Here is a 230035-nt window from a genome sequence, read left to right as displayed (position 1 = left end):
TGTAGAAAGACGAACTCTGTTCTTGAGTAAGGAAATAATGGATGGAGAGCCACGTCTTCCTTCCGTTGCTCCACCCAAAGGAAAGCATTGAGAAGAGGAACCAGCGCCGGGGTGGCCTTGGGGCCCAGCAGGTTCAGCCGCCACGTGGGATACCTGTGAGTGCCTGGGATCCAGTCCTGCCTCTGTTCCCACCCAGCTCTCTCCCAGTGCACAGGGAGGCAGCAGATGATGGCCCAAGGGCTTGAATGCACACCCGCGTGGGAGACCTGATGGGGTTCCTGGCTTCGGTCCGGCTTGGCCCTGGCTGCTGCAGGCATTTGCAGAATAAACCAGAAGATGGGAGAGCTCCCTCTCTGTATCTCTCTGTCACTCTGCCTTTCAAATAAACATGATGAATAAATAAATACTTTTTAAAAGACTGACTTATCTGAAAGAGTTACAGAGAGAGGTAGAGGTAAAGAGAGAGAGAGGTCTTCCATCCACTGGTTCACGCCCCAGATGACCACAATGGCTGGAGCTGAGCTGAGCTGAAGCCAGGAGCCAGGAGCTTCTTCTGGGTCCACCACATGGGTGCAGGGACCCGAGGACGTGGGCCATCTTCCACTGCTTTCCCAGGCCACAGCAGAGAGCTGGAACGAAACAGCAGCCGAGACTAGAACCGGCGCCCGTATGGAATGCTGGTGCTTCAGGCGGAGGCTTTAACCTGCTGTGCCACAGCGCCGGCCCCAGTAAATGCTTTTTTAAAAGAAGCCATCACTGCCAGTGGAATTCCAACACCCTTCCTTCTTCTGGACCTGCTTTGTGCACCTCACTTGTGCCAGCTCCCTGCAGGTCTGAGTGACAGGGGTGGCCCACCCTGGGGGAGTGAGACACTGAACCAATACCTGAGTGTGACATAGGGGTTTTGTCCATGGTCGTGATCATGTCTACCTGTGTAGTCTCTCCTGTCACCACGTGCGATGGCTGTGTCATCCCGTGTGGTCACTCCTGTCACCACATCCTCATGGCTGTGTCAGTCTGCATGGTCACACCTGTCACCACGTCCTCATGGCTGTGTCAGCCCACGTGGTCACTCCTGTCACCACGTCCTCATAGCTGTGTCAGCCCGCGTGGTCACTCCTGTCACCACGTCCTCATGGCTGTGTCAGCCCACGTGGTCACTCCTGTCACCACGTCCTCATAGCTGTGTCAGCCCGCGTGGTCACTCCTGTCACCACGTCCTCATGGCTGTGTCAGCCCACGTGGTCACTCCTATCACCACATCGTCATGGCTGTGTCAGTCTGCATGGTCACACCTGTCACCACATGCTGATGGCTGTGTCAGCCTGTGTGGTCACTCCTGTCACCACATCCTCATGGCTGTGTCAGCCCACATGGTCACTCCTGTCACCACGTGCTGATGGCTGTGTCATCCCGTGTGGTCACTCCTGTCACCACATCCTCATGGCTGTGTCAGTCTGCATGGTCACACCTGTCACCACATGCTGATGGCTGTGTCAGCCCGTGTGGTCTCTCCTGTCACCACGTGCTGATGGCTGTGTCAGCCCGCGTGGTCTCTCCTGTCACCACGTGCTGATGGCTGTGTCAGCCCGCGTGGTCTCTCCTGTCACCACGTGCTGATGGCTGTGTCATCCCGTGTGGTCACTCCTGTCACCACATCCTCATGGCTGTGTCAGTCTGCATGGTCACACCTGTCACCACGTCCTCATGGCTGTGTCAGCCCACATGGTCACTCCTGTCACCACGTGCTGATGGCTGTGTCATCCCGTGTGGTCACTCCTATCATCACATCGTCATGGCTGTGTCAGCCCGCGTGGTCACTCCTGTCACCACATCCTCATGGTTGTGTCAGCCCTCATGGTCACTCCTGTCACCACGTCCTCATGGCTGTGTCAGCCCGCGTGGTCACTCCTGTCACCACGTCCTCATGGCTGTGTCATCCCGTGTGGTCACTCCTATCATCACATCGTCATGGCTGTGTCAGCCCGTGTGGTCACTCCTGTCACCACGTCCTCATGGCTGTGTCAGCCCACATGGTCACTCCTGTCACCACGTGCTGATGGCTGTGTCATCCCGTGTGGTCACTCCTGTCACCACATCGTCATGGCTGTGTCAGTCTGCATGGTCACACCTGTCACCACATGCTGATGGCTGTGTCAGCCCGTGTGGTCTCTCCTGTCACCACGTGCTGATGGCTGTGTCAGCCCGCGTGGTCTCTCCTGTCACCACGTGCTGATGGCTGTGTCATCCCGTGTGGTCACTTCTGTCACCACATCGTCATGGCTGTGTCAGTCTGCATGGTCACACCTGTCACCACATCCTCATGGCTGTGTCAGCCCACATGGTCACTCCTGTCACCATGTGCTGATGGCTGTGTCATCCCGTGTGGTCACTCCTATCATCACATCGTCATGGCTGTGTCAGCCCGCATGGTCACTCCTGTCACCACGTGCTGATGGCTGTGTCATCCCGTGTGGTCACTCCTGTCACCACATCCTCATGGCTGTGTCAGTCTGCATGGTCACACCTGTCACCACATGCTGATGGCTGTGTCAGCCCGTGTGGTCTCTCCTGTCACCACGTGCTGATGGCTGTGTCATCCCGTGTGGTCACTCCTGTCACCACATCCTCATGGCTGTGTCAGTCTGCATGGTCACACCTGTCACCACATGCTGATGGCTGTGTCAGCCCGCGTGGTCACTCCTGTCACCACATCCTCATGGTTGTGTCAGCCCTCATGGTCACTCCTGTCACCACGTCCTCATGGCTGTGTCAGCCCGCGTGGTCACTCCTGTCACCACGTCCTCATGGTTGTGTCAGCCCTCATGGTCACTCCTGTCACCACGTCCTCATGGCTGTGTCAGCCCGCGTGGTCACTCCTGTCACCACGTCCTCATGGCTGTGTCATCCCGTGTGGTCACTCCTATCATCACATCGTCATGGCTGTGTCAGCCCGTGTGGTCACTCCTGTCACCACATCCTCATGGCTGTGTCAGCCCACATGGTCACTCCTGTCACCACGTGCTGATGGCTGTGTCATCCCGTGTGGTCACTCCTGTCACCACATCCTCATGGCTGTGTCAGTCTGCATGGTCACACCTGTCACCACATGCTGATGGCTGTGTCAGCCCGTGTGGTCTCTCCTGTCACCACGTGCTGATGGCTGTGTCAGCCCGCGTGGTCTCTCCTGTCACCACGTGCTGATGGCTGTGTCAGCCCGCGTGGTCTCTCCTGTCACCACGTGCTGATGGCTGTGTCATCCCGTGTGGTCACTTCTGTCACCACATCGTCATGGCTGTGTCAGTCTGCATGGTCACACCTGTCACCACATCCTCATGGCTGTGTCAGCCCACATGGTCACTCCTATCACCACATCGTCATGGCTGTGTCAGTCTGCATGGTCACTTCTGTCACCACATGCTGATGGCTGTCAGCATGCATGGTCACTCCTGTCACCACGTCCTCATGGCTGTGTCAGCCCGCGTGGTCACTCCTGTCACAGGATCACGTCCACCATGTCCACCTGCACAGTCACACCTGTCCCACCAGTGTGTCTTTCTTGCCCCTGCGAGCGAAGCTTCTCTAAGCACAGGATCCAGGCCTCTCCCTGAGTGATGATCCAGGGAAGCTCTGAATGCATGGAAACTGTTTACAATAACAGCAAACGGAACCGGGAGAGGCCGTGGTGACCCCGGGGGAGGCCGTGGTGACATCTGGGAGAGGCCGTGGTGACCCTGGGAGAGACTATGATGACACCCGGGAGAGGCCATGGAGACCCTGGGAGAGACTATGATGACACCCGGGAGAGGCCATGGTGACATCCGGGAGAGGCCGTGGTGACATCCAGGAGAGGCCGTGGTGACATCCGGGAGAGGCCGTGGTGACATCCGGGAGAGGCCGTGGTGACCCCGGGAGAGGCCATGGTGACCCTGGGAGAGGCCGTGGTGACATCTGGGGGAGGCCGTGGTGACCCCGGGAGAGACCGAGGTGACCCCGGGAGAGGCCGTGGTGACCCCGGGAGAGGCCGTGGTGACATCTGGGGGAGGCCGTGGTGACATCTGGGGGAGGCCATGGTGACCCCGGGAGAGGCCGTGGTGACCCCGGGAGAGGCCGTGGTGACATCCGGGAGAGGCCGTGGTGACCCTGGGAGAGGCCGTGGTGACCCTGGGAGAGACTATGATGACACCCGGGAGAGGCCGTGGTGACCCTGGGAGAGGCCATGGTGACATCCGGGAGAGGCCGTGGTGACATCCAGGAGAGGCCGTGGTGACCCCGGGAGAGGCTATGATGACACCCGGGAGAGGCCGTGGTGACCCCGGGAGAGGCCATGGTGACATCCGGGAAAGGCCGTGGAGACCCCTGGAGAGGCCATGGTGACCCCGGGAGCGGCCATGGTGACATCCGGGAGAGGCCGTGGAGACCCCGGGAGAGGCCATGGTGACCCCGGGAGAGGCCATGGTGACATCCGGGAGAGGCCGTGGAGACCCCTGGAGAGGCCATGGTGACCCCGGGAGAGGCCATGGTGACATCCGGGAGAGGCCGTGGAGACCCCGGGAGAGGCCATGGTGACCCCGGGAGCGGCCATGGTGACATCCGGGAGAGGCCGTGGAGACCCCGGGAGAGGCCATGGTGACCCCGGGAGAGGCCATGGTGACATCCGGGAGAGGCCATGGTGACCCCAGGAGAGGCCATGGTGACCCCGGGAGAGGCCATGGTGACATCCGGGAAAGGCCGTGGTGACATCTGGGAGAGGCCATGGTGACCCCGGGAGAGGCCATGGTGACATCCGGGAGAGGCCATGGTGACCCCAGGAGAGGCCATGGTGACCCCGGGAGAGGCCATGGTGACATCCGGGAAAGGCCGTGGTGACATCTGGGAGAGGCCATGGTGATCCCGGGAGAGGCCATGGTGACATCCGGGAGAGGCCATGGTGACCCCGGGAGAGGCCGAGGTGACCCCGGGAGAGGCTGTGGTGACATCTGGGAGAGGCCATGGTGACCCCGGGAGAGGCCGTGGTGACCCCGGGAGAGGCCATGGTGAACCCAGGAGAGGCCATGGTGAACCCGGGAGAGGCTATGATGACACCCGGGAGAGGCCGTGGTGACCCCGGGAGAGGCCGTGGTGACCCCGGGAGAGGCCGTGGTGAAGCCGGGAGAGGCCGAGGTGACCCCGGGGGAGGCCGTGGTGACCCCGGGAGAGGCCATGGTGACCTTGGGGGAGGCCGTGGTGACATCCGGGAGAGGCCGTGGTGACCCCGGGAGAGGCCATGGTGACCCCGGGAGAGGCCGTGGTGACATCTGGGGGAGGCTGTGGTGACCCCAGGAGAGACCGAGGTGACCCCGGGAGAGGCCGAGGTGACCCTGGGAGAGGCCATGGTGACCCCGGGAGAGGCCGTGGTGACCCCGGGGGAGGCCGTGGTGACCCCAGGAGAGGCCGTGGTGAACCCGGGGGAGGCCGTGGTGACATCTGGGGGAGGCCGTGGTGACCCCGGGAGAGACCGAGGTGACCCCGGGAGAGGCCGTGGTGACCGCGGGGGAGGCCGTGGTGGCGTGCGTGTGCACTTGGACACGCAGAAGTGGGCAGGGCTGCCTCAGCTCGCGCCCTTGCTCTCCACTGCTTGGTGAAGAGCTTTTCTCCGAGACACTTTGAGAATCTGCTCCGACGGACCCAGCGTTCTTACAGACAGGCCCCGGCCCTTCCTGGCATATCTGTCTGCACTGATGCCGCAGGAACTGTAAGTGCTGGGCTCCATGGCTTACAAGCAAGAGGAGGAACTCCGGATGGTTTCAGTCCACAGCCACACGGATGCCTGCAGTGTTGGCAGATAAGTCTGTAAGAAACTGCTAACAAATCGGAATTATTCAGCTTGGAGGAGGGGAAGAGGGCTGCAGTGGTTACCATCACCTCTCGTCTCTATTTTTAGCTCCTGCTCCCCCGTTTGGGAGGGTTGGGAGTTTGGAGGCCTGCCGGGAAGTTCATCTCCCAGAGCCCCACCGCCTGGGCACTCGCGCCGCCTGGGCTGTTCCTGCGCACCGTCAGGGCCGGCTTCCCCTGCTCTGCCGTGAGCAGCGCCACCCAGGGGACGTCAGCGTTGCCTCTGCACTGCACTGGAGACGTCACTGAGCGTCCTCAGCTCTGCACGAGTCAGGGCCGGGTGACCTAAGATCAGGTCTGAGTGACCACGTCTCACCTCCGCCCTGAACACAGCGCTGTCATTCACGTGGCAGAACATTCAGAATATGGCCACGGCCACACAGCAATGAACCTCAGCCACACTGTGGGCCCCTCCCCTCCCCGGGGGCGCTGTCAGCGATGGCGATGGAGGCCAGCCTGCAGCCCAACACCCTGCAAGGCACAGATGCTCACACAGGGGATGAGCTGGGTCCCAAGGGCCCCGGTGCCGAGGCTGAGAGCCTGGTGCGCTGTGTAGACCAGGCTGCTGCCTCCTGGGGGAAGGGCTACATTGCTCCACCAGCAGGTCCCCCACTCCCCCCGACTGCACCCTGATCTATCAGGACCCTCTTGCCTCTGCCCACAACAGTCTGTTCAGCAGTGGACACAGCACCCGAGTGAAACCAGGCGCAGCCTCCCTGGGAGCTTTGCCAGAACCTTCTCAACACTGGGGTCACTGGGACCTTGAGTGGTCAGGAGCCCCCGTCTCCCCTGGGAACACCACTGAGAAACAGCCGAAGACGCAGTGCTGGGCAGAATGGGAGAAGGATGGGCAGGCGCCCCTGGGGCCCGAAGTCTGGGTCTGCCTGAGCCAGACTCGCCTCCCGGCACACGCTGGCAGAAGAGCCAAGCCCTGTGCCGGTCACGCGGCTTTAAGCCAAGGTGCTGGCCCTGTCCGAAATAAGTGCTCTAGCACGGGGCCGGTCGTTGGAGTGAACACAGCTTCCGTCTGCTCAAACCCACAGCAGACCGGCTGGGAAGGGCACACGCTTCTCTCTCCCCTCCTTTTTCAATGCAGGCGTGTCTAGTGAACGAGGGGCCTGTCTGCTTAACTTCTGCCCGCCTAGTTGTTCTGTGCCAGGGAGAGCGCTTTGACTCCCCGGGAGCTCGCAGCACTTTAGAACGGCCTGTGTGGGGATGCTGCGGCTTCCTCCGCAGCACACCCGCAGGTGCCGCAGGTGCACCACCAAAGGCCAAAGGTCAAACTCCACAGGGTGCCATGACCCCTCCCGTCGTGTCTCTGGGCAGCTGTGCTTGGAGTGACAAGAGGGTCTGAGGACAAAAACTGTCCCTCTGTGCCTTGTATGTTTTCTACCTTTTATGGTTTTGAAAGTTAGGCAAGTTGGAAAATTCAGAAAAATCAAGGAAAGTTCAAATCACCCAAGTCCAGCACCCGAGAGACAACTCTCCAAGGCCCCGTCTCTGCTTTCTGTCCTCATTCCTGCTCACAAGTCCCTGGCAAGGCAGACACTCTGCCCAGCCGACTCTGTAGCATCGCGTGTCTCAGACGAGGACCAGGGAGCAGGAAGGCACAGTCAGCTGACTTAGCTGGCTTAGCCCAGTGCCGCCCCCGGTGACGGCTGGCTCTGCACAGTCACCATCAGCTGTGCACACAGCTTTATCAACACGAAGTGGACAGTGTCCAGTGTCATGAGACGCTCCCCAGGAGTATTTCTAATGCGACGTAATGGTCCAGGCATGCTGCTCTGCTCTGTGCTCTGTCAAATCTAATGCTGGACACTTTGACAGCTCCAAGCTTTGCATGTTACAAATACGGCTGCTGTGAGCGTGCCTGGGCCTGGCATTCTTCCATCTCCAATGTACTTCCTCAGGAGAGATTTTCAGAACAGGACAGCAGGGCTGGGTGGAAGACCCTCGTCTAATTCTACAGGAAAAACTGCCCTCGCTGCAGTCCGAGTTCCTCACCCCAGAGCTCGGGGAGTGCTTTCAAATGCCTGCTGACATTCGGATTTTTTGGCACTTTCATTTTCATCCCTTGGGAAGAACCTGTCTTGAATACTCTCAAGCACAGCCAGGGGTCATCCCCTCCGGACAGCAGCCCACAGCACTTCTCCCCCAAGGTGGCCCCAGCCCCTCCCACCCACAGGGACAGAGCGTGGCATGACACGTGCCAACGGAGCCTCTGCTGAGAAGTACCCACCAGCAGCCATGTCGGAGGGACACACGTATACCACGTGTGTACACACACGTGCCACGATGCCCAAGTCAGAAATGAAGTGAGTGCAGGGCGTGGGGACCAGCCCACAGCCGAGTGCGCACGCCTGCCCAGGGCTGTCCACACGGAGGCTCTGCAGAGTGGCCCCAGGACAGCAGCGCCACTGGCACTGGTGAGTGGGCTTCCCTGGCGACGTGAGGTCCACACAGTGGGAGCACGTGGAGGACCTGCTCACGGCCTCAGCTGTGGGGAGCCATTGCACGGCGCCCTAAAGATGGCGCCGGCTCCTTTCCCCCGGAAGGACTGGCGAGAAACAAACATCTCCTAATAAGGAGATGTTTGAGCTCCCTTCCGGCTTCCGCGTTGCTGTACCAATCAATGCTTGCCACTTGGCCGCTTTTGATTGGTGCGCGGATGGCTATAAGAGGGAGGGGAGAAAAAAGGGCGCGAGATTCAAAGTCTGAAAGAGGTTCCTGAATAAACTGCTGGAAGAAGAGCTCGGGTCGTGTCTTCCTTGCTGGTCGAGGGACGCGACAACTGGTGGCCCGTACGGGGAACATCTCGAACGCGAACTCAGAACTTCCTGCAGTCAGGGCAGCGCTGGTAAGTCCCCCGGGAAAATAAGGTGGGGATCCGCGATAAGAGCGGGCAGTCCTGCGATAAAAGCGGGAGGGTAGTTCTGCGATTAAAGCAGAGGAAGTTCTGCGACAAAAGCAGAAGGAGCTCTGACCCGTGGCCAGGGAAGGAGCGCAATTTTTTGACGATGGGTAATTCACAGTCCCGTCAAATTTTTCTGGCGCTGAATGCGCTGCTTCGGGAAAACGGTTTGAAACTTAAGCCTAGTACGTTGCATAGGTTTTTACGTAACTGCGATACCATTGCACCCTGGTATGGGGTTTCGGGAAGCCTTACTATCCCTTCATGGGACAAACTAGGCAGGGATTTGGATTTTGCATTTGAACAGGGTAATCTTGAAGGGGGAGTGAGACCAATATGGAAGTTAGTGCGAGCATGCCTCGAGGATGAGCAGTGTAGTGAAGCTATTCTGAGCGGTCAAGCTGCCTTGGAGGAGCTTCAGGAAGAGCGCTCTGAGAGAGCTGCCAGTAAAAAAGGGAAAACTTTGAAGGAGAGTCGGAAAAGAACTAGGAAAAAACTGTACCCCGATCTTTCCGAGTTGCGCAGCCCCTCCTTAGTAAGTAGTTCTAGTGCAGAAAGTAGCTCAGAAAGCAGCAGTGAGTCTGAAGAGTGTGGCGATAACAAAGAGTCTGGTATAAAGCAAGTACGGGAATTAAATCGGCAAATGAGGAAATTGCAATTAAAAGGAAAAAAGGAACTTAAGCATGGTACTTTCAAGGGGAACTTAGGGGAGGAGCCTGAAGCCTCTCCTCCTCAGTATGAGCCTGTATCCGCGCAAGAAAGAGGGCGGACTTTCTGTCCGGGAGTCTGGAAACAGGTTGGTGCGGAGTTGTTAAGTGCCTATCCTGTCTTCCAAGATCCGCAAGGGCAGAGGTACGAGGAACCCCTCGACATAAAGATAATCAAATCACTAGCGGAGTCAGTAAGAGCCTATGGCATCAGCGGCTCGTTCACGCTGGCTCAAGTAGAAAATCTTCAAAGATACTGCATGACTCCAAATGACTGGAGCGGGTTGGCTCGTGCCGCATTGTCACCAGGACAATACTTAGACTTCAGAGCTTTCCTGATTGACTTTGCCAATGAACAAGCGGCAGAAAATGCAGCGGCAGGGAATCAGCATTGGGACAGAGATATGCTGCTAGGCATAGGGAGATTCGCTAACCAGCAGACAGGTTACCCACATGCAGTGTATGAACAAGTTAACAAGATAGCCATCAAGGCTTGGAAGTCTATACCCAACAGAGGAGAGGTAAGTGGGAATTTGACAAAGATTACACAGGGACCCACCGAGCCGTTTTCAGACTTTGCAGCGCGCATGGTGGAAGCTGCGGGTAGGATTTTTGGAGATCCAGATCGCGCCATGCCGCTGATAGAACAGTTGGTTTTTGAGCAGTGCACTAAGGAATGCAGAGCCGCTATAACACCATGGAAGAGCAAAGGGCTTCAGGTATGGATAAAACAATGCAGGGAAATAGGAGGGCCGCTATCCAACACTGGCCTTGCTGCAGCAGTCCTTCAAATCACGAAGGGCAATAGGGGATCAGGGAACGCTGGAGCATGTTTCAGCTGTGGAAAAATGGGACATATGAAGCGGCAATGTCCGCAAAGGGGAAGAGGCAAAGAACAAAGACAGGAAGGACCAGGAATTTGTCCAAAATGCAGGAAGGGAAAGCACTGGGCCAACGAATGCCGCTCGGTAAAGGACATTGATGGCAACGTCCTTGTTTCTGGCAATGGTGGGGCGCGTCCAAAAAACGGGCAGCGGGGCCCTCGTCCCCAGGGCCCGCAAATATATGGGGCATTCGAGAGTCAGCATCAGGGCGCCCATCAGGACCAGCAGCAGGGGAGGCAAAGTCAGTGGCCCAGCTTCAGACATCCCAGAGACCACGGAGAGCCACTGCAGGCTCTGCAGGCCTGGACCTGTGCCACCACCAGACTCATACTGACACCAAAAATGGGAGTGCAAGCCATTGAGTCAGACTTTCAGGGACCCCTAGAGGAAGGGACAGTGGGATTGTTGTTGGGACGTTCATCCTCTACCTTGAAAGGTCTCATAATTCATCCAGGAGTCATAGATTCGGATTATACTGGCATGGTGAAAATCATGGTTGAGTCCCCTAGAGGTATAACAGCTATTAATCCAGGAGACAGGATTGCACAACTTGTAATCCTTCCTAGCAAGCATTTGCAGTTCAGTGCATCAAAGAAACAACGAGGAAGTGAAGGCTTTGGGTCCACAGGCGTAGATTGTACCTTCTTGTCTTTAGAACTAGACCAGAGACCAACCTTAAAGATAAAAATAAATGGAAAGGACATTCTCGGCCTACTAGACACAGGTGCAGACCGTAGTATCATCGCCTCCAAGGATTGGCCTCCAAAGTGGCCTAAGCAGGCATCCTCACAATCCCTTCGGGGACTGGGATATTCAGAAACTCCTGAGATGAGCGCAGTAATGCTGCGCTGGGAGGATGCAGAGGGACATTCAGGCACGGTGCAACCTTATGTTTTGGATTTACCTATCTCTTTATGGGGCCGAGACCTTTTGAAAGACATGAACTATAAATTAAGTAATGAATACTCCCGTGTTTCTCAAAAATTGATGAAGGATATGGGACACCATCCGAATTATGGAATAGGAAAATTCTTACAAGGAAGAAATGAGCCCACTGAAGTAGTGCAGAGGCCTTCTCGCCAAGGGCTGGGTTTTTCATAGGGGCCGCTGAGGAAGGTATTCCCATTACTTGGAAGCACGAGGACCCAGTGTGGGTTCCTCAGTGGCCTCTGTCCTCAGACAAATTGGTCGCAGCGCAGCAATTGATTCAAGAACAATTGAATTTAGGACACATTAGACCCTCTGTATCGCCTTGGAATACTCCTATTTTTGTAATAAAAAAGAAATCCGGGAAGTGGCGGTTGCTACATGACTTGAGAGTTATTAATATGCAGATGCAGGTCATGGGGCCGGTGCAACGTGGGCTGCCTCTTCTATCTGCACTTCCACAGGGATGGCCCATAATAATAATAGATATTAAAGACTGTTTCTTCTCCATACCCCTACATACAAAGGATTGTGAAAGGTTTGCCTTTACCTTGCCGGCGTGCAATCATGAGCAGCCTGACCAGAGGTATGAATGGGTTGTGCTTCCACAGGGCATGGCTAACAGCCCCACAATGTGTCAGCTATTCGTGGGTCAAGCGATTGGGCCTTTACGTAAGAGATTTTCTTCCCTAAAATGCATCCATTACATGGATGACATCCTCTTAGCAGCAAAAGACGAATTCGTATTAGATGATGGCTTTGCATATTTGATTCAGTTGTTAGAAAGTAAGAAGTTATTTATTGCCCCTGAAAAGGTTCAAAAAGGAAGCATTGCAACTTATCTGGGATCCTGCATAACTAGTACTCAAATTGTTCCTCAAAAGGTGGAATTGCGCAAAGATAGTTTAAAGACTTTAAATGATTTTCAGAGATTATTAGGAGATATAAATTGGGTTAGGGGTTATTTGAATCTTCCCAATTATGAACTTAAGCCACTTTATGTCATTTTGCGTGGTGATTCGGCATTGGACTCACCGCGGTGCTTAACTCCGGAGGCCAGGGAGGCCCTAGAGAAGGTAGAAAAGAAATTACAGGAGGCATTCTTATGCAGAATGAATGAAAATCTGCCATTGTCATTATGCATTCTCCCAACGCTTAGCCAACCTACAGGGCTAGTATGGCAGGAAGGTCCGCTTTTATGGATACATCCAAGGAGCTCTCCAGCCAAGTCTATTGAGTATTATCCGGCAGCGGTGGCAAAGCTAGCACTGGAAGGTTTGCAACAATGTTTACAATATTTTGGAAAATTGCCGTGTGAAGTGATTGTTCCTTATGATGCCAAACAAGTCAACGTCCTATGTGCTCTTTTAGATGATTGGGCAGTGTTTCGCTGTGGGTTCCCAGGCTTTATAGACAATCATTTACCAAAAAGTCCATTGTTACAATTCTTTAAAGAACATCCGGTAGTATTTCCAAAAATTACAGCCGCTGAGCCATTACTAGGTGCTCCAAATATATTTACGGATGGGTCAAAAACAGGCTGTGGGGTTTATATGGTAGAGGGTAATGACCCGGTATTTCATCAGTTTCAGCCAGGCTCACCTCAAGTTGTGGAGTTAAAAATAGTTATTGAGGTCCTTAAGCAGTGCTCTTTTGCCTTTAATTTGTTGTCAGATTCCTTATATGTGGTGAACGCATTAAAGATATTGGAAACCGCAGGGCCGATTAAACCTTCTAGCCCAATTGCATCCCTATTACATATAGCCCAGCAGTTGCTTTGGTCACGGAAAAATCCCTTTTTTGCTCAGCATATTAGAGCCCACACAGGCATGCCTGGTCCTTTATGTGAAGGCAATGCGCGAGTAGATCTGTGTACTAGACAGGAATTCATCTTTTTTACCACTTCCGCAGAGGCTGCTAAAGCTTTCCATCAATCTTTTCATGTCAACGCGCGCGCTTTGCAGCAGAAATTTCATCTTTCCCGCGCAGATGCCAGACAGATTGTACTTGATTGCGCTGACTGTGCTGTTACTCGTGCACAACCTAGTGTTGGCGTAAACCCTAGAGGGTTACTGCCTGGGAGAGTATGGCAGATGGATGTGACCCATGTATCGGAATTTGGGAAATTGAAATATGTTCATGTCTCAGTGGACACGTGCTCAGGCATTATGTATGCCTCTCCCCTCAGTGGTGAATCTACACGTCAAGTGATCGCTCATTGTCTGGATGCATGGGCCGCCTGGGGGAAACCCCAGGTGCTAAAAACTGATAATGGCCCGGCCTATACATCTCAAACCTTTACCACCTATTGCCAAAAAATGGAGGTTCAACTTGTCCATGGATTGCCATACAATCCTCAGGGCCAGGGCATAATTGAGCGAGCACACCGCACACTGAAAGAATATCTTTTAAAACAAAAAGGGGGAGTTGGCTATAGCCGCACCCCGAGAGAGAGAATTGCCTTAGTCTTATTTACAATTAATTTTTTAAATTTGGATGTGCATGGGCACTCAGCCGCGGACAGGCATCAGCAACAAGGAAACCCAAGTAGAGGGTTGGTAAAATGGAAAGATCTCTTGACGGGCCAGTGGCGTGGCCCTGATCCCGTGCTGGCATGGGCACGAGGTGCTGTTTGTGTTTTTCCACAGGATCAACATGACCCGGTGTGGGTTCCGGAGCGAGCGGTCAGGCGGGTCTGCCATGAGGAGAATCCTGCTGTTGCTTTTGATACTTCTGCCTCAAATGCAGCGGACACTGGCGGAGCAGAGATGGGGGATTCTATCAGTATTCCCAAAGCCGATGCCAAATTGGTCCACGGAATTTGACTACACCTTGGAGCAACTGCGCCTTGCCGTGGTCACCATCAACTCCACGCGTGTGGATGTCTCCTTCGCATCTGGACTGTCATCCCAGATCCAGCTGTCTCCAGCCTGAAGGAGTGGGTGGGACTTGGAGCTTTGACGGGGTTGCTGTTACTTGTTGTGTTATTTTGCCTGTGGTGTTTGTGCAGGATGAGGACAGCTCATTGGCGGGAATTGGCCATGATAGCTCAAGCCTTTTATGCCCTTGAGGCTGGACAACTGCCGCAAGCATGGCTGGCCTTCCTTGAATGCTAGGCATGGGTGCAGGGTGCGAGGCAAAGCACTGCAGAGAGAACGAGCCATTACGTTCTCTGGAAGGCAAGTCTGTCTGCATGTGGGTTGGCATCCCAGATCCCACCCCCGCGAAAAGGATGCTGTTCCAGGTGGATGCCTGGCAGTGGGGGACAGACCCCTACCTTCTCCTGTAATCCTTAGATGCCTAGTTCTAAAACAAAAAGGGGGAACTGTGGGGAGCCATTGCACGGCGCCCTAAAGATGGCGCCGGCTCCTTTCCCCCGGAAGGACTGGCGAGAAACAAACATCTCCTAATAAGGAGATGTTTGAGCTCCCTTCCGGCTTCCGCGTTGCTGTACCAATCAATGCTTGCCACTTGGCCGCTTTTGATTGGTGCGCGGATGGCTATAAGAGGGAGGGGAGAAAAAAGGGCGCGAGATTCAAAGTCTGAAAGAGGTTCCTGAATAAACTGCTGGAAGAAGAGTTCGGGTCGTGTCTTCCTTGCTGGTCGAGGGACGCGACACTCAGCATGTCCTTGGTGCTCCCCAGAGGCCATGGCTAGGGTCCTCCCAGTCCCACAAGAGAACAGGGACCGAAGTTACTCAGACGCATGTCGCATGCCAAGAGCGGGGACTCCTGCTGCGCTGTGGGTTTATGCTCATTGCCAGCAGATGCTGGAGGCCTGGCCACAGATGGAAGTGTTCTCCAGAACTGCGGGGAGTCCTGTACTTAGCTCCAGGCCTGTAGGGCTACGGCAGCCCGGAAGCCACGGTGTGGGACTCGTGCCGCGCAGAGGGCCTCCTGGCAGCCTGGGAGTCCAGGTTTGCTGCAGGAGGAGAAACAAGACCTACGTATCGACTGGAGCATGGTGAGGGTGGCCTTGTGCAGGAGGAGGAGGAAAGCCCGGCATGGAAACGGTCCCATTGCAAGGGCCGCTCCCCTGAGACGCACACGCCCCTAGGAGCAACCATCTGGCGCTCACGTCGGCTGAACGGGAAGCCCAGGAGAGCGCCACTCAGGGGAGTGGCAGTCAGCCACAGCGGACAGGGAGTGAGGGAGCAGGTCGCGTCCCAGGGGCTGGGCTGCACTGGAGGGTCCCGGGTAGACGCAGTGCTGTTTGCACAGCTTATAGGAGGCAGGAGAGTACTGAGGACTTCCAGGCCGGGGACGAAGGCCGAGATGCCTCTCAGGTGCAAAGAGCCGACAATTCCAGCAGCAGGCAGGACCAGGAAAGGGGCAGTGGAGGCCAATGGGCCTGCCCGTCCCTGGGCTGCTCTGGGTTTAGATTTAGCTTCCTGCAGCACAGGCGAGGGTGGCCTCGGGCTGCGTGGCACTTGGGAGCGGCTGCCGCTCTCACTGGCTCTTTGCATTCTGCAGAGTCGGCAAGCAGGGTGGGGTGGGGGCTCTTGTTTTTGGAAGAATTGAAAACTGGTCCTGAAGGCCGGCGCCGCGGCTCACTAGGCTAATCTTCCGTCTGCGGCGCCGGCACACCAGGTTCTAGACCAGATTCTGTCCCGGTTGCCCCTCTTCCAGGCCAGCCCTCTGCTGTGGCCCGGGAGTGCAGTGGAGGATGGCCCAAGTGCTTGGGCCCTGCACCCCATGGGAGACCATGGGAGACCTTTCTCTCTGTCTCTCTCTCTCACTGTCCACTCTGCCTGTCAAAATAGATAAATAAATAAATAAATAAATAAATAAATAAATAAATAAATAAATAAAAGAAAAGAAAAGAAAACTGGTCCCGAAAGATGGAACCCACGGGCGGGCGCCATCCTTGCTGTGTAGCTGCACTCGGGGCCTGCCTGCTTGGAGGTCACCGTCCCATCAGTCGGCACACAGCCGGCATCACTGCTTTCCCTTCCACGGCTCCCCAGCGCCTGCTGTGGGGTGCGTGAGCCGGCTGAAGGTGCCCCGTCCACCCGCCCACTGAGCCACTGAACTGCGTGGGCGACAGAGGGACTCCACTCTGCACCCTGAGGCATCGCTGGGGCGGAAACAGCCCCAGTGGCGTTTAGTGCAGTAGGCTGTACGTGTTAACCAACCCAAGCACCCACAGTTGCCATCGAGTTAGCCTGGGGGGCAGGGTGAGCGCTAGGTTCACGGGCGCCCAGCTCCGTGTTCCAGGGTGGTGTACGTTGAATGAGCCGCAGCTGCTGGCTACAACCTCACAGACACCTTGAGTCGGGCAGGGCAGGAGGTGGTCACAGCGGTGCAAGTGACTCCAGACGCCGGGCTCAGGAAGTTCAGGGCAGGAAGCCCCTCCTTGCCAAGCCGGTAAGTGTGCAGCTGTCGGCTCCGGCAGCAGCCGTCGACGGGGAGCACTAAGCAGAGGGCTCACCACACGCAGGGTTTGTCTGAACCCAGTCACAACCCTTTAATTTACACCGGCTCCAGGAGCACACCTGTTTCAGATGTGAGGGAAAGGACTAGGCGCCGTGGGCAGCAGCTGGGAGGTGGCCGGCAGCAAGCCCCTCCCTGTCTGGCTCCAAGTCGGATGAGGAAATAGATCGGGAGCGGGAGAACTGAAGGGCAGGGTTAAAAGAAAGGACCAAAGGCGGAAACTCAAAGGGAGACGCGTCTTCCCTGTGCCGGGAAACTCTTGATCTGTCAAAGCAGACCAGCGCGGACCAGGAGGAGGTCGGGCTGGCCGAGAGCAGCCCTGGCGGGAGGGCGGCTCTGTGGGCATCGCAGGATGACGGGAAGATGGGTGATGCTGAGACCAGTGTTTTCTGGGGGCTGTGGGGGGCTGGGACAGCCAAGGGGTACAGCATTTCCTTAGGGGTGGCGGAAATTTTTTTAAAGATTTATTTTTATTTATTTGAAAAACAGAGTGACAGAGAGAGGAAGAGACAGAGAGAGAGGTCTTCCATCCGCTGGTTCACCCCCCAGGTGACCGTAAGGGCCGGAGCTGTGCCTATCCAAAGCCAGGAGTCAGGAGCCTCTTCCGGGTCTCCCACATGGGTACAGGGGCCCAAGGACTTGGGCCATCTTGTACTGCTTTCCCAGGCCATAGCAGAGAGCTGGATCGGAAGAGGAGCAGCCAGGACTAGAACCAGTGCCCATATGGGATGCCAGCACTTCAAGCCAGGGCATTAACCCACTGCGCCACAGTGCCAGCTCTGGAAATTTTTTAAAAAGATTTACTTATGTATTTGAAAGTCAGAGTTATACACAGAGAGAAGGAGAGACAGAGAGAAGGAGAGACAGAGAGAGAGAGGTCTTCTATCCACTGATTCACTCCCCAAATGGCTGCAATGGCCAGAGCTGAGCTGATCCGAAGCCAGGAGCCAGGAGCTTCCTCCGTGTCTCCAACACGGGTGCAGGAGCCCAAGGACTTGGGCTGTCTCCACTGGTTTCCCAGGCCATAGCAGAGAGCTGGATCAGAAGTGGAGCAGCCAGAACTCAAACCAATGCCCACATGGGATGCCGGTGGGTGGCAGGGACCCTGCTGCCTCCAGGTGTGCCTTAGCAGGAAGTTGGAACAGAGCTGGGACTGAATCGTGCCACTTACCCACCCCTCGCAGTGTCCGATGACAGTGGAAAACTGGAGGAAAAAATCATTGTCAAGTGATAGAGTTCAGGTAAAGTGTGGTATTTTCCACAGGAGGAACTCTGTTTAAAACGGGAGGCCCGCGCCACGGCTCACTTGGCTGATCCTCTACCTGCGGCGCCGGCACCCCAGGTTCTAGTCCCGGTTGGGGCGCAGGTTCTGTCCCAGTTGTCCCTCTTCCAGGCCAGCTCTCTGCTGTGGCCCGGGAAGGCAGTGGAGGATGGCCCAGGTGCTTGGGTCCTGCACCCCATGGGAGGCCAGGAGGAAGCACCTGGCTCCTGGCTTCGGATTGGCGTAGTGGCCATTTTGGGGGTGAACCAACGGAAAAAGTAAGACCTTTCTCTCTGTCTCTCTCTCTCTCACTGTCTAACTCTGCCTGTCCAAAAAAAAAAAAAATGATATCAGAGACTTGAAAACGCTATTTTCTGGGTGGCAGAAGTCTAGTATATTACTTGTACTAAGATGCTGTTTTTATAAACAAATATATATATAAAACTCAAGTGTTTTGCTAATGCTGACAAAGTTTAGATGATGGAAATGGAGTTCAAGTGGTTATGTTCTTGTTTGTGTTTTTCACACAAAAGTTTACAAGTATTACAGGAATTCTGAAATCTCTGCTCCTTCTGACAGAAGCCGCTCAAACGAACAGGTGCACAGCCCAGGCCTGCGACGACGTCATTCAGAACAGGCAGTAAAGGCTGCTCCTGTCAGGATTCCGCGCGTTCCAGCCCCGCCCCCAGGCTGTCGGCCCCACGCTGTGATCCTGGCAGGGCTGGGACCCAGGACGGTGGCTGCCAGGAGGTCCCACATCCCTGGCACCCGCATCCTTGTTTCAACAACCATCAGACAGAAGTCCAGGGAAAAGAGCAGTAAATGTAGTAAAAGGAGCGGGACACGCGTGGCTGGAGAATGAAGGGGCTGGAGCAATGAGGAGGAAGTGGAGATGGACTCCAAGAGGCTCAGCCCTGGCTGCGGCTCACCGAGAGCCCGGCCGAGCCGCGTGGCCAGAGAGGGAGACCTGGCTGGGACCGCCCGCAGCGGCGCGGCCCCGTCCTTGTCTGCAGACGAGCGCCTTGTGTGGGAAGCTGCACTGCCTGGAACGAGGGAGATTATTACACATTTTGGAAGTGCCTGCAACCATGATAATAATCGGTTTGTTTACTCTGGGCCACCTGTGTCCTAGCATCAACTCATTCAGTGATGAGAACACGCGGAGGAGGGGGTGCCGCCATTCTCCCTGCCTGCAGTTGGGCCGCAGATCCGGGCTCTGCACAGCCAGGCCAGCAAGTCCTGCTGCACCGACCCAAGAAGGCGGTGTCAGCCCCGCCCTGGGACCCCACCAGACCACCCGGCGACCTGCAGATGCGTAATCTGGGCAGACCGGCCACTTCTGATGCCCGGCTGATGCCGTGTCCATTTTGTTAAGTTAACTCCTCCCCCAACATCGGAGCAGACCGCAGGGGTGGGAGGCAGACCTGCTGGACAGCAGGGGCGGAACCCCAGCACCTGATCATACGCAGAGCAGTGGCTGCATGGGTGACCCCAGCGATGCCGTTGGCTCACGAGGAGACCCGAGCAAGCAGGGTCGAGATTCTCCGTTGCTCTAATGCCCGAGGTCCAGCACTCGACGAAGTTTGTTGAGCTCACACTTCGGGAGGTTCAGGCCTGGTGCCAGCGTGGGCTCGGCTCCAGCGAGGACTGTGTTGATGGCTGCACGGTGGCCCCACCACCTCTCAACATGGCCACTCTGCGGACCTCTTGGAGGGTCACTCAAACCAGAGCACTCAGGAAAACGCTGGGGAAAGCTGACATGAGAGAACGTGGTGGAGGCACCTAGAACATGCTACACGTGGATTCCACGGCACCAGCCTGGAGACTGTGGATCAGGGAGAAAAACCCAGTGCACAGACTGCTGAGGCCTAGAGAGTGCCGTGACGGGCGTGCAGGGTCATCTGGGCAGGGCATTGTGGGAGACAGGCCGGTAGCCCTGCAGCGGGAAGGGAGGTGACAGCAACCCAGGGACCGGGCGCGATGAGGGACTAAAGGGGGCAGCCAGGGTGGACCTGGGGTGAACATTCCCTCCCTGTGTGGGACTGGGATGAGGGAATTGCCCAAGAAACCCCCAGACACCCCCCCCCCCCCCCGTCTAGGTGTGTGGCCGGCCTGGGCCCAGAGCCCCCTGCAAGCTTCCCATGAGTTCTGTGTTTATTTTCCGAGAAGCGGTTTCCATGAGAGCTTCTGCGTGTAAAGGATTCCAGCCCACTTCTACCTCCCGCAGCCTGAGCCCCCGCAACAGTGATCCCTGCGGGAGGCGGGCCGCGGCCTCGGGGCGCCCACCTCCACGAGAAGTCCACGGAGAAAACCTCCTCCCAGGGCCTGGCGCGGCGCCGAAGCCTAGAGAACCGTGCGTGTCGTGCCTGCAGCCCTGACCCAGGCCGGCGCCCCTGGGACGCGCCTGGTCCTCCGACTGCACACGCACAGCCCCGTCCACGCGGGCGTCCCCGGCCGCCTCCCGCGGCTTTGGTGAACCCCAAAGGCCCGCGGTCTGCTCCTTTGCCACACAGCCTGCGGGCGGCGGGCGTGGACGGGAGGCGGCGGTGGCTCTGCAATGGCCAGAGTGCGAGCGTGTGTGTGACACTGACCACTTGTGCGCGCGCCGTGCCCAGGGTCCGCCAGGCCATCTGCCAAAGACCGGCGCTGGCTCCCGGCTCCCGCCGCCTGGGGCTCCTCGGGACCCGCCACTGGGCGCGAGGGGGCGCCGCGCCGCCGCGGGCCTGGACGCACCGGGCCGGGCCGGGGGCGGTGCGCGGGGCGGCGCCGGACTCGGGGCTGCGGCTCCAGAGACGCCGCGCTCCGTCCTGAGGAGGCCGCCGCGGGGCCCCGACTCCGAGGTAAAGTTGGGCGCACCGCGAGGCCGAGGGTCTCCACCGGGGGTCCCAAGGCAGGACCAAGGCCGGGGGAAGTGTCCGCCCGGCGCCCCGGCAGGAGCCGGGCGGGGGGATCGGGGGTCTGCACAGGAGGGACCAGGACGTAGCCCGGCAGGGGCGCACACGCCTGTCCGGGGTCGGCGAGCTCTCATGGAGGTCCTGCCCCCCGTCCGTCCGCGGGGACCCGGGTGAGCAGGAGGCGGCGAGCGGCGTCCCCAGCCCGCAGAGGACCAGGGCTGCCCGGGGCTCCCCAGCGCCTGTCCCGGCTCGGAGGGTGGGCGCGCGCCAGGAGGGGCGGGTTGTGGGCGAGTCCCGGGCGCACAGGGTCCTCCCCTGTGCCCTGATGCGCTGCGGGGCGGGGTGCGGTGACCGCCCGCCGCCTACCTGCGCTCACGGGCGCGCGCACGGCCGCCTTCCCGCCGGCCTCGGGGCGGACCTGGATTTGGGGAGGGGGCCGGGCTTCGGCGTGGACCCGAGTGTTCGCTGCGCCCTCGTCCGCCCGGCCCTAGGTCGGGGCGGGGACGCTGGTCCCGGGGTGCGAGGAGGACCGGAAGCTGGGGAGGTCCCGGCGCTGGCGGACGGCGCGGGGTCCGCAGGGGAAGTGGGGTTCCCTCTGCGCCCCTAACGGTGTCCCAGGCCGTCAAGTCCCAAAGGAGCCCGGGGCGTCCTTGAGCGCGCGCGCCTTTGGGCTCCCGCGGTTTTGGGGTGACCCGCAGGCCCGCCCCCATGGTCCGGTCTTCGGAGCCCGGCGCAGAACTCGTTCTGTCCACCTAGCCCTTGTATCTAGGAAGCCGCCCCCGCCGCCGCCCGCCTGGAGTGCGTGTGCCCGGCCGGGGGGTCAAGAATGGATTTTGACCCAGCCGGGAACTCGCGGGGACCCGCAGTGAGCCCCGCGGCCGTCCGGGGCTCCCCCGACCCCTCTCCCCAAGTCGCCCGGGTGCGCACCGGCTTCGACGACCAGGGGCTCCCTCCCGCGGGGAGGACACAGCTCGGCGCCTCCCAAGGGCAGGGCGGGCGCGTGTTGCACTCCCCGCAGGACCTTTGTTGAATTTAAGAAACAAATCGGGTGTTTCTGCGAGCTTGGGAAGGAAGGGAGCAAAGCGAGGTTCTGCCTGGGTGAGGGTGAGGGCGGCAGCTGTCGCTCTGCGGGGCCGGCAGAGCCCTGCGGTCGGTGCCCCGTCGGGGTCGGAGCCGAGCCTCCCACCCGCGGCGGGCCGGGGGAGGCCTTGTGGTGGGCAGCACGCGCACCGTCAGCTGGCGCGCTCGGATCTACCGCCCAGGCAAAACCAGGGCGCTGATGCGGGGCGGGGCGGGGGCGTCAGGAGCCGAGGCGGTGCGAGGTTCTCCCGCACGGTGGTCCTGGGCCGGCCTTCCCAAAGCGGCTCCCCGCAGGCGCCGGCAGGGCAGCGCGCGCAGGGCCGTTTGGAGGGGAGCGGGAGGCTCTGTGGCTTGTGCAGCTTGCGCGGATGTGCGGGGGTGGGAGACGGGGAGCAGATGGGGCGCCGTGGGTGGGTGCTGGGGGCAGGGCAGCCCTTACAGTGAGGGCGGGGTGGGGAGGCTGCGGGGGTCTGCATACCTGTGGGGTAACACAGACTCAGGCCTAAGGCTCTGTCCAGGGAGGTCCTTCAGCCATGAGGCCAGGCCAGGGCTGCAGGGAGGAGGGTGCTGGCTCAGCTGTGCTCCACAGAGACGTCTGTCCCTCACCTCTGACCTCATGGTGAGAGTCCCAACCCACCCTGACGAGAGCGGGGCCTGCCCCCACAGCTGGTGATCTGCACCCTGGAGCTTCTGAGGCCCTGGGGATCCTTTCTGAAGTCAAGGAAACATGACCTTGTCTATTGGAAGATTTTAGAGGTCCACCTTCTTGGAGGCAAGCTGGCCCCTGGCTCCTTTGCCGGGGGCCGGCGCCCCAGCTGGCATCGCGCCCGTGGGTGGGCAGTGCACACCTGGTTGTCAGAGCCCTGTTGCTGAGACCCCAGGACAGACACGCGGACACTGGCCACAGCCCCTGCAGCTGGGGGCATGCATCGTACCTGGGTGCAGGCGCTGCGTCTCCAAACTCGGGTCATAAAAACGAGGGCTCAGGGCGCTGGCATTTGGCCCAGAAGTGAAGATACCCGTGCCCCACACCGTAGTTCCTCGGTTCAATTCCCATCTCCAGCTCCCGAGTCCGGCTTCCTGCTAATGTGACCCTAGGAAGGGCCGCTGGCTCAGGTCGTTGGATTCCTGCCACCCTCGTGGGAGGCCTAGGTCAGGTCCCTGCCTCCCGCTTCAGCCTGGCCCAGGCCAGTCTTGGTCTTTGAGGGCATTTGGGGAGTGAACCTGGAGATGAGGCTGTCTTTCTGTCGCTCAGGTAAATAAATACCTTTTTAAAAGTGAAATCAGTAATAGATTCACTAAAAAAAAGCCCACTCAATATTCTAATTTGTGGGTTTAGAAAAGGCTAATCGAAATGCAGAAATAGTGCCGATCTTTACCGCGTTGCCGTGCTCCGTTCAGGAAGCCGGGACGTGCGGCAGAACTTCCAGCCGCTCTGTGCACCTGTGAGGCTCCCGGGCCCGGCTCTGCGGCTTCCGGAGCAGCGGGGAGCTCCACCCCCCATCACTGTGGCCTCTCTCGCTCGCTCTCTCTCTCTCTTTTTTTTTTTTTTTTGACAGGCAGAATTAGACAGTGAGAGAGAGAGAGACAGAGAGAAAGGTCTTTCTTCCGTTGGTTCACCCCCCCAAATGGCTGCTACGGCCGGCGCGCTGCGCTGATCTGAAGCCAGGAGCCAGGTGCTTCCTCCTGGTCTCCCATGGGGTGCAGGGCCCGAGGACCTGGGCCATCCTCCACTGCACTCCCTGGCCACAGCAGAGAGCTGGCCTGGAAGAGGGGCAACCAGGACAGAATCTGGTGCCCCGACCGGGACTAGAACCTGGGGTGCCGGCGCCGCAGGCGGAGGACTAGCCAAGTGAGCCGCGGCGCCGGCCACTGTGGCATCTCTTAAGCTAGCTCCTCCCTGGCCCCCCAGGACAGCCCACCCACACTTCCCAGCCAGGCCCCTGCTCAGCACGGGAGTGGGGGACCTCAGGCTGCAGGCAGAGCCCCGGTGGCACGTCCTCCTGGGGACTTCTAAGCTCTCAGGTACTCAGAGTGGAGCTTGAACATGGGTTACACTTGGGTGGTGTTGGGCACAGGAAACCAAAGGCCTCGTCCCTCGCAGCGATGTGACCGTGGTGGCAGTGTGGCGGCAGGTACCTGGCCTCAGAGGATCCGTGCTGGTGGGCAAGGCCATGGCCAGACCCCCGCTCCAGGCACAGGGGCTGCAGGGGCTCCAGTCCACCTGGGGGTTATCAAGTGGTCCCTTGCCCTTGCCACCCTCACCACGGGCCCGTTAGCTGTGGCTCCCTTGGGCCGAGGTAGGGCCTGGGAGTGTGGCCGTGGACACCCGCCCTGGTGATCCTCCTGGTCGGGAAGCTCTGGGCGGCTGACACGGTGGCGGCTGGCGTCTCAGTGGTGAGCGTCACAGCTGGGCGTCTCCGGTGTTCTGCCTCCACGCATGGAGGCCCAGCTCCCTGTCTCAGAACTCTGCTCGGAAGTGTTCAGAAGCACTCGGCTGGGGCACCAGGTGGACGTGGCTCACGTGGAGGGACCCGGGGAGGGGACACAGGCAGGGGCAGCGAGCGAAGCCACTGTGGCTGGAGCACTGGGCCCTGTGCTGGGCAGGCGCCCGGCTGCTCCCCCAGCCCCAGGACTCCTCTCACCCTCCTTTCCCAGCTCAAGGGTGCGGCCCCGGGCAGCCCCCCTGCTGGAGCAGGTCCCTAAGGGGGGGTCTTTGCGGGCAGGTCAGTGGGAGGAAGATCCTTACCAAGCTGGGCCGCCCGCTGTGAGCCGCCCTCCGGCGGGGATGGCGCCGGCCGGCCGCCTCGGGCTTCACGGCGTCAGTCACGCTGGAGAGGAGAACGTGACAGCTCCTGGCGGAACAAATCTTCCCAATTTAGTTTTCTTTTGTTTCCTGTTGGGAGAACGACCTTGTGGTGAGGGAGATGGGAAACGTGTGCCAGTGGCTCCTTTGTCGCTTGCCAGACTGGAAACGGATCCCCCGCGGGGGGCGGGCGGGAGCAGCTGCAGGCGGGCAGGCGGCGGGCACGCAGCACCTGGACTCCGAGAGCCGCGCTTCTCAGAGGCCTGAGGGCCGGCAGCCTCCTGTGGCTTCAGCGAGGCCGCAGGGGCGGCGCCCCCCGTGGGTCGGTGTGGGGAGCCCCGGCCAGCAGGAGGCCGGGTCCCTGCTGCCTGGGACCCCAGCCTTTGTGTCCTTTCTCAGGGTGGGGGTCTCCCCTTCCGCCGGGTGCCTGCCATGCTCCTGTGGGCGGGGTCCCCATGCTGCTACCCTCTCCGCAGTGCCCCCCCCAGCCCTGCTCCTCTGTCCCCCCCCCGCCCGGTGCCCCGGGCAGCTTCACTCTGTGTCTTCTCGCCCTCCATGAGAACAGGCCTCCCTGAGGGTTCATCCTCGCCACGCCAGAGGGTGCTGCCCAGGGCCCCTCCAACGAGGCTGCGGCCATGCAGGGACCACCACGTGGGCCCTTCCAGGACTCAGCGGGCACACGGTTGGTCTGTGAAGTGAGGGACCTGTAGCGCCAACAGCCCCAGAGCCAGTCACCTGCCCAGCCTGCAGGTCGGCCACACGGGGCTGGTGTCTTCCCTGGATCCGAGTGTCGTCTCCCGTCACAGCAGGGCCAGTGAGGAGCCAGCGTGGACATGGGAGCGTCCGTCGTGTGTCCGGGAACCGCAAGCACAGTCCCCAGCGCCCCTCGCTGCTTGCTGTCACAGGAGACTCGGAAATGCAAAGCGGAGAGAAGTGGGGCTTGAGGCTGCCTTGCTCCAGGCCCCCACCGGCCAGAGGTGCCGGCTGCTGGCGCCCGGTGCTGTTCTGCCTGCACACGGCCGAGGGCTGCTGGCGCCCGGTGCTGCTCTGCCTGCACACGGCCATCGGTACCTGGGGTCTTCTTTCACCTTGCACTGAGTGACACGGGGCTTTGTCGGCGGCGGTGTGAGCCGTGCCTCTGCGTGCTGTTCCCAGCCCGGTTCTGGATGCTTCCATCACAGGCATCTCCGCTGAGACAGGGGAGGTTGCGGTGCGGGAGCTGGTCTGACCGTCCACGCAGATGCACCTGCACTGCGGGCCTCAGAGGGCAGCCGGGGGCCTTGGCTGCGAGGGTGGCGCCCCTGGGCGGTGTGAGGAGTAGGCGTGGTCTGGTGCTACCTGTGGACACGGACGCCTGCCTCTTGCCGGCTCTCAAGTCCACAGGCCACACATGTGCCCGAGTCCCCCAGAGGGAGCCTGAGACTTCCAGCCACCGTCTGTATTGACCACGGTGACTCCCTGGTGGGCCTCGGTTGGCAGGTGCACCATCCAGCTGCTGTCTGCCGTCCTGGTGGCCACGGGGGCCTTTTGTGCTGCAGCACCGAGGCCTCCCACATGCATGGCCACGTCACGTGACCACACCTGTTCTTAGCCACCGCACAACCCTTACACGGCTGTAGGTTCCACAGTAACTTAAATTCAGACGTCTCTGGACAGTCTGTATGGCCTGGACTCTGGGAAAAGTCATCTGTTAGAGTTAAATACCTCTCCCCACCAGAGCCACCTGTGGGGGAGGGGGAAGCACTGTGGGCTCCACAGGCACACACGGGGGGCACGGCTGGCTGCTCTGTGCCTGGCTGTGGCAAAGCAGGCCGGCCAGCCCTGCCCGGGGAGTTTGTCCTCGTGCCCCTGGGGGTGGTGGCATCAGGGGAGCCCAGAGCTGCTGTGCCCACGGAGCTCCACGGAGGGTGCTGTGTGGGCCTGGGCGGGGCTGTTGTGTCTCGGCATACCGTGTGTTAGGTGGTGGACGGCCTCACGCCGGCGTGGGCCCTGAGTGGTGAGGTTTGCCCCGGGAGTCTTGGGCGCCCCCGTGAGCACCGTGAGGCCCCAAGGAGAGGTGGTGCAGAGCCGGGGGCTGTTAGGAAATGCCAGGAGGCAGCTCGGACGCGAGGGCCCTGTCGTCCTGCCGCGCGTGGACCTGCTCACGAGCAGGACTTCCCTCCCCGCCTTTCCCTGGGAGCTGAGATCTGGGGGGTCTCAGGTTCCAGCCAGCACACAGCTTCCTCGTCACCTTCCCTGTCAGATGCTAGAACTCGGGCACTGCACCTGCACCCCTGAGCTGGGAAGAAGCCGGGGAGCAGGAAGCCAGCCTGGGCAGTCGGTCTCTGGGGGCTCAAGGCCCGCGCCGTGCACCCCTCAGCCATGCTGGAGAGGTGGGTGGGGCTCTCTGCCTCCTGTGTGTTTTCCTCCCACACGAGAGCTACCCTGCCCATCACTCACGCTCCTCCAGGAAGACGCTTGTGTCGCTGGAGAGACACTGAGGCACCTAAGCAGCGAGCGGGATCTCGGCGTCGGCGCTGGCACCGCCTGCAGCACCAGCGTCCACCTGGAGTGCTGGCTCCTGCTGCTCAGGGGAGACCGGCATGCAGCTCCTGGCTCTGGCCTGGCCCAGCCCGGGCTGCTGTGGCCACCTGGGGAGTGAACCAGCGGATGGAAGACCTCTCTCTCTCGCTCGCTCTCATTCTTGCTTGCTCTGCCTCCCTGCATCTCTTCTCCCTCTGCCAGTCTGTATTCCTCTGCGGGACCAGGGGACCAGCACCTGTCCCAGAGCCCAGTTTGCTCTCTGAGAAGCGAGAAGCCCTGCACACACCTGTGTGCCCAGCCCTGTACACACCTGTGTGCCCAGCCCTGCAGCCCTGCCCACCCCACTCGCAGGAGTGGTGCTCACGCCCACTGGAGACATTGCCTACCCAGGAGAAAGCCAGCCACAAACTGCCGCCTCCCCTTCCTCCGTCTCCCTGTGTCCCTGTGGCCTAGACCCTCCCACCGGCTCAGGGCTCCAGCGTCCTGGGGCTGAGGGTCACTGGGCTGTGGCCAGTGCTGCCCTTGCTGTGTGTGGTCCCACAGGTCTGGTCTCTGTCCACCAGAGTTCACAGTCCCTGGGCCTGAGTCTGGTGCAGGTGAGGCAGCCCCTCTGGGGAGGGGGCCCTGGGTGGTGCTGCTGTGGGCAGAGTCTTTTGTCCTCTGCATTGCTGATGTTGTAAAAAACAGAGGAACTTGGAAATAGCCAAGAGAAAAGCGAGGCGGGGAGAGGGACAGAGAGAGACGCTTCGGAAAGCAGCCTTGGCAGTGAGAGGCTGGGCCGAGGACCCGGGTGGTGAAGGCTGTCCTGCTGGGCCCTCTGAACAGCAGCAGCCGTGTGCTGTGGACACTGGCAAGGGACACCGGGGACCCTGGTCCTGGCAAGGGACACCGGGCACTCTGGTCCTGGCATGGGACATCAGGCACCCTGGTCCCAGCATAGGACACCAGGCACTCTGGTCTCGACGTGGGACACCGGGCACCCTGGCCCCACAGAACAGCTGCCCAGAGGCTGCTGGGCTATGGCTGCCAGGCTGGGGTCCAGCTGTGAGGCCGGGGTCTGGCTGTGAGGCTGCTGGGGTCTGGCTGCCAGGCTGGCTATGGTTGTGAGGTTGGGTCCGGCTGTGAGGTCAGGGTCCGGCTGTGAGGCTGCTGGGGTCAGGCTGTGAGGTCAGGGTCCAGCTGTGAGGCTGGGGTATAGCTATGAAGCTGGGATCCGGCTGTGAGGCTGGGTTCTGGCTGTGAGGCTGAGTTCTGGCTGTGAGGTTGGGGTCCGGCTGTGAGGTTGGGTTCTGGCTATGAGGTTGGGGTCCAGCTGTGAGGTTGAGGTCTGGCTGTGAGGCTGAGGTCTGGCTGTGAGGCTGGGTTCTGGCTGTGAGACTGTTGGGATCTGGCTGTGAGGTTGGGTCCGGCTGTGAGGCTGGGGTCCGGCTGTGAGGTTGGGGTCCAGCTGTGAGGTTGGGGTCCAGCTGTGAGGTTGGGGTCTGGCTGTGAGGCTGAGGTCCGACTGTGAGGCTGGGTTCTGGCTGTGAGACTGTTGGGATCTGGCTGTGAGGTTGGGGTCTGGCTGTGAGGCTGGGGTACAGCTGTGAGGCTGGGTTCTGGCTGTGAGGTTGGGATCCGGCTGTGAGGTTGGGTCCGGCTGTGAGGTTGGGGTCCGGCTGTGAGGCTGGGTTCTGGCTGTGAGACTGTTGGGATCTGGCTGTGAGGCTGGGTTCTGGCTGTGAGGTTGGGGTCCAGCTGTGAGGTTGGGGTCCGGCTGTGAGGTTGGGGTCCGGCTGTGAGGCTGAGGTCCGACTGTGAGGCTGGGGTCTGGCTGTGAGACTGTTGGGATCTGGCTGTGAGACTGTTGGGATCTGGCTGTGAGGTTGGGTCCGGCTGTGAGGCTGGGGTCCGGCTGTGAGGTTGGGGTCTGGCTGTGAGGCTGGGTTCTGGCTGTGAGACTGTTGGGATCTGGCTGTGAGGCTGGGTTCTGGCTGTGAGGTTGGGGTCCAGCTGTGAGGTTGGGGTCCGGCTGTGAGGTTGGGGTCCGGCTGTGAGGCTGAGGTTCGACTGTGAGGCTGGGGTCTGGCTGTGAGACTGTTGGGATCTGGCTGTGAGACTGTTGGGATCTGGCTGTGAGGTTGGGTCCGGCTGTGAGGCTGGGGTCCGGCTGTGAGGTTGGGGTCTGGCTGTGAGGCTGGGGTCTGGCTGTGAGGCTGAGGTCTGACTGTGAGGCTGGGGTCTGGTGGTGAGGCCAGCGTATGGCTGTGAGGCTGGGGTACAGCCTGGTAGCCGTACTCTGCAGCCTCACAGCCGTAGCCCAGCCTGGCGGCCGGACCCCAGAGCATCTCCATGGGGAAAGACCAGGCTCTACCACAGATGTGCTGGGCCAGGTGGATCCACTCTCACGCGTGCAGCAGACAGGAAGCAGTCACTCAGCCCAGGAGCCAGGAGGACCAGGCCCAGCGTGGACGTGGGCCACACCTGGAACTAGACCCCCAGCGGCTGTCCTCACTGTCGCCAGCAGTCACACTGTTTTCTGAAACAATGAAAGACTAGGAAATCACAGGAAATAGAAGACATTTGTAAAATGAAACTTAGACCTGAATATATAACAATTAAAAATCTAGGTGATGTTAATTGTAGAGGGATGACAGAAGGCAAAAATCCAACATACTCAACATATCCCCGAAAACTAGAATTAAGCCCTCAGTTTGCTAAAGAAATCCACAACAAGCCTAAGCTAGCATCAGCGTGAGTGCTGGCAGATGTGAGGATTAAGGCAAGGGGTCTATTGTCGCTCCCCCTCTTCGTGGAGGAATGACACAGGACCCTGAGCTGTTCTTTCGTCTGCTCGGCCCTCCCCGGGTTTGCTGCTGGTTCTTCCCAGGTTGGCTACCGTCCCTTCCACCTCCGTGGAAGGGCGGTTCCCCCTGCCACTTTCCCCACTTCCGTGGGGGAGCGGCACACCGCCGGCCAGCTCTCTCGGGGGCTGCTCAGGTGTTCCTTCAGATGTTCCTGGTGCATGTTGTCTCTCTCCTCCTTTATAGTCCTCTTCCACCAATCCCAACTCTGCTACCCACACGCCAAGTACGCTGCTCTCCTCCAATCAGGAGCAGGTCCTGCTGTTTATTGGTTGAACTGGAGGCAGCTGTGTAGAAGCTGTTTCCTCCTCTCCCAGCGCCATATTGTGGGAGAGCAGATGCATAGAATAAGTCTTAATTCCAGTAACTTAGTCTAGTCCGAGTTGCTCCCAGTTGCTCCCCACAGTCTATTCTGGATTTTTTTTTAGAGATTTATTTATTTATTTATTTGACAGAATTACAGAAAGAGATGAGGTGTCCATCTTTTAAAAGATTTTATTTATTTTGGAGGCAGAGTTACAGACAAAGAGAGGGAGAAACAGAGAGAGAGGTCTTCCATCGGCTGGTTCACTCCCCAAATGGCCACAATGGCCAGAGCTGGGCCAGGCTGAAGCCAGGAGCCAGGAACCTCTTCCTGGTCTCCCATGTGGGTGTAGGGGCCCAAGCACTTGGGCCATCTTCTATTGCTTTCCCAGGCCACAGCAGAGAGCTGGATTGGAAGAGGAGCAGCGGGGACATGAGCTGGCGCCTGTATGGGATGCCAGCACTGCAGGTGGCGGCCTTACCCACTGTACCATGGTGCCGGCCCCGAGGTATCCATTCTTATCACTGCTGTTGAACACATAACTGGAAATTAAATAGGACAAGAAAAGGAAATGAAGAGACGTAACAATCGCTGTGTGGCACACGATGTGAGTGTGCAGAATTCCCAGTGCCCAAAAGTCCTCCTGCTGTAGTCACTGAGGGCATCAAGTTGTCCCCATAAACCCTCCTGTGTCCGTAGGAAAACCTGCAGAAAACACAGGGCCATTTGCAGCCCTTCCAAAGGTTAAATACGTACAAGCGACTCACCGCAGGCCAAACACCACGAACTGAAATGTCGATGACAGATGTACCCTTGAAAGACAGACTGCGTTCATGTACCAGGAGACTACATAGTTCTCTGAGTAATAGATTTAAGCAAATTCAATCAAAATCCCAACAAGGACTTTTGTGAATTACATGGAAACCATCTTGAAACCGAGACTGCAGTGGGAGGAGCAGCCCCAGAAACACGGCCGTGTGCTGGCGGCGGCCGGAGAGATGTGTAAGCAAGGGAGCGGGACGCCGTATGGACCCGCTGAGTCTGGCAGAGCTGCCAGGCGAGTTCAGTGGAGGAACCTGAGCTGCTTTTCTGCAGATGCGGCTGGAGCAACAGACGGGAGAAAATGTGTCCCTAAACCTGGACTTTGACGGAAGCAACTGACAGCTGGCCACATGCTGACGGGAGGGCTAAAGCCGTAAGACTTCCGGGAAGAGAAGAGAATCATTCATCTGGGGTCAGACTGGACACCAGCAGCACGGTCGCTCGGGGCAGGTGTGTGCAGGGCTGGAGCAGGAGGGGAGCTGACTGGAGAGGTGAGCAGGCTGCCGGGTGCCAGGTCAGGTCAGGCAGGAGCTGGCATGGCGGGGCTCAGGTCCGTGGCAGAGGTGAACAGATTGGTGGTTCCCGGGGTCAGGTGGGAGGGTGGCAGGCAGGAGCCAGTGTGGCGGGGGCTCAGGTCCCTGCAGTGTCCCCAGAAGGGCCCCGGGGAAGCTCTAGGACACCACCATCAGGCCCTGGGGGGGAGGGGCTCAGGGCCTCTCGTTCCTGACAACTGCATGTGGGCCACAAGCATCTCTAAGAAGCGCATCGGGCGGAAGGCGTGCGTGAGGCTGTCGCAGCTCTGGACCAACCGCCTCCCTGACTGATCTCTGCGTGGGCCACTGGCTTCCTGAATTCCTCAGTGAAAATTCACATACGAGCAATAGGGTGACGTGGTCTGGGTGAGGGTCCCCGTGTGTGACTGTGGTCTGGGTGAGGGTCCCCATGTGTAACTGTGGTCTGGGTGAGGGTCCCCCTGTGACTGTGGTCTGGGTGAGGGTCCCCATGTGTGACTGTGGTCTGGGTGAGGGTCGCCCTGTGACTGTGGTCTGGGTGAGGGTCCCCATGTGTGACTGTAGCCTGGGTGCAGGGTCCCCATGTGTGACTGTTGTCTGTGTGCAGGGTCCCCAGGTGTGACTGTTGTCTGGGTGCTGGTGTGAACAGGGCAGCCCCTGGTTCCCCCCAGCTGTTGGCAGGGTGGCCGCAGGTGTGTCCCAGGAGCTGTGAGGTTTTGCTGGCTCAGGGTGAGCTCCCCAGTGCCCTGCTGATGTGTTCTCGTGCTTTGTTTCCCTGCTCCCTGAGGGTGGTTCTGTCTCGGAAAACTGCGCCCCCTCTCCTGTGCGGTGGCGTCAGTGGAAAACTGCGCCCCCCTCTCCTGTGCGGTGGCGTCAGTGCCCACGCGTGTTTCACTGCTCAGCCGCTAGGCTGCCAGGCCAGGGTCTCGCTGCTGCTCAGCGCCTGGTCGGGACAGAGGCGAGGTCCCGAGTGCTCGGGCTGCCGTCTGGTTTCCGGGGGTCTTTCGTGTTCTCTTGTGAAATCCGTGCCTGTTTCCTGTGAACCTTGTTCCCGCGTGGCGTGTGCTGCTGGTAGGAGACTGTGGCTTGCCGGGGCCTCGCCCTCGGGCCTCCTGGGTCCCAGGCACTCGCTCTCACCTCACAGTGCCCAGCGTGGAATACGGGGGTGTCCTCCCTGCTCCTGACGTGGGTGGTGGGGCCGGCTATGCTCCTGATGGATGGGAGAGTGGCTTGACGTGTAGATGAGGTGGACCCACTCCCTGGGTCCCTCAGAGGCACTCTGCACCGTGAAGATGACTCATCTGTCACTAGTGTGATGGACATCTGTCATCTGTCACTGGTGTGATGACATCTGTCATCTGTCACTGTGATGTGTGATGACATCTGCCATCTGTCACTGTGTGTGATGACATCTGCCGTCTGTCACTGTGGTGGACATCTGTCATCTGTCACTGGTGTGATGACATCTGTCATCTGTCACTGTGATGTGTGATGACATCTGCCGTCTGTCACTGTGGTGTGGTGGACATCTGTCATCTGTCACTGGTGTGATGACATCTGTCATCTGTCACTGTGTGTGATGACATCTGCCGTCTGTCACTGTGTGTGATGACATCTGCCGTCTGTCACTGTGGTGTGGTGGACATCTGTCATCTGTCACTGGTGTGATGACATCTGTCATCTGTCACTGTGTGTGATGACATCTGCCGTCTGTCACTGTGTGTGATGACATCTGCCGTCTGTCACTGTGGTGTGGTGGACATCTGTCATCTGTCACTGGTGTGATGACATCTGTCATCTGTCACTGTGTGTGATGACATCTGCCGTCTGTCACTGTGGTGTGGTGGACATCTGTCATCTGTCACTGGTGTGATGACATCTGCCATCTGTCACTGTGTGTGATGACATCTGCCGTCTGTCACTGGTGTGATGGACATCTGCCGTCTGTCACTGGTGTGATGACATCTGCCGTCTGTCACTGGTGTGTGATGGACATCTGTCGTCTGTCACTGGTGTGATGACACCTGCCGTCTGTCACTGGTATGATGGACATCTGCCGTCTGTCACTGTGTGTGATGGATATCTGTCGTCTGTCACTGGTGTGATGACATCTGCCGTCTGTCACTGTGTGTGATGACACCTGCCGTCTGTCACTGGTGTGATGACATCTGCCGTCTGTCACTGGTGTGATGACATCTGCCGTCTGTCACTGGTGTGTGATGGACATCTGTCATCTGTCACTGGTGTGATGTCATCTTTCATCTGTCACTGGTGTGATGACATCTGCCGTCTGTCACTGTGGTGTGATGTCATCTGTCATCTGTCACTGGTGTGATGACATCTGTCATCTGTCACTGGTGTGATGACATCTGCCGTCTGTCTGTCACTGTGTGTGATGGACATCGTGAGGCCCACTCTGCCGTCTGGAGTTAACCCCACGTTTCTAAGAGGCGGTGGGTTCTGTTTGATAAACTCTGCCTGGAGAGCCTGCACTGACATCTGTGAGTGACACTGGGCGTTGTTTTCTTGTGCTTAATCTGACCCGGATGTTGGTGAATCTCCTTCATGAGAGAAGTTGGGCAGCTTTCTTTCCACCAGAGCTCTGACGTGGTTTGTGCCGCCTCAGCCGCTCCCCGAGGCGCGGGAGGCTTTCCCGGGAGCCCGGCGGGGGCCTGGGCGGGGCCTGGGCAGGACCTGGTCTCTTGTCCCGTCTGCAGTGGCTCAACTTGGGGGTTGTGATTCTCCGCGAGATTACCCACTGCGGCAAGGCTGCCTGCATCTGCACAGTGGACTGCAAGTGTCTCTGCAATATTTAAAATCCCCTCTGTTTAAAAAGTTAAATCTCTTGATATTATAATGTGTTTAATAAAACGAAAAAGAAATTTGGGTGATTCGAAAGTGCCATCACCCCAGAATTGTAAGCATTGCTATTTTCAAAGCCACAGAGTCCACGAGGGAGCAGCTGACTGGACACCCACAGGTGCCTTTGCGTCCTCCAGTGCTGGTGGCCGGAGAACTCCAACCGGGCCGTAGCCAAGATGCCACTGGGGCGCTGTGTCCCTCCCAAGTGCCTGGGGTCCAGGCCTGCCCCCTCTGCTTCCCTGCTAGTGCACCTGGGAGACAGCAGTGAGGTCCCTGCACCCACATGGGAGACCTGGATCAAGCCTGGCCCAGTCCTGGCTGTTGTGGCCATTTGGGGAGTGACCAGCAGATGGAATCAATCAATCAATCTCTGTCTCTGTCTCTGTCTCTGTCTGTCTCTCTCTCTTTTGCCCTCACCCTCGCTCTTTCAAGTAAAATGAAAGTAAATGGAGCATTTTTTAGAAAGCTTTCATTTAATGCATATAAATTTCATAAGTACAGCTTTTGGATTATAGCGGTTCTTCCCTCCATAACCACCCTCCCACCTGCAAACCATCCAACCTCCTACTCCCATTCTTCATTAAGATTCATTTTTAAAGTATCTTCATATGCAGAAAATCAACTCTGTCCTAAGTAAAGACTTCAACAGTTTGCACCCACACAGACACACAAAGTATAAAGTACCGTGTGAAAACTAATTTTATCGTTAATTCTCATAATACAACACATTAAGGACAGAAGTTCTACATGGGGAGAAGGTGCACAGTGACTCCTGCTGTTAATTTAGCAATTGACACTCTTATTTATGATGTCAAGGATCACCAGAGGCTCTTGTCACGAGCTGCCAAGGCTGTGGAAGCCTCTTGAGTTCACAAACTCCGATCTTATTTAGACGAGGCCATAATCCAAGTGGAAGTTCTCTCCTCCCTTTAGAGAAAGTTGCCTCCTGCTTTGATGGCCCGTTCTTTCCACTGGGATCTCACTCACAGAGATCTTTCATTCAGGTCATTTTTTACCACAGTGTCTTGGCTTTCCATGCCTGAAATGCTCTCATTGGCTTTTTAGCCAGATCCAACTGCCTTAAGGGCTGATTCTGAGGCCAGAGTGCTGTTTAGGACATCTGCCATTCTATGAGTCTGCTGTGTATCCTGCTTCCCATGTTGGATGGTTCTCTCCTTTTTACTTCTATCAATTATTATTAGCAGACACTGGTCTTATTTGTGTGCTCTCTTTGACACTTATTCATACCTTTCTGATCAGTTATGAACTTAAACTGACCACTTTAACTAGTAAGATGGCATAGGTACCTGCCAACTTAATGGGATTTGGAGTCCCATGGCAAGTTTTTAGCTTTCCCCTTAGGGGTAAGTCCAAGTGAGCATGGGCCAAACTTTACATCTTCTCCCTCTCTTATTCCCACTCTTATTTTTTACAGGGATCAACTTTCAGTTGGATTTAAACACCTAAGATTAATTCTGTGTTAAGTAAAGAGTTCAACCAATGGTATTAAGTAGAACAAGAAAATACTAAAAAGAATAAAATAGTAAGCTGTTCCTCAACAGTCAAGACAAGGGCTGATCAAGTCATTGTTTCTCATAGTGTCCATTTCATTTCTACAGGTTTCCTTTTAGGTGCTCAGTTAGTTGTCACCGATCAGGGAGAACATATGATATTTGTCCCTTTGGGACTGGCTTATTTCACTCAGCATGATGTATTCCAGATTCTTCCATTTTGTTGCAAATGACCAGATTTCTTTCTTCTTTTTTTTTACTGCTGTATAGTATTCTATAGAGTACATATCCCATAATTTCTTTATCCAGTCTTCTGCTGATGGGCATTTAAGTTGATTCCAGGTCTTAGCTATTGTGAATTGAGCTGCAATAAACAAGGGGGTACAGGTCATTCTTTTAATTACTGATTTAAATTCCTTTGGGTGAATTCCAAGGAGTGGGATGGCTGGGTCGAACGGTAGGGTTATCTTCAGGTTTCTGAGGAATCTCCAGACTGACTTCCATAGTGGCTTCACCAGTTTGCATTCCCACCAACAGTGGGTTAGTGTCCCTTTTTCCCCACATCCTCTCCAGCATCTATTGTTGGTAGATTTCTGAATGTGAGCCATTCTAACCGGGGTGAGGTGAACCTCATTGTGGTTTTGATTTGCGTTTCCCTGATTGCTAGTGATCCTGAACATTTTCCATGTGTCTGCTGGCCATTTGGATTCCTCTGTTGAAAAATGTCTGTCTAGGTCCTTTCCCATCTCTTACGTGGGTTGTGTGTTTTGTTGTCGTGGAGCTTCTTGATCTCTTTGTAGACTCTGGTCGTTAACCCTTTATCAATTGCAGAGTTTGCAAATAATTTCTCCCATTCTGTCTGTTGCTTCTTCCCTTTCCTGACTTTCTTTTGCTGTACAGAAACGGCTCAATCTGATGTGATCCTGGTTGTTAATTTTGGATTTGGCTGCCTGTGCCTCTGTAGTCTTTTCCAAGGAGTCTTTGCCTGTGCTGATATCTTGCAGGGTTTCTCTGATGTTCTCCAATAATTTGATGGTGTCGGGTCATAGATTTAGATCTCTAATCCATGTGGAGTGTATTTGTGTGTGTGGTGTAAGGTAGGGGTCTTGCTTCATGCTTCTGCACGTGGAAATCCAGTTTTCCCAGCACCATTTGTTGAAGAGACTGTCCTTGCTCCAGGAATTGGCTTTAGTTCCTTGATCAAATATAAACTGGTTTTAGATGTTTGGATTGATTTCTGATGTTTCCATTCTGTTCCATTGGTCTATCTGTCTGTTTTTGTACCAGTACCTGGTTATTTTGATTATAGCTGCCCTGTAATATGTTTGAAATTTGGTGTTGTGATGCCTCTGGCTTTTTGTTTACAAGATAGTGTTAGCTATTTGAGGTCTCCTGTGCCTCCATATGAAGTTCTGCATCATTTTTTCTAGATCTGAGAAGAATGTCTGTCGCTCCCCCTCTTCGCGGAGGAATGACACAGGACCCTGAGCTGTTCTTTTATCTGCTCAGCCCTCCCCGGGTTTGCTGCTGGTTCTTCCCGGGTTGGCTACCATCCCTTCCACCTCCGTGGAAGGGCGGTTCCCCCTGCCACTTTCCCCACTTCCGTGGGGGAGCGGCACACCGCCGGCTGGCTCTCTCGGGGGCTGCACAGGTGTTCCTCTTAGATGTTCCTGGTGCATGTTGTCTCTCTCTTCCTTTATAGTCCTCTTCCACCAATCCCAACTCTGCTACCCACACGCCGAGTACACTGCTCTCCTCCAATCAGGAGCAGGATCAGCTCCTGCAGGTCATCACTCAAGTTGGTGAGAGGCAGCTGCATAGAAGTTGTTACTCCCTTCTCAGCGCCATATTGTGGGAGAGCAGATGCATAGAATAAGTCTTAATTCCAGTAACAGTCTAGTCCGAGTTGCTCCCCACAAATGTCTTTGGTATTTTAATTGGTATTGCACTGAATCTGTAAATTGCTTTTGGAAGAATGGACATTTTGATGATATTCTTCCAATCCATGACCATGGAAAATTTTTCCATTTTTGGTATCTTTTCTTCTATGTCTTTCTTTAATGATTCATAATTCTCATCATAGCAATCTTTGACTTGCTTGGTTAAGTTTATTCCAAGGTTTTTCATTTTTTTTGTAGCTATTATGAACGGTATTGATCTTAGAAGTTCTTTCTCAGCTGTGGCATTGTGTATACAAAAGTGGTTGATTTTTGTGTACTGATTTTTTTGAAGATTTATTTATTCATCTGAAAGAGTTACACAGAGAGAGAGAGAGGGAGGGAGGGAGAGGGAGAGGGAGAGGGAGAGAGAGAGAGAGAGAAAGTCTTCCATCCACTGGTTCACTCTCCAATTGGCCACAATGGCCAGAGCTGTGCCAATTGGAAGCCAGGAACCAGGAGCTTCCTCTGGGTCTCCCACGCAGGTGCAGGGGCCCAAGGATTTTGGCCATCTTCTACTGATTTCCTAGGCCACAGCAGAGAGCTGGATCAGAAGTGGAGCAGCTAGGACTCAAACTGGCGCCCATAGGGGAAGCCGGCACTGCAGGTGGCAGCTTTACCCCCTATACCACAGAGCCAGCCCCTGTGTATTGATTTTATATCCTGCTACTTTACCAGACTCTTCTATGAGTTCCAGTAGTCTCTTAGTGGAGTTCTTCGGATCCCCTAAATAAAGAATCATGTCGTCTGCAAATAGGGATAGTTTGATTTCTTCCTTCCAAATTAGTATCCCTTTGATTTCTTTTTCTTGCCTAATGGCTCTGACTAAAACTTCCAGTATAATATTGAATAGCAGTGGTGAGAGTGGGCATCCCTGTCTGGTACCAGATCTCAGTGGAAATGCTTCCAACTTTTCCCCATTCAATAGGATGCTGGCCGTGGGTTTTTCATAAATTGCTTTGATTGTATTGAGAAATGTTCCTTCTATACCCAATTTGCTTAGAGTTTTCATCATGAAAGGGTGTTGAATTTTATCAAATGCTTTCTCGGCATCTATTGAGGTAATCATATGGTTTTTCTTCTGCAGTCTGTTAATGTGGTGTATCACATTGATTGTCTTGCGCACATTAAACCATCCCTGCATACCAGGGATGAATCCCACTTGGTCTGGGTGGATGATCTTTCTGATGTGTTGTTGCATTCTATTGGCCAGATTTTGTTGAGGATTTTTGCATCTATGTTCATCAGGGATATTGGTCTGTAATTCTCTTTCAATGCTGCATCTTTTTCCGGCTTAGGAATTAAGGTGATGCTGGCTTCATAGAAAGAATTTGGGAGGATTCCCTCTCTTTTAATTGTTCTGAATAGTTTGAGAAGAATTGGAGTTAGTTCTTTAAATGTCTAGTAGAATTCAGCAGTGAATCCACCTGGTCCTGGGCTTTTCTTTGTTGGGAGGGTCTTTATTACTGATTCAATTTCTGACCCGGTTATGGGTCTGTTTAGGTTTTCTATGTCTTCATGGCTCAATTTAGGTAGGTTGCATGTGTCCAGGAGTCCATCCATTTCTGATAGGTTTCCTAGTTTGTTGTCATACAGCTCTTTGTAGTAATTTCTGATGATTCTTTTTATTTCTGTGGTATCTGTTGTTATATTTCCCTTTTCATCTCTAATTTTATTGATTTGGGTCTTCTCTCTCCTTTTTTTGGTTAGTTGGGCCAATGGGGTGTCAAGTTTGTTTATTTTTTCAAAAAACCAGTTCTTTATTTTGTTGATCTTTTGTATTTTTTGGATTCAATTTTGTTGATTTCTTCTCTGATTTTAATTGATAGCTCATTTATTTGGTGCCTTTCCAATTTCTTGATGTGGGCACGTATTGCTATAAACTTTCCTCTTAACACTGCTTTTGTTGTATCCCATAAGATTCGATGTTGTGTTGTCATCTTCATTTGTTTCTAGAAATCTTTATTTCTCTCTTGGTTTCTTCTATGACCCACTGTTCATGCAGGAGCGTGTTGTTCAGTCTCCATGTGTTTGCACACGCTCTAGGGATTCCTGGGTTGCTGATTTCCAGCTTCATTCCACTGTGGTCTAAGAAGATGCATGGTTTGATTTTAATTCTTTTGAATTTGCTGAGACTTGCTTTATGGCCTAGTGTGTGGTCAATCCTAGAGAAAGTTCCATGCACTGCTGAGAAGAATGTGTATTCTATAACTGTAGAAGGGAAAGCTCTGTAGATATCTGTTAGGTCCATTTGGTCTATAGTGTCGACTGAATCTGCTGTTTCCTTGCTGATTTTCTGTCTGGTTGATCTGTCCATTGCTGAAAGTGGAGTACTGAAGTCTCCCAATACTATTGTATTGGCGTCTAAGTCTCCCTTTAAGTCCCTTAACATATGTTTTAAATAGCCAAGTGTCCTGTAATTAGGTGCATATGTGTTTATAATAGTTATAAACTGGGCCGGTGCCGTGGCTCAATAGGCTAATCCTCCGCCTAGCAGCGCTGGCGAACTGGGTTCTAGTCCCGGTCAGGGCACTGGATTCTGTCCCGGTTGCCCCTCTTCCAGGCCAGCTCTCTGCTGTGGCCCGGGAGTGCAATGGAGGATGGCCCAAATCTCTGGGCCCTGAACCTGCATGGGAGACCAGGATAAGCACCTGGCTCCTGGCTTCGGATCAGCGCAATGCGCCGGCCGCAGCGCGCCGGCCGCGGCAGCCATTGGAGGGTGAACCAACAGCAAAAGGAAGACCTTTCTCTCTGTCTCTCTCTCTCTCTGTCCACTCTGCCTGTCAAAAATAAAAAAAAAATTTTAAAAAAGAAAAAAATAGTTATAAACTATTGAATTGATCCCTTAATCATTATATTGTACCCTTCTTTGTCTCTTTTAACAGTTTTTGTGTTAAAGTTTATTTTGTCTGCTATTAAGATGGCTACGTCAGCTCTTGGTTTCTGTTGGCATGGAATATCTTTTTCCAACCTTTCACTTTAGCCTGTCTGTGTCTTTGTTGGTAAGATGTGCTTCTTGTAGGCAGCAAATAGATGGGTTTGGTTTTTAATCCATTCAGCCAGTCTGTGCCTTTTAACTGGGGAGTTGAGGCCATTTGCATTCAAGGTGAATACTGATAAATAGTAACTCTGCCCTGCCATTTTCCCAAAAATATTCCTAATTTATACTTTGAAATTCCTGTGATCTTTTACTGAGATATTTTCTTCCTTTACCTTCTTTCATATTGATGACCGTGTTTCTGTGTTCCTGCGTGCAACACATCCTTAAGCATTTTTTGCAGGGCTGGACGAGTGGTGACAAATTCTTTCAATTTCTGTTTGCTATGGAAAGACTTTACTTCACCTTCGTTCACAAATGAGAGCTTTGCAGGATATAATATTCTGGGATGACAGTTTTTTCTCTTAGTACTTGGGCTATATCTCGCCATTCACTCCTAGCCTGCAGGGTTTCTGATGAGAAGTCAGCTGTGAGTCTAATTGGAGATCCTCTGAGAGTAATCTGACGTTTCTCTCTTGCACATTTTAGAATTTTCTCTTTGTTTCACTGTGGTGAGTTTGATTACAATGTGTCATGGCGAGGATCTCTTCTGGTCATGTCTATTGGGAGTTCTGTGTGCTTCCTGTAGTTGGATGTCCCTTTCTTTATCCAAACCTGGGAAGTTTTCTGCTACTATTTCACTAAAAATGCCTCCTAATCCTTTCTCTCTCTCCATGCCTTCAGGAACTCCTAGAACGTGTATGTTTATATATATATATTATCCTGTAGATTCCAAACAGTGTTTTTTTAGATTTCTAATTTCCTCTTCTTGTCTTTGGTTTGACTGTATACTTTCCTGTGCTCTGTCTTCTAAGTCCGACATTCTCTCTTCTGCCTCACTGATTCTGTTTTTAAGGCTCTCTACTGCATTTTTTATTCTATTGAATTCTTCATTTCATTTTAATTCCTCTTTGAAGTCTCAGTTGAATGGGAGAACTTTCCTTTCATGTCCTGCATGGACTTCAGTAGCTGCGTTTGCTTTTGATTACTTCTATGTAATGTTATGCTCAATTTTTTGAGTTCCATTTCTTGTGTCTCTTCGTCTTCATGATCCAGTACTGAGGTGTCGAGTTCTTCTGGGTGTCAGGCTGTCTTCCTTATGCTTGTTTCCTGGATTGGTGTTTGTTGTTTGGCGTTTGTAGAGATACCGTTGGCTTGTTGTTGCTTTTTCCGCTGTGGTGACTTTCATTGTTCTATGACTGTGGGTAAGTGGACTGTCTGCTTTCAGTGACTCTCTAGAGGCTGGTAGTGGGTGTGGCCAGAGAGCGCTGTTCCGTTCTCCAGGGTTAAGGGTGTGCCTAAACTGGCACACCCACATTCAGCGTGGTAAATCTTCTCTCTTTTTTAATCGGAAGGGAGGTTTACTCTGCTCAGCTGAGTTCTCAGTGGAGACCAGTGCCTGAGCGCTAGCCCCAGTGGGTATGATATTCGTCCATTCTGTGCCAGGGGCCGCAGTCCTCAGTGTAAGTTCAGATTCCCCAGCACTGTCCCTCACCAGGTAACCAGGAACCCCCAGGCTTGTGGCGTCTCCCCCTGAGACTGCCCAACGTCCCAGCCACCGTGAGTCCTCCCACACAGCCTCAGTTTTTTTCGCAGTCCCGGTTCAGAAGCTTCACACAGTCACAAGCTCCCTGCCCCTGTTATGTCCCCCAGAGTCAGGAGTCTCCGCCCTGCTGATTGCTGGGCGCAGACACGAGCTGGCACAGCTGTTGTGTACATCACAATGTCACCCGCTCTATCGGCCTGTCACAGCTTACCTTTGTAGAGTTATCGAAGACAGAGAATCGGGTACATCCCATCCTTTTTTTTATTTCTCCTCTAGTTTGGCTGGTACACTTTCCCCCACCAGGCTCCAAGCCTGGCTCCCTTTCGGCTCTTCCTGCTGCTTTTCCACCCCTGGCTTGGGCTGCTGCGGTCTGGTCTCACCTCACTTTCCAGCGCTGGTGCGTAGGCTCTCGGCTGTTGGAGTCCCAATGAAGCGCCTATTAGCTAAGCAAACGATTGCCAACATGAGAGGCAGCCTCCGGTCTGAGAGTTATGGGAGCCCCTGCGACCCGGGAGGGAGGAGGGGGCGAAGGCAGGTCCAGCATCTGTGTCTCAGGGACCCCTGTGAAAAACCAGGGTGTGAATTCCTCCCTGAGTTTAGAGCACACGCACACACATTGCACACGCTGACACATGCTCACACACAGTGCACACATTCCACACACAGGCACTCACAATACACATGCTGACACATGCTCACACACAGTGCACACATTCCACACACAGGCACTCACTATACACACGCTGACACATGCTCACACGCAGTGCACACATTCCACACACAGGCACTCACTATACACACGCTGACACATGCTCACACGCAGTGCACACATTCCACACACAGGCACTCACGCACACACAATATACACGCTGACATGAATGCTCACACACAGTACACATGATCCACACATATGCACTCATTCACTCTACACACACCTCACTCACATGCACACATGTACACGCATGCACACGTGTGAGGGGATGGCTTGCATGTGCTAGTGTGTACGCTCATGCTCCACATATGCACATTCTGGCACACACACACACAGGGCGTTGCCTCCCGTGGCCCCTCGGAGACGTGGGCTCTTGCTGTGGCTCCAGGTGCTGCTGGCCGTGTGTGACCTTGGCTGTGGCCCAGCGAGGTGGGGCTGCAGCAGAATGAGGCACAGAGCAGCCCGGCCCCAGCCTCTCACAGGTTTGCCTCACGTGAGAGCTGCTTCCGTCTGCCACAGTGGCTCAGGGACTCGAGCCGGAGTCCTGGGAGACACGGCAGGGTACCTTTCCATGCCAGGGACGCGGAAGGTCCCTTATTCCACATGCTACAGGCTCCGGGCTCCCCCACAGCAGACGAGGGCCAGAGACCCCATCAGCGCGGCCGCCCGTCTCTCGCACCCCGTCCTGTTCTGGATCTCGCGGAACCCTCCCTGTGCCTCTTCTCCTGGCTTCCTGCTGCCCCCTGCTGACTCTGCAGGGCCTTCTGGGAGATGCCGCTCGGAGCGAGAGCATCTGTCAATGATGATTTGTTTCTCATTCAGATTCTGGGATTTCTTTATATTATTTTTTCTCATGTTATTTATTTATTTGAGGGGCAGACAGCACCCATCTGCTGGTTCAATCCCCAAAATACCTGCACCAGCCAGGGCTGGGCCAGCTGGAGCCGGGAGCCTGGAACTCAGTGTGGGTGTCTGACGTGGGTGGCAGGGACCCAGCCGGTTGAGCCGTCACCACTGCCTCCCAGGGTCTGCGTCGGCAGGAAGCTGGAGCAGGGGACGTGGGCACCTCGCTCGGTCGGCCCTCGCCTGCTGCTGTTTTGTGTCTGTTACGTACTCTGTAACCTGTTGTCCAGAGCTCCCAGGAGCCTGCCGGTACTTACTTCTCTGTGGTTCAGTTTCCATTTGTAAATTCACTTTCCTGTTACCCGAGACGTCAGGAACGCAGGTGCTCGTGCCCCACGAGAATCTCAGCCGTGAGCCAGCGCCGAGCAGCAAGCCGCTGCGAGGTCTGATGGAGCTGTTCCCGGACAGGGCTGCTCCGCAGGGGTCCGGGATTCTCCGGGCACGGAGCACCCTGCTTCCCGCAGCCTCCTGCCCCCTCCTCTCCTGGGGCGGTGCCGGGCGAGGGCTGCGGGCATGAGGCTCCGCCTAGGGCTGTATCTGGCACCAGGAGGGAGGAGGCTGGAAGCCCCAGGGTTATGGAGTGGCGGGACTTGGGACTTGGGATGTACAGATCTGGTGGATTTCAAAGCTGCCGCTGAGGCTGCTGCTTCCTGCCCACGGGAGCTCCCCCCGCTCCACGCGCTGATGTCTGCCTCCCTACCGGAGGAGCTGACGTCCTGTAACGCGTGTGCACGCCGGGACACACGATTCGGGCCTGAGCCCCAGGCGAGCTGCAGCTCCACCTGGATCTGGCTGGAAGAGCCATGAGCCTGTTCCTGTCCCAGGAATGGGAGGAAGGAAAGGTGGGAGTGGCCGAGGGAGGCCTCCTAGAGCTCGGGGCTCCAGGGAGGAGCGGCCACCTTGCGTGCTAGAGCACAGGCCTGCTGTCGCAGTCCCAGTGTGGGGCCTTCAGCCCGCTGTGGACTGCAAGGCCGAGGCGCACCTGTCGCACCTGTTGGAGGCAGGGCAGAGGGGCCGCAGCAGCCTGGGGCCCCGTAGGGATGCTGGCTTCCCCTGCTGAGACCGCCTGCGGCTGCTGGCTGCTGTCTCTCTCCCCTGCAGCCCTGCTTCTGCCCTGCCCGTGTGCGGGGTGGGAGGGGCTCTGAGATAAGGATGAGCAAATGGAGGCACAGGCCACCCCCCCCTTCCCCGCGGCACACTTGCTTCCGAGGTCACAGTGAGCCAATCCCTGTCCCCACAGCCCCCCCCCCCCACACACACACGTGCTGTTTCCCCCATCTGTTTGATGACAGCCGTCCTCACGGGCGGGCAATGCCATCCAGCCGTGGGTCAGTGACTTGTGGCCATTTCTGAATCGGGTTGTCTTTTTCTGAGTAACCCTAAGAGTTCCTGTGTAATCTGGAGTAGACCCTCACCTGTCTCGAAACCGTTAATCCCACTCGCTAGAACTTGTGAACTGTGTTCGAGTCACCATTGCGTCGTCTCGCTAGTGTCCTCCGAGGCACAGAAGGGCTTTGGTGTCAGTTCAGAAAACCCTGGCTCTACGCCTGCTTCTGGAGTTCAGCTCTCGCGGTAACGTCTGGTGCGCTCTGAGGCCCCTTCTGCCCATGCTGTGCCCAGCACCACTTGCTGCTGTCTCCCCCGGGGGGGCCTCGGCCGCCCAGTGACAGGGTTTGTTCCGTGGACTCGGGTCTTCCCCAGCCAGCACCCGCTCTGCTCGCCGTGGCTGTGGACTTGGTGGGACCAAGGCTGAGTCCTCCAGTTTGTTCTTTTTCCTGATGTTTTGGCTCCCTTGTACTTCCAATTGGCTTTCAGGATCAACCGTCAATTTCCAGAAAACACACTTGGGGTTTTTGTGTGGTTGGATTACTGACCAATCTGGGAAACGTTGCCATATCAACATATTAAATCTTCCAGTATGGAACGTGAGCTGTCTTCCCATTTAGGTCTTCCAAAATTCCTCCCAGCAGGATTTTGTACTTCTCACTTTCTCAAATGCAGTCCTGAGTGTTCCATTTCATGTTTAGGTTGTTTATTGCTGGTTTTCAAGTCTTGCTGTTGCGTCTTGCAGCTTTGCCGACCTCGCTGTAATAGTTTTCTGTGTGTGGCTCCTTTCATGCGTTCCATATATAAGGTCAAATCACCTGCAGGCAGAATTTCACTTCCTCATTCCAGTCTAGTCGCCTCTTACGAGAATTTCCCTTTCTTGTCTAATTTCCCAGACCAAGGCAGCGTAAAGCGGAAGTGACGAGAGCAACGCTCCCGTCTCCCTGATCTCTCAGGGAAGGCTCTGGACTTTCACCGCCGACCTGAGGGCGGCATGGGGTCCACAGGTGGCCTGCATCACATGGGGGAAGCCCCGGTCACTGAGCGTCACACACGTGGGTCAGGGTTCGAGTCCACGGATCCCTCTTCTACACTGCTGAAGTGTGTTCCTCCGTGCTCTGCACACGTGTGTCACGCTGGTTAGCTCGTGCTTGCCGGATCAGCCTTCCGTCCCTGTGATAAACGCCTGTGACACGTGACTGCATGTGCCACTTCGTCTGCCGCCGGATGGGGCTCGCTGGGGTTGCGCTGAGGCCTCTGCGTCCGTATAGACGAGGGACAGCTGCTGGTGTTTTGTCGGTGTTCTGCACTGTACTGACGAGCGACCTCTGCCATCTTCTCTTCTGTGGAGTCTCGTGTCTTCCAAGAGAACGAGTTCGGAAGTGTTCCCTCCTCATCTACGTTTGGTGCAACTTTGAGGAGTATGGTATGGATTCTTCTAGATATTTAGTAGAATTTGCCAGTGAAGCCATTCTGTCTTGGAGTGTTCTGTTTCAGAGTGGTTTTAGTCATTGATTCAATCTCTATCTTTCTTTTTTTTCTTTTTCTTTTTCTTTTTTAAAGGAGTATTTATTTATTTGAAACTCAGAGTTCATCCAGTGGTTCACTCCCCACATGGCTGTAATGGCTGGGGTGGGCCAGGCCAGAGCCAGGAGCTTCTTCCGGGTCTCCCACGTGGGTGCAGATCCCAAGGACTTGGGCCATCTTCTGCTGCTCTCTCAGGCCATAGCAGAGAGCTGGAACGGAAGTGGAGCAGCCAGGATACAAACCAACGCCCATATGGGATGCCGGCACTGCAGATGGCGGCTTTACCTGCTACGCCACAGTGCCGGCCCCAATCTCTCTCTTTCCTCCAGGTCTATTCAGATTTTCTGTTTCTCTTTGAGAAGAGTTCTGGTACTTTATGTGTTTTTAGAACATTTATTCGTATATATGCTGTATAACATACGGCTGTTTGTATCTTTCTCATCATAATTCCGTTCTTTGTCTTTCAGAATTTTCATCTGAGAATCTGTTTTCTTAGGTGTTGTCTGGCCACTCCAGGTCTTTTTCAATCATTTTATTTCCGGTGGATTTTTCTTCAGATATGTGCAGTCTTCTACAGACAGCATGGCCTTGGGTTCACTGTGGAATGGAACCCGTTTGCATGTAAGGTGATGGCGGGTTAGGAAGGGCCTCTGCCAGTTTGCTGTTTCTTTTTTGCCTTTTAAAGCCGGAGGGGGAGAGGGAGAGGGACACTCCCACTGCTTCAAACGCCAACAGCTGGGGCGGGGCCAGGCCAGGCTCCTGGTCGGGCCCCTTGGGAACAGCAGGAACCCACGTGCTTGCGTCATCACGGCTGCTCCCGGCGAGCGCATTAGCAGGAAGCTGGAACTGGGATTATAGCGGGGACCCCAGCCCAGGCACCGTAGGGGACACGGGCGCCCCGAGTGGTGCCTTAGCCGCGGCGCCAAAACCCTGGCTCATTACATTTTCTTCGTGTCTTACATCTTTTTTTACGTTTTAGTTCTTCCTTTTCGTTCCCCCTGCGTGCGTCTGGAGCCGGGTCTCTGGGGCCGCTGCCTCTGGTTCCGCAGCCCACTCCTGAGAGCGTCACACACGTGGGTCAGGGTGTGATTGACCCACACTGACCCTTGCACAGAGGCCAGGTCGCCCCTGAGCGCGCGCATAGGTATGGAGAGAAGAGGCGGTGGCCGGCGCGGCGCACGTCCTCGGCCTGCTCCCGCGCCTCCGTCTCCGGCCGCGGCTCCCGCGTGGCCAAGGTTCTAACAGGTGCTCACTTTTTTTTGCAGGCCCGGTCTCCGGACCCTGGCCCGGCGCTGCGACCTCGGCGGACCGCCCTTCAGTGGACGCGTGAGGCCATGGCGCTGCTTCGGGGACCCGCGGCGTCCCGGGACGGAGGAGGCACGAGCCGCGCGCGACACGTCATCATCAACGTGGGTGGCTGCCGTGTGCGCCTGGCCTGGGCGGCTCTGGCGCGCTGTCCACTCGCGCGCCTTGCGCGCCTGCGGGACTGCCATGGCCACGACGAGCTGCTACGTGTGTGTGATGACTACGACGCGAGCCGCGACGAGTTCTTCTTCGATCGCAGCGCGTGCGCCTTCCGCGCCATCGTGGCGCTGCTGCGCGCCGGCAAGCTGCGGCTGCTGCGCGGCCCGTGCGCGCTCGCCTTCCGCGACGAGCTGGCCTACTGGGGCATCGACGAGGCGCGCCTGGAGCGCTGCTGCCTGCGCCGCCTGCGCCGCCGTGAGGAAGAGGCGGCCGAGGCCCGCGCGGAGCCCGCGGCGCACAGCGCGCAGCAGAGCCCGGCGTGCGCCCTGCAGCCCGGGCGGCTGGAGCGCGGCCGGCAGCGCCTGCGCGACGTGGTGGACAACCCGCGCTCGGGCCCGGCGGGCAAGCTCTTCGCCTGTGTCTCGGTGGCCTTCGTGGCCGTCACGGCCGTGGGCCTGTGCCTGAGCACCATGCCGGACATCCGCGCGGAGGAGGAGCGGGTGAGCCCAGCGGCGAAGGGGCGTGGTGAGGGTGCGGGGCCAGGGGAGGGCACGCGGGTTCCAGGCGGCGAGGAGGACACGGCGGCGTGGCAGGGCTCGGGTGGGTACACGGGTTCCGGGCCGCCTTTCACTCACTCTGCAGTAGTGGCCCGAACGCGGTCTTGCTGCCGCGGACATCGGGGGAGCCGCAGATTGTTTCCAGACCCTAGGCCCTGTCCACCTGCCAGCAGCTCGTCGGGCCTTGGTGGTTTACGGAGCTGTCCATGGGGTCTGGAGAGTCGGGCCCACCCGAGGCGGGTCGTGGCTGCCTCCGCCCTCTCGCGTGTCCTGCCTGCCGGCCTGGGAGGCTGTTTGGGGTTTGCGGGCTTGCAGGAGGGGCGGGCCGCAGGCGCCCCGGGGCGTTCAGGGTAGGTGGATCAGAGGGGAGCCTGCGGCGGTGTCCGCAGGGGCTGAGCGTGGCCCTCAGACATGGGGCTGCCCCAGGAAGGCTCTGCCCGGGCTGCTGACGCCCCCCTGCAGCTGCTGGGGGCGCAGCCCAGAGAGCGGAGCGGACTGAGGCTTTGAAAGATGGCTCTGCAGAAATGAGACCGATTGTAAGGGTCGGGAGGGTTACGTCCTAGCGGGCTTCCCCCTGTCATGTGCCCAGTGGCTGAGCTGCCCGGAGCAGCCCATGTTCCTGGTAAAGGGTGGCCACATGTGGGTTAGGGCCTCCAGCCCGCCGGGTCATGCAGCGGCCTCCCCAGGTCTCCCCGGGTGCAAGCGTGGTGGCCTTGGCTTCAGAGGGACCTGGTGAAAAAACTCTGGGCTTTTTGGCTCGTGGTGCAGAAGGGCGCTGTCTGCACACACACCTCTGGAGGAAATGCACAGGTACCAGGACGCTGGCAGGCCCAGCGCAGAGACCGGACAGCGGCAGCTGGAAGCAGGGAGCTCTGGAAGACAGGAAGGCACTCTGCCTTACACCCAACTGTGTAGGTGTCAGCGCCACTCCTGGTGTAGCTGTCAGTCAGGGTGACTTGGTGTCAGGTGTCAGCGTGAATCCTGGTGTCGGGTGTCAGTCAGCGCCACTCCTGGTATCGGCTGTCAGTGTGAATCCTCATGTCAGGTGTCAGCAGGACTCCTGGTGTCAGTCAGTGTGAATCCTGGTGTCAGCTGTCAGCGCCACTCCTGGTATGAGGTATCAGTCAGCACCACTCCTGGAATGAGGTGTCAGCAGGACTCCTGGTGTCAGTCAGTGTGAATCCTGGTGTGAGGTGTCAGTACGACTCCTGGTGTCAGTGTGAATCCTGGTGTGAGGTGTCACTCAGTACCACTCCTGGTGTGAGGTGTAAGTACCACTCCTGGTGTGAGGTGTCAGCGCCACTCCTGGTGTGAGGTGTCAGTCAGCGTCACTCCTGGTGTGAGGTGTCAGCAGGACTCCTGGTGTCAGTCAGTGTGTATCCTGATGTCAGCTGTCAGCACCACTCCTGGTGTGAGGTGTCAGTCAGCATCACTCCTGGTGTGAGGTGTCAGCAGGACTCCTGGTGTCAGTCAGCGTCACTCCTGGTGTGAGGTGTCAGTCAGCGCCACTCCTGGTGTGAGGTATCAGTGCCACTCCTGGTGTCAGGTGTCAGCAGGGCTCGTGGTGTCGGGCTGACACTGCGCCGGGCCTGGTGAAAGCGTAGTCTCTGCTCCTGTGTCCGCTTGCTGGGGACGTTTGTCAGGAGCCTGGTGCTTGTGGAACGGTAGCAGGTGCTGAGCAGACACGTGAGTCCCGAGAGCAGCCCCTGGGGAGTTTCTCGGCACACAGCACTCCCCGGCACGGGTGCAGTGGGCGGCAGCAGCCCCTAGCAGCGCACACGTGCCTGGGGCAGACCCTAGCCGAGTCTGGCCAGGGCAGCTTCTGGGCCTCCCAGGTGTGCTAGCAAGGGAGGCAGATGGTGCGGCGTTTGGCTTTAGTCTCTGCCACGCTGTCCCTCCTCACCGAGCGCCCTTTCCTGTGCGCCCAAGTGAGGGGTGCCCGGGAGCACCTGCGCTGCCACAGCAGCTGCCACATAAGGAGGAACCAAACACCGAGAACAGGCATGCTCCAGGCAGTGAGAACTCCCCCACAGCTCCGCAGCACTGTCAAGCTGCGTCCCTGGGGCTCGGATGGAGGTGTCGGCCGGGCTGTCTCCCTCGGAGACGTGGGAAGGACCCATTTCTGCCCTGGAGCCTGCCCCTTGCCCTCCCAAACTCGTGGCTCTGGCCTCTGCTTCATCTCAGACTCTGCCTGGGGTCTGAGATGGGGTCTCCCACCCAGGCAACCCAGGACAGCCCCCACCTCGGGTCCTCAGCCACACCTGTAAATCCCCTGTGTGCACGTTCAAGGGGGGGTGGGCGAGAACATGTGAGTCTCAGGGGATCTCTAGGGGTCTCCAAGGGGGACTCTAGGGCAACTCCAGGGGGTCTCTGAGGGCAACTTAGGTGCCTCTGGGGGGTCTCTAAGGGCATCTAGGCCATCTTTAGGGGTGTCTCTGGGTGTCTCTGGGGAATCTGAGGGGTCTCTGGGGATCTCTGGGGGTCTCTGGGGTCTCAGGGGTCTCTGGGGTCTCTGGGGCCTCTAGGGGCAGTTTCCTGCTGACCACAGGCGCAGACACTCAGGGACGTGCAGTGTCCTGGCTGACACCAGGTCCCGTCTGCTGCAGAGGAGCCTGCAGCCTGAGGCCGGGAGGCCGGGCAGCCCCAGGATGCCAGAGGAGGGACAGCGTGGGCAGCGGGACTGGACCCCAGCGCATGGCACACAGCCCGCCCCCACTGCTCTTCACGGCCGTCCCCGGGCACCACGTTTCCCACGCCGTGTGGCCCTAGCCTCACACTGAGCCGACAGAGGAGCCCCCACCTTGTGGGAGCCGTGACTGCCTCAGCTGCGGTCGTCACGGGAAGGACTGCAGTTTCTCCATGAGCTGGTGACGTGTGCGCTGCCTGCTGTAGTGGGCAGGCCAGGAGCCCCCGGGGCCCAGGACGTGGGGGGCAGGAGTCACCTGCTGGGCCAGTTCCCGGGGGTGTGCCGTGACCCCCAGATGCCTTGACCCTCAGATGTGCTGTGATCCCCCATGTGCCATGAACCCCACAGGATGCTTTGTGCCATGACCCCCAGATGTGCTGTGACCCCCAGATGTGCCATGAGCCCCACAGGATGCTTTGTGCCATGACCCCCAGATGTGCTGTGACCCCCAGATGTGCTGTGACCCCCAGATGTGCCGTGAGCCCCACAGGATGCTTTGTGCTGTGACCCCCCATGTGCTGTGCCCACCCCCAGGGTACACCCAGCACCCACTGTACTGCTTCTCACTCAGCTGCCCTGTTATCCAGAGGAAACCCTCTGTGGCTTCCTGAACCCCCCGGTCAGGCCTGAGGGTGATTTGCGGTCCCTGCAGAGGCAGAGATCAGCTCCCGAACTCTGGACATGTGTGGTCACAGAGCGTTATCCCAAATTCTCTGGGCCCGAAACATTGATTCTAACCCTAACCCGCCTGGTGTGGCCCTGCCTGTGTGGGCTGTCCTGGGGAGATGCCCGCGGCAGTGGTCATCACTGTAGATGGCCAGCGCAACCACACTGCACTGGAAGCTGAGCCAGGAAGTGGGTGTTGCCCCCGGGCCCGGCAGGAAGGGACTTCTCCAGGCCTCCCTTCCTCGGCATCCTGCGGCCTTCGTGGCCCCCGTGTCCACAGCCTCATCCAGGGGACAGGAGGTGGCCCCCTCCCTATGCTGCTGCCTGGCACGAGCGGCTGATTCAGAGCCAGGCGCCACAAGAACAGGCGGCCCTGACCGCTGCGGGATCTGGAGTGACCTGGGCGGCCGTGGGCACGTGCAGTGCTGTTGGGGTCTGATGGGCTCTGGCTGCGGACACTGCAGGCTGGATGGCCAGCCAGGTGCCTGAAGTCCCTTTTGAGCGTGCACAGCTGCTGGGAGAGACGGGGACACGCGCTTGGCTTGGCGCCGGGACAGACTGTGCTGCCCGCCGGGAGCAGCTGCCATCCCGCCTGTCGCGCGGAGGCTGCTGCTTGGCTGTTGATGTCGATTTTTTCCGTTAAACTCCAGGCAGTGTAATTAGTTATGGATCTCGGCTGCGGACTTGCTCAGAACATTTCTGCGCTGGGCACCCGCCTCTGCCCAGGCCGCAGCTCCACTCTTTCTGAGCGGCACTGGCCTGGACTCCATGGAGACCATGAGCCGACACGTGTGCGGGCACAGGGTCCGAGGGCTGGGACGCATGCACGGGCGGGCGCAGGGTCCGAGGCTGGGACGCATGCACAGTCAGGCACAGGGTCCGAGGGCTGGGACGCATGCACGGGCAGGCGCAGGGTCTGTGGATCTGGGACGCGTGCACAGTCAGGCACAGGGTCCGAGGCTGGGGCGCATGCATGGGTAAGCACGGGGTCTGCGGAGCTCGAACGCCAGCAGGCAAAGGCTCTGAACTGAAGGGACAGGGCCCACGCAGGCCATGAAGTCCCAGAAGCCCAGGAGCGGATGATTGTGTCAGCCGGCCGGAGCCCCTATGATGCAGAGGTAGCCGCCTGTGTCCCCTCGAGCCCTTGGCCCTTGGGAAGTCTGCAGCTGTCCCCGGTTGGCCACTCCCTCCTGCACAACCCAGACACGCCCACACCCCAGACCCTGCCCCTGGACCCTTGAGCTCCAGTCTCGCCCTGTCTGGTCCCCACGCTGTGGCTGGGCCTGACAGATGGGAAACCGGGCTTCCACCGTAGACAGAGCTGCGTCTTATTAGCAACCCAGCCCCTCAGGCGTCTGTGGGAGCCGGTGGGCCTGGCAATGGTGGCCACACACCCCCAGGGCGGAGGAGAAGGGACTCCCTTGGGCAGAGAGGGCTCCAGTCTGACAGCAGCCAGGCCTCAGTCTGCCCCTCAGGCCAGCGTGGATCGCGAGAGCTACTGAGCCTGCGCTGGGTCAGGGCAGGGAGGGCTGGGCATGTGGCGCTCATGGACCCCTCTGCAGGGGAGGAGAGGCCCTTCCTCCAGGTAACAGGAGCCGTCTGTCTACAGAAAGCTGATACCCACTCTGTGGAGGGGCCTGGGGCCAGCGGTCCGCAGTGCAGACGTGGGGGGCGCAGGGTCCCCGCCCCACCCCAGGGGGAAGGCTGCCCTGGTCCTGCTGAGCGGCTCCCGGCCTCCGCTGCCTCTCTGAACTGAGAGCGCCCAGGCCCAGCGGCCCACTCTGAGCCCCATGAACAGCCCAGGCTGCAGCCTTGGGCCCTGCCAGCTCTGCCAAGGGGCTAGAATAGAGGTGGAGGCGGGGGCGCAGAAGACAGGAGAGCAGGCTTCCCCCGCACTCAGCTGCTTCCCCCTGCCCCTCTCTGCCGAGCACATCCACTCCCCTGCCCTGACCCACCTGCTCCCCCAACCCACCTGGCCCCCAACCCACCTGCCCTCCCATCCTGGACCCCCTGCCCCCACCCCGGATCCACCTGCCCTTCCTCCCTGGACCCACCTGCCCCCTCCTCCCTGGGTCCCCTTGCCCCCACCCTGGACCCACCTGCCTTCCCTCTCTGGACCCACCTGGCCTCTCAACCTACCTGGCCCCTCTCTTCCTAGACCCAACTGACCCCCTCCCCCTGGGCCCACCTGCCCCCTCATGTACCTGCCCCCCCGAACCCACCTGCATGCAACCCACTTGCCCCCCCACCTGGAGCCAGCTAGCCCCCCATCCTACCTGCCCCCGCTCCCCCTGGACCCACCTGCCCCCTCCAGCCCAGTGCTTGTGGTGAGGAGGTGGCTCCCAGTTTAGGTTCTGATAGGTGGGGCTGGGGGCCCACCAGGTTCTGCGGGGAGGGGTGGGCCTCGTCTTGCACTTGACTTCGACTCTGGCAGCCGCTGTGTCCCCTCCCTGTAGCTGCCTGCAGGGAGGAGTGGGGACCTGGGTGTTCACTGGGAGTAGGCGTCTCCCCCGCCATGTACCACCCCCTGCCCAGCGTTTCCCTAAGTAGACTCATCTCTGTGACACCTACGCTGCATGTTTAAGGAAACCAAGTTCATCCAAGCATAAATTCGCCAGGCACCACCCGTTTGGGGGAACAGATGCGAGAAGTTGGATTTCAGGGGGCGGGGGTGGTAGCACAGTGGTTACGATGCTGCACAGGCTGCCTGCACCCGTACCAGAGTGCCTGGGTTCAAGTCCCACTCCCAGCTCCAGCCTGCTGCTAATGCACACCCTGGGAGGCAGCAGTGATGGCTCAAGGACTTGGGTTCCTGCCACCCACACGGGAGGCCGGATGGGGCTCCTGGCTCCTGGCTTCTGCCTGGCCCATCCCCAACCATAGCAGTCATTTGGGGAGTGAACCAGGAGATAGAAGCCCGCTCGCTCTTTCCCTCCCTCCCCCTCCCTTCTCCCCCTCTCCCTCCCTCCCTCTCCTCCCTCTCGATGCCTTTCAAATAAATTCAAACAATAAGTAAAACCTTTTTAAAAAAGAGAAATTGGAATTCAGTTGATTTTAGGTTCTACTTATGTCGCTCCCCGTCTTCGTGGGGGAACGACACAGGACCCTGCGCTGTTCTTTTGTCTGCTCGGCCCTCCCCGGGTTTGCTGCTGGTTCTTCCCGGGTTGGCTACTATCCCCTCCACCTCCGTGGAAGGGCAGTTCCCCCTGGCCACATTCCCCACTTCCGCAGGGGAGCGGCACACCGCCGGCCGGCTCTCTCGGGGGCTGCACAGGTGTTCCTTCAGATAGGTGTTCCTTCAGATAGATGTTCCCCTTAGATGTTCCTCGTGCATGCCATCTCTCTCCTCCTTTATAGTCCTCCTCTGCCAATCCCAACTCGGCTGCCCACACGCCGAGTACGCTGCTCTCCAATCAGGAGCAAGTCCTACAGTTTATTGGCTGAACTGGAGGCAGCTGCGTAGAAGCTGTTTCCTCCTCTCCCAGCGCCATATTGTGGGAGAGCAGATGCATAGAATAAGTCTTAATTCCAGTAACTCAGTCCAGTCCAGGTTGCTCCCCACATACTTATGCTAGAAATACTAAAGTATTACATAGAGTTTTTTTAGTAAAAGAACCGAATCATTGTAATTCACCAAACTAGCTATTCCCAAAGAGGAGCTTGCGCTCGGTATTTGACCCGAAATACCGACATGTCAGCCTCTGTCTTGGGCAGAAGGTGAGTCAGCGAGGCCCACACTGCCATCCGCCAGGGCTCCGCGCGCAGGCACGGCTCCCGGTGACACTCATGAGCTCTGTAGGACTTGGCTAGAGCATTTCAATAAATAAGCTTGTTGTCCCTGGGAGGCTGTGTCAGCTCAGTGTGGTACAGACCCGGAGGAAGCTCCTGTCCCGGGCCTGGCCCTGACGTGTCCGTCACACCCTGGGTCTCCTCCCCCCGCAGCCTGGACCCCACGCCAGTCTTCCAGGGCTGCCACTTGCAGGCGCGCACTTTCTGCACACAGTTGGGATAAGGAGCAGTTCCTGCAGAACGGCCAGCTGACAGCTGCAGCCGGGAGTCCTGCCCTTGCCCCCCGGTGAACGTCCTGGCCCACAGACCACCCGCAGGGGCTTGGTCTGGGTGCTGGCTGGGCCGGGGGCCCCAGGACGCTGCTTTGGCCGGCGCGGGAATCCTAAGGGGAAATCACCTGTGTGTCTGGGGCCACCTGCGACTTCTGAAGTTGCCATTTGGTCGCGTTTGCCACCACTGCTGCTTCTGAGAATTTCCTTGTCTCCTGGGCTTCGCTGGGCGGCCGCCTCGTGCTGGACGCTGCCTGCCTTGCAGGCCTCGCCTGGGCGGCTGCACGGTGCCCCCTTGACTCTGCTTCGTGGCCTCAGTGCCCCACGGTTTCTCCTCACATCCCTGCGACCACAGTGCCGTGGGTGGTGCTGAACCCACGCCTTTTGCTCTGGGGAGACCCCTCGAGGGAGTGAGCACAGCTGTAAGAGAGGTGATTAGAAAGGGAGAGGGTGCGTGGTGTGCTGCCCTTTCTGCCAGGAACGCTGGCCCTGCCGGGGCTCGCTGCTGTCCCCAAGCCGTGCTCCCAGGTGCTGGCCCCCAGAGGCTGAAGTAGGGTGTGTTTGGGGATGCCCCGGGGTGGCCCCTTGTGCACAGGACATCCTCGCAGGGGTGCCTGACCCACTCACAGCGTAGGCCCCCAAGGTTGGAAGGCCAGGTGCCCGTGGTGTGGAGCAGCACCCCAAACTGGGTCTGCTCACCCAGCGTGCAGAAAGAGGGTCCCTGGCTGCAGGCAGTGGAACGAAGTCAGTGTCTGCCGCAAAGCACCAGCCGGAGCAGAGCGGGGGGTGGGGGTGGGGGTGGGGGTGGGGCTCAGTCCCAGGCGCTCAACCGCTGGCTCCACCACTGAGCCACTCAATCTTCTCGGCAACTTCAGTAACAGACATTTAATGGAAAGTCTATTCTGGTCACTGTCATAGCAGAAATAAGAAGTGCCCAGGACTGATCTTAGCAAGGAGGGCTCAGTGACCGCTGGGAGCGCGGGAGTGAATGAGGAAGCCAAGTCCGCGGGTCTCACAAAACCACACGTAGAATGGTGGGAAGGAGGGCCCGCCCCAATCTGCTGTTTGGTAAACTTCCCCAGGTTGGATCTGAAGCAGCAAACACATGGTGTGGCTGTGACTTGGACTGACTCACAGACCAGGGAGCCTGGTGCTGAGGAGGCTGGTGGGTGGGGAGGCCGGTGCTAGGGAGGCTGGTGCCTGGGGAGGCCGGTGCTGGGGGAGGCTGGTGGGTGGGGGAGGCTGGTGGGTGGGGAGGCTGGTGGTGGGGGAGGCTGGTGCCTGGGGAGGCCGGTGTGTGGGGGAGGCTGGTGCTGGGGGAGGCTGGTGCCTGGGGGAGGCTGGTGCCTGGGGAGGCTGGTGGGTGGGGGAGGCTGGTGCTAGGGGAGGCTGGTGCCTGGGGGAGGCTGGTGGGTGGGGGAGGCTGTTGGGTGGGGGAGGCTGGTGGGTGGGGGAGGCTGGTGTGTGGGGAGGCTGGTGCCTGGGGAGGCCGGTGCTAGGGAGGCTGGTGTGTGGGGGAGGCTGGTGCAGGGGAGGCTGGTGTGTGGGGGAGGCTGGTGCAGGGGAGGCTGGTGGGTGGGGGAGGCTGGTGCAGGGGAGGCTGGTGCCTGGGGGAGGCTGGTGCTGGGGGAGGCTGGTGGGTGGGAGAGGCTGGTGTGTGGGGGAGGCTGGTGCCTGGGGAGGCCGGTGTGTGGGGGAGGCTGGTGCTGGGGGAGGCTGGTGCCTGGGGAGGCTGGTGCCTGGGGAGGCTGGTGGGTGGGGGAGGCTGGTGCCTGGGGGAGGCTGGTGCTAGGGGAGGCTGGTGTGTGGGGGAGGCTGGTGGGTGGGGAGGCCGGCACATGGGGAGGCTGGTGGGTGGGGAGGCTGGCACATGGGGAGGCTGGTGGGTGGGGAGGCTCACCCAGGCAGGAAGACTCCCTGCAGCACCCACCCCCCCATTCACAGCTCTGCAGCCACCACACATGCCCACAGCTGTTGGCAAAGCAGAGCTCCCGGCCAAGTCCAGGCCAGCGTGGGTCAGGGAGAATGAGGCTCCCCGGGGACATTAGAGTAGCAACTGCCCCGTCTCTGGTGTCTGCAAATACACAACAGACAGGGACATAAGGAACAGTCCAGCAAACATCCGGACTTAGTAACACCAGCTATTGCAGCATACGCTGTAAGTGAAAGCAAACACACACATATAGTAACACCAGATTGTGGAACCTAACCTGGTAAGCACATGCACACTTGGTAACAGGGATGTGCCCACACCGGGAGTACAAAGGTGGCAGCAGCAGTAGAGGAGTGTAGCGACTCAGAGTGTGGGATGAACCATGGCAGCAGGTGGTGCTGGCTCTGAGTAACTTCAGTGAGCCCCAGCCACGTGGGACGCTTTAGTGGTACATTGTTTCCATACAGTTAATAAAAGGGAATGCAGATGAGCATATTTTTCATCCAGGAACCGAAGAATCTTTTTAGGTTTGTAATAAAGCCAGAAATGAAAGGAAACATTTGACAACATCAAAAAGGACTAATAAAAGCCCTCCCTAGGTTTAAACAAACTATAATCTCAGAATAAAATAGCAGCTTTTATGAAAAAGCCAGGGCCAGTGTTGGGGCGTAGCGAGTAAGCCGCCACCTGTGATGCTGGCATCCCGTACGGGTACCAATTCGTGTCCCAGCTGCTCCACTTCCAATCCAGCTTCCTGCCAGTGCACAGGGAGGCAAGCAGGCAGTGAAGGAGCTGGGTCCCTGCGCCCACGTGGGACATGTGGCTCCAGGTTCCTGGCTCCTGGGTTCAGCTTAGCCCAGCCCTGGCTGGTGTGGACATTTCGGGAGTGAACCAGCAGACGGAGGATCTCTCTTACTGTTGTGCTTTCAAATAAATGAAAGTAACTTTTTAAAAAAATATGTTTATGATGCAAGAAATGCACAAACAATGTGACACTATTTGAATTATCCCGTTAGCAAAGGCTCAGCTCCGTGGCCACACCCGGTGCTTATGAGGCCCTGGACCAGGGCCCTCCCTGTGGGGTTGGGAAGCGTGGGCATGTCTCACCGACGTTGGCTGATGTCGGACGTGTGTGTCAGCCTGGCTGTGCAGTTCTGAGGTTTAGCTGGGCGATTGCTGGGCCAGGAGGAGAGCAGAGCAGTGAGTCGTTCACCGCTCCCGGGAACGCTGTGCTCAGGTCCCTCCCGGCCCGGCTGCACTGCCCACTGTGGCCAGAGAGCCTTCTCGATAAACCTTAGCCCCGCTCAGTTCATTACAGTTCGCAAGGAGACGCCTTGTGGCCACAGGTGGGGTCTGCGCCGTGAGGGGTGGGCCTGCCAGGGTGCCCCCAAAGCGGGGCGTGGCCTTTGCATTGCTCACACGCGGGGAGCAGGGCCTCTGCCTGACCGTGCCTGTGTTTTCATGAGAAAAAGGAAGCTGTGTGTGCGAAGCCCCCACTCGCTGCATCCAAGCTGGCCTGGCCTGCCTCGCCCTGGATCTACCCTGTCACTCTTCTGGGCAACCCTGCTCCCTGGCTCTGGGCAGAGCCCCTGAACCCTGCATCAGGCCCGGCTCTGAATTCTGCACGTGCAGAGAGGGACCCGCAGCCCTGCGCACTCCCAGGGGCCCCTCGGGGAGTTGCTCTGGCTTTGGCATTGGGCGTTCAGCAGTGTGGCCAGCCAGATCTCCTCAGGGACCATGCTGTCCCAGCTGTGCTGTGTCCGGCATTTGGCAATACCAAGGCGGAGCAACCTGCTCTGCTAACGCAGGTGATACCTGCACGTCTGGTTACACCTGTCTCGTCCCCTTAAACCCAGCCAGAGAGATGTGCATGGGAGGGAAAGTGTGACTCTACAGGGAGAGTGCACGGTGGACACACGCCGGACGCCAAGTTTCCCCACCCCCAGCTCTGGAGGCTGCAGGTGCCGGGAGCTGCGGGGAACCTGAGGCTGACATGCCCCAGCTCCCGCTCATCAGCCCCGCCAGCCCTGGCTCCTGCCTCAGCCCAGCAGACGTGACACCGAAAATCGGGACCCCACGGCCCCAGTTTGGGGCACCAGGCCCAGCAGAGAGGGCTGCCGTGTGCCAGGCTGCAGCAGGATTTGTGGACCACAACCATTCCTGCCATCGAAGACAACTCAGAAGGCAGACGTGGGGCAGTGGGCGGGGCCAGGACAGAGACCCACAGTGGGGCTCACGTTCCGGGGGCAAAAACGCAGCCCAGAGCCAGGGAAGAGAGCGCCGGGCACTGCCAAGGCCCCTCCCCGTGGGACCTCTCAGTGGGTGCGGGCCCCAATGCCCCACACACCAAATGGAAATGACGCACATCATGCTCCTCTGGGGGAATATTCTAGAAGCTTCCAGGGTGAGAGGCAAGAAATGATGTTCCATGGCAGGGATTGGGGGTGGGAAGAATGGCCTTGGCCAAAAGCCAGGACATACAGCGGAGCGATGTCTTCGAAATTCCGGGTGAAGCTGCTTTCCACCTGTGCCTCTGCGTTGAACCAGGCTTGCAGCCAACGTGGAGCTAGAACAAGCGTGCTCCAGCCCAGACGCGTGAGCCCTGGAGACAGCTGCCCCTGCGCGCTCAGAGCCTGGAGGCCTCGGGCCGGCGGTCTCCTGGGAAAGAGTCCACCAAGCACCTGAGGCTTTTGAGCACTGAGGGGCTGCGCTGTGGCTCCTCGAAGCTGGCGACCTGGGAGTGAAGTGAGCACTTGAGGGGCACAGAGCGTCGCACGGGAAGGAGCAGCACGTGCAGCGCCCGGCTCGCAGACATGCTCATGCTCTGTGCAGCCTCCTCCCCGGAGGACAGCCACGTGCCAGGCAGCGAGGAGAGGACCCCACCCCCGCCCCCAGCCCAGCCCAGCGCAGGGCGGCAGACTCGTGTGAATGGCCCCAGTGGAGGCAGCTCAGATGTATCTCTGCAGACACACGGGCACACTGTGGCCCCACCCACACGCAGAAGGGGCACTGCTGACAGCAAAACAGGGCTGGGTCTCGGGGATGTGATGTGGGGAAAGCCAGACGGGTCCTGGACAGGAGCCACTGGAGGGGCTGTGGAGGCCAGAGCCGCGCCTGGCAGCCTGGGGCGGGAGGGACTGGCTGTGCTCACCGGCCACGGCCCCCACCTGTCCTTTCCCAACCTCCCACCCACTCCCATGTGTAAGGGTTAGTTACAGACCAAACCTGAGCCCCACCTGCCTCCCTGCCGTCAGCCACTGCTCAGCTGCTCCCTGGGGGGACCAAAGAGCACTTGATCCCCCTCGGGTCCAGACAGCACAGCTGTCACCATGTCTTTGGGGGCGGGTTCAGCAGGACAGGAAGTGCTTGTGGACCAAGCAGTCCCACACAGAGGGGCCAAGGGATTCCCAGCCACGGAGTAGCACCGTAGCACCGTCAGATCCATGCCCTGGGCAGGTGCTGGCCTGGGGGCGATGGAGGGTCGGGCAGGGCCAGGGAGGCCAGCTCAGGAATCCTAGGAATCCCGTCTCCCCCTCCCTCTCCCTCCTGGTGCCCCGCCCCTCCTGGTGGACAGGGAAGCCTCCTGGCTGATCCCCGCATGCATTGGGGAAGCCTCGCTGAGCGCTCTCCCTGGAGCCTGGACAGCGGACCCCATCTCAGTGCCCCAGGAGGCACAGGCTGCCTCCCGGGCTTCAGCGCCTGCTGGGCCTGTGCTGGCCCCTGCAGCTCCCTCCCAGCGTAGCACAAACCCGCACGGCCAGAGCACTTCCCCAGGCTGTGGCCTCGGCTCCCCACACTGCCCCACGCGGTCCAGTGGGTGCTCACACCCTGAGCTCTCCATTACCGAGACCTCCCACTACTTCCTTCTCCCCCTGCTGAAGTGGGAGTTGCTCTTCCGGCACCTTCTGCGGGTGCTGCTTTCGTAGCCACCACCGGGGCCCAAAGCCCTGCAAACCAGAGCTCTTCCCGCCGCTGGGAAGGGTGGCCCACGCTCTGTCCAGGAAGAGTTGGCCTGAGTCCCTCACAAGCCCCCACCCACGGCCAGGTCATGGGGCAGTGGGTGGAGCACAGGTCCCAGAGCTCAGAGCCCACCTCCGAGGACCCACAGAGGCAGCTCAGCCTGTGGTCCAAGGAAAGAAACCATGGAGCCTCCAGAGTGGGCGAGTCTGGCTGAGCCCGGAGTGGCCAGGTAGGCCAGCGTGTCCACTTGGGACTTGGACTGAAAGCTGTAGGACCTCCTCCCTCCAGGCTGCTTGCTGACCTGAGGTGCCCCCTGCCTCCCTGCAGGGCCCGCAGACCTGGTGGCCCCAGGCTGGCTGGTTCCGACCCTGCCGGGCCCCTGCCCTGGACGCGCGTGGGAGAGGCACGGGCAGGCACTCGGCCACCGCGTCCCTCACTGTGCCCTCTCAGTGCCGTGCCCGCCTTCCTCAGGCTGTGCCGGTCCCCAGAGCCAGGCCCTGGACACAGAGCTCAGGAGGGGCCGCTGTTGAGCTGTGTCCGGGGGGTGTCTGTGATGGAGACCGGTGCTGGTCTGCATTGTTTGAAAGCCCGTCTCACAGCCATGCCAGCTCTGCTGTGGTGTGGCGTCACTGTCATGTTGCATCGGGGTCATCTAACGTGTGTCCTGTGTGCACTGTAGTTCAGTTGAGAAATCCAATCATGGCTTCTGCCTTTATATTACCTTTCTTAGGTGCACTTAATGTGACTGGTACAGTGGGACTTGTAGCAGCCATCTTACTCTGTTTTGCACATCCTGAGCAAACCATCTACTGATTCACTCCCCAGCTGCCCACAGCAGCCTGGGCTGGGAGCCCCACCCAGGTCTCCACATGGGGGGCAGGGACCCAAGCACGTGAGCGTCACCTGCTGCCTCCCAGGGCGTGCATGGGCAGGAGGCTGGAATTGGAAGTGGAGCTGGGGCTGGAACAGAATTTGCGGCGAGGCATCCCACATGGAGAAGTGCTTGCTAATGGTGCTGTTTTCACCACTGGCTTTTTCAGTGTACCTGTAGGGTCTTGTTCATGGTTCCTCCAGGGTTGATCGTGTAGAACGTATCGGGATCTGTGTCAGGGTCACTCTCTGGGAGTCCTGCGAGATGCACAAGTGGCCCGCCCACGTGGGTGCGTAGCCTGCCCCTCCTGGTGCTGCTGCTGCTGCTGCTGCACACAGCGTGCCAGAGGGTGCTGGGCACCCGGGCGCACCGTCGGCGTCCTCGCTCTCCCACCCCACGCTGAGCACCTCACAGAGGTCATGGAAAGTGGCACTGAGAGAGGTTTATGGAGAAAAATCTGAAATCCATGTCTTCAAAAAGGTCAAGGAAATGCATATTTCGAAAAAACTATGCATGGATTTCAAATTCTGCTGCACCAAAATAGGCTTTAATTCTGTTCTGCACGGACTTTGTGAAGCACCCCCTATCCGTTGCAGCCCAACCATGTATGTGCACACGTTCTCTCCACACAACCTCCAAGAACACACATGCGTGTCACCGCCACAGCCGCATGGCGGACGCGCACGGCGGCTCCATGGGGGCTCTGCGGCCAGCAGCTGTCCTCCTGCTGCTTCTGCCTCTGCAGGCTGAGGGGTGGCCCTCCCGGTCTCTCTGCCGGGCCTGGGGCCGCCTTCTCCTGTTCATCTGACTTGGAGGTCACAGAGCTCCGTCAGCTGGAGAGGTCGCTATTCTGTCCCGGCCACCCGCCTGCCGAGGCGCTGGTCACCCCTCCTCCTCATCTGTCCCCCAGCTCACGTCATTGTTGAATTCTCTCCCGGTGTGCTGATTCTCTGCCTGTTCAGATCCGTTAAGCTCTTCTAGTGAGTTTACTTCTCTCTGACAGAGCTTTGCAGCCCCGGGATCTCCACGTTTTGAGAGCTGTGGCCCTGCGCTGATGAGCTCCGTTCCCCTTCAGTCTCCGGGGACGCACTCATAGCGGCTACTTGGAGGTCGTGTGTTAAGTCACCACCTGCCTCCCCTTTCCTTGGGGCCTTGTGGTGCGTGCTTGGAAACTGGACACTGCAGACACTGCATCCCGCAACCCGGGGCACCCCGTCCTGGGCAGCCTGTCTGCTTGTTCTTAGTGACAGGCCGGGTCCCTGTGGAGCAGCTGGTGCTGCCCTCCCCTGCCAGCAGAGCTCAGGCCCTGCGAGGCGCGGGGAGGGCCGGGCTGCTCCCCTACCCTGGCCACACCCAGCTGTCCACTGCACGCGGAGCCGCCGGTGCTCGGGTGGTTTCGGCAGTGTCCCGGGCCTTGGGTTTCTCTGCAAACCGGCTGTGGGGTGGCTCCGCCTCCGTGGTTTCAGGGTCTGTGCCTGAGGCCTGTCCCCCAGCTCCGAGTCCCAGGCTGCCTCCCGCAAGCACTCCTGCCTGCGGCCGGGGCGGGGCTGCGTCAGCTCCACAGGTGGCCCGTTCCCTGCGCTGCCTGAGTGGCCTGCTGTCAGCTCTCCTGCCCTGCTGCAGCGGAGTCTGTCCCCGCGGAGAGCTCGTTCGCTCTCTCTTGCTCGCTCTCGCTCACTCGCTCGCTCTCTGCTTGTTCTCTCACTTCTTGTCCCCCGCACCAGAGCACAGGCTCTGAGACAGTGGCAGCATCACTCTGACTGCCCCCTGCCCCCGGGGACTGCTGGGCATGGGGTGACAGCCCCTGAGACCCCAGGGCCTGGCCCCTCCTGGCCTGAATCACTCAGCACCCATCTTCTCCCTGTCCTGCCCAGGAGTGGGGGCTGGGTGGGAGGAGGGACCAGCCGCCCCCACCAACACAGCCCCACACTGGGGTCGCCGAGGGCAGCGTCCGCGCTGCCGGGAGCCTCGTGCTTGGCCCTGTGTCATCTGCTGCCTGCCAGACCCGTCTCCAGAGGCCGGGCTCCAGGTTTGCCCGCGATTCCCACTCCACGCCCACCCCAGCCGGGCCAGTCCCGGTCGCACTACAGGGAAACTGGGCTCCGGGTCCCTGTGCCCAGGCCGCCTGTGCCCCAACCGGTGTCCCCCTCCTCCCCAGGGCGAGTGCTCCCCCAAGTGCCGCAACCTCTTCGTGCTGGAGACGGTGTGTGTGGCCTGGTTCTCCTTCGAGTTCCTGCTGCGCTCCCTGCAGGCTGAGAGCAAGTGCGCCTTCCTGCGGACACCGCTCAACGTGCTGGACCTGCTGGCCATCCTGCCCTTCTACGTGTCGCTGCTCGTGGGGCTGGCGGCGGGCGCGGGCCCCGGCGGCAGCAAGCTGCAGGAGCGCGCGGGGCTGGCGCTGCGGCTGCTGCGCGCGCTGCGCGTGCTCTCCGTGGTGCGCCTGGCGCGCCACTCGCTGGGGCTGCGCTCGCTCGGCCTCACCGTGCGCCGCTGCGCACGCGAGGGCGGCCTGCTGCTGCTGTTCCTCGGGGTGGCCACGGCGCTCTTCGCGCCGCTCGTGCACCTGGCCGAGCGTGAGCTGGGCGCGCGCCGCGACTTCCCCAGTGTGCCCGCCAGCTACTGGTGGGCCGTCACCTCCATGACCACCGTGGGCTACGGCGACATGGTGCCGCGCAGCCTGCCGGGCCAGCTCGTGGCGCTCAGCGGCATCCTCAGCGGCATCCTGCTCATGGCCCTGCCGGCCACCGCCATCTTCCACACCTTCTCGCGCTCCTACGCGGAGCTCAGGGCGCAGCAGCGGCGCGGGAGCAGCGTGCAGAGCCCCACCAGCGCCGGCCCGGCTGCGGGGCCCCCGTGAGCACCGAGCCCCCGCCACCCTCGGCCGCGAGGAGGGGCGGCGCGGAGGCCTCCCTCCAGCCGGGCCACCTGACCCCTCCCACGCCCCCGGCTGAGGGAGACGCAGGCAGGAAGGAGCCCAGCGGGCATGGTCAACACAACAGGCCCAGCTGCTCGACCTGGCCCGCGACCTAAGCAGGCGCAGGAAGCCCATGGGGCGCTGAGACCCCTGCACTGCAACCCAAGAAAAGCCCTGGGTCTCCCACAGCACTGAGTTCCACGGTGCAGCCTGGGGTCCACCCTAGAGCACAGGGCTCCTGGGCCACACAAGGGCTTCCTGTGACCTGGGGGGGGTGCTCCTGTCCCACCAGGCTCCCCGCACTCAAAGCCCCAGGGCATGCCTGCACACAGCATGGACCCCAGCTGCACCTGTCAGCCTGCGCCTCACGGACGGGGCAAGGCCCCCAGGAGGCAGGGCAATGGCCGTGACCAGGTCTTGACCAAGCACAGCATCCCTGCTGTTCCTCCTGCCCCACCCCCATGTGGCCACAGTCCTGGAACAAGGAGGTGTCGACCATCCCCTCGGGAGGCCCAGGAACCGTGGCCCCGTCACCCAGCACTCCGCTCCCAGAGTCACGTGACCTGTGCCCTGGCCTCTGACCCCCACAACCCCAAGCCCAGGCCCACACCTCCCCCGCCGCCCCTGCGCCTGCAGCTCCAGGTCGGTTTTCAGTGCTGGGGTCAGAAGCCCTGCCCCATCTCACCAGGGAGACTGCACCCATGCTCCCAGGGCCCAGTCCCCCACATTTGGAGGGGCTGCAGCAGCAAGGGCTGTAAACAGGCAGCCATCGGGGCCCCAAAGGAGAACCCTCAGCACCCAGCTGCACCCCTCAAGGCCTCCCCGCCAGGGCCCAGGGCCTGCCGGATGCCCTCAGGCCACACCGGGCTGGAGACTGCGTTGTGTAGTCCAGGCCTCGGGCACACTCGCAGCAGTTACCACCACAGACAGCTCCGCTTTTAAAAATAAACATTTTTAAAGCATCCAGCAGGCCGCAGAGCTGAGCCAGCGCCTCAAACATTCAGGAGTCTCCTCTGGGAAGGCAGGAGCGGCGGCTGCGGACGCCTCCCACCGCCACAGCAGGGGCAGCGGGCAGGGCTGGGGCCTGGCCTGAGTCAGAGCAGGTGCGACCCACGGGGGCCGCACCTGGTGCCAGGTACCCGCGCAGCGGCTCCCAGCTCAGCCAGACAGCAGAGCACGCACGGGGCCGACACGCCCAGAGAACAGGGCTGCGGACAGCAGCAGCATGATGGCAGCTGGGACAGCACGCCGGGTGGAGCCAGCTCCTGACTCCAGCTCTCCTGGTACCCAGCCTCCAGGCCCACCTGCCCGGCATAGCCGTGGCCTGGGATGGGAGCGAGGGGCGAGGCCGGAGCTTTAAGCCAGAGTGTGGTAGACACTTGCTTTTGTCGTCCCCTCAGACACATGCACACCCAGCCCCTGGGGTAACGCCCACTCTGCTGTCCTCTGCGGCGAGCCCCTGCCCAGTGCCCACCCTGACACCACCACACCCAGCTGACCACCTGTGGGCACTTCGAGGCCCACCCTCCCGCACGTGGGGAGCACAGGGCCAGCCGGCGCCTGCAGCCCAGCTAGGCAGCCTCGTCCTCCCTGATGGCCTCAGAGGGCCTTGGCACTGGCCGGGTGTGCTGCGTGGGGCACCGGCTTCTGGGGGTGGCGGGCGAAAGCGTAGGCCTGGCCCAGGATGGCCAGGTCCACCAGCACCTGCAGGAGGCCGCAGACGGAGAACTGCAGGGGCGCAGCCTTGAGCAGGAAGTAGGCGGTCTTGAAGGTGTCGCCGCTCGTCCACATGAGCACCATCTTGATGCTGCAGACACACAAAGGGCAGTCAGTGGTGGGACGTGGGGGACGCGCCCACCCTTGCCCCTCTGGCCCCACGGGGTCTCAGGGCTGAGCCCTGAGGTCAGGCACGGCAGCACGGCTGCAGGGAGTAGCCGGGACAGGCATCAGAGCAGCCCACGGCCTCCTGGCTGGTCAGCGCTGTGAAGAGGGCTGCCCCTGCCCCTCGACCTGACCTGGGGTGTCGGCCAAGGGCTGCCAGGAAGGCCGCTGCCACCCACGAGCTGTGCGGCAGCGCCCGGGGCCCAGCCTCCCCCCTCCTGTCCCTGGTGATGGTGCAAAGCCCCCTTCAGAGGCAGCAGCTGCACCTATCGGCCCCGTCCTCCTCCTGGGCTCAGCACAACCGTGTCAGGCGGAGATCAGTCCCGAGCGCCGGGCAGCCCAGGGGGAGGCTGCTGACCACGGACAGGCAGGTGCCCTTGGAGTGCAAACCCTCACCACGCACAGGGCCAGGGAGTCGTCCGTGCCCACACCAAGGACACGGCCACCTCCTGGAGCCCCAGAAGGGAGCCTGCCCTGGGCTCACACAGCTGAGCATGGAGCCCGCGGTGCAAGGGGCCCGCCAGCACCTGGACACGGACCCCTCACCCGCAGGCTGCCCGGGCTGCCCACAGCCTGCTCCCTCCGCCCGCTGGAAGGCCCTACACCTGGATGTCCCCAGAGCAACAGCTTATAAGCAGGGTGGGCACCGGCACGGCAGTCCCCATGGTGCCGGGACACATCCCACATCAGAGTGCCCGGATTCAGGGCCCCGCTCCGGCTCCCTGCCTCAGTGATGGCACAGACAGCTGGCTCCCTGCCACCCGCCGGGCACCCCTGGACTGAGCTCTGGGCTCCTGGCTGTTGTGGGCATTCAAGAAGTCAACCGATAGATGGACAGTCTCGGGTTTCTCTCTGCCTTTCAAATAAAATCAACGTGCGTTCACAGAAATACCCCAGATCCGCAGAATGAATGCCTGTCTGCTCTGCCCACTGCCTGACAGTGCAGTGGCGCTTCTCTCCGGGCAGGCACTGACCCAGGGAGCCCACATGGGGCCGCCAAGGGCCAAGCCGCCCTAAGTCAGCTGCTGCCCAGGCTCCGGCTCTCGGTGGATGAGGGCCAAGCCCCACAGCTGCATGGAGACCAGCAAGGGCCAGCGCCTGGTGTGGGCACGTCACAGCACAGCCGGGCACCGCAGTCGGGCAGCTGAGGAGGTGCAGAGGGGCCGCCTAGGCTCGCACGGAGTGGGTGGAAGGAACCAGCGGGAAGAAGGTCAGAGCCGGGGTCAGCCAGCGGGTGGGGCTGCAGCACCCCGAGTCACAGGACTGTGCTGGGTCTCCGGGACCAGCTCCACCACCAGCAAAGGCAGAGCCCAGGGCTTCGAGAGAGGGGGGCTGAGGAGGGCCCCTCTGCTGTCCACTGCGCTCGACCCCTGGGGCTGCCTGTGGCCTTGAGTCCCTCCTCTGGCTTCAGGGTTACAGCACAGCCACCAGGGGAGACTTTTCACGCAGGTCAGTGGTGCGACGTGCCCCTCAGTGTCCCCCCATTCTGTCTGGGGTGCTTCTCCCACCTGAGGTCTCTCCCACACACAAGGCAACAACAGTTCTCAGGTGTGACACCTCCCCTGCACCTGCTGTGGAGCCACTGTGAACACCTGGGCACCGACCAAGTCCTCTGACCTCTGCTGTCACCACCCGGCACGCTCCCCATCCACAGAAGTGCAGTGGACCCAAGACCCAGGCGGGACGCACAAGCTGACCCCTGCTGCCCACCCTGGGCTTGGGCAGGACTCAGGCCTGGGGCTGCTGCCCCTTCACAAGATGCCCACTGTGGGGGCCGACACCTGGTCGTGGATGCGGCAGATGCCCCGGCACCGCTCGGTGACCCGCACAACTCCACGAAAGCAGTCCAGCTCTCCTGACCGTCTCCACGCAGGACTGCTGGACTTCCTCAGTGTCACTGCTTGGGCAACGACGCTAGGCTTGGACTTGCGAGGGAGGCCCCCAGCCAGCGAGCAGGAGTGCAGTTTGCCTCACTCCACCCTCAGAACTTGTCTTGAGTTAGCTGGGAACCTTCGGTGTGAACCCAGGTTCTGGCTTCCCTTGGAGAACATCTTGGGAGAGAAGCCGTGACTGCAATCTAACAGACAAGGGCTGTCTGGGTAACAGGTGCTCAGGCTGTTTCCCCTTGGGTCAGTGCTGGCAGCTGGGGGCCTTCAAGGCGCTGGCCCTGGCCCAGCTCCTCCAGGCTCAAGTCCAAGGGCATGCAGTTGGGCACAGTGCCCCCCATTTTTTAAAAAGATGTATTTGAATGAAATTTTTTTTTATTTGACAGGTAGAGTTATAGACAGTAAGAGAGAGAGAGAGAGAGAGAGAGAGAGAAAGGTCTTCCTTCCGTTGGTTCACTCCCCAAATGGCCACTACGGCCGGCGCTGCACTGATCTGAAGTCAGGAGCCAGGTGCTTCCTCCTGGTCTCCCATGGGGTGCAGGGCCCAAGCACCTGGGCCATCCTCCACTGCACTCCCGGGCCACAGCAGAGAGCTGGACTGGAAGAGGGGCAACCGGGACTAGAGCCCGGTATCCATATGGGATGCCGGCACCACAGGCGGAGGATTAACCAAGTGAGCCATGGTGCCGGCCCCTTAAAGATGTATTTGAAAGAGAGAGGGAGGGAGTATCTTCCACTGCTGGTTCACTCCCCAAATGGCTGCAGTGGCCACGGCTGGGCCAGGCCAAAGCCAAGAGCCCAAGCACATGAGACGTCTTCCACTGCTTTCCCAGGTGCATCAGTAGGGAGCTGGAGCGAAGTGGAGCAGCCGGCACTGTAGGCAGTGTCTTTACTGGATACACCACAGCACTGGTCCCTCCCCCTTTTTTAAAGAAAGTAACTTTTTTTAAGCCGTTGCCTTAATTTTTAAAATTATTTTCATCAACTTGAAAGAGTGACAGATCTCGCACCCGCTGGTTCACTCCCCAAGTTCTCCACAGCTGGGGCCGGACCACGCCCAAGCCAAGGCCTGAAACTCCACTTGGGTCTCCCACATGGGTGGCGGGGGCCATCCCTGCTGCCCCCCAGGGTGCATTAGCAGGAGGCTGGAGCAGAACTCCAACGCGGAATGCAAGCATCGCAAGCGCTGGCTTAACCCGCGGCAGCACAGCGCCGCTGGCACGCCGGCACGCGGCACACGGGCACACCGGCACACCGTGCGGCTGCAGAATCCGCCCGGCCCGCTCCTGACGCTGGTTAATCCGTGTCTCCGTCGTCTCAGCCGTGCGGCTTTAGTGCTGGCCCTTGCAGATCCTTCCAAAGAACCAGCTCTGCGGGGACTGCGTGCTCTGTGCTCACGTCATCCGTTCCTCCCGGGCTCCGCACTTGAGTCCCGCAGGAGGTGAGGCCGGGGCCGCCTTTCCGCTGTCAGCGTGTCGACTCTAGTTTAAATCGCGGCAGGCCCCCTCCAGCACTGCTTTAACCGCATCCACAGCTCCGTGCTGCTTTCACTCAGTTCAAACACTGACTCAAGGTCCGTTCAGAGGTCTGTTGTGTGGCTGCGCCGCTTCTCTGGGAGATTCTCCTTTCATGATCGATCGCCTCCTTAATTACACTTCAGTCACACGTGCTTTGATGACGTCAGCTTCCTGAAATAACCAGAATCCAGCCGGTTCTGCTGCAGGCAGTGCTGCCGCCATCTGAATGGGAGAGCTCGTGGGGGGGGGGGGGGGGCCTGTGACGGACGCCCCTGCGCCCCGGGCACTGGCCAGGGCTGCAGCCCACACCTGCGCAGGCTGGGCCGCTGCTCCGGGGCCAGCCCGCGAGCAGCAGGAGGAGAGACCCTGCCGTGCTGTTCCCACAGAGGACCCGCCCCCTGTGCCGTCAAGCTCCTCCCTTTCCAAAGCTGTGCTTTCTCCACCTGACCTGTCCTGCACGGTGGCACCAACTCAGGACCTCGGCACCACGCAGCAGGACACGAGCCTCGGGGGCCAGCGAGCCCAGAGGGCCAGCGTCGCCCTCAGCGTCAGACCCCCCGGGGCCCCAGGGTGAAGATGCAGGATGGGGAAGCTGCTCAGCCCCACCCGGCACACAGCATCACGGGGCCCGTGCAGCAGGGCCAGGCAGCGCTGGGGAGGCTGTGGGCAGCTGGGCAGAGCCCCCAGCACGGCGTCCCACGTCCCAGTGTCCCAGCCTCCTGCACTCAGCTCCTCTCTCGCAGAAGCGGCCACCCGGCCTGCTCTCCTGCTCTGGTTTTCGACACTCCCAGGAGAGCACGGGCGGCCTCTCGGCTCTCACACTGCTCCCGGGACAGGAGACCCCAGCACCCAGCGCCTTGGAAGCGTCCTGTGTGGACACTGGGGCCCCGGCCAGCCCCTCAGTCTGCTCCCGCGCACCGAGCTCTGCGAGCCAAGGACCTGGCGCTTCCGCCTGGGCCACGCGTGACCCACGCCGTAGCCTCGGGCAGTCGAGCAGTCACTTCCCCTCAGCATCCTCTGGCCCTAGGCCTCCCTGGAAAACCACATGATGCAGAGCGCACGCACCACTCACGGCCACGGCTGCTCTCCCCGCGGGGCAGCGGGGGCTGCAGCCAGTCTGTGGGGCTCACTCACATTTGGGGACGTGGCTCCTCTCAGAACTGCTCCATGGAATGAGCTAGAAAAAACCCGCAAAACATCTCCACAGAGCTGGCAAACACCAGCGCCCTAAACCTGAAGGAAGGCTTTGGGTTCCCATCTGAAAATCGGGAAAAGACAGATGGCCTGCGGCCTGAACCCGCAGGCGACAGGATCAGGCGAGGCGGCACAAGAAATGAAACAGGAAGTCCACAGCGGGCTTCGTCCCAATCAACCCTGTGCCACGAGGGACGCCACCGAGAAAGTGGAAAGCTGCCCACAAGAGGGGAGGAAGTCTAAGTCCCACGGGGGCTTCAGGGAGTTCGTGGAGACGCCCACCGAGCTGGGGTCCGTGGAGACGCCACGTCTGGGCCCACGGAGACGCCCACACTGTGTCCGGTGTCCAGGCAGATGTCTGCGCTGTGCCGAGTGGAGCCCAGTCCTCTCCTGCCCATGCCCTCCTGCAGGGGCCCTCGCCCTGTGGCCACTGCCCGAGTAGTGTCCCCGCTGGGCTTCACCGAGAACCGGGAACAGCTTTCTCCCACAGCGTCCCCTCCCAGCCTCTCGGCCGCTGAACGTCACTGGTCCGCCTTGCGGCGCCCACTGCACACACAGACACAGACAGCCTGGGCAGGCACTTGGAGACTCCCGGAAGAGGGGATCTGACAGACGCACAGGGAGCGCGTCCCTGGGCTCTGGGAAGACCGCTCACTGCACCAAGATAAGCGCGGCTCCGCTTTCCCACGGGCTTCGTGTTTGATGAGGCTCCGGCTCCAGGACACACAGAACACTCATGACTCAGCCAGAGAACCCGCAGCCCAGGCAGCAGCGGCGGGGCGGTGGGCGCCCGGACAGTCCTCCATGTCACAGGGAGGGCGGCTGACACCAGCAAGGGCGTACAGGTGGGTGCAAAATGTGTCTCCCGTGTGACAGGAGCAGGCCGCGTGGCTGGCGTGTCTCCTGGTGACGCAAGTGGGCCGCGTGGCTGGTGTGTCTCCCATGTGACGGAAGTGGACCGCGTGGCTGGCATGTCTCCCGGTGATGGAAGTGGGCCGTCTGACTGGTGTGTCTCCCATGTGACGGGAGCGGGCTGCGTGGTTGGCGTGTCTCCCGGTGATGGAAGTGGGCCGTGTGACTGGTGTGTCTCCCGGTGATGGAAGCGGGCCACGTGGCTGGTGTGTCTCCCGGTGATGAAGCGGGCTGTGTGGCTAGTGTGTCTCCCGTGTGACAGGAGCGGGCCGTGTGGCTGGCGTGTCTCCCGTGTGACGGAAGTGGGCCGTGTGGCTGGCGTGTCTCCCCTGTGACGGAAGTGGGCCGTGTGACTGGCGTGTCTCCCGTGTGACAGGAGTGGGCCGTGTGGCTGGCATGTCTCCTGTGTGACAGGAGCGGGCCGCGTGGCTGGTGTGTCTCCCGTGTGATGGAAGTGGGCCGTGTGGCTGGCGTGTCTCCCCTGTGACGGAAGTGGGCCGTGTGGCTGGCGTGTCTCCCATGTGACAGGAGCGGGCCACATGGCTGTTGTGTCTCCCGTGTGACGGAAGTGGGCCACGTGGCTGGCGTGTCTCCTGTGTGACGGAAGTGGACCGTGTGGCTGGCGTGTCTCCTGGTGATGGAAGTGGGCCGCGTGGCTGGCATGTCTCCAGGTGATGGAAGCGGGCTGAAGTCACAGGACCGTGCACACACGGAGCCCGCTCGCTGCCTGTGGGGCTCTGTGCATGTCGGGGCCCAGCAGAGCAACCCTGAATGCTCACCCTGGAGGGCCCAGCCCGAAATGCAGCCACTGACCTGGCGCGCGTGCTCCTGGGCCACAGCGTGCGCAGACCTGGGGGTCTGAGGCTTCCCGGAGCCTGCTCCCCAGGTCAGCCCTGGACGTGGCTGTGATGGCCCGGGAGCCCCCCTGAGGAAGACACCACCCGTGTTTAGCTGTGTTCAGCACAGCTGGGCGCATGGTCCAGCCTGGCCTCCCACTCAGCCCACGGCCGTTCAAACAGCTTCTGTGATGCAGCAGGGTGCACCTGCCTCCTCCTCCCCCGTGCGCTCACGCCACTCCCTCCCTGAAGATCTCGCCTTTCCCGTGGCTTTCCCGGGGCCACTCCCCTTCCACACGCACCTGCGGGCTGGCGTGTGCCGTGGGCCTCCCCCCTGCCCCTGCCCCTGTGCTGACCACCTGCAGGCTGGCGTGTGTCATGGGCCTCCCTCCTGCCCCAGGCCTGTGCTGACCACCTGCAGGCTGGTGTGTGTCGTGGGCCTCCCCCCTGCCCAGGCCTGTGCTGACCACCTGCAGGCTGGCGTGTGTCATGGGCCTCCCTCCTGCCCAGGCCTGTGCTGACCAGGACTGCAGGCTGGCGTGTGTCGTTGGCCTCCCTCCTGCCCAGGCCTGTGCTGACCAGGACTGCAGGCTGGCATGTGTCGTGGGCCTCCCTCCTGCCCAGGCCTGCGCTGACCAGGACTGCAGGCTGGCGTGTGTCGTGGGCCTCCCTCCTGCCCAGGCCTGTGCTGACCGCCTGCAGGCTGGCGTGTGTCGTGGGCCTCCCTCCTGCCCAGGCCTGCGCTGACCAGGACCTGCAAGCTGGCGTGTGTCGTGGGCCTCCCTCCTGCCCAGGCCTGTGCTGACCGCCTGCAGGCTGGCGTGTGTCGTGGGCCTCCCTCCTGCCCAGGCCTGTGCTGACCAGGACTGCAGGCTAGCGTGTGTCATGGGCCTCCCCCCTGCCCAGGCCTGTGCTGACCGCCTGCAGGCTGGCGTGTGTCGTGGGCCTCCCTCCTGCCCAGGCCTGTGCTGACCGCCTGCAGGCTGGCGTGTGTCGTGGGCCTCCCCCCTGCCCAGGCCTGCGCTGACCAGGACCTGCGGGACGCGGGCTCGCTGTGCTCACAGGGCGCTACCACTCACTTTGCAAAAGGGAAAGAACTCAGAAATGTCTCGGCAGGTGCTCCAGGGCATCGAAGGTGGGCATGCGCACCTGCGCACCTTCAGTGTGGCAGCCTGTGTGGACACACGTGCACACCACCGCACACGCGGACAAGGGGGACAGGGCCTCCTGGGCGGGGATGGCTCCGTCACTCAGGGATCCAGGACTCCCGGCCCTGGTACAGCCCAGGGACTTGCTCTTTAACACAGAGCAGAGCCGCGGGGCCCGGGCAGAGCTGGGCAGCGCCCCCGCTTCCCAGCCTGGGCCGGGGTTCTCAGGACAGCCAGGCCCACCACGCTGCACTCACAGGCTCACAGGACCGCTTGCTGCAAACTCCCGGTTGGGGTGCCTAAACCTCACTTAAAATGTGACCCTGGGGGCATAAGCCAGGACTACCTAAAACCTGTCAAACTCAAGGCAGAAGCACCAACCCCACCCATCGGGGCATTCCTGGGCTCGGCTGGGCAGGAAGCCGAGACGCCCACCCGGCTCTGACAGGCAGCCCCCAATCTGAGCAGTAATAAGGGGCCCAGGTGGGGCAGGATCCCACTGAAGGGGACAGGTGGGGGCTGGGACACCCCGAAGCAGCGGGAGCCCCCCACGTGAGCAGGCTGCAAACCGAGGCCAGCCCTGCCCCCTGCCCCTGCCCCAGCTGTCAGCCTGCCTCTGGCCAGCACCTCCATGTGTCCACTGCTCCCTCACTCCCCGGCACCTTCAACCACAGGAGAGCGGCCAGGCCTTCTGAAGGATGTGGGGCACCACAACCTGCGCAGGACCAGAGCACACGCTGGACGTGAGCGGCAGCAGCCACGCCTCAGGTCCCACCCCGCGGGCTGCACACCACGTCCCTGACCCCCACGCGGGCACACGCTGGGCGTGAGCGGCAGCAGCCACGCCTCAGGTCCCACCCCGCGGGCTGCACGCCAGGTCCCTGACCCCCACGCGGGCACACGCTGGGCGTGAGCGGCAGCAGCCACGCCTCAGGTCCCACCCCGCGGGCTGCACGCCAGGTCCCTGACCCCCACACGGGCACGCGCTGGGCGTGAGCGGCAGCAGCCACGCCTCAGGTCCCACCCTGCGGGCTGCACACCACGTCCCTGACCCCCACGCGGGCACACGCTGGGCATGAGTGGCAGCAGCCACGCCTCAGGTTCCACCCGCGGGCTGCACACCGGGTCCCTGACCCCAACGCGGGCACACGCTGGGCATGAGTGGCAGCAGCCACGCCTCAGGTCCCACCCCGCAGGCTGCACGCCAGGTCCCTGACCCCCACACGGGTACGCGCTGGGCGTGAGCAGCAGCAGCCACGCCTCAGGTTCCACCCGCGGGCTGCACGCCAGGTCCCTGACCCCCACGCGGGCAGGCGCCGGGTCCTCCTGCCTGTGGCCTCCTCCATGTGACAGCCCTCAGGGTCTCAGAAGCTGCTGGCACCGTGACCTAGGCCCACCCTAGAACACAGCCCGGACGCCAGGCCCTCCGCATGGCTCCTGTTCGTCAGGTTTTGTCACACAGGAATGAAACGAGAACCTGACATTCTGCTGTGTGCCCTCAGCCTGGGGCCTGGGCTGGGCGGGGCGGGAACCAAGGCTGAGAGCCGGACAGAGATGGATCTTCAGAGGGACGCAACGCTGCTTCAGGGGACACCAGGAACAGCGAAGATGACCTCAGGTGACCCCAGAGGGGCCCTTCCCTGCCCCCAGGTCCCACCCTCGGAACACAGCCCCGGGATGGCAGGTCCCCTGGCAGGGAGGGGGCGACATCCCGGCAGCCACCAGCAGCCTCGTCTGAGCTGTGCACCTGAGCCAGCATGACCAGGCGCTCCCAGGGAGGCCCCCAGGTTCAACAAGGCCAGTACAAGGGTCACGAGCGGGAAACACCACACCCGGGCCAGGTCACCTCACCCTGCCCAGTGAACCCCACACCCCACGCAGAGGTAAGGACGGCCCCGGCACCCGTCAGCTCAGCTGCCCGGGCCCTACTATGACACTGTTCTTAGGGAGGTCTCCAGGGAAGACGGGGATCAGAGAAGTCGGCGCCATGGCCTCCCCAGGACCGTCTCTCAGTGCTCTAACCCCCCACCACTCACAGGAGAGGGGAGCCCAGGCCGGGCACACCTGGGGACAGTCACAGAGCCCCCCTGGCCCGTCCCCTGGGCTCAGGCTACGTCCTCACAGCCCTGGGCAGTGCAGCCCACCCAGAACCACCCGCCCAGGACAAGAGGTCGGGGCCTGCGTCTGTCGGCCACCACGATCACCGAGCGCGGGCTCAGCCTGGCCCTACCTCATGCCCTCGGTGGAGCGGTGCCGGTGGTTTCGGTAGAGCTGCGGCACGCCCAGCATGGCCTCGGTCAGCACGGCCAGGAAGCCCAGCGTCTCCACGAAGAGCGTCGAGTCGATGGACAGGTAGGTGACGTAGGCGGCCACGCCGGCAAAGGCCAGGACACACTGCACGTAGTCCCCAAAGCTGCTCCAGTGCCAGAAGTGCCGGGGATCGAAGTCTAGGCGAGAGGAAGGGGGGTCAGAGAGGGGAGGGGAGCAGGTGAGCTGGGGCCCCTGCTCTTCCCATAGCCAGGCAAACATGGCTCTGCCGCTGCGGAGGGACAGTACCTGCCCCCTTTGCTGCCCTGAGACCGGCACTAAGAGCCGCACGCCGGGGTGCGGCAGGTCCTGGCACTGTGGTTACCACGCCAGGTGGGACACCGCCTCCCATAAGGGAGAGCCTGGTCTGAGCGCTGGCTCTGCTCCCAGTTCCAGCTCCTGCTGACGCACATGCTGGGTGTCCCCGGCCAGCCAGGTGGACACTCGATGGAGCTCCGGCTGCCAGCTCTGACCAGTCCACATGCAGCCTTGCAGGGTGAGTCAGCAGATGGGAGATCGCTCTGTCTCTGCCTCTTTCAAACGAATAAATAACATCTTTTTAATTCAGGAAAAAAGAACAAATTGACACATGACTTCATAAAAATGTAAAACTTCTGCTTGTCAAGAGATACCATTGAGAAGAACAAGCCACAGACTGCAAGAAAAATTCTTCAAATCTCACATCTGTTTAGGGCTGTTTACCCTAAACCCTCAACCAACAACACAGTTCAAGAGTTGGCAATGGGTCCAACGCTGTGGTGTAACAGGTAAAACCGCCTGCAGTGCCGGCATCCCACATGGCACCAGTTCAAGACCCAGCTGCTCCACTTCCCATCTAGCTCTCTGCTGTGGCCTTGGAAAGCAGTAGAAGCTGGCCCAATTCCTTGGGCCCCTGCACCCACGTGGGAGACCTGGAAGAAGCTCCTGGCTCCAGATTGGCACAGCTTTGGCTGTTGCAGCTAATTAGGGAGTGAACCAGCGGACAGACGATCTCTCTCTCTCTCTCTCTCTCTGCCTCGCCTTCTCTCTCTGAGTAACTTGACTTTCAAATAAATATTTAAAAAAAAAATAGTTGGCAGAAAATTTGAGTTTTTCAACAAGGACAGGACCAGGATCACTAAGTCCAGGGAACATACGGCTCCCACAGCACACAGCCCAAGGCCACGAGGAGTCCACGGCTGGGACAGGACCCTGGCCACACCTCACAGAAGACACTGCCTCCTGCAGGACACACAGACCACGGCCACCAGGAGTCCACGGCAGGGACAGGACCCTGGCCACACCTCACAGCTGCACCCCGGAGCCTGAGTTTTCTGTGTGAGGCGCCACTCCCTCACTTCCACACCACACCCAGCTGGGGCACAGCCGGCGGCCATCAGAGGCTCAGGGACACTCAGAGGCTGGGGGACACAGGGCCCCCCAGCTTCTGCAGCTTCGCCGTCCACCCTAATGACCGGGACTCATGGACAATCCTCGGAGGTGCGCCAGGCAGGGGTGTGTCAGCAAGGCTGAACTGGTCCCGGCTGGTTTTCCCTCGTCCCGAGACTTCCCCACACACCCAGAAGGGCCCTCCTGCACGGACAGCCCCGTGTCCTACGGACGAGGGTCTGCAAACAGCACCCGAGGTGTTGCTGGCTCCAAACCTCTGGCCGTGGCCTTCCTGGACTGTGCCAAGCATGGCCTGAACAGGAACGTGCCCAGTGCACTCATGGCCTCCCAGCCTCCTGTCCGTAAACAGGGATCGGGCTTCCCGTGAGGTCCACTGGCAAAGGACGCGCAAGGCTTCAGTGCAGCTTCGGGCTGGCGTTTCCAGTGACTCAGCTCCCACACACGGGTGCTTCTAATCCCAGCCAGCAGCTTCACCCAGGAATACACGCGGCAAATCTCTGAACGTCTGCCTTGCCCACATGAGGGTGACAGCGGGGCACCCACGGAGCCCAGCACTCACAGGGCCTCCACATCATGCCTGTGCCACGCGTGGCCCTTGGCCTGTCACACACAGCCCGGTCAGTTCCGTCATCCGCCTGTTTTCCAGGCTATAGGATGTGCAGGGCTGGGCCAGGGACCCACATCAACTTGGCGCTGGGAAGCCACACGGGTGCCATCTGTGTGGGAAGACAGCTCTGCTCATCCCCAGCCTGCTGCTCCCAGGCCCTCCCCACAAGGGAGGAGATGCCCCTGGGGCTGCCCATCAGACCCCCCCATCGCCGTGACTGTGCTAAAGGGGCCCTCCCTGTGCAAACAGGGGATGTGAACGGGCACTGCCCAGTCTCAACTCACTCATTCTCTCACAGCACGAGCATCACAGTTCAAAGCAAGGAATAAGTGGTCAGTGTCTGCCAGCAAGGCACCTGCTGTCCAGCTGCGGGGCCGGCCGGGGAGGTGCCTCCTCCCCCACGTCACCTGCCCTGCTGTCCAGCTGCGGGCCACCCAGGAGGTGCCTCCTCCCCCACGTCACCTGCCCTGCTGTCCAGCTGCGGGGCCGCCCAGGAGGCGCCTCCTCCCCGTCACCTGCCCTGCTGTCCAGCTGCGGGCCACCCAGGAGGCGCCTCCTCCCCCACGTCACCTGCCCTGCTGTCCAGCTGTGGGGCCGGCAGGGGAGGTGCCCCCTCCCCCACGTACCTGCCCTGCTGTCCAGCTACGGGGCTGGCCGGGGAGGTGCCTCCTCCCCCACGTCACCTGCCCTGCTGTCCAGCTGCGGGCCACCCAGGAGGTGCCTCCTCCCCGTCACCTGCCCTGCTGTCCAGCTGCGGGGCTGCCCAGGAGGTGCCTCCTCCCCGTCACCTGCCCTGCTGTCCAGCTGCGGGGCTGCCCAGGAGGTGCCTCCTCCCCGTCACCTGGGCCGGCACCTCCAAGGCCTCAGAAATCAGACTCTGCCAGGGAAGGCCGTGTGCACAGGCAGCACCTGCCTCTGCACAGCCCCAGCTCTGCCCAGCAGGTATTCCAGGAAAAGCACCCAGCAGTCAGATGTGGGAAACTGAGGACCACAGAACAGAGTGGCCCCAGCCCAGGCCTCAGGTCTCTCGAGGCCAGAGCAGCCGGTTCACCGGGGAGGGCGATGCAGCAAGACGGGGTCCACGACAGGATCACAGAAGGCAGCCTAGCCTGGCCATGCTGTGCCAGGAGGCTGCGGCAGCCCGTGAGCGCCCTCGTGTGGCCTGCCCCATCCGGCTCAGGTGAAGTCCTCCAGAGAATGAACCAGTTCCTGCAGAAACCAGTTTCCCCTGCCTGGGGCAGGGGCTGCAGGCCGGGAGCCCTTGTGAGTTGGGATGGACTCACCCCAGACCTGACACAGGGACACCCCCAGCGTGCCTGGCGAGCAGGAGATCCTGTCCCTGGAGCCGGCCTCACACCCGGGGGCACTCACACCAATCACCAACGAGAAGCAAGCAGCTGGGCCTGCGGAGGAGGGGCCACAGCGCAGCCTGGCTTGGGCGTGCGTCCCTGGGAAATCGCAGAAGCATCCTGTGAACTCCCGCCTGGTGCCCACCCCAGGTGCCGGAGCTGGTGCCGGGGCTCCTTCTCTGAGTCTCAGGCTCCCGGGGAGGCTCTGCTCACCCGACGCTCGGGGGATGGCCCAGGAGTCAGGACCTCGTCGTGGCTTTGTTGTGAGTTTCTCTCCAGTGCACCCCCAGATGCACGCACTAGGATGCAGGCTCGGGGCTGGTGTGGTGCAGTGGGTAACCACGGCTCAGGATGCCCGCAGCCCTTCAGAGAGCCTGGTGTGAGTCCCAGCTCCCCTGCTTCTGGAGCGGCTTCCTGGCCAGGTGTCTCGGGGCGGCAGTGGTGCCGCACGGGAGACTTGGGAGTTCCTGGCTCCTGGGTGTTGCGGCCACGTGGGGAAGGAGCCCGCAGATGGGAGATCCAGAGTCAGCGTGGTGCTGTGAGCAGGTGGGTCACTTGGGGGCTGTGGGTGTGCACGAGGGGATGGGGGATTCGGGGGCTGGCGTGGGAAGGTGCCCTCTGCTCTGTGGGCGTGGCCCCAGTTGAAGTGTGGCCACAGGTGGCTTTGCTGCCGGTGTGGGCGTGTGGCCCTCCAGGACAGGCTGCGCTGTCTATGCTGGGGCCGCAGGAGCAACACAGCAAACAGGGAGGCAAGAGAACAGGACGGCATCTGCACAAAGGGCCCCTGTGCGGGGGAGCCGAGAATTCAACAAGAAAGCCTGTGCAGGCGGGAAAGACCGGAACGTCCCTCCAAAGGCATCGCCAGGAAGCTCCGGCGAGCAGGCGTGGGCACGCCCCGAGCTCCTTTTGGACACAGGTTTGACAGGAGCAGGGATCTCCACCCGCAGAACTCACGGCCCAGCACGTGGTGCGCCAGTATCTGAGCGTGGCTGAGTGTGGGGCTCACACGCACCCCAAAGACTGAGCACAAGGATGGAGAAAATCCTACAAACGATGTCGCTGGCTCCTGCAGAAGCAGCATGTAGCATTTCACCCAACTCTTCCCGTTATTTTTATTTATTTATTTATTTAAACACTACAGCCTCTTTTTTAGGATTTTTATTTATTTATTTGAAAGGCAGAGTTACAGAGAGGCAGAGAGAGAGAGAGACAGAGACAGAGACACTGATCTTCCATCTGCTGGTTCACTCCCTAAATGGCCACGACGGCCGGAGCTGGGCCGATCCAAAGCCAGGAGCTTCTTCCCAGTCTCCCATTGGTGCAGGGGCCCAGTGATTTAGGCTGTCTTCAGCTGCTTTCCCAGGCGCATTAGCAGGGAGCTGGACTGGAAGTGCAGCAGCCGGGACTTGAACTGGCGCTCATACGGGATGTTGGTGCTGCGGGCGGCGGCTTTCCCACTACGCCAGTGCTGGCCCCGACACTACAGTGCTATTTAAAGTACCTGCTGACTTACTTGAGGGGCAGGGTGACACAGAAATAGACAGCGAGCTCCCACTGGCTAGTTCACTCCCCCAAAGCCCACAGTGGCAGGGCCATGTGGGTGGCAGGGACCCAAGCACCTCAGCCACACTGCTGCCTCCCGGGGTCACGTGAGCAGGAAGGGAGCCTGGACAGAGCCAGGTCAAACCCAGGCACTGTGTCTGGGACGTGGGGTCCCAGCTGCGTCTCCACTGCCGGGCAGGCGCCTGCCCTGGTTCCACTATTTTTAACACGTCCCTAGGAAACCTGAGAGCGCGGTGGCTGAGCCCCGGCTCGCATTCCACTTCCAGGGGGCAGCGGACTCTGCCCAGGCCGTCTGACATTCAGACCACTCGGACACGTGCTGAGGACTCCAAGGCCGGACGCCAGGCTCGGAAAACTCAGCCAAGCCCAGAGCTCCCCAGGCTCAAAGGCCACACCTGAGGCAGTCACGGCACCTGGGCCCCGGCCTGGGCACACCGACTGCCCGGCAGCAGGAGCACAGGACGCCCTGGCTCTTGGGGGTCAGCCGGGGCAAAGGACACCAGGGTGGGGGGAGGAGCAGACAGCGCATTGGCCTCTGCGGCCCTGCTCCCCGACCCGTGAGACAGCCCCCACTCGGGGCAGCCAGGACGGGGCTTCCTCGCCAGGGCCAGTGCAGGAGCGGCGGCCGGCCCCTTCCCCTCTGCCTGCTCCCCTCCCCCACTGTGTCACCACCGATCCTGCCTCAGCGCACTCCCAGGGTCCAAGGGGGTGGGGCAGCCTGCACTGGGAGCAGGGTGCTGCCCCAAGAGGCTGCCCCTGCCCAGGCTCGGGAGGAAGGGGCCTCAGAGCAGAGCGCTCCACAGCGCCCTCTATGGGTCTGACTGCCTAGAGCTGCGCGTGCTCAGTAAGAGGACGCTGAGGATGAGCAGGAGGAGGGAAGCAGAGCAAAGCCTCACTGAGCCACAGCCCTGCCCAGAGGTGGGGCACACGTCCCACGGCACCCCCAAAGCCAACACCACCATGGGCAGGCAGCTGGTGGAAGCCAGACCGACAGCACTGACCTCCACAGGCTCCACAGGGACCAGGAGGGTCAAGGCCGGCCAGAGCCACCCGGTGGGGACGGCACCTGGGCAGCCAAACGCAGAAGCGCACGAGCCACACGCTGCTGCAACAGTCACCTGGAGTGTCCAGTTCACAGCAACAGAGCCAGCAGGGACGCCCACGCGGCAGGCGGGACACAGGCTGGGCCGAGAAAGAGCAGGCAGCGGCACCTCGCCAGAGACCCGCCCGAGCAGAGCCGAAGTTACACACTCGGGCGGGGACTCAGCAAAGACGACGCAGCCCAAGGAACAGAGAAGGCAGAACGCACCTCAGAGACGCCAGTGCCAGGCGTACGCTCGGTGCCCCTACCAAGACGAGAGATGCAGGGGAGTATCCCCTAATCCTGGCGGAAAACCTCCAGGCTAGATGAAAACATTAACCCAGGGCCGGCGCTGTGGCGTAGCGGGTAAGGCCACCACCTACAGTGCCCGCATCCCATATGGGCGCCTGTTCGAGTCTCAGCTATTCCACTTCCAATCCAGCGCTCTGCTATGGCCTGGGAAAGCAGTAGAAGGTGGCCCAAGCGCTTAGACCCCTGCACCCACATGGGAGACCTAGAAGAAGCCCCTGGCTCCTGGCTTCGAATCGGCACAGCTTTGGCCACTGTGGCCATTTGGGGAGTGACTCAGTAGATAGAAGACCTTTCTCTCTCCCTCCCTCTCTCTCTCTCTCTCTCTGCCTCTCTGTAACCCTGCCTTTCAAAAAAAAAAGGAAATATGGGGCTGGCACTGTGGCATAGGTGGTAAAGCCGCCACCTGCAGTGCTGCCATCCCATATGCGCACCAGTATGAGTCCTGGCTACTTCACTTCCGATCCAGCTCTCTACTGTGGCCTGGGAAAGCAAGAGAGGGTGGCCCAAGTTCTTGGGCCCCTGCACCCACGTGAGAGCCCCAAAACAAACTCCTGGCTCCAGGCTTTGGATCGGCGTAGTTCCGGCCAACTGCGGAGTGAACCAGCGGATGGAAGACCTCTCTCTCTCTCTCTCTCTCTCTCACTCACTCTCTCTGCCTCTCCTTCTCTGTGTAACTTTCAAATAAATAAATAAATCTTTTTAAAGAAGTAAGTAAATAAAAATTAACCCATACTCCCGAGGATCTCAACACACTGGAGGTGCGGTAGACAGAGTCCCACACGCTGGCATCACACCCAAGCACTGATGCCAAAGAGAACGGCAGGTCTGGGAAGCACCACAGAAAAGCGGCTTCCTGCTCGCGAGGAAACCCCAGCAAGACGCAGCTGCCGCGGCGGGGTCCAGCAGCCCCAGAGGCACCAAGTGCTGAAAACTGACGGTGGCTCGCGCTGCTCAGCTTCCTCTAGAACAAGGGCGGAGCAGGGCCAGCGTCGTGGCGCTGATGGGAGCATCCCATGTTGGTGCACACCCTGGCTCTCCCCGCTCCCAGCCCAGCTTCCCCTAGTGCACCAAGCACACGGGCCCTGGGAGTCCCACACCGAGCTGCAGGCTCCCGGCTGCCACCGGCCCAGTCCTGGCTGTCGTGGCTATTTCGGGAGGGAAGCAGCTGGTGGAAGACACTCACTCATTCCCTCTTTGTCTGTCTCTGTAGCTCTGCCTTCCAAATAAACAAACACCTCTTCTTCTAAAAGGGCACAGTGGAGAAGCCACCACGCAAACACGCGCTGAGAGTGTTGCTGGCAGGCAGATCCGCCTTACAGGAAACACAGGAACGCCAGACAAGACCCAAACCCACGCGAGCAGCCACGGGGGCAGGTGAAGGGACTGTGCACACCCCGTCCACTTCCTACCTCACTCAGAAAGCAGCTACAGTATAGAACACCACAGATGGTTATTCTGGGCACTCCAATGACTGCCTGACAGTGACAGCACAAGTCGGATGGCTGGGCCAAGGGCACTGCCGAGGGCGGCTCAGAGCCACAGAAAGGAGCCAAGAGACCCAGGACGGGGCGGGCATCGGGTGCCACCTGGGACACTGCAGCCCCCACTGGAGGGTCTGGGTTGAGTCCCGGCTCTGCTCCCAATTCCAGCTTCCTGCTCGTGCACGCCTGGGGGCAGCAGTGACGGCTCAGCTGCTGGGGCCCCGACACCCACCTGGGAGGCCAGGATGGAGCTCCGGCTGCCAGTCCAGGCCTGGCCCTGCCCCAGCTGTTGCAGGCTTGTGGGGAACAAGCCAGCATGCGGGAACTCACTCTCTCTCTCTCCCAAATAAGGAAAGTTAGTAGGTAAACGTTTCAGAAAGAGAACGGTGAGCACGAGTAATATGGGGACTCCACAAATGTGTGTGTGCTGCTTCCTGCTCTTCTTTGAGACATCAAATTCACATCAAGTAACAGAACACTACTGTGTCAGTTTGTAACGCAGGTAGACGCAGTGTGTGTAACGATCACACCACAAGGAGGAAGTGCAGCCCTGTGGGAGCCGCTTCGCTGTCTCCCTGGAATTCCGCATATATATGGAACATACAGGGCGGGCGCTGTGGTGTAGCGGGCAAAGCCACTGCCTGTGGTGCCAACATCCCAGGTGGGCACTGGTTCCAGTCCCAGCTGTTCCACTTCTGATCCAGCTCCCTGCTAATGCACCTGGGAAAGCAGTGGAGGATAGCCAAAGGACTTGGACCCCTGCACCCACATGAGAGACCTGGACAAAGCCCCTGGCCCCTGGTTCCTGGCTCCTGGCTTTGGTGTAGCCCAGCTCTGGTCATTGAGCCCATCTGGGTAGTAAACCAGTGGATGGGAAGACCTCTCTGTCTCTCACTCTGACTTTCAAATAAGTAAGTCTTTTAAAAAAAAAATCTGATTATGAAGTTAGTATAAATTAAGGTGCACACTGTAAGCCTTATAGCAACTCAATAACTCCAAAAATGTAGTTTAAAAAAATCATTTGGCACAGTGGTTAAGACACTTGGGATGCCCACATCCCACATCAGAGTGCCTGAGTTTGAGTCCCGGCTCCTCTTCTAATTCCAGCTTCCTGCTCACGCACCCTGGGAGGCAGCAGGTTTAGGTACTTGGGTCCCTGCCACCCACACGGGAGACCCAGATGGAGCTCTGGGCTCCTGACTTCCACCAGGCCCAGCTCTGGCTTTGCAGGCATTTGTGGAATGAACTAGTGGATGGAAGATCTCTTTCCCTCTATCTTTTTGTCTCTATGCCTTTAAAATAAATGAAAAGGAAAGAATTGATTAAAATAATATAATCTAAAATATCATTAAGCGAATTAAAATATTATACTGTAAAGTATTCACTTAAAACCAGAGGAAGCTGCAAAGAAGCTGGGGACAAAAAAAAAAAAAAAAAAAAAAAAGACATCATATATATAGAAAACAAAAACCAAAATTCAGACATAAATCCAAGACAACATTGTGTGAATTAAATAAACAGTCAAATCAAAGGGCAGAATAAATTCTGAAAACACTCTTCACACAATGCCTACAAAAGACACTTTAGATCCAAAGATATAAAGATGTCCAAATTTAACAAAATGGAGAAAGATAAATACCACAGACCACCACCACGGGATATCTGCAGTGCCTACCTTAATATCAGAAACTTAAAACAAAAAAGCATTACTAGGAGTCAAGAGAGACACTTTATAATGTTGAAAGGCCAATTCAGCAATAAATGTATTAATTACAAACATATACGCACCTAACAACAGTGTTCCAAAACACAAGAAGCAAAAACTGGTAAGTGAAAGAGAAAAGGATCCAAACACAGCTGGGGGCTCAACACCCCTTTCAGTGATGAACCCACGAGCTGCCCAGGCCTGGCAGGCCCCCTCCACGACCCCGCGACCCATGTGGAACCACCCCCCCCAACACGCGTGAAACCACCTCCCAACACGTGTGGAACCACCTCCCCACACATGGAACCTTCTCCCTTCCACAACACATGAAGAACTGCCTCCCCCCACCACACACAAGGAACCACCTCCCCCAACACACATGGAACCACCTCCCCCAACACACAAGGAACCACCTCCTGCCCACCACACACAAGGAACCACCTCCCCACACATGGAACCACCTCCCCCAACACACAAGGAACCACCTCCCCCAACACATGTGGAACCACCTCCTGCCCACCACACACAAGGAACCACCTCCCCAACACACATGGAACCGTCTCCCCTCCACAACACATGAAGAACTGCCTCCCCACCACCACACATGTGGAACCACCTCCCCCTCCACCACACACAAGGAACCACCTCCCCGCAACATGTGTGAAACCACCTCCCCCAACACACGTGGAACCACCACCCCCAACATGTGTGGAACCACCTCCCAACACGCGTGGAACCACCTCCCCTCCATAACATGTGAAGAACCGCCGCCCCCCTCCATGTGCGAGGAACCTCCTCAGCACGCACGCTGGGCCACAAAGCCAGCCTCAACACACACATGGGAATCAACAGAGAATTAAGCTATAACTCCAGGGAATTAAGCTAGAAATCAGTAACAGATTCACAAATTTGTGGAGTTAAAAAACACACTTCTAAATAATCAATGCATCAAGGGAACTGGGAAACATTCAAGACAAACAAAAATGAAAAGACACAACCAGAACCGACGGGCACCGCCACCGCGCTGCTGAGAGGCAAATGATGACGGCAAACATCTAAAAAAGATTTCAAATCAATGATCTAACCTTCCACCTCAAGAAGCTGGGGGGGAGGGGGGAAACTAAGCCCAAAGCAAGCAAAAGAAAAGAAATAATAACTGTAGAGCAGAATTAAGTAAACTAGAGAACAGAAAAACACTTAATAATCAACAGTCATCTCTTGGGAAAAAATCAATTAAGACTGACAGCCCCTGAGCTGGACCGGGCGGGTGGGGGGGCTGACAGGAGGGTCCTTGCTAGCGCCTTGCCCAGGTGAGAATGGGTGCAGGGGCACCAGCAGAAAGCATGGCCAGTAAAGCAGGCAACGCCAGTCAGACGGGACCAACTGAGGGCAAGGAGGAGACAGAACAGACTCTCGACAGAAACCAACGCAGCAGCTTGAAGAGCTCCCACAAAGGAAAGCCAGGCCAGGATAACTGTAGGTACCTAAAGCACTGATAGCCATCCTTCAAATTCTTTAAAAACAGACAACGAGGGAGCACCTCCCAATCTGCCTCAGGAGGCCAGCATTATCCAGGCACTAAACCAGGCAAAGTTATCACGAGAAAACACAGTGCAGGCCCACACCGGCACGTGGGCACCAAAGCCTGAACACGATGCTCCAAACACGGCCCTGTGACACCCAGGAAGTGTCACCAGCGTGGCCAAATAGGGCGCACCCAGGACTGCAGGCTGGCTCGACCCACAGAACCGTCGACGGAGCACCGCCGTGGCGGACAGAAGCTGAAAGCCACAGGATCGCCTCGACAGACCCAGAGAGCAGCGGGCAAACTCCAGCGCACGTTCACGGTGAACACCCCCGACGAGGACACACGAAAGGCCACAACGGGGACGCTGGCGCTGCGGGCCCACTGCTGCAACGCGGAGCTGCCGCGCCGGCTGCCAGTGTGGGCGCACAGCCCCCTCTCGCACGCAGGGCATCACGGGGAGAAGGGGCAGAACTCTACCTGCAGGTCACGCGCTCGTACGTGGCAGATCCTGTCTGCCAAACAGCTGTTGGAGCCAACAAATGAATTCAGCAAAGCTACAACACAAGGTCCACAAGTGCAAATCAACTTTATTTCTACTAAACTAGAATGCACAATTCAAGATGAAAAACAAAGCGATAACGTTTATGGCAGCGTCCAAAAGAACGGAACACTCGGGAACGAACTTGAGGAAGGAAGTCTGGAATCTGTAGCCACAGAGTTCTCTGCTTCCTTCCCGGCTCAGCGTCAGCCCCTCCCTCCCTCCTTGCCTCCCTCCCTCTCTCTCTCTCTCTCTCTCTCTCTCACACACACACACACACACACACACACAGAGAACAGGCAGGCTTCTGGAACTACACCATGCAGAGCTATGGGCTGTTAGTCAGCTGCACACACAGCCATGCTGGGTGAGTCGGCTCGGGTGCAGGCACGGGGTGAGGGTGGGGGTGGGGGTGGGGGTGGGGTGGGAGGGATGGCCTCATGCAGCCTGGTACATACCGAGATAGGACCACCTTGGGGGGGCTTTGGTTTCTTCATCCTTACTATCTGCAGCTACATTTAAAAAGACAAAACAGAGAAAGACACAGAAAGAAAAGACAAGAAACAGACGGGTATTAACAGTGCAAACAACTGTGTTTCCCCTTTTGGCATTTCTTTAAAAGCAGAGAGACCCCAAGATTTCAGTTCCTGTGCAGTACAAAATCCACTTCTGGACTATTATTTCTGCCCTCTTCCAATACCATAACAAAGTGCATGGGGGCAATGTAGGACCTAAAACCGTCACCACATTTTCAGTGAATGCTCAGGGCACGGGCAGCACAGGCATGGGTGTGCAGCTGTGGCTGCAGCACGGTCTCCCAGGTCCCTTCCAAAGGTCACTCAATTCAACAGGCGCACGGTGGGCACGGGGCAACCTCTGCCCAGGCTGCTGCCGCTCCCCAGGAGGCAGGTGCTGGGCCGCCAAGTGGGGAGACCACGTGGGGAGAGAGGTTTTACAAACCCACAGCCCCTCCCTGCCCTGCCTCCTCCTGGGTCACCAGGGACCCCACTCAGCCTCCCCTCCCCTTGCTGTGACCGCTGGGCCTCTGCTCACAAGCAACACGGCCATGAGGAGACGCCCGAGGGGCCCGGCCTCAGCAGCCCCCACTTTCCAGCCCCAGACTTTCACTTTTTCTGTTTTCACCTCCAGGCTTGACCATGCGACACCAGCAAGCAGAGTGGTGCAGCACGCCGGAACATGCCAGAACATTCTGGCACACATCGGGGCCGGGGGAAGGTCCAGGCGTGGGAGAGACCACTGCGAGAATGCCGACGGCCACGCTGCAAGCTAGACAGCCGGGCAGGACAGACAGGAGAAGCCCCGCAGCCAGCGAGGGAAGCGAGAATGTTTCTAGCAATCACCCACTTCTGCAAATCACCAGACGCAGCCTCCAGGCCATGAATCCAGGGTCCAGGCGTGGCCCCAGCAGCCTCACCAGGCCTGAGGCTTCTCAGAACCTGCCATACCCACAGGAGGGGTCTGTGTCCTCCCCACCCCCCCTTTTTTTTTTAAAGATTTTGTTTGAGAGGCAGGGTTACAGAAAGATGAGAGACACAGAGAAAATCTTCCATCTGCTGGTTCACTCCCCAGATGGCCACAACGGCTAGCGCTGGGTCAATCTGAAGCCAGGAGCTTCTCCTGGGTCTCCCATGTGGGTGCAGGGGCCCAAGCACTTGGGCCATCTTCCACTGCTTTCCCAGGCCATCAGCAATCAGCAGAGAGCTGGACTGGAAGAGCAGTAGCCAGGCCGCGAACTGGCACCCATATGGGATGCAGGTGCTGCAGGCGGAGTCTTAGCCCACTGCGCCACAGCACTGGCCCCGTGTCCTTTCCCCTTGATGACAGGCGAGCTGCCGTGGCTCCAGTCTGCAGAGGTAGGCGTGGAAGAAACACAGCTTCCAGCCACGATGCTCCTAAAAGGGCCCTGGAGTCCAGCTGCTGTGTCATGAGCAAGCCCTGGCCACTGGAGGAGGCCACATGTGGGTGTCACAGCGACAGCCTTGGCACCCTCACTCCACTGGGCACACGCATGCGATGTGAGTCCCATGACTCCTGCGATGTTGGCGCCCTCACACTTCTGGGCACACAGGTGTAACATGAGCCCTGTGACTCCTGGGGTCTTGGGAAACAAACAGGACTGGGCTCAGGTGGGCAGGGACCCACTCCAAGGCTGAACAGGGCCGGGTCACCACAAGGCTTGAGGTTGAGTCAAACATGCCGGTGTGCACGTATGAAAGGTCTCACATCCCCAGAAACCCCCAGAAAAGGCCATCACCAACCTCCATGTGCACACCACCATGCAGACTGCGGCCGGCCTCCCAGGGCCACATCCCAGACACACGGCTCCCAGGAGAAAGGACTAACCCTGGGCACAGGCAGGAGGTGCAGACACAACACAGGGCCTCTTCTAAGTGTATTTATATCTGTCGATCTGTCGGCACACAGACGATTCACTCCCAGATGCCGTAATGGCCAGGACTGGGCGGGAGCCAGGAATGGGATCTAGGGAGTGGCAGGAACCCACGCACTGGAACCACCACCCCTCCCTCGAGGGCGCATGAGCAGGAAGCTGGGGCAGGAGTGGAGCCAGGACTCCACCCAGGGCCCCGGCGGGGGTGTGGGGGTCTGCACTATGGCACCATCGTGAAGCCCCTTGTGGCGCCACAATCAAGGGGAACCCTTGCACCTCCACAAGGACAGCAGCAGTCACGCAAACTACTCCACACACTTTACAGCCACACTCAAGACTGCGGACACAAACACGGTCCTCATCGCGAAATCAGTGGGACAGACTTCAGAGCCAAGCAAGCACGGGAAAGGCCTGTCTGCTCCCTGCTCTTCCTGTACAGGCCGAGCCAAGGGGCAGCCTGACACCAAGGCAAGAAGTCCCTCCGCATGGGGCACGCACCTGTGGCCCCACAGAAGGAACGCTTCTGGCCATGAGCCCGGCTGCCCGCATCCAGTAGAGGCACCTGACAATGTGAGATCACTACAAAAGAGCCCAGATCTGACCAGATCCCAGGACCAACCATCTGCTACTGAGATCTGATCAGGCCTGGGACCGAGGATCCGCCATGGAGAGAGCGCCACCCGGGATCAGGCCTGGGACCGAGGATCCGCCATGGGCGGAGAGCGCCACCCGGGATCTGACAGGCCCAGGATCTGCCAAGGGCAGAGAGAGCCACCCAGGATCTGACAGGCCCAGGATCTGCCAAGGGCAGAGAGAGCCACCCGGGATCTGACAGGCCCAGGATCTGCCAAGGGCAGAGAGAGCCACCCGGGATCTGACAGGCCCAGGATCTGCCAAAGGCAGAGAGAGCAGAGGGATCAGGTCTGGAACCAAGGCTCTGCCACGCGCAGATAGCCACACAGGATCTGGTCAGACCTGGAGACCAGGGATCCACCACAAATATAAAGACAGCACAGAGCGCACTGGGCGGCCAGCCTGAGGGCTCACCCAGGGCCTCACCCAGAGCATCCCTGGGCTCCTGTGGCCGTGCAAGCCCCAGCCAGCAGCCTGGGTTAGGAAAAACTGTTTCCAGCAGGTTGGTGCAGCCAGCATCACACAACTCAGAAGGAGTCAAGGGAGAATCCACAGGTCAGAATCAAAACTAACAAATACACTTCATCCAGCAGTGTCACATGTGTCTGCCCAGATCCAAGGAGACACAGTAGCCAGGAAAACTAGAAAACAGAGAACCAGACACTGGCACAAACTGCGTATCTGAGAATACACACTGCTCGCATCTCTGGGTGACTGGTTTCTTGGCTCGTGTGTGTGTCCGCCGTGAGAGGCAGAGAGACAGACAGACCGCTCCCACTTGCTGGGTCACCCTCCAAATGCCCACAGGAGCCAGGAGCTCAGCCCAGGTCTCTCGTATGAGTAGCAGGAAGGAACCCACGACCTCGCCATCCCCGCTGCCTCCCAGCGTCTGCACCCCAGGAAGCCGGGCTCAGGAGGAGGCAGGGCTTGACTCTGGGTAGCACGTGGGCACCTGCACTGCAGGCCTGGCCCCCGCCTGTGCTCCTGTGCCCCCAGGTCCTCATGCTTTAGAGATGTGAGGGGAATTCAGAAGGCCATGGGACAATGGAACTGGGAGGTAAGCAGGAACCTAGGCCCAGGTCTTCACAGTCCACATTTGCCGTGAGGGCATGGAGGCCCCACACACACTCTGAACCATCTGCAGACACGCACGTCTGGGGTGTGCTCCACGCTGCAGGAAGCAGACGCGATACAACTACTCAGGGCTTCCCTGGTCTACTCTCCATGCCCGCCCAGGACCCGGGCAGTCCCGGGGTGGGGGGCTGGGTACGCAGGAGACCCCAGCCGCACCCATGCGCACTGGCACAAGGGCTGGAGAGCCTCCGTGAATGAGGTTTTCTAAAGCTGGATTCTAATTTTGAATATTATGCAAATTTTATCATAGGAGACTGATGGTAAAGACAGACAGAAAACCTTGGGAAATAACCCCAGAATATTAAAATGGTCACCCCTGAAAGCGGGAAGCTATTTTTCTGCCTTTTTAAGATTTTATTTATTTATCTGAGAGGTAGAGTTACAGACAGTGAAGGGAGAGACAGAGAGAGAGAGGTCTTCTATCTGCTGGTTCACTCCCCAGTGGCCACAACGGCCAGAGCTGGGCCAATCTGAAGCCAGAAGCCAGGAGCTTCTTCCAGGTCTCCCACACAAGAGGGCCCAAGCATTTGGGCCATCTTCTATTTCAGGCCACAGCAGAGAGCTGGATTGGAAGTGGAACAGCCAGGACTAGAACCAGCGCCCATACAGGATGCCAGCACTGCAGGCGGAGGCTTAACCTACTGCGCCACAGCGCCTGCCCCACTATCCTGCTTTTACTTTAAGTCCTGCTGTCCTCCCCACAGCACCTACACGAGCACACACAGATCTTTATAATCAGATGACAAACCATATTTAAGTTTTTAAGTCACCTGTATTTCTCCAATGCCATTTGTGCTTCTTTAACATTAACTTTTTTAAGATTTTTAAGATTTTTTAAGATTTTTTTTACTTATTTATTTGCCAGGTAGAGTTACATACAGTGAGAGGCTAAGACAGAGAAAGAGAGAGAGGTCTTCCATCCACTGGTTCACTCCCCAAATGGCCACAATGGCCAGAGCTGCGCCGATCCGAAGCCAGGAGCCAGGTGCTTCTTCCTGGTCTCCCAAGCAGGTGCAGGGGCCCAAGGACTTGGGCCATCTTCTACTGCCTTCCCAGGCCACAGCAGAGAGCTGGACTGGAAGAGGAGCAGCCGGGACTAGAACCAGCGCCCACACGGGATGCCGGCACCACAGGCAAAGGATTAGCTGTGCCAAGGCGCCAGCCCCAATATTAACTTTCAAACTGAACTGGTGACCTTCAATTGGAAAATCCCTACAAAGACAGCTGGAAAATGTCTGTTTCGTTTTCTCATCTGAGCATCCAAAGAGAACCCGGAGCATCTTTGCATTCATGGTCAGTTTGCCAGGGGCGTGGGTGAGGCTAGGAGCCACACAGGGAGAGACGCCAGCCGCCTCCCTGGCATCACCGCATCTCCACGGCCACAGCAAACCCAGAGCTTCCAGCCAGAATTTCTGGTTCTCTCACACCCTCCCCACCCCAAGAGCTGAGAGGAAACAAACCACACGTTTCATCTCAGCAACCTTAGCAACGTGCCAGGGCCTGCGTTCACACAGGGGGAGCGAGCCCACGTGGCTGAGTCAGACTCGAACATGAAAAGTGCAGACGGCCCAAGTCACATGGGGTCTGGATGGGGGCTGGCGGGGACCTGAGCCGTGGAGGCTCATGGGGGACTCACGGTCCAGTGAGGCCCACACAGGTCACACAGGGCCGTCCCCCCACCCAAACAACCCAGCCCCAAGCACTTCTGCAGAGTCCCGCTGCCACAGGACCGGGTGTGGACACCCAGGCGCTGTTATCCTGCCCACCAGAGCGAGGCCCCGTCAGAGACCCAGACTCCCACTCAGTCTGCGCTGACAGAGCAGAACCACTCCTGTGTGGGCTGCCGTGGAGCCACACGCTTCTGCCGAGAAAGGTCGAGGCGGATTCGGCTCTGCCGTGCACCGACCCTGACGCAGGCGCTGGCACACGTCTGGGTGGGCACCGGCTCCCCGTGCCTGCTGCTAGAAGTCCACACAGAGGGGACGGTGTGCGCGGGCCCAGAGGTGCCTGCCCTGTGGTCCCACAAACCAGAGCCCACAGCTCTCTCAGACAGGAGTGCAAAAGCTGGTCTCACGCTGGCAGCCCCAGGGCAGGAGAGACACCAACCGATGCCCCGATGCCCAGGTCGCCCTGAGCAGAAACGTGAAACCACAGCTCCACCCTGACACACGCGGCTCCAGGCAGGGTCAGTGGTGTCGTCGGCACCAGCCTGGTGTAATTTCAAACCCAAATCACAGCCAGAGAACAGATACTCACAGAGGAGAACAGGATGGGAGGAGAAGGGGGAGAACGAAGCCAGCAGCAAGCGGGCCCGGCAGTCACCTGCACGGCTAAACAACCCCACCTGGCGCAGTCTGCCGCCACAGCCAGAGGCCAACCCGCCTTCTACAAGGACACGCGGAGCGGGTGCACGGGAAGGAAGGAACGCTCCTCTCCGGGGCTGGGGGGGGGGGGGGGGGGCTGAGGCTCAAACAGCAGCACCACAGCACGGAGCACCTGCCAGGCTTCCCACTCCTGGCAGCCCCACAGCGAGTACGGCCTGGGGCAAGGCCTCCCTCAACAGCACTGCACCTGCACACACAGGTGTGTGTGCCCTGTGGCCAGGGCGAGGGCCGAGACTGCCGTGGCCAGAGGTCTGATGGAGAGCTCTACACCTCTGCACCCGGGACAGCACACAGAACGCCAGGTTGGGAGTGGCGCTCGCAAAAAGAGTTACTTTGTCTTGTCTGAGCTACCAAAAGTCGAGGAGTGGCACGTGCGAAGCATGTGCTAAGAGTGTAGCTGGTCCTGCCAGCCACAGCAGCACAGGGCATGCAGACCCTGTGTGTTCTAAGCATGCGGTCGGTCCTGCTAGCCACAGCAGCACAGGGCATGCAGACCCTGTGTGTTCTAAGCATGCGGTCGGTCCTGCTAGCCACAGCAGCACAGGGCATGCAGACCCTGTATGTTCTAAGCATGCGGTCGGTCCTGCCAGCCACAGCAGCAGCAGGCCCTGTGTGTGTTCTAAGCGTGTGCTAAGCGTGTAGTTGGGCCTGCCAGCCACACAGCACAGGCCATGCAGACCCTGTGTGTGCTCTCCAGGAAGCCCATGACGGTGTGACTCTGGATGCACACGGGACAAGGTACGGGAGAGACCCCAGCCCACGAAGGAGAGCGCTGTCTGCTGGGCCCTGCTCTGGTAGAGGAACTGAGACCACAGCGAGGAGGCAGAGCCCAGCGCCACCGCACCTCGGCTCCAGAGAAACTGCTTCATCGCAGCACCTAACACACTGGAAACGCCGCTCCCAGGGCAGACAACAGCACCGTGTGGGCGAAGCAGAGCCGCTGGGACAGCACCAGGGGCCGCGGCTGCTGCCTCGCCAGTGCAGGAGACAAGCTGTGCCTGTCACTCAGTAACTGCAGAAGCTGACCTTCATTTCCAACCGCGTTAATCACCAACCTGCAAAGGAGCGGCGTTTGATGTTCAGCTCGTTCGCCACGCGGACTTCAGTACAGAGTTTCAGCATCAGCAGCATGGTCAGGATCATGATGATGCTTTGCCACAGGAGGGGGGACTCAAAACGCCGTCCGAACCTGGGTGGGGGCGAGAAGCCGCAGGTCAGGAAGGGCAGCCCAGCACCAGCCGCTGGTCTCCTGGACCCAGTGTGGGATGGGCCAGGGTGGGGAGGGGCCGTGAGACCCCAGACAGCAGAACCCAGGACCCTCAGCTGGGAAGGGTCCAGACACCAAATGCCACATCCTCCCTCCCCCGGAATCACCCCAGCCTCAGGACGCCCATCCAGAGGCCAGCCCAGGTGTCCCAGGCCCTGCCCGTGCAGGCCCAGCCACCCACCAGGCACAACGCCCAGTTTCTTTTTTTTTTTTTTTTTTTGACAGGCAGAGTGGACAGTGAGAGAGACAGAGAGAAAGGTCTTCCTTTGCCGTTGGTTCACCCTCCAATGGCTGCCGCGGCTGGCGCACCGCACTGATCCAATGACAGGAGCCAGGTGCTTCTCCTGGTCTCCCATGGGGTGCAGGGCCCAAGCACTTGGGCCATCCTCCACTGCACTCCCGGGCCACAGCAGAGAGCTGGCCTGGAAGAGGGGCAACCGGGACAGAATCCGGCGCCCCGACCGGGACTAGAACCCGGTGTGCCGGCGCCGCAAGGCGGAGGACTAGCCTAGTGAGCCGCGGCACCAGCCACGACGCCCAGTTTCTAGTTCACAGCACCGCTGCCTCCTGCCACAAATTCCCACCCCTCCCAAAGAAGAGCCGGCAGCTGAGGGGCTCAAGGTCCCTGGCCCACACAGGCTCCCAGGTCTCCCTGCTCACTTTCGTACCCAGTGCTGAGCACCCCACCACCTGCCCATCAGCCTCTGGAGAACCACACTCCCATCCCAGCAGGACCTGGAGGCCCACAGCGTCCACCTCCCGGGAGAGGCCTGGCCATGTGTCCTCGCAGGCACAACCCGCACCCCAGCCTGCCGTCCTGGAAGAGCCCTGGAGAGTCAGCTCAGGGCTTCTCGGGTCGGAGTTACTTGCACGATTTGCACTGGCTGCCAACACCGAAGTCAGGAGTGCACCTAGCAGTCTATCTCCCAAATCTCACAAACCACAGGACGCAAGCGGCAGCCGCCCCTACCCCACCTCTAGCTGGGAGCTCCTGATGGCAGCGGGGCCGAGTCGGAGAAGCCCCTGGCCCGCCCAGCCACGCCGAGCCCCCACGCCAGGAGCCTGGCCCAGGGAAGGAACTGTGCCAAAACGCTGCAGGAACTGAGGCCCAGACGGCGCAGGAAGCTGTGGGCAAGACCCGTGCAGGCTGGACTGCTCCAGCATTGCCACGAGCCAGCCCCCAGTCCCTGCCAGAGCAAACTGTCTCCCCTAGAGGGCCTCTGGGCTGGACGGCGGCCGCCGCAGCTCCTGGGGTGTCCTCCATGGAGACGTGCCCACCGCTGTGCCCAGCAGAGGAGCTGCTTGGACGGGCAGCTGCCAGGTGGGGGTCTCACAGCAAGAAGGAACGAGAGACTCCCTTTGGGGTGCAGAGCCAGGGCGGACCAGCACGCTGCCCCTAACTGGCTCCCGAGGCTGAGCCCCTGCCCCAGCACTGTCCCCTGGGAGCTCCTGCACCCTGCAGACAGCAGCTGCCCCGGGCACAGAAGCGAGGGAGCTGGCAGGAAGGCAGACCAAGTCATCTCAGTGCAGGTGGAGGCAAAGCCAGGGCCCGGCAAGCAGGCATCTGAGCCCAGGGACGCGCCAGCAGGGCCCTGCGGCCTCCTCGGAGCCCCGCCCAGCAGAGCTTCCAAGAGGAAGCTGAGACAAGGCTGAGGCACCAGCGGGCGGAGCAAACGCCTGCCGGGAGGATGCAGCTGTGACCCCAGGGCTTGTGGGCAGAGGCCCAGGCCAGGGCGCTGCGGGCATTCGCTCCCGTCCCAGGGGTCTCAGCTGCCACCCTGGCCCAGGCCCTCACCTGTGACCCATCACCATCACACCTGCAGCAGTCAAAGGACCCAGAGCCGAGCCCACAGCCACTTCCAGGCAGACGGCGCCGGGGAACGTGAGGGCCGCAGGGGGCCGGCAGCACAAGGACGTGGGTGCCCCTGCCCCCCGCCCCCCTCACCCCTGCGTCCCTTCTGACAACGAGGACATCTCTGGGACCGGCCACTTCCAGCAATCACAAAAACCACAGGGAAGGGACAACGACGGTTTGCACCACACCCCAGATCCCCAATCTCCGAAAGCCCATCTGGGGGAAGGAGGAGCCGTACGACAGGAGGCGAGAGGCCCAGAGGTGAGCTTTCGGCAACTCCAGGATCAAAACACGGTTTGAGAGAGCTCAGTTTCCCAAGGACACACACAGGGACAGGCTTAACCCCAGCAGTAACTTCTGAAGGCTAATTAAAAGAGAAAGTGGCCATTTCTTTACCTACCGAGTTGATTTCAGCTTTTTTTCCTTGAACAACCACCAGAGCCCCCAAGGCCGTCAGGAGAGCACTCTTGCTCCCCACTGCCAGGATGTGGGTGCACACACCCCTCCGACACAGGACAGGCCAGCGCCAGCCCCAGGGGCCTCACGCTTGCCCAGAGGGAAGACACCACCCAGGGACAGCAACTGACCACGTCTGAGAACACACCCGGTTTCAACGTCAGAGAGAGGCTCCAGTGGGAGAGAGGTGTGCACTCGCCTGTACAACACAGCAGCTGTCAACCTCGACAGTGACACGTCAACACCTGACGAGTTTCTCACACCTGGCACCTGCAGCCGGCACACAGGCCGCAGCAGCCAGGACTGGAGAGCCCCGCAGGTGAGGGTGCCTCACCACCCACGTGCAGCCCAGCTCTCTCCCCTTCTCCCCCACATCGGCACAGCCTGCAAACATCAACTACAAGGATCACAGGCCCTCTCCCAGCCTCTGACACCACAGTCGCCAGCCTTGTCCAAACGCACCTCCCAGAGTGCGATCACACAGGGTTCAGAACCCCGGGGTCCACCATCCACTCAGTCCCTTCCTGCAAGGCGGGAGCCCTGCAGGGCCGCACCCCAGGGGCAAGATGCTTCCCCAAGGGTCTGCAGCTCCGACTGACCTGGGTGAGCAGGTTTTAATTATTTTTACTTCATGCTCTTGCACAAAGATACATATTCTAAGTGCTGACACAAAAAAAGTGCAAACAACGATAAAGTTAATTTAGAAGGTGAAAATGTGGCCGGTACCGCGGCTCACTAGGCTAATCCTCCGCCTTGCAGCGCCGGCACACCGGGTTCTAGTCCCGGTCGGGGCACCGGATTCTGTCCCGGTTGCCCCTCTTCCAGGCCAGCCCTCTGCTGTGGCCCGGGAGTGCAGTGGAGGATGGCCCAAGTGCTTGGGCCCTGCACCCCATGGGAGACCAGGAGAAGCACCTGGCTCCTGCCTTCGGATCAGCGCGGTGCACCGGCCGCAGTGTGCTGGCCGCGGTGGCCACTGGAGGGTGAACCAACGGCAAAAGGAAGACCTTTCTCTCTGTCTCTCACTCTCACTGTCCACACTGCCTGTCAAAAAAAAAAAAAAAAAAAAGGTGAAACACACACACACACACACACACACACACACAAGCATGGGTTGCCCCACACAGGGCAGGAGTGGGGAGGGGAGACAGAACACCTAGCAGCCCCTCCAGCTGTACAGCTGTGGTCTTGGGGGGAGGGGGAGGGAGAGAGAGGGAGGCACTCCCAGGTGTGGCCTCTGTGTGGGTGGGGCCTTTCCAGCTGTGCCGCCACCTCCACAAGCTCCAAGCGGAGCTCAACTTCCCTGCTTTCATGGCGGCCCGCTCAGGCCCCAGGTGAAGCAGGTGCACTGACAAGTAAAATTACACGTGGGGCTTGTGACTTCCAGTCCAGCAATCCTAAACTAACTTCCTACTTAGCCCACATCATGAGCATGCGTCCCAGCCAGCACTGGGATGGGAAACCACCCAGCTCCCAGCTCACTGGGAGGGGCTCTCCCTCCCCAACCCCAGCCCACCCACCCTGTGTGCACATGTGGGTATGTGCATGTGGTACGTGTGTACACATGGATGTAGTGTGCAAGCACATGGGTTGTGGTTACACACTGTGTGTGGCTGTGCTGTGTGCCCATGCAACATGTACGTGGGTACTTACATGTGTGCATGCAGTATGGGTGTACGTGTACATGCACATGTATGCAGTGTGAGCTCATGTGGGTTGTGCGCATACACTGTGTGTGCATGGCTGTGGCATGTGCCCACGCATGTAACATGTGTGCATGTGGTATTGTGTTTGGAGGCTGGAGAGACCCCTTAGGAAGGCCCAGCGTCTCTGCCCTCCGCCCACGCTGCTTTACGCCACAGTCCTGTGCAGTCAGGGCCCTGTGTGTTCCGAGTGGCCCAGGGTGGCTCAGGGTGTTGGTTCTCTGGAAGATACCACCTGTAGGCAGTGCTCAGAGCCCACAAGGCCACAGGCCCAGCCCAGCTCCTGCATCCAGTGCCCAGGGCTGCCCAGAGGCAGCAACGGGAGGAACCCAGAAGCTGTCTGATTTCTGACCCCCACCCCAAAGGCAGACACTGGAAGTACGTTCAGTATTTCATTTTCTTTCAAAAATTTTGAAAGTCGAAGCAAGTGAACTTTCTTCCTGTTGGTAAGGCAGCCTTGGGCAGCTCTGGGGACATTCATTCCACAGCCCCAAAGCCAGAGCACAACATGTCAGTCTGAACCGGGAGCCTGGGCCAGGCCAGGTGGTCCCCACTCAGACAGGACCACGGTTAGGGACCCGCCCCGCCCCGCCCCAGGGAAACAGGCCTTGCTTAGGGCTCGCTGCCCTCCCCCCTTGGGTTACTCAAGGCCCCTCGCACCTGGCCACTGCCACGCAGTAGGAACTCCACCTGCCAAAGGGAAGGGCGGGGGAAGGGGAAATGCAAACGCGGCTTTTCAACTTTAAAGTTTTTGTCAAACAGAAACCCCCACCCCACCCCGGCCCCCCGCAGTCTGCTGGGGGAGCAAGCGGGGCAAAGCAACGCATGGGAACTCGGGGTTCCCAAATTCACGCCAAAAGGGGCGTGCTTTGTCTCCCCAAGGCCTCGGTAAGGCTGGCTGAGAACAGTCCCGGGTTACCAGTGACCAAGACGTCCAGGGCAGAGCCTGAGGACCGCCCCCAGGAAGAAACCCGGGGTTCTCCGACCCTAGGCTGCAACCAGGAGAGCTCTCCCATCTGCTTGGAAAGCTCACCCTCCTGGCCGTGCGCTCGTTAACGCTAGAATTAATTTCCGTGTCCTCGGCTGAACGCACACGACGACAGGAGGAAGCTGGGCAGAGAGGAACTGAGCGTAGGCGAGCGTCCCCCCAGCGTCCGACCTCCTCCGCGGGCGAGCGGGCGCCGGGGCGCCCAGGCAGGCGCGCGGGGCGGCCGGGCGTCACCAGGCGACCCCTCCGCTGACTCAGGCGCGGTGTCCTCGCCCCACCACCGGAAACCAAGCGAGGGGACCGGCGCGCCCGCGGAGAAGCGCACACGGGCAGGCCCCCGCGGTCGCCCTGGGGAGGCTCTGCCCAGCCCCTCTGTGCCAGGCCAGGTCTCGCCCCCGGCCGCCCCGAGCCCGACGCGACCGCGCCCCGCTCACCAGAACAGGATCCGGAGAATGTTGGCCACCAGCAGCACCAGGCACACGTAGGTGGAGAAGCCGTCGGCGCTCTGCGTCCTGCGGATGTGCCGGTACTGCGGGATGTAGGGCACCACCCCGCCGAAGACCATGGCCCCGGCCGCGCCCCACGACACCAGGCTGTGCAGCGGGACCAGCAGCCAGGCCAGGCTCTCCCCTTCCATCCCCTGCCAAGCCGCGCGCGACGTCACCTCCACATGGCGCCGCCACCTGCGCGCTCCGAATCGGGCCTGGCGGGCGCGGGGCGCACGGCGCGGGCGCGGACACGGCCAGGGGAGGCTACGCGGGCCAGGGGCGGGGCGCACGGCGCGGACACGGCCGGGGGGTGGGGGGGGGTACGCGGGCCAGGGGCGGGGCGCACGGCGCGGACACGGCCGGGAGGGTGGTGCGCGGGCCGGGGGCGGGGCGCACGGCGCGGACACGGCCAGGGGGAGGTTACGAGGGCCGGGGGCGGAGCGCACGGCGCGGACAAGGCCGGGGTGGGGGCAGGGTACGCGGGCCGGGGGGCGGGGCGCACGGCCTGGCGCGGACACGGGCCCGGGGATTTCGGTACAGCGGGGCGTGGCCCGGGCCGGGAACGCGAGGCGCCGGGGTCCGCGCCTGCAAGCCCCGCTCGGGCCCTGATCCCCGGACCCCGGCTCTGCTTGGCCCCCGCGGCCCTTACCGCGCGCCCATCGTCCTGCGCCTCCGCATGTCCGTCCGCGCCCGGGCCCCGCCCCGAGTGACGTCACAATTGCCGGAGCCCCGCCCACGCCGGACCGGCGGGTGCTCCGCTGGGTCCTAGAGCGCGCGGGCACGCGTGTTCCACGTGGGCGCGTCCGCCGCTGTCGCACCTCACGGGGCCGGGGGACCCTGGGACCTGGCGGAAGAGGGCGTCCCCGGAGCGTCCCCGGCGTCCGCAGGGAGACCCCGCCTTGTGCCCGGAGGCGAGCACGGAGAGCGGCGCGGACTGTCCAGATGGGTGGTTCTATTGGCTAAGCCGCGCCTCCAGTGCCCACTGGAGAGAACCTGGGAGTGTCTGGGTTTGTCTCCTGGCCCAGGGGCCGCAGACCCGCGGGTTTGGCTCCCAGCCCTTGGCACGGGTGGGCTGAGGGCAGGAGGGCCACACTGGCCGGCCAGGGCCAGCCTCTTCCTGGAGTCGCGTCCCCTTCTCCCGGGTCTGCCTGGTTTTGTGGGAAATCCTCGGACCCTGCCCGCCTCCCAGGGAGCGCTCCCTCCCCGGTGAGAGGCGTGGCGGGCGCGGTGCACCCTGGCCTGGGGAGTGTCCCCGGCTGTTTTCGCGGTGAGGATGACATTCGCACGCGGCAAAAGTAGCCACTTCAGAGTGAGCTCAGCGCAGTTCATTGAGGGGCCGGCGCTGTGGCGTAGGTCCAGCTCCCTGCTATGGCCTGAGAAAGCAGCGGAAGGTGGCGCAAGTGCCTGGGTCCCTGCACCCGCATGGGAGACCGGAAGAAGCCCCTGGCTCCGGCCTGGCCCAGCCCTGGCTGTTGTGACCATCTGAGGGGTAACCCAGGGATGGTCACTCTCTGTAACTCTGCCTTTCAAATAAAAAAGTCTCTAAAAAAATAAAAACATTGAGAAGAACTGTAAGTTAAGTTTATTTCATGCAAGAAAACTTGAAATCCACAGTTTCTCATACTACGTGTTTTCCAACGGATTTCAAATTTCTTGCACCAAAATAAACAGCTTTTAATTCCATTCTCACGGACTTTCTGGAGAAACAGCAGTCAGAGTGTTGTGTGCGCACCCTTCCCATCTAGTTCCGGAACATTCTCATCCCAGCATGGAACCAGTCCTCACGGAGCAGTCTCTCCACGCCCCACAGACCCCTGGCCTCGCAGACCCTGAGCTGCTTCCCTCTCTGGATGGGCCCTTCTGCAGGCTGTGGGAACCAGCTGGATGCACACAGAACCCTAACTGCCCCTGCTGGGGAGGGGCTGCTGCCCTCCGCAGAACTGGGGGCTGGGCCCCCCCACAGGCGCTCCCCTGCTGGGGAGGGGCTGGGCCCCCCCACAGGCGCTCCCCTTCCAGAATCCTCCTCGAACCCTCGTGGGCTGCAGCCTCCCCTCCTGCTGGTTCTTACTGGAGGTGACTCCTGTGAGCCCCACCATATGGCCCCCCCAGCCTCTTACCTGACCCAATGCAGGGTCCTGGACCCCCACTCCTTTCCTAGACCCCACCAGGTTTCCCTGGGTGTCGTGCGCCTTGGGGGCGAGTGTGCAGATGCTAGCCTCAGCCTGCTTCCGGGGCCTCTGGTGGGAGGGAGGGTGCTCCGTGCTCTCCTGCGTCCCTCCGAGCCTGTCACCACGCTCTGTATCTGTGGAACTGAGGGGTGTCCAGAACTGGAGGGATGAGATGCCAGCGAGGGGCAGCCTGGAGCCCCACGGCCTCCGGAAACCACTGATGGGGCAGTCAGCAGCGGACCGGGGTCCTGCCATGAGCTTCCCCTGGACTGAGGCCTGGGGCTGGGTGCTCTCAGAGAAGGGTGGAGGTTCCAGAACGTTCCCAAAGGCCTGGCTGCTGTGTGGCTGCGGGCTGGTGACCGACAGGCTGCCTTCTCCAGGCAGGGACTGAAGCCAGGTCCCCTGCCTCGGGCTCCTGAGTAATGTCCCGCGTTTTTCTGTTTGTGAGTCTGGCCCCTGACACCAGTGGTTCTGACAGAAGCCCCCGGGGGTGACGCAGCCGCAGCACGGCTTGCCCAGTGCCTCCCCGCTCCCCGCTCCCTGCTCCCGTGGTCGGCCCCAGAGGCTTCCTCAGGCCTGACCACCCCGCCTTGGGCCGCCCGGGCCAGCCCACGCTCCAGGAGACACCCAAGGGACACAAAGGGCAGACGGCCGCGCTGTACCAGCTGCCCCCGACGGCTTCACGCACCTCCAGGTGCCGCTCAGTGCGCAGCCGCGTGCGTCCTGGGCCGGAGAACGGGCGGGAAATACGTGAGCGGCGCGGTGGCAGCGGGGCTGCGGGGCTGCGGGGCCGAGGGGCTGCGAGACCTCCAGCCTGCGTTCGCCCCGTGCGCGCCGGCGCTGTGTCCGCCTTTCGGGTCACTGACACCGAAGCGGCTGTGGTCTGGGGCTCCCCGCGGGATGGTTGCAGAGCGGATCTGCAGGTGGTTGGGTCCGCATTTGCCGGGTGACGGACGACGTGGGGGCGTCTGCATGTGCTGTCGCCCGACTGGGCTCTGGGGATAGCGGCGTGGCCCAGAGGTCAACGAAACGAGGTGACCCAGCAGCCATGCTCGGGTCTGGAAGCGGCAGCGGTGCCTTCAGGCCCGCAGAACCGGACACCTGCCGCTAGTGTTCGTTCTCACGTCAGCGCCGGCCGCAGCCGAGACTGCAGAGGTGCGCGAGGTGACGGCGTCCTTGGCTCCCGGGGCCGCAGAGCGAGTCTGGACAGTGTGTGGGTGGCTGGGCTGCAGCCAAACTGCCTGGGCCGTCACAGGTGCCCTCCTTACAGACAGGAAGACCAGAGGCGGGAGGGGGAGGGTGCCGCAGGGGCGGTGGTGCGCCCGGGCTCTCCGTGTGGCCAGGGGAGGACTCGGGGTCAGGACGTTGCACCGCGCAGCTGCACCAGCAGGCTGGCCCGGCCCCGCCCAACCTGGCCACAACAAGGAAGATCGCTTCTGGGAGCGCACCTGGGCAGGTGCCGCCAAGACCAGTGACCGACCCCAGGCCCCCATGGACACACGGGGACCGGAAACCTCCGGCTTAGACACCCTGCAGGATGCGGTGAGTGTGTCTGTCTTCCCCCCTTCCTCCCCACCTCCCCACCCCCACCCCCCCAAGTAGGTTCCAGTCCCAGGAAACAAGCCGCATGGGGGCTAAACGCTGTAAAAGTCTTCCTTGGAGATTTGTTTTCCTGTGAAAGTGAAACCATCCGATTCCAGGCGGGCAGGTGCTGCCCCAGATGACCCAAGGCCAGCCTAGGAGGCAGTCTTGGGCGGTGTGGTAGGAGGTCTCCCCTCCAAGCCTGCCCACCAGCCCCAGAACGCTGGACTGCTGGGGGAGGGGGTGTCTCGCTCATCTGGAGATGAGCCAAGGCCATCATCTGCAGTTAGCCATTTTACTGTTCTAGCAGTGTCTGTTGGAAAGGTTTTCTGTTCCCGGTGACTCGGGATGTCAAAGATCAACACAGGAAATAGACAGGGCTAGCCCGTGACATCTCAGATGCGCTGCACCAAGGATCAATATTACGTTTGGTTGTCTTGTGGCTCATTTTTTTTTCCAGGCAGAAAATCTGTTTCAGCAACTTCAAGAGCATTTTCAAGCTCTGACTGCAACACTGACCCTCAGGGATATCCTTTGCTGCCATCAGCCAGCTCTGGGAGGCTGCGAGCCGCGACAGGGTGGACGGTCTTGCTGCCTGTGTTAGTGGCAGTGTCTCTGTGCTCTGAGCAGCCTCCAGCGCTGCAGAAGCTTCTGTATACCTCCTGCCTGGCCGGCAGCACAGGCACGTTCCCCGGTGGGCTTCCCCTGCGCTGTGGCCGGGCACATTGCCCGGTGGGCTTCCCCTGCGCTGTGGCCGGGCACGTTCCCCGGTGGGCTTCCCCTGCGCTGTGGCCGGGCGCGTTCCCCGGTGGGCTTCCCCTGCGCTGTGGCCGGGCACGTTCCCGGTGGGCTTCCCCTGCGCTGTGGCTGGCCGGTGTGGAGCCTCAGAGCCCCTGCGGGGGGCCCTCATGCTGTGCTGTAACTTTAGCTGCTCCCTGTTTAGTCTTAGGAGCAGGGAATCAGAGTTAGAATAGAATGTTGGCCTCTAGTTTGGGCACTCAGAGAAGGGCAATATCTGTTAGAAAAAGAGTTGCGGACTGGTGCCTCCTCACACGGGGCACCAAAATGTTAGGAAAAGAGGCACAGAATAGAGAGGAGGCAGTGTACAAATTTACAGCCAGACCGAATTTATTCAGAGAAAATAAATTTGTGGTGGGTGACCAACTGTGCACGTACACAATGACAGGACAGGTGGCCCTTGTCGCTCCCCGTCTTCGTGGAGGAACGACACAGGACCCTGCGTTGTTCTTTGGTCTGCTCGGCCCTCCCCGGGTTTGCTGCTGGTTCTTCCCGGGTTGGCTACCGACCCTTCCACCTCCGTGGAAGGGCGGTTCCCCCTGGCCACATTCCCCACTTCCGCGGGGGAGCGGCACACCGCCGGCCGGCTCTCTCGGGGGCTGCTCAGGTGTTCCTTCAGATAGATGTTCCTGGTGCATGTTGTCTCTCTCCTCCTTTATAGTCCTCTTCCACCAATCCCAACTCTGCTACCCACACGCCGAGTACGCTGCTCTCCTCCAATCAGGAGCAGGTCCTGCTGTTTATTGGTTGAACTGGAGGCAGCTGTGTAGAAGCTGTTTCCTCCTCTCCCAGCGCCATATTGTGGGAGAGCAGATGCATAGAATAAGTCTTAATTCCAGTAACTTAGTCTAGTCCGAGTTGCTCCCCACAGGCCCTGACCCCCAGGGGCTGGGACTTTTTATATTTTGGGAGGGCTAGGGATGGGGTGGGGGTGGGGGGCAGCAGGCGGAGGGGAATTCCTGGAACTGGCCTTTCACGTGTTCCAGCAACTGGTCTTTCAGGTGGCCGTGGTGGGTGGGGTATGAAGGCAATAGGTGTGAGACCCAACTAAGATCCGAGGGCGAGGAGTGCATTCCAGTGTTTATCTGTGTCGGGCAGTGAGCAAGAACGGCTGAGGCTGACGTCCTTGTTCCTCAATATCTGCCCAGCACTTGTCCAGTCCGAGCCTACTTTACACATCGGCTGCCTTCCTTAAAAACTGTGCATAAAGCACTTGCAGAGGGAGCCATTTACCTGCAATTATTATGTTGTACATGGCTTCCCCAGGATAAAATTATTCTCAAACACGGTAAGATTAGATCTTAGAAAAGTTTTTTTTTAAATAGATTTATGTATTTATTTGGAAGTAGGAGTTACACAGAGAGAGAAGGAGAGGCAGAGACAGAGAGAGGTCTTCCATCCGCTGGTTCACTCCCCAATTGGCTGCAACAGCCAGATCTGCACCCATCCCAAGCCAGGAGCCAAGAGATTTTTCTGGGTCTCCCACGTAGGTGCAGGGGATGGGAAGAGGAGCAGCTGGAACTCAAACCGGCACCCATATGGGATGCCAGCACTGCAGGCGGTGGCTTTACCTACTATACCACAGTGCAGGCCCCAGAAGAATTTGTTTTAGAAAGAGGTCATTTCTGGCTGGTGCTCACTTGGCTAATCCTCTGCCTGCGGCACCAGCATCCTGGGTTCTAGTCCTGGTCGGGGCGCCCAGTTGCTCCTCTTCCAGTCCAGCTCTCTGCTGTGGCCCAGGAGGGCAGTGGAGGATGGCCCAAGTGCTTGGGTCTTGCACCCGCATGGGAGACCGGGAGGAAGTACTCAGATTGGCGTAGCGCCGGCCGTGGTGGCCATTAGGGGGATGAACCAACAGAAGGAAGACCTTTCTCTCTGTCTCTCTCCCTCACTGTCTAACTCTGGCAAAAAAAAAGAAAAAAGAAAAAAGAGGTCATTTCCGTTATATTTATACACTCAGAATCTGGCAAAAACATACCAAAACCATCCCCAAGCCAGGAGAGCCGAGTTTCCAAAATGGAACTTGGGTTCAAAGGTCAGAGCACACTCTGGACTGGGGCAGCAGCCAACAGCCCCGACGTGGGCCCTGCCCTGGACTCCTGTGTCGGCTGTGGCGTCTGCTGGTGTGCGTGTCTGTCTGATGGGGAAGTTCAGCTGGAGCGGGGTCTCTGCTCACTGCACTCCATGTCGCAATTCTCTCTAACCTCCTACTGGAAGAAATGGGACATCGCATCGAGGACCTACAGAAGAACGTAACGGACTTGATGGTGCAGGCTGGGATTGAAAACTCTGTCAAAGAACAAATGGTAAGGCCACTGTGAGGAAACTTTACCTTTCGCATCTTCTGTTTGCTTTCATCTTGAAAATATAATCCCCTGATTGTTCACTAGGGAAATTGCTGTCTCTAATGCATTTTAAAAATGCTCCTTTCTAAATAGACCAACTAAAATATCTTGGTCATAATTTCTTAAATGCGCACATTTTAAATAGAAGCCTCTATTATTTGAACATTGCATTTCATAGAGAGTATTTTTCGCCTCTAATCTTTTTGTTTTAAAGATTTATTTTAAAAAATATTTATTTATTATTTGAAAGGCAGCGTTAGAGAAGGAGGGAGGGAGGTCTTCCATCTTGGTTCACTCCCCAGATGGCCTGGCCCAGTCCCACTGGGAGCAGAGCAGCTGGGACTTGAACCAGCACTAACGTGGGCTGCTGGTGTTGCAGGAGGTGGCTGGCCTGCTGTACCCCAACACTGACCTCACCTTTTTTTTTTTTTTTAAGATTTATTGTATTTATTTGAAAGGCAGAGTTACAGACAGAGGGAAAGGGATATTCCATCTCCAAATGGATGCAATAACCAGAGCTGGACCAGACCCAACCCAGGAGCCAGGGGCTTCATCTAGGTCCCCAACATGGGTGCCATCTAGGTCCCCAAGCATTTGGGCCGTCTTCAGCTGCTTTCCCAGCCATTAACAGGGAGCTGGGTCAGAAGTGGAGCAGCCGGGACTTGAACTGGTGCCCATGTGGGATGCCAGCGCTGCAGGCAGAGGCCCCACTCTTTAGACAGTCTTCAGTCAGAACATGAGTGGCAAGCTACAGGGCGCAGAGTTACTAGGTTCTGTTGAGATAGCGCAGGGCCCTCTGCACTCGAAACATTCTGCTTCTGTTTCCATTTCCAATGGAAGTTGACACAGAGTCTTAGAAGTAAAATAAATTCTTAGGTTCACATCTCAGACTGGATTTCCTGTCCACGTAACATATAAGCTTTATTTTATTAAAATATGTATGTATATTATTGACATAATATTTTTTAAAATATTTATTTATTTGAAAAGCAGAGTTATAGGGAGAGCTTTTATTTACTGGTTTACTCCCCAGATGGCCATAATGAGCAGGACTGGACCAAGCAGGAGCCAGGAGCTTCATCCAGGTCTCCCATGTGGGTGCAGGGGCACAAGCACTGGGCATCTTCTACTGCTTTCCCAGGTGCATCAGCAGGGAGCTGGATTGGAAGAGGAGCAGCCGGGACACAAGCCGCGTCTATAATACGATGTTGCAGGCGGTGGCTTAACCCACTACACCACAATGCCGGCCCAGTTTAACAGTCTAAATAAGGCCATATTTTACTGGCACAAATTGAATGCCTTTTTTTTTTTTTTGACAGCTGTTGTCCTAGGTCAGCCAGCAAACTCCTAGTTGACCTGGAAACAGGCTGGTGTTCTGGCACGGAAAAGGCTCTGTCCAGATACACAGGAGCCGCAGGCTGGGGGGCTCTGGCATTTTTGACAGACTGGAACCTTTGCTTAGCTGCCTGCCCAGGTGCTACAGACCTGGGTCTCCCCGCCCTGTGGTCTCAGAAGGGCCAAACCTCTCTGCACTTCAAAACTCAGGTCTCTTGAGCCCTGGGCAGCTTAACAAAGACAGGGACAAGAAGCCCCAGAGCTCAGCACGGCAGGGGGCATGGGGGTGCTCCAGGAATTTCAGGTGTGAGATTGGACTCACACCAGCTGGGTATTTCAAATTAAAAATCCCACTAAGGAGCCAGCACTGTGATGCAGTGGGGAAGCTGCGTGTGTGCTTGTATGTGTCCTTTATTTTAAAGGGAGGGCAACACACAGACAGACCTTCCATCCGCAGGCTCACTTTCCAAATGCCCTCCACAGCCAGGCTGGGTCACGTCAAAGCCAATAGCCAGGAACTCATTAGTCTCCCATGTGTGTAGCAGGGGCCCGAGTACGTGAGCCATCACCTGCTGTCCAGGTGGCCTAGCAAGTAGAGGCGCGCTCCTGTACGGGACATGTACACTGCAGCTCAACTCACTGTGCCACAACTCCCAGCCCTGTAGATCTTTTTTATAAAGACATAGGGGTTTTCCAGAGGCAGATGCTGTATTTTTTAAACTGAACCCTTCATTTTTAAGAGATATATACATATATATTTATTTTTATTCATTTGAAAGGGAGAGAGAGACACACAAAGAGAGAGAGGGAGGGAGATTCCCCCAGCTGCTGGTTCACTCCCCAAATGCCTGCAATAGCTGGGGCTGGGCTAAGCCAAAGGAAGGAGCCCAAAATTACATCTGGGTCTCCCAGGTGGGGGCAGGGCTATCAGTGCCTCCCGGGTGTGCATTAGCAGGAGGCTGGAGTGGGGAGCAGAGGCTCAGACCCAGGCCTCCCACATGGGAAGCAAGAGTCCCAAGTGGCGTCTCAGGCACTGTGTCCAGTGCCTCGCTGAGAGGCTCTCCACGGACTCTCTGGAGGACCTGTAATTTGCCCACTCCAGACAGACACTGGCGGTCACTTCTTCACTCTGAAAATGACCCCAAACCCCTAAACCAAACCAAATTACACCAAACTAACAAACAAGGAAACAGTATTGGAGGAATGTCTTTTTTTTTTTTTTTTTTTTTTTTTTTTTTTAAGATTTCTTTATTTGAAAGAGTTATTCAGAGAGAGAAGGAGAGGCAGAGAGAGAGGTCTTCCATCCACCGGTTCACTCTCCGATTGGCCACAACAGCCATAGCTGAGCCGATCCAAAGCCAGAAGCCAGGAGCTTCTTCCGGGCCTCCCATGTGGGTGCAGGGGCCCAAGGACTTGGGCTATCAACCACTGCTTTCCTAAGCTATAGCAGAGAGCTGAACCGGAAGTAGAGCAGCCGGGTCTCGAACCAGTGCCCACATGGGATGCCGACACTGCAGGCAGCAGCTTCACCTGCTCCGCCACAGTGCCTGCCCCTTTCCTTGATCTGATCTTTGAGTTTTATGTTTTTCTCCTCCCAAGGAGGTCACCCCAGCCCGCTCTGCCCAGTAGAATACTAAAGAAAAGCACACGGACCAGATTTAACCTTGTTTGGTAGATTAATGATTGAAAATCTTTCAAATGACATTCAATTCACCTGTCTCCAAGCCAAAGTAAAATAAATCTATTATCATCTAAAAGCAGTGTTTGGGGCTGGTGCTGTGGCATAACAGGTAAGGCCACTGCCTGCAGTGCTAGCATCCCGTGTGGGCGCTGGTTCTGGTCCTGGCTGCTCCACTTCCTACCCAGCTCTCTGCTGTGGCCTGGGAAAGCAGTGGAAGATGGCCCAGGTCCTTAGGCCCCTGCACCGGTATGGGAGACCTGGAGGAAGCTCCTGGCTCCTGGCTTGGGATCAATGCAGCTCCAGCTGTTGCGGCCAACTGGGGAGTGAACCAGCGGATGGAAGACCTCTCTCTCTCTGTGCCTCTGCCTCTCCTTCTCTCTATATAGCTCCAACTTTCAAATAAATAAATAAATCTTAAAAAGAAAATAAAAACAGGGCTTGGGGGTCTGACATTGTAGTGCGGCAGTCAGGATGCCCCTTGTGACACTAGCACCCTATCAGAGTACCTTTTGAGTCTCAGCTGCTCAGTTCTGATCCAGCTCCCTGCTAATGCTCCTGGGAACACAGCTGGTGATGGCCCAAGTGCTTGGGCCCTGCACCCACGGGGAGACCTGGAAGGAGTTGTAGGTTTCTGGTTTCAGCCGGCTCAACCTGGCCTTTGCAGCCATTTAGTGATGGAAGATCTCTCTCTCTCCCTCCCCTCCCCCTCCCCCTCCCCATCTCCCTCCTTTTGTCTCCCCTGCTCCCCCCCTCCTCTGCTCTGCCTTTCAAATAAATAAATCTTTTTTTAAAATGGGGGGGGGTCCAGTTACAGCCCTCATTTTAGGACAGTATTTATGTGTAATATAGATCATGCTCTCCACACTAAACTCAAATTGCCAGTGATTCTACCACCATTACAGCACTGTTGGCATTTTCCTATGCATACATTGTCACGTGGTTGGCTGCTTTTCCTATAATCTAATATCCTGTTCTCTTTTCATATCATAATTTTTTCCACTTGAAAATTTCATATACTTTTAACCAGGGGTTGCCTAGTAATATTCTATGCTTGGTTGTAATAATTTAAGCTGTTGGAGCTAAAGTCAACTCTTCGCTGGGCACTGAAGCTGTTGCCTACGCAAGCAGTTACCCGATAATCATCTGCACCTTTCTTTGGGTCACAAGCATGGCTAACGCCAACTTCATTTAGCCAAACGCATCTGAGAAAGGACGCTGCCATCCAAGGGCCTCCCACTGTCCCCTGCTCCTCTCCCCGAATCCTCCCTGCCCTGTGCTTTGCCAAGGGGTGCTGGCCACACAGTACCATCCTATTTTTAAAGTTCTGATTTCTCAGGAGAATTGCTCGGGAACTTAGTCGTGCTGGTGCCAGGGAGCACAGAGAGAAACCCCAGCCTGTGGACTGAGGACCCGGAGCTGGAGCCAGCCTGCCTCAAGCTCACCGTCGGCTCAGAGCTCGCCTGGACAGCACTCCCCTCTACTGCTTGGCCCTGCAAATACAGCCTTTCTTCTCCCCAACTCAGGGTCAGAGTGGTCTTTGTGTGCTCAGGACAGTGAGCCTGCCTTCTCAGCATCAGGGCCACCAGGTTTTTATTTTAAACATTTATTTATTTGAAAGGCAGAGTTACACAGAGAGAGAGAGAGATCTTCCATCTGCTGATTCACTCCCCAAATGGCTGCAACAGCCAGAGCTGGGCCAATCCGAAGCCAGGAGCCAGGGGCTTCTTCCGGGTCTCCAACATGTGTGCAGGGCCCCAAGCGCTTGGGCCATCTTCACCACTTTCCCAGGAAATAGCAGAGAGCTGGATCAGACGTGGAGCAGCCGGAACTTGAACCGGTGCCCATATGGGATGCCGGCACTGCAAGTGGAGGCGTGGCCCACTATGCCACAGTGCTAGTCCCCAAAATGTAAATTTTTTTAAATAAAAAATTTAGAAATGAAGACATCAGAATGCTTCCATGAAATAGAAGACTTTTCTTCTGGTTAAACACTCTTACTTTAATAGTCCTTATTTAAAGATACACAGCCGGGAGCCGGCGCTGTGGCTTAGCAGGTAAAGCTGCTGCCTGCAGTGCTGGCATCCCATATGGGTGTGGGTTCAAATTCCCGGCTGCTCCACTTCCAATCCAGCTCTTTGCTGTGGCCTGGGAAAGCAGTGGAAGATGACCCAAGTCCTTGAGTCCCTGCACCCGGGTGGGAGACCCGGAAAAAAACTCCCGGCTCCTGGCTTCGGATCGGTTCAGCTCTGGCCATTGCAGCCAGTTGGGGAGTGAACCAGCGGATAGAAGACCTCTCTCTCCTCTCTCTGTGTAACTCTAACTTTCAAATTAATTAATAAATACTAAAAAAAAGTTATACAGCCTTAGAGTAGATTATTACAAAGTTTAAGCAGTTTATTGGTAATCTACTTAAGTAAAAAGTTAATTCAATGTCAAATGCTAAATTCATATACCTGTGATTTAAGCCTCATTTAGCACAAGGCCATGAAACTACGGAAACACAAATCCTAGTAGTAAGGTGAGCACAGCTCCCAGAGGTTGCCAGTTCTCCAGTTTAACTAAACACACACCTGACTTCCTGTGTCAGAGCACTGCACACCACTCAACATGCAAACACGGACACACTCCGTGTGCAAGCACAGCCACGGATAAACACAGACACACTCCGTGTGCAAGCGTGGCCACGGATCAACACGGACACACTCCGTGTGCAAGCGCGGCCACAGTTAACACGGACACACTCCCAGACTCTGAGCTCCCCCTGATCTTTCAGTCCCTCCAAACCCCCTTCTGCGCCTGGCCCAGAAGACCTTTCAGAATAAAATCCTTCCTCAGCGCCCGCCCCCTGCAGCTCCGCCCACGTCTGAATCATTCCTTGGGACCAGCTCCCTGTGTTGTGGGCGGGTCAGACGAGTTCTCTGGTCTCATGGCACTCTATCTGCTGTTGGGAATCTGTGAATGATTTTCAGGGTTTCAAAAACGCTCTGCTCTCGTTCACATGCCTGTTGCTTGTGGGAGAGGTTGAAGCTGTGGCCAGAGAGAAGACAGGAGCCAACACAGTGGCTGTGGAAGACAGTCGGAAGTCTTCACAGTTCTCCTGCTGACTGTCCAAGGGGAGCCGCATCAGGAAACTGTTCATGTTCTTCACTTTTGATGATAATCATAAAAGTGCCACAAAAGAAGTCCAGGGTCATGACCGCCATCATGAGTGACACAGGAAGTTCATGGCCAGCTAATGACTTCCGAGGAAACAGCCACCCATGTCCTCCACCCTGGGACAGCAACAGTGCGCAAGACAGAAACTGTGGAAACGGAGCCAATGCACAAGCCCACACCGATATCACCTCTGTATCTGGATTCAGAACTTATCTCGGTGGTGGCAAGACAAGTGGCTTTGGCATGATTTACGACTCCAAGGGTTATGCAAAGACAAATGAATCCAACACAGACTTGCATGGCCTATGTGGGAAGACTCCAAGGAGACAGCAAGGAGCAAGAACAGGAGGGAGGCCCAGGAGGCTGTCAAGGCCACAGGTGCTGGCAGAGTGAACTGGAGGGGCCGTGCTGTGGCACAGCAGGTGAGCCGCCACCTGCAGTGCCGGGATCCAGTCCCGGCTGCTCCACTTGCAATCCAGCTCCTTGCTAACGCACCTGGAAAGGCAGCAGCTGATGGCCCAAGTACTTGGGCCTCTGCCACTCAGGTGGGAGACCTGGATGGAGCCGCAGCAGTTGCAGCCATTTGGAGAGTGAACCAGCAGGTGGAAGATCTCTGTCAGTCTGCCTTTCATATTTCTTTAAAAAGTGAGCTGGAGGAGCCAGCACTGTGGCATAGTGGGTCAAGCCCCAGCACCAGTATCCCCTGTGAGTGCTGGTTTGTGTCCTGATGCACTTCTGATCCAGCTCCATGTGTGGAAAAGCAGCGGGCCCGTGACCTACGTGGGAGACCCAGCTGGAGTTCCTGGCTTCAGCCTTGCCCTGGCCAGGCCATCGGGGGAGTGACCCAGCAGATGGAAGATCTCTTTTTCTGTGATTTTTTTCAAATAAATCTTTGGGGGAAAAAAAAAAGTGAGCTGAAGATTGGGGAACAGCAGAGTAGATTCTGCAGTGGATCTACAGTGATCACGTGATCTTCTCGTGGGGACTGATACACCATAAAAACTTAGAAAAAAGAATGCTAGGGGGAGATGCATTCTCAAAGCTGTTAATAAAAGTCATGTAGAAGTTTTTTTTTTTTTAAATAAAGATTTTATTTACTTATTTATTAGAGAGGTAAAGTTACAGAGAGAGGGAGGCCTTCCATCCGCTGGTTCACTCCCCAAATGGCCGCAACGGCCGGAGCTGCACCAATCTGAAGCCAGGAGCCAGGAGCTTCTTCTGGGTCTCCCTCGTGGGTGCAGGGGGCAAGGACTTGGGCCATCTTCTGCTGCTTTCCCAGGCCACAGCAGAGAGCTGGATCGGAAGAGGAGCAGCCGAGACACAAACTGCCACCCATATGGGATGCCAGCACTGAAGGCAGAGGCTTAGCCCACCATGCCACAGCACTGGCCCTCAAGAGGCAGGTCCTCATGTACTCATTCTATTTTTCTTTCCAAATTTGCACCTACATTTTGCTAAGAAACCCAGAGAGTGCATCTTGGCCCTGGGTATGGTTCCTTAAGGTGTGTGTGGATGGTAGCGAAGGGCTCCACTGGTGCAATCAGAAAAACGCAGCCCCCTGTGGACACGTGGTTTCACATCTGTTCCCCTAGTTCACCTGTCCACAGCTGTGGCTCTCACTCACTCACCACCGAGCAGCAGTCGTTTGAATTAATCTATTTTCTATTTGACTACTTGTTTCCAAACAATGCTGCAACACACGCTCGTGCCCACCTCCTTGTGTGTGCATGCCTGTCTCCAGGACCCGAGTTCCTACCGTCTGGAACCCAGGCTTACAGCCCCGCCAGCTCCTTCCCAGAGCCCCGAAGCAACGGGGAGCAGACGAGGCGAGGGCAGCCATCAGGTCAGCGTTCAAGTGCACATCCTCTGCTGCTACTTAAACTTGGGGCAATCTAAGCTTTAGTCTCTGTCTCTGCTAAGCATCTACCTGGTAGGCGTTGAAGGATTTGTGGAATTGACTTGCAATTTGCTTGCTTTCAAGCAAAAGGCAAGGTAGCATGTGAAGATGTGGCTCACGTCTGAGCCCTGGGCGGAGCATCCATGCACAGTCCAACCTACTTTTGGGGGGGAGGGGCTCTGCAGAGGTGACTAAGACTCAACGTGGTTGTGGGTTGGGGCCCTGAGCTCATAGGACAATGGGCCCGGAGAGTCCCTCGCTCCTGTGGGGCTGTGCAGAGGCGCCCACACCCTCACCAGACACCTCACTAGCTGGAACCTCGGCCTGGCACTTCCAGACCCCAGAACTGGGAAGAACCCTGTTACTTACAATGCCCATCCATGGTGCTCACCCAGTGACATGTCTACAAGAAACTTAGACATGGAAGCCACACTAACATGTGACCCACACCCCCTGGGAACCTCCCATGGACAGTTCAGCGGTCCCCACACAGCCATGCACCCACCACCCACCTCAGACACCCACCCATCTCTTCCAGCTTGGGCAACCCTGAACTCACAGGCTCTGCATCTTCCCACAGCGGGGTGGTCTCAGGGTTCGTGCAATTGGTAACATCCAACAGCACGGTTAAACCGCCGGTGGACAGTCTCTTCAGCACAGCTGTGTGGACTCAGGTGCTCAGTTCTCTGGGCTCCCACCTAGGGTCCAGAGGCAGCACCAGGTCTGAGGCCCTGTCTGACCATCCTACAGCACCCCCAGCAGGGCAGCAAGGCCCCGATTCCTCCATGTTCCCAGCACCCCTCACTCTGGTGGCTGTGACACCATGCAAGGGCCTATACTCCTCATTGTACAGAAAAATGGATGAGAGTAAACCACAGGCTTGCACATTTGTATGTACAAAATTTCCCATTAAGCATTCCTTGTTTTAACCACCTCACCCTAACAACAGCACTACATATGTACCCACAAGCACAGCCTCACAGGTGTGAACACGTTTACAAGGTACTACTTACCAACAGGCACTGCTTCCTGTGTTAACACGTGTGTACGGAGAGCAGCCAAGGCAACTGCCCAGTTAGAAGAGCCTGGGTCTGAAGCCAGACAGAGGCCGCAGGGCACCAGGGTGCGCACGCCCTCTCATGTCACAGCGTGAACGCACACCGTGGAAGAGAAACAGGCTGCAGGAAAGACACCTTTTCCATTTTTTTTTAAGATTTATTTATTTATTTATGTGAAAGGCAGAGAGGGAGGGAGGGATAGAAATGGGGATCTCCTGTCCGCTGGTTCACTCCTCAAATGCCCACACCAGCTGGGGCAGCGCCAGATTGACGCCAGGAACCAGGGACTCCGTCTGAGCCTCCACATGGTGGCAGGGGCCCCAACACCTGAGCCATCCACTGCCTTCCCAAGGGCACTAGCAGGAAGCTGACCAGATGCAGCGTAGCCAGGGCTCGAGTGCTGCGGGTGCTGCCTTAGCCCGCTGGGCCGAAGGCCTGCCCTGAAAGGGACTTCACCATGCGGACAGGACACAGTGTGCCTGAGGCCGTGACGACAGCGCTGCCAGCCCCTGTGGGGAGAGCAGCATTCTGGACGAGCCTCAGGACCGCACACTGCAGCCCCACCCAGCAACAGGTCAGCCCAGACGCAGTCAGTGGCGGGAGCTCGTGCTGGGGCAGCTGGGGCAGGTGGGCCGCCGTCCATCGTGGCTGTGTCCTTACGGAGGCGCGCAGGAGGAGGCACCAGGAGCCAGGCAGAAGACCCTGTGCCACGGCCTCAGACAGAGCCCAGGCTGCCCCGTGGGCTTCCTGCCTCCACAGCTGGACACAACAGCGCCTTCCGCAGACGGCTAAGCACGCGGAGCAGGACGGCCGGCTGGGCGCTGCAAAGAGCTCCAGGCCTCGGGCGCGGCTGTTTCCCAAGGCCTGAGGCGCTCTGCACCATCCCCGCGCGGGGACGGCCCCATGGCTTCGCCGAGGCTCAGTACCGGTACTTGGTGGAGTAGTCCTTGGGAGACACAACCAGGCCGCGGCCCTTGCGGGCACCGCGGTACACGGTCTCGGTGATGTCTACCATCTCCTGCTTGTCCTCCATGGCCCAGTTGATCTTGTTGTTGTTGCCGGTGCCCAAGTCAATCATGATGTGCTTGTTCCTGGGGAGGAAGGCATCGATCCCATCAGGATCCCAGAACCTGCACGGAGACCCGCCCACTCCCCCGCTCCTAGTGACTCCCATCAGGATCTCAGAAAACCTGCACGGAGACCCGCCCACTCCCCTGCTCCTAGTGACTCCCATCAGCATCCCAGAACCTGCACGGAGACCCGCCCACTCCCCTGCTCCTAGTGACTCCCATCAGGATCTCAGAACCTGCACGGAGACCCGCCCACTCCCCTGCTCCTAGTGACTCCCATCAGGATCCCAGAACCTGCACGGAGACCCGCCCACTCCCCCGCTCCTAGTGACTCCCATCAGGATCCCAGAACCTGCACGGAGACCCGCCCACTCCCCTGCTCCTAGTGACTCCCATCAGGATCCCAGAACCTGCATGGAGACCCGCCCACTCCCCCGCTCCTAGTGACTCCCATCAGGATCTGAGAACCTGCACGGAGACCCGCCCACTCCCCCGCTCCTAGTGACTCCCATCAGGATCCCAGAACCTGCACGGAGACCCGCCCACTCCCCTGCTCCTAGTGACTCCCATCAGGATCCCAGAACCTGCATGGAGACCCGCCCACTCCCCTGCTCCTAGTGACTCCCATCAGGATCTCAGAAAACCTGCATGGAGACCCGCCCACTCCCCCTGCTCCTAGTGACTCCCATCAGCATCTCAGAACCTGCACGGAGACCCGCCCACTCCCCCTGCTCCTAGCGACTCCCATCAGGATCTCTGAACCTGCACGGAGACCCGCCCACTCCCCTGCTCCTAGTGACTCCCATCAGGATCTGAGAACCTGCACGGAGACCCGCCCACTCCCCCTGCTCCTAGCGACTCCCATCAGGATCTCAGAACCTGCACGGAGACCCGCCCACTCCCCCTGCTCCTAGTGACTCCCATCAGGATCTGAGAACCTGCACGGAGACCCGCCCACTCCCCCTGCTCCTAGTGACTCCCATCAGGATCTGAGAACCTGCACGGAGACCCGCCCACTCCCCTGCTCCTAGTGACTCCCATCAGGATCTGAGAACCTGCACGGAGACCCGCCCACTCTCCCCTGCTCCTACCGCTTGCTCACACCCTTCCAGGACACAGACTCTGCTGCACAACACAGCTCGCTCGGTGCTGTTTTTCCTGGGCTATCAAATACCCTCCAGGGCAACTAAAGGTCAGGACACACGAGGGCCACACTGGTCCACCTGGAGAAGCACCGGAAGGTTCCACAGTGCTCTGAGAGACGCTTAGCATAAACTCTACCCAAAGACCCAGACCTGTGAAATTAAAATGACATTTTGCATTTCTGTGATCAAGGAAGTGAAAGATCTTCACACACTGCACCTCCCAGGAGCCAGACCTCCTCCCTGAGTTTGTGCTCTCATAGGCCCTTTGTTTTATTTGAGTCTTCCCGGGTTTGCCAAGGCGAGACGTTCAGTGACTCCTATAGGATCACAGGTCTGGCCTCAGGGGACGGCTCCCGTGTGGCCTCCTTTCGACAGGGTGAGCCATGGGCACATCTGATGCCCCGCTCCGCTTCACACGGTCACGTCCAGGACAGCCTTCCCACGCTCGCTGGGATTTGGACACCTGTCTCCCACCCCCTCTTGCCTGCTCCACGTCAGTCATCCCTCACACATGCAGGGGGGCACACTGAGCTCACTCCCCTCTGGATCTGGGCTGTGCTGCACAGAGGATGGCCAAGCGCCTGGGCCTCTGCACCTGCATGGGAGACCCAGATGGAGTTCCTGGCTCCTGGCTTCAGCCTGGCTTGGAGAATAAACCAGTGGATGAAAGATCTCTCCTCTTTTATCATCTGCCTTTCCAACAAATACATAAATATTTTAAAAAGGAAAATAAACCCTCAGACTCTGCAGATGGCAAATACGCTGAAACCAGGCAAGACCAAGGGTGGCAGACCCCAGTCACAAGCGAAAGGGGTGAGCCAGGAATCCCTCCCTGCTCGTGGGGCATCCCGACTCTAACACTGGGGACGGCCGAGAGGGCTACCGCAGGAACCAGGAACAAAGGACCCAGAGGCAGACACGGCTCATGAGGCAGGGAAACTTGGGTACAGGCACCAGTCTGCCGGGCCGTGGATCGGCGCCTCCCTCCCAGTTCTGTTTCCTGGGCCCATCCAGGATGTGGGGCAGTGGACTCCCTTCCCTCTCGGTCTCTCAGGGCCGCACAGGTGCAGTGGTGTCTGCAGAGCCTCAGCCGGCCCGAGGGACGTGAGGCTGCGGCAGAGGCGCCTGCAGGCAGCACACTCCTGGTGGGCGCACACTGAGACCCCACGCCTGTGAGCACTGGAGAGGCCAGGCGGGCTCCCAGTCTTAGCTGATGTGACACACAGACTGCGCTGGACCACCTGAGCCACTCCAGTGCCCAGAGCAGGGCTTCAGGTCCAACTGAGACTGTGAGAGTGACTCGACCGGCCAGCGCCTTCCCAGCCGAGCAGGGCACAGCGACCGCAGACCCACGAGCACAAGGAGCCGGATGAGCCACAGCGGAGAGCAGCCCAGCCGCGGTTCTGCCTCGTGCGACCGAGTCCTGCAGCTGACCCTGCCCAAAGCCTCACCAGCAGGCCTGCGGGCACAGAGCACACACCCCGGCTCTGCTCCCCTTGGGAGGCGCCCATCCCAGAGTGTGGCCGGTGCTCTCACTGCTGCTGGCCAAGCTGTTTCCAAATAACTCAACAGAACTCAGAGCGGAGAAAACATGCTTTAAGCAAAGCCAACTGATAAGGACACTAAACAAAGGTGCTGACGTGGTAACTGGTGAGTGACGCCGGCAGTGAGAGTAACTTCTCTATTTCAATGGCACCCTGCTGGCCTTCCTGGCCACTTTACTTCAAGAGGGGAACTTGTTACTGAGTAAACACGGAAACTGGAACTGTACTTTGACAATTACTGAAGACTCACAGGGATCCCCTGGCCACGTGACCACATAACTGGCTTGCTCCTGCAGGACTGCTGATCACGGCCAAGCTCAGACCACCCGTGCGTGAGGTCAGACATACCTGAAGAAAAACATGACCGTGCACGGGTCGTACAGCTCGTACATCTTGTTGAAGTCGGGCACTTCTGTGATGTCCACAAGATAAATAACCGCAAAATTTTTAACCTACGAGAAAAAGAAATTAAGAAAAACTAAAATTACAGATCCATTTGGCTCTCATTATGTTAAAGCACATTAAAAAAACAAGACTCTGTGTCATAACTGGACAATTTTCAAATGAATTCTCCAGCACTTCCTGCCCAGTAAGCTAGCACACAAGGAAACCACACAACACCGTGAGGAGCTGGCTTCTGACGATTCACTCTGGCGTCTCTCACAGTGCCTTCACAGTGTGGCACTCACGGGAGATCCCGAAAGCCCACTGAGCTGCCACAACTGGGCTTGCATGCTGAGCCACTGCTTTAAACCACACGTGTGCAGACCTCAGCCGTCCACGACCTTCCAGCCGTCCCGGACTGAACATCTGCCAGTACCAACAGGACCCCAGGTGATACTGTACACATTTTCCGTGATTTTTTTCTTTAACTGCAAGTTCATCAGAGAATATATTTAGAGAAAACAGAAAAATATAAAGAAAGTAAAATCACCTCCAGCCTCAATACCCGCAGGTAACTGGTCTAATTCCTCTGTTACATTTCTCTTCTACCTCTTTTCTCTAATTCTTTTGCCACATTTCCCCCCACTTTCAGGGCATGTTAAAAAAAATTCTATGGGACAGTGCTGTGGTGTAGCTGGTAAAGCCACCACCAGCAACACCGGCATCCCAAATGGGCATCAGTTCGAGTCCTGGCTGCTCCACTCCTGATCCAGCTCCCTGCTAATGGCTGGGAAAGCAGCAGCAGATGGCCCAAGTGCTTGGGACCCTGCACCCACGTGGGAGACCTGGAAGAAGCTCCTGGCTTTGGCTTGGTCCAGCCCCTGGCCGTTGTGGAAAACTGGGGAGTGGACCAGTGGATGGAAGATCTCTCTCTTTCAAATAAATAAATCTTTTTTTTTAAATCAACTAGAAAATTTAAAGATTCTATGTGTACTGTTTCTATGAAATGTGATCATACAGTTGTCAGACTACAAGATTACGTATCCTGCTTTCATTGTGATCATTCCCTTAACAAATTACCCATCTTCCAGAAACACAAGCTTCTACATCTTATTTCACCAGTGGCCATGTTGTTACTATCCTGTTACTTTGTTTCTGATTTTTCATGACTCAATCAAATGTTCCATTAACACTAATGCTACCTGTGAACTGTACCCTTATACTGTTTACACACTCCATCATTTCCTAAGGATGAATTCCCAAGAGAACCTCTGGACCATGGAATATGACATCTGTAAGGCTCAAACAAATACTGCCAACACCCTCCGGAAAGCTTACACCACTTCCGTGTGTTGAGCAGGGCTGTGTCCACACTGCTACATATAAGGTCCAACCTCAATGCCGAGCGTGTGACTTCTCCAGGAACAGCAGGTGGGCCCCCATCACCAAGTGCTGCGCACAAGCTGTGGGGCCAAGGAGGACAGGGTGGGTTCCACCCCGTGGAGGAGGCTCTCTCCCAGGTCCTGGGAGCACACCCCTGCCCCTGACTCTGGATGTCAGGTCTCCACACTGTGAGCAGACCCGGCCTGTGACGTTTTCTGGCAGCCATGGGAGACAGGCACCCACCCACATTTCTTTCCAAAGTCACTCTAACATCCAACTCTAACTTACAGATGGGATAATGTGGTAACTGGGATTTGCTTTAAATGCTGCAGCATAATCAGGGCTAGACAACATGAGAATGGCAACGTATTAATAACCACTGCAGCCGAGGACAGGAACAGAGGGCTCATTACACACTCCTCTCTACTCCTGGGAATATCTGGACTCCATGTGTTCTCCAACACCCCACTGAAAGCTCAGAGGCCCCCAGAGTCAACGTGGTCCTTCAGTCAGTTGCTTCTCAGCATCGCCAACCTCCCGGCTTAAAGCGGGAAATGACACAAGGAGCCCATCTTCTTCAGAGTGGTTTAGTATCTATTTTGTAAATGATGACATCCAAATACCTAACTCGATGATCCCATGTAATTTTCAAGACGCAAATCCTCATTTTATACAACCTTTAGAAGCAGGCTCTCCCTTTTCAGTAAGAACCTTGTAGACCACCCAGAGGAAGATCCGCCACCACCGAGCGACAGCACAGCACCCACTCCTCTCTCGCTTCCCGTGTAGACTGAGCATGGCTTTGGGCCTCCCAGAGGTAGGAATGTCTGCCATGTCCACAGACATGTCTCGTACACACGTGTGCTGCTAGGTAAGTATGTGTTACATGAAGAGCTTTTTAACATTGAATGTGTTCAAACTCAAGAAACACATTGTCACTGAGAATGATTTTGGAGAGGACCATCATCCTGCCCTACGAGCCAGTTCAGTCCATGCCCACTCAGGGGCCATGCCCGGGTGGTAGAATGAGAAGGCCATGCCAAGATGGCCGCAGGCAAGCAAGTGTCAGAATGGCTCTGAAACCCACATGGCAATGGAGCCTGCCTGGCAACAGGCTGTGATTGGATGACTTTGGAAACCACATGGCAAACGGAGCCTGCCTGGCAACAAGCTGTGATTGGTTAGAGCATAAACTGCCCCTTGACCGGATTGGCTGCCTTGGCTATATAAGCTGCTGTAGCAACTGAAATAAACGAGTCTGCAGGCTGCCAGCCTCTGGCCCCTTTCACCCAACTCCCAGGGTCTGTGTGGTGACTCCGCGCCTCTTGCCCCCACCACACTCCTCCTCTCAGAAGAAATCAACTGCAACATCTGGTGCGCCAACATGACTGAGAGAGACAGCGTGTCGGACTCGGCGAGGTCCCCCCTTGATTTCGGCAAGAAGGCCCCTCGGTGTTTTGTGTGCTATTCGGTTCTGTGAGGGTGAGCACAGAACCCCTCCTACACCCCTTTCCTTGTCCTTGTCCTCGGTCTAAGTGACCCCAGGTTAAGCACACACTGCCCAGAAGCGTACGCCGCTTCTCAGCTCCTCTTACTTTCGGTTCACCTGGTGAATTCACATAAGGGACTGATCATCCCAGAATTCGGAACCAAGTCATCTTCCCTCACTTTAGACAGGTGATGCTCCGGAGACACCGTGTGGGCCTATGGCCTTGACCTAACGAATCAAGGAAGTCCCCCACTAAGCACAGGACATACTTACGATCTGACACACAGCACTGTCTGGTCATCTAACGTAGGGAACCCCTGCACAATGCCGTCAGCCGCTGAGGTGCTAGGAATTTGCTTTGTTATGGCAGCAGTGCTGTGCGTGTCTTTCCTTTGGCTAGAGTTGGTGTGGCGCACTGCTCTTAAGTGCTCAAACATGGGAAAGATACCCCCCTCTCAGAAGCGCACGCAGATTACCAAACACAGTGAATCTGTGAGTGATAAGAGCCTGTCACTCCAGGTCCCTGTCTTACAGGAAACAGTTGATGACTTAGGGAGAGCCAGGACAGTGAAAATGACAATGTAGCAAACAAGGTAACAAACAATGTAGCAACGCCAAGTCAGCCACCCCCCAAATACCCGTGGGATGACTTAGAGGACCTCGAGACAATAACCCATGCGAGGTCATCCCATCTGCACCCAGTGAGGGTTCCCACATTTGTGGCAGTACTCAGGCACCCGAGGCTCTCAGGGCAGCCGCTAGACCCCATCCCACCTGCATGTTTGCCGTAAATGTAGGAGTGGACACAGAATTCAGGCCCTGGATTCCAATGCCCTTAGAAAGGCTTCTGGTAACCAAGGGCCGAGGATATGCTTGTCTTTCCAGAGGATGCGGGACAGCCCATTTGGGTACCACCCAGAAACATCAAGCCTGCAACTGACAGCCAACCAGAACCAGCTGAACAAGACTAAGAATCTGCCTTGTTAGCGGACGCACCTGCCCTATCATCCTACCCTGAGGAACTGCCCATAGCCACATCTGTTACTGTTTTATACCCCACTAGCTCTGGCCAACCACTCAAATGGCCCACAGCCTGTGTGTGCTCATGCCATTCCAGATAAACATTGTTCCTCATTCCTACCCCCATCTGAGCAAGCACTCTTGTGGTCTCTGGATTTGAGTGCTGGTTAGTCAACAATGGGTAAGATCCCCTGGGAGACAACCTAAGACAGGCACAGCTGCGTATGGAGACCACATGGAAACGGGGTCAACAATGGTATGGCCAAGAGTCATGCCTCCCGTTGCTCAAAAATAAACAAAAAGGGGGAAATGTGGTGGAATGAGAAGGCCATGCCAAGATGGCCACTGGCAAGCCAGCGTCAGTTACTCACGAATGGCTTTGAAACCCACCTGGCAACGGAGCCTGCCTGGCAACAGGCTGTGATTGGTTGGGGCACAGACCACCCCTTGACTGGGTTGGCTGCCTTGCCTATATAAGCTGCTGTAGCAACGGAAATAAACGAGCCTGCGGGCTGCTCACCTCTGGCCCACTTTCACCCGCCTCCCGGCGTCTGTGTGGTGATTCTGCGCCTCTTGCCCCCGCCACGTTCCTCCTCTCAGGAACAAATCAACCTCAACACCAGGGCAGGAAGTGGACACTCCCCAGCAAGAAAGGAACCACCCCGAAGCGTGCACACCCGGCGCGGGCAGGCCTGCCGGCCAGCAGCACCTCAACCTCTGCTCTGGAGCTCCAGGCTGCAGCCTGCCGGGCGGTTCGCTAGACCCTGGCGCCTGCCTCCTACATGGGCTGAACACAGCTGACAGGGCCAGTCCTCCCAAACATTTCACTACAACTCCTAGGTATGTTTTACATAGAACTGAAATGAAGGTAGGTGTCCACAATTTTTCTCCATTTCTGAAAACAGAGAAATGGAAAAAACCACTGCTTTGTACCACCCAGTACTGTAACTGTAAACAAGCTTTTACAGGACAGTCAAGTAAAATCAAGTGTTCTACAGTGGGCAGTGCCTCCCGTTCCCCAGGCTGCCACACCCGTGCTTTTACGCCAGCCAACAGTGAAGTTCTGGGGGAAAACCCCTTCCAAGCAGCCACCTGACGGCTTCGGCCGGCACGGAGCTGCGGAGCCCCTCCCCCTCACTGCGCAGCGTGCTGCTGCCCACTGTGAAGTTCTCACAGCATAAAAGCCCCCTTGCTTGAGTGACTGGAGGGCCCGCAGACCTACAGACCGCTTTCCACACAAGGGTTCCACATCTCACTCCCACCTGGACACCACACCGATCACCACCCAACCACGAAGGGCCACACTGCTTGAATGCATCTTCCTCTAACCTTTGCAATGTCTCTTTTTCACCTACTCCTGGTACTTTAAATGTATCTATTTGTGTAAGCCTGTATGTATCTAGTCATAAAAGTCTGTATCTAAAATAACATTTCACCTAATACTTTTGCAGTAACTTCCGCTGGTTGCTGAATTGTACAGGAGGCCTTCAAAAAGTTCATGCAAAATGAGCATTATAAAAAAATGATGCATGGATTTCAAATTTGCACCAACATTACTTAATTTCCATGAACTTTTGAAACACTTTGAAATGCACAAATCTCACTTATTTGTACTCCATAACTTCAGTCTATCAGGTTGGGTTCTTGCTAATTTGTGTTTTAAAAGGCAGAGAAACAACACAGAGAGTGAGAAATCTGATGGTTCACTCCCCCAAACAACTCCAACAGCAGGACTGGGCCAGGCAAAACCCAAGAGGAAGAAACTCAACACAGGTCTCCCCAGGAGCGGCAGGGACTCAGCCACTGCAGCCTCCACCGGCTGCCCCCAGCTCTGCACTAGCAGGAAGCTGGCACTGGGGGCACAGCCAGGACTCAGCCCCGGAAACCCCGACGTGAGGTGCCAGTGCTCCACGCAGCAACTTCATGCCTGCCCATACCCCACTGGTTTAATGTTGATTCTCTCAATCACAACAACAGTAAATGTCTGTTCTAACACTTCAGTCTGTTTTTCTTCTGAGAAAAGCTACTTATCAAGGAAGGAGTTTATCATGGCTCAGTCTTGGGGGTCCAGTTCAAGCTCAGGCAGGTCCACTGGTCTGGCCTCTGGTCAGGCCACTGCACTGCAGCGGTGGATCGGGCAAGGAGCAGAAGGGCTGGGCCTGACTGAGGCTTTCCCAACAACCCTCTTGCAAGAACCACCTTCCAAGGGCAGCGACCAGGAGCCAAGGACCTCTCACCAGGGCCTACCGCTCACCACCTTGTTTCTTTTTCTGAGAGGGGGAGGGATCCCCCAAGTACCTGTAAAGGCCTGGGCTACAGGGAGGAGCTGGGAACCCAACACAGGTCTCCCAGGTGGGGGCCAGAAACTCAACTGCTCCCCCAGAATCACTAAGTGATAACCAGGTTTCAACACCCCCAAGAGCTCGGGAGCCCAGTCTTGTTAACACCACGGTAGCCCTTCTAGGAGCCACACAATCCACCTCCCCATTAAAATGAAGCACTTGGGGCCAGGGCTACAGCTTGGTGGGCAGTGACATCACATCCCATACTGGAGCGCTGACTGGACTCCTGCCCCACTTCTTTTTTTTTCCTTTTTTAAAAGACTTATTTGTTTATTTGAAAGGCAGAGTTACAGAGAGGCAGAGAGAGAGAGAGAGAGAGAGAGAAAGGTCTTCCTGGTTTATTCCCTAGATGGGTGTAACGGCTGGAGCTGTGCCGATCCAAAGACAGGCCAGGAGCTTCTTCCGGGTCTCCCACGTGGGTCCAGGGGCCCAAGGACTTGAGCCATCTTCTACTGCTTTCCCAGGCCACAGCAGAGAGCTGGATCGGAAGTGGAGCAGCTGGGACTTGAACCGGTGCCCAAATGAGATGCTTGCACTGTAAGAAGTAGCTTCACCTGCTACACCACAGCACCAGCCCCGCTCCCTTTTTTTCCCTTAAAGGTTTTATTTATTTATTTGAAAGGTAGATTTACAGATAGAGAGAGAGAGGGAGGGGAGAGAAAGAGAGATCTTCCATCTGCTGGTTCACTCCCCAAATGGCCGCAATGGCCAGAACTGGGCTGATCCAAAGCCAGGAGCCAGGAACCAGAGCTTCTTCTGGGTCTCCCACATGGGTGCAGGGGCCCAAGGACTTGGGCCATCTTCTACTGCCTTCCCAGGCCATAGCAGAGAGTTGGATTGGAAGAGCAGCAGAATACGAAACAGCATGCATATGAGATGCCAGGGCCACAGGCGGAGGCTTAGCCACTACGCCACACTGCCAGCCCCCCATCCCACTTCTGATCCAGCTCCTTACTAATGCTCCTGAGGAAGCAATGCAAGATGGCCCAAGTGCCTGGATCCTTGCCACCCACGTGGGACACAGATGGAGTTCATGGCTTCCTGGCTTCAGCCTGGCCCAGCCCTGACCACTGCAGCCATCTGAGAACCAGAAGATGGAAGATCTCTTTCTCTCTGTCCCTCTGCCCTTCAAATAAATCTTAAAAAAAAAAAAAAAAAAAAAAAAAAACTTAGAAAATGCCTGTCTGAAGGCTACCCTGATGGCAATCACCCACCCACGTGTTCATAGTTTCTCAGCCAAACATGAATCTACCCAAACTTCTAGGAAAAAGGGTCTGGGCAGTTGACCAGGACCACGGACTTCTGAAGCCTCACTTTTTACATTCTGGGGGACGGCACTGTGGAGCAGCGGGTTGAGCTCACGCCTGCAGTGCCGGCATCCCTGTGGGCAGGGGCTCAAGTCCTGGCTGCTCCACGTCCAATCCAGCTCCCTGCTGATGAGCCTGGGAAAACAGAGGAAGATGGCCCGAGTTAGGGTCAAGTCCTGACATTTCAAACTTGACTCTAAGCTGGGACGGACAAAGACTGGGAGCAGGACGGAGGATCGCCCATCACCTGCTGGCTCTGCAGAGGTGGGTTTTCACAGTTTCACTGGTCTTTATACTAAAACTTTAAATTTCAAAAATTCCTGTTGAGCTTCCCCAAAAAGGGATAGAGAATGAAAACTTCATATTCTATCCTTATACAGTAAGAAAATAAAACACTAAAAGCTTTTCAATGCATTTCAAGTTCCTGTGTGTGTTTCAGAAAGACTTACTTATTTGAAAGGCAGAGTTACAGAGAAAGGGACAAACAGAGAAAGACCGTTACCTTCCATCCACTGGTTCACTCCCCAGATAGCTGGGACTGGGCCCTGCTAAAGCCTGGAGCTTCCTCGGGGTCTCCCATATGGGTGTGGGGGCCCAGGCACTTGGATCAGAAGTGGAGCAGCCACGAATGGAACCTGTGCCCTTATGAGAGGCAGACACTGCAAGTGGGAGCTTAACACACCAGGAAGCTGGTGGTTTTTTTTTTTTTTTTTTTTTTTTTGACAGGCAGAGTGGACATTGAGAGAGACAGAGAGAAAGGTCTTCCTTTTGCCGTTGGTTCACCCTCCAATGGCCGCCGTGGCCGGCGCATCACGCTGATCCGAAGCCAGGTGCTTCTCCTGGTCTCCCATGCAGGTGCAGGGCCCAAGCACTTGGGCCATTCTCCACTGCACTCCTGGGCCACAGCAGAGAGCTGGCCTGGAAGAGGGGCAACCGGGACAGAACCCGGTGTGCCGGCACCGCAAGGCAGAGGATTAGCCTATTGAGCCATGGCGCCGGCCCAAGCTGGTGTTCTAACAAAAGAAGACCACTACCTGCAGTGCCAGCATCCCATATGGGCACCGGTTCAAATCCCAGCTGCTCCACTTCTGCTCCAGCTCCCTGCTAATGTGCTTAAGAAAGCAGCAGAAGATGGCCCAAGGGCTTGGGCCCCTGCACCCACTGGGGATTCCCAGAAAAAGTCTGGCTCCTGATCAGCCCAGCTCCAGCCATTATGGCTATTTGGGGAGTAAACCAGGGGACGGAAGATTTCTTTGTTTCTCTCCCTCTTTCTCTGTAACTCTGCCTTTCAAATAAATAAAATATTAAAAAAAAAAGTATCTGGTTGGCTCGGTGGCACAGTAGGTTAATCCTCTGCCTGCGGCGCCAGCGGCACTGGCACCCTGGGTTCTAGTCCCGGTTGGGGCGTCAGATTCTGTCCCGGTTGCTCCTCTTCCAGTCCAGCTCTCTGCTGTGGCCCAGGAAGGCAGTGGAGAATGGCCCAAGTCCTTGGGCCCTGCACCCGTGTGGGAGACCAGAAAGAAGCACCTGGCTCCTGGCTTCAGATCAGCGCAGCGCGGGCCGCAGCGTGCTGGCCACAGTGGCCATTGAGGGGTGAACCATTGGAAAAAGGAAGACCTTTCTCTGTCTCTGTCTGTCTACTCTGCCTGTAAAAAAAAAAAGAAGTATCAAAAATCCCAATTTTTGGATAAAAATTTGAAAAAAAAAAAAAAAAAAAAAAAAAAAAAAAAAAAAAAAAAAAAAAACAAAGATAAAAATTCAGAAGTGAGCCCAGTTACGATGTCCTAATGAACAGGTTCGATACCACACAGTGTGTGTGCACTAATAACGAGACTCAGTCCTTAACTAACAGGTTAGAAAGAAATCCAGCAAGGTCCCTGAGCCCCTCCAGGAGCCACGGCCACCTGTTCCCAGCCGAGAGCACCGTGCTGGCAGCAGGAGCTGACACGAGGGAGACAGGGCACGCAGACCACACGACAGGTGTGCCCATCCGCCACTGCAGTGGTTCCCTGCTGAATGTGCGCACCTCTGTGCTGCTGCTGACACAGCCCCGGCTCCCCAGCACTCCTCTGCCCTTGCTCTCTTGGAGCCCAGAGGGACAGGCAGAAGGGCAGGTAACTAAGGCATCCCGCTCTGCCCGACCCCGAGGGGTTCCTGAGAGTGTGGCCCAAGGCCACGTCTCAGCAGAACCTGGGCAGCGCCTCTAAGAGCCCACAGCACCAGAACCTGGGCAGCACTGGGAAGGGGCCCTGAACCCCTGCGCCGACGGAGGGCAGGCGAGAAAGGGCTGCTTTGCTGCCGCTCTTCACTTAAGTTATTTATGAAACATCAACATTAAATATTTTACTAACACTTAACAGTGCTGCCAAATAAGTTCCCTAAAACCGTCCTATTTACACAGAACACAAGAGTACACAGTACTGCCCTACAGGCGCACTGCTACGTCAGCAGACGAGCCCAGACCACCTGGGTACTGATTCTAACACCGAGGGCGGGTTAAGCAGCTGTGGGTGACACCAGCATCCCACATGGACCCTGGTTCAAGTCTCCCCGGCTGCTCCACTCGCGATCCAGCTCCCTGCTGATGTGCCTGGGCGGGCAGCAAGCACCACCCAGCCCCTGACCTGCCCAGGCCCTGACTCTAACTCTGCCCTTCACATAAATACTGAAGAACAAACCAAACCCCAGCAAGTGAACAAAGTATCAGGCCCGCGCTCCCTCAGCTGCTCACGGTCAGCCCAGGAAGGTCCCAGCGAGGGCGGCAGCAACCTCAACAACCTGACCCTGAGAAGGTCCCTGGGCACAGGAGGAGGGGCCGGACACAGGGAGGGGGACCCAGACACAGAGAGGCGGGTGGGGCCAGATGCGGGGTTGGAGGGGCGGCCCTGGACACAGACATGGGGCGTGAGGCCTGGACACAGACATGAGGCAGGGGTGGGGGGCCTGGACACAGACACGGGGTGGTGGGGCCTGGACACAGACACGGGGTGGGGGGGCCAGGACACAGACACAGGGTGAGGGGGGGCATGGACACAGACACGGGGTGGGGGGGCTGGACACAGACACGGGGTGGGGGGCATGGACACAGACACGGGGTGGGGGGCCTGGACACAGACACGGGGAAGGGGGCATGGACACAGACACGGGGAGGGGGGCATGGACACAGACATGAGGCAGGGGTGGGGGGCCAGGACACAGACACAGGGTGGGGGGGCCTGGACACAGACATGAGGCAGGGGTGGGGGGCCTGGACACAGACACGGGGTGGGGGGCCAGGACACAGACACAGGGTGGGGGGGCCTGGACACAGACACAGGGTGGGGGGGCCTGGACACAGACATGAGGCAGGGGTGGGGGGCCTGGACACAGACATGAGGCAGGGGTGGGGGGCATGGACACAGCCCCGGAGACGGAAGCGCACGCTCGGGGCAGGGGCCGCGCAGCCGGCCTGAGTCCTCCCCCGGGAGCCGCCGCCTACCTTCTCCGCGATGCTGTACAGCACCTCGTCCATCTTCATACACGTGGGGTCCCAGTCGTGTCCGAAGCGAATGACGACCACGCGGTCCTCCTCCGACAGGATGGCCTGGTCCACCTGCCAGCCGTTGTGCAGGTGCGGGAGCATGTACGACATGGCGGGCACGGGGACGACGCCTGCGGGGCGGCGTCTCGCTCAGCGCCTGGAGGCCCGGCGAGCCCCCCGCCCGGCCCAGGCCGCCCCCGAGCGCCCGGAGAGCCCTTCGCCCGGCCCAGGCCGCCCCCGAGCGCCCGGAGAGCCCTTCGCCCGGCCCAGGCCGCCCCCGAGCGCCCGGCGAGCCCCCCGCCCGGCCCAGGCCGCCCCCGAGCGCCCGGAGAGCCCTTCGCCCGGCCCAGGCCGCCCCCGAGCGCCCGGCGAGCCCCCCGCCCAGGCCAGGCCGCCCCCGAGCACCCGGAGAGCCCTTCGCCCGGCCCAGGCCGCCCCCGAGCGCCCGGCGAGCCCCCCGCCCGGCCCAGGCCGCCCCCGAGCGCCCGGAGAGCCCCCCGCCCGGCCCAGGCCGCCCCCGAGCGCCCGGCGAGCCCCCGCCCGACCCAGGCCGCCCTCGAGCGCCCGGCGAGCCCCCCGCCCAGGCCAGGCCGCCCCCGAGCGCCCGGCGAGCCCCCCGCCCGGCCCAGGCCGCCCCCGAGCGCCCGGCGAGCCCCCCGCCCGGCCCAGACCGCCCTCGAGTGCCTGGCGAGACCCCCGCCCCGCCCGCCCGCAGCCCGCCGAGCCCACGGAGTCCCCACGCACCTTCCGGCAACACCACAGTCTCCCGAACCACAGCACCTACAGCGCGGGCGCGCGACGCCTACGTGCGCGCTCTCGACGCAGTGCGTGCGGCGTGCGTCAGGACGCGGCGCGCGGCGGCGGCCAATGGGCGGCGGCCCTGGGGGCGCGGCCGTCCCGGGCCCCGCGTGCTCCCCCGGTCGCGTGCTCGTCCGGCTCGGCTCGGACGCGACCGGACGGGCTGGCCCCTGGTGTCCGCCTCCCTGGCCCAGCAGCGCGCGCCGGCCGGTCGCCGTCCTCGGCGCTCGCTCCCGCCACGGACAGCCTGGTCGCCTCCCGCGGGAGCGCGTGGCGTCACCGTGACGTCGCTCCAGGTGACGTGTGAAGAGCGACCGGGGCTCCCTCAGTCGGTCTTCCGGTCTGTGATGGCGCGGGGCGGGGCTGGCGGCCGCGCGGCAGCGGCCCACGCGTGAGCGCCGTGGCCGGCCCTGGCGTGACGTCGCGGAGCCCCGGCGCTGCGGCCGCGCCCTGAGGGGAGAAGTTGCTAATGCAGAACGTTCCGCGAGGGCCGGCGCCCGTCGGGGCTCAGCTCTGGGAGAGCTCGGGCGGGCGGGCGGGCGGGCGGCGTCGGGAGCAGAAACAATTCTGCGTTCTGAGACAAGGCTAGCCCCAAGGGGTAGAGGACGAAGTCGGAATTCTCGGGTGCGAGCGGGGCGGGGGCAGCGCCTGTGCCCCACGGAGCCCCTCCCTACGTCCCAGTCTGTCCTTTGTAAGTTTATTCGTTTGAGAGAGTTGCAGACCGAGAGGCAGGGGAGAGAGCCTCCACCCGCGGTTCACTCCCAGACGGGCCCCTCTGGAGCCAGGAGCTTCCTCCAGGTCTCCCACGCGGGTGCAGGGCCCGCGCACTCGGCCGTCTTCCGCCGCTTTCCCAGGCCATAGCAGGGGGCTGGATCCGGAGTGCAGCAGCCGGGACTCGAACTGGTGCCATTTGGGATGGCAGCCCGCCACACCACAGCACTGGCCCGAGAGTGAGTGATTTATCAGAGACAGATCTTCCAACCTCTGGTTCATTCCTTCTCCGGCCTCGCAGCCAGGGCTGCTCGGGCTGGAGCCGGGAGCCAGGAGCACTGGGGCCACCTGCTGCTGCCTCCCGGGGCACACTAGCAGGAAGTCTGGATTGGAAGTGCAGCACCTGGGACTCGAACCAGCACTCCATGGGGGTTGCTGGTATCGGAAGTCCTCACCCCTGACTACTCTTCTCGTTCCTAAGAAAGAAGCCAAGCTGGCTTTCCAAAATTCGTAGCTCTCAGGCTCTGTCCGCGGCACTTTGGGGATATAGAAGAGGAAGTAAACACGTTTGGGGGCACGAGGGATGCGTATTCCCGATCTCATTGTCCTCCCTTCCGGGAGGAGAGGGTACTGCTGTGCCAGCCACCCCGGCCCCGCAGGGAGGTTTCAGAAGCCGGCTGGCTCTGGGTCGGGTGTGGTTGGACGGGCAAGACCTTGTGTTGCTTAGCTGCGGAAACCCTGCGTCCAGGCCTGTGGAAAGGGCCTCAGAATTGTCCCGAGTGTTCTTCGAAAGGGGCCAGTGTCCACCTGCTGATCTGCTGAGGCGGCCGAGGCTGGATCGGGGTTCACTGGTGCTGTGTGGCTGTGGGCACAGCTGCGCCTCCACACGTCGCAGGGTGGAACGTAGCAGAGAGCTGTTGGCAGAAGACTAGGGTCGCATTAATGTGGAAAGCAGAAGCCACTCGTGGTTGTTGAGGAAGTCGTGTGTGCAGAGGGAGGGGACTGCAGCGTCGGGACAGCGCTCACCCGGAGCGGGAGCGGGAGCGGGAGGAGCTGCCCTAGGGGCTGTGCTGAGGCTGTTTTTCCAGCTTGGTGGTGCATTGGCAGGGGCTCGTTTTATTCCTGTTCTTTACATCTGAGATGTGCCACAAGTATTCTTGCATGCGTATATAATTTTTTAAGAGTTCTTTGAAATTTATTTGAAAGGCAGTTAGGAGGAGGAGAAGGAGGAGGAGAGGGAGAGAGATACCTTCCATCCACTGGTTCCCTCCCCAGATGCTTACAATGGCCAGGGCTGGACCAGTCTGCATCCAGGAGCCCAGAGCTGCTTCCAGGTCTCCCACCTGGGTGCAGGGGCCCGAAGACTTGGGCCAGCCTCCACTGCGTTCCCAGGTGCATCAGCAGGGAGCTGGAGGAAGTGGAGCAGCTGGGTCTGGGACCCCTGCCCATATGGGATGCCGATGCCGGCTCTTTGTGCGTGTCTAATTAAACGGGCTGTTCTGTTGAGGTGGATTCCTTCTGAGAGGAGGAGCGTGGTGGGGCAAGAGGTTTGGAGTCACCACACAGACCCTGGGAGTGGGAGTCACTGGGAGTCAGGACTCGGTGAAAGCAGGCCAGAGGCCAGCAGCCCGCAGACTCATTTATTTCAGTTGGTGCAGCAGCTTAAATAGCCAAGGCAGCCAATCCGGTCAAGGGGCGGTCTATGCCCTAACCAGTCACAGCCTGTTGCCAGGCAGGCTCCGTTGCCAGGTGGATTTCAAAGCCATTCCTGAGTAACTGACACTTGCTTGCCAGTGGCCATCTTGGCACGGCCTTCTTGCTTTTTCAATATCGACTTCCACCTGAACAGGAAGTAACTGGCGATCTGTGTTTCTTCCTGCTGGGTTGGATTCAGTAGACCCCTCTGGGTAGGTGGCTGGACTGGAATAAAACTTGCAGGAGTCTTGTGACGACTGGTGTTACCCACTTTTTGCAAGGCAGCGCTGGCTCAAGAGCTTTTTATGGTCTTGAAGTGAAAGTAACACCCACGCTCTCTTGGTCGAGACTTTGCAGCGCTGTTTTGGGAAAGCCTCACTCTGCTTTCACTGTGTGTTGAGCATGAGCACGAGCGGGATGGGGTGTCAGATGCTGGGAGCAGAGTCACGAGCAGGATCGTGCACCTACCCTCGGGGGGCGTTCCGCAGAGGAGGCTGAGACGGCACAGACGGATCACACCGTGGTGGGGGGTGCCGGAGCCCTGCGGGGGTTCGGGGAGGTACGAGAGCACTTAGCGCAGGCGCGGGGAACATGCTTGGTGTGTGAGATTCAGGAGAGGCCTCTTGGGGACCTGCCGTTCATGTTGGGACCAGCAGGATGAGTGACAAACAACATGGCTCCTTTTTTAAAAAGCTTTAGGGGCTGCCGGCACTGTGGCATAGTAGGTTAAGCAGTGCCGGCATCCCATATGGGTGCTGGTTCAAATCCCAGCTGCTCTTCCTCCAATCCAGCTCTCTGCTATGACCTGGGAAAGCAGCAGCAGATGGCCCAGGTGCTTGGGCCCCTGCACCCACGTGGGAGACCTGGAGGAAGCTCCTGGCTCCTAGCTCGGGTCAGCCCAATCCCAGCTGCTGCAGCCATTCTGGGAGTGAACCAGTGGATGGAAGACCTCTCTCTCTCCCTCTCTCTCTCTTTCTTTGTCTCTCCCTCTTTCTGTAACTCTACCTCTCAGATAAATAAATGTTTAAAATATTTTAAAAAGTTTTATTTATTCACTTGACAGGCAGTGACAGAAATGAAGCGACAGAGTGATCTCCCATCACTCCCCAGATGACTGCGACAGCCAGGGCTGGGCCAGGCTGGAGCCAGGAGCTCCTTCCGGGTCTCCCATGTGGATGGCAGGGCCAGGTACTTGGCCCGTCTTCTGCTGCTTTCCCAGGGAGGGGACGCTGGTGTCCCAGGCAGTGGCTTACCTGCGCCACAATACTGGCCCCTAGATATGTTGTTTGTTTTAGCTGGGAGTTCATCAGACTGGAGTGACTAGCATTTTAGTTCCTGCCAGCACAGTGGAAGCCCTGTGCAAACAGTGAAACAAAACGGGCTGCTTCCCCAGTCGGAAACTGCAAGCTGCCTCTCAGGTGTGTTTTCTTTGTCCCGTTTCTAGAATTGCCACAGGATTCCCCTCTCAGGCTCTCCCAGGGCAGGCCTGAGCCTTGCGGGCTATGCTGTCCCATTTACAAATTGCTGGTTGCTCAAATAAATGTTTTAAAAATTTAATGTGCCCAAGTTTTTCCTTTATGCTATTATGTCAGAAAGTTCATGGAAAAAGGAATTCAAAGTAATTTGTGGGGCTGGCGCCGTGGCACAGCGGGTTGACACCCTGGCCTGCAGTGCCAGCATCCCATATGGGCGCTGGTTCTAGTCCCAGCTGCTCCACTTCCGATCCCGCTCTCTGCTGTGGCCTGGGACAGCAGTGGAGGATGGCCGAGTCCTTGGGCCCCTGTACCCGCGTGGGAGACCCGGAAGAAGCTCCTGGCTCCTGGCTTCGGATTGGGGCAGCTCCGGCTGTTGTGTCCGTCTGGGGAGTGAACCAGCGGATAGAAGACCTCTGTCTCTGTCTCTGCCTCTCTCTGTAACTCTGTCTTTCAAATAAATAAAATAAATCTTTAAAAAAAAAAGTAAATTTGTTTTGGTTTAAAGACAATTTAAATTCCAGGTGCAGTTTTTTGAAATACGTGTACTGTGAACTTTGAAGATCCCCTCATATGCAAAGATCTCAAAGATTTTTTGTACCAAAATAAACTTATTTGATTCCATTTCCACAGACTCTGTGAAAGACCCATGCAGCAGGGTATTCTCAGGTGCATGGCTACCTCCATGGTCAATTTTACGTTTTTATTTTTTAAGATTTATTTGGGGCTGGCGCTGTGGCATAGCAGGTAAAGCCACAGCCTGCAACAGTGGCATCTCATATCTTGGCTGCTCCACTTCTGATCTGGCTTCCTGCTAATGCACCTGGGAAAGCAGTGGAAGATGGACCAAGTGCTTGTGTCCCTGTATCCAGGTGGGAGACTTGGATGGAGCTCCTGGCTGTGGTCTAGCCCAGCCCTACCCATTGCAGCCAACTGGGGAGTGAACCAGCAAATGGAAGACCTTTCTGGTTTTTTCTCTCTCTGTCCATCTCTAACTTGCCTTTCAAATAAATTATTTATTTATTTATTTGAAAGGTAGAGTTACATAGAGGAGGAGAGACAGAGAGAGATCTTCCATCCATTGGTTCACTCTCCAGATGGCTGCAACTGGGCCAGGCTGAAACCAGGAGCCAGGAGATTCATCTGGGTCTCCCCCATGGGTGGCAGGGGCCAAGTACAATGCTGGCCGCAACCTCGGTCAATTTAGAGCAGTTCCCTTAGCTCAGAAGGAAGCGCTAACCCTACTGGCATGCTATTCCCACTCTGTTCTTCCCCGCAGCCCTGGGCCACCAGTAACCTGCCTTCTGTCTCTGGGCTTGCCTGCTTTGGACATTGCGTGCTCATGGAATCACGCTGAGACAGGGCTTTGAAATCAGATGAGGTGGAGGCCTGGAGAGACGGGAGCTGTGAGGCCCAGCCACAGGCATCAGGGCCCAAGCGTGCTTTCCTTGACCAGACCGACCTCTGACCAGCTGACATCGGTCACACAGTGACTCAAACAGACCCTTCTCTGAAGCACTGATAACCAGCCATGCCTGCTCTTGTCAGTTACTGCAGTCCACGTGATAACCAGCCACGCCTGCTCTTGTCAGTGATGATGGAAAGCACTGTTGGTCACAAAAATGGCATCTGAGGTCTTTATTTTTTATTTATTTATTTATTTATTTTTTCATTTTTTTTTAAACTTTTATTTAATGAATATAAATTTCCAAAGTACGACTTACGGATTACAATGGCTTCCCCCGATACCGTCCCTCTATTTATTTATTTTTTAAAGATTTATTTATTTATTTGCAAGTCAGAGTTACACAGAGAGAGGAGAGACAGAGAGAGAGAGATCGATCGATCTTCCATCTGCTGGTTCACTCCCCAATCGGCCACAATGGCCGGAGCTGCGCCAATCCGAAGCCAGGAGCCAGGAGCTTCCTCCAGGTCTCCCATGTGGTGCAGGGGCCCAAGGACTTGGGGCATCTTCCACTGCTTTCCCAAGCCATAGCAGAGAGCTGGATCAGAAGTGGAGCAGCCGGGACTCGAACTGGCGCCCACATGGGATGCGGGTGCTTCAGGCCAGGGCGTTAATCCACTGTGCCACAGCGCCAGCCCCTGAGGTCTTTAAAAACAGAAGAGCACATAGGGGCCAGTGCTTTGGAGTAGTGGGTGAAGCCACCGCCTGCAGTGCCAGCATCCCATATGGGCACCAGTTCAAGACCCTGCTGCTCCACTTCTGATCCAGCTCTCTGCTATGGCCTGGGAAAGCAGTGGAATATGGCCCAAGTCCTTGGGCCCCTGCACCCACGTGGGAGACCTGGAGGAAACTCCTGGCTCCTGGCTTTGGATCGGCTCAGCTCTGGCTGTTGTGGCTGATTGGGGAGTGAAGCAGCAGGTGGAACCCCTCTCTCTCTCTCTCCCTCTCTCTCTCTCTATCCCTCCCTCTCTCTCTCTCTCTCCCTGCCTCTGCTTCTCTGTGATTCTGCCTTTCAAATAAATAAAAAATAGAGCATGTGTTGGGGTAAAAACCAGTGTGGGAGCACTCACCCACCCCTCATGGAGGAGAATTCCTCTTTAAAAAAAAAATCCTTATTTTATTTATTTTCTTCTACTTGAAAGGCAGAGAGACAGAGAGACCTTCTGCCCACCTCCCAAATGCCAGCAATAGCTGGGCTGGGCCAGGCAAAAGCCAGGAGCCAGGCGCTCCATCCAGGTCCCCAGCACGAGTGGCAGGACCCAACCACTTGAGCCCTCCCCTGCTGCCTGCCAGGTTGTGTGTTAGCAGGACTCCGTCCAGGCACCTGACGGGGTCGCTGGCACCCCCTGCAGCAGCTTAACCCTGCACCACAACACCCACCCCGGGAGAATTTGTTTTCCACACACCTAGGCCTTGAGTGATTGTGGTGGGGGGGAGACAGAAAAAAATGACCTTGATTTTTTTCATTCATGGAGAAGGCAGCAAATTACTAGCAGGTGGAAAAGGAATAATCGTGAAAGGGGCTGAGAGGAGAGAAGGGAGGAGCCCTTGGTGCTGGTCTGAGACGAGTTCATACAAGTGAGAGGCGGGTGCTGTGCTGTGGCTGGGAAAGCCCCCTGCAGTGCCGGCATGCCATAAGGGCACCAGTTAGAGTCCCAGCTGCTCCACTTCCAATCGAGCTCCCTGCTATGGCCTGGGAAAGCGGTGGAAGATGACCCAAGTGCTTGGCCCCTGCACCCGTGTGGGAGGCCCAGAAGAAGCTTCTGGCTTCCGCCTTTGGCCTGGCGCAGTCCCAACCATTGCTGCCATTTAGGGAGTGAATCAGCAGGTGGAAGATCTCTCTCCAACTCTGCCTTTCAAATAAATAAATCTGTAAAAAAGAGTAAAAGTGAGGGAGATTCTGGGAGGGTGTTTGCCCGGCTGTCAAGTGACGAGCGAGAACATGAAGAAGTGAGATTTTAAGAAACACTGCTGTGTGTTGAGCAGTCTCCTTCGGGTTCTCAGAAACCGGGTGTCTAATTGTTTTCCATGTCTGCGTCACTCACCGAGAGCTGGCCCCGCCCTGGGGTCTCTGCTGCTTCACCTTGAGAACACGAGTTTCAGGGAGCAGCCCCAGCCTCCCCGTCTCCTGCTGGGTCCTCGTCCCTTTGTTGTCTTCTTTCCCTCGCCCCATCTTTGTGTTTCTGTCCCTCAGGCAGTATTTTTACTGATTGCAAGTGGTGGTTACGTTTCCCACATTGCATTTTTAAGTCAAAAGTGCATTTTTTATTCTTCTCCAGGTTAAGCAGGTATCTGTGTACTCTGCCCCACACTCTGAGGCGGAGGAGTTCCTGGGGTTCCGGGCGTCCCCCGCGTGGGCAGGCTCAAGGGTCACCTGGCTCCTCGCCGCCTCCTGCAGCTGGCCGGCAGCGTGCAGACGAGAAAGAGCCGTCCGAGGAGACGGGAGCCCTGCGGGTCCTTCTGCTGCTTCTGAGCCCATTGCCTGGCGGCTTACCAGAGAAACCCTGAACTGAGAGCCTGATCGGCTGAAGACAGTTTCAACAAAGGTAATGCTGCCTGTTTACACTTGAGCAGCCACCTCACAAGAGGAGAGTGACTGACTTAACCTGCTGGAGCTCGCGGGAAGCGAAGTCCCCGAGCCGACACGGTCAGGTGGGCAGGCTGTGGCCCTCGGGTCTGTCCGTGTTTCCTGGGTCGGTGTAGCTTTGACCGTGAGAATGCAGTGCTCTCCTCGGTCAGGTTAGGGTCCGCACAGCACGCCTGCCCGCCAGGCCTCCCCTAGCACTGTGAGGCCGGAACTAGGGGCCGGAGGAAGTGGGGCTTTGGGATGTGGTTCCAGGGCTGGCACCAGGGACGTCTCGCTTGGCTTGGCTGGTGGAGCCCGAGCCTTGGCGCCAGGTCCAGGACGCCGGCGGGGCGTCTTACGGTCTCTTCCTGCGTGCTGTGTCCCCATCTGGGCGCGCTCGGCTCCGCTGCTGGACGCTCCCTGCAGCTGAGACGGCTCAGAGTCTGCGGCTTGTTGGAAGCAGCCGTAGAGCAAGAGGCAGAGGCGGCCTGAGTGCCTGCAGCCGCGCTCCCTGCCCTCAGAGCAGCCGCAGGCCCTGTGTCCTGGGCCCCTCCAGTGCTGACGGGAGTGAGGGACGGACCTCCCACATGACACCGCTGGTGGGAAACCAGGCACTGCGCTGCCTCCCTGGGATTAACTCAGAGTGCCCTTATCTTGAATACAGCTAGTTTAACCTTTGACTCAGAGTTGAAGAAGTGCACTCTGGCTTCCTTCGACATCGGCAATGGCCTGAGCTTTGAACGGGTTCATTCTGCAGCTTTGCTTCCGGCCAAGTTCCAGTAGCACCGAGGTGAAATCCATTCATGAGCCTCAATGCTCAGAAAGCAGCAGGCTTGCTTTTTGGAGGAAGCAGATAAATACTTTACACAGTTTTAAATCAGGAACAAAGAACATGGAATTTTAATTCTTCTGACGGATGTTAACATTTTTTTTTACTTTCTCAGTAAAAGCTGGTTAGTTTCATTAGTCATTGCTGTGAAGGGGTTAAAATATGCTGCTCTGGCACATTAACTGTTTTGAGTTAAACACACTTCAACAACGGGTACAAAAAATCACTCTACCTGTATTCTCTTTCTTTTTTTAAAAGATTTTATTTATTTATTTGAGAGGTAGAGTTAAAGACAGAGAAAGATCTTCCATCTGCTGGTTCCCCAAACAGCTGCAACAGCCGGAGCTGAGCTTCTTCCAGGTCTCCCACGTGGGTGCAGGGGCCCAAGCACTTGGGCCATCTTCTACTGCTTTCCCAGGCCACAGCAGAGAGCAGGATCAGAAGAGCAGCTGAGACTCGAACCGCTGCCCAAATGGGATGCTGGCACTGCAGGAGGAGGCCTAGCCCTCTAGACCACAGTGCCGCCCCTCTATTCTATTTCTTAAAAACAGGGTGAGCCTGGCATTGTGGTGCGGTGAGTTCGGCCTCTGCCTGTGATGTCAGCGTCCCATTCGAGCACTGGTTCAGATCCCGGCTGCTCAGTCTCCAATCCGGCTCCCTGCTGATGCACCTGGGAAGGCAGCAGTGATGGCTTAAGTACTGACGTGGGTGGAGCTCCCTGCTCCTGGCCTTCAGCCTGGCCCAGTCCTGACCATTGTGGCCATTTGGGGAGTGAACCAGTGATGGAAGACACCTTTCTCTCCCTCTCCCTCTTTGTCCTCTCCCCTAACTCCTCTCACCCTCTCTTTCCCTTTCCTTCTGAAACTCCACCTTTCAAATAAGTAAAATAAATCTTAAAAAGAAATCAGAAGCTAGAGGCCCATGTAGAACACGTTGTCCCCTGGGAGAGCTGCACAGACACACCTGTTGAGTGGTCCCTTCCCCCCGCCCCGTTAACTGTCCAGCCGCAGCCCTGGGCTCGCATTCCACAGCTCACAGCTCGTCCAGTTCAGTGGTGGTGATGGACTCCACTTCCATGTGTGTAAAGCGTCTAGTAAATAACCTCCTTTGCTTTCCCCGTTAATCTCTTTCAAAAATTAATCAGTTGAGGCCGGCGCTGCAGCTCAGTAGGCTAATCCTCTGCCTGCGGTGCCGGCACACCGGGTTCTAGTCCCGGTTGGGGCGCTGGATTCTGTCCCGGTTGCCCCTCTTCCAGACCAGCTCTCTGCTGTGGCCCGGGAGTGCAGTGGAGGATGGCCCAAGTGCTTGGGCCCTGCATCCCATGCGAGACCAGGAGAAGCACCTGGCTCCTGGCTTCCGATCAGCACAGTGCGCCACTGGAGGGTGAACCAATGGCAAAAGGAAGACCTTTCTCTCTGTCTCTCTCTCTCACTGTCCACTCTGCCTGTCGAAAGAAAGAAAGAAAGAAAGAAAGAAAGAAAGAAAGAAAGAAAGAAAGAAAGAAAGAAAGAAGGGAGGGAGGGAGGGAGGGAGGGAGGGAGGGAGGGAGGGAGGGAGGGAAGGAAAGAAGGAAGGAAGGAAAGAAGGAAGGAAAGAAGGAAGGAAAGAAGGAAGGAAAAGAAAAAAATCAGTTGAGAGGCCGGGACTGTGGCACAGCAGGTTAAAGGCCCGGCTTCCCATATGGGTGCTGGTTTGAGTCGCGGCTGCTCCACTTCTAATCCAGCTCCCTGCTAATGTGCCTGAGAAAGCAGCAGAAGATGGCCCAAGTCCTTGAGCCCCAGCACCCACGTGGGGGACCTGGAAGAAGCTCTTGGCTGCTGGCTTTGGCCTGGCCCCGCCCAGGTCATTGTGGCTGCTTGGGGAGTAACTAGCAGATGGAAGACCTCTTTCTGTGTGTGTGTGTCTCTACCTCTCTATCTGTAACTCTACCTTTCAAATAAATAAAATAAATCTTTAAAAAATTAATTAGTTGGGGCTGGCATTGTGGCATAGCAGGTAAAGCTGCCACCTGCGGCACCAGTATCCTATACAGGTGCTGGTTCAAGTCCCAGCTACTCCACTTCTGATCCAGCTCTCTGCTAATGGCCTGGGAAAGCAGCAGAAGGTGGGCCAAGTGCTTGGGCCTCTGTACCCGCATGGGAGACCCGGAGGAAGCCCCTGGCCCCTGGCTTCTGTCTGGCCCAGTCCCAGCCATTACACCATTTGGGAGGTGAACCAGCGGATGGAAGATCTCTAACTCCTTTCCTCTCTCTCTCTAACTCTGCCTTTCAAGTAAGATAAAATCTTTTAAAAACATAAGAATAAAAAGTTAATTTGAAAGGCAAAGAAACACAGAAAGGAAGAAGTGGAGATCTTTTTTCACTGGTTCACTTCCCAAATGTCCACAAGTGGGCTAAAGCCAGGAGCCCAGGACCCCATCAGGTTTCCCATGCAGCCATTTGGAGAGTAACCAGAGTTCAGATCTCCCTCTGTGACTCTGTCTGGCAAATAAATAAATACATAAATGTTTCTAAAAAGTTGTGACTGGAAGCAACCATTCACTATGTCCCTGTTTTCCTTTGTGTGTGTATTTTGGGGGGGTCCCTACTCTGGGAATGGCTTACTTCCTGGGTGGTCTGGCTCCCTCTCGTGGGCCTGTGGTACAGTGTTGGCCATGCAGTTGTTGGCTGCCTCATAGGTCTGCTGCTGCGCTCGTCACGTGGGTGCAGCAGAGGCTTCCCCCAGGCAGACGCAGAGGGAAGGAGTGGGGAGAGGTCTGTGCAGAAAGGGGGCGGGGGGTGCAGGGGGTGCGGAAGAAGACAAGCGTGGGCCTGGAGTGCCAACAGCAGCCGCGTCCTTGCCTGGCACCGGCCACCTGGGTCGGTGCACCCAGCCACTCAGGGTGGGCGTGTGGATAAGGCAGCCAGGAAGGGGCCCAGGGCAGACCTGCTGCTTGTCCGGCTTCATGGGAATCTGCCCTGGTCACGTGGCTCCACAGCGAGTGGTGAGTGGCAGAGGCCCGCTTGGGCTGTCCTCCGACTGCAGATGCGGCCTGTGTCTTCCCGCAGGTCATGGCAGACCAGGAGCTGCCCTGTGTGCTGGTGTCTGGATTCGAAGGACCATGTGGTGTGTTCAAGGATCACGTCGGAGACCTGCAGAAGCACTTCCGTCTCATTACCATGAAAGAATTTCTGAAAAATAAAACACAACTCAGCCAACAGATCCAGGCAGTGTACATCTGGGGTGGAGAGCCCGTGATCGACCGCCAGCTGCTGCAGAGCCTGCCCTCCCTGAAGATCATCGCCAGTGCAGGCGTGGGCGTGGACCACCTGGACCTGCCGCTCATCGCCAGCTTCGGGGTGAAGGTGGCCAACACACCCCAAGCCGTGTCCAGCCCCACAGCAGATCTGGGCATGACCCTGCTGCTGGCTGCAGCGCGTAGGCTCCTAGAAGGTACATGCCCACTGAAGGCCTGGGGATTCAAAGAATCAGTGATAAATGTGCCGGTATTCACGAGCAAATAACTGAACACGCAGTCTTGCAACTGCATGTCTTTCTCTGCTCCTGTTTTTTTTTAATATTTAGGTATTTGAAAGAGTTCCAGAGGGGCAGAGAGAGAGAGAGAGAGAGAGAGAGAGGTCTTCCTTTTGCTGGGTCGCTTCCCAAATGGCCGCAATAGCTGGAGCTGAGCTGATCTGAAGCCAGGAGCTTCTTCTGAGTCTCCCATGTGGGCGCAGGGGCCTAAGCACTTGGCCATCTACTGCTTTCCCAGGCTGTAGCAGGGATCGGAAGTGGAGCAGCTGGGACTCGAACCTGCGCCCTTATGGGATGCCAGCACTGCAGGCTGCGGCCCCTGCTCCTGATTTTCTCATACCTCACCCAGGACTTCCTCTCACTTAAGAATTGGGACCACGTGTGGTCACTTGCAGCCTCCAGTGGCACCCAAGCCTGACCACCGGGAGTAAATGCTCTGTGGTTAGGGGTCTCCCATGGTGGTTCCTCCCGCGCCAGATTTCACACACCCTTGCAACAGGTGGTGAACTGTGTATGAAGTGGCTTCAGAACCAACTTGGAAACACTCTTGGGTGACTGGCAGGTCAGCCTGTGCCCTGGGGCTCCTGGGGCTGTGGCCCACGGGAGAGGGGGTAGGTCTGGGGTACCCCGGGAGCTCCCTGGCCAGGTCGCGTTGCTGCGCCGGTGGGGTCCTGGGTGAAGGGCTTGAGAACCTGCAAGGGCAGGTTCTGTCCGCAGCCCACTGCTGCCCACACCCCAGAGCAGGAAGCTGCAACCAGAGATGGGAACGGAGCTGCTGTCTGAGGAAGCACGCGCCCCGGGTCACTTCTTCGGAAACACAGGCGGAGTGCCCGTGTGCCGGGCTGCTGCCAACACTCACTCTGCTCTTTGTGTGTTTAGGTTGCCAGCTGGTTCTCTCGCCAGAGACAGAGAGCTTCTCCATCAACTGGATGGGTCAGGGGGTGACAGGGGCCACTCTGGGGATCGTCGGCATGGGCAGCATTGGCTATAAGGTCGCGCAGAGGGCCAAAGCATTTGAAATGAAGATTCTGTACCACAATCGGAACCGCAGGTAAAATTCAGAGAAATGGATTTTTGGAATTAACTGAGCCAAATGTGGCCCCAGTGCCGTCAGTGCGGCTGGGTGCACATCCCCCCAGCTGCTTTGGGAAAAGATTTAGGGGCCGGTGCTGTGGTATAGCAGGTAAAGCCACTGCCTGCAGTGCCCGTACCCCTTATGGACGCTATTGTTCTAGCCCTGGCTGCTCCACTTCCAATCCAGCTCCCTACTATGGCCTGGGGAAGCAGTGGAAGATGGCCCAAGCCCTTGGGCCCCTGCACCCACGTGGGAGACCCGGAAGAAGCTCCTGGCCCCTGGTTTCAGATCGGCACAGCTCTGGCCTTTGCGGCCAATTGAGGAGTGAACCAGTGGATGGAAGACCTCTCTCTCTCTCTCTCTCTCTCTGTCTCTCTGTCTCTCCTTCTCTGTAACTTTGACTTTCAAATAAATAAATAAAACTAAAAAAGATTTACTTAAAAGGCAGAGAGAGGGAGAGACAGAGACCTTCCATCTGCTGGTCCACTCCCCAGTACCCACAACAGCCAGGCCAAAGGCAGGAAGAGAGCTCCCTCTGGGTCTCCCATGCGTGTGGCTGGGATCAGACCACTGCCTCCCGGGTGTGCGTCGGGAGGAACGGAGTCAGCTGCGGAGCCGGACTCGCAGCCGGGCGTGGGCTTGGGCGTGGGTGCTAGGAACACCGGCTCCCTCCAGATTATGACCATGGAAGGTGCTGCCCACCCCACTGTGTAGTCTGCTTGCTTCGGTGACAGGGCCGGACGCTCAGACCGGTCAGCAGAGATCCTGTGGGCTCTCAGAGCGCCAGCTTCTCTTTCAGTCGTGTCTGGCGGTGTGGGTGGCGACTCCAAGGAGCGCCCTGAGCCGTTTGAGGGGGCCGCGCTGTGTTGCTGACGGCTCTGGAACCTTCACCGTGACTCCCCCTCCCCCACACCTGTCCTCAGCACCCCCAGTGCTCGTGTCCAGCTTGGACGTCCACACGTGCATCACAGTTCCACGTCCAAGCTGGGCACCGGGCTTGTGCCCTCCCAGCTGGACTGCTTTACTCCCAGAAAGTGCTCCCTTCCTGAGGACGGCTGCGGCCCCACCCTGCCCAGGGTCACCCCATCAGGTTCCCTTCCCTTCCTGGTGTTGCTTCTGTCCCTGCCGCCCACGCCCTGACCCCTGAACCACACACAGACCACAGGGCCCTGCACAAGCCGGTGCCTCTGCGGCTCCTGCTGTCTGTCTCACGTCATCTAAGTACCTCATCTCAGGAATTTTTAAATGCATAAGATAGATTTAATATATTGTCAGTTATATTGAAATGCAGTTTTCTAAATATCAAAAAGCCTGTCATGTAATATTTGTGCTGCTTTTTAACTGGTTAACGAGATCCCAGCAACAGGCTGGGCAGGGTGGGTAGTACGGATGACCTGGGGTGCTGTTGGGAGATGAACGCTGTCCACTACTGACACAGCCGAGGGAAACGCAGCTTCCTGGTAGGGTCGGTGGCCTGAGCTGCGCCTGTGGCCCCATCGGTTCCCAGTTTCCGGTTCCCTGCACTCGGGCAGAACAGCCGGCCCCACAGCAGACATGCTGTTTGCCGCCTGACTGCTTAGCTCCTTCCACCGGGAATGCCCTCAAACCTGTTCCCCTCCCTCGCTGGCGTTTCTCTGTGTGTCTGTCTCCTGGAAGGGTGCGTGCTCCCAGGGGTCAGAGGTCCTCTCCACACCTTTGCCACTGTCTCCAGCACTCAGCACAGGGCGGTCACCCTATCAACACTCCTTAAACACACTCACACACCGGACGGAGTTCTGGTCTTCCAAGAAGCGGGAGAACTGTTCTTGTTTTCTGTAACTGACATTTATGGAGGCGTGAGAAGCTGGAAGAGTCTGATTTTTAAATTAGAGATTTAAAATTAGGATTTTAATTTTTAAAAATTTGTTTTCATTCTTTAATTTGAAAGGCAGAAACACACACACACCACTGGGGGAAAGAAATCTTTCATCCATTGGTTTACTCCCCAGATGGCCACAAGAACAGAGCTGGGCCAACAGAAATCAGGAGCCAGGAACTCCATCCTGGTCTCCCACGTGGGTGGCAGGATCGCCTGCTTCCTCCCGGGGTGCACGTGACCAGGAGGCCGGGTCAGAAGGCGGCTGGCACAGATGTGCTGTGATAGGAACTGCAGGTGTCCCAGCGGCAGCTCAGCTGCCCCGGATAGAAAATTCTATCAGAATTTCCCCCTAACTTGGCAGTGACTGCACGATAGACAATGGCTACCAAGGATGCCGTGAACGCCTGGGGCTGAGGACTTCTGGAGTCATCAGAGCAGGACTCAAGGTTTGACTGAGAAGTCAGGGTCCTCCTGTGTCAGATGCTTGGACGCCTGCTGTCGCCCAGCGGCAGCAGTGCAGTGTTGTCTGGAGGCCTGGATGTGTTTGTGCGGCCTCTGGCCATACTGAAGCTTGGGGGGGGGTGAGGTCTCTGGTGGCTCAGAGGAAGTTCCTGCCTGGAGCCGCAGTCTAGTCGGCACCTGCAGAGGCGAAGGGTGAGCAGGTGGGCACAGGTGAGTCAGAGACTCCAGGGATTCCTGGTGGCCAGAAGGGGCTGTCTGGATGCAGGATCTCCCGGGCCCAGGTTTCTTTCCTGGGGAGCGCAGGACGAGAAGCGACAGCAGTCCTCTCTCTCCCGAGTCCTTATGTGAGCCGCTTGGCTGCCTCCAGGAACTCTGGCTGCAAGAGCCAGTGAGCGAGAAGCATGAAAGTCTGCTGATGGACACGGGATTTTCACAGGGTGGTTAAGTCTGGAGGGAAAAACCAGACATGACGCTTTTTTAGTTTTAAGACATAGAACAGTATGTTTCTGTGGGAATGACAGGACAGACGGATCCCTGGGTGACGGCAGTGAACTCCGGAGCCGTCACTGAGATACATGTGGGATGCAGAACCCAGTGGAAGACACGGGTGAGGCAGTTTTCTGGCAGTGGTGTGTGAAGGACCTGCCTCCCAGAACCTTCATGATCACTCGGGGCAGGAAAGGTGGGCCACGTGGCCTTCTTGCAGGCACAGTGCCTCCAGCGAGTCCACCCTGAAATGACCAGCATCCAGTTCGGCCCTCCCTCCCTCCTCCCTCTGGGGCCATGAGGCCAATTCCTGACATGGGAACGGGATTTCCCTTGTTTCCCTCCTAGGCCACGGGAGGAGGAGGAAGCTGTTGGGGCCACTTACTGTGAGAAAATGGAGGACCTGCTGCGACAGTCGGACTTCGTGATGCTGGCCCTGCGCCTGACCCCTGAGACCCGGGGCCTGCTCGGGAGGCGGGAGCTGGCCCTGATGAAGCCCACGGCTGTGCTTGTGAACATCAGCAGAGGTACGGCGGCCCCTTGGTCTGAAGGCCAGCTCGGCCAGAAAACAGTGCAGGAGAAACCTCAGGTCTGCTTTGGCTTGGCTAGGGAACGCTTCTTCCTGAATGCCTGCCGAGGTCTGCAAAGTCCACTTGAATTGGCGGCAGGCGAACTATGGGCATTCCACCTTCTGTTTAGAAATGTTACTGGCTTTTGTCTCTACATCATTTGAAACCCCAAATTAGAAAAAGCAAAGACTGATGACAATGGTACAGGATAGCAGCTTTCAGACCCGTTTGGGGTTAGGGCGGCATCAGTCTGATCCTCTGGGTTCAGTTACAGGGAGTTTGTGGGGATTAGTCTCCTGAGCCTCACTTGCAGCAGTGCTTGTTAACTTGGTATTTGACATTTACATGCCCTGGGTTGGATGTGGCTTTTAGACAGAAGACTCGGGGGCTGGGTGCTGAGAGCAGATCTCCACGCCTTGCGGGGAAAGCTGGTTGCCAGAAACCCCTGGGCTGTGGCTTTTAGACAGAAGACTCAGGGGCTGGGTGCTGAGGGCAGATCTCCACGCCTTGCGGGGAAAGCTGGTTGCCAGAAACCCCTGGGCACGCTGTGTGAATTCAGCTCTCGCCACAGAATGCTGCAGGCAGCGCTTGCCCCGCACCCTCACAGGGCCCAGCTCATAGATTCTACAGTTTTCTGGAAGTTAAGACCTTAGTTCCCACAGAGGCTGGATTGGCCTGGCTCTAGCAACAACCACCCCAGTAGAGCCCGGATGGGCTTCTCCCTGCAGCCGCACAGGGTCTCTGACTCGGCGTGGCCGCAGCACCTCCGCTGGCCTCTCCAGCATCAGCTGCCCAGCGTGCCCCTGCGTGTGCTTGAGCTCAGAGTTAGGCTCACGCTGCGTTTGTTCAGTTTGCAGATGTGGGCATCAGACTGTCAGGAAGCTCCATTTTCTGAGCTCAAAGCCTCTGACAGTTCTGGGAGGTAAAAGGAGCTGTGCCCAGCAAGCGTCACACAGGAGCCTGCCGCGTCACGGAGGGTCCAGTCGGGCCACGCACGTGCTGGGCTAGCGTTCTGCCCACCACGTGCTGGGCTCAGGCCTGGTTTTTAATGGTGCAGTTATAAATCGGACAGCGTGAAGTTCACATGTTCTCTGTTAAAACGGTTGATGCGTTTACACGTTTAGAACAAAACTGAGATGTGTCTAAAGCAGTAGCAGGTGTGACGAAGTCGTTCCTGCGTGTGGTCAGCTGTGGTGACCACAGCGGCCTTGTTGTGCATTCAGGTCTGCTGGTTGATCAGGACGCGCTGGTGGAGGCTCTTCAGACTGGGGTCATTCACGCCGCCGCGCTGGACGTCACACACCCGGAACCCCTGCCCAGGTAACAGATTCCATAGTCCTAGCATGAGAAGGCAGAGTCTGACAGCTGTGGGGCCTGGACAGCTCTGCGTCCAGACCTCTGTGGAAGAGAGCAGTGGGCCCAGGGTGGACGCTGCATGGTCTTTCTCTTACTGGAGCTAAAGTGGCTCCTCCCTTAACTCTGGCCCTGACTTGCCCTCCAGAGCTTCCGAGTTGGGTCATTCCTAGAACCTTGTGTGGTTTCATCCTCATCTTCTGTTTCGAGGCTGTATACCCCGCACTCTTCCACTGTAGCCTCCATGGTGAGGTGTCAACACACATTACCAGTAGAATCGGCTTCCTCCCCAAGGTTTGTTTTTAAGGTCCCAAGACTGAACCGAGTAATCATGTTGTGACCTGACCACTGGGGAAGGCACATGCCAGCACCAGCATGCACACTTGTCCTGGAAACCTGACCACACAACACATTTGGTTGGTGTTTTTTTAAAGATTGATTTATTTGAAAGTCAGAGTTGCAGAGAGAGAGAGGTCTTCCATCTGCTGGTTCACTCCTCAATTGGCCGCAGCGGCCAGAGCTGCACCTATCCGAAGCCAGGAGCTTCTTCCGGGTCTCCCATGTGGGTGCAGGGGCCCAAGGACTTGGGCCATCTTCCACGGCTTTCCCAGGCCACAGCAGAGAGCTGCATCGGAAGTGGAACAGCCTGTATGGGGTGGCGGCACTGCAGGCGGCAGCTTTACCCACTACAGCACAGTGCCAGCCCCCAGAGGCTCTCTTAAGTGTGGTCTGGAGACCTGTTCAGGGATCCATGAAGTCTGCTCTTATATTACATAGACGTCACTCAGCTTCCCACTTGTCTCTCGGAGCTGAAAGCCATGTGATGACGCCATCACCGGGACAGCTGACGGAGTGTGTGCTGCTGGATCACTGTATTTATTTTTTCACTTTTAGTTTCTCACATGATAGACACTGATAGATGTACGGGGCAGGCATTCGGCCCAGCTTGGGATGCCTGCATCGCAGACAGGAGTCCGGGCTGTACTTCTGATTCTGGGTTTCTGCTCATGTAGACCCTGGGAGGTCACAGATGTGGGCTCCAGTACTGGGGCCGCTGGAGCCCACAGAGACGCAGATTGCATTCTGGGCTCCTGGCCTCAGTCTGGCTTACCTCTGGTTTTAGTGGGCATTTGGGGAATGAACCAGTGGATGGAAGATCTGTTTCTACGTCTCTGCCTTCCAAATCGAGCTGGTCGTGAGTCTCAGCCCTCTTCCAGCTGGTGTGAGGTCTCTCTCCTGCCCACTTCCTGGTAGCTGGCCTTTCCTGGTGAAACTTCACCCCTCGTAAACATGAGTTCGGCTGGTCAGCCTGGACCAGTGCTGACCTCCCAGCAGCCGTCCTCCTCTCGCGGGCCAGCGTCTGGGTCTGCCGACACGGCTCTGGGGTCACTCCGCCTGGGGAGCTGGAGCCCAGGAGGGTTAGACCCCAGAGCAGGTCTGGCAGCGCCCTCAACCTGTGTTTCAGAGACCACCCTCTGCGGGGGCTGAAGAACGTCATTCTGACGCCTCACATGGGAAGTGCGACTCACCAAGCCCGGCGACAGATGATGGAAGACCTGGTTGAGAGCGTGCTGGCGGCTCTCAGCGGCCTCCCCATTCCCAACGAAGTGGTGGGGAGAGCGACTTAGGGAGGCCTGCCGTGGAGGCCAGTCAGCTCGGCGGGGTCGTCAGCTCGGCCGGCCGCACCCTGTGCTCAGGAGCCTCCTCCAGGTCCCGACCTGCCAACGGCCCAATTCCTATTAAAACCTCGGCTGGCTGGGGCATTTAGTAGTCTGTTGCCATCCTCTGGTCAAGTCTGGTCACTTGATTTCTCTCTTATTTTTTGTTTTTGAGAGGTGGAGTGAGGTCTTCATCCGCTGGGCCGCAATGGCCGGGGCTGTGCTGACCCGAGGCCAGGAGCCGGGAGCTTCCTCCGGGTCTCCCACGCGGGTGCAGGGGCGCAAGGGCCCGGGCCATCCTCCCCTGCTTTCCCAGGCCACAGAGAGCTGGACGGGACTCCGGCGCCCGAGCGACGGCGGGCCGCCCGCGGAGCTCAGCGCGCTGCGCAGCCGGCCCCGCCGACACCCCGCTCACCGTTCACGTCTCAGTGTCCAGCAAAGCGTTCCCGAGGGCCTTGTGCGGGGCTGCCTTGGAGGCCGCCTCGTGGGTCCCGGTTCTGCACAGACAGGGACTAGGACCCTGGCGGTGCAAACGCGGGGACACGAATCCCTGCGGGTTCGGGGTACACCGAGGGGCAGCTCGTCGGCCCCGCCTTCTCTCTTCCTTTGCGCGCGTCCTGTTTCCTGCCCTTTAACAAACCCGGTGCCATCGGTCCCAGCTCCCGCCCACACGGGTCCCGGGAGGCCGCCGGCGAAACCTACGGAGCCCCGGGGCCCACCCGGCGCCGCCTGCCCTGCCCTCGTGCGCTGATCAGCCGACGCACCGCCCACGACCACGCGAGCGCCGCCCACAGCCCCGCCCGTGACCACGTGAGCCCCGCCCCTCGCGCACGATCAGACGCCGCCGCGCCGTCGGCGCCCCGCCTCCGCACGTTGACTCGAGCCTCGCCCGCCTACACGCCGGCGTGTCCACACGAGCCACGCCCCTCACACACGACCAGTCGACGCCCTGCCCACACACCGCCCATAACCACGCGAGCCCCGCCCCTCACGCACGACCACGCGGCGCCCCGCCCGCACGACGTCCCGCCTCCGCACGTCGAGTCGAGCCCTGCCCCGCCCACACGCCGCCCTGTCGGCGCACGAAGGGAGACGCTGCTGTTGCTCCGCCCACACGGCGCCCCGTCGGCGCCCCGCCCACCACTCGGCGCCCCGCCCACACAGCGCCCTGTCGGCGCGCGACCGGAGACGCCGATGTCGCCCCGCCCACACGCCGCGCAGCGCACGACGGGAGGCGCCGCTGTCGCCCCGCCCACACCTCGCGCCTGCGCCGTCCGCCTCTCCGCACAGCTCCGGACATGTGGGCGCCCGCCGGCGGGCGGTGGGGACTCCGCTGCGGGCTTAGGGCGCTGCTCGGCCGTTGTGATGCGTTGCCGTTGCCCGGCTCGGCGCGAGGCGTGTGCGTCACCGCTGTCTCTTGCGGGAGCAAAAACTTGCTCAAGAAATTTGCCTCGAAAGCCAAGTAGGGCGGTGCTCTGGTGGGGGCGGTGTCAGGGAGTGGGGGGCGGTGTCATGGAGCGGGGGCCGTGGGGGGCGGTGTCAGGGAGCGGGGGACCGTGGGGGTGGTGTCAGGGAGTGGGGGGCCTGTGGAGGGCGGTGTCAGGGAGTGGGGGGCGGTGTCAGGGAGTGGGGGGCCTGTGGGGGGCGGTGTCAGGGAGTGGGGGGTGGTGTCAGGGAGCGGGGGGCCTGTGGGGGGCGGTGTCAGGGAGTGGGGGGCGGTGTCAGGGAGCGGGGGGCCTGTGGGGGGCGGTGTCAGGGAGCGGGGGCCGTGGGGGGCGGTGTCAGGGAGCGGGGGGCCTGTGGGGGGCGGTGTCAGGGAGCGGGGGACCGTGGGGGTGGTGTCAGGGAGTGGGGGGCCTGTGGAGGGCGGTGTCAGGGAGTGGGGGGCGGTGTCAGGGAGCGGGGGGCCTGTGGGGGGCGGTGTCAGGGAGCGGGGGCCGTGGGGGGCGGTGTCAGGGAGCGGGGGGCCTGTGGGGGGCGGTGTCAGGGAGCGGGGGCCGTGGGGGGCGGTGTCAGGGAGCGGGGGGCCTGTGGGGGGTGGTGTCAGGGAGCGGAGGGACCGTGGGGGGCGGTGTCAGGGAGCGGGGGGCCTGTGGGGGGCGGTGTCAGGGAGCGGGGGCCGTGGGGGGCGGTGTCAGGGAGCGGGGGGCCTGTGGGGGGTGGTGTCAGGGAGCGGAGGGACCGTGGGGGGCGGTGTCAGGGAGCGGGGGGCCTGTGGGGGGCGGTTCAGGGAGTGGGGGACCGTGGGGGGCGGTGTCGGAGAGTGGGGGGAACTAGCGGGGCGGTGTCAGGGACTGGGGGGCGGTGTCAGGGAGTGGGGGAAACCGACGGGGCCGTGTCAGGGAGTGGGGGACCGTGGGGGGCGATGTCAGGGAGTGGGGGTGGTGTCAGGGAGTGGGGGTAACTGATGGATCCGTGTCAGGGAGCGGGGGACCGTGGGGGGTGGTGTCGGAGAGTGGGGGGAACTGGCGGGGCCGTGTCAGGGACTGGGGGCCGTGGGGGGCGGTGTCAGGGACTGGGGGGCCGTGGGGCCGGGGCATCCCAGCGGCGGCTGTGGCGAGGCGGCTCCCGGGCTGGGGGTGCCCCGTCTCCCTGCTAACTGGGGTCCACCACTCTGTGCTCTGTCCTGTTCTCTGTGGGGCTGACACCGCCGTGTGTTTTAGGATTTCTCTTTCTGCCTATTGACAGGCAGGGGGAGAGGCCTCCCGTCCCACCCGGATGCCCGCCACAGCCCAGGACTGGGGCGAGCCCGGGGCATCCCTCGTGGCGTCTTGACCTCTGCACCACGCGCCATCCCCAGACAGTTCAGACTCTCCCGAACCTAACGGGTCACCGTGAATGTAAGCTTTTTAGGACGCAGCCGGTAAAGGCTCCGACTGTGGCTGGTTCGAGTCTCGGCCGCTCCACTTCCAATCCGGCTCCCTGCTCACGACCTGGGAAAGCAGTAGAAGATGGCGCAAGTGCTTGGGCCCCTGCACCTGCGTGGGAGACGCGGCTGGAGCTCCCGACTCCTGGCTTCAGCCTGGCCCAGCACTTTATGTACTGAAGACTTGTTTATTTGGAGGAGAGAGTGATAGAGCGAGTGGCTCACTCCCCAGATGGCCCCGTGGGCGCACCACCAAGGCCAGCAAAGCCCATCCTGGTCTCCCGCGTGGGTGATGGGGACAGTGGGCCAGTCTGCCATTCCCGGCCCATTAGGGAGCTGGAGTGGAAGCGCAGCGGGAAAGTCTCCTCCAACCAGAGCTCCAGCTGGGTGCCAGCACTGCCGGCGGCAGCTTAGTGCTCTGTGCCGCGACTTTGGCCCCTTCACAAACTGTTTAGAACAGGTTTACAGGTAGTTCCCCGTGCCGCACGGTCTCCTAGGGCCGCTCTGGTTGGAGTCAGGTGGGTGTGGATCCGTGCTTGCCGCGCGTCCTTAGCTCTTCCCTTCTGCTCTGTCGCTGGCCTGGTCATTTGTTTGGTTTCTCTCACAGCCAGACACGGGTTATGGATTCCCCGGGGAACCTGCCACCTACAGAATTGTCAGAGTGTAGACCTCGGCCAGCAGCCTGGCCTGTGCCTGTCCGGTTTCTGCACCGTGAGCTCTGTGGAGATGCCACCATGTGCAGCCCACACCGCCCGTGCACGCTGGGAACTCTGCGCCTTCTCTCCCCTTGCCTAGCGTACTCCTCTCAGCGTGGACACAGGCGTTAGAATCAGCGGCGCTGTCCCCTGCTCAGGCTGCCTCGGGAGTGCTTCCAGCCCGGGTGTCACTCTCAAACCATCACCGTGTTGCTGTGTGTCTTCTGTCACTCTCAGCTGTGTGTGTGAGCGCTCTCTGGACTCTGGAATTCTGTGGTGTGAGCACAGTCTAGGTTTTGCACTTGTGTGCACTCTGGGTTTTGCACATGTGAACACTGCGTGTGTGAAATCTATTTTGTGTGTTGAGTGCTCTGGGTTTTGTACAATTGAGCACACTGGGATTTGCACGCGTGAGCACTCTGCACGTGTGAACTCCGTTTTATGTGTTGACTGCCCTGGGTTTTGCGTGTGTGAGCTCACTCTTTCTTTCTAGCATTGCAAATTGCTCCAAGTCTGTGTTGTGTTTTTTTTCTGCCTCAGCTCTCATATCAGCTGTTTCTCCAAGGAGTCTTTTTTTCCCCCTAATTTTTAAAGATTTGTTTATTCTGTTGAAAGGCAGAGTCAGAGAGAGAGAGATTGATTGATTGATTGATTGATTCACTCCCTAAATGGCTACAACAGCTGGAGCTGGGCCCATCTGAATCCAGGAGCCAGGAACTAAGGGAAGGTCTCCCATGTGGGTGTAGGGGCCCAGGCACATTGGCAGGGAGTTGGATCAGAAGTGGAACAGCCAGGACTCAAACCAGTACCCTTATGGGATGCCAGTGCCGCAGGCAGCAGCTTTACCTGCTGTGGCACAGTGCCAGCCCCATCTCCAGGGAGTCTTGGTCCTTTTTTTTTTTTATACTTTTATTTAATGAATATAAATTTCCAAAGTACGACTTATGGATTACAATGGCTTCCCCCCCATACTGTCCCTCCCACCCACAACCCTCCCCTTTCCCACTCCCTCTCCCCTTCCATTCACATCAAGATTCATTTTCGATTATCTTAATATACAGAAGATCAGCTTAGTATACATTAAGTAAGGATTTCAACAGTTTGCTCCCACACAGAAACATAAAGTGAAAAATAATAGATGATTTTTTTTTTAATGATGATGAAATCAGATCAGACCTATTGTCATGTTTAATCCCAGTGAGAGTCAACTTGGGAATTGATAATTTCTTTTTTTTTTTTTTTTTTTACAGAAGATCAGTTTAGTATGCATTAAGTAAAGATTTCAACAGTTTGCACCCCCATAGAAACACAAAGTGAAATATACTGTTTGAGTACTCGTTATAGCATTAAATCTCAATGCACAGCACATTAAGGACAGAGATCCTACATGAGGAGTAAGTGCACAGTGACTCTTGTTGTTGACTTTACCAATTGACACTCCTGTCTATGGCATCAGTAATCTCCCTATGCTCCAGTCATGAGTTTCCAAGGCTATGGAAGCCCTCTGAGTTCTCCGACTCTTATCTTGTTTAGACAAGGTCATAGTCAAAGTGGAGGTTCTCTCCTCCCTTCAGAGAAAGGTACCTCCTTCTTTGAAGACCTGTTCTTTCCACTGGGATCTCACTCACAGAGATCTTTTTGCCAGAGTGTCTTGGCTTTCCATGCCTGAAATACTCTCATGGGCTTTTAAGCCAGATCCGAATGCCTTTAGGGCTGATTCTGAGGCCAGAGTGCTATTTAGGACATCTGCCATTCTATGAGTCTGCTGAGTATCTCACTTCCCATGTTGGATCACTCTCCCCTTTATTTATTCTATCGGTTAGTGTTAGCAGGTACTAGACTTGTTTATGTGCTCCCTTTGACTCTTAGTCCTTTCATTATGATCAATTGTGAACTGAAATTGATCACTTGGAATAGTGAGATGGCATTGGTACATGCCACCTTGATGGGATTGAATTGGAATCCCCTGGTATGTTTCTAACTCTACCATTTGGGGCAAGTCAGCTTGAGCATGTCCTTTTTTTGGGGGAAGTGCTGATGGAAGATGTGGTCTGTGTGCTTGTTGCCAGCAGCGTGTCTCTCGGCCCCCTCTGGCGTTGGTACTGAGTCTCGTGTCTGTTTGTTCCTGTTGGTAACGGTCTCCCTTGCTCACGGCCGCACGGCTCATCCTAGCCTCTCCTTCCTTACCTGTACCTCCAGCCCCACCCGGGCCTTGCTGCCACCGGGCCCGTTCCCTTAGCTTATGTGCGTCACAGAGGTGCAGTTGCTAACCTGCGCCTCCAGGAGAAAAGCTGGGTCAGTGAGTCTGGTGCTTGCGTTTGTGCATTTTCCAGTGTTATCACAAAATACCTGGGGCTGGGACTTCGTAAATAGAGTCACTGAGCTCACACGCCCGCAGTGCAAGGACATGAGGCTGGTGGACCACATGTGGACAGTGTCCTGGAGGCCTCCGTTCACGCAAGAGAGCACTGGGCTCCCAGGAGAGCGGCGTCAGCTTCTTCTGAGGGTGCAACCAAAGCCCAAAGCTCCTAGCATCACCACCCTCGAGCCGGCGCCCATGTGGGATGCCAGCACTGCAGACGGGGCTCCCCCTGCTGCAGCACCGTGCAGTCCCGGCATGTGATCCTGTTTTCTCCCCTTAGGAAGAAGTTTTGGTACGAAGGCCCCTCCTTGGGACACTTGGTAAGTGCAGAGCCGCCAGGAGGGGCCTGGGGTCTGGTCTTCTCACTGCGGTCCTGGTGGTAACAGGGACTTGAGCCTTTCCAAAAAAAAATGCTGACATGGAAGCTGTGCAGCCTGCCATCCGATCCAAGTCTCATATGCTTACGTCCGCCGAGTTCAGTGTGTGCGCGCTGTCAGCAGTCGAGGCTGAGGCTCCCTTATCTGAAATCTTGGGAACAGGAGAGCTTCGGGCTTTTGGTTTTTTAGATTTTAGAATGTGTATTGATAATGAAGTATTTTGGGCATGGAACTCAGTCTACACTAAGATTTGCTGTGTTTCACGTGCGCCTTATGTACGTAGCCTGTAACGATTTTTTAGAAAGATCTATTGAAAGCAGAGTTAGAGGTAGAGAGATCTTCCGTCTGTTGTTTTGCTCCCCAAATGGCCGCAATGACCAGGGCTGCTGGGCCAGCCTGAAGCTAGGAGCCTGGAAGTCCATCTGGGTCTCCCACGTGGGTGCAGGGGCCCACGCACTAGGACCATCTTCCACTGCTGTCCCTGGCCCGTTAGCAGGGAGCTGGATCGGACGTGGCACACTGGCCCTGGAAGCAGCGCTCGGGATGCTGGGATCGCAGGCGCCGCGTGATCCACAGTGCCGCGTGCCCTCCCCAGCCGGTGGTGGTTTCGTGGTGTTAGCATGCCTGCATGTGGACCGGGGCCTGTCACAGGGGGTTAGGTGCGGCGTATGTCACGTGTGGCATCACGCCAGTGCTCAGAGTTGGATTTGGGTTTTTGCATTAGGGATTATCAACCTGTACACTAAATGGCTCCTGTTGGAGAAACAGACCCATGTGTACACTCAAAGCCAGTGAACTGTATATTTGATAGGGTAAGTTTCACGATATGTGGAAGAGCTTTGTTGAAAGAATGTGTGCTTTTAACCTTGGAGAGGGGCCTCGTGATACCGGGAGGGGCCAGGCCCGTAAAGCAGCGGCGTCCTGCCAAGCGCCCCATGGCTGGGAGGAGCCTTCACAGCTGCTGTGTGCGGCCATGTGCGGCAGTAGTGTGTCGTGAGGCAGTAGTGTGTCGTGAGGTGGTAGTGGGTCGTGTGGCGGTAGTGTGTCGTGAGGCGGTAGTGGGTCATGAGGCGGTAGTGGGTCGTGAGGCGGTAGTGGGTCATGAGGCGGTAGTGGGTCATGAGGCAGTAGTGGGTCATGAGGCGGTAGTGTGTCGTGAGGCGGTAGTGGGTCATGAGGCGGTAGTGGGTCGTGTGGCGGTAGTGTGTCGTGAGGCGGTAGTGGGTCATGAGGCGGTAGTGGGTCATGAGGCAGTAGTGGGTCGTGAGGTGGTAGTGTGTCGTGCAGCGGTAGTGGGTCGTGCGGCAGTAGTGTGTCGTGAGGCAGTACTGTGTCAGGCAGTAGTGTGTCGTGTGGCAGTAGTGTGTCGTGCGGCGGTAGTGTGTCGTGAGGCAGTAGTGTGTCAGGCAGTAGTGTGTCGTGAGGCAGTAGTGGGTCATGCGGCAGTAGTGTGTCGTGAGGCGGTAGTGTGTCGTGCGGCGGTAGTGTGTCAGGCAGTAGTGTGTCGTGCGGCAGTAGTGTGTCATGCGGCAGTAGGGTGTCAGGCAGTAGGGTGTCGTGCGGCGGTAGTGTGTCATGAGGTGGTAGTGTGTCATGCGGCAGTAGTGTGTCGTGCGGCGGTAGTGTGTCAGGCAGTAGTGTGTCATGCGGCAGTAGTGTGTCAGGCAGTAGTGTGTCGTGCGGCAGTAGTGTGTCAGGCAGTAGTGTGTCATGCGGCAGTAGTATGTCAGGCAGTAGTGTGTCGTGCGGCAGTAGTGTGTCAGGCAGTAGTGTGTCATGCGGCAGTAGCGTGTCAGACAGTAGTATGTCGTGCGGTGGTAGTGTGTCAGGCAGTAGTGTGTCGTGCGGCAGTAGTGTGTCATGCGGCAGTAGCGTGTCAGACAGTAGTATGTCGTGTGGCGGTAGTGTGTCAGAGAGTAGTGTGTCATGCGGCGGTAGCGTGTCAGGCAGTAGTGTGTCGTGCGGCAGTAGTGTGTCGTGCGGCGGTAGTGTGTCGTGCGGCAGTAGTGTGTCAGGCAGTAGTGTGTCATGCGGCAGTAGTGTGTCAGACAGTAGTATGTCGTGTGGCGGTAGTGTGTCAGACAGTAGTGTGTCGTGCGTCAGTAGTGTGTCAGAGAGTAGTGTGTCATGCGGCGGTAGCGTGTCAGACAGTAGTATGTCGTGCGGCGGTAGTGTGTCAGGCAGTAGTGTGTCATGCGGCAGTAGTGTGTCAGGCAGTAGTGGGTCGTGCGGCAGTAGTGGGTCGTGCACGTGGGCAGCCCTGGCCTTACGTGTGCTCCCTTCCATGGAGACCTCCAGGTCACCCAGGCTGGAGGCCCTGATGGCGAGAACCGCTAGGAAGGCCCGGAAGGAGGACCACGTGCGCCTGAGGGCCCTGGACGGCCTCCTCCACAAAGCACTGGCCGAGCTGCTGAGCACCCCTGAAGTGAGCCAGGAGATCTGCGACCTGTGCGTGGAGGTCTCCAAGGTAGCCTGGGCAGCAGAGGGTGGTGCGCTGGGACCGCAGGCCTAGGGCTCGCTTGTCACACAGTCGTCAGTGGCTGCTGAAGTCACACGAAGTCTGTCATCCAATTCTTTTTTTTTTTTTTTTTGACAGGCAGAGTAGACAGTGAGAGAGAGAGACAGAGAGAAAGGTCTTCCTTTTCCGTTGGTTCACCCTCCAATGGCCGCCACGGCTGGCGCGCTGCGGTCGGCACACCGCGCTGATCTGATGGCAGGAACCAGGTGCTTCTCCTGGTCTCCCATATGGGTGCAGGGCCCAAGCACTTGGGCCATCCTCCACTGCACTCCCTGGCCACAGCAGAGGGCTGGCCTGGAAGAGGGGCAACCGGGACAGAATCCGGCGCCCCGACCAGGACTAGAACCCGGGGTGCCGGCGCTGCAAGGCGGAGGATTAGCCTAGTGAGCCACAGCGCTGGCCCCTGTCATCCAGTTTTAAAGACGGGCCCCGTGCGTGGTGCAGGGGGTCAAGCTGCCACCCGCAGCACTGGCATTGAGTCCTGGCTGCTCCACTCCCCATCCAGCTCCCTGCTGATGTCCTGGGAGAGCAACAGCAGATGGCCCAAGTGCTTGAGCCCCTGCCCCAACGTGGGAGACCTGGATGAAGCTCCTGGCTCCTGGCTTTGGCCTGGCCCAGCCCTAGCTGTTGCCTGTTGCGGCCATTTGTGGAATGAACCAGTGGATGGAAGATTGATCTCTCTCTCTCTCTAACTCTGCCTTTCAAATAAATAAATAAGTCTTTAAAAAATTCTGAAGACAGAGGGCACCTGTGTTGAGTGTGAAAGCAGCCGGTTTCTCTGCTGCTCGGACCAAGACGGGGCGGGTCCGAGGGTGTGCCGGAGGCGGGCATCTGTCCCTCCCTCATGTGAAGACAGTGGAGGCCGCTCCCTCCGGCTGCTCGGGGTTTGCCAGGAGGAAGTACGGCAGCTGGGCCCTTCTGTGAGCGTCCCAGGGCAGGTTGGGAAGGGTTGGTTGCTGTGGGCACCCCGCAGCCACTGACGGCGGCCCTGGCCGTGTGGCACCAGCTTTCCTGGGGGACAGGTGTCAGGAGCTAACACGTAAACCAAACAGTAACGGTGGCGCTGTGCGGGTGTCAGGTCTCTGTCTCCCCAGACCTCTCAGCCTGCCGTGTGTACTGGAAGACCACACTCTCTGCTGCCCAGAACCAGCGCATAGAGGCCGCCCTGCGGAGGAGCGCCGCACACATGAGGTGACGTGGCGCGTGCTCGCGGCGCTCCCACAGGCGGTGGCCTTGCGACTTCTCATCGCGTGAGAACGTTTGGCAGCGTTTCCTGAATGCTGTAGTTTGCGTTTCATACAGGCCATAACTTAGGTCTGTGCTTCTCCAAGTACGGCCCCAGGGATCCGGGGACGCTTGCGGGCGAGGGGTCGGTGAGGTAGATCTCCCAGGTGGTGCCTATCGTCCGTGCAGAAGCCCAGGGAGGGACTCGGCACTGGTGCCGCTCGACGTGGGTGCCGTCGCCGCGTTTCCTCACCAGTGCCCTAGAGGAAGGGGCGGAACTCCCCCGTCTCACCGAGACGGGAGCCTTGAGCACAGCTCCCTAGTGCCCTGTGCGATCTCGGCAGCCTGCCGAGACCCTGGCCGGGAGGCTGAGGAACAGACTAGACTGGCTGTTCGCTCCGGTGTTGGCAGGAACCCTGTCAGAAGGGAGGGCCTGAGCCGCCCCTTCAGGGCAGCGGTGGACCGGAACTGTGGTGATAAATGTCAGCTTTCGGTGAAAGTCAGGATTTTAGAAAACTCCAGTTCACCGCGGTGACCTTGACAGGTGGGGTCGGTGTGGGCGTTAGCAAATCTGATCACCTTTGTCAGTGTATTGCAAACTGCGTAGCTCACGGCGTTGTCCCGAAGGTTCGCGGCAAGGCACCGCTGGCTGCTCATGGCCTGTGCACACTGCGGCTGGCCGTGTGAGCCGCAGACAGAGCACACTTGTCTATGAAGCTGGATTTCTTCTGGTTTAGCCAAGACGAGGACAGAACGCAGAGTGATCGTGAGGTTCCTGCTGCTTCCACCAAGCAAGGCCCCAGGCCAGGTGCAGATGCAGGGTGCCATTCTCCTGGGCAGTGCTGTTAGATGTGCAGCTTTGTTTGTTAAAAATGTCTTAAGGCGTATCTGATTTGATCCAGTTCTCCATTTATGGCTTGGAAAGCAGAAGAAGATGGCCCAAGTGCTTGGGCGCCTGCACTCCAGAGGAGACCCGGAGGAAGCTCGTGCCTTCAGATCAGCCCAGCTCTGGCCGGTGCAGCCATTTGGGAAGTGAAGCAGTGATGGAAGACCTCTCTCTCCATCTCTCCCCTGTCTGTAACTCTACCTCCCAAATAAATAAAATCTTAGGAAAAACAACGGGGGATGCTGTAGAGGGAGTTAGAGAGCGTGTAACAGGCAGGTCTGGGGAGCCATCGGCTGGGCCCTGCATCTCCAACACTGAGGACAGAGCTGACGGCTGATTTGAAAGGCACAGTTACAGAGGGAGAGAGAGAGTGAACTCTTCCATCCGCTAGTTCGCTCCCCAAACGCCTGTGACAGCTAGGGCTGCGCCGAACTGAAGCCCGAGCTTCTTCCTGGTCTCCACGTGGGTGCAGAGGCCCTGCCACTTGGGCCGTCCTCCACTGCTTTCCCAGGCCGCAGCAGGGAGCTGGATTGGAGGTGGAGCAGCTGGGACATAAACCAGCAGCTACACAGGATGCTGGTGTCAGAAAGAGTAGCGTGACTGAGGACACACGACGCTGGCCCTGAGAGCAGTTTCAGATTTCTTTCTTTAAGTGGCTTCACAAAGACAGGGCTTTTGAGTTCCTGATGTTGACTTCTAGCATGGTAAACGCTGGAGTGGGGAGCACAGCAGCAGGGGCTCTTGGATCCGCAGCCATCAGCTCTGTCCTCAGTGTTGGAGATGCAGGGCCCAGCCGATGGCTCCCCAGACCTGCCTGTTACACGCTAACTCCCTCTACAGCATCCCCTGTTGTTTTTCCTAAGATCTTATTTATTTGGGAGGTAGAGTTACAGACAGGGGAGAGACGGAGAGAGAGGTCTTCCATCACTGCTTCACTTCCCAAATGGCTGCACCGGCCAGAGCTGGGCTGATCTGAAGGCACGAGCTTCCTCCGGGTCTCCTCTGGAGTGCAGGCGCCCAAGGACTTGGGCCATCTTCTTCTGCTTTCCAAGCCATAAATGGAGAACTGGATCAGAAGAGGAGTAGTCGGGACAAGAACTGGCGCCCATGTAGGGTGCCAGCGCCACAGGCCAAGGCTTAGCCTGCTAGGCCACAGCAATGGCCCAGGCTGGTAACACTTGAATGCTAATTCTCTGAGGGCACAGGCGGGGCCCTCAGCAGGTGCACTGGCGGTTTAGGCAGTTGGAGTTCTGATGCATTTTCATCCCGTTTGAGGTATGGCAGTTGCCCATAGAAGACTTTTTGGGGCGAGGGGTTTGATTAATTGTTTTCCCAGAAACCTTTTATTTAATGAATACAGACACTGTGCATTTCATAAGTACACTTCAGGAGCAGTGATTCTCCCCAGTGTACCCACCCTCATAGGAGACTTTCGTGGGCTGACATTTTCACTTTTTGAATAGGACAATAAGCAAATCTCATTTTTTGCCTGTAAGGTTTTGTGTAGTGCTCAGGTACCGCCATGACTCCCCCTGAAGCTTTGGGTGACATGTGCTGTGTCCCCTGACTGCTGTGGGTGACATGTACCGTGTCCCCCACTGCTGTGGGTGACATGTGCTGTGTCTCCTGACGCTGTGGGTGAAGTGTGCCGTGTCCCCTGACCTCTGTGGGTGACATGTGCCGTGTCCCCTGACCTCTGTGGGTGACGTGTGCCGTGTCCCCTGACGCTGTAGGTGACGTGTGCCGTGTCCCCTGATGCTGTGGGTGACGTGTACCGTGTCCCCTGACGTGTGGGTGACGTGTGCCGTGTCCCCTGACCTCTGTGGGTGACGTGTGCTGTGTCCCCTGACGTGTGGGTGACGTGTGCCGTGTCCCCTGACGCTGTGGGTGACGTGTGCCGTGTCCCCTGACCTCTGTGGGTGACGTGTGCCGTGTGCCCTGACGCTGTGGGTGACGTGTGCCGTGTCCTCTGACGCTGTGGGTGACGTGTGCCGTGTCCCCTGACGCTGTGGGTGACGTGTGCCGTGTCCCCTGACGCTGTGGGTGACGTGTGCCGTGTCCCCTGACGCTGTGGGTGACGTGTGCCGTGTGCCCTGACGCTGTGGGTGACGTGTGCCGTGTCCTCTGACGCTGTGGGTGACGTGTGCCGTGTGCCCTGACGCTGTGGGTGACGTGTGCCGTGACCCCTGACCTCTGTGGGTGACGTGTGCCGTGTCCCCTGATGCTGTGGGTGACGTGTGCCGTGTCCCCTGACGTGTGGGTGACGTGTGCCGTGTCCCCTGACCTCTGTGGGTGACGTGTGCCGTGTCCCCTGACAGCTGTGGGTGACATGTGCCGTGTCCCCTGACGCTGTGGGTGACGTGTGCCGTGTCCCCTGACCTCTGTGGGTGACATGTGCCGTGTCCCCTCACAGCTGTGGGTGACGTGTGCCGTGTCCCCTGACGCTGTGGGTGACGTGTGCTCTGTCCTTTGACCTCTGTGGGTGACGTGTACCGTGTCCCCTGACGTGTGGGTGACGTGTGCCGTGTCCCCTGACCTCTGTGGGTGACGTGTGCCGTGTCCCCTGATGCTGTGGGTGACGTGTGCCGTGTCCCCTGACCTCTGTGGGTGACGTGTGCCGTGTCCCCTGACGCTGTGGGTGACGTGTGCCGTGTCCCCTGACCTCTGTGGGTGACGTGTGCTGTGTCCCCTGACGCTGTGGGTGACGTGTGCCGTGTCCCCTGACCTCTGTGGGTGACGTGTGCCGTGTGCCCTGACGTGTGGGTGACGTGTGCCGTGTCCCCTGACGTGTGGGTGACGTGTGCCGTGCCCCCTGACCTCTGTGGGTGACGTGTGCCGTGTCCCCTGACGCTGTGGGTGACGTGTGCTCTGTCCTTTGACCTCTGTGGGTGACGTGTGCCGTGTGCCCTGACGTGTGGGTGACGTGTGCCGTGTCCCCTGACGTGTGGGTGACGTGTGCCGTGTCCCCTGACCTCTGTGGGTGACGTGTGCCGTGTCCCCTGACGTGTGGGTGACGTGTGCCGTGTCCCCTGACCTCTGTGGGTGACGTGTGCCGTGTCCCCTGACGCTGTGGGTGACGTGTGCCGTGTCCCCTGACGCTGTGGGTGACGTGTGCCGTGTCCCCTGACGCTGTGGGTGACGTGTGCCGTGTCCCCTGACGCTGTGGGTGACGTGTGCCGTGTCCTCTGACGCTGTGGGTGACGTGTGCCGTGTCCCCTGACGTGTGGGTGACGTGTGCCGTGTCCCCTGACGCTGTGGGTGACGTGTGCCGTGTCCTCTGACGCTGTGGGTGATGTGTGCCGTGTCCCCTGACGTGTGGGTGACGTGTGCCGTGTCCCCTGACGCTGTGGGTGACGTGTGCCGTGTCCCCTGACGTGTGGGTGACGTGTGCCGTGTCCCCTGACGTGTGGGTGACGTGTGCCGTGTCCCCTGACGTGTGGGTGATGTGTGCCGTGTCCCCTGACCTCTGTGGGTGACGTGTGCCGTGTCCCCTGACCTCTGTGGGTGACGTGTGCCGTGTCCCCTGACCTCTGTGGGTGACGTGTGCCGTGTCCCCTGACGCTGTGGGTGACGTGTGCCGTGTGCCCTGACGTGTGGGTGACGTGTGCCGTGTGCCCTGACGCTGTGGGTGACGTGTGCCGTGCCCCCTGACCTCTGTGGGTGACGTGTGCCGTGTCCCCTGACGCTGTGGGTGACGTGTGCTCTGTCCTTTGACCTCTGTGGGTGACGTGTGCCGTGTGCCCTGACGTGTGGGTGACGTGTGCCGTGTCCCCTGACGCTGTGGGTGACGTGTGCCGTGTCCCCTGACGTGTGGGTGACGTGTGCCGTGTCCCCTGACGTGTGGGTGACGTGTGCCGTGTCCCCTGACACTGTGGGTGACGTGTGCCGTGTCCCCTGACGTGTGGGTGACGTGTGCCGTGTCCTTTCAGGCACCTTCTGATGGCCCAGCAGACGCTGCGCAACGTGCCTCCAGTCGTGTTTGTTCAAGACAAAGAAAGCGCAGCCATGGCCCAGGTAAGACTTTCACATAGAGCTTTGGAGCAGGCTTTGGAGCCGTGTTCGGGTGCTGCTTGGGTACCCTTATGGAGGGTCTGCCCTGGGGTCCTGGCCCTGCCCCCAGTTCCGGCCTCTGGCTCACACACACCCTGGGAAGCAGCGGTGAGCCCAGCACTTGGGTCTTGCCGCCCACAGGGGAGGGCTGGGTGGAGTCCTGACGGAGATGTGGGTTAAACGCAGCCTGGGGAGCGAGGCCTGCACTCTGACAGGCCCTGGTCGGGCGCATGAGCGGAAGGGGTTTTGAGAGGCCCAGTGAAGAGGTTGTGGCTGGGACACGGGCTCGGGGGCTGGAGCCCCTGGGTGCGGGGTGGGAGGAGCCCCTGCTGCTTCAGCCCTGGTTCCTTTCAGATTGATCAGTTGCTGGCAGCCGCGGACTTTGGACCCCCAGCTGGAAGAGCCGCCTCAGGGCAGGACCGTCTCAGGTAGCCACAGGGACATGTGTGTCAGGTTCCTGCTGACTCCAGGCGTGCGGGTGCTGGTTCCATGGCACTTGCACAGCTCTGTGTCGCAGTCCCCTTTGCTCGCCTCTCTGCTCCCTGGCCCAGCCTGCATCCGCACAGCAGCCCCTGTTGTCTCCGGGCAGTGTTGACCTGCGAGGGCCCCTGGGACTGCTGTGGGCCTCCTGGGCTCCCAGCCGTGTTGTCACACTGTGTGGCTCTGTGAGGGCAAGACAGCAGCCCGTGTTCTGGTGGGGGAGGCTGCAGGCACAGCTGAGCAGATCGTGTCCAGGAAGGAGCATCAGGAGGTGGGGCTGGGGGCTTGTAGGGCACAGGGTGACCTCTGAGGAAACAACAAAGCTTGCTGGCGGGTGTGAGCCCGCAGGACATGGTGTTGGTGGGGGGGCCCGTTGTGGTCTTGGGCAGCCAGAGCAGCCACAGCATCCGCAGCCCAGGTGCTCAGCTGGAAGTGTGTGGTTTAAGCTCCTGCTGTACCAGAGCAGAGGACCAGCCAGCGGGTGAGAGGCAGGTGGGGGCCAGTCCTGGGGCTGGAGGCCTTCCCGGGCGGACTGTTGCAGGTGTGGGTGGCCCGTCCTACTTGTGACCTGCCAGGAGTCTGTCCAGCTGCCTGCTGTGCTGACCAGGCCTGAGGGAGACACATTGACCGGGGGGTGCCTGGCGGAGCAGTTGGGGTGCAGGTTGGGACGCACACGTCCCATAACGAGGTGCTGGGTGTAGGTCCCAACCTAGCTTCCTGCAGATGGGCTCGTGGGGTCCCTGCCAGCCCCGGAGGAGACCCAGGCCGGTTTCCAGCCCTGGCGTCTGCAGGTGTCTAGTAGTGAGCCTGTAGACAGGAGGTCTCTCTCTTTCTGTGTCTGACTCTGTGGCTCTTTGCTTTTCAAATACATTAAATAAGTAAGATTGTCTTTAGAAAAAGTGCACTTAGTGTTGGTGCAGCTGGCTGTGCCAGGGCTGTGCCGGCCGTGCCCTGACAATGGAGGAGACCGAGACCAGACTGCTCTCCTCACTGCCCTCTCTTGCTCCTGTCACAGACACCCAGGAGAGCTCTCGCTGGGTGCAGTAGGAAGGGGGGTTGCTGTGGTTGTGGGCGTGGCTTGTGCTCCTTGTGAAAGCTTTTCCTCTCCCCTCCCAGGAACCCCGACTCCCCATCCCTCTGTGACACCCCAGCACCTGCCGTGCATCCGAGTCTCTGTGGCATCGATCATGAGGCGCTCAACAAGCAAATAACTGAGTACAAACGGAGAAAGGAGAAAGGGCGGGGCACAAGCCAGCAGCTGAGCTGACGGCAGGGAGCAGGGAAAGAGGCCCGAGCCCCACGCCAGCCACCCCTCCCCAGCAGAGTGAAGACCACCTGGGTTCAAAGGTCAACCCAGGAGGTGAGGAGAGGCCCCGCCTGGGCGAAGCCTCCGCTCCCGGTGTCTGCAGAACTGCTCGTTCCCTGCTGCTTTTCTGCCACCTGAGTGGACTCCCACAGAAAAGTCGCTGTTGCTTTTTCTCGGTGTATAATTAAGGAAATAAAGGCCATCATGTCATGTAAAATAAAAATAGCGTTTAAGTCTAGCACAGCAGCTCCACCTGTAGGCGTGGCTGAGTCAGCTCCCAGGGGTTCCTGGTGACCCCGTGGCCCCCACCTTGGCTCTTGGAGGAGCAGCGGACTTTGTGGGCCCGAGCTGGCTGGCGTTCAGGCCTGGTCTTTGTTTCTGAGGGGCCGGTGACTGAGACAGAGACGTCCGAAGCCTCCGGGGCGGCAGCCTCTGGGCACCAGAAGGAAGCACACCTGCTGTGCCTGGGAAGATGGTTCTGGCTCCGCCCCCTGCCCTACTCCCAGCCTCTCTCAGTTCCCAGCTGGGTGGCATGGGTCAGTGTGACCTCTGTCAGTGCAGAGGCATCAGCGCTCGCCGTGTCCCTGTGAGAATTAAGGCAGCGGGGGAGCCTGTGGTAGGCCTGCGCTGAGCAGGTGCTCACGAGTGGGGCTGTCGTCAGTGTGGCAGGGGAGGAGGCGGGGCTTCAGATCCGGGAGGGCAACGAGGCCACCACAGTGATGACCAGCGGGACGCAGGTGGTTTTCCCTCGCTGGTCCCCAGACACGTCAGCAGCCCCGCACGTGGCTGGGTGGATGGCAAGCGGGGGACCCCCTTCCTCAGGTTGCGTTCGTGCACTCATGGCACATGCAGAGTGCACAGCACGCGTGTTCCGGCTGAGGTGGACTGGGCTCACACCATAAGCAGGTGGCCTTGCCACAGTGTGAGTGCTGTGGTTTTCACACTTTGGTGCCTTGTGTTGGTGACCTTGCTGCTTATAAAAGAATCCCTTAGCGTGGTGTCCCTGGTGTGCCGATGAGCTCTGTGGCCTGAGTCACAGCAGCGCTGACGGAAAGTGGTGTTGGGAGTTCCTGAGGCCGTCCTGGGGGACGTTGTGTGGGCTCTGCGGCTTGGGGCAGCTGTCTTTCCCGAGTGTCAGATACGCTGGGCGCTAGCACAGCTTAGGCCACCCAAGAAAGCGAACCGTTCCAGTGGAGCCAGGGCCCTGTAACGGGACGTCCGGACATCCGGGGGAGTGCGACACTGAGCATGGGGGAGGCTCTTAACCCCAGGTCTTGTGTTCAGAGCCGTGGGTAGCAACTACACCACATCTCAGAACTCAGGGTTCACGTCCGCTCCGATCCTGCAGGCCCGTGGGAATAAATCGGGGCTGCGAATCACTTAGCTGAGGCATGTTTGTGCCCTCTCAGGTGCCTGTGTTCAAACCTGAGAATTTCAGGATGGTGGGAGCCGAGGGAGGAGCCACGCCGATGCCAGTTGACCTCAGGCCCTTCGAGGCCGGCAGTGGTCCCAGGGTGTCCTCGAGCGGAAGACCCTGTCCAGAACACGGCACCGTGTCCTCCCGCCGCGCTCCCAAGCCTCTTGCCCGGGAGCAGCACTCCAGCTCCTTGAGCCCCTGGCCCTCCTGAGGACGCCTCCAGCTGTCCATGGACGTCTGGTGTTTCGTCAAGGCTGTGCCTAGCGCTTGCCTCGGGCAGGAAGGCGGAGCGGCAGGGCTGTGTTCTCTGGAGTCCTGGCTGTCAGTGCCTGGTGAGGGTCTCGTGATGAGCTGATCGCGTCGTCAGCCTTCCCCACGTAGAGCTGAGGTTTGCTCTGCAGTTGGCAAGTGTGTTCCTGTCCCGGCCCTTGGCCCGCCTCCTTTTACTCAGTTTACTCAGCACAAACTCACCCGATTTCCTTAACACTGTTCTGTTACTGTGTTCGTTTATCTCATTGCTAAAAATGTCTCCGGTTTGGCCATGTACTATGCATGTACTTTATTTTTTTCATGAAAATAGACTGATACTAGTTGTTAGAACTTGCCCAATAGAATCCTAAGAGAATGAGACGTCAGTTCCAGAAGAGCTATCCGAGAGGCTGGTGGTGTGGCCTAGTGGGTAAAGCTGCTGTGTGCAATGCTGGCATCCCTGATGGGTGCTGCTTTGAGGCCCGGCGGCCCCACTTCTGATCCAGCTCCCTACCAATGGCCTGGGAAAGGCAGCTGAAGATGGCCCAAGTGTCTGGGCCCCTGCCACCCACATGGGAGACCTGGATGGAGTTCCTGGCTCCCGGCTTCAGCCTGGCCTCTCTCTCTCTTCCTCCCTCCCTGTGTAATTCTGAGTTTCAGATACATCAATCTAAAAGGAAAACAAAAACCAGCCAAAGCTTTACCAGAAAAACATACAGGAAAGCTTGACCAGAGATTCCACTTATTTATTTATTTGAAAGAGTTACATAGAGGAGAGGCAGGGAGAGAGAGCTCTTCCATCCGCTGGTTCACTCCCCAGTTGACTGCAGCGGCCGGAGCTGCGCCGATCTGAAGCCAGGAGCCTCCTCCGGGTCTCCCACACGGGTGCAGGGCCCAAGGACTTGGGCCATCTTCTGCAGCTTTCCCAGGCCAGAGCAGAGCTGGATCAGCAGTGGAGCAGCTGGGACTCGGACCAGTGCCCATGTGGGATGCCGGCACTGCAGGCAGCAGCCTTGTCCACTACACCATAGCGCTGCCCCCAGTGATGCCCTTTGACCACAACAGCCCTGCTCCTTGCTCTCATCAAACAGGGGCAATATTAGAAATTTTCATGGGAAATAATTAGGCATTTAACTTACTGTCCTATTTGTCTTTTCTTTTTTGTTTCCTACTCTTAAAGAATCTCTAAAGGCATCATTTTTTTCTTTAATTAGTGGAAAAAAGGCTACAGTGACAAGGTCACGTTCCCAGGACGCTAAGTTCTTTCAGGATGAACTATGTGGTTGGTACCATACTTATAAGAGTGTCTTGAGCTTGGCAAAACTTATTTTGAAAAATAAAGTTTATAATTTTTATCTTTTAATACCATCCTCAACATACTTTTGGAAGTTCCTTCAAGTTAATGAAGGAACAGTTATTATATCCCTGGGGAGCTTTTCTGAGGCATACTATCCCTGAAGACTCCTGTGAGGAACACTATATCCTTGGGGAGCCCCTGTGAGAGCTGTAATACCCAAGAGAGCTCCTGGGAGCACTCTCGTCCCCCTGGACAGCTCCAGGGAGGGCACTCATCCCCCGGACAGCTCCTGGGAGGACACTCGTCCCCTCGCACAGTTCCTGGGAGGACACTCGTCCCTTCAGACAGTTCCTGGGAGCACTCTCGTCCCCCTGGGCAGCTCCAGGGAGGACACTCGTCCCCCCGTGCTGCTCCTGGGAGCACTCTTGTTCCCCTGGACAGCTCCTGAGAGAACACCTGTATCCCTGGACAGCTCCTGGGAGGACACTCGTCCCCTGGACAGCTCCTGGAGGGACACTCGTCTCCCTGGACAGCTCCTAGGAGAACACCTGTATCCCAGGACAGCTCCTGGGAGGACACTTGTCCCCTGGACAGTTCCTGGGAGGACACTCGTCCCCTGGGACAGTTCCTGGGAGGACACTCGTCCCCCTTGACGGCTCCTATGAGGACACTCGTCCCCCTGGATGGCTCCTGGAGGACACTCGTCCCCCTGGACAGTTCCTGGGAGGACACTCGTCCCCCTTGACGGCTCCTATGAGGACACTCGTCCCCCTGGATGGCTGCTGGGAGGACACTCGTCCCCCTTGACGGCTCCTATGAGGACACTCGTCCCCCTGGATGGCTCCTGGAGGACACTCGTCCCCTCGGACGGCTCCTGGGAGGACACTTGTACCCTAGACAGCTCCTGGGAGGACACTTGTACCCTAGACAGCTCCTGGGAGGACACTTGTCCCCTGGACAGCTCCTGGGAGGGCACTCGTCCTCCTGGATGGCTCCTGGAGGACACTCGTCCCCCCATATAACTCCAGGAAGGACACTCGTCCCCTGGGCAGCTCCTGGGAGGACAGTTGTACCCCAGACAACTCCTGGGAGGACACTTGTCCCCCAGACAGCTCCTGGAGGACAATCATCCCCCTGGACAGCTCCTGGGAGGACACTCGTCCCCCTGGACAGCTCCTATGAGGACACTCGTCCCCCTGGACGACTCCTGGGAGGACACTCGTCCCCTGGACAGCTGGGAAAACACTCGTCCCCCTGGACGACTCCTGGGAGGACACTCGTCCCCTGGACAGCTGGGAAAACACTCGTCCCCCTGGACGGCTCCTGGGAGGACACTTGTACCCTGGACAGCTCCTGGGAGGACACTCATATCCAGGAGAGCTCCTGTACACATCTTTTTCACAGTGGGAGGTTTCTGCAGGTGCCCAATTTGATGTCTCTCTTACCCTGGCCTGAGGGTGTTTCTGAGGCGGGCACTGTGGTCCAGTGGTTCACAGCTAGACCTGTTTTGTGCTTTCTCTTGGAGTACCAACAACTCTTTTTTTATGATTTATTTATTTACTTGAAAGAGTTACACACAGAGTAGGAGAGACAGAGAGGGAGGGAGGTCTTCCATCTACTGGTTTACTCCTCAGTTGGCTGCTACAGCTGGAGCTGTGCTGATCCAAAGCCAGGAGCCAGGAGCCTCCTCCAGGTCTCCCAGGCAGGTGCAGGGATCCAAGGACTTGGGCCATCTTCTACTTCTTCCCCAGGCCATAGCAGAGAGCTGGATCGGAAGTGGAGCAGCCAGGACTCAAACTGGCACCCTTATGGGATACTGGCACTGCAAGTGACAGCTTTACCTGCTATGCCACGGTGCCAGCCTTGACCAACAACTCTTAGGAAAGGACTCCTCAGGTTTGACCATGAGGTGGTAAAGACACTGCCCACACACATGAAGGCAAGAAAAGCTAATGTGTTATGTTGAGGGGAGGGAAGTAGACCCCCGTGGATCTCAGGAGTGGGAGTTGTACATGGCTGTGGACCAGTGGCCTCTTGGTGCAAGGCCTTACTGTCCTGGTCTAAGGGATGGAACCCTCTTCCTCCTCCAAGACGCAGTAGGACTGAAATGCTCCAGGAGAAGGTTCCCCCACGACCCCGCGTGGCCTCATCAGCCTGTTCTCACTGCTCGCTCTGCTTCCTCTCAGTAGTCGTCTTCACAGAGGTGAGTACTGTTGGGGCCAGCAGGTCTGAGTTCAATGCCCAGCGAGGTGTAGCAAAGCCCCGTTACAGAAAGGGGATGTTTTACATCACTGCTTGAGTGACGCATTCAGATACCGAGTGTGTGAGAGCTCACCGTGCTTACTGCGACCAATGGGCTGTCTGCAAGGAAATCAGAAACGAGAGCCCCAGCTTCGTCGCGTCTTAGACCTTCTGCTCCGTCTTCCCACCGTGACCAGCTCTTATTAGACGAGTCCTGCGGAGTAGGGAACCATTTGTTGCCGTCTGGAGCTAACCTGGGCTCCTGCCGTTACAGGTCTGATTCCGGAATGAACATAACACGCAGCAGCAGGCTGCTGACCACATCTGTGCCTGATGCTTTCAGATCTTCTCTCTCACTCTTGGATGTTTGATTGCAGTGGTCTCACTTGGGCTTGTTGAGCTGCTTGGATGTGTAGGTTTAGCTTTCATGAAATTTGGGAAGCCTTTGGCATTGTTTGTTGAAGTATTTTCTTCCTCCCTTCTCCCTCTGCCGGGGTTTCTGGCTCCTGTAGCTTGGCGTGCTGACAGCGTTCTGTGGGTCCTCAGACGCACACCGGGTAGCTTCAGCCGGCTGCTCGGGTTCACCGGTGTCTCTTCTGCCAGGTCTCTCGTGAACTGCTCACTCCAGCTCTTGCACGTCACAGCACGGGAATCTCTGCTTGGCTGCTTTGTGCAAGTTGTGCCTGTTGGCCGACAGACCCTGCAGTTCACCAGCTCACGTGTTTTCCTCCTGAGCACCCCAGGGCCCTGGTTCCCTTCCGTATCTCCAGTGTTTAGGGCAGGTGTGTTAAGGCCTCCATCTGTCGTCCAGCATCTTGGTTCCCTTGGGGAAGGTCACGTTGATTTCTCTCCTCCTCACCCCCGTGAGTCGGTTGTGTTTCCCCATTTCTTTGGATGCTTTGAAAATTGTTCAGCCCAGAAATTTCGGGTTTCGACAGTGCTGAAGCTGCATTCCCTTCTCTCCCACATACGTGACGCCTCGTGTTGAGGGGTGCAGTGGTCTCTGTCGTGACTCCAGGACTAGACCATTCCAGAAGCCGTAAAGTACTTCTCAGATTTTAAAAGCTTGATCCTACAAAGTGTTTCCCCAGATTGTTGTGGAATGAAGCTAGAAATGAGTGACACAGAAGAGGAGGAAGCTTTGCCAACAACAGAAATTAAAAAACATGGGGCCGGCGCGTGGCTCACTAGGTTAATCCTCCACCTGCGGCGCCGGCATCCCATATGGGCGCCAGGTTCTAGTCCCAGTTGCTCCTCTTCCAGTCCCGCTGTCTGCTGTGGCCCAGGAGGGCAGTGGAAGATGGCCCAAGTGCTTGGGCTCTGCACCTGCATGGGAGACCAGGAGAAGCACCTGGCTCCTGGCTTCGGATCGGCGCAGCTCCGGCTGAGGCGGCCATTTGGGGAGTGAACCAACGGAAGGAAGACCTTTCTCTCTGTCTCTCTTTCTCACTGTCTATAACTCTGTCAAATAAAATAATAATAAAAAAGAAATTAAAAAACATACTACTATTCAATCAATGAGCAGAGAAAAATCACCAAGGGAACTAGAAAATACTTTGAGACGAATGAAAAAAAAAAAAAAACCACAGCATAAAGCCAAAACTCATGAGAGAGACTTGAAGGAAGCAGACAGCTGGTAGCACTGCACGAAAACAGAAGAAAGAGCTCATTTCAACTTAACTTTGGACTTGGGAGCTAGAGACAAGAGCAAACTGCTTAAACCCAAAGCCAGCAAAGGGAAGGAACCAGTGACTAGACGATGTGAATGAAAGACAATAGAAAAACAACAATGAACATAGCTAAGCTGTTTTTGAAAAGATAAAGTGGACAGACTTAGCTAGAGTGAGAACAGAGTGGGTGCCAGCAGATGAGAGACTGCTCCCCCCGCCTGACAGAGGCTGGAAGCGCGGGAGAGACAGCCGTGAGCGGTTGTGTACCACATATCGACTACATGAATTGCCAGTGTGACACAGGAGGAAACAGAAAGCCTCAATAGACCTATCACAAGTGGAGTGCATCAGTCTTCTCACAGCAAAGCCAGGGCCAAACCTTAACCCAATCCCATCAAACTCTTTCAGAAAACAGCAGAGGTGGGAACACTTCCTAGCACATCAGTGAGACAAAAGTGAACAATACCGGCCGGCGCTGAGGCTCACTAGGCTAATCCTCCACCTGATGAATCTTCAAAAATAATAAAATTTCAAAAATAATACCTAGGTACAGAGTTAACCAAGAAGGTGAAAGACTTGAGTACTGAAAACTACAAAACACGGCAAGAATTTAAGGCCTAAATAAATGGAAAGACATCCTGTGTTCAGAGTGGAAGACCATATTTTTAAAGTGGCAGCACTCTTCACATGATCCACATATTCAAGTCCACCCTTATAAAATTTCCAATGATCTTTTTTGCAGAAATGGAAAAACTGATACCCAATTTAATACAGAATTTTGAGGGGCCCTAAGTGACCAGAAACATTGAAAAAGAAACGTAAGGTGGGCATGTGGCGTAGCAGCTGAGTCAGCACTTGAGGTGCCTGCATTTCGCGTTGCCTCGTCCAGGTCCCAGCTCCACTCCTGATCCAGCCTCCTGCGAATGCGCACCCTGGGAGGCAGCAGGTGGTGGCTCAAGTACGTGGGTCCCTGCCACCCATGTGGAAGGCCTGGACTGAGACTCAGGGTCCTGGCTTCAGCCTGGTCCAATCCTGGCTAGAGTTGGCATTTAGGGAGAAAACTGTGGATGGAAGATCTCTGGGGGCTGGTATTGTGGCATAGCAAGTAAACCACCGCCTGCAATGCCAGCATCCCACTTGGGCGCCGGCTTGAGTCCCAGCTGCTCCGCTTTTGACCCAGCATCCTGCTAACCACCTGAGAAGAGTGCCCTTGCCCCCACGTGGGAGACCCGGAGGGAGCTCCTGGCTCCTGGCTTTGTCTGGCCCAGCTTCAGCTGTTATGGCCTTTTGGGAAGTGAACCAATGAAATGAAGATTTCTCTGTCCGTCTCTCCCTGTCTCTCTGTAACTCTTGACTTTCAAATAAATAACACAAATCTTTAAGAAAAACCTGTGTTTCTGTGTGTGTGTCTCCTTAAAATGCAATGAAAATAAATACTTTAAAAGCAAAACAAAATTGGAAGACCACACTTCCTGATTTCAAAACCTACTGCAAACATGAGTAACCATGCAACATGGTTCAGGCATATGGCGCAACATGATAGAAACGAGAGGTCAGAAATAAAACCATACTTTTGTGGCCCAGGGCGCCGAGCCCGTCCAGTGCAAGAGGAAAAGTCTCTCCAAGTGATAATGGACAGTTGATATCCCATGCAAAATAAAGCTAACTCTCTACCTCACTACACAAACAAATTAATTCAGAAGGGGTCACCTAACTATAAGAGCTGAAGTGATACATGGACGTAACTCCCTATGACCTTAGATTTGGCATTGCATTCTTAGTTTTGACACAAAAAAAATGAACAATAGAATATTTAAATAAATTTGTCTTTAAACAGGAAAATTTTGCACATCAAAGGACATTATCAAGAAAGTAACCAATTGGAGAAATATTTGCAAAGCATATGTTAATAATGTGTAGTATCAACAATATATAAAGAACTCATAAGATGGAACAACAAAACAACAGCCCAATTTAAAAATGGCGAAGAATCGGGCCGGCCCTGTCTAAAGGAAGAGACACACACTACCAGGAAGTGGATGGAGAGGAATCTCACCTCCCTGAGGGTCAAGACCACAGTGGGCTACTTCACACCCATGAGAGTGAGATAGCAAACCGTGCGGTGCGCAGGGCGCAGGGACATGGGCACCCGTGCACTGCGGCTGCTCTGGCACACAGCTCGGTGGCTCCAGGGCTAGCCTCGGGCGGGTGCCACGCTGGGGGGCCTGGCTCGGCCCTGCAGCCCCGCTCCTGACCCAGCTTCCTGCCGACGCAGACCCTGCCAGGTGGTGATGCTGGCTCCAGTAACTGGTTTCCGGCCACCCGAGCGGGAGGCCTGGACTGAATTCTGGTTCCTGTTGTGGGCCTTTGGGAAGCAACCAGAAGATGGTTTCTGTCCTCAAATAAATTTTAGGAAAATAATTTTAAAAATTCAAACACAGAATGACAGTGTGATGCAGCAGTTCCATGCACAGACACGCAGATTGCAAAAAGGAAACTTGCACATGAGTGTTTATCTTTTTTTTTTAAAGATTTATTATTTTTTTGAAAGTTACACAGAGTGAACTCAAGGGGCTTCCGTAGCCTAGACAGCTCACAGCAAGAGTCTCGGGTGATTGCTGATGTCATAAATAAGAGTGCCAATTGTTAAATCAACAACGGGAGTCACTGAGTACAGGCTCCCCACGTAGGCTCTCTGTCCTTAATGTGTTTTACTATGAAACTTAAAAACAACACTGCTAGTCGAACAATGCCCTATACCTTGTGCGGTTGTGTGAGTGCAGCTTGTTGAAATCCTTGCTTAGTAGGCCGGCGCCACGGCTCACTAGGCTAATCCTCCGCCTTGCGGCGCCGGCACACCGGGTTCTAGTCCTGGTCGGGGTGCCGGATTCTGTCCCGGTTGCCCCTCTTCCAGGCCAGCTCTCTGCTGTGGCCCGGGAGTGCAGTGGAGGATGGCCCAAGTACTTGGGCCCTGCACCCCATGGGAGACCGGGATAAGTACCTGGCTCCTGCCATTGGATCAGCGCGGTGTGCTGGCCACGGTGGCCATTGAAGGGTGAACCAACGGCAAAGGAAGACCTTTCTCTCTGTCTCTCTCTCACTGTCCACTCTGCCTGACAAAAAATAAAATAAAATAAAAAAAAAAGAAATCCTTGCTTAGTGTATACTAAGTTGATCTTCTGTATATGAAGGTGATTGAAAATGAAACTCGATGAAGGGTGGGATGGGAGAGGGAGTGGGAGAGGGAGTGGGAGAGGGGAGGGCCGCGGGAGGGAGGGAGGTGGGGGGGGAGCCACAACAATACAAAAGTTGCACTTTAAAAATTCACATTTATTAAATAAAAAAAAAAAGAAAGTTACACAGAGGAGAGGCAGAGAGAGAGAGGTCTTCCATCCACTGGTTCACTCCCCACATGGCCGCAACAGCTGAAGCTACGCCAATCCAAAGCCAGGAGCCAGGAGCTTCTTCCAGGTCTCCCACGTGGGTGCAGGGGCCCAAGGACTTGGGCCATCTTCTACTGCTATCCCAGGCCACAGCAGAGAGCTGGATCAGAAGTAGAGTAGCCGGGACTCAAACTGGTGCCCATATGGGAAGCCGACACTGCAGGTGGCAGCTTTACCGGCTAGCCACAGCACTGGCCCCTTGAATGTTTACCTTAGCATTGTGACGGTAATGATCATCAATGAATGGGTCAGTTGCACGTAGCAAGACAGACATATTTATGTGTGTGATGGAATATTATTCAGCGATAAGAGGAATTAATTCAGGGCAGGTTTTGTGGCCAGTGGATTAGTCTCCTGTCAGGACCCTGGTTCAAGTGCAGGCTGCTCTGGTCTGATGCAGCTCCCTGCTGATGTCCGGGAAGGCAAGCTGGCCGGAGCACTTGGGCCGCTGCACCCACGTGGGAGATCTGGACGGAGCTCCGGGCTCCTGCCCCAGCTGTCCTGGCCATATGGGGAGTGAACCTGGGGAGACAAGGTCTCCGTCGCTTTGTTTCTCTTCCTTTCAAACTAATAATTTTTTAAATTTTTATTTATTTATTTTTTATTTTTATTATTTGACAGGTAGTTACAGACAGTGAGAGAGAGACAGAGAGAGAGAGAGGTCTTCCTTCTGTTGGTTCACTCCCCTAATGGCCGCCATGGCTGGCGCTGCGCCGATCCGAAGCCAGGAGCCAGGTGCCTGGTCTCCCATGCGGGTGCAGAGCCCAAGCACTTGGGCCATCCTCCACTGCCCTCCTGGGCCACAGCAGAGAGCTGGACTGGAAGAGGACCAACCGGGACTAGAACCCAGTGTCCATATGGGATGCCAGCGCCGCAGGCGGAGGATTAACCTAGTGCACCATGGCGCCGACCCCATCAAAGCAATAACTTATAATAGCATAACTGGATGAACTTTAAAGACATAATGCCGCTCAGCACCGCGGCTCACTAGGCTAATCCTCTGCCTGCAGCGCCGGCACCCCGGGTTCTAGTCCCAGTTGGGGCGCCGGATTCTGTCCCAGTTGCTCCTCTTCCAGGCCAGCTCTCTGCTGTGGCCCGGGAAGGCAATGGAGGATGGCCCAGGTCCTTGGGCTCTGCACCCACATGGGAGACCAGGAGAAGCACCTGGCTCCCGGCTTCGGATCTGCATGGTGCGCCGATTGCAGCGGCCACTGGGAAGTGAACCAACAGAAAAAGGAAGACCTTTCTCTCTGTCTCTCTCTCTCACTGTCCACTCTGCCTGTCAAAAAAAAAAAAAAAAAGACATAATGCCAAATTTAAGTAGCCACAGATCAGATCACATGGTATAGAGTTGAGGGAGGGTGGATATCTCTTAGGGAGCGGGGGAGGGGCAGGAGGGGCTGTGTGGCAGAGGGAGGGGTTGTGGGGGGGTAGGAGGGGCTTGTGGGCGGTGGGAGGGGCTGTGGTTTGTGGGAGGGGCTTGTGGTGGGGGAGGGGCAGGGGAGGGGCAGGAGGGGCTGTGTGGCAGAGGGAGGGGTTGTGGGGGGGTAGGAGGGGCTCGTGGGAGGTGGGAGGGGCTGTGGTTCATGGGCGGGGCTTGTGGTGGGGGAGGGGCAGGAGGGTCTGGAGCAGGAGGGGCTGTGTGGCAGGGGGAGGGGTTGGGGGGTAGGAGGGGCTTGTGGAAGGTGGGAGGGGCTTGTGGTGGGGGAGGGGCAGGAGGGTCTGGGAGCAGGAGGGGCTGTGTGGCAGGGGGAGGGGTTGTGGGTGTAGGAGGGGCTTGTGGGAGGTGGGAGGGGCTGTGGTTCGTGGGAGGGGCTTGTGGTGGGGGAGGGGCAGGAGGGTCTGGGGGTGCTCCTGCGACACTGGGGAAGTGGACGCACTGAGTGGGGCACTGCAAAGTGATGTGTCCTGAGATTTACAGACTTCGGCTCCGTAAAAAGTGAACACGCTGAAGCACGTGTCCGACCCTCCTCGATGGTTTCCGTCCCAGATGTCGCTTCGTCTCTACTGACCGCCGTCCCTGAGGCACCGGCGCCCCTTTCGCTCTCACCAGCTCTCGACGCCGGACCGCTGCCCGTGGCCTGGTTCTGGAGGCGAGGTTCGCCGGGGCTCGGCTGCGCGGCGGCCTACCTGGTGCCCCGGTGTTCCAGGCGCCTGGCCGTCCACACCTCTCATTGCGCTTGTCTCCGAGATCCCCGGGTGCAGACGCGTCCTGGAAGCCGCCCCTTGTGTCCGCGGGGTCGCGGCAGCGGCGCCCCCTGGCGGCCACCCGGAGCGGACACTCGCGGGAGGCCGGAGCCGCTTGACTGACAGCTGTGACTGACAGCTCAGGTCGAAGGCTGGAGGTTGTGGCTGACAGTGACCACCGGGTCCGTCTCGGCGGCGGTCCGCGGGGTCCCAGCGGCGGGCGAGGGTCCCGGGCCGGGAAGCAGTGGCCGCGGTGCACAGCGAGCAGACCCCTGCCTGGGGCCTCTTGGGAGCAGAGCCCTGGTCAGGCACAGAGCCCTCGCGGGGGCATCGCCGGTCACGGGGTCCGCGGCTCCTGTGCCCTCTGCTTCCCAAGCACCAGTCAGGCCGAGGCGGCCGGGACGCGCTGTGCCCGGAAGGAGCCTGGGCCTGGGGGGAGCCGCGGGGAGGGGGCGCTCCGTGCCCCGCACGGGTGCGCCGCGAACAGGAGGCACCGTGCCCCGCACGCTTGGCTGCTGCTGCTTTGCGGTGCCTTGGCCCCTTGCTCCAGCTCAGGGCGGTGCCTTGGCCCCTTGCTCCAGCTCAGGGTGCTGCCTTGGCCCCTTGCTCCAGCTCAGGGTGCTGCCTTGGCCCCTTGCTCCAGCTCAGGGTGGTGCCTTGGCCCCTTGCTCCACGCTCGCGTCTCCGGCACCATGCAGGGCTGCAAGGCCAGTCTACCCATGAAATTACCTAACCTGCGGCTTTAACACCAGCTGGGGTCACAAGCAGGAGAGTGATAGGAACGGACAGCACGGGCCCCAACCTGGGACCAAGCCGCGGCCATGCAGCCCCGCCAGCAGTCCGTCTTTGCCAAGGGCACTTCGGCTCATCAGTGGCTGCACTGGAAACATTTGGGCAAAATTACTCATTTGAGAGATTCTTTAGAGAAAAAAGGAAATAAGATTTCTTGGACCCAAATAGGTGGCAGTTTTTAACCAGTATGCAGAAGCCTCCAAATTAAATTCTGAACAAAATGAAAAGCTTGACAAACTTAGCCACACCCAGCCAGGTCTGTTAGTGGTGATTCCTCACCTGCTCCCACTCTGCCCATTCCACAATCAACTCCCCTGCCCACTCCCCCTGCCCCGCCCCACACCAGTTACCTATAGATGCCAGCACAGCAACAGGCCACTGTGACCTCCCACCCAAGCTGACTTAATAACGGTAGTCAAGGATTTCCAAAAAAAAAAAAAAAAAAAAAAAAGGATTTCCCTAAACCCAAATTCAGCCAGCGACTCCATAGAATTTAGGGTTCTTTGGATCGGCATGGCCCAGGGCGACCTGAGCAGCGTGGCAGAGCTCAGGTGCCAGGTCCTGGGAGGCAGGAGCTGGCTGGACGTCCCAGGGGTGGGGGGCTGCCGGAGCCAGTGCTGCACAGTAGCCCTGCGGGGTCAGAGAAGTGGCTCAAAATCTCCTGAAAGTCGCGGGAACACGTCTAGTAAGACTGGCTGGACCACGGTCTGTCACTAAAGCAAGCACACGTCGGGGACAGACTGGGAGCCAGAGAAGGTGCTGGGTGCTGATGGCCGCCCAGTCCCAGCTCTGTCCCAGGCCTGGCAAGGGCCACCCAGTCCCAGCTCTGTCCCAGGCCTGGCAAGGGCCACCCAGTCCCAGCTCTGTCCCAGGCCTGGTGATGGCTCCGTCCCGCTCTGTCCCAGGCCTGGTGATGGCTCTGTCCTGGCTCTGTCATAGGCCTGGTGGTAGCTCCGTCCCAGCCCTGTCCCAGGCCTGGTGATGGCTCCGTCCCGGCTCTGTCCCGGGCCTGATGATGGCTTCGTCCCGGCTCTGTGCAGGCCTGGCCATGGCTCCGTCCCGGGCCTGGTGATGGCTCCGTCCCGGCTCTGTCCCAGGACTGGTGATGGCTCCGTCCCGGCTCTGTCCCGGGCCTGGTGATGGCTCCATCCCGGCTCTGTGCAGGCCTGGCCATGGCTCCGTCCCGGGCCTGGTGATGGCTCCGTCCCGGCTCTGTCCCAGGACTGGTGATGGCTCCGTCCCGGCTCTGTCCCGGGCCTGGTGATGGCTCCGTCCCGGCTCTGTCTCAGGACTGGTGATGGCTCTGTCTCAGCTCTGTGCAGGCCTGGCCATGGCTCCGTCCCGGGCCTGGTGATGGCTCCGTCCTGGCTCTGTCGTGGGCTTGAGCTGGGGTGGAGGCAGCTGGCCCTGCAGCTGAAGGCAGCACCTGGCAGAGTCTGCGAGAAGGCTTGGAACCAAGACAAGACGGGGCCCAGATCAACTGTGGCCCTGCAGACTCAGCCCCCCAGCCACTTGCCACGAGAACTGGGGGCGGGCAGAGGGGCCCTGGAGGGAAGGGGAGCTCCTGGGCTCAGGCCGGCGAGTGACCCGCCGGGTCCTCACTGGCGCTCTGTGACAGCAGGGCCGACTGCCGCAGTGCACCTGTGGGGGCACAGGACACACAGCTCCCTCCTCCAGAACCAGGAGGAGCTTGGCCCTGACCGGGCGGGGTGAGCTACAGATGCCGCCGCCAAGGGCGACCCGTGGAGGAGAGCCTCCAAGCCGTTGTCTCCATTTCCCCAGGCCCCTGTGAAGCCAGAAGCAAGGCAGGGACACACACGCATGGCCGAGGCCTCAGAGCCGGCACCGAGCTGCTGTCCCGCCAGGGAGGACGCCAGACGCGCAGGCCTCAGGGCCCGCAGAGCTGCCGCTCTCGCTTCCTCGGCAGCCGATCCGGTGCCTCCGCCCGCCTGCAGGTCCAGCAGCCTCTGGGGCTCCGTGAAGCCACCTCCCATCAATACACGGATGGTTTTCCTGCTCTGCTCGGAGAACAGAGGAGCCTGTGAAAGGGCCCCTTTCATCTCATCTCGGCCTTGGCAGAAGAAGGAACGTGAGGTTTCAAGGGTAAATTACCACTTTACCAAAGCGCTGTCCCTCACCCAGGGCCGCCTGCCCAAGGGCAAGTGCCGTCTGCCGTTGGGCTGAAGACCACCCGGCCCTGTCCTGGACCCATGCAGTGACGACTGAGGGCCCCCAGGTCTTGGGAACTGGCCGAGTCCTCGGCGGAGACCCTGTGCTCTGGGAGCCCACCACGAGTAGCCCTGGTGGGGCCTGAGGGGCCCTGGCTTCCGCCACCACAGCACTGCTCCTCGTCTGTGGCAGGACACTGCACAGTCCCTCCTGAGAACTGTCGCAAGTCCTGTCCCTTAGGGCGGCCTCGTCCTCCACCCAGGAGGAGACGCTGCCCAGCAAGAGCCCACCCACCCTGTGCTGCTCCCTGTGGCGCCCAGGAAGGCGCCAGATTCTGCACCTTCTGGGAAAGAGAAGATTTGTCTCAAGCTTGTAAGGAGATGGGGGGCAAGACAAGACCCCAACCTGTCTCCTGCTCAGAAAGGGAGCTGGACCTCGTAGCCTTAGGGCAAAGGGTGGCTGGGTGGAGCTGAGAGCGCGGTGCTGGTGGAAGACGGGTGGTGTGTCCCTGAGCACACACACGGACGTCCTTGCTTTGGGGCTGGCAGTGTGGCACAGTGGCCTGCGCCTCCACCTGTGATGCCGGCATCACATATCAGCAACAGGGGCCTGGCCTCCAAGCCAGCTCCCTGCTGATGCCTGGGAGAGCAGGGGAGGATGGTCCGAGTACTTGGGCCCTTGCCACCTGCATGGGAGACCCCGATGAAGCTCCTGGATCCTGGCTTTGGCCTGCTCCAGACCTGGCTGTTGCATCAGATGGAATTCTGCCTGTCTGTCTCTCTGTCACTCTACCTTTCAAATAAATATTTTAAGACAAAAGCAAACTAAACAAAAACAGTTCCTGCTTTACATGGGCTGAGTGTGCCATTTTCACATGAACATGAACCCCGGTTCTCTCCTCAGTCTGAATGGCACCTTGCAGACTGCAGCCTCAGGTCTGGCTGCAGCTGGTTCCATCTGGGTGTACCAGGGCCCTACAGAGGCAGCACAGCAGATAAGTAGCAAAGACAGCTACTGTGGGCTGCAGGCATGTCAGCAGCTGGGGGAAGCTGGGCTTGGCAGCGGGAGGGAGGCTCTGTGGTCCTCAGCCTCACAAGGTTTCCTCCTGTCTGGTGCTGAAAACGCCCCGGGGGCCGGCACTGTGCACAGCCGGTTGAAGCCCTGGCCTGAAGCTCCTGGCTCCCAGCTTCGGATCAGCGCAGTTCCAACTGTTGTGGCCAACTGGGGAGTGAACCAGCGGATGGAAGACCTCTCTCTCTCTCTCTGTAACTCTGTCTTTGAAATAAATAAAATAAATCTTTTATTTATTTATTTTTGACAGGCAGAGTTAGAGAGTGAGAGAGAGAGAGAGACAGAGAGAAAGGTCTTCTTTTCTCCGTTGGTTCACCTCCCAAATAGCCGCCATGGCCGGTGCACTGAGCTGATCTGAAGCCAGGAGCCAGGTGCTTCCTCCTGGTCTCCCATGTGGGTTCAGGGCCGGCACTTGGGCCATCCTCCACTGCACTCCCGGGCCACAGCAGAGAGCTGGGCTGGAAGAGGAGCAGCCGGGACAGAATCCGGCGCCCCAACCGGGACTGGAACCCGGTGTGCCAGCGCCACAGACGGAGGATTAGCCAAGTGAACCGCGGTGTTGGCCTTAAAATAAATTAAAAAAAAGAAAGAAAGAAAAGAAAACATCGCAGGGCTCCTGTGAGCCAGCAGCAGTAGAATACACACACAGCCCAGCAGCCGGTTGGCCTCTGCAGGCCCTGCACCTCCCAGCACCGCCGCTCACCACCGCAGCAGCCTCTCTCTGGCCACCGTGCTCCGTGCCCAGGAGGCAGATGCACAGAGAGTCCCGTGGCGGCATCTGCTGATGGTCACACACAGGGGAGCTGGGGAGCTGGCAGGTGTGCTCTCCTTAGGGCTACCCCCCCCTCCCTGGACAAACAGCTGCCTGGTGGCTGGAGCTTCTCCACCAAAACCAGGCGTGCACATGTCTGCAGGGGCTGGTGTGCTTGTGGGGGGCACACGTGTGGCTCTGTGGAACACACATCTGATTCCTGGCATACGGCTCCTAAAGCCCCTGGAGCCCCCAGGTCTTTCTGTGCCCTGAAGAGACCAGGCGCTGGGAACTCAGCCCCACCCTCAGCCGTGGGAAGGGGCTGGGGGCCTGGTGGATCCTCAGGCTTCCGTAAGAGCCGACAGGACGTGGGGATTCCCGGGCAGCGGCCGCGAGCAGGTCTCACAGGGGCCCCGGGGCTTCCCGGAGTCTGGCCTGCGCCTGCCTTGCCCCTGGGGTCTGTCTGCAGCCTCTGCAGGATCCTCCCTAATCTGTCGGTGAGCAGCCCCCCAGCAGACGGAGGGAAGCCGATTGGCCCGGAAGAGCCCCCAGCCTGGGACCTGATGCAGTCCAGGTGGACGGCTGGAGCGAGTCGGAGGAGGTCCAGACGGGTCCACTGCGGCCCTCGTGTGCTTCCTGGAGGCCAGGATCTTCTGTGTTGACTGTGGCGAGAATTAAACAACAACAACACAACAACACACTTAGGTTCCTTCCTCGGCTGTGCCAGCACGACTCTGGGGGCACTTTGGACATGAAGGACACCCACCAACCGTGCACAGGTCAGGCAGCTCTCGGCCGCCCCAGCTGCCCAGCCGTGGTGAAGGTGCAGCCTTGCAGGAGGCGTGGTGCCGGGCCCCGCGGGAAGCGGTTTCTCGAGGTTGTGACCCTAACCCGCGCCAGGAGCACGTCCCCGGGAGGGCTCAGAACAAGGAGAACGGGGAAGCTCACTGTGGCAACCCGGCTGCCTTCCAGAAGCCTGCCTGGCGCCACCACACGACCACCAGCTGGTTTTCTGGGTGAAGCCACTCATCGTGGTGCAGTTTGTAACCATCTTCCTCAGCCATCTTCCAGTTCAATTACTTTCAGGCCATAAGTCATAACCTGTCAACAACGTGATAACGGAAAGATCGCAGCCGTGGAGCGTGGAGCGTGGCTGGGAGCGAGGCCTCCGGGGCACCGAGCAGCTTCAGGAGGGTCCCTGCAGCTTCCCCCTGCCATCGAGTCATCGTGTCCATTCTCAGGAGGCCTGAAGCGTTTCCTTGCCAAAACGCTGTGGCTTCGTGGCTGCAGAGAGTCTGCTTACTTGGTGTTTCCAAGCTGGGACAGCCCAGCTCTTGCGCGTCCAAGACACACACGGGGTCGTGCACAAACTCCGCAGGGTGCTGCCTCTTGCCCAAAGCCACCCTGCACTCGCCAACCAGGGCACTGGAGAGCGTGAAAGAGGGGAGACTCGGCAGTGTTGTGCTCCTCTGGCCAGAAGCACTCCCAGCCCTCTGCCTATGCAGCCCTGTCGCTCACGGACCTCCTGCCCCAGGAACTGTTGTTCCAAACTGAACATTGTGTCTCCCCAAAATTCATACGTCAGAATCTTTTTTTTTTAAGATTTATTTATTTATTTGAAAGGCAGAGTTACAGAGAGAGGGGGAAACACATACACATAGAAAGAAAAAGAGAGAGGTCTTCCATCTACTGGTTGGCTTCCCAAGTGGCCAAAATGGCCAGAGCTGGGCTGGTCTGAAGCCAGGAGCCAGGATTTTCTTCTGGGTCTCCCACGCAGGTGCAGGGGCCCAAGCACTTGGCCGTCCTCCACTGCTTTCCCAGGCCATTAGTGGGGAGCTGGATCAGCAGTGGAGCAGCCGGGACTCAAACTGGTGCCCATATGGGATGCCAGCATTGCAGGTGGTGGCTTTACCCTCTGTGCCACAGCACCGGCCCTCAGATGACGATTCCTGACCCATGACCTCTGCAGCCATCAGCGCACAGTGGTCAGGACTGGCTCCATGAATTCTTGTCTCGCAGGCGTCTCTCTCCCCACACCCCCCGACACCCAACCTCCAACTCAGGACCGACTGGAGAAAAGTCAGGTGCACCCCTGAGCCAGAGTGCTCCTCAGACAGAGGCTCCCGCGTGGAGTCGGCAACAGCGCTCTGCACTGCCCCTCCCTGCTGCGGCCCGCCGTGCTGGCAGACTGGCATCAGCTCTGCCCCGGGCAGCTCCAGCCGTCTCCCAGCTCTCTGCCTTCCTTGGTCACCACCTTTCCCCCAGGACCACAGGACAGCCTAGCAGGCTTCCAGGTACAAATCCACCCTTGGACGCACTGTGTGGGCCTCCTGGGGCCTTCCACAGACCGAAGCGGCTCCTCGCTGGCCCGGGCCCCCCGCCGGATCCTGCCGTGTGGGACCTGTGCTTCAGCTGCCCTCCTGACCATGTCGTGACCGGCAGGGCCGCACACTGCCGGGGTGCCCCACCTCTCCCCGCGCTGCTCAGCCAGGGCCTGCCTACCCTCTGACCCAGGCCATGGCTGCTCTCCAACTGCAGATCCGGAACAGGCTTCTGGGCCACAGGCACGGCACAGCTCTCCTTCCTCAGGAGCGTGGGGTGTGGGGCAGGCTCAGTACTGAACACTTTGAATCGAAGGTGCTGTGGGAGTTTCAAATGGAGCTGCCAACCTGGCAGTCAGGACAAAGCAACACAGAACAAAACAGCTGAGAGGTGGAGATGCTGGTTTGGAAGGAGACTGCTGAGGTCTGAGTCTCCAGCTGAGAACAGGGAGAACACGCGAGCAAACGTGGAAGCTGCAGGAGCTCCAGTACCAGGATGGGCTGGGGCAGACAGGAAGCGGGTGGTGACTGTGCTGAGTGGTGAGAAGGCAGGCGGGACCCTGGGGGCCTCCTTCCGAGGGTGGGCTGCGGGAGGGGCACTGGTGGGGGCTGAGGACCTCGTGGGTCGTGGTCGGAGAGGACAAAGAGCAAGGCGGTGTCGGGAGAGACAGGCTGCAGGGCAGGCGAGGACCCTGGCTGTGGCTGTCCCTTCCCAAGAGTGTGCGGGTGGGAGTGACGGCACCGCGGTGAGTGCGGTGAAGCCCAGGATGTGGGCACTGTGGCCTTCCCTGTGAGAAACGTGGCAGGCTCACCACAGAGCACATCTGTGGGCCCAGGGGAGGCTGGACGCTGGAACATAGCTTCACCCGACGGGTCACTTCTCAAGGGAGATGTTGAGGGCTGTCATAGCCGTTACCGCTGCGACTCACAATCACATTAAATCGTAATTCACAGGGGAACGCAAAGGGCGGACTCTCCTGTGTCGTCCTGTAAGTCACTTCAGTGCAGCCCAAGACAACTCACAAGTTATAGACGTGTGTCTGTTAGGAAGGCATCAGTAGGGAAAGGCTGTGGGGCCGTGGAGGACGCACAGGGAGCTGCGCACAGGGCCACGGCTGGGGGGGTGCATGACTCAGCCTGGGCACGAGGCCCCAGGACCTGCAGGTCACACGGGGTGTGTTGGGCTGGGAGATGGAGGATGCCCACTTCCTTTCTGTGGTGAGCAAAGTGGCCGTGGTCAGGGGCCTCCAACAGGTGGGAAAGCCTGCTGTCCTCTCTTAACCCCGGGCCTCCCGAGGGCCACCACGGCCTCCACACAGAGATTCCGCAGGCCGGCCTGCTGGTTCAATGGACGAAGACGCTTTCACTCATTTTGAGAATATAGTATTATCTCTATACAGCATTTAAACATCTGGGCAAAAGTGAACTTTTATAGAGTTTATACAAATGTATGTAATTTACCTTCTCTCTACATGTTATTTCAGGCTTACTTAAAAAATCAGAAATCCCAAATAAAACATGTGGCGCGAATTACCTTAGAAAAAGCCTACGAAGTCAGGAGACCCTACCCAGTCGGTCCACCAAGCTATGTCCATCATTGGTACACTTGTCCAAGTTATGATACCAAAGTTCTATTCTCCAATGGCAAAGTAGCATTCTCTCAGCTGGTTTCTGATTGGCTCTGAGATGAGGGCGGGGTTACCAGTCCTAGGGCTCCACCCCCATTCCATGTAAATGAAGTCAAAGCTCTGGTGAGCCCATGTGATTGATCACATGGTCGACGACACTCTCCCCACCCCCTTTGATGACGTCATCACCAACTCAAACTCTCGTGAGAGTTTGCACAGCTGTGTTGAGGGTAGCTGGACTGTTCACTGTGCCAGGAGTGGGGGTCAATGGAGGGGTCTCCCAACAGGGGACCCCCACTCTCATTCCAGAGCCTCAGGTCCATCCATGGCCAGGGGCCCAGAGGGGCCTGTGGGAAGTGCCCAGGGGTCCCCAAGCATACTCTGCTCCCATTGGCTGGCTGAGCCTCCATGCAAATGAGGGCCGACGTCACTTCCTGAGGCAAATCGAGCGCCATTTTCTCTTTCTGGCCGCGCTGGGAGGAGGGGACGGGCCGCGCCAGGGGTGGGCTCGCGCTGAGGCGGGGGTCCCGCCGCGCGCGGCTAGGCGCGGGGTCGGCCCCGCGGGACGCGGCAAGAGGCAGCGGGCGCGGCGAGAGGCGGCGGGGGACGCGGCGCTCCGCGGGCGAGGAGCCGAGCGGTGAGTACGGCCCCCGCCCGGCCCGCGCGGCGACGCCCCCGGCCCGCCCCGTCCACACCCGCCGTCCGCGGCCCACCCCGCCGCCCACGCCCTCCGCCCGCGGCCTCCGCCCGCCGCCCGCGGCCGCCTCAGGAACCCCGGGACGTTCTCCGGGTGTGCGGTTCGCGGCCCGAACGGCGCCCGTCGTCCCCCGACGCGCCCCGGCCCGCCCCGCCCGCGGTCACGTGGGACGGCAGGGCACGGGAGGGGCCCGGGCGTGGGAGGGGCGCGGGCCGGGGCCGGGGCCGGGGCCGGGGCCGGGGCGGGCCGGCCGGGGCGCGACGGGCCGGGAGCGGCGGGGGCGGCGAGCGGGGCGCGGCGTGCGGCCGAGGGCGCCCCTGCGCGGCGACCCCCGGAACGCCCGGCCCCGGGGCCTGGGTGAGACGGCGCGGCGCGGCCCGGAGCGAGGTGGGCCGGCCGCGGACGCGCCGCTGGCGTTGGACGAGAGTCTGTTTGCAGGATTTCCGCGGGCGTTTGGCTTTGGAACGTGGAAACGTGTAACCGCCGGGCCAGCTGGTGCGCCGAGTCGGGGTTTTGAGCGCTGTCGAAGCTGGTTGCGTTTGGACGGGGCGGAGTGTCGCCGCCCGCCGAGACGTGCGGGCAGCGGGCGCGCAGTCCCGCGGCAGTGCTCGTGGGTCTGCGAGGGTTAGGCCCGGGGCGCGAGCCGGGGAGGGCTTGGGTGTGCACAGGGCCGGGTAAGGAGGCGGGCGTGTGCTTTGCTGAAGCAGGTGACGGTGGGACTGCGCGCGGCGAGTGCGCCGGAGACTGGGCCGTGCGCGGGTCAGAGGTGAGGCCGAACAGCCCCAAGCCGCGCTCCTCACGTGGGGAGGAGATGGCGGTCTGTGTGGAGAGGTTGCGCTGTGGCCGTCTGTTGACGGGGGAGAAGGTGAGGGGTGGCTTAGACCGGCCCGGGAGCAGTGGGGGATGATGGCACTCGGGTAAGAATTTTAGCTGGGGCTGGGCCAGGCCTGAGCGCGGAGCCAGGAGCCTTGTCCCGGTCTCCCACGTGGGTGGCAGGGCCCGAGCACTTGGGCCTTGTTAAAAAAGTTGTATGTCCCGTAATTGGGACATTTCGCTGCGCTTTTTTGCAGTTAGGCAGTAGCAGACTGCGCTGCAGTGTGTCCTCGGTGTTCACTCACGGGTGCGCTGTGCGGAAGCCTGCGGGCTGAGTCCCAGAGACTGAGTCGTGTTTTGAAGGGGATGCAGCTGATGGTGAATGGTGGCACTGAATGACACGCAGGCTTGCAGCTCCAAAACCTTGGTGGCGCCTTGTGCTGTGCTGCCTCTCGGGTGAAATCCCTGTAGAATGTAGATTACACAGTAACTAAAAAGAAAGTTCTGTGGCTTAAAAAGTATTAATGCCAGATTTTTTTCCCATAAATGATCACAACACTAAAAGAACAGAGGAAACCATTAAATACTCCTTTGGGAAATAATTTTGTTGTGCATGTCAGTGGAATTTTGTGGTAGTTCTATGGCCTCCACAAAATCGGAAATTAAAGGTAATTTGGTGTGAACTGAGGTGTATGGGCTGGTGCATGGTATGGAAACACAGATTCTACGTAGTGCTAAGGATGATGGAGAGCAGTATCTGTAGAGTGTCTACCCACTGGGTGTTTTGTGTGGAATCTTGTGTCTTAGACTGGATGAGTCTTGATAAGGTCTTAGAGTGGATCAGAGAATAAGGTGTCGTATTTTGCGTCAGATGAAGTATGGATAAAAGTGAGCCTCCCTTCCCTGGCAGGAGACAGGGATCTTGAAAGAATTGTTGAGGATATGAAACTGACTTGACTTACCTATGTTTTAGTTTTTGTTACCCTCAGGTGGCTTCCCTAAAGCAGTAAGCAAAGTGCTTAAATAAAAAGGAAAAATAATAAAAAGGTATTTGTGTGCTCATTTGAGGGGGCACAGTAACAGTTAGGAAGGAATTGGAGCACTTAAGTTTGAGAATGAAAAGTTCCTCTTTGAATTTGAGAGAAGACTGACCCATACCTTGGCCCCAATTCCAAGCCTTGAACAAGTCGCTGCAGAACCCGTTCAGGCCTTGTGCCATCAGTGACCGCCTCATTTCAGTGGCTCCGAGTTCGTGAGGATCAGCCAATCCCTGAGCACTCCTGCCGCGGAAAGCCGAGCAATCCTGGCGCTGCGTGCCTTTCTCCGAGCCTGGAACAGCATTGGCTTTTGCTGTAAGTTGAGACTGTTCCTTGCAAGTCATAACTTTAGCTTCCCTGTTTCAGGTACGTGTGGATGATGGCCTTTGCTTAGACAGTCCTGTTGTAACAGCTGGTTCTTACAGAAAGAACCCCAGGATAGCAGGGTCGTGGAGCAGAGCTGACAGACGGAGTAGAGAGCATCAGGAGATGCTTGTGAGCATTGCTGTCCCCAGAGGGGCCAGTCTGGGCTTGAACAGAACCTGTGTTTGGTTTGTGGAAATGCATCAGGAGGTTGTTGGCAGTACTTCTGTGTGAGTAAACTTTTGAAGGCCAGAACCCAATTCAGTGCATTTTATTTGTAAACATCACTTTTTACTTGCCGCGATTTTTGTACCCCCAGTTCCACAATCCTTGCCAAGCCCAAGATACATTTTTCACATAACTTGTCTGAGAAGAAACTGAATCACTCTGAAGCCACGTCTCAAAAACTGCAGATTTCCTCTGGAGATTCCTTGCTGCTGTTAATCCACCTTCCCCTCACCCCCATTCTGATATGAGCCCACCTTTGTGGTCTGACTTAACTTTGAATTATCACTAAATATGTTTAGGCCTCTCCTGTACTTCATGTTTGTTTTTTGTTTTCTAAGTTTATTTATTCAAAAGTTTATTTGTTTATTCAAAAGGCTGAGTTAGAGAGAGAGAAGGAGAGGCAGATCTATCTGCTGTTCATGGTTCTCTCCCCAGATGTCCACAATGGCTAGGTCTGGGCCAGGCCAAACCAGGAGGCAGCTTCATCTGGGTTTCCCACATGGGTGGGTGGCAGGGGCCCAACCACTTGGGCCACCTTCTGCTGCTTTCTCAGGCACATTAGCAGGGAGTGGGATTGGAAGTGGAGCAGCCAGGACTCGAACCAGCACCCATATAGGATGCCTGTGTCTGAGCGGTGGCTTATCCCACTGCACCACAGCGTGGGCCCCACCTCACGTGTTCTTTGATGCTGATCTGCTCACGCTGCTATGTCAGGCTTCAGCCCTCTTACCCTCCACAGCCTTTCCCTCCTTTAACCTCCCAGCACTTGTGCAAGTGCCACCTTTCCTTCGTTTCTGATCGCCTTTATGTGTGGAGCTGTAACGTCACTGCTGCCCTGAAGTTGAGTCCAGTGGGGCAATAGGTACTGCAAGTGAGTAATCGAAACACAAGTGGAAGGAGTCGAGCTGGTTACGTGCAGCTCCCTAGGAGCATTCCCTGCCCTGGGTGAGGGTTGCAGAGGGAGATGTAGAAGTGGAGTGTTGACTCAAACTACCCTTAGCACCTGGAAGCTATTGCCAGATTGGCTTCTAAACATGTAGAAGTTATAGTGTTCATTGTCATGTGATAGTAAAAATTGGTATTTATTATTTTACTTGGCATTTCCTTTATTATTAAGTAACCAAAGTGTTTGTCACTTGAATTTGACTAATAATTTTTTTTTAGTTTTTTTTATATGTATATTTTTTAAAGGTTTACTTATTTGAAAGGCAGAGTTAGAGAGAGGTAGAGACAGAGAGTTCTATCTGCTGGTTCACTTCCCAAATGGCTGCAACAATCAGGGCTGGGCCAGGCCAAAGCCAGGAGCCAGGAGCTTCCTCCAGGTCTCCCACCTGGGTGCAGGGGCCCAGGCACTTGGGCCGCCCCTCCGCTGCTTTCCCAGGCCATAGCAGAGAGCTGGATCAGAAGTGCAGCAGTTGGGGGGACTTGAACCGGGGCCCATATGGGATGCCAGCTTCACAGGTGGTGGCTCTTCCTGCTATGCCATGGTGCCAACCCTTTTTTTTTTAGTTTTTAAAGGTTATACAATAAAGTTTTTTGAAATGGTTGTATGTTTTTAAAAGGTTATAAATAACAAAGAACCTTTTCCCCTGAATCTTTGAGAGTAAACTGCCAAATAAGGTGCCATACTACTCAAAATACAAACTTGTCTTAGAACATTGTTAGCATCCTCCCAATAAACCTGTCCATTTATTTACTTGTTCTCCCAGCCAACCACTAATCTGCCGTCTTTTTCTGTAGATTTCTGTTTCCTGCACATGTAAATGGAATCTGATGAGAACATTCTCCTGTATACCCATAAGAAAACCATAAAACTCAGGAAATCAGTACATTGTTAAATCTAATCTCATACACCTTTCACATTTTGCCAGTTGTTTTAATAGCATCTTGTGTAGTAGAAGGATCTAGTTAAGAATGGCGCATTGTTCTCAGTTGTCTAGTTTGTTGCGGTCTGGATAGTTCCTTTGATTTTCCTTCCATTCATATATTTGTGTGTATGCATATGTGTGTGTATTTGTAATGTATAATTCACTGAAGGGGGGGGGGTTATAGAGTTCTGCAATAGTCACTGCTGTTTTTGAACATGATTTGGCCCCCAAACTCATGCAAACCTCTGAACCCCAGAGTTAGAAGTTAATGGTGTTAAGGGGCAGAAATGGAATCCAGGGAGGGCATTGAGGAGGTGCGACCTGGTGAGATGTGTGTGGGCCAGGGGGGCTGCCCTCGGAGAGGTTACTCTCACAGAGGGTCAGAAAAGCCTGAGTCAGGCCCGGGCCTGGCTCATCAGGTGTCCCGTCCTCTGCAAGTGCTCTTTCATTGACATCTGCTGTCCTCACCAGCCAGCCAGCCAGTGGGGCTACCGGATCTTGGACTTGAACTTGAACCTACAAAACTGTGAGCTGAATAAACCTTTTCACTCTATAAAGTTAGTTGCCTCAGATGTTTCATTGTAGTAATAAAAAACTAACACAACCAAAATCCAGTATTAGAACATTGTTAGCATTCTCCCAATAAGCCTGTCCATTTATTTACCTGTTCTCACTCCCAGCCGACCACTAATCTGCCTTATTTTTCTGTGGATTTCTGTTTCCTGCACGTGTAAATGGAATCAGGCAATATGAAGACTTCTTCATCTGGATTTTTATTTAGCATGTTGTAGCACCAGTGTTTGTTTATTTTTATTGCCAAATAGTAGTATTCTATTGTACGGATGTACCGTATTCTGTTCACTATTTGTTGGACATATTGGATTATTTCCATCTTTCCACATTTTGGTTATTATAAACAGTACTATCTTGTATGATTTTGACTTCTGAATATTGTAAGCCAGTTATTCTGTACAGTGTCTCAATTTGGCTTTGTCTACCAGATTTGTGTGTCAGACTTCTGTGAAATGTCTTTTTACTTTTGTTACTAATAAGTGTTTGTGGGCAAGTACTTATAAACCACATGCATACCCTATTATTGATTCACTCAATTTATCTAAGTATGTGTTTCAATATGGACTTAAGTTTATATTCCAGTGGGCTAGATTCCACTTACTATTGTTGTGTACCCAGCTACCCCCAAACTTAAGCATTCTGTGGGTCAGATATTCAGACAGGGAACTGAGATGGCTTATTTCTGTTCTGCAGTGTCAGACCTCATCCAGGACAGCTCTAAGACAGGCGACTCACAGCTAGAGTCCTCCAGAGGTACCTTCTGTCAGTGCTGGTGGGAAGTCCAAGACGAGGAGGTCTAAGGTAACCCCACTTTTGGGGGAGGAATATCCGAAGAGCATATCAATGGAAGATAATGTCGTATGCATCTTTGGAAAATTGTCTGCCACAGGTTATAATCTGTTGTCCTCATGATTTATTTGATGCTCACATTGTCCCGTGTTTCCCTGTGGGAATCTATTGAAGCTGTTTTCTTTTCTTTATTTCTTTTTTAAAGATTGATTTTATTTATTTGAAAGATTTACAGAGAGAGAGAGAGAGGGCCTCCATCTGGTTCACCTCATAAATGGCAGCAGTGGCTAGAGCTGGGCCGATCCGAAGCCAGGAGCCAGGAGCCAGGAGCCAGGAGCTGCTTCTGGGTCTCCCGTGTGGGTGCAGAGGCCCAAGGACTTGGGCCATCTTCCGCTGCTTTCCCAGGCAGATTAGCAGGGAGCTGGAGCAGGAGTGGAGCAGCCATGGCGCACGTGGGGTGCCAGCGCTGGGCTGGGACTTTAACCTGCTGGCCCAGAAGCTGTTTGCTTTTATCCCTTTGTGTCTCATCTGTCGAGCTATAGCCTTATTTTCTAGTCCAGATGTTCTGGGCTCATCTTTTAAGATTCATTTATTTGAAAGAGAGACAGATCTTTCATCCTGGTTCACTCCCCAATGGCTGTAATTGCTGCCAGGCCAAAGCTGGGATCCTGGAACTCCATCCAGGTTACTGCTGTGGGTGCAGAGGCTCAAGCACTTGGGCCACTAGCAAGGAGCTGCATCAGGGCTTGACTGGTGTGCGTGGGATGCTGGCATTGCAGGCGTTAGCTTAGCCTGCTGCACCATGACGCCAGCCCCACTGTAGTTCTTTTTAATGAATTTTCATTTAGAAATCAGGATTTTGGTTCCAGGTGTGCCCACTGCTACTGGAATGTGTAACTGCTCAGGCTGTCAGCGGACAGAGCTATGGAATATATGTAAGGCTTGAGGCAGAGTGAGGGGACGTCCTTAGAAAATCTGTGGGGCATGAAATTAAAAGATGTTTATTTTGGTGCAAGAAAATTTTAAAATCATTTGTAACTGATTAACACAAATTTTTCACAAATGTTTTGAAGTTCTCCTGCTTGTATGTACAAACACACTCTGTCTCTTGAACTTTTTTTTTTTTTTTTGATAGGCAGAGTTGGACAGAGAGAGAGAGAGAGACAGAGTGAAAGGTCTTCCTTCCGTTGGTTCAACCCCCAAATGGGTGCCACGGCCAGCACGCTGTGCCGATTCGAAGCCAGGAGCCAGGCATTTCCTCCTGGTCTCCCATGCGGGTGCAGGGCCAAGCACTTGGGCCATCCTCCACTGCCTACCCAGACCACAGCAGAGAGCTGGACTGGAAGAGGAGCAACCAGGACAGAATCCGGCACCCCGACCAGGGCTAGAACCTGGTGTGCCGGTGCTGCAGGCAGAGGATTAGCCTAGTGAGCCGCAGTGTCGGCCTTGCACTTTTTTTTTTTTTTTTTTTTTTTTTTTTTTTTTGACAGGCAGAGTGGACAGTGAGAGACAGAGACAGAGAGAAAGGTCTTCCTTTGCTGTTGGTTCACCCTCCAATGGCCGCTGCGGTCAGCGCGCTGTGGCCAACGCACTGCACTGATCCCATGGCGGGAGCCAGGTGCTTCTCCTGGTCTCCATGGGGTGCAGGGCCCAAGTACTTGGGCCATCCTCCACTGTACTCCCGGGCCACAGCAGAGAGCTGGCCTGGAAGAGGGGCAACCGGGACAGAATCCGGCGCCCTGACCGGGACTAGAACCTGGTGTGCTGGCGCCGCAAGGTGGAGGATTAGCCTAGTGAGCCACGGCACTGGCCTCATTTTTTTTTTTTTTTAAAGATTATTTATTTGAGAGGCAGAGTTATGGTGAGGGGGAGATATCTTCCATCCGCTGGTTCACTCTCCAAATTGCCACAACAGCTGGAGCTGGGCCGATCTGCAGCCAGGAGCCAGGGGCTTCTTCCTTTCCACATGGGTGCAGGGGCCAAGCACCTGAGCCATCGTCCACTGCTTTTCCAGGCCACAGCAGAGAGCTGGATTGGAAGTGGAGCAGCCGGGACTTAGACTGGCACCCATAGGGGATGCTGGTGCTGCAGGCTGGGGCTTTAATCTGCTGAGCCACAGCGCTAGCACCCTTTTTTTGTGTGTTTTTCAAAAAATAATTTATTTGAAAGGCAGAGTTACAGAGAGAGAGAGGGAGAGAGAGAATAGATCTTCCATCCACTGGTTCACTCTGCAGATGGCCACAATGGCCACAGCTGGGTCAATCTGAAGCCAGGAACCAGGAACCAACAGTGTTGACCCCAACTCAGGCACTCTGATAAGGGTTTTGGGCAGTCCAAGCTGCATTTATTTTATCTTTTTAAGATTTATTTATTTATTTGAAAGGCAGAGTACAGAGAGGAGGTCTTCCATCTGTGGTTCACTCCCCAAATGGCTGCAATGGCTGGAACTGAGCCAATCTGGAGCCAGAAGCTTCTTCCAGGTCTCCCACGCAGGTGCAGGGGCTCAAGCACTTGGGGCATCTTCTGTTTGCTTTCTCAGGCCATAGCAGAGAGCTGGATTGGAAGTGGAGTAGCCGAGATTTGAACTGGCACCAATATGAGATGCCGGCACTGCAAGCGGTGGCTTTACCCGCTATGCCACAGCGCCGGCCCCCCAGGCTGGATCTTAACTGTTGCATCAAACACCAACACAAACATCTACATCTGTGTGTTACACACAGTGCCTCCTAGTCCAGTGATGTATCATAGGGTTGATTTTAGTTTTATGCCTTTTCAAATAGTTTAAAAATAGCTTTATTAATATAGAATTTACCTACTTGTAGAATTCACCCATTTAAAATGTACAGTTAAAGGGCTTCCAGCTACACAGCATGTGTCATAGTTGGTATTTATTCGTTGTCGTTATTCCTAAAAGACACTGTGTTCCCTTAACCATCACTTCCTAGTTCTCCCTGGCAAGCCACCACTATTATATTTTGTCTAAGAAATTTTTTGTTCTGCACACTTTGTGTCAATTTTTGACTTCTTTTACTTTGCGTAGTGTCTCCACAATTCATCCAAATTGTGGTGTGGATCAGCACTTCACTCTTTTTATAGCCAAATAATACTGTGTTGTATGGAGATGCACATTATATTTACCCAGTTATCAGTTGATGGGCATTTGGGTGGTTTATATTTTCTGGTCATTGTGAATAATGTGGCCCTCAACATCTTTGTACACGTTTTGTGATGTATGTTTTCCATTTCTTATGAGTGGCGTTACTTGTTCAGATGGTCCATACTTAACCTTTTGAGGAGCTGTCAAATTGTTCCTGAAATGGACTGTACTATTTTACATTAATATTAGTAATACATGAGTGCCAGTGTTTCCACTTCCTGGCCACTTCATATTATTTCCATTTTTAAAGAATTTCTTTGAAAGAGTTAGAGAGAGAAGAAGAGAGATCATCCATCTACCAGTTCACTCCCCAAATGGCTGCAATGTCAAGGGTTAGGCCAGGTTGAAGCCAGGAGCCCGGGTTTCCCACTCGGGTGGCTTTCTGAGGCTCATTACCAGGGAACTGGCTCCACAGTGGAACAGCCTGGGCTCAAACTACCACTCATATGGGATGCCAGCATTGCAGGCAGTGGCTTAACCTGCTGCCCTACAACACTGGACCCCCCATTTATATTTTTTTAAGGATTTATTTATTTGAAAGACCAGAATGAAAGAGAGAGAGAGATCATACATCTGCTGGTTCACTCTCCAAATGACTGCAACAGTGAGGTTTCTGGGCCAGGCTTGTTATAAGTTCCTTATAACAATATAATTTGCAAATATTTTTCTCAGTTTTGTGGACTTTTTGCTTTTTGATGGTATCATTTGTAGCACAAGAGTTTTATATTTTCATAGAAGTCTGGGTTATTTTTTCTTTTGTTGCAGTACTTTTTAGTATCATGTCTAAGAATTTATTGCCCATTCTAAAATTGTGAAGACTTCCCCTTTGTTTTCTTGTGAGTGTTTTACAGATTTTCCTCTTTACATGCAGATGTGTGATCCACTTTGAATTAAAGTCTGTGAATGGGGGGGGGGGGGGGCTGGCCCTGTGGTGTATCAGGTAAAGCCGCCACCTGCAATGCCGCATCTCATATGGGGGCTGGTTCGAGTCCTGGCTGCTCCACTTCTGATCCAGCTCCCTGCTAATGCGCCTGGGAAAGCAGCTGAAGGTTGCCCAAGTGCTTTGGCCCCTGCATCCACGTGGGAAACCTGGATGAAGATCTCTGCTCCTGACTCCTGGCTTTGACCTGGCCTAGTCCTGACCATTGCAGCCATCTGGGGCGTGAAGCAGCGAATTGAAGATCTCTGACTATAATTCTGCCTTTATTAAGTACATAAAATTAATCTTAAAAACAGAAAAGAAGTCTGTATGTGGTGTAAGGAAGTTCACCCTCATTTGCATGTGGACATCCAGTTGTCCCAGCACCATTTGTTGAAAATTATACTCTATTTCCATGGTGTGTTACTAGTTCTGTTAAAAATATATAGTGTGCGTGTACTTACTATGGTATTGTTTTCTTTTTAAGGAAAATTTCAAAAATGTTTCAAATTCCTGTGGAGAATCTTGACAGCATTAGGAAGGTGCGGAAGAAGGTGAAAGGCATTCTCGTGGATATCGGACTGGACAGCTGCCAGGAGCTGCTGAAGGTGAGGTTATAGACAGCAGGTTAGAGAGCACGGTGCCGTTGGAGACGTGGTGGGCTTCATGGAGGCGAGACTTAAGGTTGTTGAAGACTGGGTAAGAGTCTCCAAGATGGAAATTGTTTATGCTTTAAATGGCTGTTTGCATAAATACTTGCTTATGTCTTTCCAACTTAAAGGGAACTATGTAAATCATTCAATTTTTCATTTTCATTTTTATTTGAAAGGCAGAGAGATAGGTGGAAAGAGGTCTTCCATTTGCTTGTTCACTCCCCACATTAGAAAGAAGCTGGATCAGAAATGGAGGAGCTAGGACTGAACCCCAGGTGACTCCAGCACGGGACGCAGATGTCCAGGTGGCAATTCAGTTTCTGTGCCAGATACCACCACTGTTTTTGTTTAAAACTATGTTTATGCAGGAATTTTTATAGTCAACAGTTATGAAAAATACTTACTTTGATGTTTGAGGGGAACATGTTGAATTCTTTATTTAGGCAAAAGACTAATACGTTAGCTTCCCAGTATAGTGAGATCAGCAGATGGGCAGAGATATGTAATATGATAGGTTTCTTTTCTTTTCTTTTCTTTTCTTTTCTTTTCTTTTCTTTTCTTTTCTTTTCTTTTCTTTTTTTTTTTTTAAGATGTTATTAGGGCCAGCATTGTGGCCCAGTAGATTAAACCACTATCTGTGACAATAGGCACCAGTTTGAGTCCCAGCTGCTCTACTTCTGATCCAGCTCCCTGCAAATGTCCCTGGGAAAGCAGTGGAAGATGACCCAAGTGCTTGGCCCTGACACCCCAGTGGGAAACCCAGATGGATAAAGACTGCTGGCTTTGGACTGCACCAGCCAAGTCTAGGCCAGACTGAAACCAGGAGCCAGAAACTCCATTCTTATCTCCCATATAGTTGGCCCATCTGCTACTGCCTTCCCAGACACATTAGCCGGAAGCTGGATGGGAAGTAGAGCAGCTGGGACTGGCATTCTGATATGGGTTGCCTGTGTCACAGGTGGCAGCTTAGCCTAAAATATTAGCCCCAGCTTTGAATTTTCAAAATGTATGAAGGATTTAGTTTAGAGTTTTATGGCCTGGGAAAAGTTCAGTTTTTATTTTTATTTTATTTTTTTATTTTTTATTGACAAGCAGAGTTAGACAGTGAGAGAGAGAGACAGAGTGAAAGGTCTTCCTTCCGTTGGTTCACCCCCCCCCCCAAGATGGCTGCTACGGCCGGCGCGCTGCACCCATCTGAAGCCAGGAGCCGGGTGCTTCCCCCTGGTCTCCCATGCGGGTGCAGGGCCCAAGCACTTGGGCCATCCTCCACTGCCTTCCCAGGCCACAGCAGAGAGCTGGACTGGAAGAGGAGCATCCAGGACAGAACTGGCACCCCAACCAGGACTAGAACCCGGGGTGCCGGCACTGCAGGCGGAGGATTAGCCTAGTGAGCCACGGCGCTGGCCAAAGTTCAGTTTTTAAATCTTAAGACTTTTTTAGGCTCAGCCCTCTGCCTCTCTGCTGAGCCGCCTGCCTGGTCTGGCCAGGTGCATTCTCTCCACTCAACCATGTAACCCCCACCCCCACCCCTACCCCCACCCCCAGTCTCTCCCCATCTATCCTTACGGATGTCCCTTCCCTAACAAACCTTGCTATTTTACCTCCCACTTAAAAAAAAATCTTAAGACTTTTAACAGATTTTTACTTATAAAAAGGCAATCTGATTCTAAAAAAGTAATAATTTCCAGAATTGTCCTTTTTTTCTTTTTTAAGATTTATTTATTTATTTGATATAGTTACACAGAGAGAGAAGGAGAGGCGTAGAGAGAGAGAGAGAGAGGTCTTACATCTGCTGGTTCATTCCCCAGTTGGCCACAATGGCCGGGGCTGTGCCGATCTGAAGTCAGGAGCTTCTTCTGGGTCTCCCACACGGGTTCAGGGGCCCAAGGTCTTGCACCAAATTCTGCTGCTTTCTCAGGCCATAGCAGAGAGCTGGGTCTCGAACCAGCACCCATATGGGATGCCAGCGCTTCAGGCAGGGCGTTAACTCACTGCGCCACAGCGCCGGCCCCAGAATTGTTCTTAAAGGTCAGAATTAATCTTTTCTCTGCAGTAACCAATAGCATTCATTTCTAAAGGAGCCCAGGTAGGTCACTGCTCAGGCATTGCCTTTTGAGAGAGCTTCGCTCTAAAATGCTGTCTTTCCCAGTCTGTGCTGTGTTCTCTCTCCTGCCCGGGTTTCTCTCGAGGACTCACCTGCCTGATACCATCTGTTCACTGTCTCTTTCTCCACTTGAATCGAACAAGGTTAGGACCTCAGTGGCTTGTTATCTCTACTCTACCTACAATCAGAACAGTGTCTGATGCATACTTAGCTAACATTTTTTTGTAAATGAATGAAAGTGCATCCTACATAGACACTTATTTAAAAAAGTAAATATTCATTTTATTTATTGAAAGGCAGTGTTAAAAGAGAGAGGGATACATCTTCCATCTACTGATTCACTCCTCAAATGGTTGTAACAGCTGGGGTTGGGCCAGGCTGAAGCCAGGAGCCAGGAGCTTCATTTAGTTCTCTCATGTGGGAGCAGGGACCCAAGCACTTGGGCCATTTTCTTCTGCTTTTCTAGGCACATTAGCAAGGAGCTGGATTGGAAGTGGAGCAGTTGGATGCCGGCATTGCAGATGGCAGCTTAACCTGCTGTGCCACAACTCCAGCTCCAAGAGACACTTTTAATCAACTGTCACCGAGTGCCCATTGGAAGCACAAAGATGGGAGAGATACTGAAAGTGGGAGAAACTTGGCTGCACCCTGTTGTTCAGGACCAATCTTAAAATACGCAGACTTCTACATTTCTTTGCATATAAGCCGTGTGTTAGCCTGTGGGAGGAAGGCCAGGTCAGTTATTGAAGAGAAGGTTGTGAATGGAGTGTCTGCTAAGTAAGTTATTGAAGACAAGGTTGTGAATGGAGTGTCTGCTACATAAATTAGGGCAGATGCAGTGGACACATAGTCCTTTAGTAGTAGGTGTATATATGAGTTTAATATTTGTCAGGAATATGGAAATGAATACCCAAGAGCCCAGTATATGTGTGTAGTCTGAAACAAAATAGACCTCTTTGGGTGGTCTTAGGCACATGGTGGGTGCTGCAGAGGTGGACCCTGAGGGTATGAAACAGCTTTCAGTGAGCGAATTTGAGTGTAGAGTACATTATAGACTGTGGAAAATGGAATTTTGAAATCCACGCATACTTTTTTCATAATACCTAATTTTCCAAGAATATGAAGACCCTCATTATATCCTTTTGATCATTAAGGCATTGGAAGCCTTTTGTCTTACTGGCTGCTGCTAACTGATGGTGTGACCCTGGGCTAGTCATATGGCCTGGGCCTCTCTGTCTTCATCATTACCTTTAGGGAACATGGGGTGTTCCGTCAGGACATTGTCCCATGGTAAGGAGATGACAGTCTACCAGATAGTGCGGTGGAGATGGTAGTGTAATATAAAGTTTTTTTTTTTTTTTTTTTTTTAAATGCTTGGGCCTGTGCTGTGTCTTAGTGGGCTAAGCCTCTACCTGTGGTGCTGGCATCCCATATATATGCCAGTTTGTGTCCCGGATGCTCCTCTTCCGATCCAGCTGTCCACTTATGGCCTGGGAAAGCAGTGAAAGATGGCCCAAGTGATTGGGCCCCTGCAACCATGAGGGAGGGAGACCTGGAAGAAACTCCTGGCTCCTGACTTCAGAAACTCCTGGCTTTGGCCATTCTGGCCATTTGGTGAGTGAACCAGCAGATGGAAGACTTTTCTGTCTCTTCCTCTCTGTCTGTAACTCTCTCTCAAATAAATGAGTAAAATTAAAAAACAAAAATATTTATTTGAAAGGCAGAAACAGAGATGTTCCATCTGCTGCTTCACTCCCTAAATATCCACAACAGCCAGGACTGGGCTGGGCTGAAGCCAGGATCTCAGAACTCGGTCCAGGTCTCCCCTCTGGGTGACAGGAACTGAATTTCTTGAGTCATTACTTCTGCCTTGCAAGTCTGCATTGTCAGGAAGCTGGAGTCAGGAGCTGGAGCCAGAAATCAAACTCTCACACTCTTTTTTGTTTGTTTAGGATTTATTTATTTGTTTGAAAGATGGAGTTACAGAGAGAGAAGGCAAGACACAGAGATCTTCTGGTTTACTCCCTAAATGGCTTTGACGACCTGGTGCCAGAGTCGAGCTTCATCCGGGTCTCACACGGGTGGCAGGGGCCCAGGCACTTGGGCCATCTTCTGCTGCTTTCTCAGGCACATTAGCAGGGAGCTGGATCGGAAGTGGAGCATCTGGGACTCAAACTGGTGCCCATATGGGATACTGGCACTGCAGATGGTGGCTTTGTCTGTGCCACAGCGCCGGCCCCAACCCTGACATTCTGATACGAGACATGCTCAGCTAAATACCTGCCCTGTTGGAGTGTGTGTGTGTGTGTGCGCGCGCGTGCACGTGCACCCGTGTACGTTATGTAATCTGGATATTAATCCTTTATCAGAAGAATAGTTTGTAAACATTTTCTCCTATTCTGTTGGTTGTCTTTTCACTCTTTATTGTTTCTGTTGCTGTGTAGGGACTTCTTCGATTGATATAATCCCATTTGTCTAATTTTGCATTTGTTTCCTATGCTTTTGCAGTCTCATCCAAAATATCATCGCCTGTATCAGTGTCTTTTTTTTTTTTTTAAGATTTATTTATTTATTTGAAAGTCAGAGTTAGAGAGAGAGAGAGAAAGGAAGGAAGGAAGGAAGGTAGGTAGGTAGGTAGGTAGGTCTTCCATTCGCTGGTTCACTCCCCAATTGGCTGCAACGGCTGGAGCTGTGCTGATCTGAAGCCAGGAACCAGGAGCTTCTTCCAGGTCTTTCACATGGGTGCAGGGGCCCAAGCACTTGGGCCATCGTCTGTGCTACCCCAGGCCATAGCAGAGAGCTGGATCAGAAGTGGAGCAGCTGGGACTCGAACCGGTGTCCATAAGGGATGCTGGCACTGCAGGCAGCCACTTTACCTGCTACACCACAGGGCCGGCCCCTGTATCAATGTCTTGAAGTGTTTCCCCTGTGTTTTCTTTAGTAGTTTCATAATTTCAGGTCTTATATTTAGGTCTTTGATCTAATTTTTGTATGGAATGAGAAGTTGGAGAAGAATTTTTTTTTTTTTTTTTTTATTTGAAAGGCAGAGTTACAGGAAGAGACACAGAGAGAGAAATCTTCCATCACTGATACATTCCCCAAATGGCCACAACGGCCAGAGCTGGGCCAGACTGAAGCCAGGAGCTTCTTCTGGGTTTCCCACATGGATGACAGAGGCCTAAGGACTTGGGCATCTTCCTTACTTTCTCAGGTCTGTTAGCAGGGAGCTGGATCGGAAGTGGAGTAGCTAGGGCTTGAACCAGCACCCATATGGGATGCTGGCACTACAAGTGGCGGCCTTACCTGCTACGCCACGGCACCGGCCCCCGTGGGTTACAGTTTTAGGTACCTCATGTTTGTTTATTGTAGGAGGATGAGATAGAACAGAGGTAATGTTGGAAACATGGATCCCTGATCCCTTTTAGCTTTTTAAAAAATCATCTTGAGGGTAACTTTTTAATTAAAATTGTTTTTAAAAATTTAAATATATTTTGAAGGCAGAGAGAGACAGATCTTCCATCTGCTGGTTCACTTCCCAAATGACTGCAACAGCTGGGCAGAGGTGGGCCAGGCTGGGCGGGGAGCAAAGAACGCAATCCTGGTTTCCCTCATGGGTTTAGGATCCCAGCTGAGACACTACCTGTTGCTTCCCAGGGTGTACATTAGCAGAGTAGAAGAAGGTGGGATGTAAACCCAGGCGTGGGTGCAGGAGTCCCAGACAGCGTCTCTGCCCATGCGCTGTTTTCCTGTATCAGCTGCTGTTGAATGGAGTCACTCTGTGGCTGTTTTAGGGGTTGGAAGTGTTCTCTCTTCTTAAGATAAATTCCCAAGAAGCTCTGCTTTTGATGTGAAAGTTTGTTGTGAACACTGTTACTCCTCGTTCTTTCTTTTTTCCACTGAATTCAGTTCCTTTGTATGTACTCCTGTTTATAGTTGCTATTTCAGTGTGCCCTGTCTCTTGACTTGTATACATAAAGCCAGAGTCTAGACAGACACAGTGCTCAAGTGGTAGTAGTCATAGTTTCCACTTGTTTTTTAATAATTACTTTTAGTTTTTCTCTACTAGCTGCTTTCGTTGCATCTGACCAGGGAAGCATTCCTTAACTTTAAATTCTGCTCTTATCTCTTGCAATACACTATTATTTCCCTCTTTCAAACATGCAGAAATTTGAAAGGATTGCATAATGAAAACCCACCTTCTATGACACCGACGTTCTACAAAATTGTTAACGTTTTATTGTAGTTGCTTTATTATATGTCTGTACATCTCTACTGATTATTCCATCTTTTTTTGGTGCATTTCAGATAGAATTAGAAATGTCAGTACTTTTTACTCCCAATCTAAGGAGAGTTTAGTGCGGGTTTACAGTTCTGGGGGTAAAATTAACACGCCATGAAATGTACCTTAACCCAAACCCATTCAGTTCCATGTTTTAAATTCTGAGTATTTCAGTGATATAATATTTATTTCAAAGTTCCATAAGTGGCATATTTACTTCTCTTTTGAAGTTTTCATAGTTGTCTTATATTTGGACACTAGAACATATTGGCTTTAGTGTCTCAGTGGTGATTCTGATACGTGACACAAATCTGAAGATGCACGACAGCTCTGTGCTCCAGGAAGTCCCTCTGCACCTCTCCCGGCCAGTCCCTGCTCTTACCCCACTTTTTGAGAATTTTAACCATAAATCAGGCTTATATAAATAAAATATGTTATATGCTCCTGGTTGAATGTAGGTCTGCCCCCATTTGTTGCTCAGTAATATTCTTTTTTTTTTTTTTTTTTTTTTTTGACAGGCAGAGTGGACAGTGAGAGAGAGAGACAGAGAGAAAGGTCTTCCTTTGCCGTTGGTTCACCCTCCAATGGCCGCCGCGGCCGGCGCGCTGCGGCCGGCGCACCGCGCTGATCCGATGGCAGGAGCCAGGATCCAGGTGCTTTTCCTGGTCTCCATGGGGTGCAGGGCCCAAGCACCTGGGCCATCCTCCACTGCACTCCCTGGCCATAGCAGAGAGCTGGCCTGGAAGAGGGGCAACCGGGACAGAATCCGGCACCCCGACCGGGACTAGAACCCGGTGTGCCGGCGCCGCAAGGTGGAGGATTAGCCTATTGAGCCACGGCGCCGGCTTGCTCAGTAATATTCTGTGATGTGGATAGGTTGTTCATTAGAGTTTTTTTAAAAATGTTTGTTCATTTTTATATATGTGAGAAGCAGAAAGAGAGATCTTCCATCTATAGTTTCACTCCCCAGTTACATTCAACAGCTGGGCCCCAGGTTTGAAGCCAGGAGCCTGGAACTCCATCTGGGTCTCCTATGTGGGTGGCGGGTACTCAAGTACTTGCACATTAATAGGAAGCAGGATTGGAAAAAGAGTAGCCAGGACTCAAACCAAGATCAGGCACTCCAGTATGGGATGAGGCATCCCAAGAGGTAGCTTCTTCCTTACCAAAATGCCTAACCCTAGAGGGAGTTTTTTGCGTTGTTTGTGGAAAGATTTTTTTAAAAAGATTTATTTATTTGAAAGTCAGAGTTACACAGAGAGAGGAGAGGCAGACAGAGATAGAGGTCTTCCATCCGCTGGTTCACTCCCCAATTGGCTGCAACGGCTGGAGCTGAGCCGATCCGAAGCCAAGAGCCAGGAGCTTCCTCTGGATATCTCACGCGGGTGCAGGGGCCCAAGCACTTGGGCCATCTTCTACTGCTTTCCCAGGTCATAGCAGAGAGCTGGATTGGAAGTGGAGCAGCCGGGTCTCGAACCGGTGCTCACATGGGATGTTGGTGCTTCAGGCCAGGGCCACTGTGCCACAGCGCCGGCCCCGAAAGATTTTTTTTTTTAATAAATTAATTTATTTGAAAGGCAGAGGTTCAGAGAGAAGGAGAGATAGAACTTTCATCTGCTGGTTCACTCCTCAAATGAATGCAATGGCTGGGGCTGAGCCAGGAGCCAGGAGCTTCATCTGGGTCTCCCACATGGGTACAGAGTCCCAAGCACTTAAGCCACCTTCCACTGCTTTCCCAGTTACATTAGCAGGGAGCTAGATTGGAAGTAGAGCAGCTAGGACTTGAACTGGTGCCCATATGTGATGCCTTAACCCATTTTGATACAATGCTGACCCCTGTGGGAAGGTTTTAAAGTATAAATTCCATTTCTTTTGCTACAATTAGGCTATTCAGTTACCTTAATTTTTCTTGAGTGAACTTTGACTATTTTTGTCTTCCTTTAAGAAACTTGTCCATTTCCATTTATCACCTTCTTGTCTGTAGGTACTGTAGTGATGTGCCCTTTTTCCTTAGTGATAATGGTAATTTGTGTCGTTTTCTCCCTGAACATTCTTAGAAAAGGTTTGAGATTATTAGTGATATATTCAACTAAACTGCAGTTGTTTCGGTTCTTTTTCTATATGGTTTATTTTCTGTTCCATTTCTTTTTTTTAAAAAAAATATGTATTTATTTGAAAGAGTTACAGAGAAAGAGAGAGTGAGATCTTCCACCCACTGGTTTACTCCCCAAATGGCTGCAACAGCCAGGACTAGACCAGGCCAAAGGCAGGAGCCAGGAGCTTCTTCGGGTCTCCTGCATAGTTCAGGGGCCCAGGTACTTGGGCTGTCTTCCGCTGACTTCCCAGGTGCATTAACAGGGAGCTGGGTCAGAAGTCGAGCATCCGGGATTCAAACTGGCACCCATGTGGGATGCCAGTGCATCAGGCCCCAGCTTTAACCTGCCACGCTACAGCGTCAGCCCCTATTTCTGTTCTTAATGATTTCCTTATTTTTGTTAAGGATTCAATATTTAATTTTTTAAAACTTGGGTTCCTAAGTGGTATTTTGGAATTCTTCCCTTTTTCCCTCTGTAAGGTATCTAATGCTTCAAATTTCCTTTTAAATTGTTTTTAAAGTATTTATTTACTTATTTGAAAGTCAGAGTTACACAGAGAGAGAGGGGTCTTCCATCTGCTGGTTCACCCCTCAGTCAGCTGGCAATGGTTGGAGCTGAGCTGAGCCGAAGCCAGCAGCCAGGCGCTTCCTCCGGGTCTCCCATGTGGGTGCAGGGGCCCAAGGACTTGGGCCACCTGCTGCTTTCCCAGGCCAGAGCAGAGAGCTGGATTAGAAGTGGAGCAGCCGGGACTTGAACCGGCGACCATATAGGATGCCGGCACTGCAGGCGGCGGCTTTACCTGCTACACCATAGCTCTAGCCCCTCCCTTTAAATTTTTATTAATACAAAGAGAACAGTCTTCATGTATTTCATAGATAAAATTCTAAGAAGAAAACCATACTTCCTTCCATCTCTCCCTCAGTCCTCCATCCTTCCTTCCTTTATTTTCCTTTAAGTTTTGCAATAACATAATATTCAATTTACTTAATAATCACAGGCTTAATACACCACTAACCATAATGTTCAACAGGTAAAAAGTAGCAAGTACTATAGATAGAGACAAGTACTGTAAACAAGAATCAGACCATAAGATGTCAGTTTCGTTGTTATACTTCTGTGTATATGAAGTTCACTATCAGAAAATACATAATTGTCTTTTGGGACTGGCTTATTTCAAATAACCCTTTAAATTTTTATTTATTTTCACTTTATTTCTTTTTAAAAGGTTTATTTATTTGAAAGGCAGAGCAACAGAGAGTGAGAAAGAGATCTTCCATCTGCTGGTTCACTCCCAGGAGCATCCTGCAACAGCTGTGTCTGGATCAGGGCCAGCCAGGATCCAGGAACTCAGCTGTGGTCCCCAGGCGGGTGGTGCAGACTCAGCCATCGCCGCTGCCTCCCTTGGTGTGAGGTCGTGGGAAGCAGATGCGTCTTAGTCGCTGAGCCGGAACCCGTCTCCCCAGAGAGCACAGCTTTAGTTGCCTTTTGCAAATTTTATTTATTGTGTTTTTACATTTGCTGATTTCCTTTGTGATTTCTTCTTTGCTCTTAAACTTGTAGGTGTGTGGTTTTCCTCAGATTTGGAAAGCTTTGTGGCATCATTTCTTCTAGTATCTGTTTCTGTTCCTGCTCATTTTTAGCCTTGAACTCCAGCTGTACAAGCATTGAGCTGCTCGATGTTGTGTGCCTGCCAGTGCTCTGTTGGGGTTTCTTGGTCCTGCTTTGCTTTGGTTTGGAACCTGCTCTGTCTTCCAAGTTCATGGCTGCTCCAGCTGCCTGCAAGTTCGTATTTTCTTTGGCAGCGTTTCCTCTGTTCCTGACACCATGCAGTGTGGTTTTAATGATAGACAATTGCATTTTTCATCCAGAGGAGTATAGTTTGGGCCACTTTTAATTTCTTTCATGTTTTCTGTGATCTCTTGTTTTCCTCGTTTTGGTCTAGTTCTTGTGTTACTGGCAAGTTTTAAATGGATGCTGGATATAAGATGGGTTTCATGCTCCTGGTGGTTTTATGGGTGCTAGGTTTTATTTCCTTTAACTGTTTTCGGGTTTTGTTGTAGGACATGCATTCTGTTCCTTCTGAGGCTTGCTTTTATGGGTTGTGGCCCAGGTCTGGATGAGACTGGGGATCCCTGGGAGGCTGGAGGCAGCATCTCTCCGAGGGCTGTGCTGTGCCTGGTGGCTTCTTGGCAGTTTTCACCTTTCCTCGTCCTTCCCTGCTGGTTTCCTCACACGGACCGGAACGTGCGTGCTCAGAGGAAGGGGAGTCTCCAGGACACCCTGTCCAGCTTATCACTTAGTCAGTATTGCAGAATGTCCTTGTTTAGTAGGAGTTTCTTCCTTTTGTCTTTCAGATGGTGAGGTAATAGTGGTTACACAGCAGTTGTAGGGCTTGCCTTTCTGCTGGCTTTTGCTACTGTAGCTAGGGCAACATCTTTTGGTTGGGCTTAGGCTCACCTGTGCATTGCTTTTTAGCTATACCTAATGTTCTAGTGTTTCTCTGTCTCAGGTCTTTTTGATCTCTGTTGGAAACAGAATGCAAGATATGTGTGCTGTGCACTCCAAACTTGTCTTCTTTCTGGTTAGTTCTGAGTTAGCTGGGTAAACAGTGTACTAGCTTTGATGTAGTTGAAGGGAGTTGTATTAGCTTTCAGTTTCTGGCTTAACTAGTAACCTTTAATTACAAAAATGGAGGTGGGCGTTGTGGTATAGTGGGCCCTGCTGCTGTGCGGGAGACCTGTGTTCCCTTCAGGTTGCTCATTCGTGTCCTGGCTGCTCTGCTGCTGACGGAGCTTCCTGCTGTGTGCCTGGGAAAGCAGCAGGTGAAAGCCGGCGTACTGGGCTCCCTGCCCCGCACAGGGAGACCTGGGTGGACTTCCTTTGTTCTCTTGGCTTCAGCCGGGCCTGGGCATTTTGGGGGTGAACCCTTGGTGGAGGATCTCTGTCTCTCCTCTCTGTCACTCTGCCTTTCAAATAAATAAAATCTTTTAAGAAATTAAAAGCAATAATGTAGATTATAATAGTTTATTTTATTTATTTAAATTGTCAAAGGAGGATATAATAGCTGCTTACACTGTTAGTTATTTATCTATTTATTAGAGAAAAAAATGTTCATAGAAAGAGTTCCCAGCCACTGGTTCACTCCTCAGATACCCACAAAAGACCCAGCCCAAGCCTTCAGTGTGAGTGACAGGAACCCAGTCACTTAACCATCCCTGCCTACCACCTTCCATGGTCTGTGTTATCAGGGAACTGGAGTCAGTAGCCTGAGCCAGGAGTTGGGCACAGGCATCACTGTGTGGGATGTGAGGGGCGTTCCTGACATCTTAACTGCTCCTGTAGTCGTTTTTAGAAAGTGGAGTTTTAAATGCCGTGTCTCTACAGTTTAGATCATCACTGTTAGCATGCTAGACCTTCTGTTCCTGTGGTGTGGTTTTCACCATGAGCTTGTGTTGATTGTTGATTGTGGTTTTTTATTACTTGCTTTCTCAGTTACCTATGTTTTGTTATTAAGAGTTCATGTGATCTACCATCCAGTCTGTTCATATTCTTAAGTTTTTTCTCTACATGCTTTTTTTTTTAAAAAAGATTTATTTATTTATTTGAAATACAGAGTTACAGAGAGGCAGAGACAGAGAGAGGTCTTCCATTTGCTGGTCACTCCCCAGATGGCTGCAACGGCTGGAGCTGAGCCGATCTGAAGCCAGGAGCCAGGAGCTTCTTCTAGGTCTCCCATGTGGATGCAGGGGCCCAAGGACTTGGGCCATTTTCTGCTGCTTTCCCAGGCCATAGCAGAGAGCTGGGTTGGCAGTGGAGCAGCTGGGACTCGAACCAGCGCCCATATGGGATGCTGGCACTGCAGGCGGCGGCTTTACCCGCTATGCCTCAGCGCCGGCCCCTCCCCACATACCTTTTTCACGTGGTGTGTGTTGGTTCCTGATGCTTTTTCTGGAGACTCCTGGTCCCTCCCCTTCAGGGCATATGGCCCACACTGGCCTTGGTCTTGCAGAGGTGCCCGTCCAGGTCTGCGGGGGCCTTCACGGTTGTGGGCTTCGTTGCCCTGTTCCCTGAGCTCCTTGACGTCAGTCTGTCTGTGATAGAGCCTCTCGCAGACTCAGCTGAAGCGTGTGGAGTGGGGTGCAGTGTGTGACAGCTGAGCTTTAGCCCTCGGGACCTGGGATGTGGCCCGCTGTGTGTGGCCACTTGGTCTCCACATGCAGTTAGCTTCTTCCTCTTGACTGGGCGGTTGTGCTTTTAACACCAGTTGATAAGCTGGTCGCTTTATAGGGGCTTGCTGATCAATGAGGTTTTTCTGATGTTGTCACTTACATGTAAGGTCCTCAGAAAGTTCATGGAAAATTCCTTTGAAAAAAACTGCATGAATTAAAAAAATGTTTGCACCATAATATATCTTTTACTTCCATTTGTCCACAGACTTCTGTGAAGTTCCTGCATATGTTATTAGCAGACATTCTTGAGTAAACGACTTCACTCACCACTTGGGGCTGTTTGGTTTCTCTGGAATGTATCACCTCCTAGAGAGGCAGAGTAAGATTTCATTCTGTCTTTGGAGGCACCACTTTTCTAAGAGTTGGTTACTAGCTCTGCCTAGGAAGTAGCGAGTTTCAGTTCTCTAAAACCCTCGGTCTTATAGGTGCTTAAAGGTTACAACAGCCAAGTGACTCCTGGTGCTTTGTTGTATCCTTGGCCTGAAGTGTCCTTGATGATGTGCCCATTCTCTCGCCCACCCCTTGGAGTTGTCTGTTTACTTATTTGACAGGCAGATTAACAGAGAGATACTCCATGTGCTGGTTCATTCTCCAAAAGGCACAACAGCCAGCGCTGGGCCAGGCCAAATTGAGGAGCTAGGAACTTCATCCTTGTGTCCCATATGGGTGGCAGGGGCCCAGGTATTTGAGTGACTTTTCCACTGCTTCCCCGGGCACATTAGCAGGGAACTGTGTCAGAAGTGGAGCAGCTGGAACTTGAACTGGCTGTCTGATACGGGATGCCGGCATCACAAGTGGTGGCTTAGCCTGCTGTGCCACAACCCAGCCCCAGCTTCTGTGTTTTAAACAAAGGTACAAGCAGAGGGGAAAGTGTTTTGTACTTACACTGTGTGAAGTGGCTGAGAACAAATAGGAATAGATTTTTTTCTTTGAACTTGAGGGGGAAAAAGTAACCGTGGGCCACGTATACTTTAAAATTTTACTTTAATATATAAGATGGTTTTCTTGCACATCTTAGTATTCTTCATACTATAGAACAGTTTGATTGAGTATCGTCTGCCATGGGGGTGGTGCCGTATTGCAGCAGGCTGAGCTGCTGCTGGAAACGCCGGCATCGCCTGCTGGAGGGTGGTTTGAGTCCAGGCTGCTCTACTGCCGATCCCGCTCCCTGGTGATGCACAGGGAAGGCAGCAGAGCACAGGCCAAGTGCTTACGTCTCTGCCGCCCACGTGAGAGATTCAGATGCAGTCCCTGGCTTCTGGCTTCTGCCTGGCGCAGACCTGGCTGTTGCAGACGTGTCGGGGGTGAACCCGCAGATGGTAGATACCTCCCTCCCCGTCTCTTTCTCTACTGGTGTTTCAAGTAAACAAACAAGAAAACCCTTTGCCACTTGATAGCCTCTCTACCCATCAGGATCCTGCTTCTAGACCTTGTTTTTTCTGTTTATTTTCATTTTCTATGAAAATCAGAGAGAGATATTTTTCCATCCTCTGATCGACTTCCTAAGCATCGGAACAGCCAGGGCTGGGCCAGGCTGACCTGGGAGACAGGAGCTCCATCCAAGCACTTGAGCCATCATCTGCTGCCTCCTGGGGTATACGTCAGCAGGAAGCTGGCTGGGGGTTGCAGGGGCAATCCAGGCCTTCTGACAGGATGCAGGAGTACCAGGTGGCTGCTTAGCCCACCCCCGGACTTGGTTTTTCCTCTCTCTTCCTCGTCACCTTAGCCACTCCCCCCATCTAAACTTCTTTCCCCAGTGAGTGTAGCTGGAGTCAGGCACACAGCACTCCCTGCTAGCACACCTCTGCTCTCCCTAAATCACTCTTCATAGCTGGTCTCCAGCGGGAGACATAGTCACCTGTGGAAGCCCAAGGCTGGAGCTGTACCTCTGGGATCCCAGTGCCAGCAGTAAATACTTGAGGGCTGAGTTAGGGTGGAGTGCCGGAGGTGAGGTGGGTGACTGTATGCTGGGGGGGTCTCTCCCTCTCCCCCGACTCGTAACCGTGTGGTCTTGGATGCTCTCACTGGCTCCCTCCTTCCTGCTACTGTCTGGACGTTGGCTGTCTCTGCTCCCAGGGGGAGTTCTGGCTCCGGCGCTGGCCTTGCCTCTCGGCCACTTTCCAGACCTGCCCTTCTGCTCTCACCTGAGTCTGGGACTGCTGCTGCCGTGTCCGCAGCTTATTTCCCAAGCCAGTGTAGGGCTCTCTTCACCTTTTCCTACATTTTGGCCTCTGACAGGACTTTCTTACTGTGGCAGGTGCAACCCTTAGAGTGAAAAATGCCTGTTCCCACTGAGAAAAAAATCCCTCTGCATGTTTTTACTTGTGTTTACATGTCTGTCGTAAGAGAGGCTTAAATAGAAGGACACTTTCCTTTGATTCCCCACAAGAAAATGAATGAATGATAGTGGCAAAATGTAGTGTAAAATAATATGTTCAAGGGCTGATGCTGTGGCCGCCTGCCATGCCAGCATCTCGTGTGGGCGCTGGTTCAAGTCATGGCTGCTCCACTTCTGATCCAGCTCCCTCCTGAGGCGCCTGGGAACGCAGCGGAACATGGTCCAAGTCCTTGGGCCCCTGCACCCATGGGGAGACCCCGATGGAATTCCTGGCTCCTGGCTACAGTCTGGACTAGCCCCAGCCATTGGGGGCCATTTGGGAGTGAATCCATGGATTTAAGATACCTCTCTCTCCCTGTCTGCCTGTCTCTCTTTCTCTGCCTTTCCTTTTCTCTGTAACTCTGCCTTTCAAATCAACACATAAATTTTTTTAAGAAACTATAACATGAAAGTACTGTAGAGGGGGAACAAGGTCATGAAAGGAGCGAGGCTTGGTGTGGTGCCGCCGTTTCTCCTTTCAGTCTCAGAGTTCTAGCAGTGCCACGTTGGGCAGAGCACCCGGAGGTTCACAGCCTCCGTGGTCCATCGGAGCCATTGTGAGGAGGGCCCCGGGAAGACTTTGCCATTTTCACTGGAAGACAAGTGGAGGTTGCTAGCTGTAGTGACTCTCCGTCTTGGATCTGGATTCAGGCACCTTTCTGCATAGTATGACACCAGCTGCTTAAGAAATAAGGTTGTTTTGGCTGGCACTGTGGCTCACTTGGCTAATCCTCCACCTGCGACGCCAGCACCCTGGGTTCTAGTCCCGGTTGCTCCTCTTCCAGTCCAGCTCTCTGCTGTGGCCCGGGAGGGCAGTGGAGGATGGCCCAAGTGCTTGGGTCCCTGCAGCGGCATGGGAGCCCGGGAAGAAGCACCTGGCTCCTGGCTTCGGATCAGCGCAGCGCGGGCCATAGCAGCCATTAGCGGAGTGAACCAACGGAAGGAAGACTTTTCTCTCTGTCTCTATCTCACTGTCTATAACTCTACCTGTCAAATTTAAAAAAAAAAAAAAAAAAAAAAAAAGGATGTTTTAGGTCATGCATTTAACAAATAACAGCTTTCAGAGGTGTGGTCTCTGAAACATGGATCAGACTTTTTTTTTTAATTTTTTTAAATTTTTATTTATTTATTTTTTTGACAGGCAGAGTTAGACAGAGAGAGAGAGAGAAAGGTCTTCCTTTTTCCGTTGGTTCACCCCCCAAGTGGCTGCTACGGCCGGTGCGTTGTGGCCGGCGCACTGCGCCAGTCCGAAGCCAGGAGCCAGGTGCTTCCCCCTGGTCTCCCATACAGGTGCAGGGCCCAAGCACTTGGGGCATCCTCCACTGCACTCCCGGGCCACAGCAGAGAGCTGGACTGGAAGAGGAGCAACCGGGACAGAATCTGGCGCCCCGCCTGGGACTAGAACCCGGTGTGCCGGCGCCGCAAGGCGGAGGATTAGCCTAGTGCCGGCCCTATGGATCAAACTCTTGAACTCGGAGAATACTAGATATGTTTGTAAATAAACTTATAACTTGAATGCTTAAAAAAATATGGTGTTTAGGGTAAAAATTTACTTTGAAGTACTTTTCACTTTTTTGTGTACTCATGAAGCTGGTGGACATTTTAGAATCATGACTGCATTTGAACTTTGCTTACAGAAGCAAAATGTAGAAAATTGCTTGTTGGAGAGTCTCATCTGTTTGCCTCTTATAAAACTATGATTTTAAGTCGAGTCATTTTCAGTCTTTTCCTCGAGTTTGATACTTGAGGAGTATTCTGTCAAAGTGTGCTGATGGCTTTACTTTCATTTCTCTTTTAGCATGTAGATTTCTTAGACACCAGTAATCTCATCAGGTTTTAATGGCATATTTACCTTCTGATTTTGCCTAACGCTCTCTCTCCCCTTTTTCTCTCCCTTTTTAAAGGACCTTAAAGGCTTTGATCCAGGAGAGAAGTACTTTTATAACACATCATGGGGTGATGTTTCTCTCTGGGAACCTTCTGGAAAGAAAGCGGTATGTATTTTTTGTATTTTTTGTGTTTCCTCAAGTGAAGAGTAAGTGTAACTGTCGCCTAACATCATATAGTTGGAGGTTGCTGGTGAGTGAGTGGAGAGGAGGCATAACAAAGCTATTCAGGGAGAGACAAAGGAAATGAAGTTTAGTGTTTGGTCACGCTGTGAGAGTTTGCTGTGTGTAGAGTTGATGCAGTGATGTTACTTGTCTTTATAAGATGTCACTGGTATGTGACAGACCTTTAATTTAATAATTGTCTTGAATAAAACAATGCCGTAGTACTGAGTGCATAATAGTCATGAGCTGTGACAGCTTTCAGTCAGTGGATGGCTGTGCGTGTGACATCGGTCCTGAAAAATCCCTGTGAGCTAGCAGTGTGTGGCCATTGTGATATCGTCGTAGGACAGCGCGTTACTCCTGTGTTTGTGGTGGTGTTGGCCTGCAATTTGTGTGAAAGTGTAGCACATACAGTCAGGTACAGTATCACCTGCTAATGGTGATAAACAGCCGTGTTGCTGATTGAGCTACAGTCACGTGTCACTGAACAGGGACATGTCTGAGAACTGTGTCACCTGGTGTTCGTCGTCGTATGGATTTCACAGAGTGGTTCAGCCTGCTGCCCAGCTAGATTGAGGTGTAGCCTCCTGCTCTAGACTAAAGCCTGGACCCTGTGGTCATAGTACTGAGTAGCGAAGGCAGTTGTAGCACAGTTGTGTATCCAGACACAGGAAAAGGCACAGTAAAGCCTGGTATAGAAGGTCAACAGTGGCGTACCTGGTAGGGCGCGTGCCGTGAGAGGAGGTTGCAGGACCAGAAGCTGCTGTGGTGAGTGTGCGAGTGAGGCTGGGGCTCCTCAGGGAGCCTGGAAGGTGGGCTTCAGAGACACCGTGTACTTGGTTGCACTCAATATGTAAAAATACTTTTCTTCAGTGATGAAATAGCCTTAGCTTGCTGTACACATCATTTTTTATTTCCTTATGCTAAAAGCATTTTCTTCTTCTTCTTTTTTTTTTTAAGATTTATTTATTTGCTTGAAAGGCAGAGCATCAGAGAGGGGGAGCGGGGGATCCTGTGTCCTCTGGTTCACTCCCCGAATGGCTGGGGCTGGGCTACCTCCTGGGACACCAGAGCACGAATTTGAGTCCCAGCGGCTCCACTTCTGATGCAGCTCCCTGCTAATGGCCTGGGCAAGCAGTGGAGGATGGCCCAAGTGCTTGGGCCTCTGCCACCCATGTGGGAGAACTGGGTAGAGTTCTGGGTTCCTGGCTTTCATTGCAGCCATTTCGGGAGTGAACCAGCAGATGGAAGATCTCTTTCTAATCTCTCTCTCTCTTTCTGTTGCTCTGCCTTTCAAATAAGTAAATAAATCTTTTTTTGTTTTTCTTTTTAAAAGATTTATTTATTTATTTTAGAGGCAGAGAGAGAAGTTTTCCATCCACTGGTTCAGTCCCCAAATGGCTGCAAAGGCTAGAGCTGGGCTGTTCTGAAGCCAGGAGCTTCTTCTGGGTCTCCCCACATGGGTGCAGATGCCCAAGCACTTGGGTCATCTTCTACTGGATTGGAAGTGGAGCAGCCAGGTCTCAAACTGGCACCTATATGGGATGCCGGCACTGCAGGTGGTGGCTTTACCTGCTATGCCACAGCTTCAGTCCCAGTAAATAAATCTTAAAAAAATCTTGACTTATGAATCTTAGGCCTTATTGATTTTTCTCATCCAATTTCTTTATCCATTAATGCAATATACAGTATGTATAGTGACACACGTTTCATCAATACATTTTAAATATATTTTCATTTTATTTGAAGGACCTGGGGAGACCTTCCATGTGCTGGTTCACTCCCCAGATGCCCACAACAGTGAGGTGGCTGGAACTCAACCCAGGCTTCCCATGTGGGTGGCAGGGGCCCAAGTACTGAAGCTGTCACCTGCTTCCTCCAGGGGTACCCATCAGCAAAAAGCTGGGAGGAGGTGGAGTAAGAACCAGGCACCACGGAATGAAATCTGGGCCTCCCAGCCCTGCTCCAGCCTTGTGAATTGGTGCTGTAAGCAGGCTTAGGTTAAAAGAGGGGTGAAGTTAGGGTCCTTTTTTTTGGAGAAGTTTATGTTCTTGTTGGGTAATAAAATGTTCAATAGCAGTTCGAAATAAGAGATGACTTGTGAGACAGGTGCTCATTCCGAAGAAGGAGCAAGAGTGGCTGCCTGCGTGCTCGAGCCCGGGACCTGCCAGTTTGGGTGTCTGTGTCCCCTGGTGTCAGCCGTCTCTGGGGAAACAGGAACAGGAGCAGTTTCCGGAGACGAGGCAGGAAAGCTGTGTGACTGCGCGGAGTTGTGCGCACACCACTGTGGGGACCTCAGGGAGCCCCGTCAGGCCTCAGGTGAGGAAGCTTTCTGTGGGGCCTTGGGGACACAGCGTCCAGGGTCAACGCAGAGACAGCACAGGTCCTACAACGACTCCTCTTCTCCGGCTGTTTTTCTTTCCCAATTGCTGGTGAGCTGATGGTCACGCGCACGTTCTTTCTGGCTGATCATTGTCCTAGAACCTGGACATCCAGGTCTCTGTGAGCTTCTGCCTCATTCTCTGGTGAGCGCTAGGAGTGGATGGCTGGGTTGCACAGTGAACTAAGTGTCTGCTATCTCGATAAGCAAGTGCCATGCCCTTTCTCTTTCCCACTAGCAGTGAGAGTCCCCTTGCTCTGCATCTGCAGTAGATTTGATGATGGCAAGTTTGTCTGTTGACTTAGCTATTTTCTTGTTTTTAAGTAGATTTACAGAGAGAGAGGGAGAGACAATGAGATCTTTCATCTGCTGGCTCATTCCTCAAATGGCCACAACAGCCAGCGCTAGGCCAGGTAGAAGCCAGAAGCCTCTCCTGGGTCTCCCACATGGATGCAGGGGCCCAGGCTCTTGGGCCATCCTCTGCAGCTTCCCCAAGCGTGTTAGTGGGGAGCTGCATTGGAAGTGAAGCAGCCAAGACTGGAACCAGCACCACTGTGGGATGCCAGTGCTGCAGGCGGCCACCCAACCCACTGGGCCGCAGTGCCAGCCCCTGACTTGGCTGTAGAGTTCCCCAGTTAACCCAGGTTTAATATCTCCCTTGGCTTTTAACTGGCACTTCATTAGTGACTGGTGATGGTGAGCATATTTTCATCTGGTTATTTCAATTACAGTTAAGAAATCTTTGCTTAGGGGCCGGCTAGTTCACTCCCCGAATGGTTGCTACAATGGGACTGGGCCAGGCCAAAGCTAGGAGCCAGGAGCTTCTTCTGGGTCTCCCACATGGGTGTAGGGGCCCAAGCATTTGGGCCATCTTCCACTGCTTGCTTAGGTGCATTAGCAGGGAACTGGATTGGAAGTGGGGCAGCTGAGAGTTGACCTGGTGCCCATATGGGATGCTGGCGCTGCAGGCAGTGGTTTAACCCGCTGTGCCATAATGCTGGCTCCCAGATATTAAAATATTTAAAAATGTGTTCTCAGAACCAGTGAAAGAAGGTTTTTTTTTTTTTTTTTTTGAATTGTATAGTCTGTGGTTGAGGCTCTTGCTTGAAGTTTATTCTAGATCCTCCCACAGTAATAGAGTGTGGGCTTATGCTGACTGAGAAGATGACAACGTGATGTTGAACATATGGGATAAGTTTTCTAACCTGTAAACCAAAAGGAAAACCTGCCTGAGTTAGGAGCTACGATGACAGAACCTTAAGGGACAGGAATCTGTGTGTGTGTGCTGGAGAGATCATGAGAACAGATGTGTGGGAAGGGTCCCAGCCAACCTGTGGTCACTGTGATTGTGCCACAGCTGGCTGGGGTGCTCAGAAACATGCTTCCTCCTGAGCCTGGGATGGGGGCGCTAGATCTCCAGACGGCGGTGAGGCCAGCGGTCAGTGTCCACGTGTGTTCAGGTCAGCAGCAGCCGTGTGATGGCGCCGCAGCAGACTGCACTCCTCAGTTGGCTGGCCCAGGCTGCGTGTCTGTCTGTCTTGGGCCCTCATGAGATTCCATATGGTCGGCACTGTGTTCTGTGGCTGGACCCTTGCTTCTCAAGTAAATAAATGTTTACAAAAAGAAAAAAGAAAAGAAGTGGGATAAGGGGAGAAAATACTTTTCTGTTGTGGAAAATTAGCTGAGTTTGTGTTGGCCCGTGCAGTTAGGTCGAAGTACAGGACAGGTTCTGTGATTCTCACGTGACGGTGAATCCCGTCCACGATGAAGCTTCACTGGGACAGCTGCACTGGCTCCGTGGACGGTTTCACAGCCCGGGGGCAGCCCCGAGAAGTGCCACAGAGGCTGTGGAGTGTGGTGCAGGGGCCCCAGACACTCGTGTCTGCTCCTTTCCAGGGACAACTTGTAACCTTGCTGAGGAGGAATCCTCGTCCCCTGAGGAGTGATGGGGCATCTAGCGCCTGGAAGAAAAAGAGCTCCGCCCTCCTGGCCTGCAGACAGGGTGGCATCTGATGGTTTTATCGAACTGTGCTTAAGGCTTCATTTTCTCTTGACAGAGATACCGAACAAAGCCGTACTGTTGTGGCCTCTGTAAGTACTCCACAAAGGTGCTGACTTCCTTCAGAAACCATCTGCATCGCTACCACGAAGACGAGGTGGACCAGGAGCTGGTGATCCCGTGCCCGAACTGTGTGTTTGCTTCCCAGCCCCGCGTGGTGGGAAAGCACTTCAGAATGTTTCACGCGCCTGTCCGGAAAGTCCAGAACTACACTGTGAACATTTTAGGGGAAACCAAGTCATCAAGGAGCGACGTGATCAGCTTTACGTGTTTAAAATGTAATTTTTCCAACACTTTGTACTACAGCATGAAGAAGCATGTGCTGGTGGCTCACTTTCACTACCTAATTAACTCCTACTTTGGCCTGCGGAGTGAGGAGATGGGCGAGCAACCCAAGAAGGACGACGGGCTTTGTAGGGAGAAGGGGCCGCCCGACAGGTACTACTGTAAGAAGTGCAGCGCCCACGCCAGCAGCCAGGACGCGTTAATGTACCACATTCTGACGTCGGATATACACAGGGACTTGGAGAACAAGCTTCGCTCTGTGATCTCGGAGCACATCAAGAGGACTGGCCTGCTGAAGCAAATGCACATCGCTCCCAAGCCAGCCGCACGCGTGGCCATCCCCCGGAACGGCGGTGCCCCCCCTGGCCTCGCGGCCCCGCCTCCTTGCTTTCATCTTGCCTTGCCGCAGAAGAGTCAGAGCCCAGCCGTGGTGCAGCCGGTGACTGTGGCCCCGCCGGTGACCGTGGCCCCGGGCACTTCTGGGAGCCTTACGCATTCTCCGCCTGCCGTGGCTCAGTCCCGTGTGACTCTCGTCTCCAGCCCTCTGCCGGTGTGCCAGAGCAACCTCACTCTGCAGCCCTCGGCTCCTCAGCCCGTCTTTCTCTCTGCCGGGGTCCCACTTAGTAAGTCAGTGAAGCCTCCCGTGTTGCCCCTCAGCCAGCCAGTGGGGCCTGCCAGTAAGTCTGTGGGGCCTGGTGTCCTGCCTGTGACCCAGGCCGTCCGCCCTGGGGTCTTGCCCCTCGCCCAGCCTGTTGGGCCTAACAGACCTGCTGGGCCTGGCGTCCTCCCCGTCAGCCCTGCTGTCACCCCAGGGGTTCTGCAGGCTGTCTCTCCAGGGGTGATTTCTGTGAGCCGGGCAGTCCCATCCGGGGTCCTTCCTGCAGGCCAGATGACTCCTGCTGGAGTTATTCCTGGACAGACGGCGACTTCCGGGGTTCTGCCTCCTGGCCAGATGGTCCAGTCGGGGGTTCTCCCTGTTGGCCAGACCGCCCCGTCGCGAGTTCTGCCCTCCGCCCAGACAGTGCCGTTGAGGGTTCTCCCTGCGGGCCAAGCGGTGCCGCCTGCATTGCTTTCCCCTAACCAGACGGTCCCCTCAGGTGCTGTCCCTGTGAACCAGGGCGTGGGTTCTGGTGTTCTTCAGCTCGGCCAGCCCGTCATGTCAGGAGTTGTCCCCGTGGGCCAGCCAGTGCGGCCCGGGGTTCTGCAGCTGAGTCAGCCTGTCGGCACCGGCATCGTGCCTGTGAACCCGCCGGTGAGAGCCGGCGCGGCCCAGAGCACCACCTTCCTGACCTCAGGCTCCATTCTGCGGCAGCTCATCCCCACAGGAAAGCAAGTGAACGGCATTCCGACCTACACGCTGGCCCCGCTGTCCGTCACTCTGCCTGTGCCCCCTGGGGGCCTCACGACCGTCACCCCGCCACAGATGCCCATCCAGCTCCTGCCCTCAGGGGCAGCTGTGCAGACAGCCAGCTCTGTGCCCAGCCTGCCCTCCCCTCCCGTGCTGGTGGGGGCCGCCCAGAGCGTGTTTGTCCAGGCCTCTCCATCTATGCCAGACGCAAATCAGGTGCTCAGACAGGCCAAGCAGTGGAAAACCTGTCCCGTGTGCAATGAGCTCTTCCCATCCAACGTCTACCAGGTTCACATGGAAGTGGCTCATAAGCACAGCGAGTCCAAGACTGGCCAGAAGAGGGAGCCCGAGAAGCTGGCAGCCTGTGCGCCCTTCCTGAAGTGGACCAGGGAGAAAGTGGTCCGGTGCCTGTCCTGCAAACGCCTGGTCTCGGAGGGCGAGCTCATCCGTCACTTGCTGACGCACGGCCTGGCCTGCTTGTTCTGTCCCTGCACTTTCCACGACATCAGAGGCCTTGCGGAGCACAGCAAGACCGTGCACCTGGGGAAGAAGCAGCTGCCCGTGGATTACAGCAACAAAGGGTTCCAGCTAGATCTGGACGCCAGCGGCAACCTGCTCTTTCCCCACCTCGATTTCGTCACTGTCCTGCCCAAGGAAGAGCTCGGGGAGCGGGAGGTCTACCTGGCCATCCTGGCCGGGGTTCACTCCAAGTCCCTGGTGCCCGTCTACGTGAAGGTGAGGCCGCAGACCGAGGGCCTGCCCGGGAGCCTCGGCAAGCCGGCCCTGACCTGCCCCTTCTGCTTCGGCACCTTTGGCACCACAGAAGCCTATGAGCTGCACCTGAAGGAGAGGCACCACATCATGCCCACCGTGCACACCATCCTCAAGTCTCCAGCCTTCAAGTGCATCCACTGCTGTGGGGTTTACACTGGAAACATGACCCTGGCCGCCATCGCCATCCACCTGCTGCGCTGTCGCAGTGCGCCCAAGGACAGCAGCTCAGAACTGCAGATCCAGCCCGAGCTGATGGAGAACAGCCAGCTGCTCTTAGTCAGCGGAGAGGTGATCCACGATTCTGGCTTCCCTGTGAAGAGAAAGCTGCCCGAAGGCCACTCGGGGGCAGACGCCCAGCGGGATGGGGACGAGCAGCCCGCTACCCCGAATGCCGATGCAGCCCCCGGCCCAGAAAAGGGGGCGAGTGTTGTGCCTTCCAAAAGACAAAGGAATGAAAGCAGGACAGAGGTGCCGGCTGTCGGTGACGACGCGCTTCAGATTCTGGCGCTGGACCCCAAGAGATACGAGGACCGCTCCTACGAAAAGAAAAAGCAGTTCCTCAGAGATTATTTCCACAAGAGACCGTATCCGAGTAAAAAGGAGATAGAACTGCTGTCCTCGCTCTTATGGGTGTGGAAAATCGATGTGGCCTCGTTCTTCGGGAAACGAAGATACGTTTGCATGAAAGCAATAAAAAGTCACAAACCCTCTGTACTTTTAGGCTTTGATATGTCTGAACTTAAAAATGTTAAACATAGACTGAACTTTGAGTATGAACCAGAAAGCTTGTAAAAAAGCCCTTCTGAAGTGCTAGGTGACAGCCTTCTGTTGAGATTTAAATAGGTTGTTCCCGCACTGTGTTGACTTAATCAATTCCAGTGGTTGTTATGCTGCTCCTTAGATTTATTTCAGGTGCTCAGAAAGACCCCTGTAAGGAAGAGACTAGTTCTTTCAGATTTGTTTCCTACAGTTTGATTTGTAAATTATTTTGTTTTTTTCTGTCATGTAAATTAAATCTTTTGATATTTCATGCACGCCTTGTTTTCCCAGTAGTGTCAGTAATCTTATGACTAAACAACTGAAACCTGCACTATTTGGCTTTTTCTTTCCACTTAAGGAAATTCCTCTGTTCTCAGAAGCGTGAGTAACGCAGGTTGGGGCGTTGCTCTCCTGAGCGCCGCACGCAGCAGATGGTGCAGGGGGCAGGGGAGACCAGGCACGGACCTGGTGGGTGGTTCCGTGAGGGATGCTCCGACCGCACTGCCTCAGGCTGGCTTCTCCTTTGTAAGCCACTCACTAGATTGTAATTTTGAGCTATATTTTTTCAGGTTTGTCCTAATAGTTTTTTAAAAAATCATAATTCATAGAAAATCAGATGTTTGCATTTGTTAAGAACACATTGAACCTGAAGTCTAGGGTATAGCTCATAAATTGAGCTGCTTTACAAATGAAGTGACTGTAGGTGCGGAAATGCTTCCAGTGTGGACTTGCCCTCGGTGCAGTGACGAGTCATTGCCCCAGTCACCGCGAGACAGTAAATCTTTAGTGCCTTTAGAATAAACATTGAACACAACACACAAAAGTTCTTTCCTAACCTAACTGCTCTTAGTGGGGGAGGGCCAGGGTACTCAGGAAGGAAACTTTGCCCCTGAATGTAGTCTCTGATCCCAGCTGAGAGCAAACGTGGGCTCATGGGGGACAAGACCAACAGAGGAGCAAGACCTCGGTCGTCTCCGTGGTTGGTGCCGTAAGTCTGAGGCGGTTTCCAGGGAGTAACACTGCTGGGCGGGTGGACGGGCCTTCTGTAGCCCAGGTGTCCAGGTGAGAGGCTGCGGGGTTGCTAATGAGTCGCCGTCGGCTCTGTCCTTTGGATGTTAAACCTCGCTTTTTTTCACACAACGTGAAGCACAACGCCAGGACCAGTCATGGGGTCACCAGTTAGCCTGTCTCACCGTCTTCAGGCAGAAGTACCTGGAGGGCGTGGCCGCTTCTGAGTCGCTGCTCTGTGGACTTGGAAGCCACACTCGCAAGTCTGCTGCATCGCACGCCTGAGGTGGCCGTGAGGCTGGTCTATGATTGTCCGTGTCTTGTAAATCCAGAAAGAGAGCTTGTGGGCTTTTTTTCTTAACCTGTTTCCAGAGTGTCTATTTTGAATTAAAATTTGTTATACCAATGCAAATAGGACTGTTTAATTCTTTGTTAACAGTATGCTAACTCAGCAGTAATCTAAACATGGAAATAGGCACATTGCCTGTCATTGCATGACACAGAGCTGAGGATGAGGGTCAGAGCGTCCTGCTGGGGACACCCCGAGTCCCAGGAGGGTAGTAGCTGGGACCTGAGTTTTGTCTGGCGCTCGCAGTGCCTGTCCACGTGGAGGTGCTGGCGAGGGGCAGTCTCCTGTCTGCTGAGGGCTGACCCTTA

The 230035-nt window shown here is 56.7% G+C and overlaps 7 protein-coding genes, 2 long non-coding RNA genes and 1 pseudogene across 30 annotated transcripts; 7 read left to right on the top strand and 3 right to left on the bottom strand.

Annotated features, from left to right (window-relative positions):
• Positions 1-7677: 7677 nt before the first annotated feature.
• On the top strand, positions 7678-14884 carry LOC149123666 (uncharacterized). The gene is made up of 2 exons (XR_016213823.1): positions 7678-8731; positions 13952-14884. It is a non-coding gene; the product is annotated as an uncharacterized LOC149123666 (long non-coding RNA).
• On the bottom strand, positions 8577-13952 carry LOC149123667 (uncharacterized). The gene is made up of 2 exons (XR_016213824.1): positions 10805-13952; positions 8577-10330 (listed from the first exon to the last, which is right to left on the bottom strand). It is a non-coding gene; the product is annotated as an uncharacterized LOC149123667 (long non-coding RNA).
• Positions 14885-20722: 5838 nt separating the features above from the next.
• Positions 20723-66329, top strand: KCNG2 (potassium voltage-gated channel modifier subfamily G member 2). Its single transcript, XM_051840431.3, has 3 exons — positions 20723-20836; positions 48407-49105; positions 65495-66329. Exons 2-3 carry the CDS (start codon positions 48476-48478, stop codon positions 66191-66193), a joined length of 1329 nt encoding a protein of 442 aa, XP_051696391.3. The 5' UTR covers positions 20723-20836; positions 48407-48475; the 3' UTR covers positions 66194-66329.
• Positions 66330-67181: 852 nt separating this feature from the next.
• SLC66A2 (solute carrier family 66 member 2) lies at positions 67182-103520 on the bottom strand. 2 transcript variants are annotated; one of them, XM_008252688.4, is made up of 5 exons: positions 102746-103520; positions 97101-97234; positions 89943-89996; positions 77855-78071; positions 67182-68057 (listed from the first exon to the last, which is right to left on the bottom strand). In XM_008252688.4, exons 1-5 carry the CDS (start codon positions 102946-102948, stop codon positions 67850-67852), a joined length of 816 nt encoding a protein of 271 aa, XP_008250910.2. In that variant the 5' UTR covers positions 102949-103520; the 3' UTR covers positions 67182-67849. The 2 variants fall into 2 exon arrangements, with proteins under 2 accessions (XP_008250910.2, XP_051696393.1); XM_051840433.3 differs by lacking the exon at positions 89943-89996 and having other exon boundaries at positions 102746-103519.
• A 2503-nt stretch (positions 103521-106023) lies between these two features.
• On the top strand, positions 106024-114223 carry HSBP1L1 (heat shock factor binding protein 1 like 1). Its single transcript, XM_008252690.5, has 4 exons — positions 106024-106509; positions 107009-107075; positions 109558-109652; positions 114044-114223. Exons 1-4 carry the CDS (start codon positions 106459-106461, stop codon positions 114062-114064), a joined length of 234 nt encoding a protein of 77 aa, XP_008250912.1. The 5' UTR covers positions 106024-106458; the 3' UTR covers positions 114065-114223.
• Positions 114224-118961: 4738 nt separating this feature from the next.
• TXNL4A (thioredoxin like 4A) lies at positions 118962-134817 on the bottom strand. Its single transcript, XM_051840447.3, has 4 exons — positions 134767-134817; positions 133981-134153; positions 122926-123029; positions 118962-119909 (listed from the first exon to the last, which is right to left on the bottom strand). Exons 2-4 carry the CDS (start codon positions 134131-134133, stop codon positions 119738-119740), a joined length of 429 nt encoding a protein of 142 aa, XP_051696407.1. The 5' UTR covers positions 134134-134153; positions 134767-134817; the 3' UTR covers positions 118962-119737.
• Positions 134818-134895: 78 nt separating this feature from the next.
• LOC100357112 (uncharacterized) lies at positions 134896-154655 on the top strand. Of its 5 annotated transcripts, none has more exons than XM_089304941.1 (8): positions 134913-135116; positions 139978-140332; positions 142443-142709; positions 146606-146990; positions 147951-148122; positions 151301-151479; positions 152745-152841; positions 154340-154655. In XM_089304941.1, the coding sequence occupies exons 4-8, from the start codon at positions 146609-146611 to the stop codon at positions 154500-154502; spliced, it is 993 nt and encodes a 330-aa protein (XP_089161067.1). In that variant the 5' UTR covers positions 134913-135116; positions 139978-140332; positions 142443-142709; positions 146606-146608; the 3' UTR covers positions 154503-154655. The 5 variants fall into 5 exon arrangements, with proteins under 5 accessions (XP_051696398.3, XP_089161067.1, XP_051696402.3 ...); XM_089304942.1 differs by lacking the exon at positions 134913-135116 and adding an exon at positions 135266-135511; XM_051840438.3 differs by lacking the exon at positions 139978-140332 and having other exon boundaries at positions 134896-135116.
• Positions 154656-155700: 1045 nt separating this feature from the next.
• Positions 155701-171519, top strand: RBFA (ribosome binding factor A). 7 transcript variants are annotated; one of them, XM_089304938.1, is made up of 8 exons: positions 155794-155994; positions 158194-158371; positions 160736-160775; positions 163131-163299; positions 164429-164541; positions 169390-169474; positions 169865-169938; positions 171107-171519. In XM_089304938.1, the coding sequence occupies exons 4-8, from the start codon at positions 163153-163155 to the stop codon at positions 171255-171257; spliced, it is 570 nt and encodes a 189-aa protein (XP_089161064.1). In that variant the 5' UTR covers positions 155794-155994; positions 158194-158371; positions 160736-160775; positions 163131-163152; the 3' UTR covers positions 171258-171519. The 7 variants fall into 7 exon arrangements, with proteins under 7 accessions (XP_089161062.1, XP_051696406.1, XP_089161065.1 ...); XM_089304937.1 differs by having other exon boundaries at positions 163123-163299; XM_089304936.1 differs by lacking the exon at positions 158194-158371 and having other exon boundaries at positions 155701-155994.
• A 21453-nt stretch (positions 171520-192972) lies between these two features.
• ADNP2 (ADNP homeobox 2) lies at positions 192973-229790 on the top strand. Of its 11 annotated transcripts, none has more exons than XM_089304934.1 (6): positions 193018-193169; positions 195282-195394; positions 198805-198912; positions 203464-203584; positions 220619-220708; positions 225203-229790. In XM_089304934.1, the coding sequence occupies exons 4-6, from the start codon at positions 203477-203479 to the stop codon at positions 228401-228403; spliced, it is 3399 nt and encodes a 1132-aa protein (XP_089161060.1). In that variant the 5' UTR covers positions 193018-193169; positions 195282-195394; positions 198805-198912; positions 203464-203476; the 3' UTR covers positions 228404-229790. The 11 variants fall into 11 exon arrangements, with proteins under 11 accessions (XP_051696390.3, XP_089161060.1, XP_051696387.3 ...); XM_070050039.2 differs by lacking the exon at positions 193018-193169 and adding an exon at positions 198010-198064 and having other exon boundaries at positions 194238-195394; XM_070050040.2 differs by lacking the exon at positions 193018-193169 and adding an exon at positions 198010-198095 and having other exon boundaries at positions 194238-195394.
• LOC108176136 (cytochrome c oxidase subunit 7C, mitochondrial pseudogene) lies at positions 217991-220609 on the top strand (annotated as a pseudogene).
• Positions 229791-230035: the final 245 nt, after the last annotated feature.

The sequence above is a fragment of the Oryctolagus cuniculus genome, chromosome 10 (genome assembly GCF_051225735.1).
Source record: "Oryctolagus cuniculus isolate XC-2025 breed Fujian yellow rabbit chromosome 10, ASM5122573v1, whole genome shotgun sequence".
NCBI classification, from domain to species: domain Eukaryota; kingdom Metazoa; phylum Chordata; class Mammalia; order Lagomorpha; family Leporidae; genus Oryctolagus; species Oryctolagus cuniculus.
This window is presented reverse-complemented; position numbering and strand designations above follow the sequence as displayed.

Coding starts and splice junctions, on each gene's coding strand:
- KCNG2 (XM_051840431.3), top strand. CDS start 48,476: ATGGCGCTGCTTCGGGGACCCGCGGCGTCCCGGGACGGAGGAGGCACG. Junction 49,106..65,494: donor TCCGCGCGGAGGAGGAGCGG/GTGAGCCCAGCG, acceptor CCTCCTCCCCAG/GGCGAGTGCTCCCCCAAGTG.
- SLC66A2 (XM_008252688.4), bottom strand. CDS start 102,948: ATGGAAGGGGAGAGCCTGGCCTGGCTGCTGGTCCCGCTGCACAGCCTG. Junction 97,235..102,745: donor ATTCTCCGGATCCTGTTCTG/GTGAGCGGGGCG, acceptor GCCCCCACCCAG/GTTCGGACGGCGTTTTGAGT. Junction 89,997..97,100: donor CAAACGCCGCTCCTTTGCAG/GTTGGTGATTAA, acceptor TTTTAAATGTAG/CTGCAGATAGTAAGGATGAA.
- HSBP1L1 (XM_008252690.5), top strand. CDS start 106,459: ATGGACACACGGGGACCGGAAACCTCCGGCTTAGACACCCTGCAGGAT. Junction 107,076..109,557: donor TGCAACACTGACCCTCAGGG/ATATCCTTTGCT, acceptor CTAACCTCCTAC/TGGAAGAAATGGGACATCGC. Junction 109,653..114,043: donor ACTCTGTCAAAGAACAAATG/GTAAGGCCACTG, acceptor CTGATTTCTCAG/GAGAATTGCTCGGGAACTTA.
- TXNL4A (XM_051840447.3), bottom strand. CDS start 134,133: ATGTCGTACATGCTCCCGCACCTGCACAACGGCTGGCAGGTGGACCAG. Junction 123,030..133,980: donor TGTACAGCATCGCGGAGAAG/GTAGGCGGCGGC, acceptor TTTTTCTCGTAG/GTTAAAAATTTTGCGGTTAT. Junction 119,910..122,925: donor ACGGTCATGTTTTTCTTCAG/GTATGTCTGACC, acceptor CTTCCTCCCCAG/GAACAAGCACATCATGATTG.
- LOC100357112 (XM_051840438.3), top strand. CDS start 146,609: ATGGCAGACCAGGAGCTGCCCTGTGTGCTGGTGTCTGGATTCGAAGGA. Junction 146,991..147,950: donor AGCGCGTAGGCTCCTAGAAG/GTACATGCCCAC, acceptor TTGTGTGTTTAG/GTTGCCAGCTGGTTCTCTCG. Junction 152,842..154,339: donor CACCCGGAACCCCTGCCCAG/GTAACAGATTCC, acceptor CCTGTGTTTCAG/AGACCACCCTCTGCGGGGGC.
- RBFA (XM_089304936.1), top strand. CDS start 155,727: ATGTCGCCCCGCCCACACGCCGCGCAGCGCACGACGGGAGGCGCCGCT. Junction 163,300..164,428: donor TGTGCGTGGAGGTCTCCAAG/GTAGCCTGGGCA, acceptor TGCGGGTGTCAG/GTCTCTGTCTCCCCAGACCT. Junction 169,475..169,864: donor AAAGCGCAGCCATGGCCCAG/GTAAGACTTTCA, acceptor GGTTCCTTTCAG/ATTGATCAGTTGCTGGCAGC.
- ADNP2 (XM_051840430.3), top strand. CDS start 203,477: ATGTTTCAAATTCCTGTGGAGAATCTTGACAGCATTAGGAAGGTGCGG. Junction 203,585..220,618: donor GCTGCCAGGAGCTGCTGAAG/GTGAGGTTATAG, acceptor CCCTTTTTAAAG/GACCTTAAAGGCTTTGATCC. Junction 220,709..225,202: donor AACCTTCTGGAAAGAAAGCG/GTATGTATTTTT, acceptor TTCTCTTGACAG/AGATACCGAACAAAGCCGTA.